At 38.9% G+C, this 288,358-nt stretch overlaps 1 protein-coding gene, 1 long non-coding RNA gene and 1 pseudogene across 6 annotated transcripts; 1 reads left to right on the forward strand and 2 right to left on the reverse strand.

Annotated features, from left to right (window-relative positions):
- The first annotated feature begins 11,897 nt into the window (after positions 1-11,897).
- On the forward strand, positions 11,898-14,321 carry LOC129399138 (uncharacterized). The gene is made up of 2 exons (XR_008626959.1): positions 11,898-13,090; positions 13,158-14,321. It is a non-coding gene; the product is annotated as an uncharacterized LOC129399138 (long non-coding RNA).
- On the reverse strand, positions 13,311-148,519 carry ATP2B1 (ATPase plasma membrane Ca2+ transporting 1). Of its 5 annotated transcripts, XM_055118372.1 has the most exons (23): positions 148,364-148,444; positions 132,974-133,024; positions 86,494-86,919; positions 72,051-72,248; positions 66,545-66,799; positions 66,328-66,453; positions 62,357-62,497; positions 59,749-59,787; positions 58,920-59,081; positions 56,833-57,047; positions 53,616-53,858; positions 52,036-52,277; positions 48,646-48,883; positions 42,383-42,562; positions 41,550-41,637; positions 41,098-41,204; positions 32,434-32,625; positions 31,731-31,944; positions 31,088-31,299; positions 28,162-28,269; positions 26,122-26,304; positions 25,647-25,733; positions 13,311-16,535 (listed from the first exon to the last, which is right to left on the reverse strand). In XM_055118372.1, the coding sequence occupies exons 3-23, from the start codon at positions 86,699-86,701 to the stop codon at positions 16,224-16,226; spliced, it is 3,750 nt and encodes a 1,249-aa protein (XP_054974347.1). In that variant the 5' UTR covers positions 86,702-86,919; positions 132,974-133,024; positions 148,364-148,444; the 3' UTR covers positions 13,311-16,223. The 5 variants fall into 5 exon arrangements, with proteins under 5 accessions (XP_054974347.1, XP_054974346.1, XP_054974348.1 ...); XM_055118371.1 differs by lacking the exon at positions 132,974-133,024 and having other exon boundaries at positions 148,364-148,519; XM_055118373.1 differs by lacking the exons at positions 132,974-133,024; positions 148,364-148,444 and adding an exon at positions 147,690-147,801.
- A 43,750-nt stretch (positions 148,520-192,269) lies between these two features.
- LOC101553136 (acidic leucine-rich nuclear phosphoprotein 32 family member B-like) lies at positions 192,270-196,282 on the reverse strand (annotated as a pseudogene).
- Positions 196,283-288,358: the final 92,076 nt, after the last annotated feature.

Consider the following 288,358-nt stretch of genomic DNA (forward strand, 5'->3'; position numbering starts at 1 on the left):
ATGGTAATGAAGAACCACCGCAAAGGCCCTCCCTGATAGAGTAAACAAACTTTACAAAGTAAAACAGCAAAATTCCTTTCACAAACCTGGTTTAGGTTGTATGATCTCATTGAACAAAATCTATCAGGAAGAAGGAGGAGGAGGAGGAGGAGGAACAAAAGGAAGAGGAGGAGGAAAGAGAAGGAGAAGAAGAAGAAGAAGAAGAAGAAGAAGAAGAAGAAGAAGAAGAAGAAGAAGAAGAAGAAGAAGAAGAAGAAGAAGAAGAAGGAGGAGGAGGAGGAGGAGGAGGAGGAGGAGGAGGAGGAGGAGGAGGAGAGAGGAAGAGGAAGAGGAAGAGGAAGAGGAAGAGGAAGAAGAAGAGAAATGCAATATCCAAAATTCAATACTTTTAAAATAGTTTCTCTAAATTTGCTATAGGTATTGCAGCAAAACTACAGTTTAAAAGTTTCTTGAGGTTTTTAAAAACTGTCTTGAAATTTTAGGAAACCTGTGTTAGAAAATCATGAATTACTTATGTGTTTTGTAGATGTATTGTAAGGTTTACTCTAACGAAAATTTACACTAATATTAAAACACTGATGCTAAAATATTAGAACTTTAAAAAGTCAAATATATAGATACAGCTTCTAGATTCAGCTTCAGTTTTTGTTTCTGATCAGAACCAGACAAATCAGAGTTCTCAGAAATCTTAACTCACTGCTCTCTACAATGAAGAAAATACATGTTTATCTGGTGCAAAGTGCTGGTTCCTTCCAGCCTGAGAATTTCCTCAGCAGCCTCATGTTCCTCCTCAGAGACTAGTAGGCTGGGCAGGAAACGCACGAGCCAAAAGACTCCAGTAAGGAGAATTTTCCTTCTCTCCTTCCTTCCTTCCTTCCTTCCTTCCTTCCTTCCTTCCTTCCTTCCTTCCTTCCTTCCTTCCTTCCTTCCTTCCTTCCTTCCTTCCTTCCTTCCTTCCTTCCTTCCTTCCTTCCTTCTCTTCTTTCTTTTTTTTTGAGAATTTTTCTTGAGAGTGAATCCTTATTAGTTAATATTCCATTATTACGCAAAAATTTTGAGAATTTTTCTTGAGAGTGAATCCTTATTAGTTAATATTCCATATATTACGCAGTAAAAACATTTCACTTTCCTCTTAGTTCTACTATGAGCATAAGTATTAATGGATGGATGACAAACAGTGCTGTGAAGACCACAGGGAGTGGGGGACCCCAGCAAGGTGACTAAGGCAAAGCTTTTGTTGGTTCAGGGTATTGGGGGTCTAACGTTCCCAGAAAATTTGGATGTTTTCAGTGACATAGAATTTTCAGTGTAAGCAATCAACTAAAAATATAATTTTTTTTTTGCTTTTCTTGGGGGGTCACTCTCAGTGATGCACAGGGGTTACTCCTTACTCTGCACTCAGAAATTACTCCTGGCAGTGCTTGGGGACTATATGGGATGCTAGGAATAGAACTCAGGTTGGTCTCATGCAAGGCAAATGCCCTACCCACTGTGCTATAGATACAGTCATATATTATTATTATTATCATTACTATTATTTTTATTTTGGTCACTCCCCACAGTGCTTGAGCCTGGCCACTAGAGCTATATCCCTGGCTGTGCTGGAGTGGGGGTGGGGGCGTGAGGTGCCAGGACTCAACTCAGGGCCTTGTACATGTAAAGTGTGTGCTAGTTTGAGCACTTATACCACATCCCTGGACCCATATGACTATTATTTTAAAACCGGTCCTCCCTTTTTAAAAAATTTAAAAGATTGAATAGAATTCTATCATGAAGACAGGCTATAATATCATCAACAAAAGCCCTAACATTTAAACTCTCATGTTACTTACTATTTATGTAGGGAAACATTAAAAAAAAAACTTCATTGCTCTGTTTACAATTTAAATAAAGTTTAAAATAATCTATTAATTAAAAATATTGTTTAAAATTATAAATTGATTTTACTATGATGAATTGATTTGAGTATAAACTGTATGTCAGTTTATAATAAACTGCTATCCACACAGAGACGTATGGCTCATAAAGCATCTGTGGCATTCAGGGTTGATGTTGGGGCAGGAGTGATGGTAGAGCAGGTAGAACACTTGCCTTACCCACAATCAACCCAGGTTCAATCCCCATCATCCCATATAGTCCCCAAGCACTGCTGGGAGTGAGCCCTGAGCACAGAGCCAGGAGTAAACCCTGAGCACTGCTGAATGCTTCCCCTCCCCCCTTAAACAATAAAATGTTTCAAGCAAGTACTCTGCTCAGTAACTTCTTCACTTTGGGGAGCTCCCTGCCAGAGCTTGGGGCCACTCATACTAACATCTGGTAGTGCGGGGCGCCACCAGGCCCACATCTGGCAGTGCTTAGGGGCCATGCAATGCTGGGGGCCAAAGTTGGACTCCCTTTTGACCTATCTCCTGCTCCTAGCTATTTTGGAATCAGCAATCGGGTCCAAAAGACAAGAGTGGTCTTTGAAATGGATTAAGGAAAGGCTTCTGCCACCGCTGGTTTGGAGACTTGCACAACAGATCACTGTGATCTTCTCTGCTCAATATTTTGGGAGGCTTTGTCCTATTTACAGAAAGAATTTAAAGAGCTACCAGTATTAGCAGCATAATATTGGTAGCTCTTGATATATATATGTATATATATGTATAATATAATATATATCACTGTCACTGTCATCCTGTTGCTCATCGATTTGTTGGAGCGGGCACCAGTAGCGTCTCTCATTGTGAGACTTATTGTTACTGTTTTTGGCATATCCAGTATGCCTCAGGTAGCTTGCCAGGCTTTGCCATGCAGGTGCGATACTCTCAGTAGCTTGCTGGGCTCTCTGAGAGGGGCGGAGGAATCGAACTTGGGTTCGTCGCGTGAAAGGCGAATGCCCAACAGCTGTGCTATCGCTACAGCCCCATCTAACATATATATATACATATATACATATATATGTATATATACATATATATATATTATATGAGAGAGTCTCTTGCCCGCACGCCTGGCTGTCTTCCCCGGGGCCCCTCGGAAGGGATGGGCTCCAGCTTCCTTCCCCACCCCAAGCAGAGCTCCCAGCGGCCGAAGACCACCGGAACCTAGCTACAGCCATGCTCGAGGACCCTCTTCACATGTTCGAACAGGTCTCACGCATGAAGGTACCGGCAGAGGAACCCAGGTGTGTGTAATCCCGTTGGGCCAACATCCAGAGAGAGACTTAAAAGCAAGCTCTCAGAAGCGAAGCAGCCGCGCGATATCTTGTAGCCTACTTCTCCCTCTGGGAGAAACTGGCAATCTTCTGAGAGTTTCCTGCCCACATGGGACAGCCTTGCAAGCTTCCCATGGTGTATTTATATGCTAAATCCAGTAACAAGCTGGATCTCATTCCCCTGACCCTGAAAGAGCCTCCAGTGCGACATCATTGGGAGGCCCGAGTCGAGATAGACTTCTAAGATCTCCGGGAAAGGACAAAATGAGAAGTTACTGAGCTCGCTCGAGAAATCGATGATTAATGGGATTTCATTCATATATTCATATATATATATATATGATGAGGTACTATCTTCTGGCAAAGAAGGGCAGAGCCATTTTCATTTTGGGGACACATCCAGCAGTGCTCAGGGCTCACTCTTGCTTCTACCCTTAGGGATCACTTTTGATGGGCGAGGGGGGGACCATGTAGGGTGCCAGGAATTAAATCCAGGTTGGCTGTGTGCAAGGAAGACTTACTCGCTATACTATTTCTCTGTTTTGCCTCCATTTTTTTTTAAACACCACATATTCCATTTTCCACAGCTGAATACCAAATTTTATAATTTAAAATAATGATTGTCAGACTGGAATGGCAAGGGACATAAACCAATTAGAGGAAAAGGTCCAAGATGATGGTGAATTTGAATACATGCTTTCTATGGATCTAGTACACGTGAAATTGAAAGAATGGGGGGGGCAAGTGGGAAGGGAGGAGGTACCACTCAGTCATGCTGGGAATATCCGGCTGTGCCAGCCAGACTACCTCCTAGAACCTAGTGAAAATTGGTGGCCCAATTTGAAGAAATTGGAGATTTGGAGATGTGGAACCTGGCTACGATGAGATGGGATGGGTTTGCGGGTGGGAGGTATGGAAGTTGTCTTTAGTGTCTGAGTAACTCCATTCACTCCTTTGCTGTGAACCTGATTCTAAAATTTGGGGTGACTGGACCAAGCCGAGGAGATGCAAGATCACACTTTTTAGTGTGAAGTAATGCAATGTCATGTGTCATGTGTCCAATTGTTGGACAACTATGGATTTTTAAAAAATTTTATATATTTTTTGCTTTTTGGGTCACACCCGGCGATGCTCAGAGGTTACTCCTGGCTGTGCACTCAGGAATTTCTTCTGGTGGTGGTTGGGGGACCATATGGGATGCTGGGAATCGAACCCGTGTCAGCCACGTGTAAGGCAAACACCCTACCTGCTGTGCTATTGTTCCAGCCCCCACAACTGTGGATTTAAATCCCAGATGACACTAACTGGCTGTGTGGCAAGATTCTCTCCTTTATTACAAAAGGTGAATAGGATTCAGAATGATTTCCTGAGGCAAAATAGGAAAATTTTATATTTTGAAAATAGAAAAACCTAGAAAGAAAAATAGGAAAATCCAGGAAGGAGATTCAATAAGTGTTAGTGTATGTCTGTAACTATTGTTGAAAGATTTTAAGCCAAGGGGCGGATAATCAATTGGGCAATGTTAGAGGATCTTTCAAGGATTAAAGATGAATGTAAAAATTTCCCAATTTCTGGAAGTTATTTCTAGAAACAGAAATCTAATTAGGAATTTTTCCAGGCATAAGTTTCTTTTATTTAATAACTTATTTAAAAAAGTATATTCTTAATGCTATATTTTAATATATACTTAATATTCATCAAGTGGCATGCCAAGTGATAGATGCTTTCAACTTTGCAAAGAAGCATGCTAGAAAAATAAATTTAAAAATGGCATATTGTTAGATTTAGACTATATCTGTAAATCGGATTAGAATTTCAAAAGTAAACTTTCATGACTGATAGTTGAAATTCTTCCATTTTGTGTTTTTAAAACTAGCTTTAATTTTTTTCAATGATTTCTCAAATGAGACCGAAGTTTTATTCTATCCGTAGTACATTTCCATAAAATATTTGATTTTTAAATGAGTAAATAAAAAATAAAATATAATCATCTATGTATTTTTATTAACATTAATTTTGAAAGTACTAGAGATCTTTTTATAAAGCATTTTGTCTCAGTAAATAGAACTTCTGGTACTGAACATTATTTTATAAGAAAATTTATAAAGAGAGAGAGTGAGAGAAAGAGAAAGAGAAAGAGAGAGAGAAAGAAAGAGAGAGAGAGAGAGAGAGAGAGAGAGAGAGAGAGAGAGAGAGAGAGAGAGAGAGAGAGAGAGAGAGAGAGAGAGAGAGAAGGAAAGTGCCTGCCATAGAAACAGGTGTGAGGGAGTGGGCAGAGAGAAACTAGGGACATTGGTGGGAAATGTGCACTGGTGAAGTGATGGCTGTTGGTACATTGCATGACTGAAACCCTCCCATGAATAGCTTGGTAACTGTATTTTACTGTGATTCAATAAAAAAAAACTATAAAATTACTTATTTAAAAAATTTAAAAATTAATTTATTTCACATACAACCAAACTTTGGTAATATACAACCAAAGTTTGGTTGGGTTGTATGTGAAACAAATGGTTGTATAGTAGAATCGCCTGTGAAGTTTAAGAAAATCCCCTCCTGGGGGTCTGGAGTGATAGTGCAGTGGGTAGGGCGTTTGCGTTGCATGCAGCCAACCCGGGTTCAAATCCCAGCATCCCATATGGTCCCCTGAGCACCCCCAGGAGTAGTTCCTGACTGCAGAGCCAGGAGTAACCCCTGTGCATGGCAGGGTGTGACCCAAAAAGCAAAAAAAAAAAAAAAATCCCCTTGCAGTTCTTGGGGATGGAAATCTGGAACCAGGATGTTTGAATATACATAAGTAGTCCTATTATGATGGGAAGCATAAAAAATGATAATTATCCCATACACACATACATACATATATGTGTGTATGGGATAATTATCAATTATCCTTTATATATATTCCTTTGTGGGAATATGGATATGATCAGGATCAGAAAACAATAAAAACTATACTAATGCTCTCCAACTATCAGCTAAATAACACAGTAAAAAAAAGTTTGAGTAGTTCACTTAGCACACTCCTCTGATCTCTACCTCTCAAATGTCCAAGAGGCAAGAACGCTGCTGCTTGAAAAAATGAAAAATCTGGGCGGGAGCGATGGCACAGCAGGTTGAGCATGCCTTGCGCACCACTGACCAGGGTTCGATCCCCACACCCCATACGATCCCCAGAGCTCACCAGCAGTGATCTCTGAGTGCAGAGGCAAAAGTAAGCTCTGAGCACTGCCGGGTGTGGCCCCCAAACCAAAAGCAGAAAACAAAGAACAACAAAAATACTCAACAATAGAAAGAAGAAAAATCTTTCTACTCGTCAAAAATGGGAAAAAAAGGAAATTAGGAACTAAAACCCACTAATTTTTGGCTTTTTTGGTCACACCCAGCGCTGTTCAGGGGTTACTTCTGGCCATGCTCTGGGGATCATACAAGAGGCCAAGGATTGAACCCGGTTCGGCCATGTGCAAGGGAAACTACCCACTGTACTGGTTCAGCCGTGTGCAAGGCAAATGCACTACCCATAGCTATCTCCACCCCCCATTAATATTTTTGATGAGATGAATGAATCTCCAGTGTAGACTGTACCAGGCTTCTGGGTATTTATGAATCAGTTGGGACTTGAGAGCCCTTTCCAACTCTGGAATTTCCTATTGAAAATAAATTTACCAGGACCATAAAAAAAGCTGGTAAGGTGCTTGTCTTGTATGCAGTTGATTCTGGTTCGATCCAGGGCATCACATGAGGTCTCCTCGGTCATGCCAGGAATGATCCCTGAGCACTGCTGGGTGTGGTCACCAAATCAAAAAATATATAAAATAAGTTTACTGGGACAGGAGCAGCTCTTGACAGGGTTGATTCTGTTGCTAATGTCAATGGTATCAACTGGGGGGCTTTTTTGTCATTGTCAAAGTGCTCGCCTATGTTAAGTCCATCTGAACATCCAAAGCTGGGCAGGGACTGTCTACAGTCTTATGGGAGAAAATGAGGGCTCACAGTACTGGAAGCCAGTACAAGGCAGAAATGGAACCAGATCCAAGTCTGTGGACTTCTGCGCAGATGCTCCTCAGATGTGAGACTACCTCTGCAGAAAGTGAGAAGGAAGAAGGTAAGTGGCCGCCACAGAGGCAGGCTGGGTGCGAGATGGTGGGAGGGAAACTGGGACACTGGTGGTGGGAAATGCACACTGGTGAGGGGGGGGGTGTTGGAACATTGTACAACTGAAACCCAATCTTGAACAACTTTGTAACTGTATCTCATGAATCAATGAAAAACAAACAAACAAACAAAAACCTACAACATGAGGAATGGAAGAGATTTATGAGCGACATCATGTAATCTGGCAATCTCTTGAACCTGGGAGATGTGAAGAAATAACTTGAGTAGCTAAGACATAAATATATAAAACGTCATTGAGAATAAAAAATTTACCTGCCCAGGAAAAAAAAAACTGAAAAAAAAAAACACACAAAAAAAAACCCCCAAAAATCAACTACTAAATCCAAGACTACCTTTCCAGAGTTTCCTCGGACTCAGTTCCCTGGGTCTCAGCACTCTCCCAGGGAGGGAGTCTTCCTCTGGGGAAAGTAACAAGCAGCAAGAACTCAAAATCCCACGTTACTTCCCTGCTCAGATCTCTGAGGGCTTCAGGACTGGGTGGCTCGAGCACTGTGAAGAAGAGCAAAGAGCAGTGTGCAGGTGACAGCTGGGAAGGCTGTAGGTAGGAGAGTGACACTCAAAGCAAACGTGTGCTCTTTCAGAGCATTTGTTGTTCCGGCATTTCCTTTCCTAAGAAGGAAGGGGCGATGTAAGCAAAGCGATTTGGAAAGATTTTGGGCTATGCGTTGCAACAGTGTGGGGCTGACAGATGGTAGGAATGTAGAGATTTAGGAGAAGCCATAGGTAAGCCGAAGGCAAAGAGGAAGTTGACCAGGGTAATAGCAGTAAGTATAAAAATGCTGATAAATGAGGAGCAAGAGAGAGAACAGCATGCAGGGTGCTTGTCTTGCATACAGCTGACCAGGGCTTGATCCCCAGTACCACGTGGCACTAGGAGTGATCTCTGAGCACAGAGCCAGGAGTAAACCCTGAGCACCACCAGGTGTGGTCCCAACACCAAACAAGCTTCTTCTCTCCACCAAAAAAAAAAAAAAAAAAAGAAGCTAATTAAGAGTACTTAAAATCAGGGATTGGTGTAGTTACTCTACAACTACAGAATGTGATTTTAATACTATTTAACTATGATATGTCAATTTAAAAAAAGTGTAACTATGTGTAAAGATGGCCCTTAGATTTTAATATTATCACTGAGCTATATGTAGTCACTGAGCTGCAAGCCTGAAATAGAATAATGCGTTTCAAATAAAAATAAGTAGAAGGCAAAAATTACAAGCAAAAAACATTTACAATGAAACAGTAAGTTGATGGCATTTTAATAGTAGACCATCTACTTTTGGCACTGACAATTACCAAAAGTAACTCAGAATATTTGAATAGATAGATGATCTCTAATTGGTTGAGTATCACTGTATCACTGTCATCTCGTTGTTCATCGATTTGCTTGAGCGGGCACCAGTAACATCTCCATTTTGAGACTTGTTGGCATATTGAATATGCCACAGGTAGCTTGCCAGGCTCTGCCGTGCGGGCGAGATACTCTTGGTAGCTTGCTGGGCTCTCCAACAGGGATGGAGGAATTGATCCCGGGTCGGCCATGTGCAAGGCAAATGCCCTACCCACTGTGCTGTCGCTCCAGCATAGCATACTATCAACCTGGTATGAGCTTTGTAAAGTGTTATTTGAATATTATTCAATTTCTCCTTCACTTTTATTGTAGAACATAGTTTCGATGAAGCATAAAGAAAGATAATTACTCTCTTGGGTAACATGAGAAAGTTGAAGAGACAATAAAATTAGGAGTCTGAGAGATCTGATCAAGTAAAGCAACAGTTCTAAAGAGATGAAAAGCAGTTCTTGGGGACCAAATACCAATAATAAAAAATATGAGGAAAGGCAGATGTCTACTAATATATGTGGGAAAAACCCTCCCCCATAGTTCTGTTTGGCAGATGAAGAATGGAAAAGAGCAGAAAACATTTTGAATCCTTACTCAGAAAAAAAAAATAAAGGCTTGGAATAAATGTCAGAAGACATGACCTATGTAAAAGGTTAAAGAGATACATCGAAGGTTGGTTTGAACATGAGTGGGGAACAACAGGGCATTAGTGTGAAGATCTGTTGCCAGCAGGCTGTGAATAAACTCTGAACTGAGGACGGGAATGAAGCTGAAGGTGGCTCAGGCTTAGATATTAAGGCGGCAAGGCCTGAGAGCAGGAGTGAGTGATCAACTCAAGGCCCTGCTCAGAAAGGACCGTGCAAGGGCTGGGAGACAGGCTGGGGGCTGACTGCGAATAAACAAGATCAGCAGAAGCAGAGAGCTCTTAGCAAGCAAGAAAAAGGTAGTTTGGAGATGCCAACAATAATCGTAGGTAAATGCCATTTTTTTTTCCCTATGTGACTGATACCAAAGCTGAGTGAAAATGAGGGCTCTGGGCATCCATGTGGAATGTGGCACGTACACTCAAGCAAATGAGGAAAAGTGAAGGTTTTTGTGATCTAACCCTAAAAAAAAAACCCTAACTTTGGATCATTTTGCATGAGCAGGATAGTATGAAACACGGAATCCACACAACTTTTTCGATGGGGTTAACAAAGAAATAACAAGAATGGAATGCGCCTGTAAGGCATCAAGCTTCCCAATTTCCACTTTTTTTTTTTTTTTTTTTTGCTTTTTGGGTCACACCCAGCGATGCTCAGGGATTACTCCTGGCTTTGCACTCAGGAATTACTCCTGGCGATGCTTGGGGGACCATATGGGATGCCGGGGATTGAACCCAGGGCGCCTGCATGCAAGGCAAACGCCCTACCCGCTGTGCTATCGCTCTGGCCCCTCTACTTTTTTTTTTTTTTACAGAAGAGCCAAAGTCTTTTAAAGGCCAGATTATTGCTGCTTTGCTTGAAATCCGCTTCTGGCTTCCCCTTGAACTCAGCACTAGAATCAAAGTTCTGTAAGAGGTTTAACTCCGAAGTAGGGCAGTCTCCTGTGAGCTTTCTTAATCATCTCCCATCACCTGCCCACCAGCTCCTTCCACTTGAGGGATGCTTGTTCAGTCTTGCCAAGTACCAACTACTGGGAGACTCAGACACTGAAGAAAACAGCTCCTTCATTTCTTCAGGTCTCTGCTCAAATGTCAGCTCATTTGATAGGGCTTCCTGATTCCATTATGCTCCACTTCCACGTGACAAAGTTCTGCCCCACCCGCCAGGACAGAAACTCCCCGCAGGGCTCTCTGTGAATTTCTCACACCAGGTACCAATTACTTATGGAATGACTGGAATGTGGGAGATGGAGGGAACGGACACAAAGGAAGTTGGCATTTAGAGCCAGGGAGATAGTGTAGGATTTAAGATGCATATTAAGTATGTGGGACTGGAGCGATAGCACAGCGGGTAGGGCATTTGCCTTGCACGTGGCTGACCTGGGTTCGATTCCTCCATCCCTCTTGGAGAGCCCGGCAAGCTACCAAGAGTATCCCGCCCGCAAGGCAGGGCCTCGAAAGCTCCCGTGGCATATCTGATATGCCAAAAGCAGTAACAAGTCTCACAATGGAGATGTTATTGGTGCCTGCCAGAGCAAATCGGGGTAACAGTGCTACAGTACTAGGTATGTGTTTGACCTGATTTGATTCCTAGTGTTGAACTGCCTGTTGGACTTGCCTAGACTCATTGAGATTGGCTCCAGGGCCTCTGAACACTACCTGCATGGCAAAAATAGCACAAAACCAGTTAGCGTTTAGATGATTATGGAGGCAAGAAATGGGCAATAAGTAGTAGAACTCTTATTGCTAAAAGTAGTGAGTCCCCGACTTTTTTTTGGTTTTGAGCCACATTTGTGGCACTGAGGGGATACTCCTGGCTCTGTACTCAGGAATTACTCTGAGTTGTTGGGACCACATGGGATGCTGGGGATCAAACCCGGGCCAGCTGCATGCGAGGCAAGCACCTTATCTACTGTACTATCACTCTTGTCTCAGTCTTCATTATCACCCTCTCTTCCAACTGAGAGTTACCACCAGGCTAAGTCTATAGTAGTAAGTGAAAGTTTTTAGGACCATGGATAGTATTTTTGCCCCTTTTGGATTTTGGGCCACACCTGGCTGTGCTCAGGGCTTATTTCTGACTCTTGTTCAGGGGTCACTCCTAAAAGGGCTAGAAGGACTCTATGAGAGACCAGGGATCGAACCTGGGTTGGCTGCGAGCAAAGCAAATGTCTTACCTGATGCAACAGCACTTCACCCTTTGAGACACTTTTTAGGAAGGTCTGAAACTGGACTAACAGGCTATGATTAAGAGCCAAGATAAAAGATGAAACAGTAGTACCCTGATTTGATTTTCTAACCTCAGATACCAGAGGTTTCTCTACGATCAGATTTTATTTTCATTCATTTAACTCTTCATTTAAGTGTATTTTAGCCTGGGTATTGATTTCCAAAGCAGCCTGATAGAAGTGTTATTCTCCAATATTTTATCTCTGCAAGATAAACATTAATTCTAAAGACAAAAGCCAGCATCTACTTTTTAGACTATAAGGGACACTAGCTTATGAGTTACACACAATGGGCAGCGTTGTACGCATATTTAGACAGTAATGGAACAAAGGCTACAAGTTTCTAATTTCAAAACCTTCATTTAAAGTCCAATATGCCAGTTGTACTCAGTCTAAATAGCAAAGTATTAAGAATCTTCATGAAAGAAAATAGCTCTGAAGGGCAAAATCATTTTAAAAGAGCAAATCATACGATTTGCTGTGTGAAAATCTTCAGCTTCGTAATTTTCGAGGTAAAAAATGCAGAGTATCTCAGTGTATAAATTAATTTTCATTTCAAATTATACACTTGTTTAAAATCAATAGGCTATGAAACTCAGAATGAACATACTAACAAAAGTATTGAATCATAAAATTCCCTAACTAGAGGATGCTATTAAAAACTCCATATACAGAGCTTATCTTTCACTCTTTAGCTACAGGTCTGATTATAACTAAACCCTGAATTATATTATCTACTCTGTGACTCTTGCCTGTCTTGGGTTACCATACAGGAAGGCTGTGAAGATTCTTAGGATTATTTCTAAAAATCTGATATAAGAACAAGAGAACACTTAAGAATTAAGCACTGGATCCAAAATATGCTAATCCTTTTTTGTTAAGAAGTTGAATTAAGGAGATCAGTAGCTTTCAACTTAGGCTCTCAGGAAATTATATTCAGTATGAATTCCACCTCTAGCCTAGAGGCCTAGAGCAAGTTATATAAACCAAATTTCAATTTCCCCCTATAAAAATTGCAGCAATTCACAAGTTTATTATTTACACATGTCTACATTAAATGATTATTAGCACATAGCAGGCAACCCATAAAGGTAGATATATGTTGTGATAATACTTTTTAATGGTTAAGGAAATCATCATTGCTTAATATTTAATCTGAAAAGTTATTTTGAAAATACGTGGTCTTTGTAACCTCATTTAAGTTAAAGAGAATGTTACGACTTCTTGAGGTGACTCAAAATCTAGACGTGGGGTGTTATTAATTTGGGAAACAGTTTTTTAGAATACAGAGTTACTTAGAGGTATACCAGAGACCAATAATGTTAAGCACAGAAGCACACCTATATTGTAATTCTTATTGATTGGGAATTATTAGTAGCGTATGGCTAATAAAAAGCAAAGCTTTTCTAAACCCAGAACATCACACTTGCATGAACTGAAGAAATGACTGATCCTACTGCAATATAACATTGTGGGAAGAAGAGGAGGGAGCCATACTCCCTCCTTACCGGGGCAAGGTCCTGCAGGGGAGAGCACCGAGGTGCTGTAGAGGAGGGAGCCATACTCCCTCCTTACCGGGGCAAGGTCCTGCAGGGGAGAGCACCGAGGTGCTGTACCATAACCATAACAGTTCAACTGTATGACAGAATTCTCGGTCAGAGTTTTGAAATTTCATGTAGAAAAAAAAATCCAAAAGATGTTCAGATCAATTTAAATATTCAAAAAGCTCAGTCCCCATTCAGAAACAGATAAACAGTATATTTATTAAATGAGTTAAGACAAATAAACTTTACAAATAGACAAATAATAAAAGGCTCAGTGGCTAAAATAGATGGTAAGCATCATTGAAAGAAATCAACACCATCACGGTATCTCAGTTGGCTTACATGTGTAAAAAGAAATTTTCAAAGAGCAATTTCACAGAAATGAAGCCAGTTTTTTTCTTATAAACAAATCATCATTTCTTGGTTCAAAACTGACATCTGTTATGAAAATTACCATATCACATATTTGTAAGATGACAAGGAGTAACTCATCTTCAAAGTGCAAGAAAGTCTATTTATAACCACAAAAAAGGCAATGAAGAGGAGAAAAGGATTTTTAAAAAATATACAAAGATTAAAAACATTTGGGATGCAAAATTAAACAATTTTTTGGTTAGAGGATAAAAGAGTAAAGTGATTGAATTACAGATGCTGATTTCAGCTATACATACTATATAATGGGATCCAAGATCTTTAACAGCTTGCTTGCATTTTTTCTACTTACATAATGCTCTGGAAATTTCTCGTAGAAATTACAGTGTCTCACAGAGAGAAATACATACTAAGCATGTCCTGCTACTACTTCATGGATGTCTTAAGACCCGTTCATGGATTAGGGTGGGTGTAAAAAGCCATTGCCTTAAGTTGAAAAATGAATACTGTAAAAGCTCAATACAAATCCTCCAAAGCACATGCACGTCTAAATCTTTTGGAAATTACATTCATATTTAAGCATAACCAAAATAAAAAAGAAAACTGAAAGCATTTCCCTTTTCTCTATCCCCTATGCCCTGTAGGCTTCTCCAGTTGATAGGGTCAATTTTTAAGAGTTGAAAGGGTTCTTCAAGAGTCTAGTAGACTACCCTCATTTCGGGCAGATAATTTTTTTTCAAGGTCATGCAGCACATTTATGGCAAAACCAAGACTAGAAACCAGTTCTTGACTTCGAGCCTGGAATGCTTTCCAGCAGATCATGCTACCTCTTTTTACAGTGTGATTTGCTATAAATACCTGATGAATAAATGTACATTACATATGCTGACAGAGCCAATGTATTTCTAAGTCTTGCAGAAGATTACTGCAAAGGATTGATGGAGAGAATATGATTTCCCCCCACCCAACAAAAATATCAAGCACCATCCTAAGTTTCTTTGCTGGGTCAGCATTCCCAGATGTTGTAGTAGTCCTCCGTAAACTTTGTCAGCCTGAGGATTATTTATCTGGTGAAATCTGGGCCCTAACACAACGACAGTTCCTAAAAGGTAAAGACAGAGCAAAAAAAGGGAGTGGGCAGACAAAGGAAACACAGCTTAAGAATCCAATTGGTTTGGAGTTGGGCATTTCAGCAGATGGTTAACTGTTCTATCTAAATACATATTTTAGGTCCCTTTAAAACCTTTTTCATATATCTCATTTTACTTATTTGGCCACTTATAACAATAAACGTATCACAGACAATAGTGGTCATTCATGTTTCAAAACAGAGTATTTTAGACAAACTCAATCCTATGATGAATATGTCAAATGGTGAAATTGCTGTGATTTTCTTAATCTGATTCTATTAGGTTGCCATCGAGGAATTGAAGCGGTATTTCATGGGGCTGTTACCATCTTGAAATTTATTTCAATTGTGATTAAAGAGAACAGAATGATGCACCATATATGTAGAACTGAGTAAAGAAGCTGAAATTTCTTTTAAAAAAACATTGCTGTATATTTATTTAATAAAAGGGCATATTTATTTATGTTACAAACAAGTTTCAAAAACAAAAGAAAAACATGTATGCTTCTACTTATTAACCTTTTTCAAAATGCCAACAGCCCTCATGCTGTATGAAGGTTTCTAAGGATTTATTAGAAAAATCAATACAGTTCACTCACAGTTCACCAAGACACCACTGAACTAACATATTTAGACAAAAACAAAAGGGACTAAGGTTCTCTTATAGTTTGATTTAATTTGATTTGCCTGAAACAACAAAAGCATTTCAAGCATCTTTCATTATGTAGTTGATGTCTTGCATTAAACAATCTACTAAATTCTGAACAAAAGGTTATTAGCAAGTTTTCAAAAAATTTTAAAAATTAAACAGTTGTTTCAAAACCATTAAGTAGTAAATGTATTTAAGAAACTAATTAGGACAGATGCCATAACTTCATTAGAACACCACTGCTCATGTTTGTTTTGTTTTTTTGTTTTTTGTTTTTTTAAACAAAGCATTAGTGTTATCTATTTGGCTATTAGTATTAGCAATTTATCTACAATATTTAACAAGGTAAATTGTAGGCAAAAATTTAGTACAGTTTCAATAGAAACACCCCCCCCCTTTTTTTTTCCTGAAAATACAGCAGTATTTGAAGGACTAATTTTTCTCTGCATCAGTTATAAGGAAGCTTCCCACCTATGAACAGGAACAAAAAAAGTATCTACAAACCTTGTAAACAGATCTGTATCATTTATAAACATAAATAATCCAAATTATTAACAGCCAACAGCAGAAATTAAAGTATCAATTCAATGATCCAGGGCTCTTTGCCTGCTCAGCTTGCTCCTCCCACTCTCCCATCCAGGACTCCGATAAACTAAAGCTCTGCTAATACACTGTTCAGGACCATTCTCAGGTACTAACGATGATCCACAGGTCAACATATGCTGAGTTACTGTTTATCTGTCAGTTCATTTCTCCCACCCCCCAAAAAGCACCCTCAGTCTGGCAGAAAGCTTTGCTTTTTGTTTTTTAAAAAAATAAATCTACATTCGTACAAGTGTGTCTTCTGTTGAAGTCCAGAGACAAGAATACGATCTTGTCCGTCACAATATGTGAAAAGACCCAGTTTCAATTTGTTTCTTTACAATGCAGCTAGTGTGTTAACATTCAGCTTACAATCAGAGTGATGTTTCCAAACTATGTAGTGGGCTTCCTGGGGATGAAGAGGTAGCAGACTTGTTCATTTCTATTGTAAGGTGAATCCCGCTGTCAACGGCATTGTTATTTTTGTTGGGCGAGGGTGGAGGACTGGAGTTACGTTTTGTAGGAGCATCATCTTCAGCATCAGTGTCATCGATAAGGGGGATATGAGGCTCTGAATCTTCTATCCTAAACTCAGGATGTGTCATAAAGTTGTGAATTGAACTTCTTGATTCCGGTTTTTCTAACCCTTCATATAAAGAACTACGAAATGCATTCACCACTCGAATCTGCAAACACCAGAAAACACAGAAGGATGTCAGTACACTATTAGTTCAACTTAAGAATGGTTCATTTATGAGTCTGAATCCACAAACAGCTAGGTATGAGTGAATCATATTTGCATGTAATGCAGTGGAACTTGCAATACACTGTAAAAAAATGAATATTTTAGTAGGACACTACAGAACAACAAAGCCACATACTCTAAGAATTAAGAGGTAGAGAATTCAAATAATACTAAGAAAATCTCATTGTCTCTGGCTAAAAATTTAATAGCCATTTTATAGGATTTTTTCCCCTAAGAAACAAAAACAAAGACCAAACAAAAACAAGAACTTAACCATACACAAGCTTTAGCTAATTTTGTAAAATGAAAAAAAAAATGTAATTTTGGAAAACAATTCAAATAAGTTAAACAAAGTCAAGCACAGAGGGTTACTATATATCATGCTAGGAATTAGGGTGTCACCGACTATGAGAAAGCCAAGCAAATATAAGCTGAATGCCACAATGAACTCACATCTACCCCCACTCTTCCCTTAATTAAAAAATAAAACAAAGCTAAAACCCAAATAAATATCTATAAAATGCCATTAAACAGCTATAAATATTTGAGTATATGCCATTTATCTAAGTGTTAACATTTTCCCTCTATAATAATAGATCAAAACTACACAGTAGATTTCACTAGAAACAGATTTAAACAAAACAATCTGAAATTCAGTGAAAAGTTTTGGGTCATTTTTGAGTTTTTATACCGAAATGTATAACTTAACAATTCACCTTTTAAAGATATCTGACAAATAGATGAAAGGAGGAAATCTAAAAAAGATTTTCAGTATCTACTGACATCAGTAACTCAATAGCCCAGTGTCACAAAGAATTCAAAAAGGAATCAAATTACTCAACACCTGCTACATTTTAAAAATCAATACATCAGTTTTTGGTTTGATTCTCAAAAAAACTAGTAATGAAGTCACCATTTGACTTGTCTGACAATAACTGCAGAAAAGAAGATAGTTACCAAAATCTTAAGACTATGTTGATAACGAACAAATTACAAGTTTCTTCAAGTGGACATTTGTGTGCATTTTAGAAAAAACATGCTTATGTTTTTTTCTTTTTCATTTTTTTTTTGGGAGGGTTGGGTCACACCTGGTGATAGACCATGTGGTATTCAAGAATCAAATTGTGGCAAACTGCTTGAAAGGCAAGCCCCTTAACTTCTTTCCAGCCCTATGCTCACATTTCAAAATTTTATGTATATGATAAGTACATACTGCATAATAATTATAGTGGTTAATGTACCTGTATTTTCACAATTATCATTTATGTTTGTGATGTGAAAATAGGAGTATATCTCCTTAGCACGTGTCAGTTATTCAATACATTACTGCTACCTATAGTCTCACTGCTATCATTTGGTGTCAGAATGCAAATTATCTTGTGTGAATCAAGTCCTATACTCCTTGGCAAACATTCCCCTACTGTCCCTTCCTCTAGCTCTGTGGAACACTATTCTACTCTCTTCTTCAATATATTTGTCCACGGACTCCTCATTACAGGAATTTAGCCAAAGAAACTGATTCTAGGATCCTGAGGAAACATGGGAACTCCTGTGCTCATTAAAGCATTACTTATAACCACCAAGATAAAACATAATTGAAATGTTAAGAGACGGATGAATGGGCTATATACATATGATGAAATATTACTCAGCCTCAAAAAAGCAAACCATATGCTATTTACAGTAACATATGCCCTCACTGAAACATCTCAAGTTGTGTTCCCAGATTTGCCCAGACCTCCTAGGTTTGGGGAAAACATTTTTTTCCATAGTTAATTTTTTTCCCCCATAGTTAATTAGTCCTTTGTGCAGAGAAAGGGTGTAACACTGTTGAGTGAGGGAAACAAAGGTTAACAGATTTCCTCAACTATAAAATGGCAAAGCTACCTACCTTATATATTATGAAGATTAAATTATAACAGACAAATTTATAACAGTGTAACACTCATAACTATCAATGTCAGTGCTTTCAACCTTTAATATTTAAGATCCTCTTTAAAAATTCTGATTCAGTAAAGGTCTGACATATTGCATTCTAACAAGCTCCCTAGTGGTACTGAAGTTGCTGGTTCGTGACTCGATTTTGAACAGCATGGATCAACCCTGCCCCCGTGTACCTTATCACATGCTCTGCTACGATTCTGGTCTGCTCAGGTGCTTGTACTTTAATCCCTTCATTTGTTAAGGCGATCACTGCAAATACACTTTCAATTTCCTTTACTGATCACTTCGTCTTGACTAAGATGTGAGTGCTTTATATATGGCATATAAATAACACATGCTAAAGAATAATAATTTAGCTGCCTTTCTTCTTTCCTCTCTGCTTCTGGGTCACACTTGGCAGTACTCAGGGCTTAATCCAGGCAGTGCTCGGGAACAACATGGGGGTCCTGGGACTGAACCTGGATGGACTGCACTCAAGATAAATGTCTTACCCACTGCATTATCTCTTCATTTGTTTAGTGGCTTGTCCTCAAAGCTTACAGTGCCATCTCAATTTTGGTTTTGGGTCACACAGTACTACTCAGGGACTACTCCCAGCTCTGTTCTCAGGGGTAGCTCCTGGGCTGCTCAGGGGAACAGGTGGGGCAGGGGATCAAATTGGGGTTGGTCTCGTATGAAACCAGTGCCCTTATCTCTGCGCTGTACTCTCTCCAGTCCTGCACATTTTACATGCCAGACAGTTAGCAAGAATCCTTTCCCCTTCAACTATAGATTTTTTAAAAAGCAAAGAAATAGCCTTAAAAACAATCTGCTGGACAATGGCCAGTTTGAATACAGATGAATTCAAATGAGAGGATCAGCCAGCAATCCTCCAAGGCGGGTGACTGACACCAGTGTTTCTCAACTGGGGACCCAATGGAAGAAACAGGGTTAAGAAGTGGGGGTGGGGGACACTTGGAAAAAAGTCGATTCACTAGTGCAGATAATCCTGAAGTTGGTGCTTATTTGGTTTTGCTGCTAGTACTGCTCGAACAGACACAGAGAAATAATTAACTGGGCTGAGTTTTGACTAGTCAGGACAGAGAGGTGTATTGAGGAATCAAGGGGAAATATATACAGAATTTAGGACAAACGTGGAAGCTTACAATCAGCAGGTATCTAAGAGGGGCAGAATGTAAGGGAGTAGGTGTTTTTATGCCTGCACCCTGAAACAGGTGAGACTTTTTAGATTAGATGCCTTTAAACCCAAACTTGTAAATTTGGAAATTTTTTTTTCCTGTCTGAACTAATTTATTATTGTTAAACAGTGGAGCCTGAAAAGGCATTTCAGGTATTTTACTTTGCCTACTTTACAAAAAATGAGAGAGAGCAACCAAGTGTTTGGGTACCTAATGTGTACCTAAGAGGAGAATCTGTGGACAAGAGCTGTACAGCTAATCTCAGCAGAATAAAATGATTCCTGAGATTAAGACTAATGTAGCCTCTTTCTCGGAGTGTGCTGCTTAGTAATAACACGACAGAATTCCAATCAGCAAGGCAAGAGAACAGCTTGGGAATATTCCAAATTCCAATACACTTAAAAAAAAAAAACTCATATTAGATACAATAAAAACCTAGGTTAATCAAGGGTTTCTGAACCAGATATATTTTATGTTCTACTCATAGAGAACACAAATAACAAAGCGCCCTTTATGGAATGACATTGAATTTGTTTATACTTGCTCTGATCTTTATTATTTCCTTTAAGTAAAATTCTCAGTATTCTGTTTTTTTTTTTCCCCTTTTTGGGTCACACCCAGCAATGCTCAGGGGTTACTCCTGGCTGGGCACTTAGTTATCACTACTGGCAGTGCTTGGGAGACCATATGGGGAGCCGGGGCTCGAACCCCGGTTGGCCACGTGTAAGGCAAATGCCCTATCCACTGTACTATCACTCAGGCCCCATCCGGAATAATTATAAAAGCACAACTGCGTGCCAACTATTGCTAATTTTATTCAACCCTTTAACTCAGTTTCTTTAATGTCTACTATGATGTACTATGAACAATATAATCATAACTCTTAAAACTAAAGTAAGTTCAAAAGCAACTGAGTCAAAATACTTTGAAGAGTAAATTATTCAACAGAAAAGGCAGCACTGTGTGAAGCATCTACTGTGGGGAGAAAATAAACGAAGGAATTATCAAATATTTTTAAGATACTGCAAATGAGTATCAAGGTAAACAGTGTACTAACTTTAAGTAACAAATCCAAGCAAGACCATTTTCCCTACAAATTACCTGTTTTCCAAAACAACTTATGGTATGAAAGAATAACATTACTGCTCAAAATAAGGCACACAAGGAAACAGCTTTGAAACAATATTACTTTTATCAGTGGCTAGTATCTTACCCTACCTTCTACAATGAGCTTTTTCACTTTTTGAATTTGTAATCATCATTATTTTACTATGTATATTATTAACTAATGAACTGGTAAAGTAAAAAAATACTTTATAATGAAACAAAACCTCATGGGTATTTGTATATGGAATTTTCTCAAAGTGAGGGAAGTCTAATGTTTATTTTCTGGAATTGGAATCAACAAAATGTTTTCTGTGAAAAGACACTATATATTTTAGGATTTATGAGCAACATCCTCTTGCACAATTACTCAACACTTCCACTGTAGTGCAAAACATATTGTAAATAGCTTTTATGGGCATGGCTTAAATGAATGGACATGGCTGTACTCTACGTAAAATATTTTCCAAAACAAGACCGGTGTGATTTGACCCATATGCTACAGCTTTCCAATCCTAGAAGACCAAATTTTCTCTCAATTTTTACTTTCTAAAAATATTTAACTATTTAACAAATTTATTAATGGTAAAGACTGGATCTAGAATGATATGAGTGATATACTTTACGATTACAGAAAAACCGTAAAATGTTTTCTTTAGAAATCTTTAAAAGATCTAAGGGGGGGGATGACCTTTCTTTCTTTCTTTTTTTTTTTTTTGCTTTTTGGGTCAAACCCAGCGATGCTCAGGGGTTACTCCTGGCTTTGCACTCAGGAACTACTCCTGGCGGTGCTTGGGGGACCATATGGGATGCCGGGGATCGAACCCGGGTCGGCCGCGTGCAAGGCAAACGCCCTACCCGCTGTGCTATCGCTCCGGCCCCTGGAATGACCTTTCTAGAGATGTTTAAAATCCAATAGTTGATGAAGTTGAAATGGAGAATTATTTCTTTACTAAGGATTCCAATAAGTCTCAAGAGAATCTGATATCCACAGGTATTCTACCCATGACATATTCGATATGCCAAAAAACAGTAACAAGTCTCACAATGGAGACGTTACTGGTGCCCGCTCGAGCAAATCAATGAACAACAGGATGACAGTGCTACAGTGCAGTGCTATTTTCTATCAGGCTAGTAACAAAATAAGAAAATAAAACATTTCTTTGACTATATTAACACTGTTAGTTCTAGAGCTTATTGATGTATACCCAAAGAACGCTTCAGCAGAAATGTTGAAGATAATGACTAAAAGCAGTACGATTAACTGTAACTGTTAGTATTATACCAATATCCTCACGACTAACATTCGCATTAGCTCCCGAATACTTCCTACTGTTCCCAGAACATGAAACAAAAAACAATCTTGAAGCTCCAAGCAACAACAAACCTCTCTGCACCAGTCTGAGGCAGACCTCTACTTCAGAGTAACCACACTGGCCCTAGCTTTAGGTAGAGCTGTGCAGCAGGAAAAAAAATGAGCAGCTGTGGTTAGATGTCTTGAAGAAAATGACACTGTCTGATAACTGCCTCAAGAAGCTGATCAAGTAGAGAATAAATAAGGAGAGAAAACTTCAGTGTGGGACAACTGGCCTGGATTCTACAAAAAAGTCAATGTCATGGAAAAACGAGAGAGAATGGATTCAGTTAAGGTAAAGAGGCACGGAGAGTGTAGAAAATCCTTTCTTGGATCCTGAATTAAAAAAACGTTTTGGTGGAACGGGAGAAATCTGAAAAGGGTATTGGAGTTAAGTCTGAGTGATAATATTATAGGAAACTTCTTATTCTTAGGGTGTGTGTATATGCTACGGGAATTTGAAAACGAGGCTGTTTCCCGCTCTCCCTTCTGCCCAGACAGACGGCAGCCTCAGCCTCACTCCGAGACAGACACCCCCACAGCTGGCTCTCACCCACGAGCACGCAGCCGTGGCCAGAGTCTAAGGAGAGCTGAGATGTGGGGCTGCTGGGGACAGTCAGAGAGAGGCCCAGCGACAGGGTACAGAGGAGAAGCACCAGCAAGAGGATACAAGTGACAGGATTCCACCTGCGGAGTCCGGGTCAGAAATGCGTACACCGGCAGAGGGGGAAGGGCTCAGGGAAACAACCCAGACCACGCTGGAGGAGACTGGGTGTGGCAGTCTGGAGCAGCCAGAGAGAGACAGGGCCAGTGATGTCGTACACAGGTCAAAGGAGAGGCCTGGACCCCGGGAGGAACCTGGACCCACCTACTTAAAATGTACAATAAACTCTAAGCTGAGCTTTGGGGGTTGGAGGGTGGAACTGAAAAATGAAAATCCATGGGATCTTCCATTTTCCAAAAGCTCAGAAAATTAAGACTGGAGAGATAGCACAGTGGGTAAAGTGCTTGCCTTCCATGCTGCCAACCCAAGTTCTAACTCTAGCAGCCCAGATGGTCCCTTAAGCACTGCTAGGAGTCACCTGACCCTCACTGGGTATGACCCCAAAACAAAAGCCAAAAAAAGAAAAGAGAAGGAAAGAATGTGTATGCCGACAGATTAAGCAGAACACCATCAACTACTCAGCAGCAACTCTAGATGAAGGGCAGGCGTCCATGATCTTCTCAAAGATATCTTGTCTACAGGTTTAAGATTTTTTTAAACTGAAAATTTGAAACTATGGGATGGAGGGAATCTTTCTGAATCGAGTCTGTCAGCCTCCTTCTTAAGGGCGCAAAGAGAGCCCTATTTTCCAGATTCACCAGCATTTTCATTTTATTAATCTTTAGCACTAAACTATGTCACTGACATCTTTTTTCCCTTCCTTTTCCCCTTTCTTTCATTTTGGGGTCACATCCAGTGGTGCTCAGGAATCACTCCTGCCAGTGCTCGAGGAACCGTAAGGAGTGTCAGAGATGGACTCCGGTCAGCTGCGTGCAAAGCAATCATCCCACCTGCTGTGCTATTGCTTCCACCTCCACACCTGCTTTTTAACATACATTTTAAGCACATTTTTGTTCAGTCGGGATGGGGGAGGGTCACTCCTGGCTAGTAGTAGGGGACTGAGCTGTACTGGAGATGCGAAGTGTTTAGTCCACTGAGGTCTTTCTCTGGTCCCTCAGTTGTTAAATCCTATCACAGATCATCTTGAGAGTAAGCTTTTTCAGGTAATTTCCCTCAACATTCGAGCACAGGTCAAGAACTCTATCATAATATATCCTGTCTCATTATTATTCCGACATTCCCAACTATTTACTGGTTTCCTTTACTAGACTGCAGTTCTGTCTCTGCCCCAGCATATAGCGAGAAGGCCCAATACAGGTGCCTGCAAAGTATTAGCGGAGAACCACAACTGCAAAGTATTAGTGACACAACTGCAAGATAAAGAAGGGTTGAGTGGTAAGAAGCCCTTATTTTTAGGAACAGCATAAAATCCACGGGAACAGGGATCAGGGAGACAAAAGCCATTAGTGTCCGAGGTATAAGGCTAAGTATTTTCTGTCTACCATCTGTTCAAGTAGGTCGTGCCAAGAACCATTTTCAAAGTAAAAATTCTCATCTGTCTATGTAGGTAGATGTACATTCCTAATGTGACAGGGTAGGTTTGTCTTTACAGCACTCTCTCCACTTTGCTGTCTATCATGTCACTGTGCTTACTGGCAGTTTGCCTATATGTAAAATGGAGCTGATAGCTGTTCTGCCTGTTTTACACTGTTAAAAAAAAAAAAAAAACTAGGCGAACATTATAAAGGCACTGGAAAAATAGTCCCAAAACAGCAAAGATTCTTTCTCTTCCCAGTTTCCCAAGGTTCTTTTAGGTCCTACTTGCCCACTTGATTCAAGACCAAATGAGAACAATTTGCCTCTGCCCAAACAAGAAATTAATCCTAATAATTAATAGATTAATAGTCAAAATTAGTAGTCAAAATTAATCTGACCATGGCAGAGGTCAGAGGTTGAGAAGTGGAATACAGGAACAGGTAGGCTTATCTTTAGTGTCTTCGATGTATTGAAAGCCCACCATAAAATTAAGAGCCTAAGTCACAGCTACAGATGATAGGTCTGTAAACCTGAAAGAAAAGCGGTTATTCTCATCACTTATGGACACATTATAGTTCAATAATAAATCACACACTTTCCCTACTTCTTTTAAAACTGAACTTTTCTTACCTAGGAGAGAATTTTTGGTTAAACAAATTATACAACATCCACAAATACCATAAAACTCTACATTAATATAGAAACACTTAAAAAAAAAAAGGGAGTGGGGAGACAAAAATCAAAGCAACCAGCCTAAAATGGCAAACAACTGGCTCCATACTGGTCAATTTTACTCATATAATATGTTTATTTTACAAACAGTTAAGAATCAAGATACTACCTTCATTTTCAGCTTTACAAAGTCTTTTTTTTGGGGGGGGTTCTATTAGATCAGTTTCAAATCACATGCTTCTGGGAACCATGCAGCACAAACATGTTTAAAGGCATATACTCAAAAATTTATAGTAGTTTCACAAATCCTAAGCTACAATTTTATTCCCCATATTAATTGTCAAGAGTTACCATGGAGATAAGCTCACAGATTTTTCTATCTAATCTTTGGTTGCAATTGTTCCGCCTGTTATCTATCCCGCTCAGAAATAAAACAACAACAATGACAACACTGTAAGGTCTCAATCCACTTACGAAAAGAAAGCTTTATGAAAAGCCTGAACAATGAATTTAAACATTAAGGAGAAAATGGGAAACGTTAGGTGTGTGAAGTAGGAAATGTTAATTTCATGCACTTAGGAACACACACTCACACCCCACAGTAGTAGAAGCAGTAGAAGAGGAAAACACTACATGTGTAGGGGTAGAAATATTTGTTACATCATGATGCTGGCTGGCGATGGAGGGTTGCCGCCTTAGAGCCCCCTGAATGGAACTTCCACTCTGGAAAGCATTCACTACATCCATCTGCAAGGAATCAGAGATTGTGACAGCTTGCTCAGCAAGAGAGAGAGAGAACAAGAGAAAGGACCATTCCATCTATCAACATATAAAAAGTAAAGAAAAAGGCACTTTTCATAGAGCAGATAAATAGGCAAGAGTAGCATTTTGAGATGAAGGGTGGGGGGAAAGCTAGGAAAAAAGTTGCTTTGGGGCATAGAGTCTTTTGTGGTCAGTTTAAACTTTCACTCACTCCAGGCACCAGTACTACTTTTTGAAAGAATTAAAGTTTTGTGGCCACGGGTTGGGAAGGCTAGAAAGGAAGCCAAGGAGCACATTCAAAACTCCTCCCCAGGTGCAAAAGCCCTCGTCTCCCGCTCCCGGCATCTCTCCTACCTCGCTACCAAGCCCATACCTGTGTCTGGATTCTGTTCAGACCTCTAAACCACAAGATCTGGCCACGCCGCAACTCCCTCTCGGCGTGATCAATCTCTTCCACATCCTCTGCTAACTCCTCCTCAGGTATTTCTTCCTTTTGTGTTCCATGACCAGCTTCTTTTAGGAATTTTAAACGGCTAGTTGGAATTGTTGAAATAAGCTACAACACAGGGGAAAGATCTCAGAAATGAATCGTATCAACAAAAATAAACCTGACCAATTTTAATCCAAAAGGAATGAAAGCTGCAAGCGTGTCCAACTCTCTTCGGCCAATGAAGCACTGAGGTTCTGTCCATCAGGAATCCCTTCTCCCAGCAAAAATAGTCTTCTCTTAGCTACATGAAAGATTCACGCGGGAAGGGTAAAAAAAGCTTTCTTGAATGGAAAAATAATTACTTTCTTTTTCATACTTTAACATCAACATTCAAACCAGTAAATTATGCAACCATGCTTTGATCTATTAACTACCTTTGTATCAAAACAAAATGGCAGGTAGGTTTACTGGATGCAAAACAAGGTTCCATTCACTAGTGCTGTAAAAATTTAGTGAGAAGAAACAGACCAAGATTCAAAAATTCCCTAAGGCTAGATTGAAAATCATTTTGATTAGCAAATGTACTTCCTTTTATGAATTTAACTTACTGAACATTTTATTAGCAATGATTCATAATGACACCAAAAAGGAACAGATGCCATTGGAAACATAAAGGACACCAAAAGAACCCAAAAAAACGTATAATCATTTCTATCAGTAATCAATCCCTCAAGAATTGGCATTTCTGAAGGGAAAGAGATGCAGTCATATATAGAACTTTCGGAGAACATTTAGTTCAACCACCTAATTTCACAGATGTGAACAGGTTCAATACATGCAACATGGGATGCATAGCTCATGGGATGACTAAGACCTTTGGTTTCCTGACCATCTAAAGCAGGGATCATTCTAACAAAGTACAAGTCAACAGGAGGTGTCAAGCAAAGACAGTAACTGATGTCTGCAGAGCATGTATACTGTACTGAATTTCATCTTCCTGAAATCAGCCATATTTTTTTTGGAGGTGGTGGGATTGTTTTACCTACGAGGGAACATTATGAAATAATTAGAGTGACAAAAGAAAAAGAAAGGTGGACTAAATATGGATCCTACTTAAAAGACTCAAAGAGTTCTTCAAAATTAGTTATGAGAAACCTCAGAACCTAGACACAGAGTATTAAAAAGAGCGAGAAGGCACATATAGATTGAGTTAACTTTAAGTAAACCTGGACGTTTGGCTTGACTTACATGCTGAATGGGAAAGAATTCATTCATACAAGTTATACTGAAACTTAGGTTCATGTTCATTTAAAAAATGTTGCTACAAATTCATTTCCAGTTGATTTCTTATTAAGGTAATGAATTTAAAATGAACAATGCACACATTATTACCACTTATCTTAGAAAAACGTACATTTGGAAGTCAGTTATCTAAAACAAAGTGAACTGCATTTTATTTTTCAGGCATTGTATTTTATACATACTGCTAAATTCATTCAATCCTAATATTCAGTGATGTCATTTTTCCAGATATTTCTATGGAAATATCATTAATTCTATGAAAACAGTCTTCAAGTCAACTGAAACTCAGTATTTTTCTTATGCTACATTTTAGTAAAAATTAAGTAACTAAATTATTAGGTCTGAAGTATACAATATTTTCATATTTCAATAAAAACTTTCATTTTGAAAATGCAACAGATCACAGAGCAAAAGATATTAGCATCATAAACAGTTACAAAGACTCTATTAGACATCTCAAGTTCTTTCAAATAGGTGTAATCATAATAAGCAGCAAGTGACATATTAGGACAAATACTACATTAAAATACAAACATATCCTTGCATTAATGACTTTTCTTGGCCCAGAATGGTTATTTAGAATCAAGTAACAGAACTCCTTAAAAAAATACACATGAGAAATTTAAAAAACAAAAAAATCGGTATGAATTTGAATGAAAAAAAAAATGGTAAGAATTTTACCTGTCCCCAGAGTAATGTTCCCATTCCTAGGAATATGGACCAGAGCCACTGTTCTATCGAAAGTTCTGAACAACTGAAAGGTTTTCCGCCAAACTGCACGATTATTATCTGGAAGAATAATAGTAGATTTATTTTAAATCTTAAACATTTTTAAAGCATGTACTTCAAAAACGACGCAAATTTGTGTCTTTTAAATCTAAAGCAGAATAACTGCTACTTGAAGTATTTCAAATACATCCCAGCTGAAAACAAGACAAATGAAATAAAGTAAAATCTCTGCCCCAACTTTTAAATGCATATTTTAAGATTATGCTCACCAAAAAAGAAAATAATTAAGAAAATAGATTATTTTCAATCCATGTGACTAGATTTTTCTGGAATTCTCTAAATAATCTATGCTTTTCCACAAAATGTAAAGATATATACATATTATTTTAAAAAACGTGTCTTGTTTTCCTTTACACATCTGTTTATTCCTACTTTACATTTAGACATCAGGACTAATATGGGCTATGGGAGTTGAAGAACAATTTGCATGTGCTAAAAAATACTGTCAGGTCTGGTGGCAGGAATTCAGAATATGCTCCCTTTAAGAGGGGAGAGAAATCCAATGAGATGCATAAATAAAGTTCTTAATACAAGCTCAAGCTTCCTTTTTTATTAAAAAAAAAATGATTTTTTTAAATAGGAGCCACTCCCAGAGAAGCTGGATGGAAATGCATGGGATCATTGTGGAGACGTCCAGTGGAAAAAAGGGTCATTTGTGGCGGGGCCATGTGGTCAAGTAGCTCAAACTCAGTACTGCAAATGCTAGGCATGTGCTTTACAACTTAATCTTTCTCCACCATCCCCCTTCTTATTTTAAAAGAGAAACAATGATTTACATGATTAATTTAGCTTAAGAATGCTTTCATTTTAGATGTGGAAGATACGAAACAATGATTTGTTTTAAGAAATTCTGAAAACAAGCAAGCAAGCAAGCATTCACATTCCTTAACATATACCAATACAATACATATAAATAAATGTGTAGGAACACTTTCTCCCTGTGTTCACTCAGCATTAGAATGTTGTCTTTTAAATTTATAAAGACGGACTGAATGAGGTTCAGCAATTTTCTAGTAACCACAGTGTTGCTTAAGAATCTTTGAGTTGCTAATTTAAAATAAAGGGAGTTGACAAATCAAGGCACTAAGGCACTTAAGACTATTTAAGACTTCATATGTCCTGTCTCTCATAATTATATGACACGATCTAATGTAATTACCCCTAGTTTAAGGATAAAGAAGTTGTAGTTTATTAAGGCCACATACCAACTAAGAGGCAACCCTTGATCTGACCTCAGTAGAAGCAGTATATTGAAGACTCTCCAAGGGATAAAAGGAATTGGCAGTTATTTCCTAAATGTATTTGTATAAGAGCAACTCAAAGACATAGTAGTTCATGTAGTTTGAAAGCAGCAATTCTGTGTTAATTACTTTACAGCAGGAAAGTATATCAGTAATAAATAGACAGTGGCTGTTTCACAGGCCACACTCTGAGTAGCGCTGGCTTATTTTGTAAGGCACTGAAGAATAATACCTAGCACTTTTGGATATACAGTCATTTATCAGATTGGCTTGTAGAAAGATATATTTCTGCAATCCTCATCTTATAAATTAAAAACAGATAAAAATAGTTCTTTGTTTTGGGTGGGCTGTGGGGTGGCTTGGGTCATAGCTGGCAGTTCTCAGTGGCTATTTTTGGCTCTGTGTTCAGGAACGATGCCTTGTGGTGGTCAGGAGACCGTATCTGGCGCTGGGAATTTGAACCCTAGGACCAGTGGGATACAAGTTAAGTGCCTTAAGCATGGTACTGCCTCTCCAGCCCCCAAATAGTCAACAGCAATGGAAAGTTGTAATTTTAACATGTTATGAATGATCCTTATAAACTTTTAAATGATTCTTATAAACTTTTAAATATTTCCAGAAACTACCTGTAAGTAAGCAATGCTTCCCCTAAAATACAGAAACTTCAAAGCTAAGAGAGAAATGGCTTTTAGAAAACAATTCTGGGTTTTGCAACCTATAGTATACAAGGTATAGGCTCACTAAATTGCTGACAAGTCTTTGACCTTTGGAAGCAAGCACTGTCACTGACTGCATTGTTGAAAAATCCAATTAAAAAATTTCAAATCCTATTTATACTGACTTCCTGCACTGATTTCAGCGTCTATTAGTAATAATCATTTGCATAGAAGAGTACCAGAGAATCCAAGGCAATATAAACACATAGGTGTAACAGACAGCTTTATAAAATCATCATAATGCAACATGATTCTAACTTTTTCCTTCAAATGACTTCTGGAAAACTGAGGATAATTTCAGTCTTTCTTATCTAATCTCAAATCTACTCCTGTATCCCATTTTAATATTTCCTTTCCTATTTTGCACCAAAAATATTACAAAAACTGAAAACTAGCACACACCAATTCAGCACGCAGTCATTTCAGAAGGATATTCATTAGAAAAAGCATTTAAAGATGTTTGGTAATAGAAATAAAGCTATTATTTTATTTAAAACAATTTTTACAACTACCATTAACTGTTAATAATAATCACTCTAGCTAAATCAGAATTGGTTAATGATAAATAATCTTATAACAAAATTTATTAGTTAGAATGATCAGAATTAGAGTGAGCTTAGGTATTGCAACCATAGAAGCAGTGTGTAAATCAAATAGTATTAGCTTAATACATACTTTTGGGGTAGACTTCAAGGGCAAGGCACATTTCTACTTGCATTATATGCAAAGATGTTTAAAAGATTCCAATCATGTCAATACAAAGGAGCCCCCCACAAGTATCAAGAAATTTCTGGATTCCCTGCTTACCTAATGTCCTCCACATAATAATAAAATTTGAAATGATCTTTTCTAGTTACCCACCTGTACCACAAAAGTGCCTAAAACAATTGTGCAGAAGATGGCATTATTAAAGATTCCTTCAAACACATTTCTTTCACCATGAATTTTCCGGGCATTGATTTCGTTGAAAAGTTGCATGAGCACAAAGGTATTGAAAACAATAGTGTAATGTTCCGAAGGGGGAGCATGCAAAGGAGCATTTCTTCCACTGTCAATATCAAAAAACTTTTCCCCTGAAAGAATGAAAAAATAACTATTTTTGTAATTATCATAAAGAATAACATTACAAGAAAGAGTAACAAAACCTAGTCAGATACCTGATTTCAAATGCACAGAGTTAGAAAGGACCCAGTACTTTCTTGTACAACTCAATCTTGCTTTATGAATAAGGAAGTCAAAACTACCCCAAACTATGTCGATAGCTTCAGGATCACAAATCTAAGATGGTGGCGGCAGAGTCGGAACAAGAACCGGGCTCTCGTCACTTCCCCCAACAATTTATCATAAATCCTGCCCAAATTTACTGTGCCTACTAAGAAAGAGGAGAAATCAAAAGACAAACAGGGATTCAGGGATGGAACTTAGATTCCTAGAAAACTTGTAATATTCAAACATCTGGGATATTAGCTTGGAAAAGAAGCCTTATTAGGCATTGAAATCTTACCAGCGAACAACAGAGTAAAGACAACTACAAGTTGATAGAATGCATGGCCCAAGATATTCTTCATCATTGTGCGGGAGATGAGAGGCTTATTTCTACCATAAGGTTTCCGAAGCAAGAGAGACTCAGTGGGGGGTTCAGTTGCCAGAGCCAAGGAAGCGAGCGTGTCCATTATGAGGTTTACCCACAGCATCTGCACAGCTTTAAGTGGTGAATCCTAGAAAAGATAGTTTTCCTAATAGATATCCACATCTCTTCAAGGACTCAGCAATTTTCAGAAAGCCTTAAGGACTTAAAAATTTAAGACGGAGAACGGGATCACAATTTATTATTAACTAACCTGAAATACTGGGATTTACCTTATTTAAATATGTCAGTACTTAAAAAAAAAAGCAGGTTATACTTGCTTTTTCTTTAAAAAAGACGAAAGTTTCTGAGGCTGGGAGACAGTACTAGAGTTAGGGAGCCCGGCATGTGCTGGAGGACCTGGGTTTGATTCCTGATACCACATGGTCCCCGAGCACTGCTGGGGGGGCCCAAGCCGCAGCACATCCTCGAGCCCTCATGCTGAACCAACAGTCTGGTGGGTGCGGTGGGGCCCGGGACGCCCTGAGCACCATTTGGGAGGAGGCCACCCCACCCAAAACAAACAAAACAGAGAACAGAAAAAAAGAGACAAGTTTCAAGAAACAAATGGTCAACCTACTTGAGTAATACAGGCACCCGTGAATGCAACGATCACGGCCACCACATTCACAGTTAGCTGGAACTGCAGGAATTTCGAGATGCTGTCATAGACATTTCGTCCCCACATAACCGCTTTGACAATGCTCGTAAAGTTGTCATCCGTGAGAATGATATCGGATGCTTCTTTAGCTACATCGGTTCCGGCAATACCCTAGTAAAGGAAATTCTGTGAATTAGACTAAGTGTTTAAAATACGAATCTTAAAGAGCCAAAAGGGTAACTTCAAAGGATCAAAATATTTACTGTGACACTTAACACTGACGGAAGGTGATTGTAGTTGTTTGAACACATCTCTCACAGTCTACCTGAGCAGAAATGGAACGTAATGAACGAAGCACTGAGGGTAAAGCTTCTACTGGGTCCGAGGGGCCGGAGACAGAGCTCACTGGCAGAGCACATGCCTCGCCTATGAGTTCAAGCTCTGGCACCTCTCAAAAAAACGAGGTCAGAGACAGAAGTGGACAATGGCATCACACAACTTCTTTCAAAGTTCACACACAAATACAATATTAAAAACTACAGTATGTCCAAGACAAAGTCAGTAGAAAATGTGACAGTGCAAAAAAACCTTGGGGGCTAGAATGAAAAACCAGGCATACCTTAGTTAATTTTTTAATTGAACTGTACTTAGGAGATAGACCATATTTTTATGATACACTGAAGGTTTGTAGCAAACTTGCCTTGAGAAAATCATGGACATATTTTGGAAATTTCATAACATTTCAAAGCTTATTATATTATGCTGATCTAGGATCACAATCTTATAATACTGCTAACAAATAATCACAAAGGCTCTGGTGATGGTATTTTTTTAAAGCAATCAACACTTCTGAGAAAGTGTGTTCAAACTACGGTACGTACATTTTTTGGTTAACTACTATGTCACTGGGAAACCAAAAATTTGGTGTGACTCACTTCGCTGATCCTAGAAAGGAGAATTCTAAGTCAGCACCAGGGACAAGAAGAGAGGTAACTTTTCTCTTATGAAAGCCAGAACGGGGTAGCACTGGAAGGAGGGGTAACAGTAAGACTGAAAAGGGTGAATTTCTTAAAAGTACATAAACAAATACTTAGACTAAAGTGTTTGACTAAGCAAATACTTGGGGTCAGGCCGAACTAAAAACAGCAATGCCCTTCAACAACCGAATGGTATGGATCAACAGAAATGAAATACAACTATAACTAGTAATAAAAATTAGTATCATAAACACAATGATAAAAATAGAGTTAAAATAACAAATACTGACTTGTATCCCAGCACTAAAAAGACAGGGCAGTGGGATGACAGTGATCTTGTTTCTTGCCCTGCACTAACTGATCTGTTCACTAATCTGTGATATTCCACTCAGTGAGGGTCTTATAATTTACACACTTTTCTCTATGTGTGTTCACAATAAAAAGTAAAGGCCATTTGGTGCCCAGAATTCCTTCAAAAGGAATTTATGCAATCAGTCAATTTGCCTCTAACCTGGAAGAAGGCTGACTTTTACCTACTAAAGAGGGTATGAATGAGTATATCTACATTAAAAGGGACAAAATATTGTGGCCTCCAGGAGTAATTTATTTTTTAAAAAAGTGGTTAAGAGTCACTGTGCTTGACTGTGAAACCCATATTACTCAGGAGCGCCCTCAACTATATCTGAAGATTTTTAATTCCAGAGGAAAGTCCTACGAATACTGAAAAATTAAGGTTCCCTGAAGTAAAGAAAATTACTAATTTTACTGAGAAGTTTTTGTTTGACAAGTCCTGATAGTTAGTTCTAAGACTACTTAGTTTATCAAGCGTATACAGGTGAAGATGCAAAGACTGAAAGATGCCTCTCTAAGAATGGACCTGACATCTGAAGACTGCACCCAACTACAGAACAAAGACTAAGCCACGTAGCATATGGAAGTATGGATTTTGCAGAGAAAAAAAAAATTAAACTGTTTCTTTAAAAAGTGCATCAAAGAGATAAAAGGATATAAGTAACAAAGGAAAACTTAGATGCCCAAATCTCTTGGAAATTAAGTACATAACAAAAATGAACAATAAGAAAAGTTGAAGAATAATTTCTTTTTAAAATTAAAAAAAAACTATTAAGGCACCATGATTTTTATAGGTGAGTTACCTATACTATTTTCATAGGTAACTATAAGTGCGTTTCAGGAGTACAATGTTTCAACACAAGTCTCGGTGCTAATGCTCCCAAATTTCCTCCCACAACCCAAGCGGCTTCCTTGACAGCCACATCTTGAAGTTTGGTTATTGTAATTTGGATCTCCTGCCTGCAGTACTACTGGCGCTGTCCATTATATATGTGTATCTAGACATGTATCACATATGTGCATGTATACCTACCACACCTCTGTGCCATCGATGTGCTCAAGGTCCCTGCCTTCTACCTGTTACCTCAGAGAAGCTGAACAACTATTTCTAAAAATAAAGTAACTGCCAAGGTATGACACATAAAGAATCCAAAAAGACCCAAATATAGGGTGGGGATTCTACAAAGAAGAAACAGTGAAGAACGAAGACTAATTTAAGAAAATTTTACTCAACTGAATGAAGGACATGGGTTTTCAATTTGCTCTGAGATTGTCAATATTTCAGATAACCCCCCAAAGAAAAGAAGACTTATTTACCTTTCCACGGATTAAAAAAAGCAGCCTTTCCCGGGCTCAAAATTCAAAACAGTATGTAACTATTTTGAAGGAACGAGTTCAAATTCTGAATGAAAAGGATCTGAAACCTAGATTTTTATACTAAGACCAAAAATCAAGGGCAGAGGTAAAAAGGGGATTTCAGTCACAATTACGAAGTGTGACTCGTAACTTTCTCTGACAACTATTTACTGGAGAAGATGACTGTCCTTTACGAGGGAGTACACCAAACATGATAGTGAACTCAGGCATCAGAAAACATAGCATAGGAGAAGGAAATCCTCAGATATGTGGGAAAATGAGGACTAAGCAGCTGGTCTGGCACTCAGATCAGAATAAAGCATGTCCGAAAACCGGAAAGATGCCTCTCTAAGATGATGAAACTGGTGAACTTGCCAGATGTCTCAGAAATACTGAAAGAAGACTAGTGACATACTAATAAGTATACAGAAAAACTAAGCAAATAAGCAAACAATAACAATGGATAAGGAATATATGGAAAAGATAATATATGGGAAGGGGAGCACATATGTGAAGAGAGATAGTACTGGAATTAAGGCAACTGCCTTACCAGTGTGACTGTGGCCTGATCCCCAGTACCCCATATGATCCCCAGCACTTCCAGGAGTGATCCCTGAGCACAGAGCCAAAATTGATCCCCGAGCACTGCCTAATATTTCCTCTTGTACCCCAGAAGTACAGGGAAACAAGAGTATACAAGACAGTAATTATTGTAGACACAGGTCTCATCTTGAAACAATATTTACAATCAAAATAAGAACTATATATTGATATGTAAAGACCAGGATCTACACTGATGAAAAGAATGATGGGACAAAGTACACATTATTGTACTGGGCGGTTAAAGTGTGCACACCTGTAAAAGCATTATAATCTCTCCACCATCATTAAAAATCAGTATCAACACTTACAAACAAAACAAAACAAAACAAAACAAAACAAAACACCAAACAAACCACACTTGGCTTAGTGAAAGGACAGTAGAAAGAATGTTTCCTTGCAATTGGCCAACTACAGTTCAATCCCGAGCATCCCATTAGAAGCCCAGCCAAGAGTAACCCCTGAATGCAGAGTCTGAACTCTGCTGTATGTGGCCCCCAACCAATCAAACCCCTCAACAACCAAAACCAAAAAAAAAAAAAAGAAAAAGAAAAACTCATTTTATAATTGCATAGAGATAAGGAGGCAAACAAGGAAAGAATCACCAAAATAGTTGGTTTCCTCTAGTCAAAGAGTGAACTAGATATATTGACATGAGTGGGTCATCTCACAGCACTACTTGAGTTTTACATGTTATTTTTTAATGCTACTGTCATGATGATGTTCAATTTCAGACTTTACTCAAAGACTTGAAAGAAAAATCTTAATTAAAAATTTTAATTCCCAGCTCCTTGATTCTTTTATATTTTGGAAGTTCAACACATTTACAACATCTAAGCCAACACATTTTTCTGCATTTAATCATTTCCTGTCTTTTATAATTGCCAATTTCATCACTCCCTTGCTTAAAATTCTTCAAAATTTAAAAAGTACATTCATGAATCACTTACTGACCACAATTTTATGAGAACTCTTGAGTAAATTTATCATTGTATGAATATTTCAGGGTTGGAGTGATAGCAAAATGGGTAGGGTGTTTGCCTTGCACGGGGCTGACCCGGGTTCAATTCCTCCATCCCTCTTGGAGAGCCTGGCAAGCTACCGAGAGTATCTTGCAGGCACGGCAGAGGCTGGGAAACTACCTGTGGCGTATTTGATAAGCCAAAAACAATAACAAGCCTCACAATGGAGACGTTACTGGTGCCTGCTCAAGCAAATTGATGAGCAATGGGATGACAGTGACAGTGATGAATATTTCTGAGTATAGTTAAGTAGACAAACCTAAGTGCTTGTATGGTTTGTATTTTACTACATAATCAGCCACATTTTTCATGTATATTCATGAGTATTCCATACATTCTAATCTTGCATCAAAATCAGTTTAGCAATACTTTTTTTTTTTTTTGGCTTTTTTGGGTCCCACCCGGCAATGCACAGGGGTTACTCCTGGCTCTGCACTCAGGAATTACTCCTGGCGGTGCTCAGGGGACCATATGGGATGCTGGGATTCGAACCTGGGTTGGTCGCATGCAAGACAAACGCCCTACCCGCTGTGCTATCACTCCAGCCCCTAGCAATATATTTTTATTGTTGCTTTTGGGCCACATGTGGTGGAGCTCAGGGCTTACTCCTGGCATGTTTGCGGGACCCTACTAGTGCTGGAGATTAAAATAGGAAAGCACCTGATATGCCATGCTGTCTTTCTGTACCTATAATAAATGATTCCTAATACATACCTGCGGAATTTAAAATAGAAGTTTCTTGTAATGGTTGTAAAGACACTCTCTTCCCACAGTATTTTAGCAAAAAAAAAAAAAAGGGCATAAAATCTGTGACAATTATGGCTAAAAAAGTATGCTTATGCTGTCTGATATACCCTCTATTGGGACCACAGTTTTATGCAGTATATCGCTGATTGCCATCCAATTTGACTTTAAGTCCGAATAAAATCTAGTTCCAAAAGGTTTGGGAAATGTTTCATTATAAAAAGTCAAAATTCTTTATGGGCTTTTCAGATTTGTGTGATAATGTGCAATGTCTCCAAACTTGTTTTACTCTACTGAAAACCTGCTTGGGAAGTGCTTATCTGTAAGATAAAAGACAAATTCCTGGGGCTGGAGAGATAGCACAGCAGGTAGGGCGTTTGCCTTGCACGTGGATGACCCGAGCTCGATTCCCAGCAGCCCGTATGGTCCCCTGTGCACCGCCAGGAGTAACCACTGTGCATCGATCACCAGGTGTGACCCAAAAAGGAAAAAAAAAAAGGGACAAATTCCTTATCTTAGTGTTCAAAGTGCTTTGCAGGGGATACCGTATTAATCCACCCGGCTCCTCATCCCATTACCCACCAACACCTTATCCTCTAACAATTATGGTAAACCACCTATAACTCAGTGGGTCCCTTGGCTGTCTTCTACTACATGTTCTTTCTCCTTCCATTCAAGAGGCACTTTCTTCCAGAATGTCTTTCTGGGTTGAGTGCCCATCAGGAGGAACTCTACTGGCTACCACTATGCTTAATTTTTTTTCTTGTGTTCTAAGTCTTTAAAAGGCAGCAACTACTCAACTCTAATTCTAGGTGAGGCCTGGAATATTAAAAAGAGTTTCTTAGTGTGTGAAAAGTAAATTAATCTCTCATTAACTGTGTAAAAAGACACTTAATAACTATATGTGTATGTGTGTGTGTGTGTGTGTGTGTGTGTGTGTAAAACCTCAGGAGCTTGTTTTCTAAAGAAATTGGAAAGAATGTGACTGAACAGGGGAAAATGTCAGACCTCCCTGCAAGCCAATACTACAAACACATTAGAATCCTTTTATATTTTGTAAATGTACATTTTATTTTAATGAATTTGCTAAATACAGTGTCCATGATGACAGTAGTGTTCTAAATTGCTACTTATCCTTGAAAAATAGGAAGCTTAAAAAGATACCATAGATAGCAATTTCTTGTTATTCAATGCAAGTTTTGAGACAATTTTATTTTTCAATCTTAAGACAAATGAAGGAACTGAACAAATACACAAAGTAAATTCAAGTTTTAGAAAGAGTGCTCTCAAGTCCAAATCACTAAGTATTTACTCTTTTTCTAGGTTAAAAATAAATTTAGGTTTTTGATGTACTACCTTAAAAGAAAAAAAAAGTGCACAATGAAGGCTTCAGGACTTACAAGCGAAGCAAACCACCTAGATGCTGTATTTCTGTTCCACGCTTTACTTTATATCATTTTCTTGGTTTGTTTGCCTTGGGGCAGCCCTTGGTGGTGCTCAGGGCTTGCTCCTGGCTCTGCGCTCAGGGTTCACTTCTGGCAGGTTTGGGGGACCACTTGCAGTGCTGGGAACAAACTCAGGTCAGGTGCATGCAATGCAGATGTCTAACCTGCTGTACCATCTCTCTGGCCCTAGTTTGTATTCGTATTTAAAGTTCTTGGTATCTGTCTTACATTCAGTTTGAGAAGAACTTTTTCTAGGGGTGAGGAGGGTGGGGGTAAATTTTTAAGCGTACAGTACTGCAAAAAGCTATGGCTCAACTGGTAGCTGTATGCCAAATATGTGTGAGGCCCTGGGCTTGATTCCAAGTAAATCATGGCCCCTGGAGTACCACAACAGTGAAGAAAAAAAATCACTATACATTAATGCCATTCTGCTCAGTTCTCTAAATAATAATAATATGCAAATAAGGGGGTTGGAGCGATAGCACAGCGGGTAGGGAGTTTGCCTTGCATGCGGCTGACCCAGGTTCAATTTCCAGCATCCCATATGGTCCCCCAAGCACTGTCAGGAGTAATTCCTGAGTGTATGAGCCAGGAGTAACCCCTGTGCATTGCCGATGTGACCCCCGAAATGCAACACAACACAAAACAAAAAAACACAAAAAAGCCAACAAACTATGCAAATAAGTATTGAGATATTCTCTCTCTCCCCTCCCCTCTACCTTCTCCTCTCCCCCTCACCCCCTTCTCCTGATTTAGAGACAAATGGTTTTGGAACGCAAAGTCTTTCATGTTTTATAAAGATAAAACACAGACCCCATACCACACAATTCTCCCAAAAGAGACAAGCATTCTCTGAAAGCACATTATTGTCTGTACAAGCGCTATGAATATTCAAATATACAGTAAATGGGCCATAAAACATTCTCACAGCAGTTTAAAATGCATTTTGCAATAAAAAATATTTCAAATTTAGGAAAGAAGTTTCTACCTCTATAAATTTCTGAAATTGAGAGTTTTAATTATAGATTTATATTTTCCAAAAATAAAATGTGATGAAATTAAAATTAAATATTAAATCTTCTGTATTGAAAACATAAACATTTATCCCAACAGTGAAAAAAAAAAAGAAACTGGTTCAAAGATATAACAATCTAATTTTAATCATTTAGGTCATAGCATAGCACTGTCATCCCACTATTCATTGATTTGCTTGAGTGGGCACCAATAACATCTCCATTGTGAGACTTATTGTCACTGTTTTTGGCATAATGAATATGCCATTGGTAGCTTGCCAGGTTCTGCTGTGTAGGCAGGATACTCTTGGTAGCTTGCCAGGCTCTCCAAGAGGGATGGAGGAATCAAATCCGGGTTGGCTGCATGCAAGGCAAATGCCCTACCCCCTGAGCTACCGCTCCAATCATTTAGGCTGCATATGTATTTCTATTGACTTTATAGTAAACAATTCATAACAGTATTTTGTCTGTAATCTAAGAAAATAATGAAATTCTGAATTTTTAAAGAACCAAACCTAAGTTGAGTTAATAATTCTCAAATTAAAATTTTTCAATTACTCTGGAGAGATGTTTGCAGTTGAGTAGGAGATTCTCAACTATAGTTTAATGGCAATAAACATTACTGTTCTAATTAATTCTACCTCCTTTTTAAGAGGACTACTGTTAAAGTGCAACGGCACTGATTTATTTTACAGGGCACAGGCAGATGCATAAACTTATAATAAATATTCAGAACTAGTCAGTTATCAGATTTTATTTTATTACATCAAATAAAGGTTAAGGCATATAAACAAGGCATATAAATCAGTTTACACTTATAGATTATCCTTCAAACTTTTTCTTTTTGTTTTTATTATTTTTGTAGGAGTTACCAAAGCTCCATAATGGAGGTACTCAGTGCTCCATGGTGTTGGGGATCCAACACACAGATACACACACCGACACACACACACAGATACACACACAGACATAAACACACACACACACACACACACACACACACACACACACACACGGCTCAGCCACCTCGCCCTTGAGAGGAAATATTATAATCAACAAAATTCAGTCAACAAGCCAACACATGAAACAGAAAACAGTCAAGTACATTTAAATGCTGACATGGCTAAGCTCCTACCATTGCAAATCCGACATCAGCTTTCTTCAGTGCTGGGCCATCATTGGTACCATCGCCAGTGACAGCCACGACCTGGCGCTGCTCTGAGACAGTGCTGTCAATTATTCCTGAAATGAAAGTCAATATTTGTGCTATAAAAACATTGTCTTTAATTAACAAGGCAATTCTGCAGAATATAGACTCTGACAGGTTCTTTAAGCTCGAGGTTAAAATACAATTAAACAGAGAAGAGGAAACTACTGAGATACTGGGCAACGATCAGATGCAGCAACTCAGGTGACATGAGGAGCAATATCCTTTTTTAACCTGGAAGACTGACAAAGCCTGAGGTACCAGAAGGAAACATGTACTCAAATGTACTGAAAAGTTATCCATGATTCAACCTAAAATTTACTATTACTATTTGAGGAAGCAAAACACATCCCTCTGACAAGAAATTGAAATTTCCTCACCTTTAACCAGTGTGTGTTTGTCAGTAGGCGATGATCTTGCGAGGACTCGGAGCTTTGGCCAGATCTTGTCTATTCGTTCTTGCTCAATCTATAAATTTTTGTTGAAGTTACAATGGGCCCGAACTTTAGTCATTAGAAACTATCTTGTATGTGTATCAGTGGTTCTCAAAGTAGGATTGACATTAACAGGTCAGTAACAGTGAGGATGCCTGTTAGAAACTTATTAGAAATGTCCATTCTTCAACAAGGCTGCAGACCTATCCTAATACCCTGAGCGGAGGCCCAGGAAGTTTTAACAAGCTCTCCAGGTATCACTGATCACAAACTCTATGATCAAAGTATAAACTTCCCCACTCCGTACGAAAATGAGACTTTCTCCTTCTTCTTTTGTTTTTTTTTGGGGGGGGCGGGAGGGAAATCACTTGGACTATGTTTAAGGGAGGACCTGGAAGTGTACAGGATGAAAGTAACAGGGTTCCCGCATGTGGAACATGCACGCCAGCCCTTTGGGCTGTGTAATTTCCAAACTCAAGAGTTTGAGATGTCCTAAAATATGCTTCATACCAACCTTTCATACTATTGTCCTTTCCTCTTTCATACATCTGTCATTCTGAAATGACCCTAAATATGGAAAAAAGGCACTCACTCCCAACAAGGACAATTTTCTTCATCACTTACATCTTTCATTTCCTAGACTGCTAGAGTTCTTCCTGTTTCTGGGGGGTGCAGGCTGCATTTTACTCATGTATAATGCTTAACATACAGTGCATATCCCATATGTAACTTCAATAAAATTCCTAGTATGTATCTCTACATAAAAATATAGCCCTTACCTCTCCTTTCTCATTTCGAATTCTTCTGTTGAAATCTTTACCTTCTAGGCATAGGAAATCTTCCCCCGGATGTAAAATACCACATTTGGTAGCAATAGCACGAGCTGTGTTAATATTATCACCTGTAACCATCCGCACAGTAATTCCAGCCCGCTGGCATTTCTTTATTGCATCTGGTACCTGGTTTATATTACAAAACAAAACAAAACCAAACCTAGTATCAGGTAATTAATATGAAAGAAAACTATTATCCCCAGAGGGGCTAAAATTCCACTGAATATACATGTATATGTATATACACACACATCTCATATTTTAACAAATAATGACAACTTTAACTTGTTAAGATACTCAATCTATTTTGAATTATTCTCCCAAGACTTCTTCCCTCTTTAAACTGCTTTATTTCCCAAGGACTTTTTATTTACTTATTTATTTGGTTTACCGAGCAATGTTTGGGAGGTCTGAAGGCCCCAGTGGTGAGTATCGGCCAAGTGAGCTGAAAGGTTGAGTGTCAAAGACCCGAGTACTTAATGCTGCTTGGGGGTTGCAGTACCGGGGATATTTAGGCCACCCCAAACATGTTTGGGGAGTACATGGTGGGGAATCAAATAGCAGGTAGGCAGGTAGTTAGGCATGCGGCTTAACTGCTGTACTATCTCTCAGCTCCCGCTAAGGCTTTTTAAGTGTTTATTCTCTTGACAACTATTAGGCATCTTTTCGATTGTTTGCCTATCTTCCAGGATTTCGTGCCTAGAGTGAAAATTTGGCCCTGTTTGAGGCTATGGCTCACTCCCAGACCCCTGACTCCCCTTGTCTATTTTTGGTTCTATCTCCTTTGTGACTAATAACTTGCAATCTACATCTTGTATCTGCCTCCCCGAGAACTGGATTCATAGTTCATCAGAAAAGGAGACAACAGAATTTAGACATTCAAAGGAGAGAAACCATGTTTTCTAAAACAAGTCTTCTTAAACTTTTCCCACTCGGGACCAAAATGCAACACGGGCAAGTGCTGCCAGAAAAACCTTGGACTCATTTTGTGGCTGATTTTGAATTAACTTTTGATCACTACATGTTCAGAAACCTTTTGCTGCTGCTTATTTTTCAGAACCTCCACATTCCACGATATAACCCCATGTGGGGTCATGTCCCAGAGCTTACGATGGTACGTTCTAAACTACATCGAATCTCCTACCTACCTTACTCTACAGAACTTTAAGTAGAGTCCTGCACATTCTAACTCATTATGCCCCCTGCCCCTATCTCTGTTGCATGTTGCCTGCGATTACTTGGTATCTGGGATTTTATTGTTTCTTCCTCTTCCAAAACACCTGGTACACTTGAGAACTGAATTCTTTTCTGAATATACCGAAAGACTTAAGAAACATGTGATTGCTCAACTATTATATTGTAAGCCATAAAGTTCTCAGCTTATAAAAGATTCTCAAAATTTAGCCTCTGAATAGTGTTCCAGATTAATCTTTAGTGTTTCTCCTCTACAAGCAACTTGACAAACAATTCATATTTGTTTCTGTGCTGCTGCTTCTGAAGATTCCTTTGTCAAGAAAATAATTTTCTCCTCTTCTTTAAGCAGAAAACTCTTCACAGTCAAACTACTATAGCACAGGGTGCAAATGTAAATACCTACAAGGCCATGGTGCCAACAAAGAGAAAAAAACACTGGATTGCAAAAGACCAGAGAAAATACCTAGTGGTGTTACTCAGATCTAGCTAATTTCCACTAGGGTGGAAGGACCACGTGTGTTGACAAACCATGATTTTGTGAGACAGCGAAATCCAAGGTCCCTTTGTGATTTCTCAATACGTAATCTTTTTTTTCCCCCTCTCCTCTTTCAAGATAGAAGGTTAAATTTTGACTGCAAGTGCCTACTTGTAATTTCTATTACTGCAAATAGTTTAAATGCAACACACCTAGGAACTTTCCTGGCTTGTTTTAAATAATTTTACCATTACAAATATCTATTATGACACATTGTACACAACATATAAGTTACCTGTGCAATACCTTTCACTCATATAGGATCAGTCATTAAATTGGAGCTTAATACTTGTTAACCACTGAATTAAATTTTATCTTTGGGAAAGTAGTCATGTTTAGATATCTGGGTATGTGTGTGCATCTTCCAGACAGGATGCTAGAGATATCAACTATCCTAGGACATGTGTGCAATTTACTTGCAATGTAAAAACATTTACATGGTCAAAGTACTTCCATTCACCCAGTCAACTCAATCATTCACATCACGGCAGGGGAACATGTAAATAGCCACTCAAATTGATACAGTGTCAAGCACTATGCCAGGCGCTAAGAATGCAGAGATAAGCAAAGAAACATCTTACCCAGATTACTTTGTTTAATCAATACTTGATTCTGGAAACACTGATATTTCATACATACATACATATGCGACACATACCCTGATATCACATCTGAGATAAAATATATTACCAAGTTTGTCACGTAAGCACTCCTCACTGTTTGGGTTTTATCCTGTGATCATTTGGAACAAGTGAGTAAGAGGCAGAAACTGGCCTTTGGATAAAACTATGTTGCAAATATCTTTCTTTTATAGATAAGAAGCTTCAGAAGCCAAATATGTTGTTCAAGTGTGCTTATGCAATAATGCTAGATGTGGTCTAGATATCTATCTAATCAAGATTCCAGCCATGAGAAAGGCAGTCCATGAAAGAGAGAGAAAAGTCCACTGAGAAAGTGTTCATATCATAGTCTGACTTTGTGTGAAAATACCAACTTGATCTTGTGATATTGAAATTACTGTCATTTGCATGTTTTAAAAATTATAAAATTCCCCATTACCTCAATGGGAAAGGCCTATAATTGTATAAGTTTTCTAAAGGACAAAAGTTATAGACAACTTGATTTAATATTACAAGAAGTCTTAAAGCATAAAAATCCTTAATTTTCCTTCTCTAAAGATTCACAAGCATTATCCATAAGGATGTTTCGTAAACCCTTAAAACTCCAAAACCCACAAATGAAATTTATCTTGCTCTCCAATACAGCTTCTGTTTTTCTTTTACATTGTTAATATGGGCTACTGCCTATCAGCTGTGCCAATTAGAGACTGTGTGCTTGACACACATTTGGTTATTTTAGATATCTGAATAATATAAAAAAAAGTGCAAGGTCAAGATATTAATTCCTTACTTGATCCACCTCCATTTATTTGAAATAACCCCTTCTTCTAAATCTTCCCTACTATAGCTGTAGTACTAAGCCATCATCATCTCTTGCCAGGTAGAACCATATTAAGTTCATTGGCTTCCCAGCTTCTACTGAATCTCACAACTCATTCTTACATAGGTGCTAAAACAAATTAGATATGTAACTATAATATTTTTGTGTTGAGGTTCAAACCCAGCATAACTTAAAATGCATTTAAAATGCGAAGTCTTATAACCCAATAATGTCAAAGATAGCCTTTCTCTTCCTGTCTACTCATAGACACACTGGCCTCTTTTCCATTCTTGAGACTGCTAAATATTTCATTATTGGGGTTCTTTTCCCCTAGAATACTCTTTGGGGCTATTTACGTAGCTGGCTCACTTTTAGTCATTAGACTTATCAGCTCAAGTGTCATAATCTCAGGCATTCTAACACGGTCTTTCAATCATCATCCTGTATGTATCCTTGTAACGGTCTTATCACCAATACTTTATGCCATCGAGAAAGAAAGACCCACAAGAGCAGGGGCCAAGTTTACTGCACACAGAACTGATTTTTACTTGGCATACTGCTGATGTAGCTATAAGCTTTGTTCGTATTCTCAAGAATATAAATTCTATGACTATGTAATTTGCTGTAATATTTTGAATTCCTAAATGAGTGGCTAATACTACCAATTGGGATTGAGTTAATTAGGACAGTTCCCATATTTGGCTTTGTGCTTTTGCCTATGTTTCTGTTTTTGCTCAGAATACCGTTCAACACTATTTCTCTTGGCTCTGTTAACAACTCCTCAACCTTTAAGACTTAGATCAGGTAATGAAGATCAAAGGGAAGTTTTTCTTGACTCCCCAAGTGGTTAATATAGCAAGTTATCTGGAAGGCGTATGTTCCCTCCCCCAACAAAAATGGATTAAAGAGATAGCTTTGAGGTATCACAACTGTTAACTCAAAATGGGTTAAAGAGCAAGATTAGAGCAGAATTCATGAAACATGCTAAGGAAAGCATAGGCAGAACTCTCTAGGATATGAATTTCAGACATGTCTTCAATGATTTAACTCTACTGGAAAAGACAATTAAAACAAAAATAAACAAATTGTACTGTCACTGTCTACATCAAATAAAATATTTTCACATGGCAAAAGAATCTCAAACTAAGATGAAAGAATGCCCAATTGATTTTTGAGATAAAGTATTTGCACACAACACATTAGATAAAGCACCAATATCCAAGATATATATGTAAAAAGTACTATATATATCTGTTACTGTTACTGGCATACCCTTGCTCATCGATTTGCTCGAGCAGGCACCAGTAACATCTCCACTGTGAGACTTATTACTGTTTTTGGCATATCGAATACACCATGGGTAGCTTGCCAGGCTCTGCCCTGCAGGCGGGATACACTCGGTAGCTTGCTGGGCTCAAAAACTAAATAGCTATTCAGAAAACAACAAAACCCAATAAGCCTATCAACAGCTAGAGGGGAGATGAAAAAAAAAATATATATATATAGTTTGGCAATATGTGGAAAGTGGCCATTGTCACTTATTTTCATGAAAATGCAAATCCAAATGAGGTAACATCTCACAACAGAGAGGATGACATGCATCAAAAAGACTAGAATATAATCAGTGTTGAAGGGTATGCAGTGAAGAAAACTTCACTGACTATTGGAAAGAATGTTGCCTCATTGAGCCTCTGAGGTGGGGGCGAGGGGAAACAGCAGAGAGCGTCCTCAACAAAATAAGAGTGTTCCTCAGGACCACAGAGATAACACAGGGGTAGGGCACTTGCCTTGCCGACAGCTGGCCGAAATTTGACCCCCAGCAGCCCACATAGTACCAAGTTTGCCAGGAGTGATCTTTGAACAAAGAGCCACGAGCCCTGGGCACCGCCGAGTGTGGCCCCCAAACCCAGCCTCCTCTGTAAGAAAAGAGCTCCCAGAGCATCTGGTGACTTTACAGAACGGTATCAAATAGGACTCTGGAAAGATACATGCAATTATGTTCACTGCAGCTTTTATGGAACCACCCAAATATCCAATGCCAGATTAGTGAATAAAGAAGTCGTGGTTTAAATACACAATAGGCTATTATGCAGCTTTAAGAAAGATAAAATCATGCAGTTCACTGCGATATGAATGGAACTGGAGGGTAGTGCACTAAGCAAAATTAAGTTAGAGGTTAAAGGACAAAAAACTGAGTGACGTCACTCAATCATAGTACACAGAGAGAAATAAAAAGGGAGTAGACAAAACTGAACCATGCCAACCCCTTGACTCTGGATCACAAAACTCATACCAAGCAGTGGGGGAGCTTTGGGTGGGTGAAGAGGAGGACTAGCAGTGGCAGGGGTTCACAGTGCCGAAAGATCTTGGGCACTTTGGGGGTGGTAGTAACTTCACACATCAATGTAACAGATGCTAACACTATAAACTGTGTTGCCTCTACTTAAAAGAATACAAAAATAAGAGGCCAGAGAGAGAGTTTAGGGGTTAAGGCTCTTTGCATGCTGCAAAAACTTAAAAAAAAAAAAAGTGAGTCAGTAAAAAAAAATAATAATTTAAATCTGCATGCTATTCAATTATGGCAACAACAGGTTTAAATTTAAATAAAAATTGTATTTTATCAGTTGGTATAGCCACATTCTGAAAACCCAGTAGTCACACATGACTAATGACTATTGTACTGAATAAAATATAGAACATTTTCACCATCACCGGAAGTTCTATTGGGCAGTATGAGAGAAGACACTGAAAATAAATAATGTAAGGGTATCTACTAGTTAATTTAATATAGATAGCAAGTGAAAACCTATCCAGTTCAAGGAATAGTGCTAGGTTATGGTGCTTTAAACACGCAGAATTCCAAAGAGAAGCTGCTTCATTAAAATCCACAAGCAGGTTGCATATGTATCACAAAGAATAGTCTTTAACTAACTTAGAATCCATAGGGAGGGAAAGAAAAAAAAGATCACAAACACTGATTACACAATGTCTAGAGTCTTTACATAGAGTTTGCTTGTGCAGAAAAAGAATGTTCTACTACCTCAGGTCTCACAGGGTCTTCAATCCCCACAACAGCAATGCAGGTAAGGCCAGTGACAATATCATTTTCATTATCCCATTCTGGTTCTGGTTCTCCTGCTGGGAAATCTCTGAATGCAAGACATATGGTCCTCAAGCCTTCTGATGCCATTGGTTCAATCACGGTTTTTACAATGTCATCTCGGTCCCTGGGCCTGAATACTTTTGCCTCCCCATTAGCACTCAAGATTTTGAAACACCTAAAAGGAAATGTTAAATCCAAACGTCAGTAATTAACAAAGACAACGGATAACAACATTTTCAGTGAACTGAGGGCTAGAAATCATGGTATCTGAAATCTGGGACTGAGAGGGTTCTATAAAATGTCAAGCACTTTTTTTTTTTCTATTTTATCTTATTTCATTGAATCACCATGAGAGACACAGTTACAAAGTTGTTCATTATTGGATTTCAGTCATACAATGTTCCAACACCCGTTCCTTCACCAATATCCCCAGTCACCCCCTCCCCACCGCCTCCTCCCCTACCATGACAGGCACCTCTCTCTAAATAAGAGTCTGAATCAGCAGAGAGCAGAACCCCAGGCAAGCACACACAGACAATGAATCCAGGTCAAGCACTTTTTTAAAGACGTAAATTAAGTTGATTTTTAACTCCCCTTTTTACAAAATGGACAATTTTAATCTTTATGGTTCTCACTGATAAGTTCACTTTGGAAATGGTGTACTTCGAACTAACGTGAAACAAAATTTTTCTTCTTCTAGAAGTCAAAACCCAAGTTCAGTCAACCCCTTACCTGAAATGTTTCATCACCTACACTAAGTTAACCATCAAAGAAGAAAACCATACTATTAAAATAATGTGAGATAATGCCATTTATTTTGCAGAGAAACGAAATGTTTACTTATGTAGTAAATCAAAGCCACACTGTTCACTTTTACTTAAAGCTTATGCTGCCCATTGCTTCTCTATGTTCTCTTCCCACAGTGATGCTATCTCCTGCTTCTTGGCAGCGAATTCCCAAGTCCACAAGGTCTGTTTTGACTGTTTCTCAGTTTTTGCTATATGCTGAAGAGTTCTGCCCATATTAGAGTAGTACTTTAAATTTACCATAGGCAAGACTGAAGTATGCTACCAATGAACAGACACCAGCATAACCCCCAACAATTCCAATAAAGTCTTACCTCAATACTTGCTTTCCCCCTCATCATCTATTTAGTGTTAACTCCTAGAACCCATGCTTGCCCGCTATACCATCTTTAGAATTCTATTTCTCCTTTCTACTGTCCCATTACTACGTTCTTTTGACTCTCACTTTGAACTATAGGACTTACAACAGTCTTTACTTCACTTTTCCCCACAAATATTGCCTGACTCCCTGATATAACAATTACCTTCAGTCACAGCTTTAATCATTCTAGAACTTGATCAAAAGACAAAACCAAAAACTTCATCTGAATTAGGGGGCTTACTGCTCAGCCTTACATTTAAAAACCTCTATAACAATACAATTATCATGCTGTGTAGTTTCTTTATAAGAATACCTATCTTCTGTGTACATACTATATATGTGTGTGTGTGTGTCTGTAAACACATATAGGTAGATATGCAAACACATCAGGCTCCAGATGTTTCATATGCATGGTTTTATTTTGCTATCACTATTTACTTCATTATCACTATTTATTTCAGCGTTGGTAACCACCACCTTCTTTTTCAGTGAAGGAAAATGGAAGCTAGGGGCTGGAGAGATAGCACAGCGGGTAGGGCGTTTGCCTTGCACGCGGCCGACCCGGGTTCAAATCCCAGCATCCCATATGGTCCCCTGAGCACAGCCAGGGTTAATTCCTGAGTGCAGAGCCAGGAGTAACCCCTGTGCATCGCCAGGTGTGACCCAAAAAGCAAAAAAAAAAAAAAAAGAAAATGGAAGCTAAAGGAAAAAAAATGCCTAACATTCCAAGCCAGTTAGTACAGAACAGACTCATTGGGTTTGAATTTTTAAAAACTGCCTGCTTAACCATCTATTTGCTACTTACTTATCAAGTCATGGAGAAGACAAGCATCCTATGAAGGTAAGAGAGTTCTACCTGACCTCTTTGCTATAAAACTTCCAAATTTAGCTGAAATAAGACTTCCTGGAATGGCTTGCATACTCTCATTTCCTTCATCTGATATGGCTTTCTTTGGTATGAACTTCTTCTTCCATACCAAAATGTATTTCCAAACGCAACACCTTTATATTACAATCTCTCATCTTAAAACTTTGTAGCAGTTTGTTATCTTCTGCCTTTGACATTACAGAACTGGCTGTTAAGTCTGGTAGACTGTCAAGTATATGTAGATTATAACCCACATGTAACCAAAGTCGGAAATATTTTAAAAGTAATTTCAACTGAGTTTTAATTTCCCAAAATGGATCTTACATTTTAAAAAAGTGCTTAACGTTCTCCTCTTCTCTACTGGATTTAAAGAAACAAAATAATTCTGCCACCAAAAATATCAAATGATTACTATAGAAAGTATATACATACAATGTCAAAATGGTGCTATTGCTTCTGTGTAATGACAGGGAAACAGAAACATGACCATTCAAAATGACAAGAAAATACTGAAATATGACGCTGAGGTGGCATGGTAGCATTGTCCTCCTGTTGTTCATCAATTTGCTCGAACAGGCACCAGTAACGTCACCATTGTGAGACTTGTTGTTACTGTTTTTGGCATACTGAATATGCCACAGGTAGCTTGCCAGGCTCTGCTGTGTGGGCGGGGTACTCTCGGTAGCTTGCTGGGCTCTCTGAGAGTGACGAAGGAATGGAACCCAAGTCAGCTGTGCGCAAGGCAAACGCCCTACCCGCTGTCCTAGCAGTGGCATAAATAAAATATAAAACTTCCCTGCTATAAAAGAATTCTGAGGATCCAGTTTCAATGTATTCACTAATGTAAAAAAAAGTTTGTATTTCATCCATTCCACTTTGAGCTTCCTGCCTACAATACAATGTTGAAAATACAAACTTCACCAGCTAAGACCCCAAAACAAAAACAAACAAACAAAAATGAACTTAAGTTTTTCCTCCCAGGAGGCCTTTATAATCCCTGGCCCTATCCAACAATGGCACTGACATGTCTAGAGACAAGCATCAGGGGCTACTTTAGCAAAGCTCTCAGATTGTATATAATTTTCCCTGCAGCAAAAGAAATAAAGGAAGTTGTGTATTAAAAAGTTACAGAATACTATGGGCAAATACGTGAATAGCATAAAAATGTCATAAAAGGCTGAGGTCCTCTCAAAAGCCTGATTTCACAGAAGAAAATAGCAACAATGACAACACAGGCAGATATTCCATAAAGCAAGTTAGGGCAATTTATCATCTAAATATTTTACTCTTACTTTTTCAGAATTATCTCAGATGCACCCTTGCTGAATATTCGAAAACTTCCATCTGAATTTTTCAGGACAGTACTCATGGACTTCCTAACAGAATTGAAGGTGTAGACTTTGTACAGTGCTTCTTCTGGTATTTCATTTCTAACATCCTGATAATCCCGCTTTAAATCCAAAAGAAGTCCCAACAAGGCACATTCAGTTTTATTACCAACATGACGAGGTAATCCACCCTCTTTCTCTGGTGGCTATAAGAGAAAAAGGTTTAGAAGCTAATATTATCTTGTTTCTCCAGGACACTTTAATTTATAATGTAAAACAGAACAAGATATTCTAAAACAAAATTATCTAAGTAAGGAAAACTTCTACCAAAACATTATTTTAAAAAAGGGATACATAAAGGTAAGGAAGAAAGGAGCCCTGGGGCAAGAGTGACACGGATTCCGTCTCAGTCCTGTCAGTTACTAGCTACACGAACTGGGCAAGTTATCCCATTGCTGAAGTCCTTGGCTGACGCACCTGGAAAACAGGAGCTCTCACGATCCAAGAATTAAATGAGATAAGACATATAAAGTTCAAGTTGGTTCCTGACAGGTTGTGGCACTTAATAACTTTAATTTCTTTTTTGGTTCCCGTTTACACTACTGAAGGATTAAAAATTAAATCTACCATTTTAATGCTTAATTAATATGTGGCAAGATAAAGAACTACTGCCATAAAAGTATAGAAAGCCTTACTGTTTTACAGTATCTTCACAAATATCTTATGTAATCATCACAACAGTATTAAGAGCAGTTGTGACTGGACTTACTTTAACTACTGAAGAAAACAAAGTTCAGACTTTCAGCTGGTAAAAGGCAAGCTAGACCTAGAACCAAAATCCCATTACTTTTCAGTCCAATGATCCAATTCATACATTTTATTTTTTACTAAATTACTTTTAATATTAACTCTATCCAGAGTCATTCACAAATCAGCAGCACATACTCAAGTCAAACACAATTTCAAGCTTTTTATTAGGTTTTTAAAACTTGCAAAGTTGACAATATTTTACACTAAGGTAGAACAAATCTAGAAAAAGTTTATTACTAGTTTTTGAAAGGTGGAATTTAGTGAGAAGCCAAATGGGCATAAAAATCTTATGTAAAATATAATAATTTCAATTGAAAACTGACTTTAAAACATTATTCAGAAAACAATAAAAAAATTTTTATACAGTAAAATATCCTGGTCTTTCACAAATCAAGCTTAAGGGAATTAAAAAAATTAGTAACTGGTATTTAAAAAAATTAGTAACTGGTATTTAAAAAAATTAGCAACTGGTATTATGGCTTGAACTCTCAACTTGAATTTCTCTTAACCAGAAAATTCAAAATACAGAAGTAAAATACAAGGAAAACAGAATGTGTATGTTGGTCAATAGCCCTTTCTTACTGTAACACATTTTGTCAAAACAAAATACACATTATGTGGATGCATGTCTTTTAAAAATAATTCAGTTCTTTATAGGAAAGGAAGGACACATGGACTAATTATTATAGATACAAAACTTAATCATCACACATAAATTATTAAAGAAACCTTACCAATATTTTTGATGTATAAGCACAATTCACAGAAATTCCTGTTACAAGATAGGACAAAATATTTGGTGGGATAGCTTCTGGTTCAGGAACCTTTTTATAATGCTTTTCATTTATGTAAGCCTGAACAACTGTCATTCTGTTCATTGTCAACGTTCCTGTTTTATCTGAACAAATAGCTGTAGCATTTCCCATGGTTTCACAAGCATCCAGATGTCTTACTAAGTTATTATCTTTCATCATTTTCTATAGTGACAAAAATAAATTTAGTTTAGTTACATATAAATCTAATCAACTTATTACACAGAAATAATGAAAATGTTTGAACATCAGAAATTAAACTCCCAGTTACATATAAATACAGTAAAAAGCACTGACATTAATACCGAAAGAATTTTAGTATATAAAACCTAAAGAGAATACTCATTTTCTGTAGTTTTATAATTATACATCACTGAGCAACAAACTTAGTAAATGAATATAGATCTATATCCATATACAGGAATATCTGCATCCAGCAACTGTTATGGTATCCTTAGATTATTAAAAACAATAAAAGGAAGTATTCTAAGAATAGAGATACTTAGAATAGTGCAAGAGCACACTAGATTCAAGAATTAAGTTTTCATATTGGGACGTAAAAATTCTGCATTACACCATCAAGTAATTTTTAACAGTTAAAATACAGTTGTTTCAATTATACAGACTGATTTAACAAGACAAAATCAGAATGCTTCCTTTTTATCTATTTTCTCTGCTGGTATATTTGATATGCTTATCTTTATTATCAAACATGTTTTTCCTTTTTTCTCCCCTTGCAACAATAAAATAGATAGTTTCTAAATAACCAAGCCTTTTCACAGTAGCCCCAAAGGGGATTTAAAGTAAAATGTCTATACAATGATAGGTGGGAAATAATTACTCTGGTTAAGAACTGCGTGCTGAAAGTAAGTAAAAGGACAAACATGATAGCCTCTTATTACCCGGACTGCAAACCATAATGCCCGAAAGGAAGGAGAGAGAAAGAAGAAAAGTACCTGCCATATGGGCAGGCTGGGGTGTGGTGGGAGGGAAACTGGGGACACTGGTGGTGGGAAAATGTACACTGGTGGAGGGATGGGTTTTGGAACACTGTATGACTGAAACTCAATCATGAACAGCTTTGTAAATGTGTATCTCATGGTGTTCTATTAAAAAAAATAAATTAAACGTCTGCTAAGAGACAAGAGAGATAGTACAGGGGTTAAGACACTTGCTTTGTATGTGGCTGTCCTAGTTTGATCTCCAGCATCACATATGGTCCCCTGAGCCCTGTCAGAAGGTAGTGATGGTGTGACCCCAAATCAAAACAAACAATAAAAACCTTGACAATTCTTAAACGTAAGTGTAAAGGGTAAAAACTAGTTACTACAAAGTATTTTGCGAACAAGGTACTGTACAACCAATGCGGCCTTTAAGAAATAAGTAAGTTCAAGTTACTTTTTTGCTTTTTTTGTTTTTTCCAGTGTAACATTGGGTGCTCAGAATCATGCAGTGCTGGAAGCTCCAGCAAAACGCATGGGCCAGACTTCTGAGATATATTTTTGGCACCCAAATCACATATGATATGTGATCTTAACAACGAAAAGAATTCAAAGTTATGAAGTAAAGAAAATGTGTTTCATTTTGTGAAGCACTAACAGAGGCTCCATAAACTACACCTGAGAGAAAAGAACCATAATTAGTAACCTTTGGGATAAATAGAAAATGCAATTAGAGTTCAATAAACAATAAAGAATAAAATGCTCTTATTCATTTTCTATTAGAGGAACACAAATTAATCCTATGTTAATGATCAACTGAAAACATAACACTATTATTGGCCACTCAAAATTAAATGCTGGTATAAAAACTGATCAAATATGTCTAGCACAGACATCTTCCCCAATGATTCCTAGCTATTTTCAAATATCCCCCAACAGAACTAGTTACTAGTGTATTTCCTCATGACATTATACAATAACCATTCAGTTTTGTTTTGTTTGGGGATCACACCCAACAGTGCTCAGGGCTAAGTCCTGACTCTGCACGTAGAGATCACTCCTGGCAGTGCTCTCCGACTGAGATTGAACCTGGGTACTACCATTTTTACAATCACTCCAGTCCACCACTGTCAGTTTTGAAACAAAATATATAAAACATCCAAAAAGAAACAAACTGAAATGGTAAGTAAATATATTCTTATGTAAGTCCTTGATAAGCTTTCTATTTCTCACTGTTAGAAATGCTCCACCGAGGGAGGACTGCCAATTAACCTCAGAAAAACAACAGTGCTCTTTTGTGAGAGAGAATTTTACTTGCAATTTTACCACTTGGGAAGATCAAAATTGCTCAAATTAATCGTTTAAAAACTCCAATCCAACTTTTCCGAATTACAAGAAAAAATAAATAATCTGTCAGGTTCTTATTTTGGGTCAATTAACAGTTTAGCAAAGCCACTGAAGCACACATTTTTTAGTCATCTAATTGCAACACGAGGATCAAGCTACCATAAACAGAATCATCAGAGGTGATATTTGAGGAAACCTAGGTAACGTGAGAGATGGATCAAAAGAAGGAACAAGCAGGACCTGAAGTAAGGCTGGGCCATAATTAACAAGAAACAGCAAGAGGGCCATGGAGGTCAGGCCAAAGGGAGAGGGGGCAAAAGGTGGGCACTGTCAGAGATTCAAGTATCATGTGGGCTGGGCCCTGCAGGCCATGGCAAGCAGTTTGGATTTCATTTTGTATGAGAAGTCACACAAAGAAATAATGGGCTATGAATTATTTTTCACAGGAGTACGCCTATTATACAATATATGACAGAAAGGAGGCTTAGCAGTTTGGACTTCGGTCAATCTTTCTTTGTTCCGGTACTACCTGTGAATAACAAACGTTCTTGCCGTAACTTTACAATGGGAAAAACGAGGGGCCGTGAGTTGGTAACATAACTACCACAGAATGAAAATCAGGCAGTAACGTTGCTTTAGAGAGGGCTGAGGTGCTTAGTTGGGTGTCAAGGCTGTCAAGGCCGCCCAATACTGTATTTGTCAAGATGCGTGGAGATCTTCAGCAGGAGGAAAGCGGGAAGAGCAGCAAATCAAACAGAGTTTATAAAGAAAGAAAACTGGTACAAATTTAAAGAAACCTCCTACTTTCAGAACAAGGAAACAGTATATCTAATTAATTATTTTCTACTTACCTTGACAGAGTAAGCCAGTGAGATAGTGACTGCGAGTGGGAGACCTTCTGGCACTGCTACCACTAAAACCGTAACTCCAATAATGAAGAACTTTACAAAATATTGTATGTAGATAGGCGTGCACTCAGCAAGCCACGGTCTCTTCTGAACCCAGAACGTATCAATGACAAAATATAATACTAGAATGATGACAGTGATGGCAGACATCAACAAACCTTTCAGAAGATGAAACAAAAATGTAATTATTTAAATATTCCAGACATTATCCATTGTCAAGTTACACTGTTATTAGTCCCTGGAAAAAATCTTAACTGGTTTAGCATTTTTTTTTATGTTCTCTGGAAACCCATTTCTTTCTCTGAGAATTGTATGAACAAAACATATCAAGACAGACCTATACCAATGAAATCGAGCACCTAGAAATAAACTCATATATATGTGCATATATAAATATTAGAGGTACTAGAGATGATCTTTTAGACGTGACACCAAAAGCAGAAACAAACAACTGAGTGGATAACATCAAACTAAAAAAGCTCCTATGCAACAAAAGGAACAGCAAAAAGGCAACTAATTACAAGGAACTGCAAATCATGCATCTGATAAAGTATGACAAAATGCATAATGAACTCATACCACTTGAGAACAGAAAACCAAAGTAACTGCTTAAAAAAAATCAGATGATCTGATTTACCCAAAAGTATACAAATGGCCCACAAGAAAACACATTTAACTAATCATTAGAGAAACACACATCAAAACAGTGAGATACCATCTCTCACCTATTAGAATGACAAATACCACAAAGACAGGAAAAAGATACTGGTGAGAATGTGGAGAAGACTGCACTCTTGTGAACTGTTGGTCTGGGTACATATGGGTGCAGCCAGTATGGAGTTCCCTCAAAAAATTAAAAACAGAGCTACCACATAATAATAGCAATTCTACTTTTGAGTATCTGTCCAGTGAAAATAAAAACACCAACTCAAAATAATATTAGCTGTCCCAAGTTTATGCAGCATTTTTTATAATAGCTAGGGCATGAAAGCAGCCAAATTGCCCACAGAAAGATAAATGAGTAAAGAAAATATAGAATGTGGACCTACAATAAAATACTGTTCAGCTACAAAAGAGGCACTTGGCCATTTGCAACAACGTGGATATCTCAAGAGCACTGTGCTGAGTGAAGTAGGTCAGACAGAAAAAAAAAAAAACATAAAATGAGAATTAAAAAACAAGGCATGTCCAACATATCTGGGTTTAATAACCCAACCCATTATCTATAAAATACCATCATTACCTTAAATCCACTCTTTCTCTAATACTAATTGAGTATTTCCCTTCAGTTACATAGTACAAAAATCAAGTACTGCTATTAGATAATAAGCCTCTTGATGACAGGGAAAAAAAAAACCCTTACTTTTATTAACATGGCCATACAACATAGTAAAATGAATCTAAATGACTTTAACAGGATGTGCAGAATTACCCTCACAATGTTCTTTCACAAAGATGGTGCCACTGGAGTAAGCATCAGTGTAAAAGCTCTGCTTTTGTCCTCTAGAGCATAGCTTAATGAGTATGTGTTTCCTACAGACTATCGCAATGTGGTACCTTGAGCCAGCAGAATGAGGCTCTTACTCGTGTTTTAACGCAATATTTAGGAAAAAAATCCCAGTTAGTAAAAGATGAGACAAATGCATGGAAAAATTTCTTATCAAAGTACAGTTAGATGACCTATAAATACCTAGCAATCTTACTTGCTAGTTATCTTTTTTTTTCTACTTTTCCAGAAATTCCAAGATGAGAACTTTGAACTGAACAGACCTGAAGTGTTTAACCTAACATGGCCACTGATTAGTTAGATAACAGAGAACATGTCCCTCTAAATAAAAATAGGGATTCTTCCCCCTAAATCGCAGATCTATTAAACTCCAGAGGCCAAGTACAATGTGGAATTCAAATATTTTTTACTCCCCTTCCACTGTCAAGGCAATGACTTCCAGTCTTAAGTATGTCGAAGAAAAACTTTATGCAGAAGGTTAACATATTTTAAAATTGAACTTATCTTCATCTACACAGCATACCTGCTTTGCCAATCTGGACGGCCAGTTTTGTAAGTTTTCCCTGTAAAACAGACTTTTCCTTTTTTGGCAAATTTGATTTCTTTTTGTCTTTTTCATCACCATCTCCACCTTCTTCACTCTTCAAAGGCTGCATTTCCATGGCTGCACCATCCTGGGCTTTTGCTACATTTAAGTGCAAATATAAGCTTTACTACTATATTTTAAAGACGTATATGTAAAAACTCGTAAATGTTTAAATATTCAGCTTTGTGTATGCATGTGTGTGTGAATATTTGGAAAAATTAAGACAACTGAAAATACAGTTGTGAAATTTTGTGTGAGACTTGGGAATACTTGTGCTAGGTAATAGGAATTAAACATAAGATCCCTTAAAGCTAAGACCTAAATATTTAATAATCTCTCTTATTAAGCACTATCAGCTTAAAAACATTCTAAATACCATAAATCTCTTCCAGAAACTTATAACCATAAAGTAGATCATATGAATCATCATATGTATAATGAAATGCTTATATGCTTACAGACTTAAGTAGATAAAAAAAAATAGATTATATGTCTTCTTATGCATCTTTGCTAGCAATTATATGGGAAATAATTTAAAAATAAGCCAATACCTGAGCTAGTTCTAAGTTTACTACCATAAATTATAAGTAAAAGCTTACCAATACTGTAGAGATAACACAACTAAGGCACCAGCAGGAAGAAAGATTAACCTAACATTGATTTTCCATGCTATGTGCATCCAACTTTTCGATGAATATAGTACAAAGCAAATATATCTTTGGATAGAATAAAAACAAGTTAACTGTACTTGTGCTCTTGAATTTACCTTTGTTGCGATTCTCAATAGCTCCATCTTGTTTCTTATCTGTAGGAACAAAATGGGAATTAAAGCTTTCCAAAAGAAATGAATACAGTCATGCTAAATTATGCAAAGGTAGTTCACATTTCTATAAGAGAGTTGTTACATAATGATGTGTTTGTATAGATTGGACAAAAATTGGCTTGTCACTTCAAAATCTTGACCCATGGTGGAATATTTCAAAATAACTTAGGGCATCAATACTGGTTTGCCTTCTTCATGGACCTTTGCTCTTCTTTTACATGCTGTAATAAAATCATACATGGTACAAGGAATTATCAAATATATAGAATCCTACGAAATTAGAAGAGAGCAAAGGAATGTCACAGAAAACAAGAACATAGATGCACTTTGATAGGAACAGAAACTGCTAGGTATTAAAGATAAGAGATTTTAGTCAGTAACATTAGCATACACCAGTAAGGAAACTAACATTTAAAGTAATTCCCCCACATGCTTACATTTGGTGAAAATGAAGTCAAGAATGTTTTAAGCAATCAAGTAATCAAGGAGAGAATGGATCTATTGTTTGGAGAAGACAGTACAGTATTTAAAATGATGAAGAGAAAGCAGAACCATTTGTCCCATTTTTCTTCCAACTCTTCTATCAAGGAAAATTATCTTCATTCAAACTGGAAGCACGGAACAAAACTGGTCGAGAAGGAACAAACCCTTGAGACAGATGAGGAGATAGTAAGAGAATACCTAGCTCCTTTCATTGAGTATGGAGAGAGAACAGGCAGCCACATTCCGGACTAAGGGAACGGAGACAGATTACTCTGCTTTTGAGTTACTGCCAAAGCAGCCAGGGGAATGGGAGAAGGGCTGGAAACCCACAGATGGAAAAATGGTGTACTGCTCTACAAACATAAACAAGCATCAGAACCAGTTAATGATGTAGTAGATATTCATTCTGGGAATACTCCTAATATAATTCAAAAAAAGATATAAAATCTTGAGGAAAAAGGTGCTTAATGGAAAAGACAAAAATAAAGATGCCAACCTTCTTTTTAATAGTGTCCACTAACGTGGACAGATGCAGCACAGTGTATGGTTAGGAGCACAGTCTTAGCATGCCCTTTTACTACATCTTTGACCTGGAGCAAGTTACATAATCTATGTAAGCCTCAGTTTACTCACTAACATGATGTGTAAGAAACAATAAATTGTATCATTACTTTTGGCTTGGTTTTCAAATTCTCTTCCAGTCCTAAGAAACCCAAGGAGGGGCTAGAGTGATAGCACAGCGGGTAGGGTGTTTGCCTTGCACGCGGCCGACCTGGGTTCAATTCCCAGCATCCCCTATGGTCCACTGAGTACTGCCAGGAGAAACTCCTGAGTGCAAAGCCAGGAGTAACCCCTGTGCATCACCGGGTGTGACCCTCTCCTCCCCCCAAAAAAAACCCACGGAGGGGCACGAGAGAAAACAGCAGGTGAGGCACTTGCTTGGATGCCTCCCATCCGGGTTCCATCCCTGGCACTTGATATGGTCCGCCAAGCCTTACCATGAGTGATCCCAAAGCAGAGAGGAGGGAGCGAGGGAGGAAAGGATGGAAACCCAAGGGTAGAAAGGAGGGCTACTGCGAGACGGGAGAGAGAGGGATGACCCAGAGGGAAGGCGTAGGTCATGCTATCTATCCTCACTTGTGATGAGAACACTTCTAATTTTTTTTGAAACAAAAATTTCACAGTTAAAGATGAAGATCCAAAGGCAAACAACATCTAAATGTTAAAACCCTGCTGCGGTTACAGCAAACCAGCACTGCACCAAGGCACTCACCTTAGACGATCTCAAAGTGCTTGTGAGAGAGAAATGACCCTAATTAAAATGGAAAGGAAAAAAACTATGGATAGCTCTGAGTTGGAGAAAGGGTAGAATAGCAGTAAGGGAGGCACAGAGGGAGGCGGGTTTTTACTTATTTAGTTGGGAGTCAGACCCAGCAATGCTCAGGGCTTACTCTAGGCTCTGCTCAGGGATCAGGCCTGGCAGTGCTTTGGGGATCATGTTTGGTGTGAGAACGAGCCTGGGCTGGCCAAGTGCAAGGCAGGTACCTTATCACTGTACACTCTGGCATGGGGAAGGTTTGGAAAATGACTTCGCCCACTTTCACAGCAAGGAGTGACTCTGCATTGTGCCCCTGTATATGAAAGCTTCACATCTTTGTGGATCAACTATCGTTATCACATTTGCTGATGATAAGTCACATAGAGGGATAACAGACACAACTATTATGGTAGTAGATACAATAAATCAAAATCAAATACATCTTGTTGCCTAATTATGGTTGTATATAACAAGACAGTGTTGAAAGTGAAACCTTACTCTTAACGGTCCTAAAAACAACCACATAAGAACAGAATGGGAAATGTGAACAGTATAAAATGTAACAGAATTAAAAGATCAATGAGACCAAAATGGGCTATGGCCGATAAAGAAAGCTACTAATGAATTAGGAGGAAAAATAAGCAAGCAGGAAGATTCTAAAGCCAGGCAATAAACAGAATAAAATCAACTGAAGTTCAAGGAGAGGCTGAATTGTTATGATAAATCTAGGTGTACTATTACTATTCTTACTTTTCTTTTCCTTTTTCTTCTCATCTTTCTTCTCCTCTTCTTCACCTCCAGCTCCAAGTAAGGTAAAGATAATTCCAGTTTGAGAATTCACACCTACAGCAGTAACGACCATTCTTCCAGAGCCTTCCATTACATGAGTACCTACAATAGAAAACTTGTTTTAAAAATCCTAGTGCATTTTTTCTTCTATGACCAAGTTTCAAAGTTTAGTAGCATTATTGTTAGCATCTTCATTTTTTTTTTTGCGCTTTTTGAGTCACACCCGACAATGCATAGGGGTTACTGGCTTTGCTCTCAGGAATTATTCCTGGTGGTACTCAGGGGATCATATGGGATCCTAAGAATCAAATCCAGTTGGACGTGTGCAAGGCAAACGCCCTACCCACTGTACCATCGCTCCAGCCCAGCATCTTCAATTTTTAACACGGTTTTTGTCCTTGCTTCTCTAGCTTAAAAATCTGTATTTTGGGGGCTGGAGTGATAGCTCAGTGGGTAGGGCGCTTGCCTTGCATGTGGCTGACCTAAGTTTAATCTCCGGCATACCATAAGGTCCCCCAAGCACTGCCAGGAGAAACCCCTGAGCATTACTGGGTCTGATGCAAAAAACTTGGGGGTGGGGGAAGGAGAGCTGTATTTTGAATAGTTCGTTAATCACTAGCTTCTTTGCCAGAGAAAATGGCAGGAAAGTAAGAAAATTCAGGATAGTGGAACTGTAATAACACTGAATAAGAACTTCGTGCAAAAGACAATTGGTTCCTTTGAACAATTTTGGCTTTTGTCAAATTTTAATTTTTTAATGTTCCTTACCACTGGCAATATTTGGTAGTTAATGTGCTTAGGCAAAGTTAACAGCTCTTCTTCTGGGACATTTCCCCATTGCTAATCTAACTGAATAACTACTTTTAAGATTCTAAATTTAAGAAGTCAAGAACAGCAGTGAGCAATGGCATCATGAGAATAAATTTAAAAATAAATGCATTTCATGTTTTTTAAAACGTTTTTGGAATAGAGAAATAAATGCAAAAAAAAACTTTCCCACCCATATTGTGATAAGGGACTCTACAAAGTTATTTCAGTCTCTTCTTAAACATGGGAAATTTACTGAGTTCTCTTAAACATGGGAACGCATTGAGTTCTCATACCAACTGGTTATGTGGTGTGTAAGGAACCTGAGTTTCTGTTAAAAAAAAAACTTCAACTTGAAGAGCTAAGCATGTGGTGAATAAGCTAAATGTGCACCTGTAAATAAGGTAAATGTACAGAGTACAGATGGCAAAAAAGAAAAAAGGGCAAAAGGAGAGTTCAGGAAGACAGTTTAAAGTCCCAGAGCCCTGGGTATATTTCCTGGTACCAAAGTAACCCTGAGCACCGAGATGGTGTCTCTCCGCCAAACAACTCCCCACAAAAGACAAAATACAGTGGCCAAACTTATAATGTTTAGTGGCCCAGTTAGTCTATGATGGTAATGTAGAATGATTAGGTAAGTTTGATCTCTTGGAAAGATAACAGATATTATTTGGTCAACACTGATTTGTTTCTTAGAAATACTGCAAAAAACTATAATTATATGTCTAAGGTATCTTTCTAGTAGAATAACATAAGCATTCCAACCTAGAAAAAACAAGAAAATAAATGTTCCTAGTTGTATAAGTACTAAAGAAATATAAACCTAAGTCTTTTACAGAGAAATATATGCCTATTACAACTGGAACTTTCATCCTATTTAAAATACACATGTAATCACTCTTGAGTTTTAGTGGCAGAACACTTTATAATAAACTGTGTAGCACATAATTGCAAAGCCTTTCATTCTGGTTTTGGTATCTGACCCACATCTGGCCGTACTGGTGCTGGAAATTCTAACTGGGTTTCCCGAAAGCAAAGACAAGCACTTGAACCCCTCGACTATCACTCTGACCCAATGTATTTGCAAATGTTAAAAAGGAAATAGTAAGAAGTATGTGTTCAAAAACTGATTCCAACTTAACTGAGCCTTGTCACAGCCTTCACTCTGGTTTCAGTTAAATCATGCTCAACCAATGAAATGCACAGTTCTCAGAGATGAACCAAAAAAGTACAGCTGTTAAGTTATTAAATAGATTAGCAGGTAATCTCCTTACAAGGCATAAAATGCCAGCCTTCTATTGATAGCTGCTAATTTCCCAGAAGACTTGCAGGCAACATTTACTTTCTTCAACCCCTAGCATAATTCAATCTAATATACTAAAAACAATGTCTTACAAACAAATCTGTAAGAGCAATAAAAATATCAGAAAAATTAAATTGGAAACATAGAACTAAAAGTTACAGAACTGAGCAAGAGATGGCTCAATGAATTAGAAAATATGCTGGACTCAATATTCAACACTACCTGGGCCCCTGAGCCCTGTGCCAGGAACTTCATACCTTCTCCTCAAAAAATTCTAAAACTGGACTGCTTCTGGAGTCTAGCTGTTATACTCTGGCATCCTCTCAGTAAGTACTTTCGGAGGCATTTTGTAACCTCCCCCATCATCCCTTCCATTTCGATTCCAATCAACCTTAGGTCAAGTTATCAGCCAGGCAATTATAAGAGCTTCCAAGCACCCACTTTCCACTCTGCCAACCGCATCTTCACCAATACAAATCCTTTCCTTCTCCATTCTCAGACTGTCTAAATTTCTTCCATATATATTTTTTAAGTGAAGCAAATAGCTTTTATTAAAGAAATTTACTTAGAGAAGTGTGAGGGCAGACAGAGGGAAATAATAATGTGTTCAGGAGAGAACACAGGCTTCTCCAGAGTGGAAAAAGCCAGAATTTTCTGTGTCTTAACCACTTGCAAATTGAGTTCTATCTAGAAGATGTCACTCCTACACAAACTGTCGGTTAGTCATATAATCTTAGATAAACCATTCCTCAGTAGTTAAATGAGGGAAGTGAAGTAGGTAAAGTTGAAAAGTTTTTTAAAGAATCAGTTCTAAAGGAAAAAAAATACTTTAATCATTATAGAGAATTTATTACTTTATTTCTTTATTTTAAATACATTTTTCTAAATACAAATGGCTAAAAGACTCGTGAAAAAAACTGCTCTGTATCACTAATCATCAGGGAAATACAAATCAAAACATCAGTGATATATCACTTCACACCACGGAGACTGGTACACATTAAAAACCACCACCACCACCACCATATGCACAATGGAATACTACTTGGCTATAAACAAAGATAAAATCATGAAATTTCCTATTACATGGATGGATCTGGAAAGCATCATACTGAGTGAACTTAAAGGGAGAGGACAGACTCAGAATGATCTCTCTCATATGTGGGATATAAAGAAACAGGAGGAGAACAACAAATGTCCAAAGGCAATTAAAAGAAAGAGCCTGAGAATTGATCTTCAGTAAGATTCTTGCCAGTAGGATGGGTTAAATCAATGGTGGAGGAGGAAAAGCTCCTGTCACAGAGGTAGGTGGGGGGGAGGGGGTGTGAGGGAAGTGAACAATGGTGAAAGGATTGGTGCTGAAATATTGTATGCCTCAAACATAATCATGAATAACTTTGCAAAGTTGTAATTCACAGTGATTCAGTAAAAATTAAAAAATTCAGTCTTTAATCAAGAGGCTTTAAGAATACGTGATTAAAACAAATAAAATGACAGACTAAAAAAATGACACACATCATTAGCCCTATGTTTTAGTTTTATCATTATATACACAAACATGGACTCCTATGTTTCTTAATTTTTTTCTGAAGTCAGGTTCCTCATTTTAAAAATATAACTCTAGATCTCTAGATTCAAAGACTTCTGATGTGAGATCCTAACCCACAAAAAAAGAAAAAAGGCCTTCAAGGATTACTAGGGTAAAAGCTAATGTACACGCAACATTCTTACATCTTTGGCTTTTAGAGAAGCTACGTTTTCTAGAAGTGGCACATATAGTTGTGGAGGAGAAAACTCAAAATTTTATATAAAAAATCCTTACCTGATAGAAGTAAGGGATCTTTATCTAGAGACTTCTTAACATGATCAGATTCACCAGTCAATGAACTTTCATCAATTTTAAGATCGTTGCCTTGAATAAGTATGCCATCCGCTGGAAGGAGGTCACCTAAAACAGAAAGCGATGGAAGGCTGAAATGTCAACAAAATCAAAGTGCTAGCCTAGCTAGAGTGAAAACGTACTATTCTTCATTACTGACCATATTTCACTTGAGCAATATCTCCAACCGTAATGTCAGCCACAGGTATCTGAATGACTTGGCCACCCCTGATGACTGTGAACTTCTGTTCTTGTTCAATCCGACTCTGCAAACCTCTAAACTGTTTTTCCTTACTCCAGTCGTTGAAAGCTGTTACTAACACCACGCACACCACTGACAGGAGGATTGCAGCTCCTTCAATCCAACCAGTTTCACCTTCTCCTTCTTCCTCTCCCACAGAAACTTCTCCACAAACTATTGGAAGAGAAAAAATACTTTGAAGATTCTAAAATGACTGCAATAGACAGGCGATAATTACGATAACTGTACACCGTGGAATTTTACTTACAGCTTTGTATATCTTCTTAAACGCCAAAAAAAAAAAAAAATTCAGCTTACTGTATCAATTTCACATTACCTGACTGTCCTGTCTCTGGATATATGCAATCCCAGAATAAAGAGGCCAAAGAGAATACTAGTAAGATTAAGGAGACTGGAAAAGATTAAATCTTAACCATATGGGTAAGTAACATTTGAGACTCAGTTTTGTTTTTGTTTTTTTTTTGTCAAATTAGGATACCACCATGTACTCTGGAGTGAGAGATCAACTGTAAAGTAGGTACTGAGATATCTTCAGTGGTTAAAAGCACCACCACCACGCTCAAACACTGGTTACTTGAATGATCACATACTGTAGGCAAGATATGCCTGAAAAAATTAAATATGTGCCACCCAGAAATCATACTTACTTATTCTATCAGTTTAACTGAAGCATGATCAATACTTAGCTTTCATAACATGGAGAGTTAAGTGAAGTGCTACTCACTTACCCAACTATTTGAGCACCTCACTATAGGTGCCAGATACCATTTTAGAAGCTCTATGATCAGACATACAGATAAGGAAGGAACATGAAGAATACAAACACAGACTGAAAAACCAGTAATTAATTTTAGATATTGTAAAATACCATGAAGAAAATAAAACATGACGATGTATTTTCAAATGAAGAAAGAGGGTTAATTGTATTTGGGTGAACAGATGCCCTTCTGCGTGTATCTATGACATTTGAGTTAGGTGGCAAACTATAAAAAAGAAATAACGGGTTATATTGGACTAAGGAAAGCACATTTGATTAACAAGTCAGCATACAGGTTCCATACCTCCACCCAAAAAAGTTAAGAAAAAGAGAGACACCCCTCTCGCCCAATTCAAAACTGTAATAAGATGAGCAGAGAATGAACAGTGCTTTCTGGACTTTGGTCTGTAATCTCTTTGTGAGTCTAAAATCAATTCAGTGGCTTATGGTTAAAATGTAGCAACAAGTGAGAGAAAGGATATTCCTGTAGGAGAGGTAAGTACTACTTCTTGAAAGCTTACTTTCAACTTATTTACGTATTTGGATTGGGAACTGGCACTCTCAACAAAGCATCTTTGGTTTTCTTAGAATACTTTATTTTTAAGTTAATACTGTAGCTGTGTTTCCATGTTGGTGGAGGTAAAAATGGTCAACATTGGTTATTTTTATTTTCACATTAAGGAGGGTGTTCTTCTGCAAACCAACGTACAAATTATTTCTCACAGAGACTTGAGTAGAAATCTCTGAGAGCCAAGGGTGTTCTTAAGACAAGCAAGGAGGAGAAGGATTATCTAAAAGGAATCACTGAAAAAATAAATTACACTAGAAATGATTGAAGTATATTCCAGAATTATGAGCACGAAGTAGATAGAGTAGTTCATGTTTTAAGGACAATGAAAAAAAATTAATCTGTGAGATGTGCATGGGACAACTGAGGACTAGAAGTGAGATCAACTGAGATAAAATTGAAGATAATGTAATGCAAAAAACAAAATAAAAGCACGCAAACAAAAATCTCACACACACAAATATCCTGAGGAACGTGAGCAGGATGCAACCATTGGGTATGAAGCAACTTTCCAAAGATAACAAGCAAGATGATCCACTGAGTGTCATCTAAATACTAAAATTTGTATTTTAATTTGATTAATGAAAAAAATCACCACACATCAGTGTTATCACAGTAACTGTCTAAGTAAATTTACAGCAAGCAAACGCTAGGTAAACAACAGATCACGTAAGGAAAGTTTCCCTTCAGCATCCCTTCTACCTAGGAAATGAGAGTCACTTTTGTCTCTCTCAATTTGAGTCACTCTAAATCAAGCACATTTGCCTCAAGAGCAGATAAAAATTAAAATTCCATATCGACCCCCTATACATACTCTCAAAAGGTATATATAAAGGATTTCAGTGTGTTTTGGTCTCATTTGTTAAAAATACAAACATGTAAACATTCTAAGTGTGCAAGGATAACTTATTGATATCAGAAAATGTAATTTACCAGTCATATTTGAACATAAACTTTCAAATAACTGCTGGAGTGAAAATATACTCAATTATTTACTATGTTTTTCCACTTGAATTTATATAATGTAATTTTTCAGCTATGAGATATGAATATAAACTTCTGAAATAAGTCAGATCCAAATGAAATTAAAATAATAAAATACTGTAACATTATTGAATCATTATTATAAAGTGTCATCATTGATAATAAAATTTTAAATAATCTCATCCTATTAATTTTTATTTATATTGTTGAATATAGTTAAAATACACTGACTATAAATATTAAATGCATAAATACAACTCATCTGAGATAAGAGTACTCAGAATTCCTCCTGATAGGGTCAATGGCTGACAAAGTTTAAATAATATAACAGAGATTACAGAAGAAGGAACTAAGATACTTGTAGACTTTTCTACACGTGGCCCAGGTTTTTCCTTCTTTTTGTTGTATCAGAATCAAATCTAGGTTTCACACATATAAGGCAAGCACTCTTTTGCTGAGCTACATCCCCAATCTGAATTTTCAGTTGTAAATCTCATGTGCAATTTATAACTGAAAAGAATTATTTCAAAGAGAATTTGAAATAAATATGGTGCATTTCATTTCATACATAGCTCTAATACCTAATATACAGACAGTGATTTTGAAGTAAACAGCAACAAAATACTTCTAAAATGTAACCCAGATTTTCAGAGGATTTTTGGGTAGGAAACATGCAAACTCCAAATAAAAGGTACAAAAGGTCTGCAACACATCTAATATTACGAGCACTTGGCTTATATGTGGGGTTTGATACTTGTTTTTGATTTGTTTCTGGCCCACAACTGGCAGTGGTCACGGCTTACTCCAGGCTCTGTGCTCATGGGTCATTTCTGAAAGTGCTCTGGGGGCTGGGTTGGAACCATATGAAGGGCCAGGGATCGAACTGGGATGGGTTGCAAGCAACACAAGTGCCTTAGCTCCTGTACCATGTCTCTGATCTAATATTTTGATAAAGATTTAGTAATAACAAGTTTTTTCTAGTTATGAAACTATAAAGTTTTCTGACTGTAAAGAGAATACTCCTTTTAAGCATTAAAACAAAATATATTCTGAAAAAAATACATGGAATACAAATTATGACATGTTTAAAAATGCAATGCTACTAGTATCAGTGTTTCAGGAAAACAGTGCTGCTACATCACACAGAGCATCAAGCTTCCTCCAAGTCTAGATTACCTTCCAGTTGTATCCAGTACCAGGACCTGTTTAGCAATTTGGGGGGAGGGGGCCAGAAGGACAGTACAGTGGGTAAGGCCCATGAAATACATGTGTTCCAGGTTCCCCCGGCAGGAGAAAGCCCTGGACAAAACTGGTGCGATGGAAAAGGGCCCATCAATACAACTTAAAAATGAAGTGATTCGAATTACAAAAACAACTACTGATACATTTTAAGTACCCACTCCATTGAGAATATTTTTAAAGTTCTCTTAAAGCCTTAGAAAATGTTAAAATAAAATCAAGTTTTTAAAAATAATCTGCTAACTCAATTCTAGAATACTTGCTCTCAATGTTCGTCATATGACAGTTTTGTAGACAGAACCTGCAAATGATTAAGTTTTATTATTGCTATATGTGACATAAGGTTCTTTTTCAGATTAACACACATACACACATTTACAAACCCCGTGACTACCCACGCGCGCGCACACACACCATTTTCTTTTGTCTTGTTATCTGGCCACACCTGGCTGTCCTCAGGGGTCACTCCTGGTGGTGCCTGAGATGAAAACAGGGTTGGCTGCATGTAAGGCAAGTGTCTCATCCCTTGTACCAACCATCTCTCCAGTCACAGATGCATTTTTTAAAGTTTACAGAACACTGATCAAAATAGTACTAATCTCTAAGATACAAAACTTTCAATGAGTATTATTTACTTTGAATATTTTCCCCTAATATTTTTACAGTAGTATGCACTATTAATACACACCTTTTGAATCTTAAATGTAACTTGGTTTAATAATAACATGAATAATGCCCAAATCCTTCATTAAATACATTTGTAATGTTTAAATGCCAGTTATTCTATACACTATGGGAATGTGTGAATACTCTGGTTGCCTAAATCTGAGATAATGGTACAAAATGAGTGACAAGAATATTACTGTGCAGCTACTGTGAACCCCTGATTTACAGTGATTGCGGATAAAATGGAGCATTCTTGTGACCAATTTACTCCAAACGCAAAAGTTCCCACTGGGTCTGGGCAGACTGTTGAAACAATGACTTTTAAAAAGTGTTACCAAGGATAGAAGCCAGAGTTTCAACTATATAAAAAAATTTCTTTTCCTTGGCCCCTGAAGGAATTATTTAAAATGATTACCTATCTCTAGCACTTGAAAAGCATAAAAACAAAGCTTTCTTTAACAAAAGTATTTTTCACAATGGGTTCATTCTATAGCTCCTTAAACACAGTGACCAAAACCCAAACTAGTTCTTCTAGTACTTATAGATTGTACTATAATAAATAGTACATTAGAAAATAGTACATTAGAAAAAAATTAGAAAAATTTTCTAAAGAGAAATGAACCTCATACAACCACGGGGGGGGGGGGGGGGGATCATTTGCAGCGACAAGTGAAAACATACCTACCATTCTTTAATGTATCTTTCCATTGGTGAGGATACTTCACATTATAAACATTTTTATAATGGCAAATTGTGTATATAATAACATCAGAACTTTATAAATAATGGATTGGGGGTAAAAGGAAAGACCTTTGCTTTCATAAGTGCTTTCCTAAATATGGTGTCCAAAATTACAAAATGCAGTTACTTCACAACAGTGTGTAATGAACTAAAAAAACCATGACGGCACAGACACATACGGCTTAGCTCCGTGCCTGACACTCTACGTATATACAGGCAATTACTGAACCTATGCCTTGCTGTAAAATGGAGGGGACACTATCTCATAGTGTTACTGTGAAAATTATTTGTAGTAATATGTTTAAAGAATGATTAAAGTATCAGAGGCATAGTGTCTAGTATGTAGAAAACAGTCCATAAATTTGAGATTGCTGGTATTATTTATTACATAAGGGAATAAGCTGAATTTAACATTATACAAAACAGCCCCCTTTTTCCAATTTACTTACGTGCATTATCTCCTTCTGGAGGTTGATAAAAAGAAAGGCCCAATGATATTATGGCTGCAATTTCTAATATGATTAAAGTGACATCTTGTAATGCTTCCCATACTAACTGAAGAAAGGTTTTTGGCTTTTTAGGAGGTATAAAATTCTTTCCAAACACTGCTTGTCTTCTTTCTATATCTGCAGGGTTTCCACTTAAACCTGGTAAGGAAAAAAAAAGATTTTGTTAAATAGCTTTACTACATAAAATCAAAACATTTTACTCAGATCACTTACTACCTCTTAGATGCCAATTAATGACTTCAAATATTGGGGGACTTCAGCTTTATTTTTTAAATTCTATATTGAATATATAGAATTTAAACAAACTGGCTAACGTGCGATGCTTGAAAGAATATTTTAAGTAAATAACTCAAGACTGGATTAAGAATTTTCACTTTTCAGAGTACTCTTTCCTGGCTCACACTATCTTTTATCATCAATTCTGCAGACTGCTAAAGACCACAGTAACAGTTTGATGGCATTTTCCTGGAATGAAACATTTCCCTGACCTTTAACTATGTTCTCCCTCCAAAACTGGGGAATTATATAAAGATACAATTATTTGACGTATTTTCTACACTCTGGACAGCTTTAAAGAATGAAATTTCTGAACAATGAAAAGCTAACCTATAAGCTCTAAAAAATTCTTTAAAAAAATGCCTATTAAAGAGAGATGTTTGCCATAGAGGGGACATTGGTGTTGGGAAATTATACTAGTGGAGGGATGGGTATTGGAACATGGTATGTCTGAAACCCAATCATGAACAGCTTTGTAATGCTCTAGCTCATGGTCATTCAATAAAAAAAAAAAAAAAAAGGAAAAATGTCTACTATACTTGAATTAATGAAAGATTCACAGGTCACAAGACCTAAGAGACAGAACGATTTTTCTTTCAAGCTTTATTTTTAGGACTAATTTCCAATGGTAGAAACAGATGCTGCTGCTACGTGAGGACTAATAAAATGTGGGAGTTTGTCCCCCTAACTAAAAACTCCCAGGATGGGATCTATCCTTGCGTAAGATAGTTTAGTGCACCCAGGAAAGATTAAGAGCAGGAAAGAATAGAATAAATAATAATTGCCAGCTGCAAAGATGCGCCAGGCTAGCACAGACTAAAACTGTTCAGGGTCTTTCAGATCTAGGGGCAGAATGGCAAATACAGAAATGGAAATTATCAAGACTTTATATTTCCGGGTGCCTTCTGGTAAGTATGTAAAATACCGCAGCCTCTGATCTTCATGTACTATTGACTATTAACGGACTTATGTCTTTTAATGTCTAATGTACTTTGTCTCTATCAACAATGGCTTATCTGCTGGGAGCCTAGTATCGGGGAGCGATACCGTATTAAATAAACGGTCTATGAGACCAACGGTAACTGCCCGGGAGACCTTAAGCTCTGACAGTCCATGTGTGTTTGTCTGTCTCCTTTTGTGTTTGTCTCATTCTCTGTGAACAACTCTTGCTGGTCTTGGAGGGTGCCAATCCTATTCTTATCACACCATGGAACTCCTCTGTTGCCAAAAGGAAAGGTACACTGTAGGTTATAGTACCTCCTCCCTTTTGGTGGGAATTTACTGCCTCCAGTTAAGAATGTGGAAATTAAGAGATTAGGAAAGAGCTGGGTGAACATTGGTTTCACCATCTTTTGCCCTCTCAAGTAAGTCCTCGTCTAACAGTAATGATTCTGGAAAATGTAGGTTTATCTCAATTAAGAATGTACACATACACATTTGTTGTGGGGAATATAAACAGGAGTGACAGCCAATAGGTTTCCTTAGCTTAAGACTATAAAACAGACTCTGAAAGCGCTGGACATCAAGTTTTGGCTCTCAGCATCAATGTGGAGGCAGAGATCAAAGAACATTCACTGTTTAACAGTGAGAAATGAAGAGAGAAAGATTCCAGAGAAAATTTTCACCAGCAACTCTAAGTCGCTTCATATTGGTGATTCAGAGAACATTTTAGTTTATTTATTTTTTAACCACACCCATCTGTGCTCAGGGCTTACTCCCGACAGTCTTGGGAGTCATCTGGGGTTGGCCATGCACACGGCAAATGCCCTTCCTGCTGTTCTATCTTTCTGGTGCCACATTTGAGAACTTTTTAAGACAAAAAGTCATCATTTCAAAGATGTTAGAGTTCTCTCAAGATGGAGTCAACAAAAAGTAGGGCAACAATGGGTTGCAGTGATTGCCACTAGGGGTAATACAATATGAGATAAGAAACTTGCTAATTAAAGCTTTGACTTCAGCCTATGGTTCATGTAATCCTCAGCGCTGTGGGGAGGGAGGTAGGAAGGTACTCAGTGGCCCCCTGCAAATTTAACTTTAATCGAACTAACAGAAAATACCTTCTAATTGCACTGAGGCTACTACTGACCCCCTGGAACAGTACAGCACCCCCTGATAAGAAGTAGTTTTGGCCACTATGAGAAACAGCTGTAGTTTATGTGATCATTTCCGAGCACCAGAAGAGGAGGACAAGTTGCAAATGTCAACAGTTAATAGACTATAACAAGTAAATAGACAATTAAAATACCTTGGAAAGCAGACTGTCAACCACAAGGTTTTAAAGCAAGGTAGTGATAACTATTTCGCCTTTTACAAATACCTTTAAATTGTTGTGTGAACAATAAAGGAGAAAAAAAGATCACCTAGGAGGAGGCTATTTCAGTAGAAGTACTGAGATGATGGTAGCTTAAATATTAGTTTTTAATGGATGCAGAACATACCCTGAGGATGCAAAAAAAAGCACAGTAGAAATGACATCTGCACCTGGATGTTAATTGCAGCACTGTTCACAATAGCCAGAATCTGGAAACAACCCAAGTGCCTGAGAACAGACTGGTTAAAGAAATTTTGGTACATCTACACAATGGAATACTATGCAGCTGTTAGAAGAGATGAAATCATAAAATTTGCTTATAAGTGGATGTACATGGAGAGTATCATGCTAAGTGAAATGAGTCAGAAAGAGAGGGACAGACATAGAATGAGACTGCACTCATTCATGGAATATAAAATAACATGAGACTGACATCTAAGCATAGTAGACACAAGGGCCATGACTATTGCTCCATAGTTGGAAGCTTGTCTCATGAGCTGGGGGAGAAGGCAGCTGGAATAGAGAGGGGATCACTAGACAATGATGGTTGAAGGATTAAGATGGGAGATGTGTACTTAAAGTAGATAAAGGACCAAACGCAGTAACCTCTCAGTATCTGTATTGCAAACCATAATGCCCAAAAGTAAAGAGAGTATGGGGGTAACTGTCTGCCATAGAGGAAGGGGTTGGAAAGGGGGGGGATATACTGGAACTTTGGTGGTAGAAAATGTGCACTGGTGGAGGGATGGGTGTTTGATCATTGTATGACTGAAACTCAAACATGAGAGCTTTGTAACCATATCTCACGGTGATTTGATGAAAATAAATAAAAAGTGGATGCAGAATAATTGAATCTGCCAAATATCCTGTAAGGAGATTAAAAAAAAAAAAAGACTGGACATGGTGGGGGGGGAGGAGAATAAAGCACATACTCTTTATACTCTACCTTCCCCCTAAAGATGAGTAGATGGTGGTAAAAACTACCAAGAGGAAGTAGGTTTGGGGATTTGCAGACTTTGGTGAGAGGGGAAGGCAGGAGCTGATGGTTCTGCTAAATAGACTTCAGCATCATGAGGTCCTCATTGCACAAGAGGAGATGCTGAGAGACGTGGCTGATATTCAGTACTCAGTGAGAGGTCTGAGCCAGCCATCAGTATACAGGACGACCAGGCCCAAGGGAGCTCTCAGACAGCTAGGCAGAGTAAGCAGACAAAGAGAGGAGAGCCCAGGTGGGAATCGTGGAACACCAAATATTTGCTGATCAGACAGGGGAAGCTGACACAATCAGAAGCCGTCCAGGGAGAGGGACACAACAATTGGTTAATATGAAGAGAACAGAAGCCTAGAAAAAGGAAAGTTTTAAAAAGATGATGTGGCTGACTGTGTCCAGGAGTAAGATGAAGACAGAAAAAGGGACAATTAGTTTTCCCTAGATGGAGGCCGAAAACTTTGATAAAGAATCATCCAGGAGAGTGATGTGGTCCAAAGTCTGATTACAAAGAATGAGCAGAGAATGAGAATGAGTAAGCAGAAACAATGCCTGCAGATAACTCTCTGAGGGGTGTCATGCAGTGGGAGAAATGAAGGAGTTAAAGGGGATATAAAACCATTCTGTTTTTTAAAAATGAGTGACAGAAACTAGGCAAAGTTTTTCAGCAGTGGAAATGATTGAACAGAGAAGATTCCAAGGACACAGGAGACAAAGGTTAATGCCAGGTAAAGCCACTGAGAAAGGCAAAAGAATACAGTATACGGTGGTTACCTGAGTAGTCGAAGTAAGAGATTTAGTAAGGAGGAGAAAGAAAAGCTTGTGGGGAGGTGATAAAAGCACCTGGGTAAATCAGGCCAGACTATGTGGCCCTCACTTGCAAAACAGAAAAGATGCCAAATCATTCAGAACAGTTCATGAATATAATAATAGAAAGACAGTCTCCTGCCTGGTCCTATTGACCGCTGACTGTAAGGAAATGGCAATGTAGCCAAGGGTGTTCATGGCACTGCGCTCCTTATGATCCAGTTAGCTCCAGAGAGAACATATCTTAAAAACCATCAAAAACAACTTTAGAATGAATTTGTTTTGGAGTTTCCATCCACCATTGTGGAAAGTAGAAAAAGTCTATATTCATTCTATGAATAATGAGAGTACAGTCTTTATAACAACAACAAAAAGGAACAAAAATGCAAGATTTAGCAATAGTTTAATGTTTTATAAAAAAAGGAAAAAGAAAAAGCAATATCTCAATCAGCAGCAGAAATAAAATCATACCACAATTTAGGAAATGAAGAAGGAGGCTGTACTGAAATGTATTTCATGTAAGTCTAATCATGGGTAATATTCATCATATACTCCAGTCTTCCTAAATTCTGTATCCAGAAATTTATGTCTTTGTGTATCTGAGATGGAGGGAGGTGACGATAGGAATCACATTCATTTTTCTAGGTAAGTGACACGTACATAAAACATGCAGACTAAGAAGCAATGTGAAAGTAATGTTTAGGTCCACTGTTCTTAAGAAACACTTCAATGTTCTCAATTTTATAAATAAAAAGAGCCCATCCCCCTTTAAGAATGACCTGCTTACAGATAAACTTAACTCAGTTCCCAAATACCTATCATAGGCCAGATGTTTTAACAGCCACCAAGTAGACAAAAGAAGATCAATCAGATATCAATGTCTTCCTTGGCACTACCCTCCAGGAACTTCAGAGCTGGGTGGGGGAGACTGACAAGTAAAGCCAGTGTGTGGAATTGGTGTGACAGGGGCAGCGAGGATGTTAAGGGAATTCACAGAGGGAAGCAGGACTTAAAATTCGGGGAAGAACAGTGTGGATAAGGGAATTATTACACACCTAACTTGGTATCTTCAGGATGACTAACAGCCAGTCACAGGAAGGGTGTGATAACATGTTCTAGATGCAGAGATCTGTATGAAGGACGGAAACAAAGTGTGCTAGGCTGCGCTGTGTGGCGCAGGAAAGAGATGAGATCAGACAGGTAATAAGCAAGAGCCAGATCCTAGAGTTTTGATTTTTGATTTTTTTTTTTTTTTTTGTAAACCCCAATGAGAAGTCTGATCTCTGAACAGAGCAAAAAATGGCTACAGTCAGGGAAATGGGAAGGCAAAGAAGCCAACACCGTTAAGAGTTTTCCAGCCCAAGTGACCAACAGCATATGAGTAAAGAAATTATGGGGAAAAAACACAATAGTTTACTATTGTTTACTATTCATCTCGATGGATTCTTACACTCCACCCCAAATTTGGATGGAACTGGAAGGCATCAAGTTAAGCAAAGTGAGTCAGAAGGGCAAACTAACGCGTGCTCTCACTTCAATGTAGAGAGTATAAAGGAAGCAAGGAACTGGGCAACGACTGATGGCAACAAACCCTAAGATTCTGCCAGCAGCACCGACTGTCAAGAGGGGAGTCTCCACAGAATGGTGGTAAGGGATGAAGGGACAGCCTGGAGGGCTACTGGCACTCTCCTCATGGGGGTGTGGTGGCACTGTAGCACTGTATATCAAAAATGCTATTGCATATAAAAAATTCTATACGCAGTACTGTAAATTTTTTTTTTTTTTTTTTTTTTTTTGCTTTTTGGGTCACACCCAGCAGTGCACAGGGGTTACTCCTGGCTCTGCACTCAGTTTTTGTTCCTGGCGGTGCTGGGGAACCATATGGGATGCTGGGAATCGAACCCAGGTTGGCTGCGTGCAAGGCAAACGCCCTACCTGCTGTGCTATTGCCCCAGCCCCATAGTACTATATGTAAATTGTGATATCTCAATTAAAAAAAAAAAAAGAGTTTCTAAGTCTGGATGACTAAGAGAAAGAGCAAAAACGTAAAACCTTATCCAGACTCCACATGTACAAATGACCAGTACACAAGTATGAAAAGTCTTCGAGAGGACTTGGGGGAAATGTTGAGGTGGAGAGGAGTGTATCTGAAAAGTCGGTGTTTTGCCAAGATCTAACGAGAAAGCACAGGAGGCACCTGAGACTGAGATGAAGAAAACACAGAGAATAAAATGCTATGAAATCAGAATTCCTCACGAAGGAATACCCATTGTACTAGAAAACTGAGTTTGAGAAAACTGAAGCTGTGCTAGATTAGGTTTTATCAAGGGCTACTTAAAATTTAAAAAAAAAAAAACACCTTCTGAGGTTCTGTGATTTTTAATACTGTTACTTCTACTATTCAAACATACATCATTACATGCACACCCACCACCAGTGCTGAGAAGTTTGTCTAGTTTGTCTTGACTTTTAACGTTTCTTGCAAAATCTGCTTCAAGGCTATGAATTCCCTGAGCTTTACTTGTCCATTTTGTATCATTTATTTATTTATATATTTTTTATTAGTGAATCACCGTGAGGGTCCAGTTACAGATTTATACATTTTTGTGCTCATGTTTCCCCCATCATTTTGTATCATTACTTTAAACATGACTGACAATCTGGTTCAATAGCGTATTCCTGGTGCTTATGTCATTGGTCTTTTTATTCATTTTATTAAAGCGCCATGATTTACAAAGTGATTCAGAGTTGAGTTTTAGACCTCCCGTATTTCAGCCCCAATCCCACCAGCGTCCTCTTCCTGACACCAGGGTTCTCGGGTTCCCTTCCGCCCCCTCCGCCCAGCCTGCCTACCACTTCAACAGGCACATTTTTAAGTTCGGTTCCTGGAGTTCAGCTCTCAGTGCTGCGGACTCTGGTTTGGATAGTTAGCCATACTACTCCTCAACACCACTGAGACACTGGGACCCCCTCGGCCTCTGCACCCTACTTCCTCAATTTCTCTCTTTCTCTGCCCTTCTCTTCCCTGGAGTCTGGGGCCAAGGGCCATCTAGGCATCCACCCTTACAAATACTGCATTCCTTTAACCCATTATTCTATACATACCACATATATGTATTTGGCCTTTAATTTTTTTTAACTACTTTCCACCATTCTGTCTGATAGAATCTCATATTTGATAACTCTTTTGTGAGTCCTCTGTATGTAAGTCTGTTCTTTCATCTTGCCGTTTTTCAATATTCTGCCTCTGGCTTTTCATCATTCTGATTAAAATGCGTCTTAGAGGTTTTCAATTTGGGTCTATTTTCATTGGGACCTTTTGGTATCCTGGATCAGAGAACACTCAATTCCGGGAAATTCTTATCTATGATTTCCCTGACCAGTCTATCTTCATCAAATTTACCTTCCTATTTCTCAGGGACTCTGATTGATTCTTACACTGTCCCTCCTGAGCTTATTCTATGGTTTCCCGGTGTGCTGTCCATTTCTTTTTCAGGCACTTTCCCCCATCTTCTGTTGTTTTCTAGAGCCTTTGGCTTCTTACCTTAAAGCTCACAGATCTTTTCACCAGCTGCTGCTATGCTGCTTTTCAGGACTTACCTGAGTTTATTTCACCCATCATAGTCTTTTTTTTTTTTCTAGCACTTACAATTATTTTTTTCATTTTAACTCTCATATTTTCTTGTGCTTTGCTAACTGCTTGTACCATCATTTCTTTGAACTAATTTTTCAACATGGTGTCTCTAAGAAGCTGTTACCTGAGAGTTCACAATTCTAGGTGGTACTGGGAGAACTTCTGTGCTATTATTTCCACTCACCAGGCGGACTTTTACACGGTTTCCTTATTGTGTCTGTTGTGCTCTGAAGGAAAATCTTTGTAGTTCCCCTTAGTGGGTATCTAAGGGATTAGGCTGGGTGTTGCTCTTTTCCATCGATCCGGACCTCACCCAGTGACAGGAGGTATGAAGTATGTGCAATGTGAGGTGCGGTGAGTAGAGCTTAAGGTCACGTGGTTTAGGGTACAAGAAATGGCAAGCAGAGAATGCACAGGGTATGAGTGTGGGCCAGGAAGGTTGAGTGAGCAGAGATGTGGATGTGAGTGTGCTAAGATTGCAAAGGTCAGGTCAAAATGTTAACTTTAAAAGACATACACGTAAGCTACATATTAGAAAAAAAGTAGTGTTCGAACTAGCTCCCAAAATATTCATAAGCTAAAAAAACTGGTGACACAAGTAGGTCTTAAATGTGTGATTATTATAAGCAGCAATCATTTCTAGGACAAGGTCACGTTGATTTATCACCACAAAACTCTCACTGGTAACTCACTGGGATGCCAGTGGCTGGCACTCCATAGACATGGCAGATCCTTGCTGAGTGGTTGAGCCAACCTGTATAAGCATGCACATCATCGGGGCATCAGAGAACTCTTGCAGGAGTAGCCTACAAGTCAGTAATTCTTTGGTAAGGGGCTGGTTTGTTTTTTTTTAAGAGTGAAGTACGTACTTCCGTGTGTAAACACTAGTTTTATTCTTGTACGATATGAAGACACGGTAAAAGCAAACTATTACTGTCTTACTTCTCAAGTGCTATGAACTGCAATCTGAACATTTGGAAACACCAGTCAGGGACAACTGGCGCTGACTCTATCCTGCTTCCATCCACACATCTCTCTCTCTCTCTTTTTTTTATTTCCTTTGCCTTTTCCCCCCTCTTCTACCTAATTGTAAGCAACATTCAAAAAGCTTACGGTCTCATTTGCTTTCCTGCCTGTTGTAGGTACTAGGAGCCACAAATCTCTCAGAATATGACATCGTACCTGCCTTTTCTTTTTTCTTTTTGGGTCACACCTAGTGACGCTCATGGGTTACTGGCTCTGCACTCAGGAATTACTCCTGTTGGTGCTTGGGGGACAATATGGGACACCTGGGATTGAACCAGGGTTGGTAGCGTGCAAGGCAAATGCTCTACCTGCTGTACTATTGCTCTAGCCGACCTGCCTTTAATTTTTATTAATTTCTTTTATCTTTTGTCTAATGCAATAATATACTAAATAAAAAAGGGTATCAGAGATCTGCATTTGAGGCATGTTAAAGTCCATTCCACTATTTCAACATAAAATAATGACAACAGGGGCTGCAGTGATAGTATAGTGGGTAGGGCCTTTGCCTTGCATGTGGCTGACCCAAGTTCGATTCCCAGCATTCCATATAGTTCCCTGAGTACTGCCAGGGGTAATTCCTGAGTGCAGAGCCAGGAGTAACCCCTGTGCATCACTGGGTGTGACCCAAAACGCTGAAGAAGAAAAAAAAAGACAACATAGGAATATACTGAAATGGGGAGGAAAAAAAAGCAAACCCAACCCAACCCAAACTTAGCACAGATAAAAATGGAACAAGAAATATAGATTAGAAAGAAAAGTAAGCCAATGTAGAAAACAAAGATGACAAGAAACCTATAATCATTATTTGGTGCTGTTAGAATTTTATATGCAGATTAAATAATTTTGGCATAAAACTACATTCTTGAAGTCAGAGAACTATAAGCAGGTGCTTGATCCAAATGATAAAGCTAAAAATATAAAGTCACAACCCTTAACTCCAGTTAACCTTGAAATTTATAGCTCCAAGTCTCTTAAGAGAAGTGATAGTTAATCACAACCACTGAAGCTAACCTTTAATATTACAGCTGAAAAAGACTTCCTCAAGATCAGTAACATGTAATAGTCTTCAGATGTTAAAGGACAGTTTGCTAGTAAATAAGCAGGGTGAATGAGGAGGCATACATACACAACTTCCTGAATCACTGTGTATTTTCAAGAAAGATTGTTCAACAGAACCTTAATCTCCCCATTTTTTCATCATGTCATTCCTGCTACCAAATGTACCATGGGAAAAGGGAATAAACGTTATCCCTTTCTCCCTTAGTTTCTTTAATCCTTTAAGTTATATGAGCTGAACTTTCCAAACAGGTAACACACCTGTTAAAAGTTTTAGAGGTCACAAAGAGCAAGTGCCAGGGGGCAATGCAGTGCTGAGAATTAACTCAGGAGTCCTGCGGAGCAGGTACATTCATTCTTTGAGCTCTCTCCGAATTTTTACAGGTATGTGTATATATAAACTTGTTTTAATCAGTCTTATTGTAATCTCCAAGATACAACACTTTTAAATGCTTCATTATGACACAGGTGCTCCAAATAAGAAAAACTAATTTAATAAAATACATAAAAGACAACCAGAATGTTAAAGTGTGAATTCCTGCTCTGAACTTGTGAGACTTTGGATAAACTGGTTAATGTTTTCTATGTTCCCTGAGTATAAAATATAATGCTAACTATTTAAGTTATTTTTAAATGATAGCAACTAACCTTCCACAAAAGAGTAACATCCAAGTGCTACCAAAGGTCTTAAATTGTTCCTTTGTTGCTCTAGAGGTTTCTTAAATATTTTTCACTCACTATCCCCTTCTACCCAGGGGTCACTCCCGGAGGTGCTGTGGGATCAACATCGGGAGCTGCTGGGGAGTGGGCCAGGGTCGGCCATGTCAAGGGAAGTGCCTTACCCTCAGTGCCATCTCCTCAGATCTGATTTTCCTCTTCCATTTACTATTCTTTCTTAGCGGTATCAGTTACACATTAACAGTTCATTTAGTTGTGTGTGAATCTGACTCCCTCATTAGAAATAAACCAGAAATTTGTTTCACCCAGAGTTGAGAAGTGCCATAGCAGGCACCTGATAAATAAAATATCCAAGCACCTCTAAGAGGCCCATAGTTTTATAGGAACTGGAGCGATGCATTGCATGCGGCCAAACAGGGTTCAACTCTTTTGTCCCTCTCGGAGAGCCTGGAAAACTACTGAGTATCCTGCATGCACAGCAGAGCCTGGCAAGCTGCCTGTGGCATATTTGATATGCCAAAAACAGTAACAAGTTTCACAGTGGAGACGTTACTGGTGCTCACTCGAGCAAATCGATGAACGGGACGACACTGCTACAGTGCTATGTTAATATTATCTAAGATTGGGTTGTAATCTATGGGTTTATGATTATATTATAGCTATAACTACCAGTACTTTTTCTTAAGAGTGTATACAAAATAAAAATGAATTCGAAATAGGTAAACTTATGTTTGACCTAGTCAAAAACCATTTACTTTGAAGAATCATTTTAATTCTCACTGTCCTGTTAGGAGGATATACAATAAGAGCCCTTTTTTTCTACATCACTTTTTTGGCATTCCACTCCCCCAGCTAATTACCTATGGCGGATGATGTCTTATGGTTAGTGAAAACATGTTTGTTAGCTTTCCAAAAGAAGAATTCCTAATCTCAACTAAGCTTTTCCTTTGGAAATAATATTCCTGTAAGGCTACAATTATTTTTATTCATTCAACTTTACACACAAATACTTTGTTTCCCTCACCCCACAATCTTCAAAAGAATGTTCAAAATAAGTCATATTAAGTTTCTACAAATTTTATGTTATTCTTTAATTTTTTTTGCTTTCTGGGTCACAACTAGCATTGCACAGGGGTTACTCCTGGCTCATGCACTCAGGAATCACTCCTGGCGGTGCTCAGGGGGCCATATGGGATGCTGGGAATTGAACCCGGGTCAGCCGCATGCAAGGTAAACGCCCTACCCACTCCACAAATTTTAGTAAATATTAAATTTAACACAACAGAGAAAATGAGGAAGAATTTTCTAATAAAAGAGAAAAACAGTCATATTCTAGTTTAATTGCACAAAGCAGTAATAACACACAAAATTGAGTATTAAGTGAATAATTCTAGAGATTATCCAGATTTTTTGACATGTCATGGGAGTTTAATCATCCCCTCTAAAAACTACTACAGTATTAAATGTTTAAAATTTTTTTTAATGGTTTACAAATTAAACAAGGAGCAATGCCTAAAATAACAACAAAAACAAACTACAGTGTAAACAAATGAGAAAATGTAACTGTTAAAGTAAAAAATACATCACAGAGGGATATTTAGTCAGCATAAACAAGATTTTTTTATTAACTGATAGCAGATGAATAAAAAGACATGGCTGAGGAAAACACAGTTACATGCATATTAAGTTTCTGCATCTCTCTTATGAACAAATTATGTAGTTATGTAGTTAGGATTTTTTGTTTATTTGGGGGCCATATCCTGTGGTGCTCAGGGAACCATGTGATGCCAGGGATCCAATCCAGGGCTTCTGCAAGCAAAACCCGTGCTCTAGGCCTTTGAGCTTTCTTCCCAGGTCCCTAGGGCTTTTCGATGTTAGCATTTTTTGTGATCAATCGGGCAACTGGGAAACACCCAGTAATCAGACTTTAAATGTAGTGGTAACGTATAACTGAATGAATCTTGAAACAAGTGTATCAATGCACAAATCTCTAAAGTGATAAAAATTCACCAATATCTCAAGATAAATTTATTAACCAGATTCTGGTTTTATCAACTATCAACTGAAGTCTATGGTGTGTGTATGATTCCCTGAATGTGTACCAACTTCCTTAAGGTAGCATATTTAAAGAGTAACTATGAAATCTGCGTTTCTAGCGACTATGGATTTGAGGGACATATCCAAAATATCTTCAAGTATTAATAGGTCTTACAAACAAACAAACAAACAAACAAAACATACTCGAAATGATCTGAAAAAGCCCTATTTAGAGTATGTGTGAATGTTAACACTGTTTTCCTTACGATTATGCTACTTCATAGAGCATTTTTTGGTCTGTTTTCAGTTGTAATTTTTTTTCTTTTTAATGCAGTGATTAAACCCAGAAATGCATTCAAATGAGGCATGTCTTCTACCACTGAGATACATCCCTGGCCCCACTTTTAATACTTTACATTGTCTTGGGATATATAAGACTTTACTAGACTATATCCAAGTTGTTCATAACCTGATACTTACAACAATAAACTTAGTTTGTGCCTTAACAACAACAAAAAGATTATGTACTTCAGAAATACCAAAGTATCTATCTACCTCTAAAGACTTAGCAGTTTGCACTGAATTATATATAGGTTTAAAATAAATAGGAATGTATAAAATTTGCTAACTACTTTGAGAAAGTTTGCTAAAACTTAAAATTTTATCATCAAATAGTATGGCATAATAAGTTTACTAAAAATGCTGAAGACAGTAATTTTTCTAGAATTAGCTTTGAAAAATATACCAATGTGCTTTAAGCTTTAATATTAATAATTCCCTATCCTTATTTAAAATAAACTGCAGTCATCAAGCATTCATCTTCATGTACCCTTCCCTCATTCCTCTGCAATTTGGAAATCCCTTCCCTAAAATTTGGAAATTTCCTAAACTTAAATTTATGTTCAACATGATCAATGTAAAAAAGACCATCTTTAAACCATTACAAAGACAGTAATACAATTAAGTTATAATAAATTTCCCTTTCTTGATTCTCAAGAAGAAATTCACTACAAATCAATAATTATGGCACTAACCAGTAAAACTAAACAGAAGTCTAAGGCTGAAAATGATTTCCAATCACCCCCCCCCAAAAAACAAAAACAAAAACAAAAACAAAACCCTCCACATAATTTACTCCAACTGTTTCAGGTTTTTCTGAATGCATCACTAAAATTTGATTAGAAACAACTTGGTCAGCACGGGCAGTGACAACTATTTTAAGCACCTAGCAAATGAAGGGTGGTAAGCAGTGTTTATTTCCACTGAAGCCCCTGGGGGTTACCAAGCCTGGTTCTAACCTCTGCAACTGCAGTGGAAAGACTACCGTGCTATAGTAAACAAGCAGCAATAATATGCACAACGGTAGGAAGTATTTTCTCCCACCAACCTAAAATCCATGCATTACAAGACTGTATCTTGATCTGTAGGTATTTTGGCTGCACTAATCTGAGAAAATTTGTTTTTAATGTCACTACAAATTAAGAGTGGATTCATACAATAGACAAGTACACTTGCTTGTGAGTCAAAGAGTATGAGTCCAATAAAAGACTGAACACACACATAAACTCACCTTCATTGGGAGATGTTTTCAACCTGGTACAAATGCCATAGACATCTCCGTAGCTTTCCTGGATTTTCCGTAACGCATCTGTAGACCTGAGCTCCATGAGAGCCCGCAGCTCGGCAAGCGTAATCCCAAAGTCGCCATCATGATTAGCTTCTTTCAAAGAGTTTTTTACTCCACCATATGCAACGGAGTTATTTGCCATGTCGCCCATTACAAGTATAATTTATTAGGAGGAAAATGTTTCCCAAAAGACTGTAATCTTCACTTGATATGTTTCCAAGATGAAAATCTTTTAAATAAGAAAATCTCTCTTAAACCAAACACTCATCGTATGACTTTACAAAGCAGCGTCAGCATCATTTCCCAGAGAAGTATCTTGACCTTTGGCCCATGACTAGTTTCTTCATATCAATCATGAGATGTACACATCTGTAAGAAGAAAATATATATATAAAAAAAAAAAGGTTAATAAAATTCATCCAAAGACAATTATTCAGTACTTTTTATTTCTTTTTTCAGTTTTTGGTCGACATCCAGTAGTGCTCTAGGGCTATTCCTGGCATGATGTTCAATAGTGACCCTGGTGTTATAGGGATACAACCAGGGTTGGCCTCAGGCAAGGCAAGTGCCTTATCTTCTGTAAATGTATTGTATACAGTGTCATGGACTGGAGCGATAGCACAATGGATAGGGCGTTTGCCTTGCACGTGGCTGACCCAGGTTTGATTCCTCCAAGAGCCAGGCAAGAGCCAGGCAAGCTACAGAGAGTATCCCGCCCGCACGGCAGAGCCTGGCAAGCTTCCCTTGGCATTCGATATGCCAAAAACAGTAACAAGAAGTCTCACGTGGAGACGTTACTGGTGCCTGCTCGAGCAAATCGATGAACAATGGGACGACAGTGCTACAGACAGTGCATAAAATGTCACGAGATAGCCAAACTACACTAATTATAAAAGCACATTTAACTATAGTCAAATACTTTTAAAATGTTTTGCATGATGAAAGATCAAAGTCTAATTTCTTTAAGTCTAAATTATACCCTGTGACATTAGGTTTTACCATTAAATGAAACTACATTTTACACTACTGAATTTTATATTCTGCTCAGTATCTGTTTATATTAATAGTTATTATTAAGCACTTATGTTCCAAGCATTGTTTAGTTGCTTTATATTCTGACTTTCATGTAATCATCACAATTTAACCCATGAGGGGTCTTGACTCCTTGTTTTACTGAGAAGATTAAGTCTCAGAGTAACTGAAGAGTTTCTACATAGCTAACATGCCTGAGACGCATTAGCTGGGATGCCAGCATGTCCCTTCCACCACACTGGACAAGCGCTCTAGGCTTTTCACACAGAACAGACCCTGAGAGCAAAATGCAAACAAACCCGCTACTGCTCTGCCCTACAGCTGGTCTTAGGCACTGTCTCAACACCATCTTTAGACTTTTTTTTTTGAGTCACATTAAGGTAGTCTCAGGGGTCACACCCAGGGGAACCACCTGGACACGGTGCCTGGGATTCAACTCTGGTATTCTGCATGCTTTGAACCATCTCCAAGCTCGACATTTTTTGCTTTTTAAAATGGTCTTCTACAATGATCTTGTCACATGCTTTAGGCTCCCCAGACAAGCTATAAATCCAAAATAAAAAAATTTCTCTACTCTCTTGTTACTCTTTACTATACTCTTATTTTCTTTCTCTATTATCAAATATAATCTTGTTTGTTCATCTCTCTCCACCTATTCTGATGGCGAAGAACCCAGGTTTGCCCCCTATTGCATTCCAGAAGTTTGAACTGTGTGCTAGACTGAGAACCTAAACGGAGGGAGACATTTTCTTTTCAACAGCTCTGAGTCCGACTCTTACTGTAAACTAAACGTGAGTGCTCAATTGTTCTTTATCCATGTGTGTCTTTCAATCAACCCAAAGTCAATGTACCCAACACTGGATTCAGCTCATTTTTAGGTTCCCAAATCATCTAGGCTTTACAAAACTCTGTCATCTTTGATTTCACTTATCTCGGCTTCAGTCAGTTATTGTTTGGCTAATACACTCTTCAGAAAGTCTCTTCTTGGCATACCCCTTTTTCTCCCAGATTTTTAGACTTCCCTGTACAAATTATAACCACTATCTGCATGTCTCTCATTCTAGCACTCCCTTTATGCTGAACTGACCTGAGACTTATTCTTGGTTCTATGCTCAGGGATCACTCCTGGCCTGGCAGTGCTCAGGGAACCCTAAGGGGTGCTAAAGTCAGATCTGGGTCAGCTGCACGCAGGGCTAGCACCTTATCCACTGTACTATCTCTCTGGGCCCACGTTTCTTATACCTGAAACTTCATACGGAAAATCTTTATTTCTCTCACTGATGCAGTTGTTCAGTCTTTACTTTTGTTTATGATACAGTAGTTTGACCCTCTGCCCCTCTCGGAGGGCCTGGCAAGCTACTGAGAGTATCCCGCCTGCACAGCAGAGCCTGGCAAGCTACCCATGGCTTATATGATATGCCAAAAACAGTAACAACAAGTCTCACAATGGAGACGTTACAGGTGCCCGCTCCAGCAAATCAATGAGCAATGGGACGACAGTGACAGTGACTGTCATCTTTATTGCTGTTTCATGTGCAGTTCGTGCCATTTTATCTAAACACACAAAAGACAAATACTTATCAGTTGTTCAGGCCTATTTGGTATTCCAGGCTAAGCTATCTTGCCACTAGCTTCCTTTCTCCTTAAATGCCTCCTCCCCCATACCTAATAAATGTTTAATAACCATTAAACTAGAAATGATTAGTGACAAGTGCAATTAATCTTCAACAATTAAATTGCTATGAGAATGTTTGGAAATCATGGTGGGTCTCATGCTTCTGTAGACATTAATTCAGTGTGCATTAAAGTCAACTAGAGGTGCAGACAGTATAGTGGGTAAGACATCTGCCCTGTAAGCAGTGCCCCCCCTCCCCCCTCCATTCCGCTCCCTTCAACCCCGGGTTTGGTTCCTGGTACTCCATATGGTCCTCCAAATCCCGCCAGGAGAGATCCCTGAGCACAGAGGCAGGAATAAGCTTTGAGAACTGCTTCATGTGGTCCAACCTTGATTCCCTTCCCAAATTAAAAATATAATAATACTGATTCTGAGGCCAACCCCTTCAGGGTTAAGATTCAAATCTTCAAATCTAATGGACAGATTTTATAATTAGCTTTTCTAACATATTTTCTGGTGATAATGACTCCACTGTACTAGAAAACACACTGTGAGGACCGCTGGACAGTAGAATGGGCTGAAACACATGTTATCATTGGTTGACAATGATACAAAGACTGCATAAGCTTTAGGGGCACAACAGCACACAAAACACATTGACCACAGTATGTCCACCATCCAAGTACAGTACACCAATTGGAAGTTTGTTGGTTTTTTGCTTTTTGGGTCACACCTGGCTCTGCACTAGGAACCACTCCTGGCGGTGCTCAGGGGACCATATGGGATGCTGGGAATCGAACCTGGTCGGCCATGTGCAAGGCAAATGCCCTACCTGCTGTGCTATGACTCCAGCCCCCCAATTGGAAGTTTGTGTGTTTTCAACTTTCTCCTCCAACTCCCTTTTGTAAGCTGAATTTTGTTGTTGTCGTTTATGTTCCCTTGGTCTGTATCTTTGTACTCCACGTGAGTGAGATCCCTAGGCATTTGTCTCTATCCTTCTGACTTATTCTACTTAGCATGACTCTTTCCAGTTCTCTGTTGTCAGAAAAGGCAAGATTTCATATATCCTTATAAGCTGAGTAGTATCTTGCTGTGTGTACATTTTCTTTATCAAGTCATCTGGGCCTGGGAACCTGGGATGTTTCCAAATCTTGGCTATTGTGAATACTGCAGTAACAAAAGAGCATGTATGTATCTTTCAAGATTAGTTCCTCTGCATTTGGGTGGGGAGGGGTGTATAACTGTAGGAGTGGAACTGCTGAATCAGATGGCAGGTCTATTTTTTTTGCATTTTAAGAAATCTCCATACTGGTTTCCATACAGGCAGCACCAGTTTACACCCCGAACAAGAGTGAATTAAGGGTGTGCCTAGCTTTTGTCATGCTGTTCTCATCTGGTGTGAGGTGAAATCTCATTTTTATCTGCATTCTATTTTCCAGATAATGATCATTTTTCTATGTACCTTGTTGGCTATCCATATGCCTTTGAATTCATACCAACTGGTTAAAGATAGTTGATAATTAAAAAAAAAAGTGTGCTCATTTTGGGCTAAATTTTCATTTCATAGTTTTTATAAGATACTTTTTAATTCTTTCCTTTGTAAATTGTAATGTAATTTCTACATTACAAACCCTTAGGCTTCCTCAACTATTATTTTAATCATCTACTAAGGAAAAAAAGGGTTCCTTCCTACCAACATCAAATTATTGTAATAAGCCAACTTCAAAAACTGGAGAGTTAGAGAGTGGTTACTTGATAATATCTGTTTCCATTCCCAACAGTTTTTGGCATCTGAACATCACACCAGCCCTAAATATTATTTGAGAGAATAATTAGGATCCATAAGTCTGTGCTGAGGATGTGTGTCATCCTCTGGCTTCCATAAAGCAGAATTTTCCTCAATAACCAATTATTACTGAGGTACTGACCACTGAAATGAGCTGACTCAGATTTTCTGGGACTAACTAGACATACAGAGCTTCTTCACTTCGCTGCCATCTTTTGAGAGCCAGCTATCCGTAGACACACATTCTTGCCTGAATAATTAGGGGAAGACCCAGGAAAAGACCTATTGTTCAAACTACCTGGGATGTGAATAAATGTTTAGTTCTTGGTATAATATGAACCATATGATACTGACCCCCACCCCTCTATTGCAGTTTCTGTCAATAATCAAGGTATTAGTTTTTTCTTCCTACGTGCAAACCTTTGTCTTTTGACAGAACTAATGCAGAAGAAATGGGTGGAATATACTGGGTGCTCTTTAATTTCTCAACAATAATAATGCTTCCTAAAGTTATGATCTACAATTAGTCAAAAGCTATGTCTCTTCCACTGCATTATTATCACGAAGTATTCATGGTTATTAGGTTGAAACACAATTTCAAAGGAAAAAAGTCAAACAACAGCAAACACTATACAATTTTAAAAACACAATGGGAACTCAAGGGGCATTAGAGCAAATATTGATTGTTAGCCGATGGGCTCAGACACTTGAAAATAAAAGGTTTTTGTAAGATGTTTGTTAAATGGAAGCTGAGGTCCCTAAAGAGGGTAAAAGAAAACACATAGCAACTTATGCCTAGTGGCGTACAAAACATCCTAAAATCACTAGAAGCCACTGATCAAACCACAGTTGATGCTCATTGAGAAAAAAGAAAATGGCAGGGCAAAAAAAAATAGCTTAAGACTTCAAAAAGAGAAGTAAAGTGGATTCCAAATGAAGTATCAGTTTTACTCTGAATGAGCAGAGTCTGAAAAGGGGACCAGAGATGCTAGGGAAGCCTTAGCAATGAGTGGAGCTCAAGAAGAGAGAACTTTGTTCATCACATTTCAATTCCTGGGGCAGAGGGATAGCATGGAAGTCAGTTGCCTTGCATACAGTTGACCCCAATTCGATTTTCCAGCACCAGAGGGTTCCCCAAGCACGATCTGGTTAACAGTTCAGAGCTGCTCTGCCCCTGCCAGAGAATCCCTTCCAGACCAGCCAGGGAGGGTGCCGGCCCCGTCCCTCCACAATTTAATTCCTTTTACAAGGTTACACATCAGTGAAAGACTAGGTGGAAGTTTTTGAATAATGGTAACACTACAAGAAATATAGGGAGGTAGTTAAATAAATGATAGGATAAAATACAAAGCCAGATGAAATACTGGGCTCTATACAGGATTACAAAATTGTAAATGAGTGTGGGACAGTCTAGTAATTGTGCACGTACTTAGCAAAGACCTATAGGTGGCAAAGTGATAGAAAGGCCAACCTCATGAACACAAGACAGGAAACACGTGAACAAAACCCAGAGCGTTCTTCAATGAATGATGGGGTTTTCAATTACTGATTGTTCTAAACTTCTGTCAGTGACTTTAGGACAGAAGCTATCTCTGGCTGCACAGGACCTGAAGCTAGGTAAGTCAGCAACAATGTTAGACCAGAATCAGAATCCAGAAAGGCAGGTCCCTGGTGAGAGAATAAATTTAATTGGTACAAAAGTATGGTCTGCATTTAATTCCAAGAAACATAACTTAACAAACATGACTTATGAAATTGCAACAGTATATATTCAGAGAGAAAGGTTCAATATATCCAAAGCTCAATGTACATTAACTTATGGTAATTTGCTTGACTTCTCCCACCTCAAAGCTTTTTTGGGTCACAATGACAAGAATCTAACAGAGGTAACAGACAAATGAGTGTACTGTTTCAGAAATCTCTGTAAAATGCAGACACAGTTAACAGGACACACCTCCCTGTGTTATATATATGGAACAATCTGAACAGGCACTCAGTAAACATTAAATAAATTAGCTACTTTTGTTGTTCTGCAATTTTTACAATTTGCAAGCACCTTTTGTGACAATAACAACACAACCCCTCCCCCCCAAAAAAAATCTGAGGTGCAAGTCATTCTAGATAAGGAATGTTTAAAAAAAAATAATGGGACAAGATAGACACTACTGGGCTAGGTCATTTGCCTTGCATGCTGTTGCCTGTAGACTGATCCACCACACTCAAGAGTCAACCCTGAATACTGCCAGGAGTAATCCCAAAGCACAGAGCTACCAGGAGTAATAAACCCTGAGTACAGATGGGGTCTGGCCCCCAAAGTAAACAAACAACTAGACTTACAGGGGGAAAAAAGTCCTGATACGCTAATACAATGTTCTACTATAAAAAAAAAAAGCAGGCAATGAACTGAACACATTTTAAAAGAAGAAGAATGAAAGCACACTTTTTTTTGTAATAAATAACAGGCTTACTAACCTTTGCACTAGCCAACTATGAATTACCATGAAATACATACTCTAAAACAGTTAATAATAAAGAAGAGTTAAGAAAGTAGTCCATTGAAGAACGGGAAGAAATTTAGCCTCAGGAATAATGAATCATGATAGCCACTTTTAAACCTCTGAAATTTTACAGTGAAGAGACGAAATATCCTGTGGAGCATGGGAAGGCACAGCCAGGAAGAAATGAAAGCAAGTTGGCAGGTAGATTTTGGCTGAGGCAAAAATCTTGTAACACTACAAAACTGGAATGGGTTTGTAACTTCATGCTCTATCAACCTGTTTAGATCACACTAGGTCCCTAAATAATTGGCTGAGTGTACCTGGGACAAAAGATGTACACAAAATGTACAGGTTACACAAAATGAGGGTGCATTGAGTAGATCAATTAAGTCACTCCACAATATGAGTGGGCATGATCCAATACATTGAGGAAGTGAACAGAATTAAGAAGTTTAAAGGGAATCTGTACCCTGGCCTGACTGGGGAACAGGGGCACCAGTTTTCTCCTGTACTCAGAATTCAAATGACAACAATGGCTTCCCTAGTATTCTGGCTTTTAGACTCAAACTGAATTAAAGCACTTTCCTTGAAACTGAGTTTCCTTGAAATTCAGTTTTTAGATGGCATATTGTGGAATCTCTTCAGACTCTGTAACTGCCTGAGCAGATAATCATTCTCTCTCTCTCTCTCTCTCTCTCTCTCTCTTTCTCTCAACGTGAATGTCTATGTATGTATTTCACATACACAGGCACACACACAGTTATATTTTCTACTGACTGGTTTTGTTGACCTCTGGAAACTCCTAACACAAGTTCCTTGGTAAGTTAAAATTCCTTACCCTGGGGTTGATCAAACAAGATACTAATAGGACATGTAGGAGTACTCAATACCCGGAGATCCTCCTGTGTTGTTAAGCTTTAAAATCATATTTATTGCAAAAGATAATACCATGCATTCTACAAATTAAAGATATACGCAACTAATTTCCTATTCAGCACCCTATTCTCCACTATCTTGTGCTGCTCTAAAATAATTTAAAACATCAAGATTCCTTTTAGTTGAGAATACTCTGTATACAATGTACCCTAGAAAACAAAAATTATTTTTTCTTGTGTATATTGTCCAGTCGATAGTACAGCAGGTAGGGCGTTTCCCTTGCATTCGGCCAACCCGGGTTCGATTCCTCTGGACCTCTAGGAGAGCCAGGCAAACTACCGAGAGTATCCCACCTGCATGACAGCCTGGCGAGCTACCTATGGCGTATTTGATATGCCAAAAACAGGAGACATTACTGGTGCCTGCTCGAGCAAATCGATGAACAATGGGACAATGGGACTATGGTGCTACAGTGCCACAGTGTACATTGTACAAATTGTGAAAAGCTAACCTCACTGCAGCCATCGTAAAACAGGGCTGGAACAAGCCTCGGCAGAAAAACTATTTATTATCCCATCCTCTCCACATTGAGCCAGATCTGTGGACTGGACCAAACAGCCAACATTCCAAGAAATAAATTTTGAAAGGACTGATATAAACTAACCTGAAGTGAGCAGGAGGGTTTGGGCCACACCCAGCAGTGCTCAGGGGACCACACAGGGTACTGGGATGGAATGAGGTTCAGCCTCATGCAAGGCAAGCAGTCCTATGAGCTGTACTATCTTTCCGGCCCCAGATATAAATGAACTTTTAACTACTTTTACTTTTCTATTAACTGGGGCAAGGCGCAGGGGCTATATTCCTGGCGTGTGTTCAAGAGTGAGCCTTGGCAGTGCAGGGTTCGAAGAGGGGGCAAACGTCATGTCACTTTTATTTTGTGCACCGAACAATTACCTGCCTCACCCATTCCTTTACCATTCTTTCTTCCTTATTAAGAACGTTCCTGACTTTTTGTCCCTGGCTCGGGGCAATCTGGATTTCCAATACAAACCTGTGCCCCCTAAAGTACAGTTCTTGGATCCCAAGTTAATACACTCTGCCCTTTTTAATGACCTCTTGAATTTTCAGGTGAATAGAAAGATAGGATAGAGGTCAAAAACAGTCTAGTTGTGGGCATCTAGTCTTAGAAATTACATACTTTCAATTTTTACAGAAACTCATTATGAATCAAAAGTAATCTTAAAAAAAGTTCTTTTAAATTTTTATTAGTCTCTATTACTTTGTTATTTTGCTTTGCAACCATACCTGGCAGTACTCAGAGCTTACTCTAGCTCTGCGTTAGAGAAAACTCATTGCAGCATCCCTCAGGGCCATAAGCTGAGCTGGGGAGTGAACCAGAGTGTGCAAGGCAAGTGCCTTCTGCTCCCACTGTCCTGTCCTGGCCTGAGTCAAGTCTCCCTAAATGTCTTGTAAGTCGACTAGAGAAAGATTCTAAGTAATCTTAATGTTTTTCAAATCGCTGATTTAAATGAAATTCAAAAGTAGATATAGTCCTACCTAAATCTTAATTCTCCAATTTTCTAATATTTACACATTTAGTTACAACTTCAGTCTATGAGGTTACTTTCAGTTTCACATATTCTTCCCCCACAGAAATTGAACCAATTCTCTTAAGATTTGAAGAAATAGCTCAAAGAGCTCAATGAAATATTTTTCAACTTTCATCTGATACATCAAAATAATTTAAGAGCAGGTCAAATTTCTACTATTTGTTATTATGTCTCAATGTTTCTTAAAAATCAAAAATAATGTTTAAAGGGCTTAAATCTATTTCTAGTTCTATATAAGCAGGTATCATGGCCCTACCGTTTCAAATAAACAAATCCTCTAAAAATAGAATTCTTATTCACTTAAGAGAATAATTACTTCAAAATATCTAAATAAAAATTATTGACCATAAGCAAATTTTAACAAGCCATCACTGTTACAAAATAATCTTAAGAGTTTAGCAGTTGATAGGGACACAGGTGAAATTCAACTGCTTATATTACAGCCACAAGAATAATATATTCATAATCATCTACTTTCCCAAAGAATAAAGATATGTACAAAAAAGATAAACAAATAGAACTTACAAAGTCATTACATTAAAAAAAAGAGCGAAACTTGTATTATGGAATAAGTCCTAAAATGTGTATCAGAAAAATAACTGGCATTCTACTTTAAGCAGACATGGACACCCTGACTGTGAACGCACCCTCTGACTGACAAGAGAAAAATAGATTTGACGACAGTTGATTGGATAATTTAATAAACTATTGTCAAGAAACCTGTTTTGTAGGTTTTGTTCAATATAAAAATCGTGTGAATCACACACGATTTAGAAAAATACATGTGCGCGCGCCCACACACACACACACACACACACACACACACACACACACACTTCAATTTATTGTGTGGACAAACTAAACTGCTTTTTCTTAGTGTTGAGTGTTACTGGAATTTCACTGACAGCACTGTCTCATAAAAAAGAAATCCCCGCCCACTCCACTGCACTGTACCAGCAGTGAAAGCCTTAGTCTGATTACCCCAAAACTACCACCTTAAAAATGCCCCTTTAGGGTCCTCACAGTGTTAACACCTACAGTCAGGCCTAAATTTACACATCTCATACCAAAATCATGTTTAAAGATAAAAACCATGCTTTATTCATCTTTGCTCTCCAAATCATCTCTTATTATAGGCAGTTTCTGCAGAAAAAAAATACTGATTCATACCCTGAAAATTTTAAATCTTCTAAAAAAATAATTTTCAATAATGATAAAATCTGTTGCCTATTACTAAATACAAAAGTAAATGTTTTAAGACCTGACTCTAGTGGAAGAAAGAACAGAGAATACGTGAATCAGAATTGACACCTCAAGATTATGGTGGATTTGTTTTTTTTTCCCCAAAGAATTGTTTTGTTGTTTTTGTTGTTATACTTTATCTACAGATTTTGGCTTCTTTTGACTAGGACCCACAACAAACGGGTGTATTGCATCTCACTGTGAGTAAAGTGAAATGTTTGCTTTTCTCTTCTTTGTACCTTCAGTATGCTTTCTATGTTTCATGGCACTATGTTGGTTTGCATAAATCCAGATAAAAGTCTTTCCTCTCTGTAATAGGGTCTACCCCTCATGCAGACAGGAAAAACCAGTTGTGGGACCCCAGAGCCCTCTTCCAGGGAAACAGTCAAGGGACTTGTCTAAATGACAGGAGCAGGTATTTTTTAACAGGTACTGTTTTAAGTACCCTACAAACCTCAGGGCGATCCTAGAGGCAGGCCAGTTCAAGGAAAGACTGGAAATTTACCTCTGATATGGACAATGAGGCAAGATGGTGCTGATGCTACCCCAACCCCTCGTGTTCTCCTGAACCCGGCTCACCATCTCGCCTCAGACAGCGAGCGGCTCAGCAAACCAGGCATGGGACTCTAGGCATGATCCCTGCTAGAACTCTACACGTGATTCCTGCTGGACATCGCCTGCTGTTTTTGCAAGATTTGGACAGAATGCCCGAGTCTGGGGGTGATGCGGGCTGTGCAGACTGGCGGCACGATGGCTCCGACGCCGACCTCACCCCTCGTGCTCTCCCGAACCCGGCTCCCCATCTCGCCTAGCACGCCAGGCACGTGATCCCTGCTGGAACTCTGCGAATGATTCCTGACGGACATCCCTGGCTGTTTTGCAAGATTTGAACAGAATGGCATTGGCGGGGCATGGAGAAACTGCAGTGGCAGCTGCAACGTCACCACTTGCCCAGCTGGGTGAGTTGCAGTACGGTTGGCGGCAGTGCACGCAGTGGCTCATCCACTGTAGGTTGTTGTCAGCCAACTACCGGGCGACCTGGGGTTCGGCGCAGGTGTTCAACCTGGCACAGACCCTCTGTGATAGCGTCCTGCTCTGCCAGCTGCTCAACAACCTCTGGGTGCACTCCATCAACCTCAAGGAGACCAACCTGAGCTGCAGATGTCCCAGGTGCTGCCCAGAGACTCAGGCAGGTGCGTGTTTGTCAGTGTGCAGATCGTTACAACATGCCCGTTGACCAAAAGCTTAAATTCAGTAGACTGGGAACACCTGTAAAGGCAATTAGAGGCCGCCCCAAAAGCCTTCGTCCCTCTTGGAGAGCCTGGCAAGCTACCGAGAGTATCCCGCCCACACGGCAGAGCCTGGCAAGCTACCCGTGGTGTACTCGATATGCCAGAAACAGTAACAACGACAGTCCTCATTCCCCTGATTCTGAAAGAGCCCCCAATATGCCATCAGGTTACACTAGCACGGGACAGGGATGAATGGAGACATTACTGGCGCCTGCTCAAGCAAATCGATGAATAATGGGATGACAGTGATACAGTATTGTTGCTAAAGCATTCAGAAGAACCAAGTATAGCTTAGTTTTAATGGTAATCTAAACTCACATTTAAATTTTTTTAGTTACCTTTCAGAAATAAACAAAATGCAGGATAGTGCTATAGCACAGCAGGCACTTGCTTTACATGCAGCTGACCCAGGTTCAATCCCTGGCATTCCATATGGTTCCCTGAACCCATCTGGAGTGATCCTGAATGCAGAGGCAGCAATAAGCCCTGAGCACCATCAGATGTGGTCCCCAAACCAAATAAAAAATACAATAGTTCTTAGACTAGAAATAAAAATAGAATTTTTTAAGGGTGGGTAAAGAGTATTACATAATAAAAGTTATCAACAGGCTTTTGACTTTTAAATTAGATAAGCTATAAAGTAAGCATTATGTACAATTCTGACTTACTCATCTGAAAGGATTTATAAACACAGTCCTGTGTCCCTGTTGCATAGCTAGGCCTCTCTACTAAATAAGTTACTTTTTTACCAGATTATTCCAGAGGCAGACACGAAAAAACAATACTTTGAACAGCAAGTTACAGCTGCTACCAATGATAAATTCAGCATGACTACTTCAGCAAACCCCTCAGGATGGATGGGAAACAAGGAGATTAAAGAAGAGACTAATTTGTTCTTACATTATTATATATAATAGCTTTTATCATAAAGCTGTAATAATCTGTTTACCTGGGGTTCCCCAAAGAACTGAGACCAAGGATTTGTACACTATTTTTAATGCCAAGCAGAGTCCAGAATATAGTAGGTACTAAATGTCTATAGAATATAAATGTTTCTCCTCAAAACTTATGTTAAAAATAAGTTTTCAAAATGGATTTTACAACATCAAAATGACAACTGAATTAGATAACAAAATTAAACTTCATATCCCTAGGTATAAATAATGTGCTGTGTCTACAAGGTTAAAGGCAAATTCAAAGCAATTAAGTTGTTTTCAAACTATTCTAGTGTTCAAGATACAGAAACCTAACTTTTTTTTAGACCCTTCCTTCATACAGTGTTTCTCAAACCCTTTTTTCAAACCGTGGAATCCTTCCTACCTTGTTTTCATTGACCCAACCCACAGAAAGACGGTTTTGAAGAGTGTAGCTTAAAAAGGCATTTTGGGTTATCTAGTGAGTTATACCATGGCAGCTACACGGTAATGGTTTTAAACCACAGCATCCTAGACCCATGAGGCTATGTGAATACTAAATTTCAGGATTTCATAAAACTTGGAGGATACAATACTTTGTTTAAATAACTGGTCAGGGTTTACCTGCACTAAATTAAAATTGTGTTAAATATGGTTAAAAATTTAGCAATTAAATTTAAATAACGTAGCAAAAATCCTACCCAGTTTTTTTTTTTTAAAAAAAAGCCCATGTCACAAATAAATAAGTAGCTATTTCTCTCTAAAATGAGCTACTTCCACTTAATCTACTCACAGATCAATCTATTTTAATCTAACTTCTCTGGAACTGCACTGAAAATACTTCTGGTTTAGGTGGCAATGACCTAAATCTAGTGGATGCATTCAGTCCCTCTTACCTGAGGTACCAGCCAACCTTTGCTGCTAACCACTCCCTCCTTGAAATATTCTGCTGCCGTCATTTCTCTGACGCTGGACTCTTGTTCCCACTATAAGCCACCTCTGGCTGCTTGTTCTCACTTTCCACATCTTGAATAATTGTCTAGGGAGATCATGGGGAGGAGCTGGGTGACAACACCACTAGGATCACAATTGTTTTCGATCTGTTCTTCATCAGTGAGCATGGCATCAGATTATAGATAAGAGTAAAAATCTGTAAATTTTGGAGTTTTTTTTTTTTTTTTAACTCCATACATCAGAATTTCACAATTCAATGAAACTGGTCGAACCACACCGCAGCAATCTGGCTCAGGGAAAGTGTGAATAAAACCACCCAGTTTCCTCCTCATGGTCCCAAACACAGATCCTTTTTCCCGTTGCCTTTAGTCTACAAAGAAATATGTCAACCTAAAACAGAACAGATTCTCTAAATTGATGATTCAACCACCACTCCCGAGGGCTGAAAGACAATTTTCTCTAGCTTTAGAGAACTGTCATTTCCAGCAGATTATTTGTTTATGCCAACAAAATACTTAATGAAGCATACTCCATGATAAAATTTTAATGTGAGTGATTCCAAACACTGATAACATGACATTCACCAGAGATAATTCCTGCTTTACAGTTAAATCAGTTGAAATCACATCTGGTTCCAAATACTGATGATCACCTGTACCTCTGAAAAGGTTGTTCCACGCGGCGAGTGGGGGGAACGCTCAGTTTACCATAGCCAGAACAAATTCAAGTGTTACAGGTTAAAGAACATACTCGTTTATACTCAGCTATATATAAGTTGTACCTAACACAGAGCCGTAATTCTCAAACTTCAACATGAATCAGAATCAACTGAAGGGGTCCTTACAAAGACTGCTAAGACAGAAAGACAGCAAGAGGAGATGGAGCTCACGCTTTGCAAGCAGAGGCATGGGTCTGACGCCCAATGCTGAAGAGTCCTCCGATCTACCCCCATTCCCCCTGCACCCCCCCCCCCAAACCTACAATCAATTGCTGGGTGAGGCCAATGCAGGGCTCAGAGATGCTGAAACTTCTGGTCTGGAGAACTACTGCTAGAGATAAATGAGACTGTCACAGACTTTTGAGTAGGAAACAAATGTGAATTATCATCTTACTCCAATCTTGCCTGACAATAATACATGCAAATTACTCTTGGTTCTTTATTAGACTTTTCTTAATCTGCACAAATACTGACAGCGGACCATATTGTATTTCTAAAAACATTTTTGAGCTGGTTTGATTTTTAACAGAAGTATACTGACATTTTTCTACTTAAAACTATACTATATAAATCCTGTAAAGAAACGTGGAGACTCATTACTGCTACATTTTGAACATACATAAAATGATCTCAAATACCATTAAGAATTTTACTAAATTATCAAAGACATATAATTGAGATACCTACCTTTTCTTCTACTCTCCCCCAAATAAATCAGCTTAATTTTCTACATTACGGTTCTACTTAGGTATCTGAGAAACTGTCATCTTAACAGTAAACATCTCCTATAAAGCCAAAGCCTTTAAACAATCTCAAAAATAAGTTAATTTTATATAATTCTGCACAGCTTACCACTAAATCTAAAAACATATATCTCCAGTCAACTATGAGAACGAAATGTTCTATCATTTTCTAGTGTGACTGATTTTGAGAATTTCAACTACAGTCAAGAAAGATATTTCTAAATTAAAACAGTGTTTTTCCCCTTCTGTTCAGGAGCTAGGAGGCAATATGAACACTTGAATGTCACACCAGCTGCTCCATCAGCCTACTCAGTTCTTCAGAGCGCCTATGCTGTCAGGAGAACCGCCACTGAAATTCTTAAGGAAACAGGATGCTCATTATGTCACTGAAGGAGCTCACAAAAATAAAATTGACAATATTTAGGGAGGCATAATTCTTATCTGTAAATTTAACAAGAGCTTTTGGTTTTCTTCATTAAAAACTTTGTATCTCAAGACTTATGTTTAAACACCTGAGAACAGAACTACAGGCAGAAGAGACTTTTTTATTTCTCTAACTCCTTTTGCTTAATATAGTTTCATCATTGATGGGCTGTAATTTCCAACTGTGGTTACTAAAGAATAGCTCAGTAAATCAATACTTTTGTGAGGAAAACAACAACAACAACAAACCCAGAAGTATCCAGATGAAAAACAAGGTATATTTGAAGAAGATACAAGAGAGTGTTGAGAGTAGATAGTGATATACATTATAACCTTTCGAAATCTGTACTGCAAACCATAATGCCCAAAAGAAGAATGGAAGGTGGGGAGAGGGAGGGGGGTGAGAGGAGAAGACTGACTGGGGGACATTGGTGGGAAATGTACAGTGGTGAAGGGACAGGTGTAACATTACATGAATAGACATTTATGGACAACTTCGTAATTGTGACTCTCACTGTGATTCAATAAAAAGAAAAGAACACAAGAAAACAAATTTGGCTTACAGTTAAGTCACCAACAGGAGGGGATGTGTTAAACTGTAACTCACTCCATCACATCATGTTGACGGTCACTCAAACAAACTCTGGTTTCACAGTTTCTGACCTTCTTTCCTGACTTTGGTTTGTACTCTGGAACTGCCAGTGAAGGGCAGAGCCATATATTTACTAAAGTCATCACCGCTTAAAATTGTCCTACTTTCAACAATGACTCTCCAGTGCCAATCTCACTTCATTTTCTTTTCAATTACATGCAATCCTGTGTATACAACGCATGTTCTGATTGTCAAGCTCAAGTTCAGTAAACCAGTCAGAACTTCTGATCATTACTGCCCCTCCGAAAGAAAAAAAAAAAGTAACTTTCCAAGGGGCAGCAACTCCAGATTGTTCTTGCCCTTTTATCCTTCTACCTTACCCGTTTAGCAAATTAACTGGTCCTGAACAGACTTACCATCTACTCAGAAATGCTGAGTTCAGAAAGTGAAGGTGAGGCTGCTAAGCGAGAGGGCAGAGAGCACCAGGAATGGTGGTGGGTGGGATGTGACTGCTTACTCTGCAGAGGTGTAGACAAGCACTTCTGAAACAGAATACATGTAAGCCTGTGTTCAATGTTACCCCTCTTTAAAAAAGAGAGAAAAAAACAAAGGCTTCATCTGAATTTTTTTTTTCTTTTTGGGTCACACCCAGCAATGCTCAGAGGTTACTTCTGGCTCTGCACTCAGGAATTGCCCTTGGCGGTGCTCAGGGGACCATGTGGGATGCTGGGATTCTAACTCGGGTTGGCTTTGTGCAAGGCAAACACCCTACCCGAGGTGCTATCGCTCCAGCCCCTCGTCTCAATTTTTTTAATCAAGTAAGTTACCATGTCTGTTCACCCCCCACATTCCTACCCCATAGCTCCTTTTAATCAGATCTTAACGTTTCTTTCAAATCACGAACTCTGACTTTGACTTCGGTCACAGAGGTTCCTGGGCTTTTTATAGTGATTCAAGTCGGTGCTCACTTTTCTTAGTCCTCCTCCTCCTGGGTACTGCTGTATAATTTGACAGTGTTCTTCCCACGTCTGCTTTATCACTTCATTCTCAAAGGTCTCTAATCCTCTTCAGCCACATTATTTGGCTCTTTAAATCTTCCCACATCCTGGGACCTAACCACAGAGCTCTTTCTCTATAACCTCCCAGCATCTCATCATGACCTACATCTCTGGCCTTGATCAAGCTCCAAGTCCACAGTTTCAAGTATAAATTTGAATACTTGCAGTGCACCAAACCCCATCACCAATACTGTACTTAATCACTGCTCCTCCCAAACCTGCTGTCCTATTGTTTTCAATCTCGAACATATCTCAGTTATCCTTGGTCCAAAGTTCTTTCTTCAAAGAATGAATTTAAAGTTTAATGAGAAAAGCAAGTATAACAGCAAACACAATTATGTTGTGGAGAAAATGACGAGAGTCAGAGAAAACGCAAAGCATAAAACAATAGTTTTGTGACATCAATAAAGGCTATCTATCTTGTATACAACTAAACTGAAGGTGAGTGGAGCAGAATCTGGAAATGTTGAAAATAGAAAGGCATACTTGACGTCTGAGATACCTGAGCCTAGAATAAGCTGCAGTCCAGAAAAAAAAAAAAAAGCTAGTACTAGGATAAAAACACAGTAACTAGTTGTGCCTCTGGGGATTTCCTAAAAGTGGATCTTTTCTTCTCAAATACAACTTAAACCTCTAGAGGCTGGCTGCCACAACTTCAACTAAGAGACTGATCAACTGTGAAAATAAAAACAGGTTTGAAACTGTCATGTTTGAATGGTAATACATTAGTAATACTATTTAGTAATACTATTTAGGCCTGCAAGTCCCCACCAAAAATTTGGAGTAAAAATAAGCACATAGCTTAAACACATTATGATAACCCAAACTTCAGGATAATAGAGAAGGGACAAGACATCCATTTTCAAAGCTTCTGATTTCTTTTTTTTTTTTCCTGTTAATTTCTGATGTAGAAATAGCTTAATAAGACCAAACACAGGCTTGCAGCATCTTTTGGGAATTTCCTTTTGTATTCACTACAAAAAGTACAATAAAGGAAGTACGATGGAGTTCAGAAGAATTACCTTCCAGATGGTGATGGACACAGCCTTTCAGCTGTAAGCATCTCGCCCCCATTCAGGTCTTCAATAAAAGAGATGTTGAAAGAGTCAACAGTGGGTGTCAGGTAACAAGGCAGCAGCTACTAGGTTTAATATTGCTCTCAAACACCTCATGGCCTTTTGGGGAAAGTGGACAGGAGTGGGAGAAATGCTTCAAATAGCATCCTTGTGTTGTTTTTCACTCTCTGCCAACCTTCTCCTTCAAGGAACAGTTCAAGTGTCCTGGCGCGTGCTGGGAAAGCATGGGACAGAAGCACATGCTCTGCACGCAAGACACTGAAGTTCCATCCCTGGTGCTACATGGTACTTCCGAGCACTGCCGGGAGCAACAAACTGAGTACCAGAGAAAGTGGCACCAAAACAAAACTGCTATAGTACAGCCAGAGGTTCAATCCCTGGCACCACATATGATCCTCCAAACCCTGCCAGAAATGATTCCTGAGTGCAGAGCCAGGAATAAGCTTTGAGCATCACTGAGTGTGGCCCAGAAAATAAAAAAAGTAAAAGTCATAGTAAATTTAATTTTAATCTCAAAGCATGAAATGACTGTTTCTGTGCTCATTTTGAGCAACTACAACATTTAATGTGCACCATGGTTCCTTGTACACACAGCTTTCTTTCCCGTTCAACTACGAGCTATAAGGGTTAGGTGGTTTTGCTCATTTTTACTATCTCCTGACTGTCACTGTCATCCCGTTGCTCATCGATTTGTTCGAGCGGGCACCAGTAACGTCTCTCATTGTGAGACTTACTGTTACTGTTTTTGGCATATCCAATATGCCACAGGGAGCTTGCCAGGCTCTGCCGCGAAGGCACGATACTCTCGGTAGCTTGCCGGGCTCTCTGAGAGAGGCGAAGGAATCGAGCATGGGTCGGCCGCGTGAAAGGTGAACGCCCTACTGCTGTGCTATCACTCCAGCCCATCTCCTAACTACTTTTACAAAAACAGAACCTTGGCCTAGAGATCTTTAACTCAGGGCAGTTTAACTGGACATCAGACAATGTGCTAAATACCAGCACGATCCTTTAGAAAGACTATCTCAGTGCTTAAGAATTGAAAAGCAGGGGGTTGGAGTGATAGCACAGCGAGTAGGGTGTTTGCCTACGACCGACCCGGGTTCGATTCCCAGCATCCCATATGGTCCCCCCGAGCACCGCCAGGAGCAATTCTTGAGGGCATGAGCCGGGAGGGCAGGAAGAACCCCTGTGCATTGCCGGATGTGACCCAAAAAGAAAAAAAAAAATTGAAAAGCAGAAGTTGTATCACGATCTGATTGCTTATAATAGACACTACAGAACAACTAATCTTTGAAAAGAACTGCAAAACTGTAATCAAAAGAAGAAATGGTTTCCTTCCCACAATTAAAATTGTATGGTTAATTGCTGAAGATTCTTCAGGCAAAAAACGATAAAAAAAAAAAACTAAATACTAATCTTAAAAAAACTAGTTGTGATGTGAAATCAGGGGAAAATCATGTTTCTATATAATGATTACAACCATGCATATTCATATACCAGAAAAAAATGCATCAGATGTTACTTGTGCAAAAATAAAAATGAAGTTTTCTCATCAGTTATCAGGTATTCTGACTTTAATCTATCAGCATTATTGTGAAATTCCATTTCATCAAAAGATTTTGTCATATTATTGACCCAGAGTATCATAACTAAAACTAAATTTTTTTTTTTTTGCTTTTTGGGTCACACCTGGCCATGCACAGGGGTTACTCCTGGCTCTGCACTCAGGAATTACCCCTGGCCGTGCTCAGGGGACCATATGGGATGCTGGGATTTGAACCCGGGCCGGCCGCGTGCAAGGCAAACGCCCTACCCGCTGTGCTATCTCTCCAGCCCCAAAACTAAATTTTTAAGGTTCACGTCAATGATCTAGGATATAATTTCCCAAAATAGGCAGTAACACTCCCACTAGAGGGCACTGGAACAATCCAGGGTGGGCAACTGTAGACTAGGATGCAACTGGGGATGTTTTCTGTTTGCTTAAAGGAAGTAGATACTAATACTGTTCTCTCATATGATCCCCCAAACCCCACCAGGAATGATCCCTGAGTAGCAGAGCCTCTGAGCATCACTGAGTGTGGCCGAAAAAACAAAAAAGGTAAAAGTCGTATTCAATTTAATCTTAAAATGTGCCATATAAACACGTGTAAGTAAAAAATCACACATGTTCCCTGCTGGGCTCAGCAGACAACAGACAAAAATGCAAAAAGAAGGGGGGAAAACCCACAGAAACAGAAATGGCAGAAGAATACACGAAGCACAAAATACAAAAATACACAAAAGATACAAACAAGCATAATAGGAGGAGCTTCTCATAACCTGATCACAGATGGAGAAAGTATTTCTCTGGATTTAAATGAAATATTTCAGAACTCCATAACAAACTTAGCTTCCCATAATAGGTACTATTGGGACCATTCGGGAGAAATTAAAATTTTAAATTAGTATGTCAAAAATTAAGAAAACACGACTTTAAGAAATGTTCCCATCTAGGGGCTGGAGTGATAACACAGCGGGTAGGGCGTTTGCCTTGCATGCAGCCAACCCGGGTTCGATTCCCAGCATCCCATATGGTCCCCTGAGTGCCGCCAGGGGTGATTCCTGAGTGCAGAGCCAGGAGTGACCCCTGTGCATTGCCGGGTGTGACCCAAAAAGAAAAAACAAAAAGAAATGTTCCCATCTAGCTTTAAGTTTCCCCTATTGCATGACTGCATATTGACTAGGGGTAATGACCAGTGTCAGGTCGGAAAACTATGTACTCTACTGTTACTAAAGTTACAGTCACGTAACCCTCATTTTAAATTTTACCTCATTTAAGAGTCTGCTGCCAAATGCTGCCCTTATCAAGTATATGGATATCATTATAACTTTAGTTAAAACTGCCATAATCAAGAATGTATTCCAGTTACCAGGCAGAAATGTTAGTTGCTTATAAGACAACTGTTATACAAGATGTCATACTCATTTTCTTTTAATCCTTATGGCAGTGTGACATGAGGGGTTGATAACACCGTATCTCATATTTAATTTTTAGACATGTTCTATAACTTCTATGTATGAAAGAGTCTGAAATTCGTGCTCTAGAGGGAATTGAAAGGAGTAATATGATTGGGGAGGCAAAGAAACTTAGATGCTGATTGATTTTAGGGAGTGTGAGATATAAGTGCTTTTGAGCCAGTTATTGGTACTTTGAAACAGGAAAGAATAGAACTGTGTTTCCTGAAGTATTCTATGAAACACTGGTTCCAGGAGATATTAATAAGCACTCCATGAGAAAAAAAAAGTAGTTAAAAATAAGCTCAGGAAATGCTACATATAACATTTCCCTCTTGTAGATTTATAAACGTGCAAGAAGTCTATGACTAAAGAAAACCTATTTATTGTGCTGAAAACTTTTTATACTGTAACGAATAGCATACTGTGAATTAGCTTCTCTAAGATACAAGCTTTGAAAAGATTCATCTGGAGGAATTTAGGGATTGCTAACCTATTGATATTAAAGGGTTTGAGCTTGAAGTTAGGACAGAAAATTAAGTTACCAACAAGGTATTGAAGATGAGAGAAATATAAAATATGGAAATAATTTTTTAAGATGTTATTGAGAACAAGAGAGAAAACTTGCAAAAGAAAATATTAATTATTGTTGAATTGAATTTGGGGTTTTCAGATCATTTGGGAGGTTTGGGGACCATATGGCAGTGCTTGGGAGTTGTTCTTTGCTCTGTGCTCAGCTGACCCCTGGCAGTGCCAAGGATCAAACTGAGGTTTGCAACATGGATGCATGCAAAACAATTTCATTATCCTCCATATTATATGTTTGGCCCTGGTTTTTCAGATAAAGGCACTCCCTTTCAATACCTCAAGAATATATAGTCATCATGATAGATTTTATGTAGTCCAAAAGAGTCAGACACCATGTTTCAATATAAGTTGTAACTGAGTGCTGTTAGATAGAAAACCCCAGATGACTGGAATGGCTGTACATGAAAGGAGAAACTCATCAGGTACAGACAAAGAAAGCTCAGAGATGAGTACCAAACTAGAAATGGAATGTGGTAAGTAAGGGAGTTGTACAGCATAGAACAGGCAGCCGTTGGTGCAACAGAAGAGAACAATGAAACCAAGAAAGTCAGAATGATTTGCTACAGATTCAATACTAGAAGAATATCACAATAAGGATTAGAATCTAGTCTGCAAGTTTTCCAGCACTATATAATCATTCAAGATCTGAGCGTTATAGACGCAATATTTTTGAAAACTCAACCCTTTCCTTAGAGCTCCTAATCTTGTGGCAGTATCTAGATAAAACAACTACAAAAATTTTAATTACAACTATACTGTATACAGACTGACTTTTTAAACATCACCACTTAGTAATGGGACTTTTGGTTTGTAAGAGGAAGGGAGGGGGCATTTAGCTGATACAAAGTTCAAAAAACATCTCTTTGGAATTGCTCTATGAAAGCAAAACAAGCACTGGATACTTGGGGGCAGATAGGGAGGGGGAGGGCTAAGTGAGGGATCTTCGGCCAAAAGGTAATTTTTGAAAGCAAATTCTTTAAAATTGAGCCTATGACAGCAAACACACATCACATTATTACCTTTCTGACTAATGCCACATGTAAAAAACAAAACAAAACACTACACTGGATTTGGAATGTTTATTACAGCGAGCCACGTGCTACCAGTTTTATACATATAAAGTCCAATGATTATGATGACAAGGGTCACAGTCATAAAAACTAACAGTTCCATAGTGTACTATTTTTAGCCTGGTACTCTTCCTTCTCATTTTAAACTTACTGAGGTAAAACGAGGTAAGCATTTTGTCAGAGATCTCAGAGCTCTCAAAGGCAGAGCTGTGATTCACATCCAGGCAGCAGCTGGCGCCTCACTACCCGCCCGAACTGCCACCTTGGCATGTACATGGGAGAACATGGCGCCTGGCCTCGCTGAGATGCTCATCTATTCGGAAATTCAGCACAGAGATTCATCTGTCCCTAGAACCCTTTGGAGAGGAAAGATTCTGAAAAATCCTCTATTTAGGAAATTAGGGGTTTGCATGATTATCAATAGTCACTTGAAGCTTGTTATACTGAGAAATACTATGTTTTTATTCTAGCTGTTAAAACTTATACTCAGGCTTTCCACAACTGACACACAAATACTAGTAGACTGGGAATATTACATAAATGTCTCCCAGAATTCAAATATTAAACTGTGCTAAAAAAATCATACTTAATTATCAATGTCTATTTTTCATTTGTTTGTTTGTTTTGGGGTCATTCCCGGTGGTGCTCAAGGGCTTACTACTGGCTCTGCACTCACGGATCACTCCTGGTGGATTCAGGGGATCACAGAGCCTTAGCCACTGTACTATCTCTCTCATATTTTTTATTAGATTAGTACTAATATTAGTACTAATAATTTTAAAAATATTTAAAAAATATACAGTGCTAATATTTTTAAAAACATTATTATTCTGAAGTTTTAGAATATTTGTTATGGCTAAACTGACAAGAAACCTAAGAATTCACCTATTACCCAACCCTGGAGTGGAGTACGTGTTCTAAGACAAAGCAGGCACTGTAATACTCGTTAAGTTAAAAGGTGCTATTTTACTATACCATCAGATCTGGAATGTTTATTACCGCAAGCTGGGAAAAAAAATTCAAGTATAAAATTTGCACGCTGCCCAATACATTACACAACTTGCAATGAAAACGATAATGTGCTCTTCCTCTATTCTAGAAAAGTGGCCCTTATATAACATTCATGATCATCAATACATATCACAAATTCAATCAGTGGTCGCCAGTATAATAAAACATACGAAAAGTAAAGAGTTCTTTTCAGGCAAACCCAGACTCGATTTCCAACTTGAATGGTGTGTGTGCTTTTTACTTTGAAGCTCTACCTAGCCAAGTCTTACTTTCAGGTATAATTATTTCAAAAACAAATGCAAAAGGTTCTTAGAAAAAGACTGTTCCTTAAAATAGTGGCTTTCAACCTTCAGACCACTGATGGATGTTGATCAATTAAAAAGTTATTGTAGCTTAATACTGGTGTCCACGTGTAAAAGACTAAAAATCACTGACTTTAAAGTACACTTAATAGTCAAATCTTGTTAAGTCAGAAGAATTATTTTTGATTTTGTTCTTACCGCCTGGACTGGGGGTATGAGCAAGTGTTCAGGGCTCACTACTGGATCTGTGTTCATGACTCACCCCTGATCAGACGCCGTGCTAGGGACTGCACCCGGGTCAATTATGTCAAGCCAAGTTTCCTATCCGTTGTATTCCTTCTCCAGTCCCAGAAGAACTATTTTTACAACCCTCAGAAATTCACTATCATCGAAATGTTTTCTCAATTTGGGGAATGAGTTAGTAAAGAGATAGTAACTCTAAGCCGCTGAAACCTGCTGTGTGTATCTCCTATACCATGAGTATCAGAACTGGAGGTGGAACAGGATTAGTGAGAGAAGTACAATGATGAGGAACGTCACATCTCTTCTCTCACATTGCACAAGTTCCTCAATATTCGTGGAAATACAGACGAAAGGGTTTAAACCAAGGGTTTCTACATTTTACTCTCATCAATAAATACTTCTTAAATAACTTTAGATAAACAGAACCAAAAAAGGCACTGCAAAATAATTAGAGACAAGGTTTATACAGCTGCTGCTTGGTAGAACTGGAGAGATTTTGTTAGGCTGTGTGGCCGCTGCAGATAGAACTATTTATGACTTGGAACACTAACTTAAAAATAATGTTCTTCTAGAAAAGGTCTGGAAAGTAAGCATTTACTATATTTCAATTTTTAAATAACCGTTTCAGCTGTTGCTGCTTATATAAATATTTTATTAAAAAGGACAAAAAAAAGTGGCATGCGAAGAGTTCTCTATGTCCACTTTTGCTCAACCAAGGATATAAAAAAATACAACAGGAGTCCTAGGAGTGACTCAGTGGCAAAAGGTACTTACAAACTAGAGGACCAGAGTCCTGTTGCTGGGCCCGCATATAGGGATTCCCCAACCCTATTTGCCACAATCTGCCACGACTGTGTTCTGGCTCACTACAGCAAGGGTGCACCAACACAAGTGAATTGAGAGGCCTGGGGAGCTGAAAGATATGTGAGCACTGGAGTCAAGAGTGGGAGAACTACAACCAGAGAAGGCTGATGCCCATGTGCAACTGTGCGATTCCCCATTAGCACTGTCACCAAGTCTTCGAGCAATGCAACCAGAGGTGTGATCTCCAGCAAGAACCAACAACCAAGTATGAATGCCACAATCAAGGGTGTTTGAAGCCCCGTCATCACAACAGTGAAGGTAAGGGGTGGGGGGGGGCATTGAAAATGGATGCAGCTTTTCCATTACAGCTGCTGCCTCACTGGAACCAAGGAAACGAAATGTTCTGGCTCCCACATTCTGACGACCAACAGATCCAAAACAGGGTCAGTGATGCTAAGTACCATGTCTTCAAGTGAAGATTCAGCTTGATTACAGTTTCACCTGTCACAGAAATGGAATCTTAAACCAGTCAATCAGGAAATCACCTGATCAGCTCTAGTTAGGTTACCTCCTTGACATACTCTTCTTACTCCCTAAAGGCAAGTGACCTTGATTTCACCAATTTTCTTTTTTAGTGAGCATAACTTCCTTGTTTCTGCTCCTCTCTACTTATGTATTTTCGTTTTGTGCAACTCCTCAAAGTTTCCTTCTATCTGCAAGACTGGATGTAGTCCCACTCGTGAATTGTTGCAAAAAGCCAATCAGATCTTTAATATCTACTCAGCTAAATTTTGTTAGTACAAAACAAAGATTCTTCTACATTATTATTCTCCTACGATATTATTATTTGCAGTAACACCAGGGATCAAACCCCGGATTAGAAGTAAGGTGTACGTTTTACCCACTGAACTACATTCCTGGCCCAATATTCACATTTTTTAAAAGAACTATAATTCCCAGATTTATAATTATCCACTGTTATTCCAATGGTTCTTATTATTACAGAATACAAAAGAAAAAATAGTTCTATAATTTCAACTTATTTTTCTCCCTGGAAGAAATAGTGTGAATTGTTAATTTTAACAAATTCAGAAGTCACGCTTGAAAGCAAAAATAAGCTACCATCAAAAAATTATAGCACTGTCTAAAAAGTATTCCACAATTCTGAATGCTACAAACTCATTCTATACAAGTGATCGGAAAGCAACACGAGAAACAAACATATAGAGGCTTTATCACTGCCAAATGATACTGAACACAGACCCTGCAGGGTATTAAACACCTTGTATTTTCCATGGATCCCAGGCCCAACTTTGGAAGTACTCCTATGCTGAACCCAGCTGTTTTGAGTGATTTCTCCACAGGAGTTTAATTTCAATTGTGTGCTGGGAAGTGGGAGGCAGTGATTATACCCTCCCCAAATCTTTCTAGCACACTAATGATCATTTTAAGGAATAGTTTCCAACTGAGATTAATTTGTCCTTCAAATATTCTCCTCCTAACTCACTAATGGCAATATCTGATTCACTACACTTTAAATGGAAGAACACAAGACTAGGCTTATAATGAAACTTAGGCTTTACTCATTTTAAAATGCTAAAGATGGGGCCAGAGCAAGGTACAGTGGGAAGGGTGTTTGCCTTCACTGTGGCTGACCTGAGTTCGATTCCCAGCATCCCATATAGTCCCTCACCAGAAGTAATCCCTAAGCATCATTGGGTGTGACCCCCCCCCAAAAAAAAGCCAAAAATAAATTTAAAATAGAAGGCTGAAGATGCCACAGAACAAATGTACTTGCTGTGTTTACTTCTTTACTATCTTCAAAGAAAAACTGTACTGGAAATAATGCTACTTACACTTTCTTGAAAAATACAACTATGTTTTGCACTTATTTTTTCTTGTCCTAAAACCTTAAGTGCTCATTTCCTCTTCTTTAAAGTACCAGAAAGTAAGGTGTGATTACTCCTATTTTCATCTGCAGAAGCTGATCAATTAAATTGTATGTCCATTCTTTTTATGGTTTCCCATCAAAAACCTATGGAGTGATAGCCCAGCGGGTAGGGCATTTGCCTTGCTCACAGCGGCCAACCCGGGTTCGATTCCTCCGTCCCTCTTGGAGAGCCCAGCAAGCTACCGAGAATATCTAGCCCTCGGCAGAGCCTGGCAAGCTACCCGTGGCGTATTTGATATGCCAAAAACAGTAATAAGTTTCACAATGGAGACATTACTGGTGCCCATTTGAGCAAATTGATGAGCAATGGGATGACAGTGACACAGTGATCAAAAACCTAAATGAAGGCATAAAAAACATAATTTTCAAATGCCAAAATGTAGGAGATGACATAAGCAGATGGTAAATGGTATGTTCACTGATGGGACCAAAAAGGAACAAGATAAAAATTTTCTAAGTACTAAACCCTACATTTAAACTTCTGAAGCCTGGTAAAAAGCCATGTGTAAGTATAGAACAGAGAAAAAATTAAAAAACAGGACTTTCGTTCACTGCAAGCTCAGTCTAAACTCCCTATATCAACAATACATTAAATAAGTAAGGAAAATACAATGAGTATCTCCAGAGAAACTGAGTGGGGGAATTATTTGTACAGATCTCTAAAACAAAGAAAACTGGTTCTGGAAGCAAGCCTCTGATTATATACTCACACACAGGCTTGGGGAAGGCAGGTGTGAAACAGAAAGCATCAAGTGCTCCCTCTTTCTTGGACCAATCACTGCATTACTGTCATCCCGTTGATCATCGATTTGTTTGAGCGGGCACCAGTAACGTCTCCATTGTGAGACTTGTTGTTACTGTTTTTGGCATATCAAATACAGCACGGGTAGCTGGCCAGGCTCTGCCAGGCGGGCGAGATACTCTTGGTAGCTTGCTGGGCTCTCCGAGAGGGGCGGAGGATAGTTAGGACAATAGCTACATCTACAGATCTCAAAATTCAGATGTCCTGTGAGAAATCACAACAACCCTATTAAAAAAAAGAAATCCTATTTTTCTGCTGAAGTGGTGGTAAATACAACTCTTCATTATTTCATTATTTAATTCATGGAACTGAACTTTGGACATGTGTTCAAAAGAGGGAACGGAATATAGACAGCTTTCCCTATTATGTACTTACACTTAAACAGTGAAAAGTTCCTGCACATAAGGAATAAGACCAGGGTTTGACAATTGATTTTTCTGCGGGGAGGGGCACACTCTCAGTGCTGACAGCCACTGTCTGGCAGTGCATGGGGGACCACTGATCATGAAGAACACAACTCCTGCCTCCCATAAGGAAGGCAAATATTCTAGTCCTTTGAGTGAGATCCCAGGTCATGACATTTTAAAAGATACACACACATACACATACACACTCTCTCTCTCTCTCTCTCTCTCTCTCTCTCTCTCTCTCTCTCTCTCTCTCTCTCTCTCTCTCTCCTGAAACATATATAGTAATGTAAAGCAACGCTATCTCAATTTATTTTTTAAAGGATACATCGCCAAGCACAGTAGAATTTTTCCCTTAATTTCCATCAGATGGAACATGAGTTTGGGGAGTTACGCCACTGTTTATTGTTATCAATAATAAAACAAATAAATATAATAACCAAAAACTTCTATTCATTTACCAAAATGAGTGTCTGCCATGTGCCAGGCAATATTTTATAAAGGAACCCAGAACTCAGGTGAACATGGCTGCATTCCTGTCCTAATGATACATGAATCCTAATGATCTTTTCCCTCCATTTATCTTCTTAGAATGTTAAAGAGCTGAAAGGATAGGGTGGATGCAAGGAAGGACACTATTTAAATGATTAGGAACAGGGAAGTAGTTGAGAGTCTCCTCAATAATAAAAAGAGCGCAGTCAAGAAAATGTAGGGGAGGAATTTTTTTTGTGGGAGCAGGAAGAATACCGAATTTTTCAGAAGAGAAAGGAGGAAGGTCAATTCAGCTACTGTGCAGTAAAAGGTAGAAGAGGATGAGTGGGGAGTCGGAAAGGACAGATACCTAAGGCCTTACAGGCAGGGCAAGAACTTTGAGTATTAATTACAATTTGAGATGGTCTGACTTTACTCCTGTCTTATTGGGCAAGGAAACAAAAATTATCATTTCCGAAATGGTGGAAAAATCCAGGACATGGCATCAAAATTACTAGCCTACAAACTGCTCCTATTTCCCAGAGTCTGTGTGAAGACTTCCAAACACTGACAGCATTAGTGAATAATGAAGATAAACAGGATGACTTGGGACCAAAAATAAAGGTGACTAACACACTGCCTTCTTTTTTTAAACCCCAAACATCAAACCACAGTGATTCCACAATGGAAACCAATCCCTTCATGGCAAACAGAAGGATGAGATGATATGACTCAAAAAAGTTTAAAAAGACATTTTTCGGTGTCTGTTTGACCTCTACTTCATGTTTTCTTCTAGTGGGAATAGAATGAACCCCTTCAAGTGAGTGACATCCAGAGTTGGCTCAGTAACTAACAAGCTCAATAATTAAATCTTATTGTTTCACTTCTATACCATTATTTTTAAACCTCCCAAATAATCTTTGTTCCTGAAGTGAATTTTTTGCTATAAGGCCTAGTTAAAAAAACACTGCTAAGGAATTAAAAGTGTTAAGGCGAGTCATCACAGTACGATTTTGTGCACTTTCTCCAGTATATTTAGAAAATATGCTAATAGCTCTAAGAAATAAATAAATAAAACATGCCTGTGGCCATGGGAAATGGGAAGCTATTTTGCAGGTCTTACACATATCAAGTTGCAAATGAAACTGTATAATGCCAGAAAAGCTCAGTATCAGATGTACAAAGGCAAAAAAAAGTCTGGTGTAAGTGGAAGGTTAGTTGCAACTTCATTCTCCAGGGTTCCTCATTACATATGAATACACATAGGGGTGGTTAATATGCTAGGAATCTGAAGTATTTGTTGAAACCAGGTGTTTTTCAAGAATCATATGAAGTTCTTTTATTGTTGAAGTGGTCAGCCAGTAACTGACATTTATTATTTAACATTTTACATAGTTATTTCCATACTTTCTGGATTGTACCTCTAACTGTATCTTAGTTTATACTCCTGAGCAGATCGAAGCTGCTTAAAGCATTAAAAACATTCCTTATTTTAGATTCTCAGAAGAAAGTAAACATTACACTACTTTCAAGCCAAGTTCAAATAAGGCATTTGAAGATGTTCTATGGCAAAGCTAACCTAATCACCCACAGCCTGTTTTCTTAAGGCCTAAGACTAAGAATTAATTTTTATAGTTTAAAGACTTAGAAAAGAAAAAAAATGTAATAATGGCTGTACATGTTTGCCTAAAATATTTAGTATCTGTTTTCAAAAAAAGTTTGCTGATCCCTGGTCTAAGGCAAGTTTTATATCCAAATCATCTGAAGAGAAAATTTTCAAAAATTTAAAAGTCCTGGGTCTGACTCCATAGCAACAATGAGTCCCCGGAACTAAGTTCTGTAACCAGGCATCAGATCAAAGAATCTAAATTTTGAAAAGTTCCCCCCTGGAACTTTTGAGTCAGGAGGCTAAAGTATCATCAGCCAATCTCTCTGTCCCCAAAATATAAAATTACAGAGTAAAAATAAAAACCCATATGACTACTATATTGGAAGATGGAACAGCACAAACTTCCTATTACTTGTTAGTAAAGAAACAAACACCAAAGTCTAAGAGGTTTCACCAACTCACCCCCAGAAAAAGACCCATGAATGTGCATCTGCCATCAGCTACAAAGGAGATTAAAAAAAAAAAAAAAGTAATGGAAATGCAGACCCAGACAAGCTAGAATTCTGGGGTGTCCCATGAATAGAGAAAAGAGGTGCTCCTTGGAGATATGGTGTTGAAGGGAAAAATGAATGATGCTGTGGAAACCAGTGAAAAAGTCAGTCACTACTGTTGTACCTTCACAACTGCCATAGTAATACCTCAAACTGAATTAAATAACTGCAAGCAAACACTTGGACAACAGAAATAATCTAGAAAAAAAAAAACCACAATGAGAATCAATCTCAGGGAGGGAAACAATAAGAGCATTTTTGAAACCAAGACTAAGTTACAAACTACTAAGAGAGGATGTATGTGAAAATCTACTGGGACCATGCAGCAGGAAAATATGAGGAGATGAAAGTGTTAAAATGACCAGAAGGCAATTTCTGAAATACGAGACACAAGGTATCCAATGTGTTACTTTCTTAAGAAAACAAAGGAACCAAATTAATATTTAAAAATAATCAAGATGGGGCTGGAGTGATAGCACAGCCGGTAGAGCGTTTGCCTTTACGCGGTCGACCTGGGTTCAATTCCCAGCATCCCATATGGTCCCCTGAGCACCGCCAGGGGTAGTTCCTGAGTGCAGAGCCAGGAGTGACCCCTGTGCATCGCCGGGTGTAACCGCAAAAATAAGTAAAAAAATAAATAAATAAAAATAAATAAAAATAATTAAGATACCTTTACTCCCCAAAATAGAAGAAAATTTTAGGCAGCATTATTCGCCCACTGTACATTTGAGATCTACTCAGACCACAAACTCTTCAAGACTATAAAACTACTTGGGGAAAATCTGCCAGGGCCTCTGACAAGAATAACGCCCAGAAACAGACCCAACTACATATGAAAGTTAAAACATGACAATGGTGGTAGTAACCCAATTTACTTATAAAATAGGGGAACCAAAGGTATCCTTTTCCCATAAATTATTTGCAATAACTGAATAGTTATTTAGAAATACATAAAATTATATCTATAAAAACTCTAAAGAATCCAAAAAATAAAAATACTCCCAAACTAGGAGAAATAGTGAATCTCTCTGTAAACTGGAATGTACGGAAAGGATTTATGATTTAAAATTTCTTATGACTTAAAATTCAGAAGTATTAAATAAGATTGATAAATGTGTCCACAGAATTAAACTTCTATACTGTAAGATACAACATAAGCAGTCAAGATAAATAATAAGTACGTAAAAAGTATTAGGAACACTGCAGGCAAAAAAAGAAAAGCTTATTTCCCTAGCACAGTAAATTCTTTAGGAAAATGAGGAGGAAAAAAAAGCAGATAATTTATAACAATATTTTTTAAAAAGAGAGACAAGATACTATCCTTCAGAAATAGGGCACCGCACCACTCTTATAAGATATAGTGCCACCTTAAACAAACATTAATAAAAATTCAGGAGCTCAAAGTGTACTGTTTAAATAATTCACCACAGATGTGTGCAAAATGTCATATCGATGCTTTAGAACATAGTTTCAAATGCTTTTACTCTATTTCCATGGAGAGATGGGTCTGTCCCTTCCCTTGAGATGAGGCAGATTATGTCTTTTTGATGCAATAACGTACCACAGAAGCAGTATTATTGGATTTGAAGCTAGGTCATAAAAGGTTGGTACCTCTGTCTGGTTATCATGGTCCTGATATGCCAACTCCAAAATGCAGGATCTGACTAAATGCCACACTGAGAGATCCTGTGTAAATGTTTTGGTTGCCAGCTCAAACTGAGCCTAATTTCAGTCATCTTCCTCCGGGCACCCGGATATCAGTGAAGAGGTACTAGTGCAATTCTAACCCTCGAGTTCTAGCTGTTCAGTTCCCCCCAAGTCATTTGAGATCTCCTTAATGAAAGGACCCCGCCAGAGGTCAGGGAACAAGACAAGTCACCTGATGTCCTCTGCCCAAATCTCTGAGACTGAAGAATCTAGGAGTAAATAAAAGGATTGTTTCATACAATCGAATCTGTGGTGGCTTGCAGAACAGCAGTAGATATTCAGACTAAAACAGGCTCGTTCTTATGGAAGGGAATTTGATAAAAGCTAACAGTATATACAAATTTTCCTTATCCACTTCCAAGAGTTTACACTGAAGATGTATTTTAACAACCGGAAGCTACAGATGCACAAAGCTATTAACTGCACCGTCACTTATAACTTCTGAAAGCTGGAAACTGAGTCAGGGAGAGAGTTCAGAGGATGAGAGCACGAGGCATACGTAAGGTCTTCAGATCAATCCCTGGTATCCTGTGGTCCCCCAGCACATCTGAGCGTGAGCAGCACCACCAGTCCCTAGCCCTGAGCCATCAGCCTGGCAGAGCCTGGCAGAGTATTGCCAAGAGTAAGCCCCCAGGACTCCAGGTAGCTCCCCCCAACCCCTAACAAAAGATGTGTAAAGAATCTGTATGTATGTACACACACACACACACACACACACACACACACACGTCAGCAGAGCGTACACAAAACATAGTACTTTTTGTGTAAGGAGAGAAAGAGAAAAAGAAAGAGGGAGGGGGAGAAAAAAGAGGGTATGATCATAGAAAGGGAAAGGAAGGAGTGATATACGCGTTGATTACACTTTTTATTTTTATTTATTGTTTTGCTTTTTGGGTCACACCCAGCTTTGCTCAGGACTTACTCCTGACTGCATTCAGGAATTACTCCTGGAGGTGCTTGGGGGACCACAAGGGATACCGGGAATTGAACCATTGTCGATCACATGCAAGGTAAACGTCCTACCTACTATGCTATTGCTCGGGCCCTGAATATGTTTTAGGAGGGGTTGTGGTGGGGGGTGGTATTTGGGCCACACTGGCGGTGCTCAGGGCTTCTGGTTCTGTACTCAGCTATCACTCCCTACCCACTGTGCTATCTTCCCAGTCCCCATCGAGCATTTTTAAAGGTGTGATTTGATTTGTGGAAGCAAATTATTTTACATATTCAAAATATAAAATTTAGCTTTGTTTATAATTTTTTATCAGATTTGTAATTGTTGAGAAGGAGCTAAACCTAAAGACTGCATAAATTTTATGAAAAGTAGCTTTTCCAGAATAACTTATTTCAAAAGAATGAAATGATCAATCAGAAAGGGTGATGACACATAACCTAACGCAAGTTAATCTTCAGACACACTAATAATCCTTAAGTACAGAGGGGGAAAAGCACTGTCATTTATCAAGAGCTAAGGATGCAGAACTTCTAAAACTACAGCACATATACTATAGAACTGAGCACAGCATTAAAAGTTTCAGTGGTGGCAGTTCAAAATCACTGACTCGGAAAGAAAAACTGAGTTAAGCAGAAGACATAAGCAGAAGACAACAGTAGTCTGAAATCGGTGGTATTAATATTAGTATAATTTCATGTGTATTTATAACCATATATCGCCAATTTTATAGGTAACATACATACTCAATACTTCTTAAAGTACAAAAGTCTCTAAAGTCTAGAGCCAATTTTCCTCCAATATTAACAAAAGAACTTGCTTTCAACTTCCAATCAAAATGTTTTATTTTACTTAATGAATCCAGAGGAAATCTCAGTCTCATAAGGAAAACCAATATTCCTCGTCATTTCTGATGTCCCACTGTATTCTGTCCCATCACGCACATTCCCCAAGAAAGTTTCCCCTATTTCAGGGGCATTCTCTGCAACTTCCCCTCAATTCAAGCAGGAATTTGGACATCAATGATTCCCTGAGTATCCCAGACCAAATGCATCAGCGTGTCTTTGAGCTTGTTAAAAATGCAAGTTATCAAGCCCTTCTAGACCTAGAAAAGTCTGATCCAACAGGACTGCTGTCTTTATTATTCAGGAATATGTGCCAGGTGAGGACACTGCAAAGCCGTCATCTACAAGCAGAGAACAAACAAACAAAAACCCTGCCAACCCTTTTCCAATCTTGGATTTTCAGTTTCCAAACTTGTGGGAAAATGAATTTCTGTTTAAGCCACCAAGACTGTGGTAGTTATAATGCCACTTGTCAATCAATATATTCAAATTTGCCCCAAACAGCACTAATTTTAAGGCTTTTCCCCTCTAGCTATGATGTATAAACACTATTCATTGCTTAAGGGGAAATTTCTGAAACTCCCCTTAAGTGTCTATAAAAATCTTCTTTAAATCTATTTTTCACACTTTTTAGATAATAAAGAATGAAGGTAAGCTTGATGTATAGCCAACTGTTAGAAGTCTCTTTCCAAATACAAAACGTGTTGCGTCCATTATCTACAATCCATCCTAACTGGACACTGGTTTACTGATTTCCTCTTTACCCTATCTAAGCAAAAGATGACTTTTTTCTTCAAACTTTAACCCATTCCTACTGTAAGAATCCAAGTAATATGCTTTTTAAAAATATTTATTTTATTTCATTGAATTTTATTTATTGGGGAGACAGGGAGCATAACCAGCAGTGCCCAGGGCTCACTCCTCTCGAGGTTCAGGGACCCATAGGGGGTGCTAGGGCTCGAACCTGCGTCAGCCCATGCAAGTAAAGCACCCTACTTGCTCTATACTATTGCTCCAGCCTCCTACAATCCATAGTGGAAAAATAAGAAACTTTCATGTACACAGTACAGACACTACCAATTTTCACCAACATCATCCCCAGCATCTAGTATCTTACGTGAAACTGTAACTGAGAATGACATTAAGATAAAGCTCACATATTTTGCTGACATGAAGACTATTTCTGTCAAGTTTAGGCAAGCTAAAGGCTGCGTGGTGGAATGGGTAATAAGAGGGGAAATCTGGAAATCTTACTCTCATAGTGTGTCTCACTGTTGGGCAAGTACCCCAAGTCTCTGTTTTCTCATCTATCAAAGAGATGATCAGGTTCTCTAATATTTGGCTTTACAATTTTACCCCCTAGAGACAAGTTCCAGGAGAACTGCTCCATCTTTGGAAGCCTGCCTCCTGAGCAGGGGGAGAAAGCAGGTGGGCTAGAGAAGAGATAACTAAGTCAGTGATGGTTGGAAGGATGGCTTGGGATCACAGATGTGTGCTGAAAGTACAGAAAGGACCAAACACGATGGCCTCTCAGTATCTGTATTGCAAACCACAGCACCACAAAGTAGAGAGTAAGAAGGAAATTGTCTGCCACAGGGGCAGGGGGAGGGATGGGGTGAGGTGGTGGAGGGATGCTGGGGACACTGGTGGTGGAAAATGTACACTGGTGGAGGGATGGGTGTTTGATCATTGTATGACTGACAATCATGAAAACTTTGTAACAGCATTTCACGGTGGTTCAATTCAAAAAATGAAAAATTTAAAAAAAATTAAAAACATAAAAAGATAACTAATCTCCAAAAATAAAACGAAATAAATAAAATTCTACTATCAGCCTCAAACTACAGCTAGCAGTGCTAGGAGTGCCTGGCTGGGAGGAGTGAACATGCCTCGGTGAACAAACAAGCAGCATAATCTCTGCTGGGGATTCTAGCAGATAAAGACCACGAGGGGGCCTTTATCAGCCTTGAGCAAGCTGGCCATCAGGATGAACCGTGATAACCCTGCACCAGGACCCCTGGCCACACCAGGAACAGAGGTCAGGCACCATCTCCACAACGCAGCTTTCCCCTAGCACCGCTGTGAATCCTGTCTCATGAGGTTCTGTCAACTGGTTCTGATCTTGAACAACTTGAATAAATGGCTTGTTTCCCTTTCTGGAGTCTCACACAGCCCAGCAGACGCACAAGGGGTTGGCCAAAATATGGCAGCAGCACCCAGTGCAGGTTCAATGACACCCTTTTCAGCACTGATGTAAGATCTTCATTTCATTCCCTATTTCCAACTTAGAAAATTTACTGTCACTATATGTCTCATCAGAACTCAACAGGGCTGCCAAATAAACTACAGAACAACACACTAAACTTGAATTTCAGGGAAAAAAAGACTAATAATTTTTTAATAAATGTATCTACTATTTGGATCACTCCCACAATAGAGACGTTACTGGTGCCCGCTCGAACAAACTGATGAGCAATGGGATGACAGTGATACAGTGATTTCGATTACTTATCCTAAAAAGTTATTTACATGAAGGCAATGTAACTGGATGCCTTCAAACTTTGCTAAATTTAACCACGTTGGCACGAATTTATTATTACAAACCTCTAAAGAAATATACTTTTAAGAAGTAGTTTAGACTGTACATTTTTTTTGTGCTTCAGAAAGAAATTGGGTCTTTCAGTAGCTAAGTATCAGTTCCGGTCTCCCAACCTACCATACTTGCAAAGTATTAGAAATTAACTGCAGTGTAATCCCTTTTTATCTGGCCTGACTTCTTGGACCCAGATTAACAGAAAGAATAATCTAACTGCTGCTGAGATGGAATTTAGTAACCCCAACATCTGGGTGGGGATATGGCTCAGTAGCAGAGTGCATGCCACGCATGCCGAGTCCTGATTTGGTACCTGGCACTGGAGGGGAAAAAATAACAAATACATCAAATGCCAATTTACAGTTTGGAAATTACAAGTGACCCATACTCAGTATGTTTCTTCACTTTTAAAACTGAGATATATTTGATATATAACATTATACTATATAATGTTTCAAGTATAAAAATTATTCAGATACATTGCAAAACTATCACAAGTTAGTTCACCACTATACATTACAAATATTCTTGTGAAGAGAATTTAAACTATAAAAATACTATAAACTATAGTCCTCATTCTGTACATTACACCTCTAGGACTTCTTTTGTAGTTGGAAATCTGTTTCTTGATCACCCACTTTAGTCATTTCATTAGCCCCATACCTGTGACTTGGGCTACCACAAATCTAAGTTCAGGTTTATTTTTTGTTCTGTTTCTATACATAACTGAGAACATATAGTACTTATCTCTGTCTTATTTTACTTAACATGTATATGCTTCAAAGGCTATCACGTACAAGTGGCAAGATTTCTTTCTTTCTAATGGCTAAATAATATTCCATGATGAACCCTGGGCACAGAGCTGGGAGTAAGTCCTGAGCACTGCTGCATGTGGTCCTCCCCGCCCCGCCCCCCAAATTCCTCTGCACATATATTTTTAAAGCTATCAACAATTTCTTAATTCTCACCTACTCCTTAATTTGTTGGCTAATATTTATATCCAACATACCATAAGCAAATTAGGAGACATTTCTTTTACAGTCTCACCTCATCTATTCATTCCTCTATACACAGTGCACAAAGTACTTATGTACACAGAAGCTTAGCAAATATTTTATGAATATTAAATGTCTTTGTACAACAGCATAAAAACAAACTACCTGCAGTGGTCTGGTCTGCACTGCACTGGTATTAATCCGACCTAAATCGTGCAGTCCAATTTTAAATAAATTCTCACTCTTTGATTTTTCTATGGCTTAGCCATAGTATGTGCAGAAATCTAAGTTACCTATTTTTCGAATACCTGAATTTTTTTCTGATATGCACTTACTGAATAATAAAGACTTCTTACATGCTGCTTACTATGCAGTATGACTATAAAGTTATGTCACATTAGAAAATATATTAGTATATGCCAAATATATTTGAATATATTTGTCTTTGCAGCAAGAATAAATTTAGCTCACCATTAAGGCTGCCTACAAATGGTTTTAGCACCAGGTTCCCCACGAATGTGCGTTGGGTGACGGGCGAGGGCCCAGCCGCGCCCCGGTTCCCGAGACGAGCGGCTCTCCACATCGGACCCCAGTCCCAGCAAAGAGTCTCTTGCCCGAACGCCTGGCTGTCTTCTCCGGGGCCCCTCGGAGGGGATGGGCTCCAGCTTCCCTCCCCACCCCGAGCAGAACTCCTGGTGGCCGAAGACCACTGGAACCTAGCTACAACCATGCTGGAGGCTCCTCTCTACACGCTCGGACAGGCCTCATGCATGAAGGTACCGGCAGAGGAACCCAGGTGTGTGTGATCCCATCAACGGCCAACATCCAGAGACTTAAAAGCAAGCTCTCAGAAGAGAGCAATGCAGAGAGTCTCTTGCCCGAACGCCTGGCTGTCTTCCCTGGGGCCCCTCGGAGGGGATGGACTCCAGCTTCCCTCCCCACCCAGAGCTCCCGGCAGCCGAAGACCACTGGAACCTAGCTACAGCCATGCTGGAGGCTCCTCTCTACACGTTCGGACAGGCCTCATGCATGGAGGTACCGGCAGAGGAACCCAGGTGTGTGTGATCCCATCAACGGCCATCATCCAGAGACTTAAAAGCAAGCTCTCAGAAGCGTGCGGCCACTTTGCGCGCGCTTTATCCTACTTTATCTTTAGCCTACTTCTCCCTCTAGGAGAAACGGGCAATCTTCTGAGAGTTTCCTGCCCCCATGGGACAGCCTTGCAAGCTTCCCATGGTGTATTCATATGCAAAATCCAGTAACAAGCTGGATCTCATTCCCCTGACCCTGAAGAGCCCCCAGTGCAACATCGTTAGGAGGGCCAAGTCCAAATAGACTTCTAAGATCTCAGGGAAAGGACTAAATGAGATGTTACTGAGCCCGCCGGAGAAATCGGTGATTACCGGGATGTTGTGATTGTGTGATTGATTAAGGCTGCCATTGCTACAATTATTTCAAGCACTCCCATTCTGAGATCTCCTTTAGGGTCAGTAGCATTAAAAAAAAAATGAAATATCTCTAACAATAGCTGATCTTCATGAGTGGGTGTGGAATAGAGGGAGATATATCAGGAAGAATTGTGTTGATAAGTGCCATTAATTAATGGATGGCTCACACATATTTTAAGGACATTCCTTTAAAATACTAAACTGTTGCGGCCTGAGAGAGTACAGTGGGTAGGGCACTTGCCTTATAGATGCCAATCCAGATTTGATCTCCAGCATCACATATGGTCACCCGAGCCCTGCAAGGCGTGATCCCTAAACACAGCCAAGTGTGGTCCCAAAACAAAATGATAAACTGCTGCTTTGCAGCGGCAAATATCTACAAAAGGCAGTATTTTATAATAGAATCTCCCTAATCAGCTCAGAATGTCAACATCTTAATTCCAAATAAATTCTTTGCATTGAATACAACACAATTATTTCTTCCTCATGCCAGGATCAAACCAAATGCCTCATGCATGAAAAGCATAATGCTACCACCAAGATACAACCCTGGACCCAGAACTGTACTCAAACTAAATACAAATAAAAAGATCAATGCTTTAACACTAACAGCTGACCACTTACTAGATCTGACACGAGTTCTTTCTTGAATCGCGTACTATGTTCTTCTATATGCCCTAAGATTGCCCCACAGATTATCATCAGAAATATATCATCAGACATATTTCATGAAGGATTATTTCCCCTCTGAAATCTCTAATAGTATAAACACTGATCTCCCTTCAAGATCAGGAGATTATCAAGTCTTCACTGTTTGTCACTTTAAATATGTGCACAATTTTCTTTTACCTTAAACAGAGCTAGATGTAAATTTGGCTTTTTGCAGTAAATATTTAGATTATATTGCTAGCCTCAGTCAGAGACTGACCTTAGAGCTAAGAGCTTGCCTTGCAAATATGGAAGACCAGGTTCAATCCCCAGTACTTGTTCCGCCACCTCCACTGAAAAAAAAAAAAGGGGGTCAAATCCCTAGTTTCTTAGCACATTTTTAATCAATCTTAAGTTAAATGGACAAGTACTTGAATATTTGTTTTAATTGTATTCCTAGAAAAGAATATGAAAAACCACTTCCTGCTCTTGACATTACTTTCAACCTCTAGTAACATGCAGGAAATTCAACAATGCATCATAAGAGAAATAACAATGGACAAAGGAGTGAAGAGAGCCAGGCCACATGCCTTCTTGGCTACTCAGCACTTGGACAGGTAAACTGACTCATTTCTGTATCTACAAAGAAGTCATCGTTCTATCTGAAGGACTACTTATTTCTACAGAATAAAAGATACTAAGTGTTATGTACAATGTGCTTCTAACACAATCCATACTAACTTTAAAAGAAAATCTGTTTCTTTATCCTCGAGACCTCAAACATGGATGCTAGCAAAATAAAACCTATTTTCTTTAAAGCAAAGACTGCAATCAGTGACTGTTACATAGCTTTAAAACTCCAACTCTTTATGTCAAAGCAACTTACTTACTCAGGGCAATTGGGTTATGAGACAGCTGTCATAAAGCAAAGGTTATGCAAAGGTTTTATACAGAAATATTTCAACAACGTAACAATTATCTTGAAAAGCAATTTTAAATCAAACCAGTAAGTGATCAAAGAGAATTACTATTTTTTTAAACTTGTAATATAGGTACGATACTGAGTCCTAAAGGCATCAACAACCAACAGCCTAGACCTTGTCCTTGAAGATAAATTCTCTTTATGTTATCTGTGGGGATGGACTTACAGGCAGATAAATGTAAGATGGTAAATAGTATTTTAGAGATTCCATATTTGCCTTGCTCCAGTATAGGTCATAGATTATTCTCTCCACTCTACCCAGCATTTTCAACCCATATATTCTATCCTTCTACTGTGAATAGATGGGCAATTTTTTTAATTTTTAAATGCACGTAATTCAAAAGTAACATTAAAAAAGAACAACAAAAACCTCACTGATAGACCATCTACATCCAAGCAAAGCTACCTCCTAGAAAATTCACAGGATTTTCAAGCGGAGTGAAGACAATGACTCCTTTCAATCTATCGGTTCCCAATTACTATTTTATACAAAAATAGCTTAAAAAGAGAAAAACTTACTAACCCACAGGAAATAAGAACAAAACATTTAATTTCAAAGGTACAAGTCACAGTGGAGCTGTCATGATGGTGAAGATCATAACATTAGGTAATAAAAAAAAAACATGTTGCTATGCTGTTGTTCCAAATAGCCAAAATGATTTAGTTAAAACACAAAAAAAGGCCTAGATTCCTATTTTTCTACATTAAGTGATCTATGCCTACAATATGGCTCTGTCCTTAAAAATATCTGCGTGCAGGGCTGGAGCGATAGCACAGCAGGTAGGGCGTTTCCCTTGCACGTAGCCAACCCGGGTTCAATCCCCAGCATCCCATACCGGGTCCCCCGAGCACCACCAGGAGTGAGTGCATGAGCCAGGAGTAACCCCTTTGCAATGCCGGGTTGTGACCCAAAAAGAAAAAATCTGTGTGTATATCTTTCTTAGTCCATAACTCTATTAATCGAGAACTATTTCTTAGTGCATAACTATTCCTAAATCTGTAACTATTACTGCAAACATTTTCTAATGGTTGTTTCAGAATCAAAGAAACACTAGCTTAAAACAGTGATGCCTGCCAAGGAAAGCTGGGGACCTGCCTTATTTAAAGCTGACTTTTAAAGTGGGCTTTAAAAAGCTCTTTGATAAGGTGAGAAATTTAGGCAAGGGGTGCACGTGTACAAACCATGTCACAGAATAATGAGCATAACAGGCAGGTCTGTAATACAGTGAACTCCTGGAATGATGAGTTAATTACTGTGACTACAAAAAAGAGAAGTAGGTTCAGTGTCTACTGAATACATAATACTTCAGTGCCAAGAAAGCTTTTAATTTTTCTGCAGGGATTGGGAGGGCATCATGGAGGAGTTCTGCAATGGGTTCTAAAAGATGACTAGTTTGGATGGGTATATGACAGTCAGGAAGAGCAACAGAGAGAGGTACTAGATTTTTTGTTTGTTTGTTTTGGGGCCACAACCAGCTGAGCTCAGGGCTTACTCCTCGTGGGTTCAGTGGTACCGAAGATCAGCTGAGTGCAAGGCAAGAATTTTAACAGCTATTAATATTTCTCCTGGCTGAGTTTTTTTTTTTTAAAAAGAAACTTCAATCTCGATTTTTAATTGTTTCTTAACTTGTGCTTGTCTTTCTTTCCATCTTTACAAATTTCCTTTGCATTGTGCTGGTAAAGCAATTATCAAAATGGTACAGAAATGTATTTAAAGTTAAATACACCAAGTAAATAACTAAAGTGAAGTAAGGCACTGAGTTTTGAAGACAGATTTGGCTCCTAAGAGGATTCTTCTGCCAAGTTCCTGGTTCTCCATTTGTTCTACTTGATTCAGGAAGCTGAAAATGTAGTAGCCTTCAGGCTAAGAGAGAAATGATCCCACACCTCTCCTCACTCTTTCATTTCTTTCCATTCCAGATAGCAATTAGCTGCATTTCATGACCAGACCAATATTCAGTGACTTAGTTCTCTTAAAGTAACAGAACACTTAAGTTATTATGGTACACTTCCTTTCTTTTCCTTTTCACTTCATGCTCTTACCTATACTTTTACTAAGATGCAATATTTGAATGAAAACCACCTGCATAAACTACTCACATTCATATATATTGATCTATATTTACTTCATATGTAAAAATGTTATGTCAAATCAACTACGTCATTTGTCTTTGTCTCCTTCCATTATCACACCCCACTTCTGCAGCTGTGATCTCAACTGCACTTTTACCTACTGAAGATTCCAAATTTGGGGGCTCAAAGATGCGGTTTCTTCATGGCGCTTGTATCTTGCATGTGTGAGGCACACTCATTTCTACCTCTAGGCACTATCTCACATGACATGGAAAATGAGTGTATGATTCTCCCAGCACCCCCCACACACACACCCCAGTGAAATCTGTATATATGATTCTCCCAGCAGCACCACACACACACACACACACACACACACACACACACACCCGTGAAATCTGTATATATGATTCTCCCAGCAGCACCACACACACACACACACACACACACACAGTGAAAGCTGTATATATCTGCAGCTTCAAGATAAAAGTGTCTGGATCCTAAAACAAATACAATAAGCATTTCTTTTCAACTTCCAGAGCTTCTGTCTTATAGGGGAGTCCTGGTATCAAATTACTGGAGGATGTATGGTCAAAAGCTCCCAGAAAATTGAGTGTTCCCTCCTTTCAGGACAAAGACTGAACAATGCAGTCTCTGACAGAGAAAATATTTAAATGAAATCTATGGGTTTACATCAGAAGAGCAGAGAGTAGAGGGCAGTCCAAATTATGATGCAGAGTTGACAGCTGGGCTCTCTACCTGGATTATATGTGGAAATACAAGCAAAACTCAGCACAACTTTAATAAAAAAAATTGTGGCAGAGAGCTAGAGATCATTATCCAGTTCTAAGAACAGGATGCTAAAGATGGCAAAAACAGTTAAGTTTGAAGGTTTGACAAACACTCCAAAATGCTGTTCTTCTTTGTATAGGAGTAATTGCAAACATATCCCCATTCAATACAGGAAGAGATGACAGACCAGGAGGGGGCACACACTTAGAATAGTTCTTTGGGATTATACAACACCTGATGATTCATCACACACTTTCATAGCATACTGAGAACTAGAATGAGGCTGACTTAAACATGAACACTTCCTCTTAGCAGATTATAGAACTACTGCCCAGGACAATGACTACTAATATTTTTTTAAAAAATGTATTCAAAATCCTAAATATTCCATTCGAAGCCTGAGGACTGAAAACTAAAACACGTACATATTTGTAAAGCTTTATTTCATATACAATCTTCACCATTATGAGATGAACTCAATACATGCTTATATTTAAAAATTTAGATGTGCAATTTTTGTACTTTCATTTCGCTAAAAATGAGAATAACCGGTAAAGAGGCATTTTAGAAAACCTATTTGATTATTAACTGACATTATTAAAATTAAAGTAACCATTTCTATGGGTTGCTTCTTTGTATTCTGCTACACTTGTAAAGTCTATCCTACCCTTTAAAAACAAGAGATAAAGAGATAATGAGATTGTTTTACAAAGAATTACATTTACAGAGCATAGTTACAGAAAGTATTTCATATCTTCCGGTGTCAATTAGGTAGTTAAAAAAAAGTGCCTTGATTAAAAAAAAGTACCTTGTTGTGATAAATTATCACAAGAATATTACAATACCTAATATTGTAATATTGTAAGGAGAGATAAAAGCAGCACTTTGCCAGAGTAAAATGTCAGTGGACTCAAGTTCAAGACCAGACACAAGATCTGATTATTCAAGAGTCACGAAGAACCATGTAGGGATAGGGCACTGTGCCAATGATGAGCGATTATTTTCTCAAAACTGGTTAAGATTTCTCAGTTCTTTTTTCTCAAATTAAGTATTTTATGAAGGTACTTAACATGTAAATGTAAACAACAAAGTGTTATGTGTAAGTGCTAGGGGAATTTGGAAAAGTTAAAATTACACATCTAAAAGAAAGCACCATAGCAAGAATTGGGGCAAAAAGTTTTAAAATGCTTTCTCAGGCTTACAAGAAAGGATGAAAAAAAATTTTAATCAAAAGACAATAAACTACTAAAATCTTTTAATTACTATCCAGTAAAATTAGAAAGGAAGTATTATAGACAAAGATAAACATAAGTAAAGACCCTCACTGCGGAACTATTTAACATAACAGTAAAACTCAAAGCCAACACATCCATGAGAAAAGCCACAGGATAGAGTATTATACTTACTAAAATGATATTAATGATATAAAAAAAATAGTCCTTACAGACACAGTTGTTGGCACAATCTCAAGCAATTAAAAAGGCACACAAAAGGCTCAAAACCAGTCAAAACATAGTTGACTATTTCTAAGAGAGTAAGATTTTATTTTTATTTTACTTATCCTACATTTCCCAAACAATACACAATCAGTATCATTATACTTTAAGTCAACCAAAAGGTTATGTAATTGGCTGTATTTCAGGATTTCTCTTTGAAGTCATTAATAACCTTGTCATCATTTTCAGTACAGTATCTTGCCCCACAGATCCCAAAGAAACTCAGTTAAGATGCATTAACTTGCTTTAGAACAGTATTTAGTATAAAGTGTTCACTTTAATAATTTTAAGTTTCCTTTATCTAATGAAAGTAGTGTCTTTTTAGAGCTAGTCTATTTGGAAAAAGAATGTTGTTTTTCTCCTTTTTAATCTTAACATCTCTTAAAAGATGACTGTTCTTTGAGATTCTACTTCTTTCAAAGAAAAAAAAACAGTAAAATTCAGTTAAATATCAAGATCCTCAAATGAAGTAAATGAAGGCTATAAAATCTTAAAACATGGTCCTTCTTCTTTTTGTTTTTCTGTTTTTATTGTTATTGGGGGGCCCTTGATGCTCAGGAGTAACTCCTGGCTCTGCACCTAGACTCACACTTGGCAGTGCTTCGGGGACCATATGGGATGCTGGGGATGACGTGAGGGCCACGTGCAAGGCCATCACCTTACCTGCACTACTCTCTCTCCAGTCAGTCCTATGGTCGACTCTTACAGATACACCTGTAGAAATAAATTTCTTCATCTTAACCAATTTGTTATAGAGTCCCTCTCAAGTCAACATTTCATGACTTAAATAACTCTAATAATACATATGTATCAAGACAAAGAAATGAAGAAATCATATACAATTCTTATGAAGAAATTCTTACTGTTACATTAATATGCATTTTGTACACATAATAATTATAATACCTACACATGGGGGAGAGTAATAACTAGTTTTATGTACATAACGTATCTATATGACATGGTAATAACTATTGGAGAGGGAAACATTTTATAGGGTTTTATGAGCCTCCTGCAGTGTGTGTGGGGTAGATGGTGAGGGAAGCCCCAGGGGACATTCAAGAAACCAATAAGAGCAACCAACTGTTCTACATAATAAATTAATTAGACACTGGAACCTGCAAAGCTGAGAAAGAAGAGGGGTAAAAATCAAGTCTAACACTGTTCTGACTCTCTTCACTAAGGGTGATTTTCAGTCAAGGCCAGGTTGCTCAGCAATGCTTCTGTAAAACTGGATTCTTTGACCCAAAAGGATTCTGGGTTGTACACCTAAAACTGCATCAGGCAGCATATGGGCACAGGAACTAAATAACTGATAATGCACTTGTTTTATCTCTCCCTAAGAACTGAAATGTTTGTGTTGAGAATTTCTTTTATCTTCAGTTAAAGGACATAAATGACATAATAGAAGATATAAAATAGTTTGCTGTAACTATGCTATATTAATGTAATTCTTTATAAAACAACCACACCATCCCTGCTTTTCCTTTGGATTTGGGGGCCACATTCAGCTGTGCTCAGAGCTCACTCCTTTCCTGGTGCTCAGGGGATCATATGGGATGCCAGGGGTCAAATCTGGTTCAGTCACATACAAGGCAAGTGCCTCACCCACTGTATTATCTCCCTGGTCCATCCCAGATTTTTTATCTTTTAGTTTTTGGGACACACACCTGGCTGTACTCAGGGATCACTCCTGGTCATGCTCAGGGGATTGTATATGATGCCAGAGACTGAACCCAGGACGATGACATGTAAGGTAAATGCCCTACAAGCTCTACTATCTTTGTGGCTCCCATTACTGTTTGTAAAGGGTCAGACAGACTTCCTAAGTATAGCAGAACCCAAAGAAGCAGCCCACAGAAATGGCTACTACACATATTTTAACAGTTAATGAACACGTAAGGCAGACATCCTTAAATACTTTACAGGTTAATCTCTCTTTTAACGGAAGAGAAATATACCACAATGTTGTACACTGGGGCTGGAGAGAATATGGCAGATAAGGTACTTGCCCTGCACATGCCTGTCCCAGGTTAGATCCTCAGCACCCAATATGGCCCCAAGCCAGGGCAGGAGAAATCCCTGATTGCAGAGCCAGGATATAGCTGGTCCCCAAAACCAGAAAAATAAATATATTTCTCTTTTCACCAATAGGGTTTAATTTCTACCATATATGAATTTATTTATTTTTTGACAAACAAGGACTAACACATGCTCAAAAATAACTCTTAAATGAGTTTTAGAAAAACAGCCACTGCATAGGCATTAAGCAGTCTGTCCATATACTCCCTTGGGCACCCACAGCAGTGACTCTTTAGCCCTGAGCTTGACAAAGAATACTTAAGGGTTCCTGTTTACTCTTTCAGTTTTAGGCATCACATATACTTTCTTATCTTCAACAAAGTTTTCAGCCAAGTACAAATGCAAATGCTTCCTCCCGTAGTACTTTTAGCTAGAGTTTAATAAAGAACCTACAACTCAACAGCAAGACAAACAATTCAGTTAAAAAGTGTATCAAATGTGGGGAATGGGGTGGGTTGAGGTCAAGAGGGGAACTGGGAAAGCAGGGGGGAAAAACGTGCATAAAAACCTGGACACTAAAAAAAACTGGACACTAAAGAAAACTCATATACTGGAAGCCATGAGCTAAAACTACAATGAGTACAATAAAATATATATCTATGCATATATGTAGGAACACATATGCAGGAACGTATGTAGGCTGGAGCGATAGCACAGCAGTTGGGCGTTCGCCTTTCACGCGGCCGACCCGAGTTCGATTCCTCCACCCCTCTCAGAGAGCCCGGCAAGCTACCGAGAGTATCGAGCCCAAGCGGCAGAGCCTGGCAAGCAACCCGTGCGTATCGGATACGCCAAAAACAGTAACAATAAGTCTTTCAATGAGAGACGTTACTGGTGCCCGCTCGAACAAATCAATGAGCAACGGGATGACAGTGACAAATATGTAGGAAGATATATATCCATGTATACAATACAGAGCATTAATTAGAACTATTAATATAACAAATAAATCTCAAATAATTATATTGAAAACTGGCCTCTAAAAGAATGCAAGCTGTCTGATTCCTCGTACATAAAAATTTTTAAAAATTCAAATCAACTGCAAATCCAAATCAATTGTATAATGACAAAAGAAGATGAGGGAAACGGAGGGAGAGAGATTACAAAAAGGTATGAAGGGAAGGGATTGGAAAGATAGTACAGCGGGTAGGATGCTTGCCTTGTATGTGTCTGACCGACGTTTGATCCCCAGCATCCCATATGGTCCCCCAGTCCTGCCAGGAATAATTCCTAAGTGCAGAGTCAGGAGTGACCCCTGAGCATAGCTGAGAGTGACCCCCAAACTCAAAACAAACAGAAAAGTTTTAAGGGGGCTTGACACATGCCTTTTAGGCCTGGGGTTACATCCCCAGGATGCATGCTCGCCCCCAAGCACCACCACGGTGGCTTCCTGCAAGCACACCACTTTGCCCTAACACTAAAACTGCCTGGCAGGGCTGGAGCAATAGCACAGCGGGTAGAGCGTTTGCCTTGCACGCGGCCGACCCGAGTTCGATTCCCAGCATCCCATAAGGTCCCACGAGCACTGCCAGGAGTGATTCCTGAGTGCATGAGCCAGGAGTAACCCCTGAGCATCGCTAGGTGTGACCCAGAAACCAAAATAAATAAATAAAACTGCCTGGCTCCTAAGTTTGCATTCTTTTACTTGACCACAGTGACAGTTTTTCTACAATTCACATGTCAAAATTCAAGGGTTTTTGTTGTTGTTGTTGCTAAAATGGGTGCAATTTAGTGTGGCAATAAAAATTTACCAGTTCAAATAGGTGAGCGTGGGGCTGAAGTGATAGTACAGCAGGTAGGGCACTTGCCCTATCACACACCTCTCAGGTGTGATCAAAAAAAAAAAAAAAGGTGAGGAAAGAATAATACACAAATATGTTAAACCTACCTCTGGAGCTTTCTAATTGTGGAGTGCACTGTTAGGTGATGAGAATGAGACTTTTTCTTGGTAAAGGTAAAAAAAACCCACCACCCCAAGTGCCAGAATATCAAAATCGTTTGGTCCGCATCCTGGAGTCGGTCAGTCTTCAGGGGAAACACCTCTCAACTGGCCAGCATTCGAAAAAGCGAGGTGAGGAAGGCTGGGAATCTTAATATAAATATGTAAATTCATACTAACTCTTTTTTGGCAAGAAGCAGAGTTAAATATGAGTTATATGCCACTTCTTTAACTGGGTATATCTCAGATAGCATGGCTTCTCTATATATACTTCTTTTCATATATAAAACATTGTAACAGATGAAACGTCAAACGATGAAATACTAGTTTAAAAAAAGATCTTTAGAAGGCAAACCTAGAAGAACAAAGAATTAAATGGCTGAAAATTTGAGCACACAAGATTTTCTGATTTATATCAAACCCTACAAGACGTAAAATTCCCTGAGCTTGGTATTTTGTACTTTGTGGCAGTAACACAGAAACAAGATTTATACCAAAGTCACTTGGATACAGTGGCTTTATAGTTCCTGGTGGCGATTAAAAGAAAAAAATCAGATTTAAAAAAGAACTTAAGACCACATCAGAATGAACACCTAAATCAGAGACAAACAGGAATACTAATTAACACAGACGCAGAAAAAGATACCAAAGGAACAAAAGGACTACTGTAGCATGAGGTCTAGAGAGATAAGTTTCCATGTTCAACTAAACCTGTAAATATTTCGGTGTTGACGGTGGAGAGACCTCTAAGGCAGCTCCTGTTCCATCACCAGAACTGCATGCTTCCTGAAGCAGTCAGGAACAATCCACAAGCACTGAGCAAGGAGTAGTCCATGAGCACCACTGGGTGTGGCCCCCAAACAAGCACTTAAGGTCAACAACAGGCAAACTTAATCTCACCCTAAGTCCTACGTGTATGCCTGGCTATGACATCTGATGTGAAGGGCAGGCTGGCTGGTCGATAACTGTTTCATATCTACACAATATTCAGAGTGTTTAATGTGCCTGACCTCATTTACTTCCCGTCTCACTCGCCTTTCTTGCTTTCAGCTTTCTATTTGTACTTGTGTACTTTGACTCAGTAATTCTCTTTTTTAAAAGAACACTTAATTGACTTCATTGCACAGCATCCTGTCTAACATGAAGATAAGATTCTTCAACGTTTGGCACAGAATGGAATATTTTATAATGGGGTGGGGGAGGTCACTGGCAAAAGGAAAGAAAGAGGCCAGGGACTTGGCTCAAAAGGATGGATTACATGGGCTAGGCTCTTGAGTTTGGTCCTTGGCACCACGTGGTTCCCTGTGCACTGCCGAGTGTGGCGCTGATGGCTGCGGCACTGCTGATCCTCTGAGGACTATCACTGGGAATCTCTCCTGGGGCCCCAGCCCCAGCACCACTGGGCGTGACCCTCCACCTCGTTTTCCAGGTTCATCACCTTCCCTCCTCACAGGAAAGAATATTAAGAGCTAACAAATACTGAAGTAAAAGAGCTTAAGAAACACAGAAGAGCAAGCAGGGATTGGGAGCGGTACATACGTAAGAGAACACTGGCTTCCTGCGAGGCAAGAGAGCCAAGAGGACAGACACATCACAGGTTGAGATGCAGGTGAATCTCCAAGACAGAGCACATACACTAATTCTTTACCACGTTATTTGGAGTGTCCAAAGTAAAGTGGCTAAAGTTCAACAATCATTTGTAAAGCAAGACAAAGTGTGTGTGTGTGTGTGTGTGTGTGTGTGTGTGTGTGTGTGTGTGTGTATGTGGAGGGGGGGGAAGAGCAACACTTGATCACAGTTATAATCAGAGAAGAAAAAGGCAGAATCAGAGCATAGCAACTGAAAATCTTGTGTAACTCTATTAGCAAGGCAGCATGGGATTTATGTCAATGTTGTCTATGTGTGGCCAGTAGTAAGACCACAAGTGAGTAGAAAAAGATCATGCTCCAAGCTAATTTACTTTCGCTGGTTCCACAAATTTTCATCTTCACTTTTTTTTTTTCCTGCAACAAAACCTAAATGCCTTCCTCTTTGGATCAACGATTCAACGAATGCACACCTGTACAGTTTCAGTTGTATTAATCACTAGAAAATAAATCTGGAGAGAACTTTCTTCAGGCAACTTTTTAAAATGGCTTATACACTAAATTCACATATACGAGTAACTGATTCAATGTTTGTAATAACAATTCCACATTTTATATGAGCACTCAACAAAAGAGATAAAGGATGGGTTTTCCTGTATTAATCTAGGGGAAGCACTTAAAAATTAAGCCAATGGTTTGTCCCAGTTCATGAAAAACTCTCCCAGAAATATTAGAACCGGTAGTACTTTTTGATTTAAAAGTTATTTCCAATGATATTCCTTCAATATAGTCAGTCTAATGGCATCACTTTAAACTTTAAGTCATAGACATGCTTCAAATGACACCATTTTAAACACTGTAATGTACAGGAAGATTACAGACTGATACAAGAATATCAATCCTAATGAAGAGAAAAGATGTCAAGGGCCAAAGGAAAAGTGAAACTGGTCAATTTAAGATATAAATTTCAGCTATTATGATGACTAGTTACAAAACAGAATGAAATTTGTAGTGGGCAAATTAATTACTACAATGAAATTAAGTAATGAAAAAGACTTCCTATATATAGAAACCAAATTCTATTGTCCAAGCAACATTCTACGAAACATGCGCACTGCAAAAGAGAAACTGGGGGCTTGAGAGAGCTCTAAGAGCCATGGGTATGCTTTGCAGGCAAGGCCCAGTTTAAATTCCGGCTTAAGAAGAACCCTTGAGTATCCCCGGGGAATATGCTAGGCCCTTCAACACAGCAGTGTACAGACCCAAAAGTATTAACTTCAAAGGTAAAAAGGTCATAGGAAAATGATTCAAGAAAAGTTCTTCAATTTTAACTGCCTCGCATTAACAATGCAAGTTATACAACACTGGAATTCTAAATACATGTGCCACATATATACAATGCTATATATATTTTTAATAATCCATCTCCACTCTCCCTATGTAAAATTATCCCCAAATACTAAAAAGATATATAGTAACTATTTAGGAGGCTCTTTGGAAAGTTTATAAACGACACTACAAAACAAGAGAAATCCAGGCAAGAAAATTAATGACTAGAAAAGATAAAGATGAGACAGAAAGCTGTACCAGAAGAAAAACATACATGAAGTCACAGCAAAGGGAACGTAAAGGGTGCAATGAGACTGCCAGAACACCCAAGTGCACTACTGGGTAGTCAGCATTGCCACTGCAGACCTGCTTCCCTGCCTTCGAGGCCAGTTGACAGGAGTCACACGGTACTGATTGTGAACAGTACCCCCAGAGGTGTGCAAAGTAATGATCCTCATTAGGGAACATAAAAAAGTAACAGCTAAGAACCTCCATTTTAAAAAGATTCTGGGAAGTAGGGGAGCAAAACATTCAACAGTGAAGACAGATTCAGCTCATAATACCATTGTCTAGGCATGGGAGAAGTCCCAAATCTCGGATTTGGCTTTGCCTTCTTCATTAATATTTCTCTGAACAAGTGTCCTAATTTCTAAATCATGCTACATAAGATGCATAAAGAGAGAAATGAGGAACCATGGAAAGTTTTAGTAAAGAAGTAAAAACAAGAAAGCTATTTAAAAACAAAAAATTCTTGTACCAAAATAAGACTAAAGTAGCAGATCTGAAAATACTGGTCAAAGATTGTTTAGGGGAGATGGAGGCATGAACGAACTCCCAAATACTAAGGACAATAAATCCATATTGTTGATTATCAAGTTACTTAAAAATTACCTCTTAAAGAGTCAAACCCTTTTAAATATCTAGTTTTCAGAAGAAAAATAAGATAAAAACATTCATTCCTAATTTACCAGAGCTTTACAGATTTCATACCAGTTTATAGTTAAGAAGCATAATCTCAGTTTTTTTTTTATAATCTCAGATTTCACAGAGTAAGCAAGCATTAGTTCATTCAAAACTATCTACCTCATATCAAGCCCCTGCAAACTCAGGTGACAGGAATATTAATACCAAGCAGATACCACAGCTTTTGGGAAAGTTCTGCAAATTATTATTAGAAATATCAAAAAATAGTCTTACCACAGGAGCAATGACAAGTCTACAAATAATTTCTGCATCTAACAGAAATTAGTATTAATATATATTAATTTCCACAATTACTGGTAATTATAATTGATAATTCATAATATATCCTAGAATAATGCAAATAAGCCTGTTTTTTGAAACAACAAAAATATATTTGGCAGTCTTGAAATGGAACTTCTTGAATGAGTTTTATTATAAAATGTACTGTAAATACATATGCAGGCCACTTGATACATTATGAGTCAAAAATAACATTTAGGAACCATCTTAAGAAAAAATTCATGTGGTATATATTATTACATGAATAAGTTCAAAAAGTCAGAGTGACTGAAATCAAATGGACCTTGCAGGAGACTGCTATACAAACTGCTATTAAGATCTACATGAATCAAGCAGTGAGTTATGACAACGCAGATGGCAAATTATCAATTAGTCTTATACCAGTAATACTACTGAAAGATCAACTGGCGCTAATTTGTTGTTTCTGAAAGAACAGTTGCTTGTAAACTGAAACTACTGAGACCACTACTAATCCACCAATATGTTTCCTTACCTTGAAAGACTATCCAGTATTACTTTTATTACCCAGTATTACTTTTCTAGTAATAAGACTAAAGTAAAAGTATACAGTACTATAAACTATACAGTATGCATTATTTTTATAAAAGTAAGTCTCATGTTCAAGTCATTTGGAAATGGCAGACACTGAGACATGACAAACAAAAAGATTAACATTCTGTCTAGAAGTTTACAATGCTTACTAAGCAACTTAAAAAATAATCACAGATGGATCTTTTGAAAGACAGTGCACACAGGTAATAAAAATATTTTTGATTTTTCAATCATACAATTGTCACAAAACCACAAGTAAATCCACCAATGAAACTTGGGCTACAGTAGTTAAAACAGAAAGCACTAACTCTGCAATAGTCAAAGTCAGTTAATCAATAGTGTTCTAATTATAAACTAACCTCTAAGACATAATTTTAAACTGGTAATAAATTCAACCTTAGTGCTCCGGGCTGGAGTGATAGCACAGGGGGTAGGGAGTTTGCCTTGCACTCGGCTGACCCAGGTTCGATTCCCAGCATCCCATATGGTCCCCTGAGTCCCACCAGGGGTAATTCCTGAGTGCAGAGCCAGGAGTAACTCCTGTGCATCGCCAGGTGTAACCCAAAAAGCAAACAAAACAAAACAAAACAAAAAAACCCCACAAATAACCTTAGTGCTCCTCAAAATGCAGATTACTGAGCCCCAACCTAAACATGCGGAATCGAAACTACAGGGGCAATACCTGGCAGTCTGTCCCTCCAGCACTCCCAGGCAATCCTCATGTGCACTTAAGACAGGGGAACCGTTATCTTCTTTGTGGGATTTATAAGGTTTGATTTAACAAGAACTAAAATCTTCTCATCTGGGGCTTTTTCAAAATAAATTTCATTACATAATAAATTGGTATTTGGAAATGATTTAAGTATGTAGCTGCAGAAAAAAAAAATCTTAGGGCTGGTGAATCCGAGTCAACCCTGGCAGAGCCCAGATAGTCGGGGTAAGGCATTATCTTTGCATGTGATTGTCCCAGGTTCAATCCATGGCACTGCATATGGTTACTGCCTACGGTCTCAGTAAACCCAGAGCATCCCTGGATGTGGTCCTTTCCAAAAAAAAAAAAGGGGGGGGGGAGGAAAATGCATTAAAATTTAGGAGTAGCAATTAAAATTTTATTCTTAATTTAATACTTAAGACACCCTTAATTATTTCAAAGGACAAGAAGTTTTTCAAAACAAATTTCTTTTTTTGGTTGTTTTGTTTTGGGGCCACACCTGGGAGAGCTCTGGAGCCCCTGTGGTGAGAGGGATCAAACTCAGGCTTCCAGAATGCCAAGTGTGAGCTCCAATGCCTTGAACTATTAAAAATTTCTGAACTAAGTTCAAATTTACTGACTCAGATTTTAGAGAACTCTAAAAGACTTACATTAGGCCAAGACTATTTATATTAACCCAATAAAAGCAACAGTTAAATGTATAAAGCAAAACCCAAACAAATGTTCATAATACAGCATATTCACTCTTATCAGATTTTTCATAAATGTGCATTATTTTCATAAACATATGTAATGGGAAGAGTAAAAGTACAAAAATTAGAAGCCACCTAGAACCGGCTAACCTAAGCTATGTGACCTTGGACAATTAGGCCAGAAGTTCCACACTTATTTGGTGTATCAAACAAGTACCGTATTTTCTTTTTCCAGGAAAAAAGAATCACACAACATCCCCAAGAACAGCAAAGAGAACATGCCCCCTATAGGCTCCCATAGTCTACCACCATGACCCCACCCCCAATCTTTCCAGCGCCCCACAGGGGGCAGTATCTCCCTCTTTGGGAAACCCTGAGCTAGACTACTAATTTTGTCTAAGTGGGAAAAAGAAATGTTTAACTGTCTGCCATTTCATAAGGAGAAGCAAGTGAGGGGGCAATAATCCTGAAGTACTATTAAGCACTTTCCAAATCAACAGTTATTATGATGAGTAAATTTTAAGGGACGCCAGCTTTAAATACCTGTTGTAAAACGGACCTACAAAAACTCATGAGAAATATAACTGACCTTTCAAATTCATTTAGATTATCAGTCACCACTATGTATTTTTCTGTTAAGTACAAATACAAAATCTAAAACTTAAGTTCTGCCACCAGCCCTATGATCCTATCTGTAACGTGCATTTCTTTTTCTGTTTTTCTGGGGGCCACTCAGGTGCTCAAGGCTTACTCCTAGCTCTGTGCTCAGGGATCACGGCCGTAGTGCTCAGGGTGCTGAGGGCTGAGCCAGGCTTAGTTCCGTGCAAGGCAAGTGTCCTACTCACTGTATGACTGCTCCAGCCCCAAACATGTACTTCTTCAATGAATGAAATCAGAGGACTGTGGATTTAGTAACTGATCAGCAAGTATATTTAGCTTTCTGAGTTAATAACTATTAAAAGGGATCTCTAAGTATATTACTCTTTCACTTCCTTGGAAATTTTCATAATGAAAATTTTAACTTAGACTGGCAAATAGCACATGTATTAATGCACTTGCCTCACAATACCCCCAGTCATCACCTGGACACAGCCATGATGAAAAAAATTTAACCAGACACCAAGGATAGATGATTTTAACAAAGAAAAAAAAAAAAGGTGAAGGCTAAATTTCCAAAAGCAATCTTTTGTTCTTTCTATAACTTATTCCATATTGTATCACTTTCCTTTCACATTACCTCACATTCTGTACATCATGACACCTGCTAGTAAGTAATTACTCCAAACTGTTTCAGTAAAATACTTTTCTTATCCAATTGCAAAATTTCACTGAAGTTTCTGCTTCTTGCTTTTTACTCCTTTGTGCTTTGAGTTTTAATTGTTCATTCATTTCAAGGCTGCAGAATTAGGAGCTGGAGAGATAGTACTGCAGGTGGGGCAAGAGCCTTGTTTGATGCTGACCCTGATTTGATCCTGGTAACCACAAAGTCCCCCAAGGCTCAGCACAAAGCCAGGAGTAATCCCATATCACCACTGGCTGTGCCCCTCATTCTCTGCAAATAAAACTGCGGGATTAAAAAATGAAAAAGTGAAATTTCTATGTTGATATATTACAACTACATCCATAGTAAAAAATGAGGACATAACATTTGAGTTAGTTGAAATGTATGCCCACATGTAAAGAGGAAAAGGGAAAGAACTCTTAGAATCCAAAAACTCCACCTATAGTTATAATCATTCCTCTTAAAATCTGTTGACCTGTACAACTCAATTCACATGGGAAGGCACTGTTTCATCAAACTGAAGTTAATATGTTAGACAAAGGAAATTACTAAGCTTAACCCTCAAATCAAGAATCCTATTCAAGCATATATAACAATGTATACTCAACCTAATGGCTCAAATAATGTCCTTTAACCTGGGGTCATATTCCAAAGATTGAAAACGCATAAACTGCCTTTCATCTCCAACGGATTCTTTAATTTTAACTTAATAAAATTTAATCTACAACTCAATAGCTTAGGTTTTACAGAAGTCCATGAAGAAAGAGCAAGTGTTTAATTAAAACTTAACTGCAAACAGGAGCAACATCTTGTGGTTTGTAACTACAACTATATTTGGTAATAACCACACATTAATTTATTAGTAGAGCGCTAAATCCTTACTGATGTTACATTTGCAGCACGACAATAAAAAAAAAATCATCGCGTTTCAGAGATATGGAAGGGAAGGGGACAGAAGGGAATGTGTGGGCTGAGAAGGAAATCTTAATTCAACAGACACTACTGCCATTTGTTTTCTAAGCATTAAAAATTCCACCTATTTCCCTGTGAGATGCACTTAAGAACAGCCATATATAGAAAGCACTTCTTCCAGCACGTCTTAAACTCTGAGTTTTAAATACTGATGCTGAGGTCAGTCGGAGAGCCAGTACAGGGGGAGGGCGCTTGCCTTGCACAGGTCAACTGGAGCTCCAGTCCGGGCACCACCTACGGTCCCCCATCACTGCCAAGAGTGATCCCTGAACTCTCTTGGAAAAAGAACCAGGAAAATGCCCTGAGCCCCGACGGGTGTGCTCCCCAAAAACAAAATAAAAACAAAGATAAAGACTGATGCTGAAAGTGCTCGTTGTATTACTTAAAAACAAGTCATCCTAATACTTACAGTAAAGCTTTAAAGCTGTTGGACGGACGATTAAAAGAAAAAAATTATACTAAACCCTATTCAAGCAAGGGTGATCACACTATAGATAATGAATATTTATTTTAGGATCTGTTAGTAGCAGAGAAACTAGGAAAACAATATAAAGCCACCAACCTGGTAGTTACCCTTACATCGGGGCAATTTTAAGTATCCACAATGCAACTACTATTTTATTTAAGCAGATTCAAACTGTCATTATCATTTAACTACTTCATCAGAAGCAAAAGTCAAAATTGGGCTTCTCACCACAGCTTCAAGCTTCAATTTAAAAGACATGATTTCCTACACAGATGCAGAAATCCCTTGGCCCAAACAGTGAACCATTAGCGAATACACAAAACTGAAGTCAATTTCATCATACATCTAAAGGCATCTAAATGCAGATGGCTATAATGACAACTGTAATAAAAATTAAAAAGCCGTACTCTGAATTTTCACCTTGTTGATAAACGAAAAAAATCACAAATTTCAGATTAAAGGTGGCGCTCTGTCCTCAACTCACCCGATTGTGACTCACTTTTGCAGACTATATGGTAGAAAATAACAGTTACTTTTCAAAGATCTTTGCAGTTACACCCAAGCCAAAATCAGGACAGAGATCCACCCTTAATTACAGCAATTTAACTGTCTCATCCAGAGCAAGGTAGAAACTAAAACGTCCCCTGGAAAATCATGGCTAAATGAGCCCATTTTATTTACCAGTCTCCAAAGGGGCCCTGGAAGGGAAATGTTTCCCTTTACTTCAAATTTGAACTCATCTGGACAATTAAGAGGGGGCGCGGGAGGTCCCAACGAAACGCAGGTAGTACGAAAAGCAGATTTTCCTCCAATCCCTTTAATTCCCTCAATCCGCCTCTGCCGCACACCATGTGGCACAGGGGTCCGGGAGAGGCGGGCAGGCCTGTCACGCACTCACGTGGGTTATGCACACCCTCTGCCCGAGGGCTCTCGGACCAAGTGGATCTTTAAAAACGCTTCTGTTGATAAAAATCCACCCACGCCAACAAGAGCCTCATTTTGGAGCACAGCAAGTCCTCAGGTGGGGGCGGTTAAACCTAACAAAGGCTCCCATGTTCAAGGGCAGACAGTCCAGATACCTGCACATACCTACACACCTAAGGCGGGGGAAATCTGTGCAACTAGTAGATCAAGAACAACCATCTGTACCAACAGGAACGAACCATCGGCTTGAATAAATGCAAAAAAAAAAAAAAAGGATCGTGCACAGCTGTCAAAGGTGTGCGGCCAGTGCGCTGAGACTCCAGCAAAGGTTAAAAAAAAAATTAAAAAGAAAGAAAAGAAAAAAAAAGCTGGCGGAGGAGGGCAGGGCGCACTTAAACACCCACCTTCTCCCTCACTTAATCCACCCTTAAGCATACCCAGTCCTCGCCGGGGCGCTCCAAGCCGCTCCCCCGCACAGGACGCGGGCACTCGCGGCGCTGCGAGTCCCGCAAAAAAAAAAAAAAAAAAAAAAAAATCTGGTGAATGAAATGCGCGCAGAGGCGCCGCGGGCGCCGCAGAGAGCCCGGGGGGTCGCCCCCTTGAGCTTGGCCCGGGAGGTGGGGGGGGTCTGAGACCGGCAGGAGGGAATCAGAAGGGGAGCGCACCCCACCCACGCAACAGGAAGGCTGCGCGTTGCGACCGATCCCTACCAAAGAGGCATGGGGGGGGGGGGCTCAGAGGGGAGGACGGGAATCCGGGCGCACGGTTCTCTCTCCTTTGAAACTAAAGTCAAAAAAAAAGAGAAGAGAACGAAAAAAGAAAAAAAAGCACACAACCCCCAAACGGAAAATCGGAAGCGCCCGTGCACATCCTCGGGGAACGAGAATGTAAGACAAGGGAGCAAAGACGAAGGCGCTCTCTCTCTCTCAACTCCCCAGGAATCGCCGTCCGATCGGACACGCACCAATCCGCGGCCGGCGTGTGCGAGGAAGAACACCCCCCCCCCAGCCCAGCGCCCCACGCGCGGCGCCTCCCCACGGGGGGCGCAGTCCGGGGGCGGAGGGGGCTGGGAGTGGGGGCTGGAGGTGGGGGTGACCCTCCCGCGGGGCGCTGGCACACAGAGTGTGCAGGGCAGCGCTGCCCTCAAGGTCACCACACGCCGCGATGGGGGGGCGGCGGGCGGCAGGATGGGCTCGGGCGCTGCCGAGGAGGGTGGGAAAGCCGGGGAGCGGCGGCGGTAGAGACCGAGCCCTCCCCAGCCCCCGGCCAGCAACCCCGGCCCTCGGGCCCCAGGGCGGGCTGCTCCACGCCCGCACAGAAACCCGCTCACCTTTACGGCCAGAGACCACCTGCAAGTCGCCCCCCCCAACACACACACACACACATACACACACACCCGCCCCGCGCGCGCCTCCAGTCCTGCCCGGCTGCCCCCCAGCCAACTTCCCCCCGAATTGGCTGCAGTTAGCCGAGCAGCCGGCGCTCCGGACCCCCGACCGCGGGGTTCTGCCCGGCCTCTTCCCCCAGCAGGTGACCTGCCCCGCCGCCTCCGCCTAGAGCGGGCGGCGGCCGCCACTCACCTCGCCGGCAGCAGGAACCATTTTCCGGAGAGGGAGGCAGAAAGGAGATTGCAAGGAGGGTCGGGGCGATGGGGGGGCGGGAGGCACCGTGGGCAGCGTCCGCGAACTGGGGTGGGGGGTGGGGGGGCGCTCGGTGTTCGGGGGCAGCCGGCGCCCGGGGCTAGGGGTGGGCAGCACGCGGAGGTGCGGCTGCAGCTCGGGGAGGTGGCGGCCACGGACCCGAGAGGCTGCGCGTCCAACAGCCGGGGCTTCCCTACTCACGCTGCACCGCGAGGAGGAGGCGGCGGCGGCGGCGGAGGCGGCGCCCGGCCCGGCCCCCGCCCAGAGCCCGGCAGCCGGCGAGTGGCCGCCCGCGTCCCCGCAGGACCCGCCTCCTCGACTCCGCAGAGCCGCACACTGGGCGCGCCGCTCTCGGCACGGGCAGCCCGGCCGGCCTCACGCCGCCGGCCCGCAACGGCAAGCGGCGGGCGGGGTGCAAGCCCTCGGCCAGGGCAAGCCCCGGCAGCCCGCGGCGGCGCAGGGCGCACGGGCCGAGCACGAGGCGGCGTGCCCGTCAGCTCCGGGCGGCCGAGCCCGCTGGGGACCGAGGGGAGCTTTCCCCAGCCTCCCCTCCCCGCTCCTCCCACCCCGCCGCAGGATCGCCGGGGTAGGCAAAGGGAGAGGCGCAGGCTCACCCGTTCCGGACCCGCGCTCCCTTCTCTCCACACCCACACGCCTCCCGCTCCACGCTGGCGGCGCAGCTGCTCCGCTGCCACTGCCGCCGCCGCCGCCGCCGCCACCGCCGCCGCCGCCGCCGGAGCTCGCGCCGCCGCTGCTGCCGCCTTGGCTGGGCGCGGTCACGTGACGCGGCCCGCGGGGAGCCTGGGGGCGGGCAGGCGCGCGCGCGCGCGCGCGCGCGGGGGCACTCGGCCGGACCCGGGACTGGGAACTGCGGAGCGGCCCGGAGAGGGGCGTTGAAGGGGAGGACCCGGCGAGCGCGCCCCCGGGCCGGCGAGCGCGCGCGCCCGGCGAGGGGAACTTGCGGCGCCGCGGGCTCGCGGGAGTCGGAGTGAGGGGCGGGGACCTCGCGCCTCCGCTCGCCCCTCCCTCCCTCCCTTCCTTCCGCGAGCGCCCCGGCTCGCCGCTCCCCCCGCCCCCTCCCGCTCGTGCCTTTCGGCCCGTCGCTGCCTGCCATTGGCTGGCAGGCTCTGACGTCCGTGTTTCCATGACGTATGGGGGCGGGTGGGGGGGTGTGGAGGCCGGGCGGGGGAGGTGGGGGCGGCCCGCCCGGTCGCGCGGGGCGGCGACTCCGTCTGTCACAGCTGCTGTGGAGGCGAGGGGCTGGGCAGCTCCCGCGGCCGGGCGGGCTGCAGAGCCAGGGCTGCCGCGGGAGGACGCGGGCGTCCTTACCTGGGACCCCGCCCGAGTGGCCCGGAGGCTGCGCGCCTCCCGGGCGGAGAAGTTAGGGAGGGCGAGCGCTCCGGGCAAGGAAAGATTTCGGGGGCCCCCGCGTGAGCGGGCTCCTTGCAGCCTCTGTCCTCCAGTGCCTCCTGCACCGGCTGCCTGTCCCGGGCCAAACCGTACGAGCCGGCCCAGGAAATGCCTCAGACCTCAGTCCCCAGCCCAGCGCCTCTCTAGCCTAGCCACGCCCCATCGCCCCCGAAAGCCCACTTCCACGCTGGGGGCCGGGTACCCCTATTGCGCTTCCTGCGGGGACCAGCCCGCGGACACCGGGGATCCCCTCTGCAGCGCCCGAAGGGTTAATGATGCAAGTGTTGGGCCGTTGCACACAGGCCCGCAGCCGAGCTCGAGAACCCAGGGTTTGCGTTTGGCGCAAGATTTTCCTCCCTGTAACCAAACTGCCGGTCGGCTCTTTGGGGTCACTTGTAGCGTCTCAGCCTGGCGCCCTGCTCTCCGTGTTCGGAAAAGCGACTGGGAAAAGCCCAGGGGGACCGGCGCGATCTGGATGCCAAAAGGTAGCCTACTTTGCCTCCATTCGAGCGATGTTTGCTGTTCCCGAGGAGCACGGACACTCTCACCCATCGTGACAGCTGCATACTTTGAAAATGCAGCCTCCCCCCCCCCCGCCCCCCCCCCCCACACACGGAAAGATCTGGGTCTCTGCATCCTCACCTAATCGCCTCTGTTTCAACTCACCAGGTCCACTTCCCACAAAAGCCTTGTCATTCTTTTTCAGTCTCAGAACAAGTGAGATAAGTTCTTTAGCGTCCTTTTTCTTAACTTCAGAAAATTAGCATTCCCAACATTTTCCTAAAAGCAGGCGATGAGTAGGACTTGCATGTGTTATCTAGTATTTTTAAATACCTTTAAAGATTTGAAAAGCGTATGTAAAGGAAAATGAAAAGGCAAAAAAGTTTCAAGGTAATCTGGTTGAAAATAATTTTTAACCAATTTGTATATCTCACCAGATCAGACTTTACCATCCTTTTGGGCTATGCCTTTCACATGCCTTGGAAGAAATAATGTCGTATTTCTTCTCATCAGTCATTGTGAAGGAATTGATTGCTGTAGTACCAAATAGCCCTTTAGACACTATTTTCAAAACTTCTTAACAGAAGAACAGATTAACTTCAGAAAGGGCTTAGAGACATTTAAGAATCATTGGCTTTTGTCCAACTTCTCCTCCAAGGAAATCACAATAGAAAATTGAGTTATGTATTCTACTTTAATCAAGAATTTGACATTAAAGTAATATGTGGATCATTGCCATAATACACTAGCAAAATGGATAATAGCTTAAACTAGAGGCTGTTCACTTTGTGGGTTTATTGCAGTTGCAAATAATATATTCTCTTAATGTGTTGTGGTCATAAAAAAATTACTCAGCAACTTCACTTTAGAATGGGTTTCTGTAGAATTTTCACTTACAGAGATTGTATATACATCCCAGAACATTTATATGCATTTTTAATGAAATGTGAGTCACATACATGATATACTTTTACGGACATCAGATATTGTGTAGTTAGTATTTGTATTTTCATTCTTCAAATAGCAAACAAAAGTTGAATGATATTTAGAATTAACCATTCTTTATCTGAAGAACTTCCTGTTTTCTCCATCCAAAGGATCAGCCTATATTTCTATTTTTAAAAACCCAGAATTTTGATTCCTTGTCATTTCCTTAAAAATGGAACTGTGTTTTTTACAAATACCACTTATTTGTAAAAATACAAATATAACCAGATTGTCTTAAACCTCACTTATTCTGTGGATTTAATTTATCTTGAGGTGTGTCAACATAGGGACAATGTAATAGTGCAATTTGTATTTTGAAGGTTCTGGATCTTACAAAGTTTTTACCTTTTGCATATATTTTTAGCTACAATGCAAAAGTTAACAATGATATTAACATCTTATGCCAATTTAAGTATTTTGGATCTTCACATGGTTTGAATTAAGATAGATCCTTTAATCAAAATAATTGGATTTTGCAAACTGTTAAAGTTGCATTCCTTTTTGTCAAGTAAATCTCAGCTATTGACATCTTTTCTGATAGGTAATCAATTCAACATGAATGAACCATGTACAACTCGTGGAGGCAGATTTCAGAATTCCTTGGTGTAATTAAACATAAAAGGAAAGCACTAGGAGCTTTTTCTCTTGAGATATGTAACATTCATCTGTCAAGAAGACAAGGTAAAAACATACCAACAGCAGCATAGTTTAAGGCTCATAATTTCCCAGAATACACATTTTAAGTATATGAATGTGTCAGTTTGAATATCCTAAAATGCTAGAAAACTGAGAGGAGGGGTGGGGGAGAAATATTCAACATTTTTTAAAAAGTAGTTGTGTGTGTTCTTGGATTTCCATTAACCTGGATCACCAGAGGGAGTTGTCGAGAGAAGCATTACTTAGCTGAAAACCACAGAGGACTGTTATCTATTAGTGAAAAGTTAATTACATTTTCTGAATTAAATGAATGTGATTACAGGTAGGTATAAAATAAGAATTTGCCAGTCATAAAACAGAAACTTTTATAGGTGAAAAATGCAGAGATTAGATGTCATCATTTGACAGGAGTTACTTAATACCCTGTACTCTTCTGGATGTAATTTGCTTTTTCCTATCCTAAATGTTATATAATCTTGATAACACTGTATGGTCCTACCTAAACTTCGGAAGGTTGAAAAAGGAGAGAAACATACTTAAATATTATTGTTCCCTAAGAAAGAAATCAGACTTCTGCCCTGGAAGATAAACAGAATTTAAATTAATGCAAAAGTAAATGAGCAATGAAAATGCCAGAAAAGCTTCTGAAATTAATAATTTTATTAAAGTTAACCACATCCATTTATCTCTTCTTTCATTATGTATGAAATATTTATTTACTACCTTTGATATGCTTCACCTCCAGAAATGGAACTCATTTATTTCCCCATTAATGGTGTTGAGTTATAGGGTGTATTATAGGGTTATTGTGAGATTTGTGAAGATTTATATAAAACTATAACAGAGAATCTGAAGTGTAATAAATCACAAATGTTGTCACTGTTTCATCAGCATTTACCAAGTAAATGTACTGCAAACAAAAATAAGCATTTTTTTTCTTTAATGAATAGGGGTTTATTTTTCTTACACCAGAAGTTTGGAGATAGATTATTTGTTTCAGCTGTTGAACACCTGGACTCCGCACTAGGCTGTTTTCACTCTAGGCGCCCCAGAGCGGGGTGTGTGAGAGCCCTCCCCACTTCAAGGGACCCAGCCCCAGCAACTGACCTCCACTATCCACCACTGCCACGCTCTGGCCTGGAGTGTGGCCGCTTTCTGGACACATTATAAGACATTTCCTACCCATTTTCCATAATTACCACACCATATTTGATGGAGTTCAGGCAGCAGGCAACAAATCATAGAGAGTAATATATATATATGTATATATATATGTGTATACGTATACACATATACACACATACATACATACATATCTCTCAGAGAGCCCAGCAAGCTACCAAGAGTATCCACCCACATGGACAGAGCCTGGCCAGCTACCCATGGTGTATTCGATATGCCAAAAACAGTAACAATAGGTCTCATTCCCCTGACCCTGAAAGAGCCTCCAATGGTTGGGAAAGACAAGTAAGGAGAGGCTGCTAAAATCTCAGGGCTGGGAGGAAAAGAGACATTACTGGTGCTTGCTTGAGTAAATCAACGAACAATGGGATGACAGTGATGACAGTGACGACAGTTGAACACCATTAAAGATACATGACTGGTGAAACTATCTCAGTGATTCAATAAAATTAAAAAAATAAAAGATACATGACTGGGGATGTATCTTAGCCTTAGAGCACTTACCTAGTACATCTGAGGCCCTGAGTTTCAACCCCAAGACTAACACAAATCCGCATTCACAACTTTCTGCTTTACTCTCCCTGATGTATTCTTATTTCCATCTCGTTTTATAGAAATTAGGAAAGACAGGTTTCTCTCACATTTGGAGTTCAGCTTACACTTTTCAGATTTCCTTGTGCTTATATTTATGTTATTTCTCATTGTTTCTCCCCCTTTCCTTTGAAGCTACTTTGTTTTTTAAAACATTATAATGTGCAGAAACAGCTCCAGGTAAATTTAGCAATGCAGATACCTGGGGCCACACAGCCAGAGGTTCTGATTGAGTCAGTTCAGAGTGAAGCCCACAGATTTGCCTTTTTGGCAATCCCTGTAGGTGATTCTGAAGCACCACACTGTCTCTCTAGTCCCCCGTTGGGAGAATGTTCTTTTGTTATGTTATTCATTATTATTCTTTATTTCCCACTATTTTCAATACATGGAATCTTATATTTTGGCATTTTTCTGTATCCTAACTACTAAAGAGTTCTCCCATTTTCAAGACTTCAGTCCCTTAAAGACAAGGCTAATGTAAATCATTCAGTTATTCATTAATCACTAGTTGGTTCTCTCTGCTTAAAAAGATCACTGTCACTGTCATCCTATTGCTCATCAATTTGCTCGAGCGGGCACCAGTAACATCTCCATTGTGAGACTTGTTGTTACTGTTTTTGGCATATCGAATACTCCATGGGTAGCTTGTCAGGCTCTGTTGTGTGGGCCAGATACTCTCAGTAGCTTGTCTGGCTCTTCGAGAGGGGCGGAGGAATTAAACTGGGTCAGCCTCGTGCAAGGCAAATGCCCTACCACTGTGCTGTCGCTCCAGCCCCCTTACAAAGATAAGAAAACAAAAGATGTCCATTTAGAAGGCATAATTTCAAGGTGCTATTTTACATACTCACTTATATCTAGAACTATTAAAGACTTCAGAGGCACAGAATAGTTGCTTAAAATAGATTAAGGGCCAGAGAGATGGCTCAACCTACTGAGTGCATGCCTTGCTTGCAGGAGGTCTGGGAGCAATCTTGGAGCACTGCTGCGTATGACCCGAAAATCAAATAAATAAATAAAATAGGTTGAAGTGAACAGATGGCAAATAAAAATAAAATTAAAATTAAAATCTAAATTTACGTATTGTCATTTATTTAGGTGGCCCACGGAAACAACTCTCTGGATCATTTTTTCCTTCAAAATAGAAATATTGGAAAGAAATCATCAACATATAACCACCAATAGCCAAAAACCAAGTCACTGAAAGCAAATGTTTAAACATACATGTTTTTGATGATGGAGGGTAAGGAATCAAAGGAGAGATGTTAAAAATGCTGGAGAATAAATAGATGCAAAGGTCAGAAGAAGGTAGGAGCTAAAACAGGTGCTTTACCACAAAGAGAAAAAAAGAACCTCTCTTTATCTGAAATAGAATAAAAAGGAAAAGAGGGGAAATGTGTGAAGAATAAAAATAAAAGTTTACAGGAAAATGACATGATACAAATGTCATCTTAATGTTTTTTCCATAATATCTGCTTCTGGTCAGCATCTAGAAATAAGGGCAAAGTATGGAAGGGTCCAGTTTAAAACTATGAAGGATGAGCTAAAACGGAGGAATTAAAAAGAAATGTTCTCCCAGATGCAGATAAATTTAGAGAAAATTTTTATGACAAAAGAGGCATGCATATTATTTTCTCATGAATTTAGGAGGCGTTGATGATAATTAGAGTTGTTCAAGAAAGTTGGTCTCAGCAGGGATAGATATAGAACTCAATATAAGATTTTATTGCTTTAGGCCTTCATGATAATATTTCAGCGTTGGTGGCTCACACCCACGCTTCTCAATCATATATATATGGCCCCTGTGGGCCCCTAGGATATTCCAAGAGCACCACAAGTAAAAATCATTTAAATGAGAAGAGGAGTCACAACAAAAGACTAGGCTAAGCAGTAGGACAGGGCAGAGGGCAGAGAGACAGGTGGAAAGTGGGGGCCACGGTTGAAAAGGGTTGGGAAGCACTGGTTTAAACAACAAAAATGCATTCCTCACATTTCTGGAAGCTAGAAGTGCAAGATCTAAGTGCTATAAGGGTTGGTTTCTGGTGAGGTCTCTCTTGCTTTCCTCTTTGTGAATGCATGGAGAAAAAGATGTCTAGTGTCTCTTCCTTGGACTGGAGTGATAGCACAGTGGGTAGCATGTTTGCCTTGCACGTGGCCAACCCAGGTTTAATTCCTCTGTCCCTCTCGGAAAGCCCGGCAATTACCGAGAGTATCCCACCTGCACGGCAGAGCCTGGCAAGCTACCCATGGTGTATTTGATATGCCAAAAACAGTAACAAGTCTCACAATGGAGACATTATTGGTGCCTGCTCCAGCAAATCGATGGACAATGGGATGACAGTGCTACAGTGCTACGGTCCTTCATAATTGGATCATAACTTGAAACTTTCAGAGCTAAAAATATAGAACTCGAAGGTAGAGCAGCCAGTATATAGGAAGCATCTATCAGCCCATGAGAATGGTTGAACCTAGAAATTGTCAGAAATGCATTTTAACTTTAAATTTAGTTTCCATGATAAAATCTAAATCTATTTATTAAACTAATCAAGCTAGGATGTTTAACCTAAAACCCACTTTATTTTGTTTTGGGGGCCACACCAGCTGGTGTTCAAGACTTATTCCTGCTCTGTTTTCAGGAAACAGTCTTGGTAGGGCTCAAGGGACCATGTGTAGTGCTGATTAGCTGTGCCTGGTTAGCTCCTTACTTGCATACTATCTCTCTGTATCACTGTATCACTATCATCCCATTGCTCATTGATTTGCTCTAGTAGGCACCAGAAACATCTCCATTGTGAGACTTGTCACTGTTTTTGGCATATCAAATACGCCATGGCTAACTTGCTAGGCTCTGCCATACAGGCGAGACACTCTAGGTAGCTTGCTGGGCTCTCCGAAAAGGTGTAGAGGAATTGAACCTGGGTTGGCCGAGTGCAAGGCAAACGCCCTCCCCGCTGTGCTATCGCTCCAGCCTATACCACCAATATGATTGATGGGATTATATCACACAGATATCTTGTGTGTGTGTTCAAGAAACACAAGACTGTTGCAGTAGCACTGTTTGCAGGAGCCCCCATAGAAATGTATTGTGTGTGTGTTGTGAACATGTAGACACAGCTAAACTACATGCATTAAAATGGGTAAATCTATAAACTATCTCTCTAGCACATCAAAACCAATTATTGAGGCCCAGCACAAATTGTATATCAGAATCTAGGAGAGGATCTCTCTATCTTCATATAAACCTCCAAAGAACTCTGCCATGAGTTCCCTCTTTCATTGACAAATGATGGTCTTGAGCTTATTAATGATAGCAGCATCATGGAATAAGGTATTGACTAGACTTTTTCTATTGTATAGAAATGTAAGTCCCAGCATGAGGAAAAGAAATAAGAAATAACCTGTATTCTCACTGCCGTCCATAACTAGGACCATGTTCTTCCATAGAATTTATTATAAGCAGCACAACTGCTTTCATTTCCTCAGCCATGTGGTTTTGAAAGGACAACTAGGGTGGGGTGGGACAAAAGGGAAAGAGTTAGGGCTGTGTGACATGTGGACTGCAAGATTTCTAGAGACAGGCAGTTTTACCCAATTCCAGACCAAGGGAACAAGATTCCAAAGACAATCATCCAAAACAAATAAATGCCAGGGGTCTTGTATTCCTTGATTGAATGTCTGTATAGGCAGTATATGTGTTGCTCAACACTTTTTCTTTTTTAATTTATGGAGCCTAAAGAAATAAATAAGGATTCTAGGTGAGTATAGGAGGGACAGAGAGTTGTTTATTAGCCCATCGTTTTGATTTAACATAAGTGCCTAAGAATCCCTTAGTGACTTAGAAGTACAGTGAGAGTGTTAGGAGACTTCCTTCTAGAGAAAGGAAGATGGATGGCAGGGGCAGGAGGCTAGTGAGAAGCTGATTGGTGGAAGGGCTTGCTGGGGTTCTTCTAAGAATTCCCACATGTACCTACTTAGACAATCTACCATGCCAAATGCATCAACTGCATTTGCGGGGGAGTCTAGGTCAGAAAAGCATTTTCTCCTCGATCTCCCTTTCTCCTCAATGTTCTAAGTGTCAGAATTTAAAGGATAGAGAGGCATGTACAAGTACAACTATGGCCTCCTCCCTCAGAAGTGAAGGCAAGGGAAGGTGACCTCAAACAAAGACACAAGTTTTCTGACAGTGATAGACTAAGTTTTACTAGTTGAAAGGTCCCAGAAGGTTTACTTCTCTGCTTCAGAGTTTATTATAGTTACGGGAATGTCACTGTATCATGGTTAAAACTAATTGAAGAAAGGTATCAAGGTGAGTGATGTCATAACCTAATGCTTGAGCAATATTGTCATCAGAGGGTCAAAGACATAGAACAGGGGTTAAGGCTAAAAGGATATCTTATATTTTATTGTGTTTGTTTTATTTGGGGGTTTACTTTATTTTTGGAATGTAATTTTTTAAAATCTTTTGTAAAAAATTGTGAACCTAGCTAATTTACAGGGAGGGAAAGTGTTATTAGAATCCACACATAAAAACATGGCAGCTAATGTGTTCTTGCTTTTCATGTGTTGACCTGGGTGCAGTCCCCAGCTCCACATACAGTGCCCTGAGCACCAACAGGAGTGATCCATGAGCGCAGAGCCAGGAGTAAGCCCTGATCAGTGCCAGGTATAACCCAAATTCTGCATATCTTCCAAAAGAGGACCATCATTAGGAAAGTAATCAAAGGAGGGAGTTGTGTGATAAAGCAATTGGAAATCATTGCTACATTTAGCTTAAGCAGTTTTCTAAGGATACGACTAAAGTGACAGGTAAGTTAGTTACTCTGTGTAGATGCAGGGAGGGAAAACTAACATTGAAGTCCTGTAAATAAAAACTGCTGAATAATTATCACCATGAAAACAACCTGGCAATACGCTGTGCTCAGTCAAGTATACATACCTATTTCTACTTTTTGAGACTTTAATATACTGATTTAAATATGAAATTTCTTCCTTGTGGTAATGGTCAAGAAATCGAGCCGGACACCTTGTCACAGAAGCAAATTATTTTACTACTGGACTCACTGGCTTTTATTAATTTTCCTGATTCCAACTCAGCCTTGAAGTTCTGGTTTTGTTTTTCTTTTGGTTGGTGGGGGAAGGGCGGGAGAGGGGACCCGTGTTCTTCAGTTTTTCATTCTTTGCTCTAAAACTCTGTTGTGTCCTCTTAATCTTCTGCTTATCTACCCAGCTTCTGACCCAATGATTAGATTTACTTCTCACATCTATTTATAATCACTTCTGCTTGCTTGTTGCTTCGGTTCTGACCTCATTGGCTCATCGTGAACTTCAGTTATGCTTGATTCTCAAAAAAAATCCTGATGTCCAGTTCCCTTGAATTATCAAGCTTCTTAACTCTTGCAGTTCTAGCTTTCCCACTTCCAAATTCTAACCACTTTTAAATTCTCTAATATTGTTATGCACAATCCAAACATTGATTTAAGTATGTTGGCCCATTATAATTTCATTTATTTTATCCACATAATGTGGGTATTGTTTGTTTTGTTTGTACATTTGTCAAATGCCTTGTTTCCAGGTAAGTGATGAAAGTCATTCCACCATGTAACAAAGAGTTTATCTCAACAAAATACTTTCCCCCACCCCAAGGAATTGCCTTGATTATAGAACAATAAGAACACTTTTTTTTTCTTTTTTTTGCTTTTTGGGTCACACCCGTCAATGCACAGGGGTTACTCCTGGCTCATGTACTCAGGAATTATTCCTGGCAGTGCTCAAGGGACCACATGGGATACTGGGAATTGAACCCGGGTCGGCCATGTGTGCAAGGCAAATGCCCTACCCGCTCTGCTATCACTCCAGCCCCCAATAAAAACACTTTTACATGAAAAAAGTCTGCCAAGGACGATGACGATTGAATCATTTTTATTTAGTATGTTAAATTCTTTTTTGTGACACATTATTCTGTTGATACAAAATCATGTGTACTTCACCTATTTTGTAGTACTATTTGGAGATTAATTCTAATTAAAGAGTATTATATTTTAACTTCTATCTTCTGATATATGGTGTGATTTTTCTATAAATGTACTAAGACTGGTTTTATACACATTGATGGTTTCTTTATGTGGTAAAAAGTCTTACTGTTTTTTAATCTTTCCTCCTCATGTCTTTAAAAATGAAGTCTTAGGGATTAGCACACATCCAAAAGAACAAAAGCAACCGCTGTTGGAGAGGATGTGGGGAGAAAGGGACCCTTCTTCACTGCTGGTGGGAATGCCGACTGGTTCAGCCCTTCTGGAAAACAATTTGGACGATACTCAAAAAATTAGATTTTGAATTCCCATTTGACCCAGCAATACCACTGCTGGGAATATATCCCAGAGAGGCAAAAAAGTACAATCGAAACAACATCTGCACATGTATGTTCATCGCAGCACTGTTTACAATAGCCAGAATCTGGAAAAAACCCGAATGCCCCAAAACGGATGACTGGTTGAGGAAACTTTGGTACATCTATACAATGGAATACTATGCAGCTGTTAGAAAAAAGGAAGTCAAGAATTTTGTAGTTAAGTGGATGGGCATGAAAAGTTTCATGCTGAGTGAAATGAGTCAGAAAGAGAGAGACAGACATAGAAAGACTGCACTCATCTATGGTATATAGAATATCAGAGTGGGAGACTAATACCCAAGAACTGTAGAAATAAGTACCAGGAGGTTGACTCCATGGCTTCGAGGCTGGTCTCACATTCCGGGGAAAGGGCAACTCAGAGAAGCGATCACCAACTACATTGTAGTTGAAGGCCATGTGGGGGAAGGGAGTTGCGGGCTGAATGAGGGCTAGAGACTGAGCACAGCGGCCTCTCAACACCTTTATTGCAAACCACAACAGCTAATTAGAGAGAGAGAGAACAGAAGGGAATGCCCTGCCACAGTGGCAGGGTGGGGTGGGGGGGAGATGGGATTGGGGAGGGTGGGAGGGACGCTGGGTTTACGGGTGGTGGAGAATGGGCACTGGTGAAGGAATGGGTTCCCGAACTTTGTATGAGGGAAGTATAAGCACAAAAGTGTATAAATCTGTAACTGTACCCTCACGGTGATTCTCTAATTAAAAATAAATAAATTATTAAAAAAAAACAGATTTGAGGAAAAAAAAATGAAGTCTTAGGTATCTATTAGACTCTTATTCTTATTTTTGTAACATAATTATTTCTTTTATTTTCTTGGGAACCATATTTCTGACTAATTAAAAAAAATAATTAAGATATTTATGCTATTTAACTCCTTTTTAATAATTAAACAGGTTAAAATGAATTATATTATCTTCTGTATGTATATCCTTTGTACTTTCCCATAACACATGTTCTACAATGAACAATTGTCATACTTTTTAAATTACAACATGGGTAGTATATGTCCAAGTATCTTTTTTTTCCTAATTTAAACAACAAAGATATGAATGGCATAAAAAGTGAAAGATCTTGGGGCTGGAGCAATAGCACAGCGGGTAGCGCATTTGCCTGCACATGGCCGACCCGGGTTCGATTCCCAGCATCCCATATGGTCCCCTGAGCACCGCCAGGGGTGATTCCTGAGTGCAGAGCCAGGAGTAACCCTGAGCATCGCCAGGTGTGACCCTCCCAAAAAAAAAAAGCAAAAAAAAAAAAGTTGAAAGACCTTGGGGCAGAGATGTGATCTGTTGTAGAGACCCTGGATTTGATCCCAAGTACTCCACACATGTGATTGCATGCATGTGCATACACCCTCCCCCCACATCACTTGTATCACTTCTCATCCCGTTGATCTTCAATTTGCTAGAGCGGGCACCAGTAATGTCTCCATTTATCCCTGTCATGTGCTAGTATAGCCCAGTGGTAGCTGCTCATTCCAGGAACACTAAGAGCCTCAAACCGTTTGTTCAGGGTTTTGACGAAGAAGACTGACCATCTCATAGGTGGGCAGCCAGGCGGTCTTTTGACATCCCATGGAATCCAGTTGGTAACTGCTCTAGTCCAGCAGTCATCTCTAAATGACATTACGTGTCCGGCCCATCTGATTTTCAATGCCATCCCCACACATACATGAGTGAAAATCTCTAATCTTATTCTGATGCAATCAGTGTAAAAAGTTGTATAATTTGTCCAGAGTTGTTCTAGCTATAGGGTCATGCAGAGAAGTAGAGGTCATAGAATCTGTACTTAGAGACGAGGCCTTGATAAAAATTATGAAATAGCGCAAAAAAGGAAAGAAATAATATGTGATAGATATTGCATGTTGTGTAATTCATGCCAAGAGAAATAAAAGATATTGAAAAGATTATTATGGGAAAGATTCATCTTAAACTTGGCTTTGAAAAGGAGGCAATGAGATATTTAGAAAAAGCATAAGCTCTGATGGAAAGCAGGCCTGATGTAGTCATTGCTCTGAACTTTACCAGCTGTGTTATCTTAGGTGAGTTCCTTAACTGCTCTGATTCTCTGGTTACCACCTATGTAAAATGGGGACAAACTAATTTGTTGTGTGGATAAAATTAGACTATGCATGTTTCACAGTAGATACTCAGCAAATCAGCACTCCTCTTCATTCTTTCACATAGTATTTCACTCTTTCATTCACTGTCACTGTCATTCTGTTGCTCATCAATTTGCTCGAGTGGGCACCAGTAACATCTCCATCGTGAGATTTGTTGTTACTGGTTTTCGCATATCGAATACGCCATGGGGAGCTTGCCAGGCTCTGCTGTACAAGCGAGATACTCTCAATAGCTTGCTGGGCTCTCTGAGAGGGACGAAGTAATTGAACCCGGGCTATGCAAGACAAATGCCCTACCGCCATGCTATCACTCCACTCTTTCATTAAGTGTTCATATTCTCATCTATGTATAAACAATAATTTTTTAAGTTTATAATTTTATTTTCTGAAAATTGTGTAAGTAGTAAAATGGTTGAGATTTAGCTTATAGCTCTGTGATTTGTAATGCTTCTTTTCTATCACACCAAGTCACTCTATACAGAGAAGATTGCCACCATTTGTCATGTGAAAGCCGGATCAATGACTTTACAGTCACAGTAAGAAAGCCAGAAAGTTTGTCTGAGAATGATTAAGCAAGAGAGCATCTGGTCTTTCCTTGAAAACAAAGACAAGCAAATCTTTAGGAAATCTTAAACTGACCCTTGAACTCTGAACCAGAGCCCAAATAATGAATACCAAGCTAGCTCCTCAACCAGAAATGTTATCCCAGCAGTGCAGCTGGGAGTTAATTAAACAGCCCAGATCACTGTGCTGAACTTTAGCACTGCATTTAGAAAATTAATTCAGAGGACATGCTATTAAAGTCTGGGATTTATCAGAAAAAAGCAGCCCCTTTCTTGAGTAGCATTTAAAAAATTAACATACTGTATAAGCTGCTTATTATAGATGGAGCCTATGAGATCCTTCACATAGATGCAAAAACCAAGCAATGATATTTGAAGCAAAATAATGAGGTTATTGCACTCTGACATTCAAATTCTAAAATAGTGCTTCAGATATGCTGGAAACACTTTCAAAAGTATATTACTCCTATGACTCCAAAACACATATTGATGACCAGTGGTACACTGGAATCAAATCATCAGACTGTCACTGTCATCCCATTGCTCATCTATTTGCTAGAGCGGGCACCAGTCACATCCTCATTTTGAGACTTGTTACTGTTTTTGGCATATCAAATATGCCACGGGCGAGATACTCTCGGTAGCTTGCCCGGCTTTCCGAAAAGGGCGGAGGAATCGAACCCAGGTCAACCTCTTGCAAGGCAAATGCTCTACCTGCTGTGCTATCCTCCAGCCCAATCATCAGACATATACTTGAAATATGTAGCAATTATGAACTTAATGAACTCAGAAATAAATCAGTAATATCTAGAATGTATAAGGCAAAGATATTTTAACTTATTGTGTAGAATAATATTTTCCTTCCTAATTAATCTTGGTAACTGGACTTTAAAATTTATACCTAAAAATATAAGTAAAAGACAAAAGCAAAAATTCTACTTTTTTGTTAATTCTGAAAGCTGTAAAAGGTAGAAGTAAGATATGAAAATGATACTGAAATAATTTGATCAATATTGGTACCTCATGGAAGTGATTCAAGAGGACGTGAACAAATGAGTCAGATCTTTACAATCCTACCCACTCATCCCTAAAATGGAGAGCTTAGAACTTACCCATGTTCTTTTCAAATGCAGTAACAAATATGCAGCAGAAGAAAAAAAATTTGACAAAAAATTCTACAGGCGTCAAAGTAGACATTTTCTCTGACAAATAAGCCTCACGTATACTATATAATATATATATAGTATATATAAAGTAACAGGTGAAGGAGGAAATGAGTTATTTAGAATATGTCTGGGGTTACTCTTTTATTGTTATTAATTTTTTATTTAGATCTCATAATTTATAATGCTACTGAAGTCCATTTTATGGTTTCAATCAGGGGCTACTCTTAGAGAATAAATTGGGTAGATTTTAGATGGTATGTTATAAATTTGAGGAAGTAGAAGGTCAGCAAGCAATATAGGATTAGATAGGAAATCTGTTCAAAAATAGTCTGTGGTCAACAAGGCAAACAGAGTCAGGATGTTGAATTACTGGAGATGTTGAGAAAAATAGTAAATTTACATATAATGCTGTGCTCAAACATTAGACCTACTATTTAGAAAAGGTAGAAATATACTCATGCAGAAGTAGTTTTTCACCAAATAGTAGCAACTGCTCATATTTGCTCAACATTGAGTAGCTAACTGAGTTTTAGGCACTTCTAAAGTACCATGAATACCAAGCATGCAAGCCTCATGGTTCAATGGGAGCAAAGAAAGTAACAATTTAGGGTAATTTACTTAACCAGAGGAGGGAAGAGAAGAGAGCTTTTCAGGTAGAATTAATAACATATGGAAAAATAAGGGCATATTAGGAAATGCTACAAATGTACAAATTATCTTCTTCATCATGACTAAGTATAGAATACTACTGACAGTTGGACATAAGAATGAATTTGGGAAGAAAGAATGAGGTGAGTGGAACCAGAAACATAAACACAATGTCAAAAAATTCTTCTTTTAAGCAATTGATGACATGATCAGATTGACATTTTATTTGAAGAGATGTTCTGTGAGTGTTATGAGTTCACAGCAGCTGGGGTCAGCGACAACTTCCCAAGGAAAAATGGACAATTTCAGTATTTCAAGTGGAAATGTTGCTACATAAACTAAGGAAGTGATAGTGAGGATGAAAATAAAGGGGGACATATTAAGGACTTAAACTCTGGCGGATGCTGAATTGTGTAGATGAAAGGATAATAGAGATTAACATTCTCAGTTGAATTTGGAATGCTGTGCTTACAAAAGTAGCAGTTTCTTCACCTCTAGAAATAAGAAAACTACCTGCAATGTTGCATAATTTTGTGTCTGAGCTTTTTTGCGTTGATTTTATGTTTATAATTTTATGATCTTTAGCGTAATTTTTAACTTTTTAGGGACAGTCCTATTTCCATGTGTATTTACCAGGAATACAGGCAGTGAGTGAGACTGGAAGGAGGCAGAGGAAGACAACTGGAATAAAAGGCAATTAATCACCAACCGGCCTAACTTCCTTTTCCTCCTTCATTTGTCCATCGCCGGTGGGCTTCCGTGGTGGGAAAGCAGTTGGACCACCCAGTGCACATGGTGAGCTCCCAACCACTTTCTGAACACACACAGGGCCCCACTTGGCAGTATTTAGGATTTCCTCCTGGCTCTGAAATGAGGAATTTCTCCTGGCAGGACTTGGGGGACCACATGGGGTACTGGGGATCAAACCACGTGCAAGGCAGGGAACTCCTCCTGTGACCCCTGCTGGACATTGCTGGCTGTTTTGTAGGATTCAGATGAGGTGGCATCGGTGGGGCACGGAGGGGCTGGCTGAGTCGCAGCGCCATCGGGCATGGTGCGCAGTGGCTCATCCACTACAGGGTGCTGCCCGCCGGCCACCAGGTGACCTGGCTCTTGGCGTGGGTGTTCGACCTGGCACAGACCCTCCACAACAGGGTCCTGCTCTTCCAGCTGCTCAACAACCTTTCAGCACATTCCATCAATCTCAAGGAGATCAACCTGAGGCCCCAGATGTCCCAGGTGCTGCCCAGAGATGCAGGCGGTGCATGTTTGTCAGCCTGTGGATCGTTACAAAATGCCAGCCGACCAAAAGCTTGCTTTCAGTAGACTGGTAACACAGTAAAGACCATTAGAGGCCACCCAAAAGCCTCCGTCCCTCTCGAAGAGCCTGGCAAGCTACCAAGGATATCCTGCCCGCATGGCAGATCCTGGCAAGCTACCCATGACATAGTTGATATGCCAAACAACAGTGACAGTAACAACAATAGCTTGCTCTCTGTGTTCCTGGAGCGAGCAGACGCCCTTGGGCTGCACTGGCACATGACAGGGATGAATGAAGATGTTACTGGTGCCCACTCGAGCAATTGATGAACAAGAGAGTGATAGTGATAGTGATTACCAAAAAATTAAACTACTAGAGAACAAAGGGAAGGGGAAATTTTCTCTAGAATAAAATCTATTAGTTTTTCCTTATACATAGGCCCATAGCAATTTCCCTATCATCGTACAGATACATTTTCATCTAGAAAGAGTACTCATATGCACAAATTAAATGTTTTAATATGTTAAGTTTAAAATGTGTGTGTCTTTGTCTCTGTCTGCTTCTGCCTCTCTCTCTTTTTTTTGAATTTCTTGAATCACCATGAGATACAGTTACAAGCTTTCATGATTGATTTTCAGTCATACAATGTTCAAATACCCATCCCTCCACCAGTGCACACTTTCCACCACCAATGTGGTTGAAGGGGCCATATTAAGGGCTCAAACTCTGGCAGATGATGAGGTAACTGAATTGTATAGATGAAAGGATAACAGATAAATTATCAGTTGAACTTGGAATGCTGTGCTTACAAGCATTCCTCTACCCCCACTGCCTATCTCTTGTTGTCTCCCTTTATCTCGGTGGCTTCTCTTCGTCACTGTCTCTCGCTCTCATTATATACATACACACTCAGTTTTTATGGTATGTTCTTATGTTTTCTGGAATAACTCTGTCAGAAGTCACATGGTCTCTGGAGCACTTCCAGGAACAAACTTCAAACGCAGAGTCGGCAATAGCTCCTGAGCATTGCCAGGTTTGGCCCCCAAACAACCAGTATAATTCAATCTGTCACATACACACACACACACACACACACACACAAATTGAGACCAAAATGGCTAATTCAGTGAGGAAGAAAAAAGAATAGAATACAGAAGAAAATTCTCATTCCCTGTAGACCAAATGTTGGGGTTCTAGGAAGAGCCTTTCCATTCCACTCCTGTTCCCCTTGCCACATCATCTTTTATTTTGGAGGGTGTCCACACCTGGCGATGCACAAGGGTTACTCCTGGCTCATGCACTCAGGAATCACCCCTGGCGGCACTCAGGGGACCATATGGGATGCTGGGAATCCAACCCGGGTCAGCCGCGTGCAAGGCAAACGCCCTACCCACTGTGCTCCAGCCCTACCGAATCATCTTTAGAGTAAGAGGCAATTCCATACTGTCCAGCTCCCCTTTCCTGCTGTTACTCCATCCTGACCTCATTCCCCAACAGATCTCGGCCTTCACATCTAAAAGGCTAGCATAATACTCATGGTATACTTTTTCAATACCCCACGAAAAGGAGAAATAATTTTGGTAAAAGCAAAAAGCACCACCCCATTGCATGAAACTCAAATCAAATCCTCAGAGGAGCTGCTTGCACTTACATGTGTAGCCCTTTCTTTCCCAAGCTTCCGGGTATAGTGCAGCTGTTGTCAGCCATTATTTTCCATGATGCAAATATCTATCTCTCTACTTGCTCTTAAGAATAAAAACAATAAATTCAGAAGTGTAGCAATCTGTTGATCACTTTATTGCCACAGTGATGATGATTCAGGGCCCTGATATACATGTGGCTTTCAGAGTTTTTTCTATTAATTTTCAATCTCATTCCTGTGATAATTTATGAAAGTTTCCATGACTGTAAACGGTCACATAGTTTTATAGAGTTTGAATGAGATCCATAATACAAAGTTCACTTTCTTTTTTTTTTTGTTTGGCTGGTTGGTTTTGGTGATAGTAACTTAGTAGCCAAAGATTAAAACCATCATCCCTTTCATTGATCTCTACTGATTAATTCATCAGTGGCAATTAACAAGGTGATGTACTTATTATATAATTAACAATTTGTGATTCATTTGTAAGTTATTGACCATAGATGGCTTTGTTTATAATTGTGCATCACGTATTCTATTGCTCTATGTCAACAATACAGATTCTCTCTGAGAGACCTTTCTCTAAGTAGTTGGCCCCTTAATCTCCCACATTTCTCTAGGTTCTCACGGAAACCTGCTCTCTTCAAAATTCCACTGCTTCTGCTGCTATCCTCATTTGTAAGAAAATTGCTTCATAATTTTCAAGGAGATTGGAATATTCAAGGCTTTGTCTCCCTATTCCTTTTCTGTTGCTGTTTCATCATTGTCATATTCTAATGCTCTAGAATGGTCCTCCTATTCCAATATTTGTACTTAATTTTGTAATTTAGGTTATTATAAAATAGACACTACGAAACAATTTGAATCCTCAAATGAAATACTAGTAAATAGATTATTATTAGAATTCAGGGATGTTTTAAACTTTTGTATTTGTCATGTATTTGTTCAGGCCTCTCTGCCAAACTATTCTGCACATGACCTCCAGCTACTTTTCCCTCCTCCTTCTAATAGCTGCAAGCTTTTTCCTTAGGTCACTGCTAGCTGCCCTACTTCTTCCCTAGACTAATGGTCCACTTATGTTCAGTAAACTTGGACTGGCTGCTTCCTCTCAAGTGTATTTTATATCCTTTTATGGAGAGTACAGAATTTAGAATTGGTTAATGTATTTGATATTCTTTGCTATTTGTCAGGCAAATAGCTAATTTAAATCTTAAAATAGTGCTGTAAATTATTACACATAAGTTATGGGTGACTGAGTTTCAGTCTTGTGCTTTTAGCTGTAGAAAAAAAAATTTTCTTAGAAAAATGTGACTATACAATGGATAGTAAAATACTTGTGCTAATCATGTAGGTAAGATTATGAGATATTACTAATGCTAATACATGTCCTAAGCCACCCTTTCTCCCTCTATGATACTTAGAGGGAACTAGATGCAAAATGTATAGCATTTTTTCTTCCTAAATTATTTTATTACATTTCAATTTTAACTAAAAAGTAAATCTTTCCTTAAACTACTTCTACTACCAGTGAAAAATTGTGTTGACGGCTCTCTAGTACTTTGTAACCTTGGTTTTGTTAGGAAAATCAGTTCTTTTGGGTAACACTATTAGGTTATCTTTTGTTAGGTAACCTTGCTTTTATTAGGTGAATCAAATCTGTTGTCAACCTTAGATGGGATGTACAAGGAACAGTCTGAAGGAAATAAATACAGATTACTGGAACATCCTTTTGCTACTAAGTATAAATATTAAATTGTGTCAGCAGAATTCTGAAATATTTAAGAATATTTAAGAAAGTTATGCATTCAAGAAAGGAATGAACATAGATGATCAGCAGCTTGCAAGGCAAATGCCCTACCCTCTGTACTGTCACTCGTGGCCAGCAATGAACAGTATTTAAGTTTAATGTTTTTTTTCTTGGCACTTTAAAACAATCCCTTTTACCTTTGCTGCAATCTATAAGCAAGCTATCATCATCCTTATTTTACAGTGAAGTAATTAAAGTGAAACAACTTGTCCACTGTTGCAAAGTTTTTAAGAAGTTTGAAGATGAAGCATGAAGATACAGGGTTGATTGTTAAGCTAATGGTTTTTGTGCTTTCTTAAAATATGTCCCTTCTGCTCACTTTTAGAGAGAAGTATTATCCTTATGGTTTATTTTTTTATTTTTTAATTTAAAAAAAATTTATTGAATCACTGTGAGACAGTTACAAGCTTTCACAATGATCAATGATCAAACACAATGATCAAACACCCATCCCTCCATATGGTTTATTATAATGCCTTCCTTGTGAGGGCTTATATAAATTTATAGATAAAATTATGGGCTCTGCTATAGTTCAGCAGGTATAGTACTTACCTTGCATGAAGCTGACCTGGGTTTGATCCTGAGAACCCCGTATCATTCACTGAGGCCTCCAGGGGTGATCCTTGAGTGCAGAGCCACGAATAAGCTCTGAACACTCCCAATGCGATTCCAAAATCAAACAAAAAAGATTATGAGCTCTGGAATTGGACCAAATTTGGGTTTCTAAAGTCTCTTATTATATTTCTAAGGTCTCTCATTGTATGAACTTGAGCTATTACTTGAAGTCTAAGTACTTCAGTTTCTTTATCTATAAAAAGGGAATGATTGCAACAATATTGCAATAATGTTGCTGCAAGCAGTAATGTGATTTGTGAGGAATAAATAGAATATGTAAAATCAATCAATCAGTAAATAAAAATCTAATTAATTTTTATTAACTTTAATAAACAAAAGTTTTATGCTACTTAGTAACCTAAAAAAAATCAATGAACTGGGTTGATACTTAGTTTTTAATAAGTACCAGTGTCATATGCTATGACAATGGATCTATTGTGGATATAAAAATATTTCTGGGTTATAAATTATATTTTTCTTGACTACATCTAAATTCTTTTTTTTTTTTCTTTTTGGGTCACAGCCGGCGATGCACAGGGGTTACTCCTGGCTCTGCACTCAGGAATTACCCCTGGCCGTGCTCAGGGGACCATACGGGATGCTGGGATTTGAACCCGGGTCGGCCGCGTGCAAGGCAAACGCCCTACCCGCTGTGCTATCTCTCCAGCCCCCTACATCTAAATTCTTAGCAGCGTTCAGTTTCAGAACCTTACCAGATTTTACAGACTTCTTTTTCCCCTTCATAAAACATAAACTAAAGCTTGGCCATACATTCTTTGTTAATCTCTTAAGATTTAAGTTTAAGAGAAGAGATCTAATTCTTCTAGACTTAGTGACTTTCTTGATGAAAAGGATCAAATGCAACAGTTAGGGCTAAGTGACAGAAGGCCATACATCTTAATGTCCCTATATCTTTTAATGTTGATTCTTAAAGTTCTCAACCACCAGGTAAGAACTGAACCAGCGTGAGGTTGAGAGTGTCATGGATAGGCACCCAGCAAGTCCTAATTTTCCAGTCATCCTTGCCAAGGAATAAAAAATAGAAGCAAAATTATCTTAGGCTCTCTAGAATTGATCATCCCATCTACTTGCTGATTATCACTAATGGTCTTCAGTTGCCATTAGAAGTTACCAACTGAAACTTACCCTAATTCCTAACCCACAAATTTATAAGGTATAATGAAGTGATTGTTTTTTTTGGTCACATCAGTAGTATTTGGGGGTTACACCTGGCTCTGTCATGAAGTATCATTCCTGATGATACTCAGGGTGTTGGGGATTGAACTGAATTTGACTACAGGCAAGGTGCATACCTTAAACCCTGAGCTATATTACTAATAGCTTAACTCCTGTACTATCCCAATAGGACAATAAGAAGAAATTTTATTGTTTTTTCATATTATTTAGAATAATAATTCCTTATTATTGCTTTATATCAGTAAGTTTTGATATAGTTTATCACGTAGTAATGAATACTGAAATGTGCCTTTATTTATTTAAGAAGAAATTACCATGCCAACAATGATTCTTGGCACTTGGTAGATGCATCCTTGAACAACTTAGGCAAACCCACTATTGTCATGAGGGTTTCAAATTGCATACATATTGTTAGTTATTCAAAAACACTGGATAAAAAAATAAAATGGAAAGATAGAGGCTTGTAGGGGCTGAGGCAAGTGGTTATTTAAATGGACCGATTAAGAAAGGACTTTGAAACAGCTCATTTGAACAGAAATATGACTGAAGTTTTAAAATTATTCATTCCCTCCCTCATTAATCCATTTACCTATTCAATTATTACTCATTACTCTATGTCAGGCACTGTGCTCAATGTAGAATATGATGATCATAATGTCTTGTGAGGCAGATAAGTAGAGATAATCACAGCATCATCTCAAAGAGCTATGTACAGGGAGATTTGGAGGCACAATTAAGAGGCATTTGGCTAACCATGTGGAAACCAGAAAGATAGAACACTTCCTTAAGTAAAATGCATTTCAAAGGAGTCAATTGGAGAAGTTGATTGCTTACTTGAATGATACTGTTGTAGCTTAAAACACATCAGGAACTTTCCTTTCGCTATTGTGCATGTAAGAGTATAGTGCTTGTCTCTTAAAGCCAAAGAAATGCTTGTGGAATTAAAATTATTTAATTTTAGTTTTAAGAGTCATTTGTATGTCACGTAGGAAAAATTTTCTTACACCGTGTGCCTTGCTATACCTCTCTGTTGAACCCTAATGATATTTTAGAATGTGATTGTTCATTCCCCTTATTCATCAGAAGTGGCCCTGCATTTATTTGGTTGAGTCCATTTATCCTAAAACAATGAAGATTTGCAAATCCTGAGGTTTTCAAATAACCAAAAAATGATCTTGTTTACTTTTTAAAAGCATGGCCCAAAAAAGAGCATTGAAAATATTTTTAGCGTTAGTAGCAGCAGAGACAGCAGGAGTACAGGGCCTCCTGGGGTGACTCATTTGAAAGAAGCATCATTCATTTGAATGTGTAAGTAATGCTGGGGTTTTGTTTGTTTGTTGGAAGCAATTGCATTGCTTTATAGTCTTGTCCTGTTTTGTTTTTTTCAGGTATCAAGTTGAACTGGATCTCATTTGTACACGTTTTCAGTGCTCATCTATGCTCCATGGATTCTCTCAAATATGTCTCCCTATTTAAACTTCTCAGGATTCTTATCATATATAGACAGAAGTTTACCCAAACCTTCATAGTTTGCTTCTAAGCTTAGCTTCTAATCCCAAACATTTAATTCTTTAATTCATAATTCATAAATGGTGTTATCTTCAGCCTAGTTGCCTGGGGGAATGTTGACATTATCTGGGACACCTCTACTTCCTCAACATTGACAACCAATTTCTCAGTTTTTATTCTACTTTCTAAATATACCTTGACTTTCCTATGACCCTGTTCCATGACAACTGCCATGATTCAGGATTTTACTTGTCTTTTTCTAGACTAGTTTTCCTTCTGCCTGAAATGTTCCTATTCACCTTGACTACTTAGTCAACACAGCTCATAGGACTGAGGTTAGACTCATCACATTTGTATTCCCTAGTAACTTGTTCATAATTTTGTAGTAGCCTTTGTTGTACTGATGTATATTTTTTTGTTATTCTGCCTTCAGTTTTCTGTTTTCAGAGCTTACTTGTTTTGGGGATGTGGGGTGGTGGTGGGATCTATACCTGTCTGTGCTCAGGGTTTACTCTTGATCTGAGCCCTGGTGGGGCTTGGGGGACCATATGGTGTGCTGGGAACTGAACCCGGCATGCAAGAGAAGTGCCCTGCTCACTGTACTATCTTCTCCCTTGACTTGCATAGTCTGCTTAGTCCAATTCAACAACGCCATATTAACATGGAGTAGGCAGTCTGATAGGGTCTATTGTACAAAGTGCACATAATCTTAGACCTTGCGGGGAATATATTACAGTAAAGGAGAGAGATAATAAAAAATAATTGCAGCCAAGTACAATGAACATAATGATAGAGGAAAGACAGGCAGTCATGAAAATACATAATGTAATTATACGGAGTTAGAGAAAAGTTTTCCTGAGGCAATAGCATTCAATCTGAAACCTGCAGATGAGTTACTCAGCCAGATTTGGGGATTGGAAAGTAGAATGATGAAATACTAATGTCAGAGGAATTAATATACATAAGGGTCACAGAGAAAGATCATAAGGGGTTTAAAAACAGTATGACGCTATTGTGAAATATCTATTCATTAAATAAGATTTGGGGATAGGAATTTATCTGTAATACTCAGTTTTCTGAAGACCATAAAGTTCTTTCTGGTTAAATTGCACAACAAACTTTTAAAATAGTTTGTATACTTTCCTGCATTCTTCCATAGTAACTATTTAACTCAATTTTATTTAACAATTTAAATTAATCAATCATAATTTCAGTAATTGTTTTGATATGACAATCATTGTTGGTCGCCTCTACTCATACGCACTCCAAAGTCTCTTCTTCCTTGTTAATGAAATTTGAAACTTGATTTGATTGGAGTATCAATGTGCTCTGTGGCAGGGAATGCTATCGATCTAGACTTGTGTTATCCATGAAGGAAGCCACTAGTCACAAGTGGATTCTGGACATTAGGCTACTACTGAGGACTATCTAAACTGATGTCAAGCACATGTAAAAGATATACTGGATGGATCAGAGTTTGTCTCCATATCTTGCTTGAGGTCATGATCTGGGAGCCCCAGAACCACAAAACCACATGGGATCTTTTGTACACTGTTTTGTGTGTGTGTGTGTGTGAGAGAGAGAGAGAGAGAAAGAGAGAGAGTGAGGGAGAGAGAGAGAGAGAGACTCTGTGTGTATGTGTGTGTGAGACAGAGACAGAAAGACAGAGACAGAGAGACAGAGAGAGACTGTGTGTGTGTGTGACATACATGCTGGATTTCAAACACTAAGCAAAAATATCTCAGAAATGTTTATATTGGGATTATGTTAAAGTAATACTATATTGGATATCTTTAGTTAAAATATACAATTAAAAGATCTTACTTATTTTTACATAAAAATATGACTGCTAGAACATTGCATAGAAGTTTTTATAATTTATCAACCATAAAGTATTGTTTTAAGTAATTCATGACAATTATTTTCCCTTTTTATCTTTCTCATACTCCCTTGAAGGCCTGATAGCCATGTGATCCAATTTTTGACAAATGAGATCTGAGCACAATTCTGTTGAGAGTTTTCTGGTAAAGTTCTTACTTTAATTAAACATGTTTCAAATGAGGGCATTATGCTAAGTAAAATAAATCAGCTGAAGACAAATACCATGTGATTTCACTCATGTGAACTATAAAGGATCAAAAACAAATATGACATATAAGGCATGAAAACAAACTCCTAAACAGAACAGATAGGTGGTTATCAGAGGGAAATGAATGAAGCCTAGAAAAGAGGTCTAGTGTATGATGGTGGAAATTAGGCTTTTGGTACTGATCATAATGAAATCCATATAGATGCTGAATTATGTGTTCACCTGAACATAATTCGGTATAATATTATATTATAACTGCTGTTATGTGGATAATAAAAGAAAATTTGCTCCCAGAAATAAGGGACTGAAACTGCATTACTACTTTGCTTTTACATTTTTCACTCTTTAAATTAAGATTATGATATCTAAACCTTGTGCAGCCATTTTATAAAACCATCTTAAAACAATTTCTTAATTGATGTAATATTTTTAGAAGAAAGACAAAGAAAATTACAGAAGTTTTTGTGTTAGAAAACATTAATGCATTGCTGCTATATTAGAAAAATGACATCCTATTTATTTAAGCTACAAGTGTGTCCACATTTTGTTCTTTAGAGCCAGATGAATTATTAACCGATAAAAATTTTATCTACTGCTGTCCCCAGGGTGGATTGGGATGTGTGGAGACAGAATCTTATTCTCAGAGCACCCTGACTGCTGTGTATTTGTTTCTGCTTTTTAGAAAAAAACCTATTTTTGTAATTATCTTGGCTGGATTGTATGTTCTATACATGTCAATTAAGTCAAGTTTGTTGTTCAATATTAAATTGATGAACTTTTTAAAAAATAAAGTATGGGAGACCAAGCTCGGACCATTGTATATGCTACGTGTGGTATTTTACCACTTAGCCACATCCTTCACCCCAGTGAAAAAGAGCTTTCACTTAGAAGAGTACAACCCATGTTTCTTTTTCTTCCTTGAGCCATCAATCAATTCAGATGTCCAGTAGTCTAGACCTTAAAAATAAATTTCAGCCTTTCTTCATCTGCCTGCACTGTTACCTGGGCTAATAAGCCCCCATCATCTCTGGAGACTACTGAAGTAGATATGTAACTAGTTTCCTTGGCTCAAACTTTCCATCCAAGTTGAGTACTATCATGTTTCAAGGAATGCCACAGTCTTTTCTTTATTTTATTATTTTTTAATAAATTTACATAATTCTTTATTATTTTTTCATAATTTTTTAATTTTTTTATTATTTTTTTTTATTAGTGAATCACCATGAGTTACAGTTACAAACTTGTGAACTTTCATGTTTGCATTTTGTTTATATCCCTTAACCAGTGCCCAGTCCCTTCCACCAATGTTCCCAGTATCCCTTCCACCCTCCCACCCCATCCCCCCCGCCTCACCCCACCTCTGTGGCAGGGCATTTCCCCTTGTTCTCTCTCTCTCCTTTTGGGTGTTGTGGTTTGCAACAAAGGCACTACATGGCCATAGTGTTTGGTCTATATTCTATTTTCAGAGTGCATCTCCCATCCCGTGCAGGTCCTCAAACCACACTTTACCTGGTGTTCCCTTCTCTATGCAAGCTGCCCCTTCCTCCAGCATGTGGGGCCAGCTTCCAAGACTTGGAGCCAACCTTCTTGTACTTATCTCTACTATTATTGGGTGTTAGTCTCCTATTCTGTAATTTAACTTTATATTCCACAGATGAGTGCAATCTTTCTATGTCTGTCACTCTCTTTCTGACTCATTTCACTTAGCATGATACTTTCCATGTTGATCCACTTATATGCAAATTTCATGACTCCATCTTTTCTAACAACAGCATAGTATTCCATTGTGTAGATATACCAAATTTTCTCACATTCTTTTCTATTGCCAAAAAGATTCCACATAATCTGCCACTCGTAACACCTGTTTGATATGATCATTCTCTCTCTCACTTTGCTCTAGATCTTTCTATATTCTTACAGCTTTTCTGAGTGCTTTTTCTGCTTCCTATAAAAATGCCCAAAGGCTGGAAGAATAGTACTAGCAGATAGGGCACTTGCCTTGCACATAGCTGACCCAGGCTCATTCTCAGCACCACATATGGTTCCCCAATCCCTGCCAGGAGTGATTTCCTGAGCCAGGACAATGCCCTATGCACCACTAGATATGGTCCCCCAAAGTCAAAACAAATTTAAAAAATCCTACTTCCTCAGAAGTTTCTATAACGTTCTCACTTGTTTCATTCATATTCAGTGTTATCTCCAAAAAATACCCTTTCTTGAACACTCTTAGAACACCTATTTTATGATTCTGCCCCCCTTTATAGATTCCATCTTCTATCCTTTTTTGGCCACATCCACTTGTGGTCAGAGGAACTTGCAGTGCTGGGGATTGAACTTCTACATGCAAAGACTGTGCTCCAGTCCTTGGAGCTCTCTGCCAACTCTATCCTTGTATGATGCTTTGTGTGTATTCATAGCTCTTTCACTCTTTGCACTTGTACTGTATATTGAGTATATCTCGAAGGTCCACTAGAGAAATATATATATATTTTTTCTCTTTGGGTCACACCTGGCAATGCACAGGGGTTACTCCTGGCTCTCCACTCAGGAACCATCCCTGGCCATGCTCAGGGGACCATATGGGATGCTGGGAATCGAACCCAGGTCGGCCAAGTGCAAGGCAAATGCCCTACCCGCTGTGCTATCGCTCCAGCCCCTAGAGAAATATATCTTATTAATAGTTTTATTTAGTGTATTGAATGGTTTTACACGTAACAGATTACTTGTATCACTTGTCATCCCGTTGATCTTTGATTTGCTTGAGTGGACACCAATAACGTCTCCATTCGTCCCTGTCATGTGCTAGTGTAGCCCAATTGTATCTGTTCGCTCCAGTAACATGAAGAGCCTCAAACCGTTCATTCAGACTTTTGACAAAGAAGTCTGACCATCTCGTAGGTGGGCAGCCGTGCAGTCTTTTTACGTAACATGGAATTCAGTGGGTAACAATCCTAGTCCAGCGGGCATCTCTAAATCACATTACATGTACGGCCTATTTGATTTTTGATTGCCTTGGCAAACGAGACAGTGTCTCTGATTCTTGATTGTCGATGGAGGTCGGAACTCTGGATTCCTTCTCTCACTTGAGTGAAATGTGATATTCCAAGCATAGCTCTTTTGATTCCTCTTTGGGATACATGAATAGCATTTTTGTCCTGTTTTCTAAGGCCCAGGTGTCTGAGGCATATGTTAGTGCAGAAAGAACAGTGGAGTCGAAAAGATGTGCCTGGAGCTGGAGATTCTTCATACTCTTAACAACTTCTTTGACGCTCTTGAAGGCTTTCCATGCTGCTCTCTTCCTCCTGCGCAGTTCCAGAGCCAAGTCACTCCTCCTGTTGAGTTCTTGACTCAGGTACACATAGCTGCTGCATTTGGAGATGTTCGTTCTGTTGAGAGCAAATGGAATGTCAGGGACTAGTTCATTTTTCATGAACATTGTCTTGGTGAGATTCAGCTTCAGTCCGACCTTTCCACACTCATGGTTGAAGTTGGCCAGCATTTGTGCAGCTTAGCTAATGTTTGGTGTTATGAGAACGATGTCATCAGCAAAGCGGAGGTGGTGTAGTTGTCGACTGTCTATATTCACCCCCATTCCTTCCCATTTCAGTCATCCCATAACGTTCTCGAAGGTGGCACTGAAGAGTTTCAGTGAAATGGTATCACCCCGTTGAACCACTCTATTTATGTAGATGATCACTTCCTTGTAGAATGGTGAGATCCTGGTGGTGAATTTGTACTACAGCTTGCGGGGGATCCTGATGTACTGAGTTTGAATGCCCTGTTTGACTAGGGCTTCGATGACTGCTTCAGTCTCAACAGAATGAAAGGTCTTCTTTAAATCAATGACGTTAGACAGAAAGGCATCTTTCTTTAAAAATTTAATTTAATTTTCTTTTTTAAAAAATTATTGAATCACCATGAGATAGTTACAAGCTTTCATGTTTGGGAACTCTTGAGAAACTTCAATGAGCTTGGTCACCGTGTGGATATGGCCGATCATGTTGAATCCTTTTTGGAACCCAGCTTGCTTGCATGGTTGTCCTTCATCTAGTGTTCTGCCTATTTTATTCAGGATGACTCTAGTGAACAACTTGTAGACGACGGATAACAGGCAGATTGGGCGATAGTTGCCGATGTTGTGGAGAATGGTCCTGCTGCTTTTCCATTGAGATGGAACCTTGCATTCAGACAGGTAGCATATGAAGTGACGAGCCAGTGTATTGATGAGTACTGGTGGTAGATTCTTCAGGTGTTCGGGTCTGACCTTGTCTGGTCCAGGTGCTGTACGTGGTGTCTTTACTGATAAAATGGCGTGTCGAATTTCGTAAGGGAGAACTTTGGGAATGACATATCCATCCTGAGGAATTTGCTATGTGGGCAGGTGGACATGGCTATCGAAGAGATCCGAGTAGAAGTGGTGAATGATCCTCTCCATTGCCCTTCTGGAAGATGTGATAGATCCATCAGGATGTCGGAGGGCATTCATCTTGGTCTTGTAGTTGGCAAAGGACAGGCGAGCGTTGTGAATACTTTTCCCGGCTTCTGCTGCATCTGCCAACATTCCTGCTCTTCTCTCTTTGAGGTCTTCCTTTATTGCTTCTCTGCACAGCTTTGTGAGCTCAGATGTTAGCTTGTGATTGCCTGAGGCTCCTGCCAAACCACATTGGCGAGTGAGTTCAAGAGTTTCTGAAGACAAGTGTCTGTTTGTGGCTTTTCCACTCACGGCATTCCTCCTGCAGTCATGGAGGTGCTGAACCAGTCAATTGTATTCCTCGTCGATGTTGTCAACAACAGCATCTTCCCATGTTGCCACAATAGTGCCAAAGAGCTCTTAGTTGGTGGTCATTCTGGGAGTTCTCTTCTTAAACTTAAGCTTTGCAGTTCTTTCTCCCCATTCTGTGAAGTAGAATTTTGCACAAGGGAGATGGTGGTTCGATCCCATTTGAAATTTTGGGACAACAGTGATATCAGTCAGGCAAAACCATTGATTGAATATGATATGGTCAATTTTGCTGTGGAACTGTTCATCGAGGGACTCCCATGTCCAACATTTAGATTCGGCCTTCTGGAATTGTGAGTTACCATGAACTAAAATGACTGTCTGCACTTTCAATGCACACAGGCTGCCATCTGAAGCATCCATCAAGAAACTGATGGTGTAAGCGCAGAAGATCAAGTACGACATCATTGGTTGAGATGAAAAGGCATCGATTACAACACGCCATTTTTGACACTGGAGAAGAACTATTCTTCCAAACATGTGACAGTAGAGGCATCGATGGTGTCAGTGTCCTTGTCAATACGAACTTGGCCATGAGCGTTGATTCATTCAAATGCCTAACAACCCGAATCGGACCATTACGCTTGAATAGATATGGCTCACTGCTGGCAGTTTCCATCTTTGTCATCTATGCACCAACATCCAACTACGATGAAGAAGAAATTGAGAAGTTCTACATGAAGCTAGAGAAGTTCTATAAAGAAGACCACACCTTCTACAAGATCATCGTTGGTGATTTTAATGCCGAGATAGGACCTAGAAGGTTGCCCAATAGGGACCCATTGCCTAGAATGGAATGAACAGGGTGAGAGACTGTCTGAGTTTATCATGTTGACCAAGACCATCCATACATAATAGATGTTCAATAAAAATTGACTATATAGAATTGGTACATATAGTCTCAATTATTATGTGATTTCTTCAAATAATAAGAATAATGTAATTAAAATTAAATGTTCTGTATCACTTACTGCTTAAGTTGCATGATAACTTTTTGTTAATAAATGGGTGGTACAAAAATCCTGAAAGTCTGGAAATTAAAATATATGTTAACAAACATACAAAAACACTACTAACTTTAGTCCAGAATATTTGGCATTTTTAATTTTCAGATTGTGGCCCAATGACTGTCCTCAATTCTTACTCCTGGAAGTGCTGTCAGGACTGCATGTGATAGCAGGGATTGCACATGGGTCAGCTGTGTGCAAGACAATCAACTTACCCACTGTACTTTCTCTTTGGCAGAAGAATATTTGACTCTTAACATCCAATAATCACTCGTTGTTATAGATATGTAACCAGTTTTAGTTCTGTGTTAGTTATGCACATGCTTTTGAACAAGTTGCTGAAATCTTTAGGAGATTGGAGTGGATGGATTAGATAATTTTAGTTTGACTTCCTAGTTTACTCATTTTTAAAGGGTCAGATAGCATTTCTTTTGAGTATTGCAGGCCATGAGGCCTCAGTCATAAATGTGTATTTCTGCCTCTTGTACATCTAAAGCAATAGATAACATGTAAACAAATGGGTAAAGTTGTATCCGATACAATTTTATCTACAAATCAAGTGGAGTATAATTTACTAAATCCTGCTATAAATAATCATTATATTCTCTCACTTTTACAGATAAAATTATTTCTTTTGTTTGTATGTTTGCTTTTGCCCACACCTGGTGGTGCTTATTTTGGCTCTTTATTCAGGGGTCACACCTGGCAGGCTCAGGGGACCATATGGGATGCCCAAGACTGAACTTGGGTCTGCCGCATGCAAGGCAAATGCCCCATCTGCTGTACTATTGCTCCAACATGGATAAAATGATTTTTTTGTGTGTAAGGTAATCACCTCTTACATTCATAGTGGCTACTATGGTCAGTGTTAGAAAGTACAGAAGCAGTTGCTGCATCTTTCATTTTTTACTGTGCAAATCCCATCTCTTATAATCCTTTTTTTCCCTTTATAAGAACTCATGCACCAATGCTCTAACATAATATATGCCAAGATATTCAGAAGACTAATAGTATTATTAAAACAGTTTCTTTCATCTTTGAGCTTCTGTGACTATATGAATGAGAAATGCTTTTAGCCACAAGACAGAAAACTAGAGAAATAATGACTTAGTCATCAGAATATTAATTTTTTCTTAAGATATCTGGAGATACTTGTCAGTTTGGTGACTCAGTGAGGGATCTGGCTCTTTCCATTCTGCCATTGCTCTGCTCTCAGTTTGTTATCATTTTTTAATAACTTAAAGTCCCATGAGGACAAATGGCCGCCACAGCTTCAAGCATAGCATCCTCACAAAGTGTTCAAAGCAAAACAGGCAAGGAAGGGAACAAAAGGCCTTCCCCTTATTCCCCCTTTTCTTTCATCATGAAAGAGACTTTTTATTAGAAACCTCTAACTGACTTCTTTTGCTTCTTACTGAGCACAAGAAGGTCACCTATGTAATCCTAGATTGATCACTGGCCAAAGAAAATGGAGTTGCTGTGACTACCTCAGATGAAAGATTGACAACTCTCATTGATGGGTCAAATCCAGTATCCAGTATGTATCTATTTTTATTAGTCAAGTTTTATTAGAATATAGCCACTGTCATTCAGGTCACAGCAGTTTCATGAAGTAATAGCAAGGTTTATTGATGTAGCAGAGGCTATGGTTTGCAAAAACTAAATATTCACTGTCACATTATACAAAAGTTTGCCACCTTCTAGTTTAGATTATGATTTGTTTCCTAAGACTGGCCATAAAAACAGGATTCCTCATTGTCTCATTAGATTCATGTGGAAAATGATATGGAGATTTATCATGAAAGTAAGAATAGAGCTATCATCTGACCCAGCCATTTCCTTTCTTGGTGTCTACCTCCAGGACATCAAAGCATTTATTCTAAAGAACATATGTACATTAGATTTCATTGCAACCCTTAGCACAGTAACTAGGCTCTGGAATCAACTTAGGTGTCCAATGACAGATGAGTGGAAAATAAGGTGAGGTGTTTACACATAGTGGAATATTATGCTACTGCAAGGAATAATGAAATCATGCAATTTGCAGCCACTTTAATGGAACTGCAGAATATCATATTAAGTGAAGTAAGTTAGAAAAAGAAGCACAAACACAAGATGATCTCACTTATCTGTGGTATATAGAATAATAGGAAAAGGGAATACAAGATACCAATTGGGAAATACCTTGATTACACATGATGCTAGTGTATAGAAATGAGGACAGGAAAGAAATTAAGAGAGCACCAAATCCTAACCACTGATCCACCAAGGAATGCTAAGGAAGGAAAGAAATTAAGGAGCAAGTAAGAAAAGGTGGAGAAGAGATGGTAACAGAGTTGATATCAGGACCTTGGGAGGGAATGTTTGTAGTGTAGAGGTGTGTGGTGTGTGTGTATGTGTGTGTATTGCAACAGGTGCAGTATGCTGTAGGGTGGATCATTCACAGAATCAGAAGAGACTTTACATCATGACACTAGGATGTCTGGCTCCATACCGAAGGCTAGGAATAGGTAAGACTTTTTTTTAACTTCTTCAAATAAACAAATTGGACTGGAGCAATAGCACAGAGGGTAGGGCGTTTGCCTTGCATGTGGTCGGCCTGGGTTCGATTCCTCCATCCCTCTCAGAGAGCCCAGCAAGCTACCGAGAGTATCATGCCTGCACTGCAGAGACTGGCAAGCTCCCTGAGGCATATTTGATATGCCAAAAACAGTAACAACAAGTCACACAATGGAGACATTACTGGTGCATGCTCAAGCAAATCGATGAAAAATGGGACGACAGTACTACGGTGCTATGTATATATATATATATATATATATATATATATATATGTGTGTGTGTGTGTGTGTGTATGTTTGTGTATGTGTGTGTATATGTGTGTATATATATACATACATACACACACATATATATATACTGTTATCATCACTGTCATCACTGTCATGCCATTGTTCGTCGAGTTACTTGAGTGGGCACCAGTAACATCTCTATTCCTCCCAGTCCTGAGATTTTAGCAGCCTCTCCTTAGTCGTCTTTCACAAGGATTGGAGGCTCTTTCAGGGTCAGGGGAATGAGACCTATCATTACTGTTTTTGGCATATCAAATACACCATGTGTACCTTGTCAGACTCTGGCTGTGCGGGTGGGATACTCTCAGTAGCTTGCCAGGCTCTCTGAGAGGTATGTGTGTGTATATATATGTATATATATATACACACATAGTATATATATACATATATGTATATATACACACATATATATAAATCTCTATTATTTGTTGCCTACTGTCTGAACTCCATCAAATATGGTGTGGTAATTATGGAAAATAGGTAGGAAGTGTCTTATAATGTGTCTGGAGTGTGGCCTGGAGAATGGCAGTGGTTGGGTAGTGGAGGTCGGCTGCCAGGTCTGGGTCTCCTGGGGCAGGGAGGGTTCTCACCTGCCCCCCTCTGGGGTGCCCCGAGTGAAAACAGCCTTGTGTATATATATGTATATACACACATCACATATATACACACATATATCATATATATACACACATATATGTATATGTACACTTTAATTGCAGAGCCAACACAAAGAAAGTATGAGACCCAAGGTACAATAACCAAACATAAAAATATGCCTCTCAAGGGGGCAGACTGAGGGGTGAGAGGGAAACTGGATACACTGCTTGATGGAAGTTGACACTGGTGAAGGGATTGACATTAAAGCATTAATTGTCTAAAACTCAACTATTAATAACATTGTAAATCACAATGCCTTAATACAAAATTGAATACAAAAGGAACAGAATTCTTTAAACAAAAAAGGAGAAAGACTGACTCTTGGAAAGACAGCCCATTGTAACTCCTCTAACCATTTATAACAATTTGGATGGTAAGTTACTACATATCCCAACAAGTAGCCAACAAAATGTAGTTTTTAAAATAATTCTTTCCCCAAGTTGTTTGTTGTAGCCTTTGTCTCTTACTTCTGTTAGCATACTACCCAATTCATAAAGCATCTTTCCTTTCTTCTTCAATACTTTAACTTTAAAAATTTAAGAGCGTTCTTCAGCGTAATAGAGTGTGGAGGGAGAATAACATGGAATTAAATGACAGCAAAACTGAATTTCAAGGTTTTCATCCTACAACACAGGATGCTTCCTATTACCCAGTATCTCCTTTCCTTCTCTGGAAGGACACTGTAGACCTGACTTGTATTTTCCTCAGGTTATGAACTCCTCTCCTCAGAGCTAAAAGAGAAATGCTGAGGGAGAAAGTCTTTCCCACAGACATGTTTCAAAGTGTCCTACAAAGCCTTTAAAAATACATCTTTTCTTGTTTTGGATCACACCCAACCATGCTCAGGGTGTGCTCCTGACTCTGTGTTCAGGGATCACTCCTAGCATATGATATAAAGTCTCTTTTCTTTTAAGCCAAAATAGCACACATTGAAGAAGCAATTATTATTCATGTTATATATACATATATAAAGTTTTGAGCATTCTAAGACTCATAAAATAACTTACCAAATCATACAAAAAATAAATAAAGTCTAAAATAACACAGATCTACTAAGATCTGGAATGAGATGATAAATACATACTTGTGTAAAGTAGATCCTGGGGAAGGAGCATATTGGTACTCCTTTATCCACTCAGGGAGCACAATAACTCTAAAATGATGCTAAGGAACAAATAGACTATTTTTGTCTTTTTTGTCAGAAAGTCTGAAATCCTCTTCAGGTTTCATTTGTTCAGTCAAAATAGGCTGTCATATAAGTATCATAAAAAGCAAAGTGTCCATTTTGAAAAGCCTATAAGCAAATAAAAGTATGCCACTAAATTTGAGGTTGAAGATATGCCAATGTTTCAGAAAATTTGAAACAGATAAAAGAGAGAAAGATGCTGAATGAAGGTTTGAGCTCCCTGGTGTCCAAAGTACAAATTTTGGTGTGCTTTATTGAGTTTAGGCTATAGCCAGTTGAAGAAGCAAATGAAAATAGAAACATATTTTTTTATCACCACATAATCTCTTTTCTTACCCCCTCCCCCCCAACCACAAAATTCTGTAGCTTTCATCTAGATGTCACAAGAGAAATTTTAAAAAATAGAAGCAACAGGCAAGCCATAAAGATTAGAGACATGAAGGAAAGTGTATTATTTGGTTCAATGGTTACCAGAAACCAGTGTCAACTCTTCAGATCTAATCATATAGAGAGGTTCAACATATTGTTTGATAAAAAGAAATTTAACTAGTGTGCAATTTTGAAATAGAAAATACACGTGACTTAAGTCACACAGACTTTCTATGACTCATTTTGTAGATGAAATTTAAATTCAAAGAAGACAATTCAATTCAGGTGATTGAGTTATGCCTCTTCTTAAAACTCTGTAAACAAGGAAGAATATATAAGGGATTTTAGCATTCAGCTTTAAAATCCACCAGTTTGACTCAGAATATAGATAAGTGGTAGAGCATTGGCCATGCATGGGCTCTATTGCTAGCAACACACACGCACATACACACAACACAAACCCAAGATAAGAATGTGTTTGAAAAAAAATAATCTACCTATTTAAGCACTTGGATCTGCCAGCATCCCCGTATCTCCTTGCACTTGCCCGCTCTACATTAACCATTACACATTTGCTCCTTTAACAGTATTCTGCCATCCCTGCTCCTTTGCTGGTCACCTTTCCCTTCATCAGACCACAGCTGTGACCCCTTTCTTTCTCATAGAGTTGTGGAAGTCTTTCATTCTCACCAGAGCCTCCAACATGTTCTGGGATCCCAGCATTAACTTGACTTTTAGCTTATCTGCACATTTGCCAGTCTGTGCTTATCGGCACATTTCCTAGGGACTGGGAGGTATTAAATTTGAGTGATGTAATTATGCTTTCTTAAAAAGTCTTCTTCTTCTCTTCAGTTAATGGATACCAGAGGGTGGGTTCTAAACATCTTGACCTTTTCTTTATTGGCAGAGAAATGACATTTACAGTGTCTTAGGCTTTCTATCTCAGTGTTTGTTGTAAGAGAGGTAGCATATAGTTTAACAGCTCAAAATCCTGGAAGCCTACAGGAATTGTTTTACCCACAATTCCTGATGCCGATACACGGATTAGAGTCTGGATTAGAGTCTTCCTTGTTTCCCATCTTTTATTATCTGAGAGCCTTTAACACACTAGTATTGTAAATCAGGTCATTAATAGAACTTTATTTATTTATTTTTTGACCGAAGGTTGGGTCACACCCAGAAGTGTTCAGGGCTTACTCCTAACTCTGTGTTCAGGGACACTCCTGGCAGGCTTGGATGCTTGGGATCAAAGCCAGGTTGAAGAAGTACAAGGCAAATGCCCTCTTCACACTTTCATTCAGGCCCCAATAGGTCATGTTAAATCCAGGTTTAATGTTAGTGAAAAAATTGGCACCAAGCATTTTCAGATTTACTATTTATTTCCTTTCTGTTCAGAATACCTCAGTTTTAACTGAAAGATTTGAGACTTTGCAAGAGGTGCTAAAATGTTGTGGGGCTGGTTTTGAAGTAGGGGAAAGGTCATCACTCACAGCCTTAGAATTTAATGATTTATTATAATTTGAAATAGTGTTTGCTTGAGTTAGGCCCTCAGAAAAATTCACCACAGAAATTATATTTAAAGTTTGTCAGAGACTTGGGCGCTGGAGCAATAGGGAGTTTGCCTTGCACTCGGCCAACCTGGGTTCGATTCCCAGCATCCCATATGGTCCCCTGAGCACAGCCATGGGTGATTCCTGAGTGTATAAGCCAGGAGTAACCCCTGTGCATCGCCGGGTGTGACCCAAAAACCAAAAAAAAAAAATGGTTTGTCAGAGACATTCAATATTGTAGTAGTCAATGTACTAAATACCTTTATGGTAAGTTACATGATTATAAAATATTATAAATAGGGATGGAGAATTACCCTCTGTTGTTGTTGTTTGTTGTTGTTGTGTGAGGATCATAATAACAGAGTATGGGACTAGTAGGGCTTTATTCTGGGGTGTGTGGGTTGCTCTGTGGTGCCTGTATCAAACTTGGGACCTTACCTGGACCTCATATGTAAGGCATGTGCTCTACTACTTGAGTCACATCCCTGGCCCAAGGGTTATTCCTTCATCAGTATCAAGTTTTACTTTCGCACCATTTAAAGAGTTCTGGCAGTGGTAGTAGTTGCCCATCGATATGAATGTACTTAATGTTACTGAACTCTACACACACACACACACACACACACACACACACACACACACACACAAATAGTTACTTGAGTAAATTTCATGTGGCTTTTATTACAATAAGAGTTTTTTTTCAAACCAGAGAAAACATTTTTTACCGTCTGAAGCTTAAAATCCAGTAGGGAGAGACAGACAATACAGAATTAAATTATTTATATGGTAGAGGATGATTAGCATTATATTATAGATTTAAAAAAAAGCAGAGTCAGAAGATCAAACATTTGGAGTAATTTTAAACAGGATTGTCATCATAAGTTTTATGAAGGAGATGACTTGAGCAGAGACATGGAGATGATGGAATTAGAAATATGAATATTTGAGAAATAAGAGTGTCCCAAGGCAATGGGAATGATCAGGGTAAAAAGTAGGGCCATGCTTGGCATAGTAAAGGCACACAAAAATAGAGCGTATGGCTGGGATGGAGGGAGTAGGTGGCATGTGGGGAAAGTGGGAGGATTTGATGTCATAGACGCAAGGGCAGTGTGAACCACAGCAATTATTTCTGACTCTGCTCTCAGGGTTCACTCCTGGTGGGAGTCGCGGATCATATGGGGTGCGAGGGATCAAATCTAGGTTGTCTGAGTGCAAGACAAGTGCTCCTCATTCCTGTAAAATCTCTCAAGACCCCATGTTGTGACATATAAAAAAGAGAACTCTCTATAGAGAGAAGATGCATGGGGAAGAAGGAGAAAAGGCGATGTGCTAGCAAACTGTTCTGTTAGTCTTTGGAGGAGAGATGATGATGTCTTGGGCCAGAATGGAAGCAGGAGAGGAGGCAGAAAGTGGTTACTTTTCTTTTTGAGGAACAGACTAAGCCTGGTGCTCAGGAACCACTCTGGAGCCATGTGTTGCCAGAGATCGAAGCAAGAGCTCCTGCATACAAAGTGCATACAGCAGCCCCATGAAGTAACTCCTTGACCCAACAGATTCAGTTTTCAAACATCTGTAGCACTGTAGCACTGTCGTCCCATTGTCCATCGATTTGCTCGAGTAGGCACCAGTAACGTGTCCATTGTGAGACTTGATAATATATTTTAAAACCAGAACCAAGAGGACTTCCTGAATGAGGAGGTGTGGAGGATAGAAGAGTGAAAGTTTTGAGCTGAATACTAGGGTAGAGATTTGATTGAGGAAGGTTTCCTTTTCTTCTTCTTTTTTTTAATGATGGGAGTAATCAGTTTTAAACACATTGAGTTAGTTTTGTTAGCTGTACAATTCATTCTTTTTTCAGTTGCACAAGTGAGGACATTGGAGCATGAGTCAGTGATAAAGCATTTGTCACACATACAACACTGGCTTCGAGTAGATATTTAGATGTGGAAGGGAAAAGAGTGCAGGATTGTTAGAGCTCAGTGACTGACTCATAGTGTTCACCACCCTCATCTGTGCGACTTAAAGAATTGTACTGTTAATTTACCCCCACCCCATTCCAACCTTTCTCCTGCTTGTGTGGCAAACAATTTCCCCCATACTCTCTACTTCAGTTACTTGGATATATTGACACCACTCTCACCACCACTCAAACCTACTGAAAAGGCAATGCCAGATAACAGCACTAACATTTATTAACCTTTTATGACCTCCCAGATGCATGGCATGTTAACTTATACCTCTGTGCATATGTGGAGGAAACGTCAAGGCTACTGAAATTAAGGATGTATATTCTTTCCCCATCCAAATGCACGCAACACTGTTCTCTATACTTAGACTTTGGGTTGGGAAGAACCCTTAAGTGCTTTACAATTTGCAAACACCCTTTGATGCACATTATTAGTTCTTAAGCCATTTTAATGGTATGTATTAATGAAGTGACCTTTGCAAATGCAGGTTAGAGGATTTTGGCCCACAGTAAAACAACTCAGTTATGATTTCAGATTTTCTGACTACAGGACCAGCAGTTTCCCTTATACTATGCAATATTTTATGTAAAAAATTTATGAAAAAAAACCCATTTCTTTTTCTTTTTTCTTTTCTGTTTTTTAATAATGTAGGAATACTGCTATTTATTCAGTCATTGATTAAGCTGATTGAATTGGGCATGAACTCCACATTACTTTTTTAAAAAATGCTATTCTGAATGTTAACTTTATTTTATTATATTATTATCTCCCCCTTTTTTTTGATTCACCGTGAGATACAGCTACGAGACTTTCATATTTGAGCTTCAGTCATATAATCATCAAACACCCATCCCTTAACCAGTGCACACTTTCCACCACCAAAATCGCCTACCCCCACCCCCACCACATTCCAGCCTTTCTCCTGCTTGTGTGGCAAACAATTTCCCCCATACTATCTACTTCAGTTACTTGGATATATCAACACCAGTCTCACCACCACTCAAACCTACTGAAAAGGCAATGCCAGACAATTTATTTTGTATTGCTTGTTATGGATAGAATATAATATCCAGGAAATTCTTTGTTATTCTCTTCCGGGAGCTTTAGTTCATAGTCTCTGGGTCTTGGCCCTTGATGAGATTACATAAACCAAGGGCAGTTTTGGGGTGTGACTGCCAAGCTACTGGAAAACTGGGGACCTGCGGGGAAGAGGCCCAGTTCCAATCCAAGCAGGCTTGGGGATCTCAGTCATGGGTTCCCACATATCTGGGTTTTCCTGCAGGTGAGGTTCTGGTGAGTTCATCCCATCTTGAGTGAGGCTCATCTGAGTATGAGAAGAGTGGTCTTGGGTTGGGTTGTGGAGGTTTTTGGCTGCCGGGGTTCTACTTGGAGCAGGGAGGGAAACCCAACCCACACTTCATCCAAGGTGCCCCAGTGAAGACAGCCTGGCAAGGAGTCAGCGCATTCTGTGGCACTCTCTTCTGGAGCTTTAATTTATAGTCTCTGGGCCTTGGCCCTTGATGAAAAAACCATTTATTTTTCATTTTGGTTTTTGGGCCACACCCACTGGTGCTTAGGGTTACCTGGCTCTACACTCAAGAATTACTCCTAGAGTATCACATTAAGTGAAATGAGTCAGAAAGAGAGGGACAGACATAGAATGACTACACTCATTTGTGGAATATAAATCAACATAATGGGAGAAAACACCCAGGGATATTAGAGATAAGGACTGGGACAATTGCTCCACAACTGGAAGCCGCCTCATATGATGGTGTAAAATGCAGCTGAGATAGAGAAGGGACCACCAAGCAAAGGATGCTTGGAGGGCTCCCTCAGGATGGGAGATGCATGCTGAAAGTAGACTATAGACCAAACGTGGATGGGGGGGATAAAGTGGGGGTGGTTGAAGGGATACTGGGAACATTGATAGTGGAGAATGGTCACTGGTGGGGGGATGGGTACTCAAACTTTGTATGACTGAAACGTAATCATGAAAGTGTGTAAGACTGTAATTGTATTTCATGGTTTCATTAAAAAATTAAAAAGAAAAAAAAGAATTACTCCTGGGGGTGCACAGGGGACCATATAATATGGTGGGAATTGATCCGGCCAACTGCATTGCAAGGAAAATGCCCTACCTGTTGTACTATCTCTCTGGCCCCCAAAAAACATTTTTCAGTAGTATACTGAACATTTTTATACCCTTTACCTTGTTCACTGATTGTAATCTTGCCAAATTTGATTTATGTCCTTAAACACACACACAGGTGTTCTGTGACCCATTTTAAAATTAAGTTGTAAATAGACAAGTACATTTAACCTAAATCTATTGAGGATAGACATTATCTTGCATAACAAATCCTTTCACAACTAAGAAACCTAGCTACAGTAATTATTCAATAATACCATTCAATATTCATCTGTAACTTCGAAAATGTTATAGACCATTTCTCCCTATCCATGAACTAGTTTAGGAACATGCACAACATTTGAGTACTGCATCTTTCATCTCTTTCAAGAAAAGTTTGTAGTTGTGTCTGTGTGTGCGTTATTATTTCTTTAGAAATGTCAGGTAACTAGTTGTGCAAAGTGTCCCAAGTTCTATCTTTGTGCAATTCTTTCCTGACACTTAGATTTAGGACAAACTATTTTTGGTAGAAATAGTACAAAAGAAAATGTAAGGTTACCCTACTGTCAATTAAGCTACGTTTGACTGCTGGATTAAGGAGGGGACTGCTGGGGGCTGGAGCAATAGCACAGCGGGTAGGGCTTTTGCCTTGCACGCAGCCGACCCGGGTTCGATTCCCAGCATCCCGTATGGTCCCCTAGCACCGCCAGGAGTAATTCTTGAGTGCAGAGCCAGGAGTAACACCTGTGCATTGCTGGGTGTGACCCAAAAAGCAAAAAAAAAAAAAAAAAAAAAGAAGGGGACTGCTGGTGTCAATTGATTTCCTGATTTTAAAAGAGAGGCTCTCCTATTTTAAATTAATAAGTCATTTATGGGATAGTGATTTGAAACCCAGGGCTTAGCATCCAAGGATGATGTCTAAATGAGGTGCTACACTCTCATGTTTCCCTGCCCTATCTATGTACTAGGAATTCTCTCCTCAAGCTTCATTCCCAGTTCTCTGACTGTGACTTTGGCTGCTGTACTCAGGCTCTGACCTCACTGTGTCTAGAAGATTATTCCCCTGTGGATGTGAAGCATGCAGTGATGGAAGGAACAGGCAGTGAGCCATGATAGAGTGATCACTGTGTCCAGAAATGCTGGGTAGGGCTTATTATTGTGAAGCTAAAGGACGCCTTTGGTGACAAAGGAGTTTCAGTTCTGTAACTTTGGGGTGGTTACAGTTTGTGTTTTACATGATTTTTTTTTAAATCCAAAGTTGTATGGGGGTAAGACAAAGAAACTGAGGCAACATATATTTGATATGATTCTATTTTAACTGTACTTGCTACTATTTTCTGTCTGTTCTGGCTGCTTTCCCACTCCTCTTGTTTTCTGTTCTCTTCTATATTTCTAGAACTCTTTTAAAAAAAATTCTGCTTAAATTTTTTTCCAAAATTTCCAAATTTTATGTTTTCTCACTTAAGCCTTTCAATTGATCAGTGTCTACATTAAAAAGAAAAAGTCAAAGATTATCTGTCCATTCTGCCCTTGGAGATGGGGTTAGAGCTTCAGAAATTATAAAGCAATTTTCAATCATGACATAGAATATGCTAAATTGTATACTTTATGTCATAAAATATATGATTTTAGCCAATGATTATTGATAAAAATATTTCAGTATATTCTTTTTTTTAAAATGTTAAGATTTTATTTACAAAGCTTTTTTGTTGTACAGAAAGTAAAAATGCTGTTACAGTCTCAGTGTAACTGGTAGCCACGGGTGGACGCCTCCCCAGTCACAGCTACCCACGCTACAGCAAGAATCTTACACAAAACCTAACAATGCTTATGACAATTTTGTTGGGATGAAAACCCCCAAGCCTGGTTGTGGATTTCCGAGAGGGACTAAGTGAAGAAGGCGGAATGTCACAGGAACTATTCTTTGGCTCTTTGGGTGGGTGGGTATCTGGGTGGTTTATTTTTTTACTTTTTTTTTTTTAAATCACAGCTACCTTTTTTTTTTTTAAACAGCTACCAAATCCATGAGAGCAGTCCAACCAATACTGAACAGTTCTGTTTTTGCAGTTTTTTTGGGGGGTCTTAATCATCTTCTCCTTCATCATCTGTTTCTCTCTTCCTCTTTTCACCTTTCCCGCTTTCTTCCTCTTCTTCATCTTCGTCTTCATCTTCATCCTCATTGTCTTCCTCTACTTCTCCATCCTGGCCAAATTCTTCTTCCTCCCCACTGACTTCATCTTCATCCTCCTCCCCTTCTACGTCTTCATCTTCGTCTTCATCCTCTTCATCATCAAACTCTTCCTCTTCACCATCCTCATCCTCTTCATCCTCCTCATCCTCTCCATCCTCCTCCTCCTCCTCCTCGTCTGCACCATCAACCTCAGTATCTGAATCAGGAACTTCTCTATCCTCTCAGTCATAGCCGTCCAGGTAAGTCAGCTGGGGCAAGAGCTTGAAGACACTCTCTCGGTAGTCATTCAGGTTAGTAATTTCACAGTTAAACAGATCCAGACTTTTGAGACACCCCAACTTTTTCAAAGGCTCCAAGGTGCTGATATCTTTCAGTTTATTTTCACTTAAGTTTAGATGTGTAGGATTTGGAAGATTTTCTGCTAACATGTCCAGACCTCCAAAGACCCTATTTTCAAGCTTTTTCAACTTAGGTAGTTTGGGGAGATCGGAAACTGAACTCAAGCATACATTTATTAAACTGAGTAACTCTAAATTCACAAATTCATCCGTTAAGCCCTCAATTTTCCCATCTTTTGATTTGCAATTGTCCAAGACAAGTTCTCGAACCCGGGAGGGCGGGCGGGCGGCCGGGCAACGCGGAGCCCGTCGGGCCGCGCCAGGCGGCGGGCTCAGTATATTCTTAAGCAAACATTGACGAAGTTAGTTGTCTCAATAGTACTATTGTTATTTTATAATACAGTGCTTTGTTAGCCACACCATTTTCTTTAGATAAAGCTGAAAAGTAGGAAGCTCTTTTTTTCTTTCTTTATTTTGGTAGTTTCTAACCAAGTTTTGGCCCTTTAACCTGTTGTTGCCAATCAACAGATAAGTGTTATATAAAAAGTCATACTTATGAAGTTTGAAAATGAGCAAGAAATTGTTTGAAAAATAGTATATTTGCCTTTCCAAACACCACATTCCCATGATACAATAACAAATGGATTTTCTTTAATGTGCTCACCTGTCTCATTAAAGATTATTGTCATAATCAACTTTGTAACTAAATAAAATAAAGAAGCCCACACATCTGTGGGAAAAAATAATTTTTCTTGCCTTAATATGCCTAAGTATGTGTTCTGAAGCAATCCCACAAGACCTCAAAAATTCTCTTCTAAATAGCTATAGTTCAAAATAATAACAATAACATTAGAGTAGATCACATAGTTCTAAAATTTACTTTATTTCAGATATCATTAGTTTTCATAACTAAATAAATGTGTTCCAGGGATACAATTTCATACCCCAAAATGTTACCACTCTGAAATTAGCAGTTTTAAATTGATAAACTTTTTTTCCCCCTACTGATATGATTTTAAATTCAATTTTCTAAATCAATGTTAGGGATGAGGCCCCTATACAAGAATTGCCTGTACGGGCATGAACCAGCTAGTTCACATCTTCTAGTAGTTTGAGAGAAAGATCCTGAAAGAGTCTTTTGCAATGTCTTCAGATACAAAATTTTCCATATGAAGAATATTATTTTCTTGCAAATGCTAACGCAACCCCTATCTGAACTTTCTGAGATGAGAAATTTAGGTAAGTAGAATAAATATTTCAAAACATTTAAACCTACTTAATATTAATCAATAGTATCTTAAACTTAGTTGGACGTTATCCTTCTTACTGAATAAACCAAAACAACATGAAATGTACTTTTGGGGGGTCACTCCTGGTGGTGTTGGGGGGACTATAAAGTACCTGAGATCCAATCTGGGACTTCCATATGCAAAGCATGAATGAGCTCCTTTGTGCTATCTTTCTAGAGGTTTTATTAATATTATTATTTTGGTTTGTGGGCCACACATAGCAGTGCTCAGGGTTTGCTCTTGTCTCTGCACTCAGGAATCACTCATGGTTGCCTTGGGGACCATCTGGGGTGCTGGGGGCGGAACCTGGATTGGTCACATGCAAGAGAAGAATCTTAGTCACTGTACTATCACTCTGGCCCTGAATTTTAATTTTTTTAAATATGGTACTTGTGTTTTGTGGGATTCACTTTGGAAATTAAAAATCAGTGACTTTGGGTCAGGAAGATGCCTTTGCTTTGTTCGAGCACTGCTGGGTGTGGCCTGGAAGCAACATTAACAACAATGAGGGGTAGTGGAGAGAGGGTAAAAAAAGAAAACAATATAGAAATAAACCCACACATTTGTGGGGAAAAAAATTAATGACTGTACTGGGAACTTAGGGCTGGAGCGATAGCACAGCGGTAGGGCGTTTGCCTTTCACTTGGCTGACCCGTGTTCATTTCCTCCGCCCCTCTCGGAAAGCCTGGCAAGCTACCGAGAGTATCCCACCCACATGGGCAGAGCCTGGCAAGCTACCCGTGGCGTATTGGATATGCCAAAAGCAGTAACAATAAGTCTCACAATGAGAGACATTACTGGTGCCCACTCGAACAAATCGATGAGCAACGGGATGACAGTGACAGTGACTAGGAACTTAGAGCCAAAACCAGGCAGCCTTTGATGATTTCAATTCCTTTTTTAAATATTTCAGTTCTAATGACAATAAAATTGCAGTGTCATGTGTTAACAAGATCTCATTTTTAGCTTGAACTATAAAATGCCATAAAGTTTATAAATCTCTGGAAAGCAAATGTCACTGTCACTGTCATCCCGTTGCTCATTGATTTGTTCGAGCGGGCACCAGTAACATCTCTCATTGAGAGACTTATTGTTATGGTTCTGGCATATCCAATATGCACGGGTAGCTTGCCAGGCTCTGCCGTGCGGGCTCCATACTCTCAGTAGCTTGCCGGGCTCTCCGAGAGGGGCGGAGGAATCGAACACTGGTTGGCGGCGTGAAAGGCAAAAGCCTACCGCTGTGCTATGGCTCCAGCCTGGAAAGCAAATGTATAAAGTGAAAAAAAGTACTGATTACTGAAGTAAGGATAATTTTAAGGGCAATGGTCAAAATATTTGAAGTGCTGGGGAGATAGTACAGAAGGTAGGGAGCTTACCTTCCATGAAACCAACTCATATTTGATCCCTGTTACTACAAATGGTCCCCTCCTGAGTACCTCCAGGAGCGATCCCTGAATGCAGAGCCCTGACACAGCTGGGTCAGAAAAAAAATATTATAAATACAGGATTTACAAGTCCAATAACTATTTAGATTATAATAAAGCAGACTCAGAAAAAGTTATTGGGCTTGTAATTCATGTTTTGATCATAAATTTAAAAAGCATTCTCTTATACTATTTTGAAATGAAAAATAAAAGAAAAGAAAAGGTCAAAACCTGCCTTTGTGTATTTCTTCACATCTAGGTTCTTATCTTTGAGGAAGCAGTCATATGGAATCAACAATTTCTGGTGTGATGAAGTTCCACTATATAATGATTTCTCTGTATAATTAAAACACAAGAAACTGGTAAGACCACTAATACTGAAAGCATATTGAAGCCATAAAAACATTGCTTCATTGCTTCTTGGCGCATCTTTTTTTCATCCATCCTTGTTGGTTTTACTGAGGAACAAAATGAAATGATAATAGCAAGACAGTAATTCTATGGGGGTTTTCTTCTTCCTCTTATCCTTTGCAGAAGTCCAGTTCCCTCTTATCTTTCTGGACAACCCTAGGTAGTAGTGTCACATATGATTGACAACTGGATCACCCCTACCATGTGCTGTTCTCTCTCTCTCTCTCTCTCTCTCTCTCTCTCTCTCTCTCTCTCTCTCTCTCTATCTATCTATCTATCTCTCTGTGCGTGTGTGTGTGTGTGTGTGCGTGTGCATGTGTGCTCGTGCACCCCCTCTCTTGGGCTCATTTTGGGAGTAATAACAAAAATGGAGGTTATATTACCTCTACTTATAGATTCGCTGGAGTTGATATCTTAGTATTCTTTTTTAACTGCTTAATGCTATTGTTAACTGTATATAACTCTCAATACATCATCCTGCTGCTACAAAACAAGAAACTCTGGTCAGCACCCTCAGTAGCACATGGTCTGACTGGTACCCTCAACAGTAAATGGTGATTTTGCTGGATGAAGCACCTCTTCTTCTTAGTTTTTACTTTTCTTAGTATTCAGGTACTGGGAAGACAGTTTCATAGATATGTATACAGAGCGCTTCCCCTCCAATGCAATGTATTATGATTTGTAACGCAATTTGAATCCACAAACTGAAAACTTTGAAAATTTCCCATTGTCTGAGTTTGTTAGGAACTGGGTAGACAATTAGAAATAGCATATGTAAAAAATAATTTACAGTAAAATATATCTAATTTGTATCCAGGCTTCAGTTTACAAATTACATAATTGTAAGAAAAAAAACAAATCTGCTTTGCCGAGGGCAGATAGGCACAGGGAGTAAGATGAGATTTCTGTGCGGAAACCAGTGATATTTGAGATGATGTTGAATAAAATAGTGGTTTCTTGTCTTAAAGTTATAATTGCTCTGATTCTTTAGTGACATCAATTTTTTTTTATTGGCTCTAATAGAGACAATCTTCTAACAACTGCCTCTTCTACTGTTTCTCAACAGTATCTTCCCTCTGAGTGCTAATATTTGCCAGATTTGACTTCATCACTAAGTAATTTGTATCAGAACGAAGAGTCTATCTTTGTTTGTTTATGTTTTATAATCTGAAAATACAGCACATACATTCTAGATCAAATATTGAGCCAATTACAATCCTTAAACCAAGTCTCATCCACCATCTGGTTTTCAAAATACAGTTTTATTGGAACACGTTGTGTCCATTCATTTGCTTATTGTCTATGTATTTTTTCATACCACAAAGCAGAGTTGAACTGAAGACACAGAGATGATGTGACCTACAAATTCTAAAATATTTATTAGAGGGTTGGAAAGATAGTACAGCAGATAGGGCACTTGCCTTAAACACTGCTAACCAGGGTTCAATCTCTGGCACCTCATATGGGCCATTGAATCATGCCTAGAGTGATTCTTGAGTCCAGAGCCAGGAGTAAGCCCAGAGAAAATCTGGGTGTGGCTCAAAAAAAAAACCACTAATAAAATATTTATTATCTGAGAATTTACTGATCTATACAGGGAAGCCCTGCCAGTCCCTGAATGAGTATGTGTGGGGGAAATAAGTTTTTTTTCCCCTCTTCCAACTTTTAATTTTTTTTAATTAAGCCTACTATAGACAGACTTTTTGGTTTTTAGAGTAAAATATAATTCCCACATTACTAATGACCTGGACCCCACATTTCTGAAATGAAACACATGGTTTAAAATGCTTCATTGAACTCAATTTTTCTGTTTTACAGTTGCTTGTAATTAGCAGTTATTTTGCTCTTATAATTAATTTCTTCTATTGCAAATAACTAGTTACAGAACTGAAAACTGGAAGGGCTGTTCAAAAGCATCAGATGTTTTGTGTATTGTTGACCTAATGTTTCTTTAAGCCAGAAAAATATCTGTGCTAACCATCAATGCATCATTTACTAAGTAAAAGGCGTCAATAACACATAGCAGTAAAGTCAGTGTACACTTTCCTTTCATGTAATAAAGAAGTAACATGTTTAACTTTATTTTTAAAAAATTGAGATATGTTGCTTTACATACGTGTCTAAGTCTCAGCAGTGCATTTTCATACCTTTTTTGCAGTGAGTTGTCCATGTCATGCTCACCCTCTGAGTACAGATATTACTCTAGCACAATTATTGGATCTCCTCCTCCATTCTCTGTTTCCCATCTCTCTCATTCTAAACCTCATTTTTGTGGTCTGTATCCAAGGGATAGCAGATATTTTATCTTTTCTGATACCTGATTAGTATTCCATTGTTATATACACTACATCTCCTTTATACATTCATCCATTGTTAGACACTTGGAGTGTATCCATAACTTTTAAAAGTAAATGATGTTGCAATGAACATAGAAGTTTGTAAGCAGAGAGTGAATGTGTATCTTTACATTGTTGTTTGATGGATATCTAGGAGTATAATTACTAGTTTGTATAGTAAAGATGTCTCAACAGAACGAACATCTCCGAATGCAGCAGTTATGTGTACCTAGGTTGAGAATTCAAGATGAGGAAGAAGTTGGTGCCAGAACTGCACAGGAGGAAGAGAGCAGCGTGGAACGCCTTCAAGAGCATTGAAGAAGTTGTTAAGAGGTCAAAGAACCTCCGGTTCTGGGCACATCTTTTCGACTCCACTGTTCTTCCTGCACTAACATATGCCTCAGAGACCTGGGCCCTATAAAAACAGGATAAGAACGCTATTCAGGTCACCCAAAGAGGAATTGAAAGAGCTATGCTTGGAATATCACACTTCACTCAAATGAGAGAAGGAATCTGGAGTTTTGACCTCTGTTGACGATTGAGAATCAGGGATGCTGTCTTGTTTGCCAAGGCATCAAAAACCAGATGGGCCACACAGGTAAATGTGATTTGGAGATTACCACTGGACTAGAGTTGCTACTGACTGGATTCCATGGGATGTCAAAAGAATGCCTGGCTGCCCACCTACGAGATGGTCAGACTTCTTTGTCAAGACCCTGAATAAATGGTTTGATGCTCTTCGTGTTCCTGGAGCGAGCAGACAACCATTGGGCTACACCAGCACACGGCAGGGACAAATGGAGATGTTACTGGAGCCCACTCAAGCAAATCGATGAGCAATGGAACGACAAGTGACAAGTGACATAGTAAATATATATATATTTATGCCAACCCAGTGGTTCTCAGGCCTTACTCCTGATGTTGCACTCAGAGATCACTCCTGGCAGTACTCAGGGGTCATATGGGGTGGCAGGGATCAAATCCAGGTCAGCTACATAAAGGCAAATGCCCTACCCTACCCACTGTACTATCACTTTAGTCCCTGATAAGTATATTTTAACCTGCTATTAACTCATTATTAAAGTATTTTTGCTTTTATATCTTTTTTTTTTTTTTTTTTTTTGCTTTTTGGGTCACACCTGGCGATTCACAGGGGTTACTCCTGGCTCTGCACTCAGGAATTACCCCTGGTCATGCTCAGGGGACCATATGGGATGCTGGGATTTGAACCCGGGTCGGCCGCATGCAAGGCAAACGCCCTACCCGCTGTGCTATCTCTCCAGCCCCAGTATTTTTGCTTTTATATCTTAATATCTCTGCCATATTTTAGCTACACATAGCAACATTAACCCTATATTTTATTTATTGTTTGCTTTTAAGTTTGTGTGGGCCCTCTAAAGAAATAGAGCCAACACCAATGCATGCAGGCACATATATATATGCATTTAACATCCACGTATTTGTTTAAGAAATTCCCTTACACAGTATGGAGGCCAAGAAGATAGAAAATCTTTAGTCACCAAGTGGGAATCCGGGTCCACAGATATGAAAACAGTGAGAGCTGGTGGTGTAAGTTACTATCTGAGCTCATGGAATTACTCAGGTCCTAGTTCCAAGATCTCCAGACAGAGAGCTAATCCTTCTTCATTCTATGGAAATGACAAACCCAGAGGCCAAGCAACTGTATGGATAGCTACATCAGGTCCTTAAGGTTTTTTTACTTAATGGTCCCTTTTTGCCTAAGAGCTGTAACGTGGAAGAGCACCGCCAGAAACACCTTAGATTCATCATATGTTTGATTTTAATCAGTATTTTGTTGTTCCATGTTCAGGAATATTTTACTGTTGCCAACTTTGTTCATGACCTATTTCCCCCATATACCCAGTCTGCGACCTTGTGTAGTGCTGCAACCCGTAGTTTAAGAAGCTGAGATCTACTGATGTCACTTTTAGTAGGAGAAGAGCTTGACCCTAGCGAATCAGTATGTCTCCTTTAAACTATTCCATGAATTCCTCATTCTTTCTGGAATATGCCATGGTTTCTTACTTCTGAGACATAAATATATTCTTTCTGTTTTGAGTTCTCTTTTTCCTCTTCTCTGTTTGAAAATCCCATATATTCTTCCAACAAGAGAACACTTTCTCTGAAAGGCTTATATTAATATTCTCCATGTAGTTGTTTTTCCTTTATGATTGCTTAACTATTCATGACTGCTTCTATCCTGCACTTGCCAGAACTTTTTCTACATGTAGATTGTGATGTTCCACAATGCAGAGATTACATCCTCTGCTTCTGTGCATCCATGAATAAAAATTTGTCAGGTGAACATTTTCGAATTGAAATATGAGCAAATTGAGAACGTTACTGTATACCCAGAACGTATCACAGTGTCCAGCCATATTTGAGTCCTAATTTTTATATTGAATGAATTTTGTTATTACTTATAAGAAAAAACTTTAGAGTCATTAATAGGAATTATTTTCAAATGTCTATTGTAATCAAATATTTGGTTGCATGAACAGCCCACTTAACATGCTAATGCAATCAAATATGAATTGTATCTGAGTTTTTCTATCTATAAATGTTTAAACCTTACCTACTGAATAATACAAGGCAAGTGGAAAGTTGAACCAAATTGAACATTTACAGTTAAACTTTAGAAGAGACTTGAAAGGATTTAGATTCAAGGGTTGGGTTGGTTTGCATTAGAAATATGCTTGGAATTTATCGCAGCTGCTGAAAGTGGGATCGCCTGAAGGTATACAGATTGTGGAACAGCAGCTATTTTGTGGAGCAATGGAATTGAGATAACTCTTCTCACTGGAAAAATTCTCTTTATCAGAGAGAATTTTTAGTTTGCTTTTGTGGCAATATCGTAGCTAATTCTTCTGAGAGAAAGCTCACTCAGAAACTGTTTATCTTTTGCTTGTATCAGAAATCTCAAGCTCACTTGTTCCTTTCACTCATTTTTGAGAGTTTTTTTCTTTCTACTTTAAGACAAAGAAATCCCAGGATGCACCTTCAGCATTTGCAGCTGCAAACATTATTATCAATATTTGTAGGTAATTCTGAAGTGTGGCCCAGTTTGAGGCTCAATGAAAGTCAGATTCTAGAGAAGGACTTGATTGTGAACTCTTTTTTTTTTTTTCTTTTTGGGTCACACCCAGCGATGCTCAGGGGTTACTCCTGGCTTTGCACTCAGGAATCACTCCTGGCGGTGCTTGGGGGACCATATGGGATGCCGGGGATCGAACTCGGGTTGGCCGTGTGCAAGGCAAATGCCCTACCTGCTCTGCTATCACTCTGGCCCCGATTGTGAACTCTTTCTTCCAAAGTTCCACATTATCTAAAGTCTTTTGCATTTATTCAATTATTTTTAAAGTGCATGTTAAAAGAAAAAAGTCAAGTTCTTCTGTGGGAAGTTCCTTATGCTGTTATGATTCATCCATCAGAAAGAAATATTTTGTTTTCTGTAGTACTGCACAAGCCAAACATGTTCACTCAATGGAAGGTTCCTTGCATTTAGTTCTTGAACTTCATGGCCAAGTTGTGTGTTGGATGGCTCTACTGCATAAAGACTGAAGAGCAACATGTCTCTGAAATAGAAAGAAAAAATTAAATTTTTGATACTTGTAGACACATAACTGTGTGTATATGTGTGTGTGTGTGTGTGTGTGTGTGTGTGTGTGTGTAGTGGTAGTGGTGCTAGGAATTGAATCTATAGACATACAAGGGTCTTACACATACAAGGCAAATACTCTACTACAGAGCTACGTCCCTGGTCATGTTTGGCACTTTTAGATTGAAAAATAAAAAACCTACTAAATTATTTTTTTCCTTTTTGGATCACACCTTGCATTGCACAGGGGTTTCTCCTGTCTCATGCACTCAGGAACTACTCCTGGCAGTGCTCAGGACCATATGGGATGCTGGGAATTGAACCTGGGTCAGCCACATGCAAACACCTGACCCGCTGTGCTATTGCTCCAGCCCCCAACATACTAAATTTTTTAATAATCTGGAAAACATTAAATTTTCATATTTATAACAATTGACCACTTACTGTAATCTATTTTTAATCTCAGGAAATACGCCTAAAGTTATCATGAGGTATTTAAAAAATTCTGCAATAACATAATGACTTAAAAATAGTGTTATGGCACTGTTTGGCCATCTTTACTTTATGTCTTTTTTTACATTTATTTATTAAGCTTATGTTTCTGTTTTTAATTTTTATATTTTTGGTGGGAGGGAGGATGGAGGCATATCTGGCAGTGCTCAGCGCTTGCTCCTGGCTTTGCTCTCAAGGATCACTCCTAACACTCATTCGACATATTGAGTGCTGTGGATTAAACCTGGGTCCGCTGCACACAAGGGAAATGCCATCACCCATTGTACTATTTCTCCAGTTCCATAAGTTTATGTTTTATTTGCTTGAAAATTCATGTTTTTTGTGAAGTGGAACAAGGAAATCCTCTTCAACAAGTGGGGCTGGGAAGACTGGATAGCCACCTGCAAAAAATGAACTCTGACCTCTGTCTAATGCCATGCACCAGAGTTAGATCAAAGTGGATTAGAGACCTCAACATTAGATCACTTGTATCACTTGTCATCCCTTTAATCTTTGATTTCTTTGAGCAAACGCCAGTAACGTCTCCATTCTTCCCTATCATGTGCTAGTGTAGCCCAGTGGTATCTGCTTACTCTAGGAACACAAGAGCCTCAAACCGTTCGTTCAGGGTTTTGACAAAGTCTGACCATCTCGTAGGTGGGCGGCCACGAGGTCTTTTGACATCCTGTGGAATCCAGTCGATAACAGCTCTCGTCCAGCGGTCATCTCTAAATTGCATTATGTGTCCCGCCCATCTGATTTTCGACACCTTGGCAAATGAGACAGCATCCCTGATTCTCAATAGTCGACAGAGGTTGGAACTCCGGATTCCTTCTCTCACTTGAGTGAAACGTGATACTCCAAGCATAGCTCTTTCGATTCCTCTTTGGGATACCCAAATTGTGTTCTCAGTATTAGATATGAATCTATAAGGTACGTAGAGGAAAATGTAGGCAGAACTCTTGATGACATTGAAGCTAAAAGCATCTTTAAGGATAAAATACCACTGACCATGCAAGTGGAAGGAAACTACATCAAACTAAGAAGCTTCTGTACTTCAAAAGAAACAGTGACCAAAATACAGAAAGAACCCACAGAATGGGAAAGAATATTTACCCAATACTCATTTGATAAGGGATTAATATCCAAGATATACAAGACACTAGTAGAATTGTACAAGAGAAAAACCTCCAACCCCATAAAAAATGAGGAGAAGAAATGAACAGAAGTTTCCTAAAAAAAGAAATACAAATGGCCAAAAGACACATGACAAAAGTGCTCCACATCGCTAGTCATCAGGGAGATGCAAATCAAAACAACAATAAGATATCATCTCACACCACAGAGACTGGCACACATTCAAAAGAACTGCAAAAAAGCAACCAGTGCTGGCGTGGATGTGGTGAAAATGGGACGCTCCTTCATTGTTGGTGTGAATGCTGATTGGTCCAGCCTTTCTGGAAAACAATATGGACAGTCCTTCAAAATCTAGAAATTGAGCTTTCATATGACCCCGCAATACCACTTCTGGGAATATATCACGAGGGTGCAAAAAAGAAGAGTAGAAATGATGTTTGTACCTATATATTCATTGCAATCTGTCCACAATAGGCAAAATCTGGAAACAACCCAAGTGCCCTAGAACAGATGACTGGTTAAAGAAACTTTGGTACATCTACACAATGGAATACTATGCAGCTGTTAGGAGAGATGAAGTCACAAAGTTTGATTCTAAATGTATAGAGATGGAGAGTATCATGCTAAGTGAAATGAGTCAGGAAGAGAGGGACAGACTTAGAGGGACTGCACTCATTTGTGGAGTATAGAATAACATCACGAGGCTGACATCCAAGGACAGTAGATACAAGGCCCAGGAAGATTTATCCACAGCTGGAAGACTGCTTCATGGGCGGAGGGGAGAAGGGAGATGTAATAGAGAAGGGATCACTAAGAAAATGATGACTGGAGGAATTGGTCAGGATGGGAGATGTGTGCCGAAAGTACTAACGGACCAAACATAATGACCTCTCAGTGTCTGTGTTGCAAGCCATAATGCCCAGAAGTAGAGAGAGAGTATGGGGAATATTGTCTGCCATGGAGACAGGGGGAGAGTGGGAAAGGGTGGATATACTGGGGAGATTGGTTGTGGGGAATGTGCACTGGTGGAGGGATGGGTGTTTGATCATTGTGTGATTGTAACCCAAACATGAAAGCTTTTTATCTATCTCATAGTGAGTCAATAAAATTAGAAAAGCAAAACAAAACAGAAAGAAAATTCATGTTTGAAATTTTATCTTATTAAAACACCATGAATTAGAAAATAATTCATTGTTGAGTTTTAGACATACAAGAAATATTCCAACACCAATCCCACCACCAGTGTCAACTTCCCCCAAGTGTTTTCCCAGTTTCCCTCCTGCACTCTTCACCCTTCAGTCCTCCCCACTCCTCCCTCCCTGTCAAGCCCCATGTCATCTTCCCAACCTCCTGCCCATTGCAAACCTGCCAGCCACCATGACAGACACCATTATAGTTGTAGTTTGACTCTTGTTTTCAGTGTCCTTTAATTTAGCTCATCACTCCTTTATACCACTGATAACCCAAATCACCTTGATCCCTGTCCCACCATTGTTTCCTGCCTGTCTCTTTTTCCCCACCTTTATTTCTTTCCTTCTCTTTCTTATATATTGGGGTCAAGGGTGATCTAGGCATTCTATCTTTAAGGTATTACATTTTCTCATTTACCTATTTTACGTATCACATATGAATGAGATCATCCTGTCTATCCTTCTGACTTTACTGACGATATAATTGCTAAATAAAGTTCTTATTTTTATAAATGTTTTCATTTCTTAGAGAAAATAAGGTCCATTCCTGTTTTGTCCTTTATGTCTTTTTGCGTTGTCTTGTTTCACTAAGGATACTTTATGCCTGGTCATTTCCATTTTTTATTATGTATTTAGAGAAGAATCATACCCTTCACAAACACCAAATTTAATGTAGAGACCTTGGTTTGAACTTCCAGTCTTCCACCACCATTACTGTCTCCATTAATGGGGATTATAAACTGTCTAGAACTAGATTAAGGCAGAACAACTGGATACCTGGTTTTGTTTCTATAGACTAAAAACCATCAGAATTTGCAAATATTAAAGCTTTCAAAATTTCTCCCAGGACTGTATTTCTTTTTCCCCTTTCAAAGCCCTGCTCAGGAGACCTGGGACCCCTTACTAGCAATTAACTAGTTAAGCACACCCTCAGTTCAATGCCCAGTGGAGGATTCAGTGCTGCCTGTGAGTTCTTGCCAGGAATTACTGGAACGCTGTGGATTATTCAGGAATCTCCAAGGAACCACTCTTCTGTGCTTCTTTCTGGGTGTCTCTGGGACTCAAACCAGGTGTGGCCACATTCAAGACATGTACTTTAACCCCTGTACTATCTCTCTGGTCCCAGTTATCTTTTCATTGTTTTCTTTTTAGTTTTCACCATAGTTTTCAGAGCTTAGAGTACTATGCAATACTGGGGAACCTAACCCTGGGATCCATATACAAAGCAAATCTTTCAATCTTTTGAGCTATCTCCCCTCTTCAGTCACCCCCACTGAATATTAAATATATAATAGGAAGTAAGGTGTTTCATAAAAGAATAAATCTTATCATAGATAAATCACTCGTTTGTCTCAAAATTAAAGAAAGTAGCTCAAATGAGAGCATGGCCTGCTTTTAGTGAAGGAGCCACTTTACAAAAAGCAACTACGTTCCCCTCTGCATCCAAATACACTAAAATATATCCTGACAAACTAGCTTTTAATGTAATCAATAGGACCACTATTGTAGATCATACAGTTATCTCTAGTCTTCAAAATCACCCTAGTCCTTTGTTATTTTTGGCGCTTATCTTGTTAAAAAATTAGCCTTCAGTTTCTTTTTAAATGACTAAGTGCTATCCCTATTAAAATATCTTATCATGTTTACCTTATCTTGATAGGTCTTTATATTCATCTCACATCAGGTGGCTGGATTATTTTTTTCCTTTATTCCAACTCTACTGAATCCAGGCCAAATTTCTTGCTTGGTATTAAACTTTCTTTTAATCTCTTCTGATTCATCTACCACTATAATCTGATACTCTCCAACGTAAATCTCACATTTTCACAGTATGACAAACCGGTCAGACAACCTCCAGTTAGATATCTAACCATTCTTTCTCTATGACCACAGAAGAAAGCCAGGCAATTCCTCCTCTGCCACTAGGCATTTAAAGAACGCATGAAGTTTGAATACTGGACCTAGTAGGAGTTTTTTTCATCTCCAACAATCAAAGACAATAAAGTTTTCTTTGGAACTGATTAATGCTTGTAGATTTGTTTTCTTTATTTGCATAACTGTCTTAGTTATTGTTGCCCTTGTCCTTAGTTATTGTTGCCCTTGTTAAGCGATTTTAATGCAACTTTTCTGAAAACTGACCACAGCAATTAGTCTCAAGACATTGTAAGAGCAGAAAACAAGATAAATTTTTGACATACAAGATGAAAGTTTGGGGATTGGAGAGTTAGTCCAGTGATTAAGGCACAAGTCTTGCACACAGCTGACCCAGTTCTAGCCATGGCACTACATGATTGTTTGCCATGTGCAAACAAACATAAGATTCTTATTCTTACTATTACTTATGGCAACCTAACTAGCTATGACTCAAGAAGAATCATAAAGAAGGTCTAAAGGGGCTACTGTAAGACAAGGAGGAGCCCCATAAGAACAACAAATCCCACAGAAAGATGACACAAAACCACATCACAATAATCTCTCTCAATGTCAATGGCCTAAATGCACCTATCAAGAGACACAGAGTGGCTAAATGGATCCGGAAATTAAACCCAACATTCTGTTGCCTGCAAGAAACACACCTGAACAAACAGAGTAAACATAGACTCAAAGTCAAAGGATGGAAAACAATCTTCCAAGCAAACAACCCCCTTAAAAAAGCTGGAGTGGCCATCCTGGTATCCGACAACATAGATTTCAGGATGAAAAAGATCAAAAGGGACAGCGAAGGTCATTTTCTGTTTATCAAGGGATATGTACAACAGGAAGAAATCACACTCTTAAACGTATATGCTCCTAACAAACGACCGGCTAAATATTTAAAACGACTCCTAACAGACTTCAAAGAGGACATCACTAACAGCACAATTGTAGTCGGAGACTTCAATACGGCCTTATCACCTTTAGATAGATCCACAAGAACAAAACTCAACAAGGAAACACTGACCCTGAATGAAGAAATTGAAGAGAGAGGCCTAATAGACCTATACAGGGCCTTACACCCCAAAAAGAAAGAATACACATTCTTTTCCAGTGCACATGGAACATTTTCAAAAATAGACCATGTACTGGGCCCCAGAACATACCTCAATCGAATCGGAAAAATAGAAATTGTATCAACCATCTTTTCAGACCACGATGCGCTGAAGATAGAAGCTAATCACCCACAAATACGGAAAATCAAATCAAACACCTGGAAATTTAACAATTCCATGTTGAACAATGAGTGGGTCAAGAAGGAAATCAAGGAAGAAATCAAAAGATACTTAGAAACAAATGAGAATGAAGACACGAGCTACCAAAACCTATGGGATGCAGCTAAAGCCGTGTTAAGGGGAAAATTTATAGCTCTCCAAGCTTTCCTCAGGAAGGAAGAAAGGACCCACATAGATAGCTTGACTTCACGACTCAAGACCCTAGAAAAGGACCAGAAAAAGGACCCCAAACCAGACCAAAGGAAAGAAATAATAAAAATTAGAGCAGAAATTAATGACATCGAAACCAAAAAAACAATCCGAAAGATCAATGAAACAAAGAGTTGGTTCTTTGAGAAAATAAATAAGATTGATAAACCGCTAGCAAGTCTCACAAAGAAAGAAAGAGAGAAAACTCTAATAAATCGAATCAGAAATGAAAAGGGGGACATCATAACAGAAACCAGTGAGATTCAAAAGATCATTAGAGACTACTTTGAAAGTCTTTACGCCACAAAAAAGGAGAACCTAAAAGAAATGGATGGATTCCTTGATTCCTACAATCTCCCAAGACTGAAGAAAGAAGACCTGGAATACCTGAATAGACCCATCAATGTTAAGGAAATTGAAACGGTAATCAAAAACCTCCCCAAAAACAAAAGCCCAGGCCCAGATGGTTTCACTGGCGAATTCTTCCAAACATTTAAAGAAGACCTATTGCCTGTTTTCCTCAAACTTTTCCAGGAAATTGAAAAAACAGGAACTCTCCCAAACAGTTTCTATGAAGCACATATCTCCCTAATACCAAAAGCAAACAAAGACACCACTAAGAAAGAAAATTACAGACCAATTTCCCTGATGAACACCGATGCGAAGATCCTCAACAAAATACTAGCAAATAGGATCCAACAACTCATCAAAAAGATCATACATCACGACCAAGTGGGATTCATCCCAGGGATGCAAGGATGGTTTAACATTCGGAAATCAATCAACATAATCCAGCATATCAACAAAAGTAAAGACAAAAACCATATGATCATATCAATAGATGCAGAGAAAGCATTTGACAAGATCCAACATCCTTTCATGATGAAAACCCTCGCCAAAATGGGGTTTGGAGGAACTTTCCTCAAGATAGTCGAAGCCATCTATCACAAGCCTACGGCAAGCATTATCCTCAACGGGGAAAAACTAAGGGCCTTTCCTCTGAGATCAGGCACAAGACAAGGATGCCCACTCTCACCACTCCTCTTCAATATAGTACTGGAAGTACTTGCGATAGCTATTAGACAAGAAAAAGAGATTAAGGGCATCCAGATAGGAAGGGAAGAAATCAAACTCTCACTATTTGCAGACGACATGATACTATATCTAGAGAAGCCTAAAACCTCTACTAAGAAACTCTTAGAAACAATAGACTTATACAGTAAAGTTGCAGGCTACAAAATCAATACCCAAAAATCCATGGCCTTCATATATGCAAACAATGAGGCAGAGGAAAGGGACATGAAAAAAGCAATCCCATTCACAATCGTGCCCCAGAAAATCAGGTACCTCGGAATCAGCTTAACCAAGGAAGTAAAAGACCTTTACAAAGAAAACTACATAACGCTACTCCATGAAATCAAAGAGGACATGAGGAAATGGAAACATATACCCTGCTCGTGGATAGGGAGAATCAATGTTGTCAAAATGGCAATACTCCCTAAAGCATTATACAGATTCAATGCGATCCCTATAAATATACCCATGACATTCTTCAAAGAAATGGATCAAGCAATCCTAAAATTCATATGGAACAACAAACGTCCAAGGATAGCTAAAACAATTCTTGGGAAAAAGATGATGGGAGGCATCACCATCCCCAACCTCAAACTTTACTACAAAGCAGTAACAATTAAAACAGCATGGTACTGGAACAAAGGCAGAGCCGTAGACCAATGGAACAGGGTGGAATATCCCTACACACAACCCCAAATGTATGACCATCTAATCTTTGATAAGGGAGCAAGAGATGTGAAGTGGAGCAAGGAAAGCCTCTTTAACAAATGGTGCTGGCACAACTGGACAACCACATGCAAAAAAATGGGTTTAGACCTTGACCTGACACCATGCACAAAAGTCAGATCAAAATGGATTAAAGACCTCAACATTAGACCACAAACCATAAGGTACATTGAAGACAAGGTCGGCGAAACCCTCCACGATATTGAAGATAAAGGTATCTTCAAAGGTGACACGGAACTAAGCAATCTAGTAAAAACAGAGATCAACAAATGGGACTACATTAAACTAAAAAGCTTCTGCACCGCAAGAGATACAGTGACCAGAATACAAAGACTATCCACAGAATGGGAAAGGATATTTACACAATACCCATCAGATAAGGGGTTGATATCAATGGTATATAAAGCACTGGTTGAGCTCTACAAGAAGAAAACATCCAACCCCATCAAAAAATGGGGCAAAGAAATGAACAGAAACTTTACCAAGGAAGAAATACGAATGGCCAAAAGGCACATGAAAAAGTGCTCTACATCACTAATCATCAGAGAGATGCAGATCAAAACAACCATGAGATACCACCTCACACCACAGAGACTAGCACACATCCAAAAGAACAAAAGCAACCGCTGTTGGAGAGGATGTGGGGAGAAAGGGACCCTTCTTCACTGCTGGTGGGAATGCCGACTGGTTCAGCTCTTCTGGAAAACAATTTGGACGACTCTCAAAAAATTAGATATTGAATTCCCATTTGACCCAGCAATACCACTGCTGGGAATATATCCCAGAGAGGCAAAAAAGTACAATCGAAACAACATCTGCACATGTATTTTCATCGCAGCACTGTTTACAATAGCCAGAATCTGGAAAAAACCCGAATGCCCCAGAACGGATGACTGGTTGAGGAAACTTTGGTACATCTATACAATGGAATACTATGCAGCTGTTAGAAAAAAGGAGGTCAAGAATTTTGTAGTTAAGTGGATGGGCATGAAAAGTTTCATGCTGAGTGAAATGAGTCAGAAAGAGAGAGACAGACATAGAAAGATTGCACTCATCTATGGTATATAGAATAACAGAGTGGGAGACTAACACCCAAGAACTGTAGAAATAAGTACCAGGAGGTTGACTCCATGGCTTCGAGGCTGGCCTCATGTCCCGGGGAAAGGTCAACTCAGAGAAGCGATCACCAACTACATTGTAGTCAAAGGCCATGTGGGGGAAGGGAGTTGCGGGCTGAATGAGGGCTAGAGACTGAGCACAGCGGCCACTCAACACCTTTATTGCAAACCACAACAGCTAATTAGAGAGAGAAAACAGAAGGGAATGCCTTGCCACAGTGGCAGGGTGGGGTGGGGGGGAGATGGGATTGGGGAGGGTGGGAGGGACACTGGGTTTACGGGTGGTGGAGAATGGGCACTGGTGAAGGGATGGGTTCCCAAACTTTGTATGAGGGAAGTATAAGCACAAAAGTGTACAAATCTGTAACTGTACCCTCACGGTGATTCTCTAATTAAAAATAAATAAATTAAAAAAAAGAAGAATCATTTAAAATATCTTTCAAGTTTTTGATTAGTTTTAATTGTTAATCTTTAAAATGATGGCAATAATAGTTACCCTATCCAAACTAACACACAGGATTATTAATAAATAATCACTTGCATCACTTGTCATCCCATTGATCTTTGACGTCTCCATTTGTCTCTGTCACGTGCTAGTGTAGCCCAATGGTATCTCCTCACTCCAGCAACACAAAGAGCCTCAAATCATTTGTTCAGGGTTTTGATGAAGAAGACTGACCATCTCGTAGGTGGGCAGCCACGTGGTCTTTTGATGTCCTATGGAATCCAGTCGGTAACAGCTCTAGTCCAACAGTCATCTCTAAATAGCATTACATGTCCGGCCCTGGTAAACGAGACAGCGTCCCTGATTCTTGATCATCAAGGAGGTCAGAACTCTGGATTCCTTCTCTCACTTGAGTGAAACGTGATATTCCAAGCATAGATCTTTCTATTCCTCCTTGGGATACCCAAATAGCATTCTCATCCTGTTTTCATAGGCCCCAGGTCTCTGAGACATATGTTAGTTCAGGAAGAATGGTGGAGTCGAAAAGATGTGCCTGGAGCTGGAAGTTCTTAGTTCTCTTAATCACTTCTTCAATGCTCTTGAAGGTGTTCCATGCTGCTCTCTTCCGCCTGTGCAGTTCTGGTGCCAAGTCGTTCCTCATGTTGAGTTCTCGCACACATAGCTGCTGCATTGGGAGATGTTCATTCTGTTGAGAGTAAATGGAATGTCAGGGATAGTTTTTTTTTAAATGAGCATTGTTTTGGTGAGATTCAGCTGCAGTCTGACATTTTCACAAATGTGGTTGAAGTTAGCCTGCATTTGTGCCGCTTGGCTAATGTTTGGTGTTATGAGAATGATGTCATCTGCAAAGCAGAGGCGGTGTAGTTGCTGACCATCTATCTTCACTCCCATTGCTTCCCATTCCAGTCATTGCATACTGTTCTCGAGGGTGGCACTGAAGAGTTTAGGTGAAATAGTATCACCCTGCCGAACCCCTCTCTTTACATCAATGATCAATTCCTTGTAGAGTGGTGAGATCCTGGTGGTGAATCTGTAAGGTGAATTGTGGAGGATCTTGATATACTGAGTTTGAACGTCCTGTTTGGCTAGGGCTTCAATGACCACTTCAGTCTCAACAGAATCAAAGGCCTTCTTTAAATCAAACAATGTTTGACAGAGCGGCATCTTGAACACTCGTGAAACTTCACTGAGCTTGGTCACTGTGTAGTTGATCATGCTGAATCCTTTTCAGAACCTGGCTTGCTTGCATGGTTGTCCTTCATCTAGTGTTCTGCCTATTCTATTCAGGATGGCTCGAGTGACCAACTTGTAGATGACAGACAAAAGGCAGATTGGGCAATAGTTGCTGATGTTATGGATGTTTTCCTTTTTGTACAATAGATGGTCCTGCTGGTTTTCCATTGGGATGGAACCTTGCATTCAGACACGTAGCGTGTGAAGAGATGAGCCAGTGTATTGATGAGTACTGGTGGTAGATTCTTCAGGTGTTCGGGTCTGACCTTGTCTGGACAGGGTGCTGTATATGTCTTTACTGATGAAATGGCGTGTTGAATTTTGGAAGGGAGAACTTTGGGAATGATATATCCATCCTGCGGAATTTGCTATGTGGGCAGGTGGACGTGGCTATTGAAGAGATCCGAGTAGAAGTGGTGAATGATCCTCTCCATTGCCCTTCTGGAAGATGTGATAGATCCATCAGGACGTCGGAGGGCATTCATCTTGGTCTTGTAGTTTGCAAAGGACAGGCGAGCATTGTGAATACTTTTCCCAGCTTCTGCTGCATCTGCCAACATTCCTGCTCTTCTCTCTTTGAGGTCTTCCTTTATCGCTTCTCTGCACAATTTTGCGAGTTCCGACGTTAGCTTGTGATTGCCTGAGGCTCGTGCCAAACCATGTTGGTGAGTGAGTTTGAGGGTTTCCAAAGACAGGCATCTGTTTGTGGCTTTCCCATGCTCGGCATTCCTTGTGCAGTCAAGGAGGTGCTGAACCATTCGATCGTACTCCTCATTGATGTTGTCAATGACGGCTTCTTCCCATGTTGCTGCAATAGTGCCAAAGAGATCTCAGTTGGTGGTCATTCTGGGAGTTCTCTTCTTAAACTTAAACTTTGCAGTCCTTTCTCTCCATTCTGTGAAGTAGAATTTTGCACAAAGGATATGGTGATCTGATCCCATTTGGAATTTTGGGACAATAGTGACTTTCAGTCAGGCAAAACCTTCGATTGAATGTGATGTGGTCAATTTTGATGTGGAACTGTCCACCGGGAGACTCCCATGTCCAGCGTTTAGATTTGGCTTTCTGGAACTGTGAGTTACTATGGATGGTCTTGGTCGACATGATGAACTCAAACAGTCTCTCGCCCTGTTTGTTCCAATCTAGGTCTCAATGTGGAGTTCTTCGGGCGACCTTCTTGGTCCTATCTTGGCATTAAAATCACCAACAATGATTTTGTAGAAGGTGTGGTCTTCTTTATAGAACTTCTCAAGTTCCATGTAGAACTTCTCAATTTCTTCTTCGTCATAGTTGGATGTTGGTGTGTAGATGACAAAGATGGAAACTGCTGGTAGTAAGCCACATCTATTCAAGCATAATCCGATTTGTGTTGTTAGGCATTCGAATGAATCAATACTCATGGCCAAGTTCGTATTGACAAGGACACCGATGCCACCAACACCTCTGTTGTCGCATGTTCCAAGGAAGAGTTCTTCTCCAATGTCGAAAATGGTGTGATGTGATTGATGTCTTCTTGTTTCAGTCAGACCAGTGATGTACTTGATCTTCTGCGCGTACATCATCAGGTCCTCGATGGCTGTTTCCGATGCCAGCACATGTGCATTGAAAGCACAGTCATTTTAGTCCTTCTTCTTTTTGGCAGTCTAGTTCCTCCCTGAGATTTTATCAGCCTCTCCTTGCTCATCCTTCTTAACGCTACCATATTGGGGGCTCTTTTGGTGTCAGGAAAATGAGGCCCATTGTTGTTACTGTTTTTGGCATATTGACTAAGCCACGGGTAGCTTGTCAGGCTCTGCTGTGCGGGCGGGGTACTCTCTGCAGCTTGCAGGGCTCTCTGAGAGGGATGGAGGCTTTTAGCGCAGCCTCCAATAGCCCTTATAGGTGTTCCCATGGTTCACACCATATTTGAACCCCATAAATATGGTGCGGAAATTATGGAAAATAAATAATAGTTAACAAATAATTTTTAATAGAAAAGTTCCCTTCTCAGAACGTTGGTGAGTAAAATAATTTTGTTCTATGTTATTTGTTACTCATGAGAAGAAACAATATTGACCCATGTTGATCAAAATGATAGTTAATTAAGGACTGCTTTTGTTATATACTGTTTCCCTAGAGTTAGTTTCGAAGACCCTATTGACAATGTACAGACTTCCTGTAAATGGATACCATCAAACACACTCAAAATAGATTGCTTTCGTGTGTGTTTGTCAAAGTGATAGCTCACTGGAAACCACTGGGTAGTGTTTGTGATGCACCCATATATTTGAATTAAGGTTATATTAGCTGATGTGTTTGATAACTCTAACAAACATTAATGCAAGTTTAAGATTCTTATTCTTACTATTACTTATTACTTTTAAGATACTTATTCTTTGTTTTTATTTATTTATTTATTTTTTGCTTTTTTGTTCATACCTGGTGGTACTCAGGTGTTACTCCTGGTTCTGAACTCAGGAACTACTCTTGGTGATGCCTGAGGGACCATATGGGATGCTGGGGATTGAATCTGGGTCGGCCACAAGCAAGGCAAAAACCCTACCTGTAGTACTATTGCTCCAGCTCCAAGACACTTATTCTTACTGTTATAATTAAATTCATTATAGAGATAGAATTATTATTATTAGACATTATAAAACAACCTGGGTGCTGATAATAATATGATCTTCTCCCGGTGGTATTATGTTGCAAAGTAACGAATCAGGTCTCTATTCTAATATAGTAGTTTTTTATTTGACCTGTTAATAGGAACATTGGATTCCTCTGGCCACCTGTGCAATACTTGGAGGAATAAAGTTACAAGTGAATCATCTCACTGTTATGATTTCATGACTTTTAGGACCCTTTCCTCTGCACAATTTAATTTTTTTTTGCATGAGGAATCACTATAGAGCAATAAACCTTTAAAATATGTTTGCAAATGGTGTGTGCAGGGAGTCGGTTTAAATATTTGTATTGAAGGTCTGTGAATAATATAATTTTGTTGAATGTTATTTGTTATAATATTTATGAGAAAAAAAGAATCCCAACCCATATTGAACAAAATGATCACTGAGCATTGCTTTTGTAGCTGTCAATAGAAACCTAAGTTTTGATTATGCTACCAATGCTTTAACTTTAAAAATGTGCTGAGATATTTAGATCATTCTCAGATTGTAGTATCAAACACAATAGAAAGTTAAAAGCTGCTATGAAGCTTGCTATTTTTATGTTAAATAAAGTCAAATCAAGAAGAATAAGAAATATTTGGAATTCTGTCAAACAACTGTGGACTTTATTGGGCCCTAGATCTTGATTCAAATTAGGTAATCATAGAAATTTAAGGTCTAGAATTAATAGCAGTCTCATATATAATTCCAAGTAGTTTTGTAATAACTGTCCTACATGCCATATTTAATATTAAATAATAAAATTGAATAATGATGCTTCAAAATTCGATGAGTATGTCTGAATTAGAAAGAGATTTATTTTCACTGAACATGTGTATTGGCAAAATGATGGGTCAACATGAAGACAATCGCATTTGAAATAGCTTGGACCAAAATGATGTCATAAGGTAACAGTGATAGCTGCATAATATAAAATGCAATTAGACATTACTTTCACCAGGATTTTCAGACAGAAGCTGTGTGCTTCCCTGTTGATTTAACCTTCCCTAGGCTTCCAGTGTTCCTGTCCAGGTGATTATTTGTGGCAGCACCTCTCCATCTTCATTGTTCAATAGTCTAACAGACTTGCTTAGTGTCTTCATTTCCCTGGGGGTCGAGGAGGCTACTAATTGCCAGACTTTATAATAGGCTACCGAGTTAGTGTATCACTGTCTTGGTTCCTCCCTCTATATCATTTGCTTTTCTGTAGGACCTTTTTGTTACTTAATAAAAATAAATTTTAAAATGATAGCTAATTATGGGTATATCTTCTATGGAAAGCATTTTTTACACACTTTGCATATACTCACACCTTTAATTATACTGACAAATTTATGAGTTCTTTGCTATTGTCTACTTTACTGATCACTGTACTGAAGTAAACAGAGATGCCAAGAGGGTCATGAACTGAGAAATGGTTCTGAAACCAGAATTTAACTCCACAGTTCCTAATCTTAACAGCTAAGCTGACTTGCCTAAATAGGAATGGCTACTAGGAGAATAATATACACTGGAAAATTAACAGTGGCTAAGAGTCAGAAATATTCAATCCTGTCTCTGCTCTTAATTGACTAAGTGGCCAGGGCAAGCTATTTGATTTCTTTTTTTTTTCTACCTCCCCACCAAGATATTTAATTTCTCTGAAGTCAACTTTTTGAAGATGTAGAATAGTACCAATAGCATATCAGAACATTTGCTGTAGTATTATATAAATTAATCCATATCGAACACCTACCACCAAACATGAGGCATCCTGCACATGTCTGAATGACTGCATGAGGATGTATAAAGGAATTTTGTGCAGCCATCCTACCATTTAGCTACCCTTCTTTATGTGTTTATGCAGATGTGGAACCCTTGGAAAAGCATCATCATTTGGATCAGTCCAGTGCTCATCAGTCAGAAGTAGGAGAAAGTAGGACTGCAGAAATTGTACGGGGGTTAAGGCAATTACCTTGCATGTGGCTGACCATGGTTTAGTCCCCAGCATCACATATGGTTCCCTTAGCAGTAGTAATCCCCTGAGCATAGAATTAACAGTATGCTTGTATCACTGTTGGGTGTTGCTCAAAAACAAACAAATAAATAGGACAAAGTCAAGGACAATATGAATTTAAGGATCAGAGGACACAGTCACCGTAACTATAAACCAGAGGATCCCTGGGTTACCTTTGTCAATAATGAAGTTATTAACAGGTATTTGTTGACAGTCAGCGTTTATAAGGTGATGATAAAGTGATGAAGCAGAGGTTCCTGAAAGGGGAGGCTTTGACTTAAAAACCAAGTATTTCTGATTTGCTTCTTTTTATTTTTTTTGCTTTTTGGGTCACACCTGGTGATGCACAGGGGTCACTCCTGGCTCTGCACACAGGAATTACCCCTGGCAGTGCTCAGGGGACCATATGGGATGCTGGGAATTGAACCAGGGTCAGCCACGTGCAAGGCAAAGCCCTACCCACTGTGCTATCACTCCAGCCTCTGCTTATTTTCTAAGAGAGTATAAAACTCACATTTGTGTAGACTAGACTACTACAAATGTTCTAAACTGTCTTAATAGTGACCTATCAGGTAGAAAGTAAAATTATAAATATGTTTCCTCTCTCTACATTTTCTATTTAGTTTGCAGGTGTGTAAAGGCTTATATACTCGAGATGTAGAATGTTACTACATCACGTCTGTCATCAAAGTGTCAGTACCTGTCTACCACAGTGAATAGGTTTTCTGGTCTTTGTTAAGGATCTTTATAAATTGGTGGTGTGTTGTGTGCTTAAAGGTGAATAGCCATTATAGACATAACTTATGATTACAAATTGATGCAATGAAACTAAGTGTCATGAAAAACTTAGAACTCTTGTGAAGTTGTAGAACAACAACAACAACAAAACCCTGTCAGAAACTGTTTATGGAAGCTAAGACTGATTTTAAGGTGTTTTCTTGCTGTTGTATTTATTTATTTGGTCATATACTGCTGTGCTCAGGACTTACTTCTGGCTCTACACTCAGGAATTATTCCTAGCGGTGCTCAGGGCCATTGGGGATGGTGGGGATCGAATCTGAATCTGCCACAAGCAAAGCAAAGACCCTACCTGGCGTACTATCGTTGTTGTTGTTGTTTGTTGTTGTGGTGAAGCAATGCATTGATAGAATCATCTGTTTCTATTAAAATTTTAAAAATTCCGTATGAATTTCTGTTGGCCTCAATTGAAAAATCTCACTTAAACGACCTACTTTATAGAAGAGGAAGTCATAAAACTTCTTAAAATATAAACCAGAGTGTAAAGTATATTGGTTAGGCTTCAGCTCTGGGTTCCCTAGCAAGTTGCAAAGTGGGGATCAGTGGTGCTTTAGTAGATGCTGAGTGCTCAGACACCCCTCCCACTCCCGTAAATCCAAGTCTAAAACTTCTGTTTTATTTTATTTATTTATTTGCTTTTATTTTCAAATCTGAAACTTCCGTTGACAGCTGGGAGTGTTAATAATGGAGATAAAAGGCCAATTTCCTCTCCAGAAATTCTGTTTTCTCTTTGGCATTGTCTTCTACCAAAGAGAGCTAAGTGCCTTGCTCAACTTGAAGCCCTCTTTCGAGGAAAAGCCTTTTAATGACTAGCTGATCATGAGGCAAAGGGCTGAGCTCAGAGGTTGGGAGGGTGAGAGTAGGGTTTAGCAGAGGACTTTTGCTTTAGTTCAGGGCAACACAAAAGGGGTCCCCATTGTAGTGCTCCCTCCTGTACTACCAGTGCTCTCCGACCCTCTATTGCCAAAGTTTTATCAAACGTTTCTAGAGGGTGAGAAAACCCCATGAAGATTTAGATATCTTCCGCCTCTGTGAAGATTTTTTTGAATGCAGTGATCTAAATGATGCAGGAATATCATCCCTAAAGGCAAATGAAACTTGTTATATCTTGCATCTTCTACCAGCAAGAAGAGCATTATGTTTGATAGCTCTCTTTGGGTTCTGAAAGGCACATAGTCCAATACTTGGGAGTTCTGCTGGGACTATGCCCAATGGGGTAAACTCACTACATCAATAAGTAGATCCCTAATAATGAAATCAATGCTATGATATAGCACTAGATTTCTCTTTCAAGACCAGTGTGGTCGTTATCCCAGTCCGGAGAGGAATTGGCTGCCATGAGCTCCTATCCTATAATTTCCCTTGACCCAAAGTATTGACCTTGTCCAGATAATAGTCCTTTTCTTAGTGCAGCCCACATTTGAGGGCTGGCTGATTAGAGGTCAAACTGCTCAGCCTCCTCATCTCAGTTGAAAACCACACTGAAGGGTCAGCACAGTTTCAGTGCTCCCATAGGGTCTCTGAAGCCTTTGTTGTTATCATATCAAAATTAAACCCCTCTCCTTGTTGAATTTTAGTTCACTGTTTCTGCCACATATGTTGTTCCTAGGCTTACTCACCCTCAAGAAACGCTCCTTGCTCTAGTAATTTTCCTGTTGCTTGTTATTTCAATATCCCTCATCTAGGATACCTGACTTAAGAGAGAACCCAAGTAAACAGGCTTCTAGTCCTGGAATTATTTCAAGCACATCAAGATAGATAAATATTTGCATGTCCAGTATATATTAATCATGTATTTGCAATGCATGGATTGAAAATGAGCAAGTTGTTTATAAACTAGTAGAAGCACCAGTGTTGCTATCTCAATTTATTTCACTTGCAGGCATCGCCCACCCCTGACTGCAGGTCCTGTCTTACACTGCTGCTCTCTGGACTGCGTTGCAGGATTTTTAACAGTGTACTGATCATTATTGTTGTCAAATTATTTTAAAGTGTTTGCAGAAGAAAATATGACAGGTGAATCAAGCAATTATAAATCAAACTATACTATTAGATACTTTCTATTAAGCAATGGAATATCTCTCCTTCCCTTTTGACTCTCAGATAAGGTATCTAGAGTAGGGAACATCTAGATGTCTCTGCCTAGGAAATATTGGCTTCATGAGAATATTTGGCATTGATATATATTGATATATATCTTATATTGATAAGAGGTATTGTTGAAATATTTTTTACCATAATAAAGCATTATGATTCTTTGGTCATTTGGGAAAGAACAAAATATTATGTAGTGGATTGGCTTTATTTTATTTATTTTTTCACTTTTTTTGTTTTGTCTTTGGCACCTGGTGTTGCTCAAGGTTTACTCTGTGCTCAGGAATCACTCCTACAGCCATTGGGGTGGTCATTTGGGATGCTGAGGATTGAACATGAGTCTGCTGTGTGCAAGGCCTTACCCACTTTTTTCTCCACCCCTGGAAGTGGTTTTAGATAGAAGTGGTCATTTACTTTTTATGCGTATGAAGGGCACTCAGTTTTTATGTTTCACTTTGTTTGCAGGAAAGTCTTGAAAAATTAATCTCTAGAATTTTTCCCTAGTTCAAAATTATGTTTACTTTTTTTGAGGGGCCATACCTACTAGAGCTCAGGATTCACTCCTGGTGGACTCAGAGGACCATCTGAGGTTCTGGGTTGGCCATGTATAAAACAAGTGCCCTACATAATGCATTATCTCTCTGCCCCTTTTAGTTTATTTTTAAATTAATAAATTTTCTCTTGGTGTTAGAGAATTGTTTTTTTTTTTTGCATTCCACAAAGTTTCAAATAATAACCTTTTAATACTTTGTTAATTCCCATTTCTTAATGCTATTGTGACGAGCTGGGGCTACACACACACACATATACACACACACACATACACTCATGCACACACACTTGGTTGTGCGCAAGCTCACAGTACTGGCAACTCCTAGACTTGCTTCTCCCTTATGGGGGTGGGGGGTGGGGGGTGGGGTGTTATTACTTTAGTTCTCATACTGGTGCACATTCTGGTTAATGTTCTCACCCCTGCCTACTGGGGTGTCACTTCCTGGCCATTTTGTGCTACCTACACATTATTTTTAGTTTTGGTACACAATAAGGTTCACACCCTTTTCTAGTTGTGGTGCTTGCATAGATCTGGCTTTGCGCCCCAGAGGCACAAATCTTTCAGCCCCAGGGGTCATGAATAGGAGAGCTCCTGTGAGTAGCCCTTAGTGCACTGAGAGCATTGGCAGTTAAGCTCATAGCCGTCACTTCCAAGGCATATGTTCTAAGCCACCGACTGAGTTATTTCCTTCAAAATGCATGTTATTTATTTTAATTACTTAATTATTTAAAAGGATTGATTTATACAATTAATTATATGCATATGCTTTTGTCTAGCTTTTCTGATAAGGAATTGTGTGGTAAATTTTCTTTTTGTAAAGATGACCCCAGAGGTTTTAAGAGATTCAGTTTTACAGTATGAAGCATTCTAAGTGAACTTAGGATTGAGCTACCATATGACCCAACAATTTCACTGTTGTGCATATACCCCCAGGACAGGAAAACATTCATTCAAAAGGACATATGCACACCATTATTCACTGCAGCATATAATACAACAGCTAAAATATGGACTCCACCCAGGTATCCGACAACTGGTGAATGCATGACAAAGATGTGTGGCATATATACACACAATGGAATACTATGAAGCTTTAATGAAAAATGAAATCATGCAATTTTCTGCAACTTGGTTGGAAGTGCAAGATATTTGAGTGAAGTAAACCAGAAAAAGTGCAAACACAGGATCATTTCACTTATCAGTATCAGTGATACATAGAGAAATTGGAAGAGGAAATGTAATATAGTAAAAGGGATGCCTAGATCAGCCTTGACCCCAGAGTATAGGGCGAAGGACAGAGAAGGAAAGAAATCAAGGGGGAGAAGAAAGAAGAGAAAGGAAAGTAGTGGGGGAACAGGAATCAGGGCCTTCGGTTACATGGATGATGCAGGAGAGTGGTATAGCTCTATGTCTAAAGCACAGAGTCAACAATAGCGAGAACATGAGATCTAAACCACAACCACAGAACTTTGAAATGTGCCTGTCAAGGTGGCAGGTGTGGGGGATTGGAAGCCAGGGGTGGGGTGGGAGGGAGCATGGAGACATTGGTGGAAATAGATACTAGTGGTCAGGTTGGCGTCAAATTATTTTAAGCCTAAAGCCCAATTATTAATAACTTTGTAAATCATGGCTTTTTAATTAAATAAAAATTTTAAAAATTTTAAAGTATTTGGTTTTAACCACCTTGGCAGACAAAGGTAAGTTTTTAACATTCCCAACAACCACCGTATGCAATAGAAAGAAAGGCCTTTGTACCTGTGAACGTTTGATATGACTAGGCTTAGGAAGGTTTCCAAAATCTGGCAAGATATTTGACGAGAAAGTAGGAATGGGCTCGGTTTAAGACACACAAGCTTTCTAGATAGTGTGTGTGCGCATGCGTGCGCACACACACACACACACACACACACACTACTGTGGGAGAAGAACAGGGAAAGATATAGCTAGTTATAGGGTTAAATTCAAATGAAGTAGAATACTTGTGAAGTGAAGGAGAAAGCAAGAAGAAATTAAACTGTTTCTTTTTCTTCATCTGAACCACTGTTACACACGGAGAATGAGAGCAGCAGATGGACCAAAACTTCTGCAGGACTGGAAGGTGAATTGTTGTCCTTCTAGTCTTCCATGTATTTTCTCATTTCCTTACTCATTTCCTTTTCTCTCAGAACCAAGAAAAAAATATTCATTTAAACTATTAACCCTGTGAGCTTGCTCATTAATTAGTTTTGAATTATAATATAAAAATTTGGACTTTCCAGTCCATCTAAGATAAGTATGTCCTCATCTTTTGTTTTGATCTACTCCTACTTTTGGACATGAATACACCTTCCATATCACATCCCCCAGCTAGCAATACTTGGTGCATCTGTACTTCAGTGTTCCTGTACGTCTCCGTTCCTGACAATTTTGGATACAATGGCAGCTGTGCTCGTGTCTGGTGGGGTAGCCACTAGCCCATGACAATACCATGAGGCGAGTTCTATGATAATCTCCATTTTATAGCAGGGAAAATTGAGTTTCAGAGCAATCAGATGACTTGTTAAAGGGCAAACACCTGATAAGTGGCAGAAATATATTTTATTGAAAATGTTTTTATATCATAATAATCTTTATTTATACACCATGATTTATAATACAGTTACTGATAAAATTTCAGGTGTACAGTGTTCCAACATCACAACCACCACCAGAGTATCAGTAGCTCCCTGGCAAACTCAAGTTTGTTACCATTGGTGACCTACTATTCCCTTACTATGTTTCTTTGTATTATATATATAAGAAAGATCATTCTACATTTGTACCTCTCCTTTTAAATGGCCTCACTCAGCATGTTACCTTGTACTAATATCAATGTAGCAGCAAGTTGTATAATTCCATATCTTCCTATAGTCATAATATTCCATTGTGTATATATACCGCAATTCTTTTATTCAGTTACCTATTTTTTTAATTTGATTTTTGTTTTATTGATGGATTGGTTTGTTTACTTATTCGTGGAGGGACGGGGGGCGGGGAACGGGGGGACGGGGGTAAGGGGGGACAACAGGGAGACTCTCTGGCTGTCTTCCCCCAGGGCCTCTCGGAGGGGATGGGCTCCAGCTTCCCTCCCCACCCTGAGCAGAGTTCCTGCGGCCAAAGACCTCCCGAGCCGAGCCATAGCCATGCTCAAGGTCCCTCTCTGCACATTCAGACGAGCCTCACAAGGTACCAGCAGAGGAACACAGGTGTGTGGGCCCAAGCCTGCTGGGATTGGGACTGGGCCTCTTCCGCCCGTATTTCCCATGTTCCAGTAGCTAGGTGGTCACACCCAGGGACAGCCCCCAGCGCCGTGGAATCCCACCAATGGTCAACATCCAGAGACCATAAGATCAAGCTTCTGGAAGACACCTTATAACCTACTTCTCCCTCTGGGAGAACCTGGAAATCTACCAAGAGTTTCCTGCCCACATGGGAGAGCCTCGCTAACTCCCCATGGTGTATTCATACGCCAAAACCAGTAACAATGCTGGGTCTCATTCCCCTGACCCTGAAAAAGTCTCCAATGTGACATCATTGGGAAGGACAAGTAAAGAGAGGCTTCTAAAATCTCAGGGCTAGGATTAATGGAGACGTTACTGAGATTGCTCGAGAAATTCGACAATCAACAGAATGATGATGATGATAGTCTGTGATAAAGCCCACATGGTTTTGATTAGTGATTCTTTTCAGATTTTGGCATTCCTATTTTTATTATAAGTTGATAAGAACCTTTGTTATTGTTTTTTTTAAATTTTATTGAATCACTGTGAGATAGTTACAAGCTTTCATGTTTGGGTTACAATCATACAATGATCAAATACCCATCCCCCCACCAGTGCACATTTTCCACCACCAATCTCTCCAGTATATTCCTCCCATTCCCACCCTCCCCCTGCCTCCATGGCAGAAAATATTCCCCAAACTCTCTCTCTACTTTTGGGCGTTATGGTTTAGAATATAGATACTGAGAGATTATCATGTTTGGTCCATTATCTACTTTCAGTGTATGTCTCCCATCCCAACCAATTCCATTAGCCATCATATTCTCAGTGATCCATTCTCTATTTACATTTGCCTTCTCCCCTCCACTCATGAAGCAGACTTCAAGCTATGGAGCAATCTTCCTGGCCCTTGTATCTACTGTCCTTGGGTGTCTGCCTCATGTTATGTTATTTTATACTCTACAAATGAGTTCAGTCCTTCTATGTCTGTCCCTCTCTTTCTGACTCACTTCACTTAGCATGATACTCTCCATTTCTATATATTTATAAGCAAATTTTGTGAGTTCATCTCTCCTAACAGCTGCATAGTATTCCATTGTATAGATGTACCAAAGTTTCTTTAACCAGTTGTCGGCTCTAGGGCACTCAGGTTGTTTCCAGATTTTGGCTATTGTGAACAGTGCTGCAATGAACATATAGATACAGATGTCATTTCTATTGTGCTTTTTTTGTATCCTCGGGATATATTCTCAGATGTGGTATTGCAGGGTCATATGGAAACTCAATTTCTAGTTTTTGAAGGACTGTCCATATTGTTTTCCAGAAAGGCTGAACCAGTCAGCATTCCCACCAACAGTGAAGGAGTGTCCCTTTTTTCCCACATCCACGCCAGCACTGGTTGCTTTTGTTCTTTTGAATGTGTGCCAGTCTTTGTGGTGTGAGATGATATCTTATTGTTGTTTTGATTTGCATCTCCCTGATGACTAGCGATGTGGAGCATTTTTTCATGTGCCTTTTGGCCATCAGTCACCTATTCTTGAGCAAGGGTTATTTTCAGACATTTGTTATTGTAAATGGTGCTGCAAAGAACATAAAAGTGCAAATATATGTATTTTAATAATATATATTTTATCTTATTGGTTTTGGACTCTGGATAGCTGTCAAGAAGTGGATTTGCTGGATCATATGAAAGTTTAATTTTTAATTTTGGGAGGCAGGGTTTGGGGCCATACTTAACTCTGTTCAGGACTTACTCCTGACTCTGTGCCCAAGGATGACTCTTGGCATTCATCAGGGGGAAAATAAATGATGTCAGGGATTGCACCGGTGTCAGCTGCATGAAAGGCAAGCACCTGTAACTCTTGTACTATCTTTTCTTTTAAAAAGTTGCGATGAATCCATTTTGTTCTTTCTACTCCAGTGCCTGGATCTTAAAAAATGAGTTGTATTGATTTCATTTTGTAATTCATAAAAACATATAATTTACTTCAAAATATATAAGTTGTTGGCATATGGTTACCAGGATTTGGGGGGTAAGTATTAATTTTTATCATGATTCTTGTATATGGTTAATTATGGATGGCACTTTAGAGTTCTCTGTGGTTTCTCTGTATAACCAATCTCTGTGTCTATCTTTCTATAATGAGCATCTTTTGCTTCAAATCAGAAGTCTCCTTATATTTCAGAAACATGGTTGCTTTCAGAGAATAGCTTTCTCCCCACCATTTTCCATTTAATAACATATTCCTTTGGGTTCCCCTAGACATTTTTTTATTGCTAATGACTTACTAAACATCCAGTTGTTGACTAAAATCAATTTAAAGTTCTACTGACAAGGAAGATAGATATACTGTTTCCCACAAAGTGACAAAACAGAGTGACCAGCTTTGTCTTCAGATGAAGAGTAAGCATTTGATATAAGAATGCCAAGTGCATCTTTAGAGAAAAATAAATGAGAAAAACTATTATATAAGCTTCCTTTAATATTCAACACATCAAAAATATATTTTCTTTACAACCCTAGCTGAAAGTATTCAACTGCTGGCAAATAATATTTTCAACATGGCATCAGTTTTGGAAGAAATAATAAAAACAAAATCAGCAGAAATGCATCTAAGCTTTACTTTCTCTATGGAAGCTGTGGAAAATGCATTAATTCCTCCAGAATGTCAGACTTAAATATAGCTAATGGAAGTGTGGGTTTACATGTGGGTGGGGAAGGGGGAAGATGCCAGAGAGAAAATGCTGAATTGCTTCACAGACAAAAGATAGTTTATTGGAAGAACAGTGACTTGGGCTTGGAGTAAAACAATTTTGGAATTTGAGTCCATTCTTTGCTACTTCCTGTGTATTCTCTATAATTCTCCTATCATTTCTGATCTTCATCCTTCTCATCTGCAAAATGTATACAATAAAACACTCAAGGGAATTTAATAACTACCCCTCCCCAGGGTATCTATGTCCTTATCCTTGAACCTGAGAATATGTTACATTGCCAGTACAAAAGGCTTCTCAGAAGGGATTAAAGATATGTACCCGGAGACACCCTTAAAAGCAGGAAACATTTCCTAATTGAAATCAGGAAGATGCTATGACAGATGACATAAGAGCTGTCTGAAGTGGAAAAGGAATTCAGCCTAATGTTGCTGAGTTGGAGGGAAGAGGTCCAGAGTCAAGAAGAAATGGAGCAGACTGTAGAAGTTAAAATGGGTTTCCGTTGGCAGCCAGCAAGGAAATGGACAGCTGGTGAATGAACCGGATATCCCCCTAGAGCTTCCAGAATGAAACGGCATTGTGGACACCTTGGTTTTAGCCTAGTGAGATCCTTGTTGAATTTATGACCTATAGAACTTTTGGAATACTTAATTCACTAAATATATGGAAATTTCTTTTTTTTTTATTTCTTTCTTTTTCTTTCTTTTTTTTTTTTTTGGAAATTTCTTATGAGAGACAGAAAACTAGCAGGATGGTTTTGCTACTTCACAGAGTGTGGAGGTATGTAACATGCCCTGTGAGTTATGAAGCAGCACATACAAGACCAATGTTACCAGGATGGCCTCTGCCCTGTCAGTCTCGAGGCTATATTTGAATCTCCACCATTCCAAATGTCTGCGTTGGGGAAGAACTACTACCATTTCCCAAGCATCTACTTTGTCAAATTTTTGTATTACATAATTGTCTCTGCATCATAGAAAGCTTTGTCTTTTTAAAATATATGTGGGACTTGACAAGAAATTCTGCCTTGTTAGATTTTATAAGATTATTTTTAAAGGGTTTATCTGCCTAAAGGGGTAGGGAAAGTTTAGAAATATTTCAATGACAAAATACTAGGAGAAATCTATTGAGTTTTTTTTTCCTCTTCGCTCCTTTTTGGATCACTAAAGAAGAAAATTAAAATAGAAGTTATCAGAGAAAAAGCGACGCAGTACTTGAAGTGATTAAATATAAGCTATCAACTAGAGTGGTGTTCATGAAAATTTGCAGTTTACCTTAAGATCTTGGCATGGATGATCCCTCCTGCTGAACTGTGGGCTGTGATCAGACACGCAGTCCTGGGAGCTGTCTGCAAGGCAGCGTTCTGTGTGGTGGGAGAAATTAAAGAAGGATGATCAGTTTGAAAAGGAGGCTGAAGGTACTTTGCTCTGAGTCCTGAAATTCCAAACATATCTCCACAGAAGAAAATGTTCTTTGAAAATTAATTGAAGATGTTCAAACCCAAGCTTGGAGATGATCTTCCAACCAGCTGCAGATTTCAGGCATGTTTTTTCTTAGAGTTAGAGGGAAAGTCAAAACAAAATAAACAAACAAAAAAAACCCTCTTTGCTTTTGGCAGAGAATGAGTGCTAGAATTGGTAGGTCATAGAAAGGTAAGCAAATATCCTGGATTATTTGCTAATTTTGATGCTGTTGCAATATGAAAGTGATGATGCCAGTGAAGCATATGTTCTAATATTTCTAATAATTATTTGTGTCTTTGTGTTCGGGTTCCTCAGCTCTCCTTTTGATGCAAGATGCTTGTCGAAGTTTGATGGATATAGATTGTGACCTTAGGGGAAAACAATTCTTGACTGGAAAAAGTTATAGAAAAGGCACTCATGAACTCATGACTTTATTATTCCTATTGAAAGCTCTGAGGTTGGCATATTTTTTCCCTAAGAGTTTGCACTTCCCTATTTTATGCCCTTTCCTCCATTTCAAAATGTTCCACCCCCAGATCCTGAAGTACTCTTATGGTACTCTCATCCTTCAAATATTTGCTAAAATGATTTGCCATTATCTACATACCTAAGGGTACTTGCATTTTAATGGAGACCTTGGTAAGTGTTATTTCAAAGAAAGTGATTTCCTTTTCTTTTTTTTCTTTTTAATCAAGTCACTGTGAGATACAGTCACAAACTTTCATGTTTGAGTTATAATCATACAATGATCAAACACCCATCCTTCCACCAGTGCACATTCCCCACCAACAGTCTCCCCAGTATACTCTCTTCCCACTCTCCCCCTACATTTATGGCAGAAAATTTTCCCCATACTCTCTCTCTACTTTTGGGCATTATGGTTTGTAATACAGCTACTGAGAGGTCCTTTACCTACATTCAGCACATGTGTCCCATCCCGATCGATCCCTTCATCCATCATTGTCTTAGTGATCCCTTCTCTGTTCCAGCTGCCTTATCCCCCAGCTCATGAGGCAGGTGTCCAACTATAGAGCGATCTTCCTGGCCCTTGTGTCTACTATCCTTGGGTGTCAGTCTCATGTTATGCTATTTTATATTACAAAAATAAGTGCAGTCCTTCTGTGTATGTCCCTCTCTTTCTGAATCATTTCACTTAGCATGATACTCTCCATGACCACTTGTGAGCAGATTTCACGACTTCATCTTTCCTAACAGCTGCATAGTATTCCATTGTGTAGATGTACTAAAGTTTCTTTAACCAGTCATCTGTTCTTGGGCACTCAGGTTGTTTCCAGAATATGGCTATTGTTAACAGTGCTACAATGGACATATAGGTGAAGATGTCACTAAAGAAAGGGATTTATAATGGTTGATAATGCTATAGAATTTGTAGTAAAATTTTTTGTTGTGTGATGCTTCTACAGACATCAATTGGGAATTGGGAAGTAAACTAATTTCCCATCCATACCATTCCCTTCAAGATTGGACTAGATGTGACATAGGAACCCTGGTGGAGGGTTGTGGAACTTTGGTGTTGTGGAGTACAGAACTCGGTATGTCAATACCATTAACATTAATATGATTTGAAACATTTTACCTAAATTCTAATGAAAAAGTGTGTCATTCTTGGGCCAGAGAGATACTACAGAGGATAAGGCACTTGCCTTGCATGCCATCAACCCTGGTTCAACTGTCCACACTACAAATGGTCTCCAAGCATCACCAGGAGTGATCTTTGAAACAGAGACAGTATTGAGTACCTCTGGGTATGACCCCCAAACAAAAAATATGTATCTAAATTTATATCTATATAATTTCCTTCTCAGCTCAGTAGTAACATGGGGGTACTACAAAGTTTGTTAGGTTTTCATCGCTAGTTCAGTAGGTTTTACCAATATTTAGTATCATAATTATAATCAACACTATAATTGTTGAACTAATTATAACAAGAAAAACAGATATATGATGCATACTCATTTAAATCTTTAGTAACAATAAGTCCTACTACAGTTACATTACAATCATAATAAGACAGAATGCTCTATCGAGACTCTTCACTCATTATTTTCTGTAAAGTGTGGGCATGGATTATACCTATTCATAAATCTAATACTGATGAAAAAGCTCATGATAATGACAAGTATTCTGTACACATTCATCGAATAGACCACACCTAAAACGACTGGACTTTGTACTCTGGATAAGAATACGAGATGATCAAAGCAATGGTGCTAATTCTTTCTGTCAATGATGATTAATAATTGATAGAAGCCCAGGGTACATATGGTTATAGTTTGCAACTTTACAGGAAAAAATGTTTTGCCAGAGTTTGAAGTGTTCTCTCACACAACCTGCTACTAGCATGAGTTCCAAACCACTCTCATAGGTCTGAGCTACTTTTTTTTTTGCTTTTTTGGGTCACACCTGACAATGCGCAGGGGTTACTCCTGGTTCTACACTCAAGAATTACTCCTGGCAGTGCTCAGGGGACCATATGGGATGCTGGGATTCGAACCCGGGTCGGCCACGTGCAAGGCAAACGACCTACCCGCTGTGCTATCGCTCCAGCCCCGGTCTGAGCTACTTTTGGCTTAAAATTATTTTATGTTTCCTTGAAAGATTTCTGATTGTATCTCCTACCCCAGAGAATACTGGCAAAAAGGGAGGATTTTTTTAGGATTATTAATTCAATACGCCACTGCAGTATCAGTGCAATAAAAATGTAATATGTTTTAAAAATATGGATCCTATGGGGGAAGGGGGAAAATTCCTAAGAGGTGTTTAAAGGACCTGCAGCCATTTCTAGTAATTCCAGTCCAGTATTAAGGCCTGAGAATGTGGTGCTGGTTGGACCCTACGGTATCAGTTACTGCCTGAAGGGACCTCAGTGATGCTCAGCTGTTGATCAAACTGGGCCTCATCTTGAGAGGAGTCAGGCCCCCTGCCCTCTGAACTGTTTCCTCAGCCCTGATGCTTGGATTCTTTAGACAGGGTAGTTTGAAATATTATTAAAAAAACTTGGCAGTTTGATGCTTAGAATTCCGAGAGTGTGATTCATGAACAATATGGTGGTTCAAAACCATTGCTTATTGTAGGCTCCTTTCATATAAATCATCACAAACTATCCATTACACATTTTATACTATCATTATTTTATTTGTGCTTTTAAACTAATTTTAGACTCGAAAAGTCGCATCAGTAGTAAAAGAGCTCCCATATACCATTCATCAACTTGCTCAAATACTATAGCTGTTAATATTTTCTTTTTTCTTCCTTTTTTAAATGAATTTGGACCACTGAACTGTTACAGAACATACCTGAGGTCCCTTTACCTCCAGATACTACTTGTGTAATTATCTGAAATTGAATTATTATTATTATTATGACATAACCATTGTATAACAATCAAAAATCAGGAAATTCAACCTTGATCTGATTTACAGACCTAATCTGGATCACACCAGTTTGTTCCATAATGTTGTTGCAGCAGCGGAAGCGTCTAGATTATATATTGCATTCAGTGTCCATGCCTTTTTAATTTCTTTTCATTGGTTCTTTTGGTGACATTGACTTTTTTTTTTTATTATTTACTTATTTTCAGTGCCAGAGATCAAACACAGGACCTCAGGCATATGATTCTGATCTTTTTTTAAGTGAATAGGCCAACTACTTGGTGGACTGTCTCTCAGCTAGTGCTGGGAAATCCCTCCTCATTAGATTCAGGCAAGGATTTCTGGCCTGAGTACCAAGTACTTGATGTTAGGTTCTTCTCCTTGAAATGTACTGGGGGCACCCTTGATGGGTGAGGTGAATTTGGTCACTCCTTCAAGGTGAAGATGGTTAGTTTCTATGATAAAATTATTTTTTTCATCATGAATAAGTATGTCATGGGAAGATTATTAGCCTTCTTTTTACCTGGCTCATACTTCTGTGCTGAATATCTCCTGTCTCCTGTTCACATCCCTGTCCCACCCTTCCCCATCCTGCCTTAGACAAGTGATGGCCATTATCTAAAGGTCAGGCCATTTCCACTTTGACAGCAACGCTGTAATTTTTGTTTGTATTGGGGTCATACCTGCTTGTGCTCCTGGCTTTCTCCTGGATCTGTGCTTACTCCTATGTCATTCCTGGAGGGCTTGGGGGATCATATTATGATGCCAGGGATCAAGTCTGGGTTGGCCAGGCAAGTGCCCTTAACCTTTGGTACTATCTCTCTGGATTTTTTTTGGTCCAATTCTGGATTTTCAAACTGCTTCGCTCATTATCTCAGGGGTTAGGATGAAGCACACGCACGCGCATGCACACACACACACACACACACACACACACACACACACACTGCACTATTCCTGTTTGCTGACCTTCTTTCTACACTGTCAACTCCACATTTTTCAATTTGAGCGAGCTAGCCATTTTCTGCAAGGAACCCAAGTTTCCCATTGCATTGCTATCTCCTTTCTGTCCTATTTTCTTTCCAGTTGCCGATGCTGTGGGTCTGTGATGGTCTCAGTCCTGGCTTGTTTTGTCTGTCAGTCCTGACCCAGGAAAAGTACATCTGATGCCAAAGGCAGGAGTGCATTGGGTTTAGGATAAGCTTTCTGCTGTGCACTGACCATGGGGACTTTCTCTGACTCCCACATTTCTGGCATAACTTGTGCCGACAGACTTCTGTCTTGGTCTTATGCTTAGCACTCTGACTTCCTGTGGGGGTGGAGTTTTCCGCTGCCCCCCCTTTTTTTCTCCATTAGAACTTTTACATTCTGCTTCATTCTGCTCATGTCTTTTCCAGAATGGGGGCTCCTTATCCTAAACTCCCACTTGTTTTTTTGGGACCTGGTTTGGAATTGGATGCTCTCCCAGGACAGCTGTCATTCTTTTGTCTGCTACATCAGACCCTCTCAATTTCTCTTTTTCTTTCTGTTTCTTCTTCGCCTATTGATCTATCTGGACCCACCAACCCTTGGCTTCTTTCTGGCATGCTGCTGGCTTTTGTCAGTGGACAAGTCCTGGGGGATGATCTCAGGGAGTGACAGAGTAAGACAGTGGCATTTATAGAGTCAGCTTTCTTGCTCTGGGCCACCTTAAGCTACTTATCTTCTTTCACTAAAGACTAGAGCTCATCTGCAGGAGCTGCTCTGCTTCCAGATTCTAGAACGACTCCCATTGTTCAGCTCCCTTGGACCAAAGATGGATACAGCCTAGCTGGATTTGGGGGTCTTGCATTGGCTCTTTTTGTGTGTGTAGTCCTGTACCTTTAAGACAGTCCCTTTATTAAACATTGAATTAGCCTCACATGGATGTAATGACTGCTTCCTTCTGGGACTCTGACTGATACAGGGTGTAGGGCAACAGTCCCCTCTGTCTCAGCAGATCGTTGAGGCCTTTAAACCTCATTTTGCCAGACATTTGCTGCTCAGTGCATCTCTGACACTGATGACTGTGGCAGCCAAGCTGGAGGATCACTGTGCCCTTTGGGACGGGTCATTTGACTGTCGACTGCCTCCTCGGGCACCAGTTCTGTAGCTGGGTCAGTTTCTCCAGCTTTGTCCCTGCCCAGTCCTGGCCTCATTCCCCTTATCACTTACTCACACTGTTGAAGTATCAGCAAGAAGTAATTCTTGCTCAAGAGAAAACATGACCATTGGTCTGTAAACTGTATGAGACGGACTGTTAGTCTGAACTTGCCCTCTTTCCGATGGAGGACAAATACTAGAAAAGTGCCTTGTAATTCAGTTCTCCTGTAACTATAGAAATAGGTCTGTAATATTTACTTATAAACCACCAAGGGCATACTTTTCAATATGATTGTATACTATAATACTCTAAGTTTAATTCATGACTCAGATGTTGAGAAATGAGTTTTACATGAGTTCCATTTGGCAAGGATTTACTATCATCAAAATATAGCTATTTGGTAACTTTATAGACACCTTTGCTCATAGGGAGACTTTGGAAGTTTTTAAGTCTTGATCCAGTATATGATTGACTACATTTTAGTATTTTTAGTTTAGCATTTTTAAAGTATAATAATATTTTCATACAATCCAGAAGTGCTTTTCTGTATCTTCAATAGTGCTAGATAGAAAGGGTAATTATCAGTAGTAGCATATCCTAGTACATGTGTTAATACTAGTATGTTACAATATGTTACTTTGAAACATTTTTGGTTAAAATTAAATAATGAGATCATTCTATTTAGAATTTTCTAAAATGCTATTTTAAGAGTATATTGTTTGTTGGCAATATGTAAACTCTGTACCTTTTAATGAGCTATTACCTCCCATCACATTTTAGAATTTATTTATTTTTCTCAATTTTGAGTAGGTAGAGTCATGATTTGACAGGCTTTGCTATTTGTCTTGTTATAAATGACTGATTGGCTTAGTCCACTTCAAGATGAGCTTTTATTTATTTCTCTTGCAGCTTGAAATAATCAGTCTTCTTAACAAAGATGCCAAGTACTCTCCTGGAATAGACTCTCAATTAATTTTTAGCTTTGAAGATGTTCCTTCTAGGTCAGGATTGAGGCCAACTAGTAGTACAATGTCCTGGAACAAAATTGTCACTATCCTCTTTCCCCTAGTCTATGAATTGAAGGGACTACGAGACCTAATCAGATTTAGGAGAATTCACTAGCAGTTAGCAGGCAGAATTAGCATCTAACTAGGAATATGCTTGAACCCAACCTACTTGTAGTAATGATAGACAGATGAGGCATTTTAATACACTTTGTAAATCACTGTAGAGATCCATAATTATAATTAGTCCTTTAATATTGATAGATTATATTTCTGCTCCAATTTTATGAGAACTTACAAATGTTTATATTTAAAGTATATGGTAAGTGATTTTAAAAATACATAATGATTATGGAATGGTGACCCAAATCAAGATAATTAACATATTCATCACCTCACATGATTGGCATTTTTGAGTGTCTGGTGAGAAAGTTTGAGTTGCACTTTCAGCAACCTCCAAGTATACAACACTATTATTTAGTCACCATACTGTATCTTAGATCCCCAGAATTTCTCATGGAAACTGTGTGTTCTTTGACCTACATATTTCTGTCTGTGATACGTGTTTGGTCCTTTTTGATATTTATGAAGTTACCAAAAGAATAGCAAGAGAATAAGAGAAAATGCAGAAGAAGATCCTGAAATAAATGAATAAAATTAGGGTTTAGAATAATAATTTACTTTCTATCAGGTCTACTAATTTTGTCCTACTTATTTTAAGAGTTTTCTGCATTCCTTTGCAGACATAAAATGTAGCATATTAATGCCTGGACGGACCCTAGAAATGCTTGATTCAATGCTGATTTAGAGATGGAAAAGTGTTTTGACATGTCAAAGCTTCACTCAGTCTTCAATTTCCTAATAATACTATATTTAAAAAATAGATGTGATAAAAATATCTGACAATTTTCCTTACAGATGTGTATTTAAAAGGGCTAGAAGAAAAAATTATATATTTTGCGAATTGATTTTTGAACAACTTCACAATTATTAGATAGAGGAAAACTGTACAAATATCCAGGAGCCTGACAGAAGTAGAACTAATTAAAACATAGCATCTTCAGTGCCTGGCCCTAGAGTTTTATTGAAAGTTATGAATCTCCTCTGTTTGACATTTTGCAGATGTGGTCGAGTTCATTGCTAGCCCTTGACCTGGGAATCTATGCTATTTAACTTTGTTGTGTGTTATACTATATAGAAGGCAAGTGGAAAAATAAAAAGGAGCCACCTTGGTAAATGAGATTTGGACTCCCCCAGACATCTTTATCTAGCGGTGCAAACCAACCTGCTAGTGGAAACACCTAAAGTCCTGTGCCCATATCTTAGCTTCCAGATATAATGTAGCTGTGAAGTGGCAGAGGCAGGGAAAAGCAGCAGACTTTCCTTGCTGTTTTGACATCTGAAAATTGAAAGCTAAAGTTGCAACCACTGGTAATGGGAGTGCTGTCACGATGCTCGTAGGTTCCCACTATGATTCTTGTTCTCATAGAACTGTACCCCTTTATCCACCAAAGACAGGACAAATGAAGGATGATGCTGTGATCTTCTGGAAAATAAATTTGGCCCGCGTTGAATAGCTAGGTGAAAGGCACAACATGTTCATTCATGGACGAGGTATATAGTGGGCCCTTTTGACAACTGGAAAATCACATTGGTACTCTGACTTGGTTGCTTCGTAACTTAGCTTAAAATTTCCCATAAGCCTGAAATCAATTTAATAAACATTTTAATAGTGGTTGAAAAACCTCCCCTCATCAAACGGTGACGTAATCTAACTAAACTAGCTGAGCCCCAGGCCTTTGAACACCTCCTCATCTAGCCAATTAAACGGCCCTCAGAATTCTAAAATGTGATAGTGGAAACATTGTAATATTGAGGTCAGGGGAAAATTGGTGCCAGGCTAAAACTGAATATCATTGGCATGCTGCTGATACTGTCCAGAGGCACTCACTGACTAATGCCAGTTTTGGAAAACATTGAATTATATTCAGACCCAAGAACTGAACACATGGCTCGGACCTTTGAATTTGTTGCTTTTCTATAATATGTAGCTTTCAGGTGCATGTCAATCACCATAATGAAGTGCCTTAGTTTCTGAAAATGTAGCTTTATAGTAGAAGAATATAAATTATTAGTTAAATATAATTACATTACTAATGCCTTCCATTTGCAAAACACTTCCCTTTACATTATCTTGTCTGATGTTCGTAATGATCCGGCAGGCCAAGCCAGAAGATATTTTTATCCTATTTTACAGATGAAAAAACTGAGAGTTATAAGTGCAGAGAGATTTTCCCAGGGACAGTGCAATGCTGATATCTGATCTTCTGGCTCCTTGTCCTGTGCCCTTTCCACTGTGATACACCGGCTGTCTGAGAGAGATAGACCTTCAATCGGCCAGCCAGCCAATCAGCTAAAATGAGCTGAGCACATAGGGTATCCAGAACAAATGCACCAGTAATTGTATCCGAGGTATGTATTGTTTTCTCTTTGTAAATCTAAAACGATCAGATAAATAAATTCATTTATATGGCAATTATGTTGATTAAAGAGTATGCAATATAGAAAATTTATAAATTGACTCTCCTAAAAATTGGTGTGAAAATATTTCATACTGTTTAGAGGCATATGACAATTTAAAAAATCCTGTTAGAATTTTCAGTAGAGTTATTATTTTAATTGCCTTTAGATGAATTAAAAAAGTCAACAACAAAACTCACCTGCTTTGGACCCCTTGGAAGACTTAATACATGCTTAGTTTTATTGAGCTTTGCCTTTTTTTTTTTAAAGATTGCTTAGTGTTTTAATAAAACTACTTTGTGTGTTTTAATATAATGAGTTTTGTGACAAATGCACATTTGTGCATCGTTTGGTGCTTTTTTTTCAACAGCATATGCTCATTTTATATCTTTGGTCAACATTATAGTAATTATTGCAATGTTTCAAACTTTATCATCATTATTATTATTATATCTGTTATGATGATCTGAGGGCATTGGTCCTTGATATCATTTTTGTATTGTTTGTCACACCACATAAGACACTGAATTTTATAGATAAATGCTGCATGTGTGCTAACTGCCCCAACCAACCAGCTATTCCCTAGCTTTCCCTCTCCTCGGGCTTCTGTATGCCTGAGACATAACAATATTCAAATTAGGCCAGTTAATTACCCCACAATGACCTCTAAGGGAAAGGAAGAGTTGAACCACTTGCACTTTAAATCAAAAGCCCAACATAATTAAACTTACTTAGGAAGGTAGGTCAAAAGTCTATATAGGCTGAGAGCCAGCCTCTTACACCAAATAGCCATGTTGTGAATGCTAATGAATCTTTCTTTAAGGAAATTAAAAGTGCTACTTGAGTGAACACGCAAATGCTAAGAAGGTGGAACAGCCTTATGCTGATAGGAAGAAAGTTTTTGTGTCTAGATAGTTCAAACCAGTTAAAGTGATCCCTGAAGCCGAAGCCTTTTCCAGAGCAGGACTTTAATTTTCCTGGTTCTGTGTAGGCTGATAAGTGAAGAAACTGCAGATGAAAAATCTGAAGGTTGAAGAGGTAGCTTCATGAGGTGCAAGGAAAGATGCCATCATATAACAAAAAAATGTCAGGTGAAGCAGCAAGGGCTAATATAGGAGCTAAAACAGGTTATTCAGAAGAGATGTTTAAGATAATTTAAGAAGGTAACTGCACTAAACAACCTATTTTAAAATAGAGAAAATAGCCATAAAAACTTTTATAGCAAAAGAGTAAAAGTCAATTCCTGATTTCAAAGTTACAAGGACAGACCAACGCGTATGGGGATTACAGTTGGTGATTTGAAGGTGAAATGAGTGCTAATTTGCCATCCTAAAAATTCTAGGATGCTGAGTCCTGTCCCCATGCCTGACTGTCTTCACCAGGGACCCTCAGAGGGGGGCGGGTTGAGTGTCCCTCCCTACCCCGAGCAGAGTCCCAGCAGCCAAAAACCTCCAGAACTCAGCCACAGCCATGCTCAAGGCCACTCTCCACATGCTCGGATGAGCCTCACGCATGAAGGAACCGGCAGAGGAACCCAGTTGTGTGGGACCCTGGGTTGAGATCTCCAAGCGTGCTTGAATCAAGACTGGGTCTCTTCCACCCAGACCCCCCATTTTCCAGTATCGAGGCAGTCACACCCACAAACTGATCCGGTGCCATGTAATCCAATCAACGGCCAGATCCAGAGACTAAAGCTCCCAGAAGTGCATGGCTGTGCAACCATTTTTTTTTAAAAAAAAAATTTTTATTAGAGAATCACTGTGATGTACAGTTACAAACTTATGAACTTTTGTGTTTGCGACCTCTTATAGTCTAGTTCTCCCTCTCAGAGAACCTGGCAAGCACTGAGAGCATCCTGCCTGCATGGCAGAGCCTGACAAGCTCCCCGTGGCGTATTTGATATACCAAAAACAGTAACAATGATGGTTCTCATCCCCTTGATCCTGAAAGAGCCTTCAATGCGGCACCATTGGGAAAGATGAGTAAAGAGAGGCTGCTAAAATATCAGGGCTATGACGAATGGAGACGTTACTGGAGTCCGCTTGAGGGATTTGATGAACAACAGGATGACAGTGATACAGTGAAAAATTCTAGGGTCCTTGCTCATAATTCTAAAGCTAATCTACTTTTGTTTTATAAACAAATAGTGTACTTGAATGACAGAAAATTTGTCATGACTGTCTCTTTAATATTTTAAACTCACTGTTTAGGTCTGCTTCTCTGAAAAAAGAGGAACCCTTAAAAATATTACTATTTATTGACAATGCACTTGGATACCAGAAAGCTCTGATAGAGATGTCCCATGAGACTAATGCTATTTTCATGCCTGCCAAGATATATCTGTTCTGCAGTTCATGGAACAAGGAGTAATTTTGACTATCAAATTTTATTACTGATGAAATACATTTATACATTATAACTGACTTAGAGAGCAACTTCTCTAATGGAAAATGTACCTTAAAAAATCTTGTATAAATCACAGTGTTTCAATATAACATTCCTGAAAACAAAAGATCTTGTCTAGAGAATTTGCCGAACCTTTTGGGAGGAAGGGACACACCCAGTGGTGCTCAAGGGACCATGTAGTCCAGAGATTAAAACTGGGGTGCTCATGAAAAGCACCTACCTTAACCCTTTGAGCTATCTCCCTAGCCCAATGATTTTAGATGACATTAAGAACATTTGTTGGGGCTGGAGCGATGGCACAGAGGATAGGGCATTTGCCTTGCATGTGGCCGACCCAGGTTCGATTCCCAGAATCCCATATGGTTCCCTGAGCACCGCCAGGACTAATTCCTGAGTGTCAAGCCAGGAGTACCCCCTATGCATTGCCAGGTGTGACCCAAAAAGCAAAAAAAAAAGGAACATTTGTGATTCATGAGAGGAAGTAAAAGTATCAAAACTTACAGAGACTTTGAAAAACTGATGAAAACTCTCAAGGATCGTATTGAAAAATCAATATTTTAGTGGAGGAGCTGGAGAGACAGCACAACGGGTAAGGCCCTTGCCTTGCATACAGCTGACCCTGATCTCGGTTCAATCCTGATCATCCCATATGGTCATCCGAGCACCCAGGAGAAATTCCTGAGTGTAGAGCCGAGTAATCTCTGAGCACTGCCAGGCGGGCCCCAAAACAAACAAAAAAGAATTCAATGAAAATGACAAGAGAATTAACATTGGAATTGCAGGCAGAAGGATTGTGCAGTGCGTAGGGTGTTTGCTTCGCATGAGGCTGACCTGGGTTCAATTCCTGGAATCCCATATGGTCACCCAAGCCCACTAGAGGTGATCCCTGAGTCAAGAGTAAGTGCTGCGCACTGACAGCTGTAACTCCCCCACCCTGAAAATGTGATGGAACTGCTTGGTTCATGATAAACTTTAATGGCTGAGTTGTTCTTGTTGAATGAGCTAAGAAAGTGGTTTCCTAGAGATGGTATCTATTTCTGGTTAGGAAACTGTGAATACTGGTGAAATGAAAGCTAGAATAATCGATTTAGGTTATTATAGAAACTTAGTACAAAAGGGAGACGCAGTGTTTAGGAATATTGACTTCAATATTGAAGGAGGCCATGTTCTGAATGTGGGAATCCTGAGTTACACTCCAGACACCTCATGGTCCTTAGAGCACCACGAGGAGAATCCCTCCCTAATCCCTAATAGAAGCACAAACTGAACTGTTGAGAGATTGAAAAGTGTCATGGGAACACTCTGGTATTTATTTAGAAAGTGGTATTGATCACAGGATAAGGAGAAGACTTGAACCTGAGTCCCAAATTTAAGGATAGAATATGATCTGGGGAAAACAGTTCACTTGGACTGTAGGACCAGTTGCATAATATCTAAGAAAGGTGTATCTTAGGGCCATAACTTCACACATCAGAAACTCAAATCAATTGGTGGGGTATATGCTGTCATAAATTGTAGCAATCAAATCATTTTTCTCATCTGCTTATTTAATTTTTATAATTGAAGATCATAACATTCATAGGAACCTAGGAATTAGGTCTATAATAAGTTTTTCTTATCTCTGTAACATTAATCATGTTATGTGGATTAGATAAGACCATAGTCGAAGCTAACACAAAACTTTTACAAAGAATTTTAAGCTCTGATATTATGGACTTCTTGAATATTTGAATACTCTTCCTTTCTGTTTTATCAGGGAAGTCCATTTGACAGGGAGAGATCTTATCCAGGGAAGAATTTGAATTATTCTTTGTTACTTACAGATTTCAATGTCAAGGTATTTTGAGTAAATGGAAGATTAGACATCTCATCAGAGACACGCTGATATTGAAAATGTTCTTCAATATTGAAAATATTGAAAAGTGACCAGGGCAACAGAAACAAAGGAAGGCATACAATGACAGTCAGTACTTGACTATTCTTAGCTCTCTGTTTCCAGACAACTGGAGAATGGTCAAAGCTTTACTTCTTTTGAGTATTATAATTTTAACATCTAAATTATAAATTAATACCTTTGTGAACTTATTTCACAAGATAATTCAGTGACTGGAGAGATAAAATAAGGCTTAAGAGGCTTCTCGAATGTGACTGACCTGGGCAAGTTCAATCCCTGGCACTGTATGTGACCCTGAATATAGGTTCAAGCGAAGTCCTGAGCATTGCTGGGTTGACCTAATGAGACCGTCCAAAAAATATTACTCAATAGTGAGAATTTCTAAAGTCAATCTGTGAATATGTGACATAGATTCAAGAGCAAGCTCTGAGCATTACTGGCTTGACCTAACAGTCCCCTCATGAAAAAGATTACTTAATATTGAAAATGTCTAAAGTCAATCTATGAATATTTAAATATTGCTATGTATTATAGCCTCAAAATGTGTGGGTACAGTTTTCAATTTATCTGGAGGCACATTAGTAATAATACTTGTTATTAGATAGAAGTTATGCTTTGAGGGTACATATAATTGCTGACCTTGCCTATTTGCTGATGAGAATTCACTTTTCTTTAAGGGTTGATGTGCATATGTGGTGACAGAGAGTAAGAGTATCTGACCTGTATTGAAAGTCTAAGGAACTCTGCCTGTATCTCTCCCAACTGACCTCTTTAGTTCCTGTCATGAAAGGAAGTAGATCAGTTATCCTACTTTAACATTTTCTTTTTTTGAAGTAATGATGGCTCATTACGTTATCTAAGTTTCAGATATACATCATTATAAACCTACTCTATTTATATTACATTCATGAGAATAATGTTTTAAAAGTCTTAATTCTGTCACCTTACAGTTGATCCCTTTCTTTGGATTTGCCCATCCCTTCTTCCCCTTTTCCTTTATTCCCATTTTTCTTTTTTTCTCAGAAACCTTTCAATGCAATATATACTCATCAAATTCCATTAGAAATTCAACAGATATTATATAAGCTCTGGAAAAAACTGGGAGAAACTCTGGGAGAAACTGGCAAGCTACTGACAGTTTTCTGCCCTCGTAGGAGAGTGTCGCAAACTCCCCATGGTGTATTCATACGCCAAAACCAGTAACAATGCCAGGTCTCATTCCCTTAGACCCTGAAAGAGCCTCCAATGTGGCATCGTTGGGAAGGATGAGTAAAGGGAGGCTTCTAAAATCTCAGGGCTAGGATGAATGGAGACGTTACTGAGACCGATGGAGAAAATAGATGATTAGCAGGGGGATGATGATGATGATGATGATGATGATGATGATATAAGCTATATATGATGGTGGTTCTTTTTGTTGTTGTTGTTAATTGAGATTTTTATTGAAACTTGTTTAGAAATATGTGGAAGAGAAAGAAAAAAGGCCAAGAGGGAACACAGGCTTCCCCAGAATGAAAATTAGCAGACAAAGAAACAGGGACAAGCAAGATACATGTTTAAGAAAAAGAACAGAGTTCAAGAGCAAAACTAGGATAGTGACTTTAAAGGCAAATAGAATATTCAGGCCAGTACATTTATAAAGATTACCATATGTATTTTATATTCCTTAAAAAATATGGTTTAGATAGATACACCATGCATGAGTCACTACATATTTGTATCTTTTGTACTTGAAAATGCTAAAGATTTTTAATTTTCCTGAATTTTATTCTATGATAAAATGCTTTCTTGATAGATCAATTTAAATAATATTAATCATGTTTTATTCAGTAAAATGTGAAAGATTTATATGATCTCAATACTAACCAGAATATCAATGTTTTATTTGGGATTGAATAGATATTAAAACATATACTTAAAGTTAACTGTCTATTATTCATCTACCTTGACAAAAACTGCTTTTGTAGCTAAAATTATTTCTTGCATGTTGCTTTCTAAAAGAGCTCGCTGATTTTTGTAATTTTGGTCTTTTGTTTCTAAATGCTAGAATAAAAGTGAAGACTTCAAACTGTTATTTCTAAGCACTTACCCACAAATAGCTATGAGAATTTAGAAGGTCTTTATTCTAAGAAATTATAGGTCAAATCAGCTAAAAGGTTATATTTTGCTTTTTAACAGTGGGGTTTTTTAAAATTATTTTTCTTTTGGTTTTTGGGCCACACCTGGCAGAGCTCAGGGTTAAGTCCTGCCAATATGCTCAGGGATTACTCCTAGGAATGCAAGAGGGTCTATTTGGGGGTGTTGGAAATTGAACTTAGGTTGGCCCCCTGCAAGGCAAGTGCCCTACCTTCTGTACTATATCTCTCTGGCCTTCCCTCTAAAAATTTTGATTAGCCATATTGTTGGTCTTGATCATCTTGAAGAAAATTTTTAGAATTGTAATATTTATGCTTCTTATTAGAATTATATGTTGCAAGCAACAGAAACATTCTTGAAAGCTGAAGCTGAAAGAGAATTGGTGGGAAATTTATGGGATGATTCATAACATCAAAAGAAACTGAAGAACCAGACCTGAGAAAGAGCAAAAACCTGGAAAGCTACTAGGATTTGGTTCCCAGTAGCTAATTTAATAATCCTGCCAAAGTGTCATTACAACAGATAAATCACCTTCGTTGATTCTTTATTCTTTTGACCCACTAAATACGAGTCAAAAATTACAGGAAAAGGAATTAAATTACTCTATTTTGGGTTGCTTGCTCTTTGCTTGACTATGGGTCAATAGAGATATTGATTAAAGTCTCATACAAATTATTATCACTGGGGGAGAGGCATTGATACGTCCCAAAATAAAATTATGGTGCATTCATTAGACAGTGTGGAACAACACATTTTTGTATTGTTTGTATTGGGCCCGAAAAATAGTATAGTGAGTAGAGTGCTTGCCTTGCATATAACCAAGTACCACCCAGAGTTATTCCTTAGCACAGAGCCAAGAGTAAGTCCTGAGCACCATCAAATGTTCCCCCTACTACAAGGTACAATTAAAAAATAAATAACATGTTTGTCTTTCTCTCTGTAATCACTATCTTATTGAAAGTATCAAATTATACAACATTTGACTAAAAAATAATCTTTTAAGGTAAAGAATGAGTAAAGTATTCAACCAGTAATATTAACCTGTTAATAAACTGAATGATTGAGTCATAAGAATATTTAATCTGCATTGGTTGTCATGGTGTTCATTGAATAAACTCTTGGAGAATCTGCCCATCATTTAAGGGAAAAGAATTATTTTACTTGTCAATGAGAAACATTTAACCTGGAATGGGGCTTGGTTGTAGGCATGTATGAAGCTACTAGCTCGATTCTTTTGCAATACTTTACCCATCTAACGGGATTCCCGGTAGTACCACCATTATTCACAGCACGGTGTGAGCACTGGCATGACAATTGTGTGGCCCGTAGATATCACAAAAGCAATGACAAAGATAAGGGAAGGGAAAATAAAGATAAGGAAAGAGGAAAAATATAGTTAAAATAAAGTCTTTCCCTTCCACCACACTTCATTAATATTTGCTATTTTTGGCTTCTTGGCATTTAAGAACTTTTATTATGGCACGAGTATTAATTTTCTGTATATCTGGGGAGAAAAAACTTTGTCCCTCACTCTAGGGATAAATTCTGATTTATTGAAGCCCATTCATTTCCCTGACACTAGAATTGGGTTCCAGGAAACAATGTCGGCTAAGGAAAAGTCAGGGAGTAGTGCCTGGGAATTTTTAGAAAAGAAGAATCTTTATTTTATCTAAAAATGTATTAGAAAGGGTATTTTATTTTCCACTCAGTGTTTAGGTGAGTGTTAAGGGATGCAGGCATGAGATGTGATACCACTACAGGCATTTTGTTGTAATGACACATACCAACTTTGGAGTCAAACTTAATATAAGGAGGATAAAAAAAACAGAATTGCAGAGTAATTGGAGTCTATAGAATTTGTTATAGCTTATGAGTCCAAAATGTATTTGATCCTTTTTAATAGTTTTAGTTGAAGTTGCTAATAATGTATTTGAAACAACCCTAATAACCACATTGCAAAAAACCTTTTCTGAATGTGAGGATATTTACTATCAAATTAGCTATTACTAACTAAAAAATGGAACTTTTATGATTCATCTTTCTTTTTTGTGTTCCGTGTAGTTGAATACTTGTGCTTTTTTACAACTGCTCTGTAATGCATAATTTTTCTTCAGTTTCAAATTTTATCAGTAATATATTTTTCGTTGTCAACAGAAAATTCTAAAATATTGTTGATATTTAATAAACATGACATTTATAAATAGATAAATATCCAATAATAAATATTTGATATTAAATATTTGATAACAAATATTTGATATTTAATAATAAATATCAAACAAATATTTGATATTTAATAAATATTAAAATTATAATTTTGGGGCTGGGGAGCTAGTACAGGAACTAAATCACTTGTGCTTTGCTTTTACTAGCCCTGGTTTGATCCCTGGCATGCCTTATGGTCTCCTAAACACTGACAGGAGTGATCCCTGAGCACAGAGACAGAAATAAACTCTGAGCTTAGCAGGGTGTGGCCCCCAAACACAAGCAACAGAAGTTTTTAGTCTTTCTAAACCAGTGGTTTTAAAATTTGACTGCATATTAAAATCACCTGAAAAAAATCTGAAGTAATGGATCTTAAAGTTCAGTGGACAACAAATCATCTCGGGGACTGACTGAAAGATATTTCTTATGCCAACCTAAAGATTTTTCTACGATAGTTCTATTGTGGGATTTTAAATTCTGCATTTATGACTAGTTTCTAAGTAGCATTGATGCTCTTGATTTGAAGACTACCAATACACAAAAGTAATCATTGTGGATGAATAAACTCAGGATTTCCTTTTTTGGGTGATTTTTCACACCCCTTCCCCCCTCCAGATTATTCTGATGGAAAACTTGATTGAGAGACACTGTTCTAAATAGAGCGGGCTAGCTGGCTTTTATCCACTAATTAAGTCTTTTTCTTATCCCACTAAAAATTTTCCTTTTATGACTCAAACTGTTTAATGTAAACCATCTTACCAGGAAAATTAATAAGCTTTAAAAATTACAATTACTGAAAGTTTTTGTTCAGAAGAATTAAAGATGTGTCTCCCTTCCTAAGAACTGAGTTCAACTCAAAAGAATTTCTGTAATAATTTCATCAATCAAAATCAAATCAGAAAAAAGGAAATCACAAGAATGAGATTATCATTTGCTGGAAGGACAAAGGGAGAGGTGAGGGTATCAGTGTCTAGGATTACTTGATTACTTGATTGTTGAAATTAATTGTTGGAAGCTGAAATTAAGAATGGTCTTTCAGTGGTAGGTTGAAGTTATAGTTCTTGCTGTTGTGATCTTTGAGGAAAAGAGAAAGAAATAACTTTGCTCTGTCTTCTGTATCTCTGATTGATTCTGGTTAGTTAATAATACAAATTTATCCATTTACCGAATTTTTATCCTCTGAACTGTATTATTTTTATTTTTGTCTTTTAAAATTGTTTTCTTCTTCATTTTTTGAAAAAGAATGGTAAATCTATATGTGGCTACCACCCCCTCATCCTCCACACACACACACACACACACACACACACACACACACACACAGAGGTACATATATACCATGATAAAGTTCCATATCCTGGATGGAGTACATTACCTGGTGTTCTAAGTAGCACTGATTCCGGTGTTGATTTGTATGATATGCAATAAAGGATGAGAGGAATCTATTCCTCTATCTTTCATGCCAGCTTATGATCTAAAATTAATCTTCCTAGATCCTGTAGCATATGAAATTTTCTGTATTCTGGTAGTAGAATTAATGCCAGTTTTCATTTTTGTTGTCATCAGTTTTTGTCTTTGCTTTCATGGGTATTTTAGCAAGTTGTTGGGGAAAGTCTATAGCGTGGACATCTAGTCAAAAGCCAAATTCTGAAACATTTCTTCCCACTCAAATCTTAAACATTGATAAACTTCTTATCTTCTGGCATCTCTTATTCATCTATTTAAAAGTCACTTGGAAAAACCATATTCTGCTTTATCAGATAGGAAAGCTCTTCTTCTGAAATACAGTTTTATTCTTATTATGAACTAAGAATAAGAACTAATTGAAATTGTTACCTAATTTCTGTTTGTAAGTGCAATTTTATATCAACTGTGTCAAATTTAAAATAATAAATTTTCACAGCAATTCTTCAGGACTTAGAACTGACCAGATTAAACATTTAACAAGTCTTTTCATAGTTAATAAAAGGTATACCGTATAACAAATTCATCTGTCTTGAACAAAAGGAACTTAAAAGTCACTCAAAAATTTCCATAGTAAGAAACACATTTTTCTAGGACTATTTTATTTCTATTGTGAGAGCTTATAAGCACTTTTCCTATCAAAATATTCATTGAGATGCTCAATATGATGAAATGATGCTTCTATAAGAAAATGTTAGTTCTGAATATGTTGTAGTAAAAAATGTAGTAATTTGGCACTGTCCTCAAGTGAAACCATAAATAGTTCTTTTATTTTGGCATACTTCTTTGAATATGTTTAGGAGAATTGAATTCATGTAGAAGAAATATACTCTGGAAATACATTAATTATTGGTATATAACAAGCTACTCTAACACTTAAACATTTTTAAGAGGTTTATTTATTTATTTATTTATTTATTTATTGCTTTTTGGGTCACACTCAGCAATGCTTAAGGGTTGCTCCTGGCTCTGCACTCAGGAATCACTCCTGGTGGTGCTCAGGGGACCATATGGGGTGTTGGGAATCGAACCCAGGTGGACCATATGCTAGGCAAATGCCCTACCCCCCTGTACTATTGCTACAGCCCCATTTTTTCTTTAACTCACAATTTTATAGACTGGTAATTTGGGCTAGACTCAGCGAGAGCACTTTTGGTTTCAGTGGATATTGCTAACTTGTCTAGTCAGCTGCTGGCAAGTCAAGCTGCTGGGAATAGACTAGTCTAAGTTGACATCACTCCTGAATTCAACAGTTGGTTTACTGTTAGTATGGGCAATAAAACACATCTTGTTTGCTAGTTTCTTACTATGCCATATCAGGCTAGACCAGGCTTGTCACATGGATGTGCAGAAGGATACAACTGTGAGTAAGAACATATAGAAAGTCTTCTGAGACCTAGGCTAGGAGTTGATTTAATACTGCATTGTATTGAGCAAAGTAATAGGTTGGCAAAACCAGATATAGTTTATACAGTGCATAATGACATTTTGTTCAAAACTGTAACAACATATTTTCTATATATAAAACCTAGATGAATAGTAGGTTGTACCATCTAGGGTTGTGTAATTGCTCTTTGACATTCACACAATAAACAAAACTGCCTGATGATGCATTTTCAGGATGTATTCTCATTGTTAGGCAGTGCATGGTTGTATAACTCTTGGTGTGAAAAGTTGCTAATTCACACAGCAAAAGGATCAGGAATCCAGAGAGAAGAGGAATTTCAGTTATGCTTGCACGATATGATAGAATTATATTAAACATGAAGGTAGCATGATAAATCAGAATAAAGTATTAGTTACCTATGGCTACTGTAACAAATGTCAACAAATTTGGAGGCTCAAAAGAATGTGCCTTTACTTACTTTTTGCAGATTAGCTATCTGAAATAATTTTCACTGGCTAAAGAAGTCAGTTTTCTTTTGGAAACTAGTTCTTCCAGCTTTTTCTGATTGCATACACTACTAATCGAGGTTTTTTGGATTCACTAGTATACAAGAGTTTGAATTTTTTCTGTTTTATTTAGTTTGGGCGTTTTGGGCCACACTCATCAGTGCACAGGGCTTGCATCTGCACTGTCCACTTAGCTGAGAAATCACTCATGGTGGTACTTGGGAGACAATTTTGGATGTTGGGAATCAAGCCTGGGTCAGTTGCATGCAATGCAAGCACTTTACCTGTTGTACTAAGGCTTTGGCCCCAAGAGTTTACATTTTCAATTAAATTGTGTTCAACATAATAGCTACCATCCACATGTAGCTATTGAACTTTTGAAATGTAGCTATCAAGTAGCTGAAATGTGCTGTGTGAATTACAAAAGAATTTCGAGCTAAAATAGAAAAACACCCTACCAAATGGGAAAAAAACGTGCATGTAATACATTAGTTAAAGGGTTATATGCGAGATTTACAAAGCACTCCCAAAACTAAACTACAAAAAAATTCCCCAAAATTCACTAGAACATTGTATGTCTAACACCCTCTATGAGTAACTTTGTAGTTCATAGTGTTTAATGAAATAAAGTTAAATAGAAACAATAAAAAAATCTAAAAATGCCATCAAAAAAATGGAGAGAGGACATGAACAGACATTTCCCTGAAGAAGACATGCAAATAACTAGTAGGCATGTGAAAAAGTGCTTATCATTCACTATTAGGAAAATGCAAATCAAAACAATAATGAAATACCATCATAACAGTGGTAATGGTTCCGGAGGTTAGGCCTCCAGAGCCTAGCCACAGCCATGCTCAAGGCCCCTTTCCACAAGTTCAGATGAGCCTCACGCATGAAGGAACTGGCAGAGGAACCCAGGTGTGTGGGACCTCGGACTGAGACCTCCAAGCCTGCTCGGATCAGAACGGGTCCCCTTCTGCCCAGATTCCCTATCTTCCAGTAGATAGTCAGTCAAACCCAGGGACTGCCTCTGGCACCATGTAATCCCACCAACAGTCAACATCCAGAGACTATAAAACCAAGTTCCTAGAAGCGACATCTTATAGCCTAGTTCTCCCTCTATGACAGCCTGGCAAGCTACCGGTAGTTTCCTGCCCGCATGGGAGAGCCTCACAAACTCCCCATGGCGTATTCATATGCCAAAACCAGTAACAATGATGGGTCTCATTCCCCTGACCCTGAGAGAGCCTCCAATGCGGCATCGTTGGAAAGGACAAGTAAAGAGAGGCTTCTAAAATCTCAGGGCTAGGACATTACTGAGCCTACTTGAAAAATTCAACGATCAACGGGATGGTGATGCTGCTGCTGCTGCTGATGATGATGATGATGATGACCAGTGGTAATGACATATATCAAAATACTAGAAATGACCAGTGTTGGTGGGATGTGGTAAAAAAAGGATTTCCCAAAGGTATGAAGCCCTTTGAGACAAAAAAACTCATCATACATATCTGGAAAACCATTGAAATTCAGAATTAAAGGATCCCTCTGCCCCCAGAAAAATTAGTGACTCCCTGAGAGGAGAAGAAAGGTGACTGAAACCCCCAGGACAAGATGCTCCACTACTGAAATAACCACCACTACCAGAACATCAGAAGACCATCAACAGCTCCAAGATAACCTGCCCAAGATGTGCTACTGTCACCCCGTTGCTCATCGATTTGTTCGAGCGGACACCAGTAACGTCTCTCATTGTGAGACTCATTGTTACTGGTTTTTGGCATCTCAAATACACCACGGGTAGCTTGCCAGGCTATGCTGTGTGGGCGCGATACTCTCGGTAGCTTGGCGGGCTCTCCGAGAGGGGCGGAGGAATCGAACACGGGTCAGCCGCGTGAAAGGCCGAGTGCCCTACCGTTGTGCTATTGCCCGAGATGTGTACTTTCTTAATTTAAGGCACACTTCCACAATCTGGGGAAAAGGTCCACATATCCCTGTTTGGGATATATACTTCTTTCACCCCACTCTGGATAAGTCCGCTGTATTGTTTTGAGTATGTATCTACCTCTCTCCTTCCCTCTGAATAAAATTATTTTACTTTAGAAAAAAAAAAGGGTGGGAATATATCTTGGTTGAGTAGTACGAAGAGTTCTCAGAAAAGGAAGAAAAGAACTCTGACACAAAACTGTTATTCCGCTTCTTGGCATCTCCCCTCCTCACTGACCCCCCCCCCATTACTTTGTAAGTATATATGCATACCTATGTTCATTGCAGCACTTGGTACAATAGAAGCAATCAAATGTTTAATGGATCAAGAAGTTGTGGAATATATACACACATGAAATTCTGTGAAGTTGTAAGAAAAGATGAAATCATGCATAAAAGATGAAATTATTGCAACCTGGCTGGCATTGGAGGGTATCATGTTAAGCAAAATAAGTCAGAGGGAGAAGAACAAACACCAGCTAATCTCACTCAACTGTGGATTACAGACAAAACTAGAGAATAGGTAGAACAATGAGAAGTCTTTGGAGTTGGAGTGAAACCAATTACTATTATTATTTTTTAATATTTTACTAGAGAATCACTGGGATGTACAGTTACAAACTTTTGTGTTTGCATTTCACTCATATAGTGATCGTTTACCCATCCCTCCACCAGTGCCCATTCCCCTCCACCAATGTTTCCAGTATCCCTTCCACCACCCCCACCCCATCCCCCACCACCTCACCCTGCCTCTGCGGCAGGGCATTTCCTTTTGTTCTCTCTCTTTTTGGGTGTTGTAGTTTGCAATAGAGGTATTGAGTGGTCTTCATGTTCGGTCTATAGTCTAGTTTTAGTTTGCATCTTTCAACCCGGATGGGTCCTCCCAACATTCTCTACTTGGTATGAAACCAATTATTAAAGTGGAGGGAGAATAGAGGAAATAAGATCAGACTAGAGGTGACATAGTGACTACGGTGGAGGGTTGGGAGTACTTTGGTGGTGGTTAGGTATCTTCTATATTAGTACTATATTAGTACTATATTATTCTATATTAGTACTACATTCTATATTAGTACTATATTATTCTATATTAGTACTATATTCTATATTAGTACTATATTATTCTATATTAGTACTATATTCTATATTAGTACTATATTAGTACTATAAACTTTTATGCTAGTTTACTCATCTAGACTATAATAAAAATAACCTTTGCTGATGTTATTAATGCTTTTTTTGGCAAAAGATTTACAATACAAATTACTTCTGAGAAGTTATACAAAGATGTCTCCTTTGATTGATTAAGACCTATCATTTAGACAAGAAAAAGTAAAAAAAAAGAAAACAAACAAAAAAATATTTGGGGGGCTGGAATAATAGTACAGTTGGTAGAATGCTTGCCTTGAGTGTAGCAGACCTGGATTTGACCCCTGGCATCCCATATCCTGCCAGGATAATTCCTGAGTAGAGTCTGAATGTCACCGGAAATTCACCTGAATTTCACCAGATGTGACCTAACCCCCGCCCTACCCCCCAAAAAGATATTTCCTTTTCTTTTCTCCATTTCTTATTGTACTGACTGACAGAATTCTTGTAGTTAAATTCTACTTGGTTTTGAGTTAGTGTAGGTTTATGGGATATATGATATAATTGCTTTCCATGGCCCAAATATATTACTACAGATCTTTATTTCATTATTTTGAAATTTTATGACATGTGTATTTTATTATAAACTACTTTAAATTATTTCAAAAATAGTTTAAGTCTAAATTAAATAAAACTATAAAACATTGTTTCTATGAGAAAATGCATTCCAAGTTTCACAGAACCAAGTTATAAAATAATTTTTGGAACATAGCCCATTTACAAGTTTGGTAGCTCCTCATATGTTTGGTGTGTATTGTAAAATATCTTACTAAATGTTCTCTTTAGAAGAAAAATTTCTTTTAAAAGGAACAAATTTTAAGACCCTCTATATTTGGCTGATACATGTTAAGCATCAAAACAAAGAAATGATGTAAATTTATATATCTCAAAACATTACTATATGTTGAAGAGGAAAGAAACTATGCATTACTTTTATTTAAAAATCTATGGGTATATTTCTTAGAATTCATTTATTTATTTATGAGTTCATTCATTTAAAAAAATATCTGTTAAAGGCCTAGCCAGAACTAGAGTAATAAATACAGAAAATAACTAAAATGTCTTAGATGAGGTAGAAGATATGTTCTGGAGCCAGAAACAGACATTTTATGGAGTTAAAATTTCACTCTGAAGTTGACGGGCAGTCACTGAAGCATTTCAGATCTAGAAATGGCATTATCAGATTTTGGGGGGTTTGGGTTTTGGGTCACACCCAGTGATGCTCAGGGAATATTCCTGGCTCTGCACTCAAGGATCACTCCTGGCAGCTTTAAGAAACCATACGGGTTGTCAGGGATTCAATTCAGATCAGCCACATGCAAGGTGATTGCTGTACTATTGCCCTAGCCCACCATGGTCAGATTTTCTTTTTTTTTTCTTTTTTTTTTTTGGTCATGTGCCATATTTTATTTTTCATATTCGTAATATATTACTTAAATACTTTATTATTTTTTTAAATATCAAAGTACAATTTTATTATACTTTATTTATTTTTTAAATTTATTTGTTTTTAATTAGTGAATCACCGTGAGGGTACAGTTACAGATTTATACATTTTTGTGCTCATGTTTCCCTCATACAAAGTTCGAGAACCCATCCCTTCACCAGTGCCCATTTTCCACCACCGGTAAAGCCAGCATCCCTCCTACCCTCCCCAATCCCATCCCCCACCCCACCATATTTCCTTTTTAAGAATAACTTTGACAGATGTTTGGAAGATAAATGTATGATGTTAGGGAAATAGGGATACATGAGTAGGTGGAGCTATACATAGGAATGATATAATATCTTCTTAAAAAGCAGGATACTTATTTTAGAAATGGTAGTAAGCATGGGCTAATTTTGCTACAGGGGTAGGGGAGATTTTTTGAATGTAGAGTATATATTACTGACTTCATTGCGATAGGGAGTGAGTGATAAAAGGTTGGTGGAATTTGTTACAGTGCTGTTTGTATGTGGTCTATTGAAATGTTGATGTGTGAGCTAGTTGAATTGCTTGTGGATGTTTTGATTGAAATCTCAAATACTGGAGACACATATTTTGAGGACAACCATTGAGGGTTGAGGTAAAGATAAGATTTCCTACAAATTGTGTAAATAGACAACTGATAAAGGGAACTTGGGGGGAAGCTAGTAGTCTGGCAGAATGGTAATGGAGGTAGATAATTTTATTGAAAATAAATTAACTAGGGGAACTTTGACCTTCAGAAGAGAGAGAACTTTAAAAGAATTTTTTAATTTGAAATGTAGTGATTTACAGCATTGTTAATGATAGGGTTCATGCATACAACCTTCCAACACCACACACTCCATAAGAGTGTCTGCTTCCTTCTACCATTGTCTCAGGGATCCCTCCCAGACACTGTTTGCCCCCACTATTGGTAGGCACAGTTCTGTAGAACAATTCTGAGGTTCTGTGCTTATGGCCATTTGTTATTCTCCTACTATATTTCTTTATATTCTACACATAAAGGAGATCATTCTATATTTTGACTCACTCATTCAGCATGAGAGCATATAGTTCCAATCACATTGAAGTAACTTGCATGATTCTATCTTATTATTTTATTGCCTTGCACATGACTGACCCAGGTTTGATTCCTCCGCCCCTCTTGGACAGCCCAACAAGCTACCAAGAGTATCCTGCCCACATGGCAGAGCCTGGCAAGCTACCCGTGGCATATTTGATATGCCAAAAACAGTAACAAGTCTCACAATAGAGACGTTATTGGTGCCCACTTGAGCAAATCGATGAGCAATGGGATGACAATGATACAGTGATACAGTGATTTTTTTAAAAAAAATTTAAATTTAACAATTTAAAAAATTTATTTTTTCCTTACACTATATAAACACTGTGGTTTACAAAGTTGCTTATGATGATTTGCTACAGACATTCAATATACCAACACCAATCCCACCATCTTTGCACCTTCCCACCAATATTATCTCCAGTTTTCCCAACCACCCCTTAAGCTTGCCCCCATAGCAGACCATTAATAATTTATTTTCTATTGCTAGTTATAAATAATTTGCTGAAAGAATGATTAAAATAATGTTTCAGTAGAAGAAAGTTAAGATTGTTGTATCTCACAATGGAGACAGTAAGCCCTCGGATTAAAGATTACCAAGATGTGACAGGTTAAGACTTCTTATTAATTGAGATTGGTTGCCTTTTATATTATATCCCATCCAATCTGGTGTGTTATTCCTGTTTTATCAGTGTTGTAGAATTTGAGATGTCACTCCAGGAAGACCAGAATTTTTAAGGGAGTGTACAGCTGGGATTAAATTTTCAACTGGATGGTTGCTTTGGGATGTGTGAATGACTGCTGGGGCTTTCAGAAGTACAGGAAGATGGGGGGAAGTAGCCCATTCCTGACTTCATGAAAGCATGGAGACTTCAGTTACACAACCTGTATACCTCAATTTTTCTTTTTTTCTTTTCTTTTATATTTTTGCTTTTTGGGCCACACCCAGTGATGTTCAGGGGTTACTCCTGGCTCTGAACTCAGGAATTACTCTTGGCAGTGCTCAGGGGACCGACCATATGGGATGCTGGGAATCGAACCCTGGTTGGCCACATGCAAGACAAACGCCCTACCTGCTGTGCTATCGCTCCAGCCCCCATGCCTCAATTTTTCAACAGATTAATTTGTGGATGAGGTGTGTCCAGAGCAGTGGTGTCTGGCCGGGAGCATGGTGGCGATTGTTGAGAGTGGGGGTCTTTGATTGCTGGGGCTCTGTCTGGGTGGGTGCTGGGCTTATCCCCCAACCCATCCAGGGGTGCCCTGGATGACAGCCTTGCGCAAGGTCCAGAAGCATCTCTCAAATTGCATTATTTCATAGCTGAGCTCTCTCTATATATATACATATATGTATATACACACATATATATTCATTGTAGTTGTATATATGTACTACATTTTCTCTAGTTTTTCTCAGATTTTGGCAATTGTGAATAATGCTGCAATGAACATGTTTTTTAAAGTAGTATTTTTGGGCTCTTGGAGGTACAAGTTGAGTTATTGGAGTATATGGAAGTATGATTCCTAGCTTTTTGTGTTTAATTCTTAGTTTTTCCATTTCGTTTTCAAAAGAAGTTGAACTGGTAAGTATTCATATTAACAGTGGATGAGGGTTCCTTTATCTCCCAATCCCCATCAACATTTGTTATTTTATTCTTTTAATGTGTACCAGCTTCACTGTTCTTCCTGAGGTGTTAGTTGGTATCACATTGTTTTGATTTACATTTCCCTGATGATCAGTAATGGAGAGCAATTTTTCATATGTCAACTGGCCATTTGTATTAAGGTATCTGGTTATCCAGAGGAGAAAGTCCTAAGGAAGAAGTTTACAGTGTCATGCAAGAGAGGATTCAAGAAAGATCACAAATAAAAAAGAATGCCCCCAAATCTGAAATTAATACATAGTATCAGGAGCTGATTGGAACAAGTTTAACAGAAATATCATAAATAAAAAAGAATACCCTGGAATCTGAAATTGGTATATGGTATCAGAAGCTGGTTGAAACAAGCTTACCAGAATAGAAGGTGGTGAAAAATGAGTGACAATATGAAAAATAAATGATGGATGAAGAATTTGAGACTGAGTTAATATGTTGGATTCTAATGAAAAGGAAAGAGAGATCTATCTATGGGTACAGGGATTCATGGAGAAGATAGAAGTAATTTAATATTGGGACTAACACATCAAATTTGATGCTGAGTAATTCTACAAATAAGCTGCATATTTGATGTTTACAAACTGCTGAGTTGGGAGGAGGGATGGGATTCTGTGAGCAGGTGGCAACAGATGTACTTTTCCATTGTTATTATTGAAATTTTATACAGCTCCACAACAATGGGGTAACATATGTATCCTTTATCAATTAATCATCTTCATTTACAACCAAATGGGGACTTCAAAAGTGATTAATTTTTATTTCAGACTCAGAAAGAATAATATCTATAGTCATGACCCTCATAAAGTCTCTGGAGTTCCATTTGTCCTCTACTTATTCTTTAGATTTTATGACCCATTAGGACTTGTTCTCCATTAATCGAGCCAAAATGATGCTTAATGTCAAGGCTATGACGATGAGCAAAAGGAAGTGTCAATTTTGTGACCCGAGGTACACACAGGACTTACTCTTCTGGCATTTGTATTTCCTGCAAGTGACAGTGACACCATACCAGAGTTAAATGCTAATGCTAATGATATGCCTCTTGATCTATTTGTTAACATGGAATAATAGTGACAAAATTAAGCACCAACTTCTCCTCTGTACATGCTTTTAACTTAAAAAAGCTGTCTTATAGGTGTTGGATAGATAGTACAATGGGTAGGGCTTTTGCCTTGCACATGGCTGACCCGGGTTCAATCTCTAGCATCCCACTGTATGGTCCTTTGAGCCCCACGCAGGAGTGATTCCTAAGTATAATGCTAGGAGTAACCCCTGAGCACTTCCAGGTGTGGCTCTCAAATAAAACCTATAGAAATCCTCTTTTTTTTTTTTTTTTTTTTTTTGTTTTTGGGTCACACCCGGCGATGCACAGGGGTTACTCCTGGTTCTTCACTCAGGAATTACCCCTGGCGGTGCTCAGGGGACCATATGGGATGCTGGGATTAGAACCTGGGTCGGCCGCGTGCAAGGCAAACGCCCTACCCGCTGTGCTATCGCTCCAGCCCCTAGAAATCCTCTTATGAAAAGAAAATAAAGTAGTATTTTTAAAACACAAAATGATTCTTCACACACAAAACAAGCAGTGCTTTCAAGAACACCAGCTTCTTTGTTTCACCTAAAACTGGGTTATTTGAGTATAAGAATTCTAATATTTTCTTTCTTTTCTAAAAATGATACTGTAGAAAATACACAGTCCTTAGGCCCCATCTTGGCTAGATTAGTAATCAGTAGTGTGACTTGCTGCTTGAGTCCACTTCTTAGTGGAGTCTAGGAAATAAAGATAAAATTAACTTGCTTACCTCTCAGATTGTTTTTTAAAAAATCAATCCATTAAATGAGAAGGTTTTTGTAATTCAATAGTTCTGTGCAGATGGTTTGGGAAGGAGGGAATGAATCTCAGAATTCAAATGAACAATGGTTCTGTTCATGTCTAAAGTTTTCCATTTAGAGAAGATAATAGTGGACCCCAGGGGTTGGAGTGATAGCACAGCGGGTAGGGCGTGCCTTGCACGCAGCCGACAGGGTTTGATTCCGATTCCCAGCATCCCATGTGGTCCCCTCAGCACCACCAAAAGTAACTTCTATTTGCAGAGCCAGGAATAACCCCTGTGCATCGCTGGGTGTGACCCAAAAAGAAAAAAATAAAATAGTAGACCCAATTTTGCCTAAGAAACTTGGAGTTGTATTTCAATTCTTTGTAATGGGAAGAATCCTGATTTTATTGTGGATTCCTTCAGAATGAAGGCACCTGTGTCACTTTGCTCTGGATCAGATTAAAGGCAGGCTACCGAGGATGGAGGTTACATGGATGATGTGCTTCCTGGGATGGACTTGGGGTGGGAGGTGGGCACAGAACCAGGTACTCCCCTATTTCTCACAGTGCAAGAGTGATGCTGGGGACAAGCTCAACATTGATACTAGTTGAGGAAATTAAGAACAAACTTGTAACTATGCCCTGCAGGCAGGTGCTCAAACTATTGCTAAGTGCCAGATTTGTGCTTCGTCTGGAAATAATGGTATATTATTGGTAAAAATAAATGCTCTCCACACTATCAACACTCAAGATTACTGTTATTTTGCTGTGGGGTACTCTACTGATCAGTGCTCAGGGGCTACTCCTGGATCAGTGCTTGGGGATAACTCCCAGGGGAGCATGGAGGATCAGGCAGTGCTAGAAATCGAATTCAGGTCTCCCAGATGCAGAGTATGTGTTCCGCCAGTTGAACTATCCTTCCAGATTATTATTTGAGGAAATAAATACACACATCAAGTGGCAGAAGTTGGGATTTGTGGTTTGAGGGAACAGAAGTTGGAAGGAAATGAAAACAGGCTTCCTTGTCTTGTCCATGTTCAGCTCAGAAGAAATCAACCAGTGATAGATGTCTTAAGAAACAAAATACCTTTGCTACCCAGGTTACTCTTTCAGTGGGCATTAATGATTGACGATACAAGTAGAATGACCTCTGTTTTACATCATTTTGTAATTGAAGTTTTCTTTTGTGGCCTTTGACTTATGTGACTTGACGTAGTGCTCCAACCTTACCTTGTCTCCACTTTTTAGTCCAGAAATTAGGAATAATATTAGTAGCTTCTATCTTTTGAAAGAGCCGAGATCCTAGATTTTAAGAATTTCAGCATTCACTTTTTGTTAAGCTGTTGGCAAAACATACCCACATAGATGCCTAATGAATGATAATAGCATTTGCTCTGAGCGTATTGATCTCATGGAAAGGCTTTCAGCACTCATATCTCTCAACTAATGTACGTACTTAATCATCTTGTCTTTACCAATTTTGCTTCTAACTTTTGGATAGCTTCATTTTCCCCATACTACTGGAGCAAGAAATAGAAATATTTGTAAAAATATATTTCCTTCCTCTGAAAACAAGTTTCTATGGTTTTGAGTGATGATTATGCTTTCACAAGTACATTAGGACTTGCTCTGTTTTCTTCAGATGTGTGTGCTTTTTTTTTATGTTTTGCTTACTCCTATAGCTTGTGTCAATGATACTTATCAAGCAGCTTCCACACTTTAGGTTCACCTTGGCAAATGCCTTATAATTAACCCAGAGTGGGCTGTTTTGATCTTCTTATCTAATGGGATGAAGTATAGCCAGCATGGTTCAGAGCAAAAGACGTTGGCATTCTCTTGAGCAGGGTCTAGACCCAGCTCTGCTTCATTCTAACTTGTAAGTTGGTGAGTCACTTCAACCCTTTCAATCTCCATTTCTTCATTTATAAAGTGATGATTGTTTCAGCTTCTTCACTGTTGGAGTAAACAACTTAATATAAGCAGAGTTCTGCACAGTGCCTTCTATAGATTAATCATAGACAATGACTAATAGCTATAATGTATGGGCCAGACATAGAAAACACTCATGTGGCTTTTTAAGAATATAAAGAGATTTTTGTCTCTATGTTAAATCAGTTTCTCCCCCCAAAATCAGGGATCATTTTGTGCTTTCCCTGCTCCCAGGCTATCCAAGGGTAGGGGATATGTTTGTTTGTATCTGGAGACATTTTTGATTGTTTTATTTAAGTCATGGCTGGGGGAGAGGGGGTAGGGTGGCAGTCGGGGCAACTGCTACTGGCATAAAGTAGGAGGAGATAGTGGTGTGTTTCATTTTCCATCCTTCTGCAATGCACAGGCACCCTCTCTACCCCCACCCCATGCAGTGTTCTGGTTCAAAATGTCAGTAGTGCCGAGGTCGAGAAACTCTGAAGTAAATCGAAAGGAATCCTTTGTAGATGAGTCATGAGTAAATCCTAATCAAGAAACCAGTCTATCAACAAGGGTTTATTGCCCTTTTGCTCCAATAGTAATAACTTCACCTTCCAGCTATGGAGCTTTTACTGTTTAGGGAGTGTCTTCACATATATTAATCTATTCATTTCTGACAACTTCGCCCCAAAACACTATGGACTGGCATTTACACCCTCTTTTTTGTGTTTTGCAGATGATGAGTTAGGCAGGGACGTTGACTTTCTCACAGAAACACAGATGGTAATTAAACCCAGATGTTCCAAGTCCCAAATACAGTGTTTTTGCCACTCTCGCATGTCCTGCATTGCATTTCTGTAGGGAATGTAGGAGACTTGTTAGACAGGGCTCCTCCCCTAAGAGTCTTACTCAGTCCTTATGAGATTTACACCCAAGGGCACTTATTTATTCCTACTGGGTTATAATAAATGCCCAGAACCTCCCACCAGCCTTCCCCAGTAAATCTTAGTGAATCCTGTAACTCAGCTAACTTGAAACCAGAGTGTTTTCTTTCTTTGAGTCTTAGAGGCTCTTTTGCAACACAAATGTAGTAACTTGTCTGCAAAACCAGGGTGCTCCCCTTCTTTACAGTCTGTACTTCCAGAGCATATGCCAGCATGTTCCTTTCCCCCCACCAGTCCTCCTACATAACCCAGATGGTGCCTGGCCTGCTCTTGCAGACTTCTGACTGCCTCTATTTCTTTTCTCTGCCTGTGCACTTCTGAGCACCGAGTGTGAGGTGCTGAGGCTTACTGATGCTGTCCCACTGGAAGCCTGGCTATTAGAATATTCCAAAATGCAACCTGTTTCATCATGTTAATTCCATTCCTCTAAGCTCTGCAAGTTATCAGCATGTCAACACCTGCAGATTATTTCATGTAATTTTGGAAAGTGCTGATTTTTAACTCAGATTTTATGAAAGCTATAGGAATTTATTTTAGAAAAAGCAGGCAAGGAATGCCTACTCAAAACATAGCTGTCTGATATCTTTGAAGAACAATGTACCTTCCTTTTTGCTTATGCTGTCATATTAGCTTGAGATATTTTTGACATATGAGGAATACTGATTCTAGCTGACACTCAGTCACAAAATGATTTCATATCTAAGTTATTTAAAAACAGTCCAAATCCAGTCCAAATACAGGTAAGAATACCAGAGAAGAAGTAAAAATTCATGATGAATTTAGTGCATATTTTTCTATGCACTTGTACAAAATAATTGAATCTTTATACAAAAGACTCTTTATATAAAATACTCAATTATTTTGTACAAGTTCTTTGATGATGATAACAAAATTTGTCTTTGAATTTCTTTTTTTTTTAACTTCTTTTGAACCACTGTGAGATAGACCATTGCAAAGCTATTCATGATTGAATTTCAGTTAAAAACTATTCCAACACCCATCCACCCATCCCTCCACCAAGTGTAAATTTCTTAGGACCAGTGTCCTCAGGTTCCCTCCCATCACCCTGCCTGCCAGTCCCTGCCTGCCTGTGTGCTCTGTGGCAGGTGCTTTTCTTCTCTCTCTCTCTCTCTCTCTCTCTCTCTCTCTCTCTCTCTCTCTCTTTCTCTCTCTCTCCTTCTCTTCTCTCCCCCTTTCCTTTTGTGCATTGACATATGAGATATGCAATCTTGATACTGAAAGGTTATCAAGAATATCTCTTACTTACTTTTAACCTTCAGATCTTGTCCAGCGTGATCATTCCCAGCTATGAATTTCTTAATTAAAACACATATCCATCATCAACACAAACATTAGCAAATATTATAGCAGGATACAGCGCGATAAGAAATCTGGATTTCAAATTCCTAAAACAGGGAGGTTTTTGTTTGTTGTTCCTATGTTTATTTTATTTTTGAAAATATGCTATCATGAAAATCATTAAGAGTTTAATCATTTTCACAGACAAATGACTAGGAAAGCGATGGACCCCTTCACTAGACTTCTGCTGTCTGTGAGCACAGAAGGAAGTAAAATGTAAGACTCAATTCTTCGTATGTTTTTACTTCAGTGATTTTGGATGATACTCAGAACTTATGTGCTTCATAAAATACAGAACTGAAAGTGAACAAGATGCAACTCAAGTGGAAACTACCAAGTAGAAATATTTTCATTCCTCTAAGCTCTGGAGTCTTAGAGGCTGGACACCTCCCCTACCCCTCATCGTGGGCTGGTGACTCTTCCATTGTGCAACCACATAATGACAGGCAAAGTTGTTCTAGAACAGGGAGGGTGCACAGGATACTATTCCTGAGCAGTCATTTCTTTTATCTTTTCCCTGTTCAGAGTTCCATTGCTTTGAAGATTTTACTTACTAGCAAGTTAGGTAAAGATCCTTTAAAAAGATCCTTTAAAAAGATCCACTGGGACTGCTAGTTTTCCAGTCCCAGTGGACACTGTCCCAATAGACAGGTGTATGCAGGGGACTTCCCACAGTTAATTCACCAAATATTTGTGGAGTGTCTGCTTTGTCCCAGGTATAGAACTGGCCACAATTTGTCATTGTTAGGGCATGAAAAGGAAGGCTAAGGATGGAAGAGAAATGACACTAGGCAGTTTTTCAGAGACCAGTTTTAAAACATTTAATTTCCCATCTAAGGAACTCAAACTCTTTTCACTGGTGATAAAGAGTTATATATTGTTTTAAACTAAATTTATAGCAAAAATTGCACTGCAAAGACTTTTTTGAGTGTGGTAAAATAGGCCACTGTTTATCATTTAATATTTGAATTTAAACATTGGCTTTCAAGCATCAAAAAATAAAGCAGTTTTCCACTATGATCTCTTTTGGGGCATCAGTACAATCACTGAACAAATGTATGCCCAAAGCTTACCAAGGGGCAGGCACAGTGATCTGAATTGATTATACAATATGGGACAAGGCATTTTGATTTCTTTTCTATGGGACATATAATCCAGTGGAGGACAATGAAATCTGAAAATTTAAGTTATGGTATATGTTAAGGAAGATACGAATTAGGTGTTGAAATTGAGACCAAAAAGGAGTCCACTTCTGATAAATTGTTAGGAAAGACCTAATTACTGCAGAGTGAGTATTTAAGATGGGTTCTGAGAAAGAAAGTTTCAAAGAGAGGAAAGATCAACATCCCAGGAGGAGGAAATTGCTTGAGAAGGGTTAGGGCAGAGCTAAGAGATCAATCAAGCTGAACTCTATAGTGAGGAGGAGTAAAACATGAAATATAGTGGCAAAACCAAATACCAGAACATGCAAAAGGTTAAAAAACGCAGCTCAAAAGTTTAGATATTATTTCCCTTTTCCTTTGGGGGACAGAATGCTGTATATTTTTGACATAGTTATGTAGGTATTTTTACATGTACTATTCAAGACATATATTTATGTGTCTTTGGGTACAAAGCCTTAATATTTAAAAATGAATTGAAAAAAATAGATTGAGAATTACTATCATGATTCTTTTGATATAAAGTATAATTTTTTAAAAATTTTAAAATGAGTCATTTTATCTTTTGGCTCACTGGACACACACAAAACTAAATAGAATTTTATTTGAGCCTATAGAAAGAAACTTGTTAACATCTTCCAGTTAGCAGGTGGTTGCTGAGACTTTAAAAGAGGGATCTGGTTTCTAAAAGAGAATTTCTGGAAGACTTTGGTTAAGCAGTCTGAAAATCATCCCTCTCCTCTGTATGTTACCAATCAATTTTATCCTTCCATACTCAACAGAGGAAACAATTTCATAGAGCTGTATCCGAAGTCAGGGTATCATTTACAGCCTCGCCTCTTAGATAAGGTTTCATTCTCTTTGGTTCAGGAAGATGTTTGTTTCATGATGCAGTCGGAATCATTTGTTTGTTGACTATGGCAGTGTTTTAAGTACAAGTCTTTGGTAAACTGTATGTTCCAAAGGGTGTCTTAGGAAATAAATGTATGAATTTTATTTTCTTAAATATCACCCCTGCATTTAATAGTATTGGTTAGCTTTTTGATTAAATGAATAATGCTTCTAATGTAATGATTCTAATATGAATTAGTAATTGGAGCAAGAACAATGGTCATGTGAAAGCTAAAAGACTGCTCAGAGAAATTGAAAACCCATTTGCCTGCATCTGAAATATATTTATTATAGAGAGAAAATTAGCAATGACTTTAGCCTAATTACTGAGCGCTATATAAAAAGATATCATCTGTTATCAGGTTTAAAGTTAAACCTAGTAGGGTCCTTTATGATTTGTATTAATACTCAGTTAAACTCATAACCAAACTGTTAAATCATGTAAAGACTGATGAAATGTTGGTGCTTTTTACTTAAAAAATGTTCTCTCAAGATTATTATATTTATCTTTAATATGATCAATCTTATACTTAGGAAATTTTATTTCCTTGTATCTCCCTATCAACAAGATAACTGTTTAACACCATAAATGAAGTTACAATAAAAATTGGAGTGATTACAAGGTATCTTGTATGTGTGTTATATAATATACTGTATAGATCCCTATGAAGCCATAGTTATCTAATTATAATGAGGCCAACTCCTTGAAGAACACATGTTTGTGTCTCATATAATTAATTAATGAAGACTGAAATAATTTATGGTGAATGTAACAGAAGTATCCCAGTAGATACTGAAGTTTATCTGCCTTTTCACGATTGCTTCTTTATCTGTGGTACTGATATTAATTGAGTAATTTGACAAAACAATAGCTTTGTTTGCTTTCTATACAAAGGTGCAACATTCTGATAGAATACAATATATAAGGTAAATACAACCTGAAATTAAAGTATGAATGGTGCATTACTGTACAAGATTAAGAGCAATCAAGCAGTTATTTTTTACTTATTTCTGAAATATCCAGATCACATCATGGATCATGGATAGAGAGTAACTGGCCTAACTCAGTTTATTAATTTTTAAAAGTTTTGGAACTTTCACTTTCATTACTTGTGATACTTAAGAACTGCACTGATTGATCTTTCAAGAAATGAAACGATCTTCATTTCTATTCTTGAAAATTTAAATATGTTATAAAATCTTTCTTCTGCAGCAATAGTACCAACCAATTAGCTAGACTTGTAGATATATGTCAGTACATTGTTGGATAAATGGATTTGCCTTAAAGTTTAGGTACTGGGGATAAAGATGAAAACAAGATAAAGGATGAAATGCTTCATGAGTTCTGGGCTCAGCTATAGTGAATAATAATGCGAGTTAATGGAGAGGATGAACAATATTGAGGTCTTATAGCGTATAAAGAAATTTAGGCTGGAAGCTAGCTCAAAGGGCATGAGTGCATGTTCTGTATGTAGGAGACTAAAATTTGATCTGTAGCACCATGAGTTTCTCTCTGAATACTGCTGGGAGCAACCCCTGTGCATGAGGAATAGTCCATTAGCACGACTGGGTGTGACAACAAAACATAGATAATATAAAAAAGAAGTCTTATAAGGAATATTACAATTTGTTTTGAAAACCGTTGAGAGAAATGATACCAGTACCCAGATCCCACTCGGAACAATACACCAAGGTTTTAAAAGTCAAGTCATTTCCCCTACATAATTTTTATTTTTCCCTTCCAACTAATCCTTGGTTTTCTCCTCAAAACTCCCCTAGAACAACTGGACTTTCCAAAAATTTACGTAATTGAAGTTTAGAAACTCTTAGGCAAAGATACCTGTTACTGGAAAAAATCTAAATATCCATTTCCAAATGATTATGTATATGTTAAGGTCTTACATCCCTAACTATTGTGTTAGCTTAAATTTTCCAAATTTGTCCAGTATTTTGGGGAAATAGAATTGTATTGACCCATAGACTTTTATTTTCTTTCTTTTTTTACTAAAGTAAGATAGTTTAATTCTTTATTTCACACACACACACTCAGCCAAACATAGACAAATAGACAAAAACAAGTTCAATATGGTATCTCTAATCTTCCTCAGGGAAATATATGACCTTCATCTTTCTGGGTTTACTGCTTTTAGCTTTTCTAGAGTTCTACACAAATTTATTTAGTTGCGGAACTGGTCATATCGTTGTGTGAACTTAGTTGCAAATGAACACAAAAATGATGATTTGACTGGATACAATGCTGTACATCAGGTCATCATTCCGTTTCTAAAAAGTAATAGCTGATAGTAGATAGTCTCAATCTCACCCAGCATACTAAAATTATAAGACAGTTAAACTGCAACATAAACTAAAAGTATATGAAGATATAATAATTTTGAAATTAGTTTTTCTTTCTCCCTCTCCCAATTTCATTTTATTAAAGCACTGTAAGTGACAAAGTTATCCATAATTGGGTTTTTGAGATACAATGTTCCATCACTGATCCCACCACAAGTGTCAGCTTTCCTCTACCAGTCTTCCCCTCTGCCATCTTCACAGGCATCTTTAAGTTTGGTTATTAAAGTTGGTGATTTCAGTGTCCTTGACTCTGCAGTTTGGATATTTAGCTCTATCATTCCTTTATACCAGTGATATATCTGAATCCCTTTGACACCTGCCCCTGTTGCTTCTCCTCTATCCATTCTTCCCTTCTCTTTCACTCCATTTCTTTATTTCTCTTCCGTATATTCTGGGGCCATGGATGATTTTGGTATCCATTCCTTTAAACCATTGCAATTCCTCATCCATTTACTCTCAATACCATGTCACTGTCACTCTCACTATCATCCCGTTGTTCGTTGATTTACTCTAGTGGGCACCAGTAACGTCTCTATTACACTCAGCCCTAAGATTTTAGCAGCCTCTCTTTACTCGTCTTTCCCAATGATTGAAGGCTCTTTCAGGGTTAGAGGAATGAGACCTATCATTACTGTTTTTGGCATATTGAATACGCCGCGGGTAGCTTGCCAGGCTCTGCTGTGCAGGCAGGATACTCTCGGTAGCTTGCCAGACTCTCGAGAGGTATGTATATATCTTTTACTGTATTTGGGATATGAATACACCATCGGGAGCTCTCCCTTGTGGGCAATAGGCTCTTGGTAGCTTGTCAGATTCTCCAAGAGAGAGAACAAAGCAATTAGATGTCGTGCAGCTGCTTTGCGGCCACACTTCCAGGAGCTTGGTCTTATAGTCCCTGGATGTTGGCCATTGGTGGGATTACAGGGCGCCAGGGGCAGTGTGTGGGTGGGTTTGCCAAGCTACTGGAAAATGGGGGGTCTGGGTGGAGAAGGCCCAGTCCCAATCCAAGTAGGCTTGGAGATCTCAGCTCCGGGTCCTGCACACTTGGATTCCTCTGCTGGTCCCTTCATGTATGAGGAGTGTGGAGAGTGGCCTTGAGCATGGTTGAATACCATATATAAGTGATATCCTGTGTGTGTCCTTCTTCTTTTAGCTTACTTCATTTAACATGATGTCTTCCAGTTCCACCCAAGTTGCCGCAAATTGCATGATTTTATAATTTCTTATAACTAAGTAGCATTCTATTCTGTATGTATACCACAATCTTTACAATCCACTGATCTGCTGTTGGACATACTGGTTGATTCCAAATATTACAACTGTATTGAGTGCTGCAATGATTGATGGTGTACATATGTCCTTTTGAATGAATGTTTTTCTGTCCTGGAGGTAAGTACCCAAAAATGGTAGTTCAATTTTAAGTTTCCTGAGAACCGTCCATACCATTTTCCACCAATGTTCTGATGGAACATTGGGCTTGAACCAGACCCAACGTTGCCATCAGCAATAGATTATAATTCCTTTTTTTGCGACATCCCTACCAACAGAGACCATTAATTTGGATATGTACAATCTTACAGGTGTGAAATGGTATCTCATTGTTGTCTTGATTTGGATTTCCCTAATAACAAGTGGTGGTAGCCATTTTTTTCATGTGCCTGTTGGTCATCTGTCTACCTTAGAGAAGTCCCTGTTCACTTCCTCTCCCCATTTTTTATGGGGTTTTTGAATTTTTTGTTTCTGATTTTTGTGAGTATTTTATATATCCTAAATATCGATTCTTTATCTGATGTACTGATGTGTTGACTGCAATATTTTCTCCCACTCAGTTAGGTGCATTTTAATTTTAGCCAATGTTTCTTTTAAAAAATAATTAATTAAAAAATGATCACTCTGAGATGCATAGTTACAAAGTAGTTCATGACTGATTATATAATGAACCCATGTTTCTTTTGCCAGGCAGAAACTCTGTAATATGATGTAATCTCATTTGTTTAATTTCATTTTGATGCAGATATTTTTCCAAAAAAGATTTTCTGGTCTTTTTAAAGGGTGTTAATTTGTTGGAAAAGTAATAGGAATTTAACCTTTTGTCATTTTTGACTATTATGTATTGCTCACTTTGAGGAAAATAGAATAAGCTGTGGATGATATCAATTTTCTTGTTTTTTTCACCATTTTTTATGGATGAAGAGTAAAAGTTCCATTCGTTTCCATATGTTTGTTTTGCTTACAATACAAAGATAATGGATCGTATTTTTTGCAAAGTCAAACCCCCACTTTCCAAAAGTGATTGAGTAAGATCAAGGAAGTTTTTATTATCCATGTCTTGAAATAAATATGATTGTGCCAGTGCTACCTATGTTGAAAGGGAGATCTTAACTTATCTCATAAACTCTTCACAACGTGTCTGCATCCTTTAGAAGATGAATTCTGCCAAGCATTCTATATTCAAACAGAAATGCCATCATAGTAATGTAAGGGTTGCAACGGAAAACTAGAACCATGTATTGCTCTTATAGGGAAAGTAAGAAAACTAATGTATAAGCCATGCATAATTTTAACTTATATCTTAATATTTAATAAGTAATATAGTAATATTTCAAAGCCATAATTTACAGCAAAATTTTCCCTTTATTGGCAAGTTAAAAATAAAAAATAAAAAGCAGAACTAAAACATGACCTTTTACTGACTTCACAATCTGAGACTTAGATAACAAGCTTCATGAACTTTTGATTCTCTGGTGTTCTCAAATAAGACTCAATTTAATTATAAGAGTAATTAAAATACTTGCACATTGATTCTAAGTTTGAATAATATAAGTCTCTAGAAGTAAGCAAAATGAACATGAGTACTTGGTTCAATGTCATTGTAGGTTACTGCCTGTTAAATTTTTTTCCAGATCAGTTTACATAGTGTAACTATAGCTTTGTTTTATCTCCCTTTAAACTTAATTCACCCAACAGAAAAGGATCTGAACTGGTAACACAGTCTAGATAATAGATAAGATAGTGTCACATGGTACAAATGGAGGCTTCATTCTCTTTTTTTAAAGAAACCCCTTACGGCAGGAACATGAGTCAAAGACATTTTTGCACACCACAAGCCTGAGGCTAAGTTTATAACCTACTGATGACAGAAATAAATTATTCCAGGCTAAGAAAGTTCTGCTATAAGATAAAGACAGTTTTGTCCATGGACAAAATGCCCAATGGAAGGAATTATATAATCACATCACCCATCATCATAGTCCTCAAAGGCATACAACATCTAAGTCCAATTATTGGAAGATGGGACCGTATGGACACCCATGACAGTATCTTGCTGAGAAGATAAGGCTTTGATCCTTCTGTCCAAGGACTTTAGAAGCATTAAGCTGCCCTGTACCTTTGTGAACTAGGTAAGCGACTTTCAAGTTCTCTTTTCCCTTCGTGTCTCAGTACATCCAAGGTAAGCTGCTGCTGATTATCTTTGAATATGTAATGATAACTATGAATTTGAAATGTCTAATTTAGTATCCTCTAGAGAGACCTGATCTAATTCTGTGTTTTACATGTTGTCTTAATGATAAAAGGACGACATCTCTTCATCATATCCCTTGCATTATATCTATTAGCATGACCTCATTCAAAAAGCAGATGTGTGGGGATGGGCAAATGCTAACAGAATGTACTGGAGAACAGTTTTGCATGCACTTGGGACCTGCTGCGGAAACTAGGGAGAGCAAGCACTTCCAGCACAGTAGGTCAACTCAGGTGGCCTTGTTCACTTTCTTTACCGCTGTCTGTCTTCAGTGTGGCAGACTAGGGAGGCTCCGGAAGCTGGCAAGAACCCGTGGATATGGAGATGGAGATGTACTATTTTCACATCTGAATTTTCAGCGGTATGAGCCTTAGAAAGGGAAGGTGTTTCAAGGAAAGAAAAGAATTCTTTTGAAAGAATATATATGTTCTTTTGCATGTTTTCTTAAAGGCATGTACACATTCTTTTTAATTCTGTTTCAAAGATTGTATGGTTTTTGAACTCAAAGGGAGGAAGGACTGAATCCGCAGACAGTATGGTTTTGTAAAACTCAAACAAATACCAAGTCAGTTTTGAGAGTGGATATTACAAAAAACATCTGGATGACTACTTTATTTTATGGCTAAACTGAATTGTGCTGATCATCCTATATCCTTCACAAATATAACTGTTAAGAGAAATATTAATTTCTTGAGTTATTTATAGCTATTAATTATGATATCTCTGAAACACTGCTCTTGCTGAATTACATTTTGCTGTTGTCTTTTATAGAGGTATGTTCTAAAAGTCAGGTGAATCATAAAGCTTCTCGTTCTTGATATAAATTGATATTTAAGACACTGTTGATAGTGCTTATTTCCATAATTCCTTTCTTTTTACTTTTTAGAATGTGGTACCATAAAAATGTTTTCTTCAAAATTTTGATATTAGAATTATGCAGACAATCATATTTTTCTTGACTCCCAGGAAATTTAAAGATAAGAAGTCATAGTAATGATAATTTTTACATAGTTCTCTCATTTATTTTTCCTTTTATAAAAGTGTCTAGTCAGGGCCAGAGAGAGATTAATGTGGTTAAATCACTTGCCTTGGAAGTGGCCAACTCTTGTTCAATCCACAGTCCCATACATGGTCCCCTAAGAACTTTCAGGAATGATCTCTGGGCATAGAGTCTAGGAGTAATTCCTGAGGTCCTGAGCACCACTGGGTAAGCCTAATCCCCTCCTATTTTCTCAAGTATAGTCCAATTATGCAGAAGCCAATATTTGGATCATGTAAACTTTACATAAACGGACATATTGACTTTATCACCAATATATTAATAAAGGACTAGAGAATAGCACAGTGGTAGGGTATTTGCCGTGCACGCGGCCAACCCGGGTTCAATTCCTCTGCTTCTCTCGGAGAGCTGGCAAGCTACCGAGAGTATCTCGCCCACACGACAGAGCCTGGCAAGCTACTTGTGGCATATTCGATATACCAAAAACAGTAACAACAAGTCTCACGATGGAGACATTACTGGTGCCCGCTTGAGCAAATTGATGAGCAATGGGATGACAGTGACAGTGGCATATTAATAAGAAAAGATTTCTCTTGATTAAGAAAAAATTACTGGAATATTTGTAGCACCGTAGCACTGTCATCTCGTTGTTTATTGATTTGTTCGAGTGGGCACCAGTAACATCTCCACTGTGAGACTTGTTGTTACTGTTTTTGGCATATTTGAATACTACACGGGTAGTTTGCCAGGCTCTGCCATGTGGGCAGGATACTCTTGGTAGCCTGCCAGGCTCTCCAAGAGGGATGGAAGAATTGAACCTGGGTCAGCCATGTGCAAGGCAAACACACTACCTGCTGTGCTATCACTCCAGTCCACTGGAATATTTACTGCCAGTAATTTGAGTAATCCTTATTTGAAGAGAAATACATGAAAATAATTAATTGCCAGGGCTGGATCAATAACACAGCGGGTAGGGCATTTACCTTGCACGCAGACAACCTGAGTTCGATTTCCAGCATCCCATATGGTTCCCCGAGCATCACCAGGAGTAATTCCTGAGTGCAGAGCCAGGAGTAACCCCTGAGCATTGCTGGGTGTGATGAAAAAATACAAAAAAAAATTAATTGCCATCTTCTCTTTACTACAAGGCAGTATGATACCTCTTAGTGGAAAGATGCTGGATCCAGAGCCAGAATGACTTGGATTTGAATCACTGATTTTCTACAATTTCTACATTGCCAGCATTCTTGGGGTTCAGTATTATTTTGTAAGGGCAGGAGGTTTGGACTACATTGGCCATGTTTAGGGTCTACTCCTTGCTCTGTGTTCAAGGGTCACTGTAGGCAGTGTCAGGGACCATAGGAGGTGCCAGGGACTGAACCAGGATAGGTCACAGGCAAGTCAAGTGCCTTAATCTCAATATTATCCTCAGGCTGAGGTTCAGTATACTGATTGTTGAATATATAAAGCTCTTAAAGTACATTAAACATTAACACTCTTAACATTAATTGGGGATTAAAGTTTAGTCTAAAAATATTGGCAAAAATTAGAAAAGAGATGATTCTAAATTCTTGTAAGAGTTATAAAAGAAAATAATATATTATGATTAAAATTTTAATTTGATTATGACCATTTTATAAATAGTTGTTATATATTTTTAGGCATTTATAAAATACTTGATAGTGCATGCCACGTGCCGGGTTTGATTTCCAGCATCCCATATGGTCCCCTGAGCACCAGTAGGAGTAATTCCTAAGTGCAGTGCCAGGAGTAACCCCTGTGCATTGCCAGGTGTGGTTCCAAAAGCAAAAAAATTTAGCCTTAATTTTATATGGTGCTTAGTGTTGAGCTGAAAACCCAAGAAGTTTAACACAAAAAAATTTTAATTAAGCATAAGGACAGGTTCCTTCACTGAGCAGGGCATACTTTATTTCTTACTTAGTTTTTCTCAGACCCTTATGTTTTCACATTACAGAACTGAAGAAGTTAACCCTTTTCCTTCAATTTTCATTTTAGCGTCATGATTTACAATATTGTTCCACACCTGTCACTAGGATAACTTCCATTGTCTTGTGTTCACTCACCCCACCTAACTCAGTTCTGTACTCCCAGTCTCAGGGTCTGCTACCATTGGCTATTAGCAGCACAGTAGCACAGGCAGGGATTATTGGAGAGCCTGTCAAGCTCCCTGTGGCATATTCATATGCCAAAACCAGTAACAATGATGGGTCTCATTCCTCTGACCCTGAAAGAGCCTCCAATGTGGCACCATTGGGAAGGATGAGTAAAGAGAGGCTTCTAAAATCTCAGGGCTAGGATGAATGCAGACATTACTGAGACCACTCGAGAAATTCAATGATCAACGGGATGATGATGATGATGATGATGATGATGATGATGATGATGATTATAGTAGTGTTTTATCTGACTAATTTTGGGGTTGCGTTTTGGTAGTCACCAATTGGTCAGCTAATTTACAACAAAAGATCTGGGTCCAAGAAGTGTTTCTCCAACAAAGGTGTTGGGAAAACTAGATAGCTACAAGCAAAAAGATAAAATTGGACTGCATCTTATACAAAAATCCCAAATATCTAAGAACATATGACTGGATAAAGAAGCTATGGTACATATCCACAATAAAATACTATTCATCCATAAGAAAAGATGAAGTCATGCAATTTTTTGATAGATGGATGGATCTGGAGAGCACCATGCTGAGTTAAATAACTCGAAGACAGAGGGACAGACACAAAATGATCTGGTTTATGGAGGACTGGGTGCTGAAAGGAGGCAAAGTCACATGCCTGATACCCTATCAGTAACAGTATTGTCAATCATAGTGCCTAAAAGGAAGAAAGAAAAAGTGCCAACCATCGAGGCAGGCTGGGGGGTGGAAGGGAAACTGGGGACATTAGTGGACAGAAGTGGACACTGAAGATATTGGTGTTGGAACATTGTAGACCTAAAACTCAATCATGACTGACTTTGTAACTTTGCAATTCATGGAGATTCAATTAAAAAGTCTAAAAATAGATCAAAAACCAGATTCCATAAAAGATACCGATATATTGATTTAATTGTTCAGGATTTATGCCTCAAAGGTATCTTCAGCAATATGATTCTATGACAAAGACAACATAAATAAAAATAAGTGGGACTGCATAAAGTAAAAAGGATTTTCATGGCAAAAGAAGCACAAGCAAAAATTAAAAGACATCCTACTGGTTGGAAGAAAATATTTGCATGCAACACATGAAGGATTACAGTTAGTATTTTTGACCTAATGTTCCCTGAACCTATTGTTCCCTTGAACAATAAATATTGTCCATCACTGACTCCAATTACATTTTTTATAGTGAATGCAATTTTGTTTGATATTAGTAGAGATTTTCCAGTATTTTTTGGTATTCTATTGGCTTCTATGATTGTTTTCCAACCTTTCACTCTAAATCTATATTTATCATATGAGTTTATGTGTGATCCTATAAGGAGCAAGTGGATGAATTTTCTTTCTTGATCCATCCAGTTACTTTATGTCTTTTTTTTAATAGGGGAGTTTAGTCCATTGACATTTAGAGAGATTATTGACATAAATGGTTATGTTTTCATTTGTGTGTGTGATCAAGTTGTTTTTGTAAGAGTATATTTATTTTTTATAGATGAACTTTCAATAATTCTTGTAGGATTGGTTAAGTTGTCTCAAATGCTGTCAGCTATAGTTTGTCTGAAAAGGTATCTATTGTTCAAGTTGTAAATGATAGCTTTATAGGGTAGCGGACTCCTGGCTGGAAGTTTTTTTTTTTTTTCAGTCAGTACTTCAACTACATCATTCTAATCTTTCTTGCTCTTTTCTACTCTTTCTATGATGTTTGTTGGAGGTCTGTTGTGATTCTCATGCTGTTTCCTTGTATTTGATGGTCTTCTTTTATCTTGATGCTTTAAGTGGTTTGCTTTTGTCTTTTGATTTTACCATTTTGATTACTATATATTTTGGTGTTGTTTTATATGAGTCTATTTTGTTTGTTATTCTTTGGGTCTGTTGAGAGATCTCTCTCTTGAGAGATTGGGAAAGTTCTCGGTTATTTATTCTACTAGCCATTCTTCCCCTCTCCCCTTTTCTCTCCTGGTATCCCTACAATATGAAGATTATTCCTCTTGCTATTATCTATCACAAATATTCCATTCTCTTCCATACTTTTTTGTTTTCTATTCTCTTCTATACTTTTCTTTTTTCACTTCATTATTGGTGATGGCCAGTATTCTGTCTTCAATATTATTGATATAGTCATGTTAATTCTGTTGCTGTGACTTGCTTTTGCATTTTTAACTCCTCCAATACCATTTGCATGGATTCTGATGTCCTGAATCAGTTCATTTTTGAGTTGGTTGAATTTTTTCTTCAGTTGTTGCTTTATTTCCATGGCTACTACATGGACCATGATTTGAGTTCCTCATCAACATGACTTGAGGGTTTATTTGAGCTTAATGATTTGAAAGGACTTTTGTCCCTGTCTGTCAGAGCAGGTAAAATCCATTGCTTCACCATTGTTCTCAAAGATTTATGAGTGCTATGGTTTAAACTTCATATGCCCAAATGCCCAAATCTGAGATAGGATCTGATCTTTTATTTTTCAAGAAGAAGATACTCCTTACAATCTATTAATCTAGTAATTTCTATACCAATAGTATGCTATTTCACTGGCAATGTAGTTGAATATGTAATATTTCCATTTTCATGACAAGTTATTATAGATGTATTTAAGGAAAGAGAGAAGACCCAAGAACCCTTACAACTGGTGGGCAGAACTGTTCTGGGGTTGAGAGAAATAGGCTGTTCTGGTGGGGATGTGGTAAAAATGGGAATTCTCATGTACTGCTCGTGGGAATATTGTCTAGTTCAGCCCTGAGGGAAAACATTATGGAGATTCCTCAAAAAACTAAGAATAGAGCTGCCATATCACCCAAAAATACCACCCCTTGGCATTTACCTATGAGATGCAAAAATATACATTTAAAAAGATAATTGTACACTTATGTTTATTGCAGTACAGCACAATAGCCAGGTTATGAAAGCAGCCTAGATGTCCAAAACCAGAAAAATGGAAAATAAAGTTGTGGCGACTACACACAGTGGAAAACTACTCACCCACAAGGAATGATGGGGCTGTGAACAACATGGGTGGAATTGGAGAATCTCATGATAAGTGAAATAAGACAGAAGGACAAGGTTAAACAATGGATGTTCTCACTAATCGGTGGTGTAAAGAATAACATGTCTAAGAAATGGTTGGTAGTGGAGGTGGAAAAACACTGACTATAGATTACAGAAACAAAAATTTCAAGGAAAGATAAAAGTGGAGCAGGAAAACAAGAAAGGGAGGTCTGGTAGGTTCACGGGCCACGGACCACTCTGTGGTGCAGAAGTGAAGTTATATATCTAAATAACTAGATCCAACACTACACCCCAATTTACCATAAACATCAGCCCCCAAGTACAACAATTAAGCTTAAAAATGTAATAGTAAAGGAGTCAGATGGAGGGGGGTGATGATGGAGACATGGGGGTATGTGGGATTGCAGGCGGGGAAAACTCTATTCCAGAAAACCTATTGTAAATAAGCACATACATCTAAATAAAAAAAATAAAACATGGGCAAGCAAGTTTCTGATCATTTCATTGAGTGAAGCAACAATTTCCATGATTCATAATGTAAAACCCTTAATGCAGTAATAGTGGAATTTGATAGCATGAGAGAATAGTATTTCAACCTATTCTTGGATTTTCTGGGAAGAAGTGAGAATTTCCGAAGTAATAGCCTATGTTAACATGACCATCATTAATTATTTAAAGAAATAGAAAAAGTCCCTTGAGGGTCATTTATCAAAACTGCCTTCTAGCTAGAGAACTCACTCCCATAACTACACCAATAAATCCATAATATACTTTAGCTTTCTTTCATTTTCTGAAACTCACAGATCCTGTGATATAGAAAGAAGTATTATCCTCCATAGTTGAGATCAAATATTGCTCATATGTTAGGCCTAAGTGTTCTCAGACAGCATACTAATTAATTAAAAGTAATTGTAATACACCACACTATCTCATTCATGGCTTCCTCCCCTTAAGTTCTAATGAATTTCTTTTAGGAGTATACTTGAAATCATGATGGAAGGCTGTTATCAAGGGGTTCTCATTATCTCGTGAACCTGCATAAAATGCACCCTAAGGCAAATGATCATTATTCTTCACCCCTGCTTTTTCGTTTACACCATAAATTTCATGGGAAAAGTTTCAATAATATTCAAGTTCAATTTGTTATTGAAGGCAAGATTCAGTAATTGCCTGATACAATGATGTATAACCTGAGCTCGGAGCCAGGAGTAAGCCCTGACCTGAAAACTGTTAGGTGTGGCCCAACGCCACCCTCCCAATTTTTTAAAAGAAATTTCAGCATCATGATTTACAGTTCTCTTACTAGTAGATTCTCAGGCTTATATATTCCAACACCAAAGTCACTACTAGTGTCAATGTCCCTCTACCAATGCCCCATAGTCTCCTTCCACCCTCACCCTTCAGTCCTTGACTTATTTTGACAAAGTTAAATTGATATAAAAATTGATTCTTATTACTGTAGAAACTTAAAGAATAGACTAGGTATATATTTTTTATTACCTTATGGTGGGACTGGAGTGATAGCAGAGTGGGTAGGGTGTTTGTCTTACACACGGCCGACCCAGGTTCGATTCATCCGTCCCTCTCGGAGAGACTGGCGAGCTACCGAGAGTATCCCGCCCTCACGGCAGAGCCTGGCAAGTTACCCGTGGCATATTCGATATGCCAAAAACAGTAATAACAAGTCTCACAATTGAGACATTACTGGTGCCCGCTCAAGCAAATCAATGAACAACAGGACGAGAGTGTTATAGTGCAGTGATACCTTATGATGGTCTTGCCATATTAAGAGTCTGAAAGTTTCACGTTGGTTAGCCTTGATACTAACCCTCTAAAGAGTGGGTTCCATCTTAAATATCTCAATAGTTTAAAAGGGAAGAGAAAGGTAACATATGTGAATTGTTTATGGACTTCAATTTCCTACTGGCAAAATGAAGAAAGCTTTATTTTTTTTAAATAATTCCCACCCAAACCAACTATTGAATAATAGAAATATCTGAATTAAAATATTTATTCTCTTATTTTATAGAGAGATAACTTTTATAATATTAAGTATTTTGTTACAAAAATTCATGTGAATTTTCCCTAAATTTATTTTGAACTTCCAATCACCTTTGGCCTCCAGAGGATAAAATGCCTAACATATTTTTGGATATCTTACAATGGAATAGTGAAGAAGGTGTTAGCATAAAACACGTAGCTAAAACTGGACTGAAGCAGCCCATGTACATTGCTGCAAATCTTCGATGCAGTGAAGAAGTAACAATTTCTACAAAGCCGTGGCTCCCTGTTATGCCAAAATTATAGTTCTGTAAGGGCCAAAAGTTCACCAGAGGGGAGGCTATTTGAATTCACAACCATCTATATCTTTTTCTTCTGAAAGAAAGAAGCATTTGTTTTCTGACATGTTATCAGAAAAATTGTTCATTTTTATTCTTCATCTGTCACTCAAAGTTGTCACTACATTTAGTGGCTATTTATTCTGCACATCATTCCTACCTCTAATAGTGCTGTCAGCCTGCCTGGCATTCATATGCCAGCAACACATTTCTTTATATTTCAAACATAACTTCTGGAAAGTAACTTCCTCCTTCTGTTATAAATCCCAACCAAGTCATTGCAAGAAGTTCCAGTCTGTTCACCCTCCTTTCTGTTCCTCATTTTTAATCAAAATAGGAACTTGTGACATTTTCCTTCATTAGTGGAACCTAGTTTTGCATTGTTCCTTGAGTTAAAGTGTTGCATTCAAACTGATCTCTATGTTTTTCTGCTAAGTCTTCTTTTTTGGACAAATCGCACAAGCTCAAATTTGAGTGGTGGGGCCCTGGGAAAGAATACAGGGGTCTGGATGCTTGAGCAGAGTTTGATCCCTGGCACCTCATGGTCCTTGGAGCATCTCAGGATGCAGGCCCCAAGGTACCAAAATACTGCCAAGTAATCCCTGCTACATTGGTGTATGAGCAGTCAGCATCCTGCAGGCCTGAATTGGATTAGTGATTTGGTTTGTTGAGAATTATAGATGGAACCTCCAGGGCTCTTGAGCTCCTTTGGGAGCCACACTCCCCAACACGCCCCCAAGAATGGTACTTGAATGATGGGGGTTAAAAGTACAATTGATATATGACCTAAACAAAAGATATATATTCAGTAAAATTAAAGAGATAGTATCAAGAAATGGTGAGATCATTTTTTCTCACTTTTTTCATAGTTGTCTGAAAGTTCAGAAGTTCACATCCTTCAGACATATACATCAGCTCTACAACTTGAAATTTCATTAAATATACAAGGAAAGTGCTTGCTGTACAGGCAGACTGTGGGGTGGAGGTGGAAGGAGGGAAACTGGGAACACTGGTGGTGAGAAATGTACACTGGTGGAGAAAAGGGTGTTGGAACATTGTATGATTGAAATCCAATCACGTATCTCATGGTAGTTTAAATAAATAGATAATGAAATAATGAAATAAATACACAAGTTAGGGGCAGTTTAGTTTGCACTCTACTCCTTCATTACCATGAATATGCTATATTCCTCATACTCTTTATCATAAATATACTACAAATGTTACCTAGTCAATAAGTAAATTAACCTCCATACCCAAGTTATATTGTTGCTAAAACAAAAATCAGTTATTATAGCACAAAAGTAGTAAGATTGTTTTTAAAGCATCAAGATTTCCCAACCTATTTATAATAATAATCCAGTAAGAAAATAGTAGTATCTAACAAGGATAAAAAATTAAAGCAATTATTTGAAGCAACCATGATGATTTTCTAAAATACATTTCTTAAATAAGTTTAACAGTAAAAAAAATGCCAGATGGCTTTAGAATTTTCATTTCCCAAAAGTAGTTTTAGTTTGATCTTGTTTCTTCAGAGAACAAATGTTTTATCATATATAACTTTAATGTAGCAATTAGGTTTAAGCTTATGATTAGGGAATCTAGTTATAGAGTACAACCACTGGACACTGAAAGGCTAAAGTCTGCCCTCAGAAAAAAAGCAAGCTACCGAAGGATTTGCTCCTTCCTTTAATTTATGTGATGGTTATATTGTGTAATACATCAAAGAGTGCAGAAAAATATGACTTAGGAGATCTAAGATTCAGTCCTGCCTCTCCATTAAAGTCCCCTGAATTTTTGGTCTCAGTCTATTCGTGTGTAAAATGGAAGATATTCCCTAAGGTCTCCAACAATCCAAGGAATCAATTAAGAAACGGAAAATGAAAAAAAAAAAACAAAAGAAATGGAAAATGCACACAAAATGGAAAAGTTAATAAAAATAATCTGCCAGAGAACTTTTTACCAATTACTTTATCATCAAAATACCATTCTTTTAAAAACTATGATGAATAATTCATCTTTTTTATTTAATTTTTTCAATTGAGATTTTGTGATGAGGCAAGTTGCACTACAATGCGTTTGGCTAAAATGACTCATGTCATTGGTGTTATTGCCAATCTCAAAATACAAAAAGAGGGATCAAAGCAATATTACAGTGGGGGGTGGGTGGGTGTTTGCCTTGTAGGCAGCCAATCTGGGGTCAATCCTCAGTATTCCATATGGTCCCCTCAGCTCCACCAGGAATGACCCTTGAGCACAGAGCCAGGAGTAAGCCCTCAGCATATCTGGGTGTGACCCAACCCTTCTGCCGCCAAAAAGATTCTCTGCATTGATTAATGAAACATTCCTCCCATCCCCTCCTTCCATGTTACCATTGCAGGAAGTCTGATAATCTGACCCCCAGGGTAATGTTTTTTTTTTTTTTCTCTGAACCAGGGTTTCTCAACTTTGACACAACTGACAGTTTGAGATGGACAGTTCCTTGTTGTGAGTCTCTCCTACACATTTTACAGTATTTGGTAATATTTTTGTCTATCTGATAGAAACCAGGAATGCCCTCTTAAATTGTTGCAACCCCAAATGTCTTTAGATATTCATCTCCAGTTCTCCAATTGTGAATTAATATTATTCTAAAGTGAACTAGACATTTTTTGTCCTAATAGGCATCCAACGTATTAGATGTATCATCAACATTTTAGAAGTATGCACATAAATTCTGGAAACAAAATGAGAAATGTTCTTTTTAGTGTGGAAATTACCATCGATGGATATATACTTGGGCTAGGACCAATTTCTGTTTCCTAAAACCAGCATCTCAGTAGTTAAAGTCCCCTGGTTAGACGAGAGAAAAATAAACTTTATCACTGAAGATCTTGCTTTCTGTCTGGGGATACAGATAGACTTGAGACCTTTACAAAGTAGGGCACTGAGGAAGTGAGTATGACCAAAGAGGGTGCTGAGTGTGTCTGATAAGGGGTGGGGAGGAGCAGAGTTCAGCTCTTGGAGAAAGCTGCAGAGGGTGCCAGGCAGCAGGCCCTAGCAGAGCAGAGAAACTTGTTCACAGCAACCGAGAAAGGCAACGGAGGCTGGGTAGAAACTCATGGTATCCTGAGGTCTGGCTCTGGCACTCAGCCTGACTCCTTTATGCTCAGGAATAGAAGACTGTTCCTTGAGAGATGCAGTGGTGTGAAAAAATTTTGGTTGCAAACACATTTCATCCTTATGACAAGGGCTTGGAAGTCCATGAGAAGACTGCTTAAAGGGTTGCCCATTATAGAATAATTTTACAGATTTTTTTTCTTCCTGCAACTACTTTAAAAGCCTATCAGCATAAAAATGTAGTCTAACTGGCCTCCCCACAATTGTTTTATTATTTTTTAAAATTTTTTATTTTTTGATTGAGATGCACAGTTATGAAGTTGTTCATGATTGGGTTTTAGTTATATAATATTCTAATACCTGTCCCTTCACCTTCACCAGTGTATACATTTCCCACCACCAATGTCCCCAGTTTCCCTCTCGCAATAATCCCCTTCCCTGTATGGTAGTCACTTTTCTTCTCTTTCTGTCTCTGTCTCTGTCTCTGTCTCTCTGTCTCTCTCTGTCTCTCTGTCTCTCTGTCTGTCTGTCTGTCTGTCTGTCTCTCTCTCTCTCTCTCTCTCTCTCTCTCTCTCTCTCTCTCTCCTTCTCTATCCCCTTGCCCCTCTTTGGGCATTAGGATTTGCAGTACAGATACTGAAAGGTTATCAGATATATCCCTTAACCTGCTTTCAATACTCAGTTCCTATCGAAAGTGATCATTAGAGAGAAGAAAGGATTTGGGATTTGGAAACCCAGCTCTCCTGCAGGGCAGTGGCTCAGTCTCTATGATTAGAAAATGCTGCCCTCCCTGCCAAGTGAAACCAAGGCAGAAAGCTACATAGACTGCTGACCTGAGCATGTTTGGAGTCTCACAACTTTGGGATTGAGTCCTGATTCTGCCGATTGTTATTGTTGTGATCTTCATTATCTCCTCTACCCCTTCTGTAAAAGAGGAATAAAAAGTGTATAAGGAAAGCTAGCTCAGATCAGGGAGACAGCTCAATGGGCTGAGAGCATGCTTTGAACATGGGAGGTTCGAGTTTGATCTCTTGGCATCCGGGCAGAAAGCTGAGAGTAGCCCCTATACACTGTTGGCTGTGGTATAAATACCAACTTACCCCCAAAAGGAAAGAAAAAATCATGGCATAATATATACTACAATGTACACAACTTATAATTTAAAGCAACATTCTTGGCATCCAGTAATCATCATCATCATCCTATTGATTGTTGATTTTCTCGAGCTATCTCGGTAACATCTCCATTCATCCTAGCCCTGAGATTTTAGAAGCCTCTTTTTACTTGTCCTTTCCAATGGTGTCCTATTGGAGGCTATTTCAGGGTCAGAAGAATGAGACCCATCATTGTTACTGATTTTGGCGTATGAATACACCACGGAGAGTTTGTCAGGCTCTTTCATATGGGCAGGAAACTCTCAGTAGCTTGCCAGGTTCTCTGAGAGGGAGAACTAGGCTATAAGCTATAAGCTTCCAGGAGCTTGGTTTTATAGTCTCTGGATATTGGCCATTGATGGAATTACACGGCACTGGGGGTAATTTCTTGGTGTGACTACCTAGCTACTGGAAAATGGGGCATCTGGGCAGAAGAGGCCCAGTCCCGATCCAAGCAGGCATGGAGATCTCAGCCCCGGGTCCCACATACATGGGTTCCTCTGCCAGTTCTTTCATGCGTGAGGCTCATCTGGAGAGGGGCCTTGAGCATAGCTGTGACTGGGTTCTGGAGGTCTTCAGCTGCCAGGGCTGTGCTTGGGGCAGGGAGGGAAACTCAACCCATCCCCTCTGAGGGACCTGGTGAAGACAGCCAGGAGTGGGGGCAAGAGACTGCATCGCTCTCTTCCGGGAGCTTGGCTGGAGCATCTTCTCTGGATGTTGGCCATTGATGGGATTACATGGCGCCAGGGGCAAGAAACTGCAGCATCCAGTAAGAACTCAGTAAATGTGAGTTACATTCTTACTCATGCAAACAAATAAATACTCTTCCTTAAGAGTTTGAAATCGCTGCTGGAGAGCTCAGGAAGCTGCCTTTTATATGTGTTTGACTCCACAGTGAGAAATTTTTAATAAGAAAATCTAGATGTGGAGGGAAGGTTCAGCTCTACCTGGGGACTACGGAAGGGTTCAAAAGTGCCTTTTGGTTATAATGAAAAGGCCAGAGAGAGTGCGCAGAAGAGTTCAGAGTTGCTGAGATGAGCTGTGGAGAGCAGCCAGCTAAGGCACAGCTCAGGGACTCCTGTATTAACACAGGCCTGTGCAGTTTCTGCCAGGGAAGAGGTGTTGCTCCGAAGGAACTTTCTGTGCTTTTGGATGTCCCTGGGCTGCTGGCTCTTTATTTTATCTTGTTTCTATCCCTTTTGCTTCAATTCCAGAACAAATAAGATGTTCTTCCCCATTCTCTTTTCCTCTGTTGATGATGTCGCAGTGACTGGGGGTTCTGCAAATTTGGCTGTGGTGTTGGCCTGGGTGGGGCCGAGGGTGTTGTATTCCTTTAGTTGTGATGCAAGCATGGGTGCTTGTCAGCCATCATGCGTTTGTCTTGTGGTGTTAACATATATGCTGGCTGGGAAGGGGTCACGGTGCTCACACACCACAGGCTGTGGTGCAACCAGGAATGGTTGGAGGTCACAGACAGCAGAACTGCCAGGATCACGCTCTGCAAAGTTGGTAGCCTCAGGAATCAAACTTGTGGCCTCAAGTTAGCATGTAGCACTGCACTGTCATCCTGTTGTTCATCGATTTGTTCGAGCAGGCACCAGTAATGTCTCCATTGTGAGACTTGTTACTGTTTTTGGCATATCGAATATGCCACAGATAGCTTGCCAGGGATACTCTCAGTCGCTTGCCGGGCTATCCAAGAGGGGCAGAGGAATCTAACCCGGGTCAACCATGTGCAAGGCAAATGCCCTACCTACTGTGCTTTCGCTCCAGCTCAAGTTAGCATGGCAGGTGCTTTAACCAGAACCACCTCCTGGCTCCAAAAAGCATTTTGGAGAGCATCAATTTCTGCCCCAGCCTCCCATCCCTGTTAAGGATGGAAAGGGGTCTCTGCTGGTGGCTGAAAGAAGCTAAAGACAGAGAAGTCTTGTTGCAGGCGCTTCTCTTCCCACAGCTCTGCAAATGCCCCCAGTTCTGGAAAAGAGCAAGATGTGTCCTATGTGGTAAATGACATGGCTCTGAAGACATAGAGATTTTACGAAAGTTAGAAAGCAAAATGAGGGATCAGAATTCACCTGCTGTGAGACTAGCAAACAAACAGGGGGGGTAATCCGCACCTCAAAGCCGGGTACATTGCTAGTCCTCAGAAAGTTGACTTAAATGCTGGTTGACCAACCCCACTTCAGTTCTCTAACTCTCTTGGTTCTGTGCTCAGAATTACTGGGTTGTAGGTCTTGATCTATCAGGAGTTAACAATGACCAGCCATCTCTGGTGGCAGGTTTAAATCTTCTATTAGTTTTTATTTTCTTGGGGAAGAAGTGATATTTGGAGCCTACCTGGCTATGCTCAGGGCCTACTCCTGGCTATGTTCAGTGATCATCTCTGGACGTGCTGGGGATTTAATCATGGTCAGCCAGGTAGAAGGCAAACACTTGACCACTTTCCTTATCTCTGGACCTGAAAGGTTTGAGTTTTCATTTATTTATTTATTGATTGATTGATTGATTTTACTTTTGGACCATGTCTGACAGAACCCCGGGCTTACTCCTGGCTCTGAACTCAGGGATCGCTCACAATGGGGCTCAGCAGACCACCTAATGTTCTGGGGCTTGAATCTGGTCAAACATGTGCAAGGCCTTACCTGCAGTTCTATGTCTCAAGCCCAAGTCTTCAGTGATTTTATTTGATTTTTTTTTTATTTTAAAGATTATTTTTTACAAAATTTGTCAGAATGCAGTTATTTAAGGCTAATCTCAGTCCCACCATCAATTCCTTCCACTTGTGTCTTTCGTTCTCCACCCTCCCACAAGCTTGCCTTCTGAGCAGGCACAAATAAATTTACAGCAGGTAGGGCATTTGCCTTACATGCAGCCAACCCCAGGTTCCATTTTTTTCTCTACCCCTCTTGGAGACACTGGCAAGCTACTGAGAGTATCTCACCCGCCCAGCAGAGCCTGGCAAGCTACCCGTGGCGTATTCGATATGCCAAAAACAGTAACAGCAAGTCTGACAATGGAGACGTTACTGGTGCCCATTCAAGCAAATCGATGAGCATCGGGTTAACAGTGATACAGTGATACAGTGATACAGTGAGACAGTGATCTACTTTCCGGAGGCCAAAATTACTGGCCTGCAGACAAAAAGAAACAACTGCTTATTACAACAAAATGGCAATGGAATTATCATAAAATATGAAAGTTTGTAATGACTGTTACATCTCACAAGGTTGTTATTTAACTCATTGTCTGAACATTTACTCATCTGGTTTGTGCTGGGGGTGCCTTCTGTGTTATGTTTTTTGCTCAATGAGCTTAGTGGGTTTCTACACAACTTTCCCATCAAATTTGCTGTACTTCTACTAGGCTCTCAGTACTGTAAAATTTGGAGGCGGATGCATGGCTGTGTCACGGAGCTGACTGGATGGTATTCATTGTCCTAAAAACTGGTAGGCCATAATCCAGAGCAGAGGAGAGTGGTTCAGAACAAGAGTAAAGGCTTTAAGTTTCTTATGAGTACATGGAAAAGAAACTGAAATGAAATTAAAAGTAAAATCCAACAGGACCATAGAGAGCTGGTAAATCTCTGGCTTGGCATGTGTCTAACCTGGTTTTGATATGTCAAGAGGATATTGGATAGGGGGGCTACTGGGTTACCTAGAAGGAAGGGGATTCTGCCTATTCTGCCTACCCCCATTCTGAGAAAGCTCCATTTCAGCCCAGAGATTTATCTCCCTGGGATGATTTGGTAGCTTGGCGACAGTCTTCAGTTTGAAGTTATCTTGTCTCTGAAGCTCTGCAAGAGACCAGGTATTCTGTGTCACCCTTATCTAAGGTACAGTGCCTGAGGATTGTGCAGGAGGGCCTGAGTGTGCTCAGGTGGCTTCAAGGCCACAATCAGCTGCTGGGGTGGGGGCTGGGGACTATATGAAGGCATGTGCCTTACCCACTGTCTTATCTGTCTACCTTCCGAGTGCTGTTTTGTTTCTGCACATCTCTATCTGATCCTGACCTGACCACTACAGCTTCTGACTCTCCGGAGGTGTCTCCTGTATCTTTCTATCATTATACTTGTATCTTCGTCTCTGCCTCCATGATATGTTCAGAGTGCTTCTATAATGGGTGGATGTCCTCACTTAATTTCATTTCATTAGTTCTCCTGATCCTTGTTCACAACCCTTCATTTCACAATCCATTGTTGCTCAAGAGTCAGTCCAAGAAAGGAGGGGGATCCCGGGAACTTCAGAAGGGACTGTTGATAGGATTCAGTTGGTGTTTTAGCAAAAACAAAGTCAAGGAACATAAGGATGCTGGTCCAGAATGGCGGGTTTTCTCATCTAAGTGTCAGACTGTGTTCTTCATTCTTTGGCCTGCCCTCCTTTACTGGTTATGCCAGACTGAACTGTGTTAAATGGGCACTTAAATTTGTTTTATTACCGGATTTTTGGCCATTTTTTTGCCATGAATGTTGATTAAATGTGGCAACTTGTTATTATAGAGGACACTTTCCAGAGCCCAAGTATGATAACAAAATCCAGTTTAAGGATACATCAGCAGTATTTCGGAAAGGACATAGCGTCTTTCACTGTTTTATTCCTGCCAGTTCCTTAATATAACTAAACATTTTTTGACTTCCTTAAGATGCTTTTGACTTACTTATAAGGGTAATTACGTTGTTATATGATCTGGCAGCATATTGAAGATAACATATTCCATATTCTGAACAGTTTCCCTTTATGTCC

The sequence above is a fragment of the Sorex araneus genome, chromosome 10 (genome assembly GCF_027595985.1).
Source record: "Sorex araneus isolate mSorAra2 chromosome 10, mSorAra2.pri, whole genome shotgun sequence".
NCBI lineage: Eukaryota > Metazoa > Chordata > Mammalia > Eulipotyphla > Soricidae > Sorex > Sorex araneus.

What these genes read in the sequence shown, in the direction of transcription:
- ATP2B1 (XM_055118371.1), bottom strand. Translation starts at nt 86,701, where the DNA reads ATGGGCGACATGGCAAATAACTCCGTTGCATATGGTGGAGTAAAAAAC. An exon ending in TCCAGAAGGAGATAATGCAC is followed by an intron (nt 66,800 to 72,050) that starts GTAAGTAAATTG and finishes CTCTTCCAATAG; the next exon opens with TTTGTGGAGAAGTTTCTGTG. An exon ending in AAGACCCTGTGAGACCTGAG is followed by an intron (nt 42,563 to 48,645) that starts GTAGTAGAACAT and finishes AATATAAACCAG; the next exon opens with GTACCAGATGCAATAAAGAA.